The sequence below is a fragment of the Salminus brasiliensis genome, chromosome 6 (assembly GCF_030463535.1).
Source record: "Salminus brasiliensis chromosome 6, fSalBra1.hap2, whole genome shotgun sequence".
Lineage (NCBI taxonomy): Eukaryota > Metazoa > Chordata > Actinopteri > Characiformes > Bryconidae > Salminus > Salminus brasiliensis.
The window spans coordinates 41,647,537-41,872,803 of record NC_132883.1 but is presented as its reverse complement, the minus strand read 5'-3'; the positions used below and the strand labels follow the sequence as shown (position 1 = coordinate 41,872,803).

Sequence of the window (225,267 nt, the reverse complement as noted above, 5' to 3'; positions counted from 1 at the left end):
TCTGTACATAATATGGGGCATATCATTAAATGTAGATACTTTCATATAGAAACATATGGGATATATTTGTGTATGTCCTTATATATATGTAATACATTCGGGCATATTGTTATATTTAGATGCTTACATATAGATAATACGTATGGGAATTGTTTTATAGATATTTACAGATATTTAGTACATATGGGGCACATTACATTTAGACAATTGCATATTAATAATACAAACAGGACCTCTTTTTAGAGGTACATACAGATATGTAACATGGGGCATATTTTGCATAGATACTTACATATAAATAATACATATGGGATGTATTTTAAAGGATGCTTATCATAGATATTTAATACATATGGGGCATATTATTACCTTTAGATATCTTCACAAATCCATACATATAGATAATACATATGGAATGTATTTTAAAGGATAATTATTATAGATATTTAACATATGGGGCATATGCTTACCTTTAGATACTACATCCCTACATATAGATAATACATAGGGATATATGTTTATTGATACTTTCATATACATATACAATACATTTAGCACATCATTATTCCATATACATAGGTTAGACATTATTATTGCAGATAGGCATGTACTCATATAAAATACATATGGCAACACACACACACACCTACAAAAGAAGACGCAACCTGGACAAGTGCATTTAGAAGATTTTCGACTGTATGCCAAGATAATATGCCATTCAACTACTGTAAAATGATGAATACTGTCTGGCAACACTTCTGTGGTCCAGTGTTGATGGAGAACTGACACAACTCTGCTGGATTTGTGAAACTAGGTTAATTAGTGTCTAGCTAGTTCATTAATTCAGTTGCTGTGAATCTACTGAGAACTCTCAGTTCCATCACCATGTAATTACAACAATCACAATGTTGATTCCAGATAAAGGAATCAACAAACCCACCAAAGAACGGAGAAAGGTTGATAGAGAGATGTATTAGAGATATATTAGACGATAACCAAACAGCTGCTTCTCATAGTTGATGTGTTGGATGTGGGAGAGGCATGAAGATCTGAGCTAATTTGACAGGGTTCATATTGTTATGGCCAGCCCTGGTGGTGCCAGATACCACAGGTCTTCACGGGTCTTAGAGGAAGCTGTTTTGATGACTTGTGGAAGACCAACCGTAAGTTGAGCTTTAAAATCATCCGTAAATGAGAATATGAAAATACTGTGTAAGATGTAATCTGTGGCTCCGCCCCCTCAATCTGTTTACTGTTTATTCCCAATGGCAGGTTATAACTTATAACTACCCTATCACATGACATCACCAGACTGGGAGGCTTTTGACAATGGAGTGCTGAGCTCTTACTGAGTTTTGAACTTATGACCACCTCAGACTTGATAAGCAGCAGTTAGACCGTAGGGCCGTCTAGAGCTATGAAATTGCACTACATAAAAACACAGTTCTGCGTAAATTTACCTTCCATTCTTTCTCAGAAATGTACACAGTCCATGGCTCTAGATTGGAGCATCTGTCTAACTCCCTACTTCAAGTTCAAACCTCGTGGCTACGAGTCATAGGAGGGCCTTCCTCCTTGTGATACCTGCAGATGGGAATCAACAGTGAAGAGATTGAGGGGGAGGAACCACAGATTACACATCTTACACACTATTTAATCAGTTTCAGCTCATGAGGCTCAGCTCAAAATGACGCTAATTTAGACTTGCTGAAATTTACGGTAACAGCAGTCCAGCTCAGCAGGGCTTTGGCTAGAGCGAGAGAGTGAGCGAAAGCGAGAGAGAGCGAGAGAGAGTATTGAGGTTTGTGGCTGACTCCAATGATGAACCTGAAGAACTTGGAGAACGTTTTAGCATTAGATGAGCAGAACAGTGTGTACAACCTAGCATGGCCATGCTAGATTACACACCCACACACACTCACACTGCTTTTCTTAATAATGTCGTCATCCTCCTCACCTGCCCCGGTTTCTCTGGAGGGGTTTGCTCCTCAGAGGAGGGCAGAACTGGAGCTGAGGGCGAGAGGAGCTCACCAAATGCTGCACCATATGGTCCAATGCCATGGGCAGTGCATCCCCCACACCAAGCCTACACTCTGCCAAGAAGATTGGGGAAAAAAGCATCAACCTCCACCCCCACTGAGAAGAACACTGTAATGCGTTGCGATATATCCATCTAACAGCGACGAGTATGCACATGGCTTAGATGTCTTCCCTGGTTGCCGCCTATCTACACCTTGTTTTTTGGGGGAGGTTTTGCTGTGTGGAACTGTATGTGTGTGTGTGTATGTATGTTCATGTAAATACATCTATTATTCATCAAATTTTATTATGTATAAGTTCCCCTTACAACAAATTACTCACTTTGTGTGTTTAGGGTGGTAGTAACTTCAGGCTCCTGCAGATGGCGCTGCACAAGGATGATCGGGCTATAAATGCCTGCAGGTAAATGATGGGATTCATATTGAGTATATTGAATAGTGAGTATCTCGTTGGATGTGTGGAAAATGGGTCGCAAAGCAGATACAGTTGATTGGCTAAAAGGAGTGATTGCATTTGGGCAGGAAGGAAGGAGCTGAATCTGCAGGTGTGTGGAAGCTTACGGTCATACGGGTCTACCAGCAGTGGCAGAGATCCCAGCCTACAGGAAATTCTCCTCAGACTTGTGGCTGAAAGACGAAACTGGCGGACAGGGACCGCCGGCGTGTTTCAGAGCTTGTGAATGAAAATCGCTTCACTTCCAGGCAAGAACTGCTTCTAGAGGTCAGCGCTGGTCCTTCACCACCAACTTCTGAAAGAACTCTCCACAGGGAGCTGCAGACCATCAGCATAAGGAGAGGAGTGGCTCGCAAGAGGCCTTCACTCACTTCTGCTCAAGAATGAGGAGAATTTGCTGCAGACTGGGATTTCTGCCACTGCTGGTAGACCTGTATGAACGTAAGCTTCCACACACCGGCAGATTCAGCTACTTCCTTCACACTGTGGTCTTTGGCCACGCCCAAATGCAGTCAATCACTCCTTTTAGCCAATCAACCCATTTTCCACACATCCAACGAGACCCTCACTGCACTGCACCACCTCTTCTCAATGTATGAGGCCCGTCTCACACCCCTCAGGTATTTATAGCGCCATCTGTAGGAGCCTAAAGTTACTGAGAAATTGTCTACAATCTCTTCTAGATAGTATTAAAAGGGTTCTTTGACTCTTTGAAATAATAAATTGTTGTTTTCAAGTAAAACAAATCCTTTTACTTGAGTATGGGTTCCTCTTCCTCACCTCAGTGTGTATTCCACCACTCTGTAACCGCTTCCCTCAGCCACATTTGTGCATTCAGTGTATCTTAAACAGACACATTTGAACCATCTAATCCAATCATGATGAATTTGTAGGGTTCTGAGATTTGCACCCCTAGTCCCCTAGGTGATAAACACACCACACCAACCAACCTGGAGAGCGGTGCCTCTGGTGAGATGACTCAGGCTGCAGTGTGGCACATGATAGTCTCTAAAGGTCGAATGGTCAGGACAGATTCTGCAGTGTGTCCACTGTGAAAGCTGAGCTGTTTGAGTGATGCTGCTGCAGCTGGTGGACAAGCCTCCACCCCACCAGCTCTCCTCATTCTCTGCCTGTAGGAGCTGTAGAGTAATTAAAATGCAGTCATCCATCGAGAGACGAGCCTTGACAGCACCACAAGGACGAAACTCAACCAAATGAGCCGTGCAGGTGTGAGCAGGACCTCAATCTTCAAAGATTTTTTTCATATATAAAAAAATATATATATGTATATATATAAATGTAGATATTATATTCATATTATTGTTAAATCAGATCTTAGGAATAATGCAAAAAATGAAAGGTGGCATCTAACCCTGAGGGGGTACTGGGGGTAATTACCATGCATTCTGAATGGAATACACAGCGCTGGGTCTTTGAGAAAGCTGGGTCCAGAGCCATTTAGGGATATACACTATATACATAAAGTATGCATATATATATATATATATATATATACACACACACTTAATGATACTAGACTCCCATGAGGAGAGATTTTGAGATGTTTTCATGAACACAGTGATGGAAAACCACTTTTTTTTAAATGATGAATGTTTTGAATGTATGAATGTTGTTGATATTTATTCTAATATTAGTGTTTTACACTTATTGCCCAGATTAGAAGATTTTTTATTGTAATTTCCCCCAAACATGTCCACAACAGCCGCTTTAAAGAATAAGGGAAACCCCTTTTTCATTTATATAAATATAATTATCCTGACTTATGAAATTAAAATTTTAAAAACAAAAGTTGAAAAACACGAGGTTTGTTTATGTATGTGTGTTTATCTGCAAACACTAACAGGTAGACGGTTTCTGCTGATAAAACGTAGGGAGTAGGGAGTAGGGGGTTTTGTGTTGTAGGGAGTAGGGAGTAGGGAGTAGGGGGTTTTGTGTTGTAGGGAGTAGGGAGTAGGGAATAGGGAGTAGGGAATAGGGAGTAGGGGGTTTTGTGTTGTAGGGAGTAGGGAGTAGGGGGTTTTGTGTTGTAGGGAGTAGGGAGTAGGGAGTAGGGGGTTTTGGGTTGTAGGGAGTAGGGAGTAGGGGGTTTTGTGTTGTAGGGAGTAGGGAGTAGGGGGTTTTGTGATGTAGGGAGTAGGGAGTAGGGGGTTTTGTGTTGTAGGGAGTAGGGAGTAGGGAGTAGGGGGTTTTGGGTTGTAGGGAGTAGGGAGTAGGGGGTTTTGTGTTGTAGGGAGTAGGGAGTAGGGGGTTTTGTGTTGTAGGGAGTAGGGAGTAGGGAGTAGGGAGTAGGGGGTTTTGGGTTGTAGGGAGTAGGGAGTAGGGGGTTTTGGGTTGTAGGGAGTAGGGAGTAGGGGGTTTTGGGTTGTAGGGAGTAGGGAGTAGGGAGTAGGGGGTTTTGGGTTGTAGGGAGTAGGGAGTAGGGGGTTTTGTGTTGTAGGGAGTAGGGAGTAGGGGGTTTTGTGTTGTAGGGAGTAGGGAGTAGGGAATAGGGAGTAGGGAATAGGGAGTAGGGGGTTTTAAGTTGTAGGGAGTAGGGGGTTTTGTGTTGTAGGGAGTAGGGAGTAGGGAGTAGGGGGTTTTGTGTTGTAGGGAGTAGGGAGTAGGGAGTAGGGGGTTTTGGGTTGTAGGGAGTAGGGAGTAGGGGGTTTTGTGTTGTAGGGAGTAGGGAGTAGGGGGTTTTGTGATGTAGGGAGTAGGGAGTAGGGGGTTTTGTGTTGTAGGGAGTAGGGAGTAGGGAGTAGGGGGTTTTGGGTTGTAGGGAGTAGGGAGTAGGGGGTTTTGTGTTGTAGGGAGTAGGGAGTAGGGGGTTTTGTGTTGTAGGGAGTAGGGAGTAGGGGGTTTTGGGTTGTAGGGAGTAGGGAGTAGGGGGTTTTGTGTTGTAGGGAGTAGGGAGTAGGGGGTTTTGGGTTGTAGGGAGTAGGGAGTAGGGGGTTTTGTGTTGTAGGGAGTAGGGAGTAGGGGGTTTTGTGTTGTAGGGAGTAGGGAGTTGGGGGGTTTTGGGTTGTAGGGAGTAGGGAGTAGGGAGTAGGGGGTTTTGTGTTGTAGGGAGTAGGGGGTTTGGGTTGTAGGGAGTAGGGAGTAGGGGGTTTTGTGTTGTAGGGAGTAGGGAGTAGGGGGTTTTGTGATGTAGGGAGTAGGGAGTAGGGGGTTTTGTGTTGTAGGGAGTAGGGAGTAGGGGGTTTTGTGATGTAGGGAGTAGGGAGTAGGGGGTTTTGGGTTGTAGGGAGTAGGGAGTAGGGGGTTTTGTGTTGTAGGGAGTAGGGAGTAGGGGGTTTTGTGTTGTAGGGAGTAGGGAGTAGGGGGTTTTGTGATGTAGGGAGTAGGGAGTAGGGGGTTTTGTGTTGTAGGGAGTAGGGAGTAGGGGGTTTTGGGTTGTAGGGAGTAGGGAGTAGGGGGTTTTGTGATGTAGGGAGTAGGGAGTAGGGGGTTTTGGGTTGTAGGGAGTAGGGAGTAGGGGGTTTTGTGTTGTAGGGAGTAGGGGGTTTTGTGTTGTAGGGAGTAGGGAGTAGGGGGTTTTGGGATGTAGGGAGTAGGGAGTAGGGGGTTTTGTGTTGTAGGGAGTAGGGAGTAGGGGGGTTTTGGGTTGTAGGGAGTAGGGAGTAGGGAGTAGGGGGTTTTGTGTTGTAGGGAGTAGGGGGTTTGGGTTGTAGGGAGTAGGGAGTAGGGGGTTTTGTGTTGTAGGGAGTAGGGAGTAGGGGGTTTTGTGTTGTAGGGAGTAGGGAGTAGGGAGTAGGGGGTTTTGTGTTGTAGGGAGTAGGGAGTAGGGAGTAGGGGGTTTGGGTTGTAGGGAGTAGGGAGTAGGGGGTTTTGTGTTGTAGGGAGTAGGGAGTAGGGGGTTTTGTGTTGTAGGGAGTAGGGAGTAGGGGGTTTTGTGTTGTAGGGAGTAGGGAGTAGGGAGTAGGGGGTTTTGGGTTGTAGGGAGTAGGGAGTAGGGGGTTTTGTGTTGTAGGGAGTAGGGAGTAGGGGGTTTTGTGTTGTAGGGAGTAGGGAGTAGGGGGTTTTGGGTTGTAGGGAGTAGGGAGTAGGGGGTTTTGGGTTGTAGGGAGTAGGGAGTAGGGGGTTTTGTGTTGTAGGGAGTAGGGAGTAGGGAGTAGGGGGTTTGGGTTGTAGGGAGTAGGGAGTAGGGGGTTTTGTGTTGTAGGGAGTAGGGAGTAGGGGGTTTTGTGTTGTAGGGAGTAGGGAGTAGGGGGGTTTTGGGTTGTAGGGAGTAGGGAGTAGGGAGTAGGGGGTTTTGTGTTGTAGGGAGTAGGGGGTTTGGGTTGTAGGGAGTAGGGAGTAGGGGGTTTTGTGTTGTAGGGAGTAGGGAGTAGGGGGTTTTGTGTTGTAGGGAGTAGGGAGTAGGGAGTAGGGGGTTTTGTGTTGTAGGGAGTAGGGAGTAGGGAGTAGGGGGTTTGGGTTGTAGGGAGTAGGGAGTAGGGGGTTTTGTGTTGTAGGGAGTAGGGAGTAGGGGGTTTTGTGTTGTAGGGAGTAGGGAGTAGGGAGTAGGGGGTTTTGGGTTGTAGGGAGTAGGGAGTAGGGGGTTTTGTGTTGTAGGGAGTAGGGAGTAGGGGGTTTTGTGTTGTAGGGAGTAGGGAGTAGGGGGTTTTGGGTTGTAGGGAGTAGGGAGTAGGGGGTTTTGTGTTGTAGGGAGTAGGGAGTAGGGGGTTTTGTGTTGTAGGGAGTAGGGAGTAGGGAGTAGGGGGTTTGGGTTGTAGGGAGTAGGGAGTAGGGGGTTTTGTGTTGTAGGGAGTAGGGAGTAGGGGGTTTTGTGTTGTAGGGAGTAGGGAGTAGGGGGTTTTGTGTTGTAGGGAGTAGGGAGTAGGGAGTAGGGGGTTTTGGGTTGTAGGGAGTAGGGAGTAGGGGGTTTTGTGTTGTAGGGAGTAGGGAGTAGGGAGTAGGGGGTTTTGTGTTGTAGGGAGTAGGGAGTAGGGAGTAGGGGGTTTTGTGATGTAGGGAGTAGGGAGTAGGGGGTTTTGTGATGTAGGGAGTAGGGAGTAGGGGGTTTTGTGTTGTAGGGAGTAGGGAGTAGGGAGTAGGGCATTGGAAATAGGGGCGATACCGATTGGAGCGGGTGAGAGTCTAGCTTTACGTCACATCCTCTTTCGTGTCGCTACTAAAGCCCCGCCCTTTACTAACTTGTCTCTCTGCAGGTTTATTATTATTATTATTATTATTTATTGGTGTAATTTGGGAGCGGTCCGGAGGTCTACTAGCAGGTAGCAGACAGGTAAACGCTCGTCGTTCTCTTCGATGGCAGGGATTTTAAGGCTACGCTAGCCGGCTACCTGTTTAGCAGCTTAGCAGCCGGTCGCTGAGCCATGTGTTGCCATGTGTTTACAGTAAGGGGGGACTTGCCTTACAGCTGCTGAAGCTTTTCAGGATTTTTACATACAGAGGAGTAGAATGGTAGGATAAACATGCCCTGAGAGAAAGTAAAGGTCGTGAGAGAGAGAGTCGACTTAAAACTGGGACTTACTTAAAGTCCCAGCAAGAGGTTCAGAGCAGCGAGGGCAGGTAGACCACTGACCGTGTGCATCCACAGTGACTGGGTTGTGCAGTCTGACAGTAACCACAGTGAGCAGACTCTGATCCAGTATGAATCTGCAGAGATATCTGGATCCAGTGTGAATCTGTGTAGGTTTCACAGTCTGACAATAGTAATTGCATAGTGGTTCCAATCCAGTATGAATCTACAAGTGTAGTTTTTAAACTATAGAGACATTTTCATCCATTATGAATCTACAATGAGTAGGCTTTTTGTAAACCAGTATGAATCTGCAGTGCATGCGTTTTCTGTTTTGACAGCAATAAACCAGTTAATTCATAAACCAGTAGGAATTCACAATGTGCAGGCTTTACATTATGACCATAATTTAGAGCGTTTGTAAACCAGTATGAATCTACACTGTGGATTTTACATTCTGACAGTAGTAATTCAGAGTGATGTAAAGGCAGTATGAATTTACTGTGTGGGCTTTGCATTATGACCGTAATTTAGAGCGTTTGTAAACCAGTATGAATCTACAATGTGTGGGTTTTACAGTCTGATAGTAATAATTTTAGAATGATTTTAAACTAGTATGAATCTACACTGTGTGAATTTTACATTCTGAAAGTAAAAATTCAGTGTTTTTAAACCAGTATGAATTTACAATGTGTGGTCTTTACATTATGACCATAATTCAGAGAGATTGTATACCAGTATGAATCTACAATGTGTGGATTTTACATTCTGACAGTAATAAGTAAGAGTGATGTAAAGCCAGTATGAATCTACAGTGTTTGTTTACAGTCTGACTAATAATTCAGAGTGTTTTTAAACCAGTATGTATTTATGATGTGTGGGCTTTACATTATGACCATAATTTAGAGAGATTGTATACCAGTATGAATCTACAATGTGTGGGTTTTACATTCTGACAGTAATAAATCAGAGTAATTTTAATCCAGTATGAATCTACAGTGTGTAGGCTTTAGTGTCGGACAGTAATAACGATGGACCATTTTAAACCAGCATGAATCTGCGGTGTGTTGTTTTTTTAGAGTTTGACAGTAATATATGTGCCGAATGATTTTAATCCAGTATGAATCGGAGGTGTGTCTAGATTTTACATCATGACAGTAATAACAGTGGAGTGATTTTTAGTCCAGTATGAATTTGCAATGTGTAGTTTTAACAGTCCGACAGTAATTACTGTATCAGTAGCTTGTGTAGTTTGTACTGCTAACAGCAGCATCTTTAAGGAGTGGTTTTGATCCGGTATGAATCTGCCGTACTCAGAATTGATCACAATAATAAATAAATAACCAACAATTCCAACAGCCCGTTTGATCCAATTCTAAATGTAACTGCAGTGTGAGAATGGCCACGCCTGGCTCCGGTGATGCTGGACCACCTCGGACTCCTCAGCCCGGGGGCGGTAGGGGTTCAGTGCTCGGTCGCAGGCTGCCTGCTGCTCTCTCTCCTGGCCGCCTCCCCACCATGCGCTCCAGAGACCTCACGCTAGGGGGCGTAAAAAAGGTACACCGGCTGTCCTCTCGCACACTTTCACAGCGATTGCTTTACTCAGAGATGAACACTGTCTATATAAGCATTAAGCATCTGTCCTCTCTCTCGCGCTCTCTCTCTCTCCGCCCTACAGAAAACATTCACGCCTAATATCATCGGCCGTAAGAGTAAGGAAGAGTAAGTGTTGGCATGAGTTTACTGCCTTTCTACTTCATGACCATGTTAGTTGGGGTAAATGTCCTTCCCAGTGTAAAGTGATGACCCCCAGCTGTCCTTACTGTCAACTAGCTGTGCTGTTTTGTCGTAGACTGAAAGCTGACGAGGGACCCAGGAGAGAGAGGAAGGATGCGGATCGAGGGCGGCAGCGAGACGGGCGTGGCAGAGGCCGGGGGCGCCCCGAGGTCATCCAGTCCCATTCCATCTTCGAGCAGGGCCCTGCTGAGATGATGGCTAAGAGGAGAGGTATGATGAACAGTGGAGCCAAAACAAATGTCTGTGTTTGTTATATTAGAGAAACCGAAGCCCTTCTTCGAGCTGAGTGGGTTTTACCTGGGAATGCACTATAATAGACAATACTGCTATTTTTGAAGCAAAATTATGAAGCATATGCAATAAAATAGCAGCTTTACTGGTGACAGTGGTGTCTCCATCATTGCCACTGCATGCCAGAATGCTATTACTGCTCTATGGAACTGCTCTATGGTAGAACTGCATAAAACCTCTTCTTCTGTATTTCTCAGCTTGTCAACAAATGCATGTGTGCAGCTGTCCATGAGGGTATGCTCCAAGCGTGATTTGTATTTACTGCAGTGGAGTAAAGATGAATTAGGAAAAAGCAAACAATACCCACATAATGCTGCTTTAAACCAGTATGAATCAACAGACTGGGGCAAATTAAATTTTTTTTAATTATTTCTTATTTCTAATTTTTATTACATTTTTCTTTCCAATTTTAAATCGCCAATTACCCAACCCGTACATGCGTTGATTCAATGCTCCCCGACATTAGTGAGGTTGAAGACCAACCCAGGCCTTTTTTTCGAACTGCTGCCGATGCAACCTCACCGGGCATCCAATGCACCTGGAGGGAGGCGTCGTATAGCCAGCTCCAGTGCATCGCCACGCAGGCGCAGTACCACAATGAAGCGCCGTGGGGAGAGAGCGCCCTCTACCCACCCTGGAGAGGGCAAGGCCAGTTGTGCTTTCTCAAGGCCCCGACTGCCAATGGCTTGCAGCATGACCGGAATTTGAACCGGTGATCCTCCGATCATAATGACAGTGCCTTATTTCGCTGGACCACTTGGGGCCAAGTATTCGATTTAATATTGAATGTAATGCATATATACAGGGAGGAACAACACACCCCTCGTAAGCGTGTATTAACTTGGCTAGCACTTGTTAATTAATTAAATTGAGAGCATCATTTCACATCGAACCAAATTAGGAGTTTTGTAAATTGTTCCACTCCTATCATGAATGCCATGCATGACAAGGAATGCTGACCTGAGCCTGTGGCCTTTCAGTCTAACGTATCTGTGTGCCTTAAATAACTCAAAGTAATTCAAGGCCTATATGAATCCATGCAAGTCTAAAAAGTAAAGACACACAAAAACCTATGTGGCACAGGTGGGTCCTAGCAATGAGCTTGAGAATTTTCCAATTTCTGCTGCTTTTTTGACCTGGTTTCTTGTGTTTGCTAGGAGTGTATGATGACGCGCGAGACACGCCCAACAGCGGCCCATCCCCTATCATCAACATTAAGAAGGAGAAGAGAGAGACGGAAGAGGAGACCAAAGAGATTCTGCGCAAGCTGGAGAGAGACAATGTAAGTGTTTATAGAGCATAAATGCCAAAAAGGACCCAGTACCATTTCCAGCAGTATTCCATCCAGGCTGAAGTGTGAACACAAGATAAAGTTAGTCGCCTCTAGTTGCTACGGGTCTGGAAATGTTGTAATAAATTAATTAATAAATAAAAAATAAAAAAATAGTAAAAATGAGGACCGTCCTTCCAGGCAGTTGCTGGGCTGTTGCTACATGGTCACTAAGGTTTTTGCTAGGTGGTTGCTCTACTGTAGTATATTAGATAATTGCTATTGGGTGTTAGATAGTCTAGGTGGTTGCTGTGGTATTTCTAATGAGTCCTATGTTGTCTCAGGTTGTTGCTATGGTACCCCATGTGTTTTTTTGGGTGTTATTAGTGTATTTGTATTATTGATTCATTGTTTGATTGTATTCGTTCCTATGAGATGAAAATATGCAAAAATCCAGACAGAAGACTATTAATGAAGAAGAATATAAATCAGACACTTCTACTAATACTTCTAATAATAATAATAAATAATTTGTGATCCGAAACCCATGAACCTTTGTTTGTTTGTGTGTGTGCCGCAGTTTCTGGATGACCCTCACTTGCGGAGCGAAGCTAGAAGCTGTCCCGTGCAGCTGCCCCTGGCTGTGTCTGGCTGGGTCTTTAAGGAGGAGTTCGAGGAGGACACCAAGGCTGGCCTTAAAATGGAAAGTAGCTCTGGAGAGGCTGAACCAATGAACACTGAAAGCTCCGGTGCTGCTGTTACAGGTTTGTGAACAGTACACCCATCCCACTAGTATTATAATGACCATCTCTGTGAATGTGGTTTTGTGGTGAGAATGTGGCGTGGTGTTGAGTTCGTACTATTCAGTTCTCGTGGTAAAAATGGCAGAATGTCAATGTACACTTCAATTCAATGTAATCATGTGACCGTCATATGTGGTCTTTTTACTTCTGACTTTAGGATTCAGCACCAATTCTAGCTCCATATAACTAAACTATTTACAACCTATGCAGCCTGTATGCAGTGTGTAGTACATACTGAATAAACACTATGGATACTGTGGATATTGAATCATTCATAGTGAACACTGAATCAACTCCCTGAAAGGATACAGAATGATTTGTGGTGAATACCGAATAATTTATATTAGTTACTAATTGGATACTAAAGGAATTATAGTGAATACTGAATAGTTTAGTAGTTACTAAATAACTCTCTGAATAGTTACTGAATGATTCCTTGTGGATACTGAATCGTTCATATTGAATAGTGAATCATTTATATTATTTACTGAATAACTCCCTAAATGGATACCGAATGATTCATGGTGGATACTGCAGCATTCATAGTGGATACTGAATCATTTATATTAGTTACTGAATATCTCCCTGACTGGATACCGAATGATTCATAGTGGATACTGAATAATTTATATTAGTTACTGATTGGATAGTGAATGATTCATAGTGGATACTGAATAGTTTATTGTAGTTTCTGAATGACTCTCTGAATGAATACTGAAGGATTCATGGTGGATACTAAAGGATTCATGGTGGATACTGAATAATTCATGGTGGATACTAAATAGTTTACAGTGAATACTGAATATTAGTTATTGAATAACTCCCTGAATGGATACCAAATGATTCATAGTGGATACTGAATAGTTCTTAGCAGTTACTGAATAATGTATAGTATTTGAATAATAAATAAAACAGAAGTTTACATCCATCCTTTCCTCCTGCTCAGTTAAGCAAGAACCTCCAGACGTACCAGAGATGAAGAAGCCAGAGCCCATGTTAAAGCCACCCATCATCTCTGAGCCTGATTCGCTGCCCAACCTTCTTGAAGCCTGGAGTCAGTGCAAAGAGGAGGAGCTGCTCTTCATGCAGCTACCTGATTCGCTGCCAGGCCAGCCGCCCACCAATGACGTCAGACCAACAAAAACGGCTGTGCAGTCAGAGGACGGACAGTCTATGCTGCAGAAAACTGAAGGCCAGGTCAGTGTAAAAGTTAGAAATATGGCAATTTTGTCTCGTTATGTGAAATGGCACAACCTTACACTGTACCTACAGTACTCATAGGTACGTGTATTGATTCTGTGAGAGCTCATGTGTCTGATTTTATTGTTAATGTATGGAGCAGCAGGAGGAAACTGAGGAGGAGAATGTCTGCAACTTGAAGGACCTGCAGGAGGGTTTGGTGGGCCGGTTGTTGGTGAGGAAGTCGGGCAGAGTGCAGCTCATCTTGGGGAACGTTACACTGGACGTGGCTCTGGGGACCTCCTGCTCTTTCCTCCAGGTCTTTCATTCACTCCAAATAACACCATAATACAGACTTACCATTATATAGAGGTGGAAAAGAAATAAATGTGTATGTCTGGTACAGAGGGGTGAGAGGAGCTCTCTGAAGAGGCAGTCTAAGCTGTGGGTAGAACCTATCAGACCCTTATTACTTTTTTAACAACTTTAAGGAAGAAGCTTTTATGATTTATTTGGTGACCCTTTAGTTTATCTTGTGGAGTCCTGCAGGGTTCTATTTTTGGGGCCTATGAAGCTGATGTGACCCTTTTGTTTAGGTTGTGGAGTCCTGCAGGGTTCTATTTTGGGGCCTATCAAGCTGATGTGACCCTTTAGTTTGTCTTGTGGAGTCCTTCAGGGTTCTATTTTGGGGCCTGTGAAGCTGATGTGGCCATTTAGTTTATCTTGTGGAGTCCTGCAGGGTTCTATTTTGGGGCCTTTGAAGCTGATGTGTCCCTTTAGTTCTTAGTATTAGATTTACAGCTCCACATCTGGAATAATGTGATGAACTTGGATCATACAAAGGAAGATAAGGCTTAAAGGGATGTTCCCGTCCTTGGTACAGAGACTACGATATTTAGAATTACAATAAGCTACGTCAAATTTACAGAAGATTAAGAATGATTGATTAATATTGCTACAAAATATTCCAATAATTATTTTATTTATATGAATATTCAGCTTCTTCAGGTGTGTGGGAGTCTCCCTAACTTCTATTTCCCCAGTGCAGACCCTCATAAGAGTGCTGTCTTATGGTGTAAGGCTCATTTTAGTGTTGTCACTGAATTCTATTAAACAACTAAAAAAAAAAAAAAAAAAAAAAAAAGAAAAACAAAAGTTATTAAACCATAATTAGTAGAAGTTCAGTTTCTGGGCTAAAGTAAGCACACCCCTTGTTAAACTGCTTGTTAAACTGTTGCCCCCTTGTGGCTGAACTGGTTAATGCAGCCCAGTACTGCCTCTACTGAGATCTGCTGGGGAGCTTTTTCATCATGAACCTCCTCTTCAGAGCTGCGTTTTATTTTCCGTCAGGCCAAAACTCTTAAACCTGCTAAATTGTGAGGAGCTTCCCTTCCTTCTCGGTCAATTACTGTCTCTCTCTCCCTGTAGGAGCTGGTGTCCGTTGGAACCGAGGGCAGAAGAGGGGATATGTCCGTGCTGGGCCACATTAAACACAAACTGGTCTGTTCACCTGACTTCCAGTCCCTTCTGGAGAACAGAGCTTGACGGCCGTGTGTGTGTATGCGTGTGTACGTGTGTGTTTCCATCTGCTTGGCTCCTCCATTCGCGTTCTGAAAGATGTATTATTTATGAGCAGGAGAGGCAGAACTAGAGTTTTTTTTGAACGACGTTTATTTATATACATAATTTACATTTATTTCAAGAAATAAAAGTGCTCCAGTGTCTGGGATCCTGAAGTTATCGTGACTGAAGGTGTAATGATTAAAGTAAATTGAACACTTCTGTGCATTCCAGTGTCCGCTTCTTCAGGCCGTCACTTGGGGCGTTTACACAATACTATGACGGAGCAAGCTGGTTGACCACCAGAAGCACGACCAAGCTCCACCAGTATGACCAGCTTGGCAACCAGCTTGGTCAAGTTGGTCATGCTGAGAGACCAGCTAATTCATCAAACACTAATTTAAAGACATACGCTGACCAGCTTAGACCACCTACAAAAAAGGCTACCACCACCCACACACACTACCCCCTTTCTAAAAAGACTCGTACCCCCATCACTCAAACGCAAGAAGATCACACGTCCATTTTGGACAATGCAGAGGGTCCTGGGCTAAGTCTGATGAAATTTGGTTTAGTTAAGAGAGAATCCACCACTGGGACGTGAGCTGGGAAGCCTGCTACAGGGACTGGCCAAGTCCTCCTAGTTCCACCTGTGAAAGAAGGCATAACGTGAGGTTTCAAGAGATTAAAATGAGACAGACCTTGTGTCCTTATTCCTCACCTACAATCCTTCCCCAACTTCCCCAAAAGTACTGCTTACTTCTTAATACTCTGCAAATTACAGGTAACTGCCATAATTGCCTTTGGCCAGCAGTGTGACCTGTTTATCCCAGAATGCAAGGCAAGTTTTATGACGGTGTACTGCAGGATACCATGCTCTTAAATACTCTCTTAACCGAGGATCACTGAAAATGGTGGGCCCATTAAATCTAAAAACTAGTAAATATATATATATATTTGGTAAGTAAAGGTGCACATATTTGTCACGGTACAGTGTGGACTGTACAGCGAAATGTGTCCTCCGCATTTAACCCATCTGGTAGTGAACACACACTCACACACACACACATGTGTTAGGGGCAGTGAGTACACACACACACACACCCAGAGCGGTGGGCAGCCAACTCCAGCGCCCGGGGAGCAGAGAGGGTAAAGGGCCTTGCTCAAGGGCCCAACAGTGGCAGCTTGCCGAACCCGGGAATCGAACCCACAACCCTGTTATCGATAGCCCAGCGCTCTAACCGCTGAGCCACCACTGCCTGACATGGTTGTGTTTTTTATACACTGTATCTAATTCTATGTACAATTCCAATTTTCCATATTTTGTAAGGAATAATTCTGTAGTTTGAACCATGAACCTTGCATTCGCCTCTGTAATTCCTCAGTTTGGCCACTAGAGGTATCTGATCCACATTGGTTGTTTTCATCCCTGCTACGTTCGGAGGAAACGCGACCTCTAGCGGCGACGAAAAGACTACAAGGAGACTCTTGTAAGAGTCGACTCACAACTGAGAATCGTTTGGGTGAGTGTCGACTCGTCAAACGGTACGTTGGCGTAACCAAGCAGAAACTACAAAAATGCGCCCCAGTGAAATGTTCCTGAGCCGAACTACAGGCCACGGCACGCAAATTTACTACAGGAACTACATTTCCCATAATGCCTCACCGTCTTCCCAAACAATGACTGTAAAACAAAAAAAACTACAGGGGAAAAAGCCTGACCAGCTCAGGGTCTGTTTTTGAGCCAACCAGTACAACCAAGCTGGCTGACTAGCATGACCAGCTTTACCAAAATAACCAACCAGTACAACCAAGCTGGCTGACTAGCATGACCAGCTTTACCAAACTAGCCAACCAGTACAACCAAGCTGGCTGACTAGCATGACCAGCTTAACCAAAATAACCAACCAGTACAACCAAGCTGGCTGACTAGCATGACCAGCTTAACCAAAATAACCAACCAGTACAACCAAGCTTGTTGACTAGCATGACCAGCTTAACCAAAATAACCAACCAGTACAACCAAGCTTGTTGACTAGCATGACCAGCTTAACCAAAAATAACCAACCAGTACAACCAAGCTGGCTGACTAGCATGACCAGCTTTACCAAACTAGCCAACCAGTACAACCAAGCTTGCTGACTAGCATGACCAGCTTAACCAAAATAACCAACCAGTACAACCAAGCTTGTTGACTAGCATGACCAGCTTAACCAAAATAACCAACCAGTACAACCAAGCTTGTTGACTAGCATGACCAGCTTAACCAAAAATAACCAACCAGTACAACCAAGCTGGCTGACTAGCATGACCAGCTTTACCAAACTAGCCAACCAGTACAACCAAGCTTGCTGACTAGCATGACCAGCTTAACCAAAATAACCAACCAGTACAACCAAGCTGGCTGACTAGCATGACCAGCTTAACCAAAATAACCAACCAGTACAACCAAGCTTGTTGACTAGCATGACCAGCTTAACCAAAATAACCAACCAGCCCAACCAAGCTGGCTGACTAGCATGACCAGCTTAACCAAAATAACCAACCAGTACAACCAAGCTTGTTGACTAGCATGACCAGCTTTACCAAAATAACCATGCAGTACAACCAAGCTTGCTGACTAGCATGGCCAGCTTTACCAAACTAGCCAACCAGTACGACGAGCTTGTTGACTAGCATGACTAAGATGGTTTACCAGCATAACCAGCTTTACCCAACTAGTCAACCAGTAGGACCAGCTTGGTCTAGTCTGGTCATCCTGACAGGGCAGTTAATTCCCCAAACTCAAAAGAAAACATACGCTGTGCTGGTCCACCAGCTGGACCATCCGAAACCAGCTACAAGCAGGACAGTCAGAACCTGTCCGTCCTAAAAAAAAAACTCCCACTAAGGAAGTGCTAGGTGTCTCCAGTGTGTTTACTTCCACATAGCTCAAAGTGAAAGTGTGAGGGATGCAAGCAAGGAAAATGGCTTCTGGGTTTTCTGTGGAGGATTTCTCCTGTCCTGTGATCTTCAAGGATCCTGTCCTTCTGTGCTGTAGTCACAGTGTGTGCAACGTCTGTCTGCAGAGGTTCTGGGAAACCAAAGGATTCAGGGAATGTCCAGTTTGTAGGAGAAGGTCCTCAGCAGACAAACCTCCCATCAACTTGGCTTTGAAGAACCTGTGTGAGACGTTCTTACAGGAGTCCAGTAAGAGAGCCTCAGCAGGGGCTGACACTTCCTGCAGTCTGCACAATGAGAAGGTCAGACTCTTCTGTCTGGACGATCAGCAGCTTGTGTGTTTGGTGTGTCGGGATTCGAAAGTACACTGCAACCACAAATTTCTCCCCATTCAGGAAGCGGCACTAGACTGCAAGGTAAGCTGTGACCAGGCTTTTCAACTTACTGTGAACTGTAAAAATGGACAAACATTGGTGTGTATGTCCTGCCTTTCCAGTGCACACACCTACGAAATATGGACAAAAGTTTTGGGACACCTGCTCATTCATTGTTTTCTTTTTGTTGGAGTAACTGTCTCTACTGTCCAAGGAAGAAGGCCTTCTAGGCCTAATCAGACCTGGATTTTGAGAGACAGCGACATCAAACTCTGCATCTGATTTTGTTTCTTCTAAACCGTGTGATTTTATTCCAGTAAGAGCTCAAGACTACCCTGGAGCCCCTGCTGGAGAAGCTCAAGATGTTTAAAGAGTCAAAGCTGAGCTGGGATCAGACAGCAGAACATCTAAGAGTCAGAATGAAAAACTACCGGCATTATTTTTCTGAGCATCGTGACATAACCTGCCATAGTTCATTTGCATCTCTCCTTCATTCCAGACTCAGGCCCAGTGCACAGAGCGGAGGATTAAAGAGGAGTTTGAGAAGCTTCACCAGTTTCTACGGGATGAAGAGGCCTCCAGGTTAGCTGCTCTAAGGGAGGAAAAGGAGAAGAAGAGCCTGAGGATGAAGGAGAAGATAGAGAAGATGAGCAGAGAGATATCCTCACTTTCAAGCACAGTCAGAGCCATAGAAGAGCAGATGGGAGCTGATGACATCTCATTTTTACAAGTAAGGACTGTCCAGTCATTATGGGGGATTATTAGGAACGTATACACTATATGGACAAAAGTATTGGGACATTTGCTTATTCATTGTTTCTTCAGAAATCAAGGATATTAAAAAAAGATCCTGCTTTTTTGGAGTAACTGTCTCTACTGTCCAGAGAGGAAAACTGTCTACTAGATTTTGGAGGGGCATTGCTGTGAGAATTTGATTGCATTTAGTGACAATGAGCGTGTTAATGAGGTCGGGATGTTGTATAATGATTATAATGGTCCGTATAGTGTAGCCAAAAAAATCCTGATCCCAAGCTAATCAAAAGGAAAAATGCTTAGTTTCTAAAATACCAGATTAATTTACTATCATTTTTGTTTTTTTCATCCCAGAACTACAAGGCCACAATGACGATGTGCTTTCCTACTGTGGTTCTGAATCCTGCCTTGACTACTGAATGTTTTTCCAGAGCTCACTGCACACTACAGAATCCAGAGAAGCCTTCAGGAGCGCTGCTCCACGTGGCAGAACACCTGGCCAACCTGAAGTTCACAGCCTGGGAGAAGATGCAGGAGATGGTTCAGTTTAGTGAGTCCCTCTTTCTCATATCCTTCATTTGTCCCTCTTTTTTTTTCCTTGAGGCACACTTACACCTCTCAAAACGTAGTGTGGGCTCAAACACGCCCTTGTAAGTGAGTGGGCGGGGCTTAACTACTGTAGGCTGAATGAAATCAGTCAATCAATCAATGGAATTTAAGAACAATGGCAAGATAAAATCTGCGCTAAAATTCAACATTTATGTGAAACTACAATGAATGAAATAAGGAATCAGACCTTTTCAGATTTCATAGGCCCATTTTTTAGCCTGCTGTATATATATATATATATATATATATATATATATATATATATATATATATATATGTCCAAATGTTTGTGGACACCCCTTCTAATGCATTTAGCTACTTCAAGGGTGTTTTCAGACCTGCACTTTCTATTCCGGTTAAGTCTGACTCTGGTTCGTCTGGACCTTGATGCAAGTTGTTTGGGTGGGTGTAAATGCAGTCAAATACAGGGACCAGACTGAGACCCTTGAGTAGAGGTGATTTTAGCCTGGTCCCAAATGAACCGGTTTGGTCGTTTTCCCTAATAAACGCTGCATGGTTAAATGGCTAAAGTGAGCGTGTTTCAGCGGGAATGGGCCGTCAGTGCATACCCTCTATACTTCGAGCATGGGCACATTATTAAATACTTCTATTTTTTCTTCTATCAGCTCCTGTAACTCTGGACCCCAACACTGCTCATCCTGCCCTCGTCCTATCTGACGATCTGAGCAGTGTCCAATTCAGTGATGAGCGTCAGCAGCTCCCTGAGAATCTGGAGAGGTTTGATAAGCTCGCCTGTGTCCTCGGCTCTGAGGGCTTCAGCTCAGGAACACAGCTGGGATGTTAAAGTTAGAGATAAGCTCTGGATATTGGGTGTGGTGGCAGAGTCTGCTCAGAGGAAGGTCGAGACGTGCTCCAGAGAGGGTGTTTGGTCATTGTGGTATCTCAATGGCAAATATGCAGCAGGTTCCTCACCACATCCTGGGACCCAACTCTTAGTAGGCCGGAGTCTCCAGAGGATCAGAGTGCAGCTGGACTGGGACAGAGGAAAGCTATCCTTTTCTGATGGTCTAACAAACAGACACTTACACACAGTTTCCCACAGATTCACTGAGAGAGTCTTTCCATTGTTCATGAACGGCAGTAAAGTCTCACCTATGAAGATCATACCAGTGTTTAAAGACTCACCCGGGCTGAGCGAGCATCAGAGCCTTAGGATGTAGACACCATGTTTACCAGGCCCAGGACCTCATGAACATGGCTTGTGACTGACGGCGCGGTAGCAGTGCTGGGTGAGGCCGGCGCGGTAGCGATGCTAACATCACGATGGTAGTGAGGCTAACTGATAGCCATGATAGTGATGCAAGGCCGGCAGCTGGTGCTGTAGCGACACAAACCTTGCAACAGTGATGCTATCACCACAGTTGCAGTGCTAACATTGCACTAGAGATGCTGGGTGAAGATGGGGGCCAGCTTGCTGCTAATGCTGCGGTAGTGATGTTGCCAGCACTACTGTACAAGTCCTCGATCACCCACTACCTCGATGCTGGAGATACAGAACATCAGCGTGAAAGAAAGCTGGCTGTTTGTATGTATATGTATATGATGTCTGATTTTGTCTTGCACAAAAATATTGGGACATCTGTTCATTCATTGTTTCTTCCAAAATCCAAACAGTATTAAAAAAATAGTGTATCCTGCTTTTGTTGGAAGCTTTCTGCTAGATTTTGGAGGGAGCATTGCTGTGAGAATTTGGTTGCATTCAGCATCACACCCCACCACATCCCCCCCAACTCAACCCAAAAGTACGGGCAGGCGCACAAACCATCATTCCAGAGAACACAGTTCTTCCACTGCTCCACAGCTCAATGCTGCAGGGGGGCTTTCTACCTCTCTAGCCCACGCCTGGCATTAGGCTGCATGGTGCCAACAGGTTCATGTTTAGTATTAATCCATTGGCAGTAATTATCTACAGGAACTAGACAAACTGTGTATGTGTGCCTTTGCACATCTGTCTCAGCAATGGGTGCAACTTAATGTAGCTAAATGCATTCATTAGAAGGGGTGTCCTCAAACAGGCTGTGAAAACAAATTTACATGTATGGCATTTAGCTGACGTACTTATCCAGAGCAACTTCCAGGGTTACTTATATTGCAGGGGTGGGGCAATGTAGTGTTGAGAGTCTTGCCCCAGGACTCTCATTGGTGTAGCGCAGCATAGTCACCCAGACTGGGAATCGAACCCCAGTGTCCCACATGGTGTTGTAGCTTACTAGCAGGTAGTTGTGTTATCTGTTGCGCCACACCAACCACATTGGAGGACAATAAAACATTTAACGTAATCTAATAATTTCAATACCTGGTTTAATTTACATTGTGTAGTGAAATGATCTTGATCCAGTGGCAGATAGATTTGCTTGTTTCCACAATGATATTGATTGATATTTCGACTACATCTAAAATGATTTACAGCCAAAATAACATGTATTACAGTGTTTTTGTTCTGACAGATCAATCCCATGATCTGAATATTGTGATTGAAATCAAATGTGGAGTTTATTTCTGTTTGATATGAAGACTGAAATACACAGTGGAACAGACCTTTTACATCTGTGTTACAAATAAATGCACATTCCATAGTATATAAGACACACAGGACAGACTTCTAATAATCTGTCAGAGGCTAGACAGTATTTTTCTAGACTCCCCTTATAAGAAATTAGATTAACACATGTTCTATCGAAACATTATTTAAGATCACATATCTGAAAAACATTATCATAATCATAAAGCCCAAACCCAGCATAGAGGGGCTGAGTGAAGGTGGTGTGGACTCTGTGGAGGAGGGTCATTGTGCCAGATACGCTGTAGAAGGACAGAATTCCTGCTCTGTGATCCACATACACTCCTATTCTGGAGGAGCTGGAGACGTCACAGAGTGTAATCTGCTTATTATTGTGTCTGAAAGAGAATCTGGAGCCAGAGCAGATCAGACACCAGGACTGATCATTAGACCCAAACCTAGACTCATTAAATCTTCCCTGTTTTCTGATGTTTTTATAAGACACTGCAATATCAACATCACTGAAGCTACACTCAACCTCCCAGTAACAGCGTCCAGATAGACTTTCTCTACAGAGAACTTGCCACTCTCCATTAAATCTCTCTGGATGATTAGGATATCGCTGGTACTGGTGCATCAGTGTTGCTTTTGTGTTCCTCTCAGACAGAGCGAACTGTGCATGTGCTGTGTTTGGATCCAGGGTGAGCTGACAGGAATCTGATGGAGGAGAGAAAAAGAAAGTTAAGAATGTTTGTAATGTAAGAAAACCATCTTGGTTAAAATGTCTCACAGTTATTCAATTAATTCTGAAAGAGAAGATAAAATCAGTAGAATGAGGAGAAGTGCAGGATTTTGTCTGATTATGGATTGATATTAAGCAGCATGTAGATGTTCAACTCTGAGGATTCAGAATAAATATAAGGACCCCAGTTTTGAATGTAGATGTGTGTATATGGTTGTGCATGGGTGTGATACTCACATTTAAGAAATTCCTCTCTGGTTTTCGGTTCAGACAACAGAAGGATGTGTTGTGGTTTCTGCCAAGCATTAGCCATCATGAGTGGAGAAATAAACCCTGAAAATGAAGGAACATCTTAGATAGCAGCAACCAATCAAAATTATACTTAGAAGTAGAATCAGAGCACAAAGAGCAAAAAGATAAAGTGTGACCATAGCAAAATCTCAAAACCCTGGTCATTGATCTGATTGTTTGGTATGATAGAAATGAAGCTTCAGTAAAAGTACAGTTTTCTCTCTGAAGGTTCTGCCAGCCCGATTCTGCTCTTTCTTTTGGACTCATGAGAAAATCTACCAAAGCTAGCATCACATCACATTAAATGTACTTCCTCAAGCTTTCTTTAAGATTCATCTTCTCACATAATTCCTAATACCTCCAGAAAACGGGAACAGACTCGGTTCCACTCGTTGCATCAGTCCTGCAGGTTTCTGCAGAGCACTAGCCGTCGCTGATGAAGAAATAAACCCTAAAAATACCAGAAAATCTTAAATAGCAGCAACAAGTGAAACATAATACTTTGATGTGGAATCAATCTGGAAACAGTTAAAGTACAGCATGTAGATGGTCAGTATCTCAAAACCCTGGTCAGACAACAAATCATTGATCTGATTGTTTGGTATTATGGAAATGAGGCTTCAGTAAAAGCCTGATTCTGCTCTTCCCTTTGATTTAATTTACCAAAGCTAGCATCACATCACATAAAATGTTCTTTAATTCTTTAAGATTCTTCTCACATAACTCTTTGTACCTCCAGAAAACCTGACCAGTTTCGGTTCCACTCGTTGCATCATTCCAGTCACAGCTTTCTTCAGTTCCTCCATGGAGAATTGTGGACTGACTGTGAATTGGGGTAAGTCTGCACATGAAGGTCGAGCAGAGAGAGACGGGAAACTCTGCAGAGAGATGAAGAACCACACTGATGTATACACAACCTCTCACATACTCTAACTGTAGATAATCAGAGAGTCAGAGATGTTACCTGGAGGAACTGGATTGGTTCCTCTGTATGTAGAAGCTTTACCAGCTCAGCGTCTCTCCTCCTCAGATCAGCAATCTCCTGCTCCAGGTTCTTCAGGAGTTCTTCAGCCTGACTCAGTTCAGCCTTCTCCTGAGCTCTGATCAGCTCCTTCACCTCAGAGCGTCTTCTCTCCATAGACTGAATCAGGTCGGTGAAGATCTTCTCACTGTCCTCCACTGCTGCCTGTGCAGAGCGCTGTTAGGAGACACACAGAGAGGAGGGGCTTCATCTGACCCAACACTGGACTCTTCACTGGAGTGCTGAAATGGCTGTGGTCAGTATACTCACCCTGAGAGTCTCCATGGCCTGTCTCAGCTCCTGAAGCTTCTTCTCCATCTGCTGGATTCCCTGCTGGGATTCCCTCTGAGTCGCCACCAGCTGCTTCTGTGGACAAAATACACCAAACTTCCTGAATCACCACACAAAAAGTGTTGCATGTTACACAGCTGAGATTATTTTACTGCGTTTATTACAGCTGGGTGTCTGTCAGCTGACTGAAGTTCACACTTGGAATAAGCAGTTATTATGGCAGGAGTGACAGTAAAGGCCCTACCTGTTTCTCAGCTCTTTCTGCTGCAGCTGAGACTGTCTTATGACCACTGTGTTCATCCATCACACACAAATAACAAATGACCTGCTGGTCAGTGCGACAGAAAATCTCCAGCAGTTTATCATGAAGAGAGCAGATCTTCTCCTGCAGGTTCATGGAGGCTTCCACCAGCTTGTGCTTCTTATAGCCAGGAGATTGATAGTGAGGCTGAATGTGAGCTTCACAAAAGGAGAGCAAACACACCAGACAGGACTTCACAGCTGTGTGTTTTACTCCAGTGCAGACATCACACTCCACCCCTCCAGATCCAGCAGGAGGAGCAGCAGGAGGAGCAGCAGCAGGAGGAGCAGCAGGAGGAGCAGCAGCAGCAGCAGCAGCTTGGAGCCTCGTCTTCCTCAGACTATCAGCTAGTTCAGCCAGCATGGTGTTCTTGTTGAGGACAGGCCTTGGAGAGAAGGTGTGTCTGCACTGGGGGCAGCTGTAGACCCTTCTGTGATCCTCTCGAGCCCAGCAGTCCTTAATGCAGCCCACACAGAAACTGTGTCCACAGGGGATAGTCACTGGATCCTTCAGTAGATCCAGACAGATCGGACAGCTGTAGGAGTCCAGAGTTTTTAGAGAAACTTCTGCCATGTTACTGCCCGAACAGACCGAGCAGAGAGAGAGAGACAGGAAGGGCTTCTACTTTCGTTTCTCCGATGTTTTGCTCATTCTGTGGGAGTGGCTTGCGTGCGGGAAGAGCGCCTGACCCAATGTGGACCCAGTGGACACACAACGACGATGTCTGGTTTTCTTGAATCCTGGTCCTCCACGTCACATGACCCAAACATTAAAATAATAAGATTATGGTCGCGAATATATTCAAAAACCTTGATTTTTTTTGTTTTAACCAGTATGTTAAATGTTGGTCAGACCTAAAACTAAAAATGACACTATTCTCCCATATTCATTTTACCATTTCTCAGATCTCTAACTTGAGATCTGAACTTTTAATGATCTGTAAAACATACAAGTCTACATCCACTAGGGTAAATGAGTTGAAGATCTGCGATTTCGCGCCGCGTTTCACGCGCTCCCAGCTTTTTTTAAACGCGATGGCTCGCGAGTTCAGCTCTGAGGTGAACCGTTTGTTTGACTCCAGAGCCGTTGGCGCTCCGGACGCTGGGCTTCGTCTTTTTCAGGTAAAATCACTATTTTTAATAAAATATAGAATAAAAAACACTGCTTTATATATCCTGGTGATTGAATATGTCATTTATTTAGTTATTTGTTAAGAAAACTCGCCGTTTTCTTCAAACTATCCACGTTAAGGGGCGTTAAACGGCTAACGTCGTTAGCTAGCTAGCTAGCTAGCGTATATGTTATAGCTAGCTAGCTAGCTAGCTACATAGCTAGGTATGAATCTTCAGCTGGCTAAGACAAGCAGGCATTAGCATAGATGAGTTTGCTGGCCAGCTTATTTTGACTTAAGGCTGCTGCAGTCAGTAAGAGTAAAGTTAGCGATAGCTAGCTAGCTAGGAAGAGTATCAAATGTTAGCTAGCTAGCTCTACAGCCAAGAAAGCCCAGCAGCGTCTCTACTTCCTCCGGAAGCTGAGAAAGGCCCGCCTCCCTCCACCCATCCTCACCCTCTTCTATAGAGGGACCATAGAGAGCATCCTAAGCAGCTGCATCACTGCCTGGTTTCATTGGAGTCTCTCTCCTCTCCGTCATGGACATTTACACCACCCGCTGCATCCGCAAGGCAACCAGCATTGTGGATGACTCCACCCACCCTTCACACGGACTGTTCTCCCTCCTGCCATCAGGAAGAAGGTACCGCAGCATCCGGTCCAACACGACCAGACTCTGCAACAGCTTCTTCCCCCAAGCCATCAGACTCCTCAACACAACTCAACTTCTGACCTGATGTCTTTTCTGTTACATGCACTCTCTCTCTCTCTCTCTCTCTCTCTCTCTCTCTCTCTCTCTCTCCAACCATTTACCCCAGATAAAAGGGGAAGCATTTTTGCACAAAGCATTTGCACTAATAACTTTACTACCTCACTGGATAGAGAGCATCCTAAGCAGCTGCATCACTGCCTGGTTTGGGACCTGCACAGCCTCTGACCGCAAGACCCTCCAACGCATTGTGAGGACAGCTGAGAGGATCGTCGGAGTCTCTCTCCTCTCCGTCATGGACATTTAGCTACACCACCCGCTGCATCCGCAAGGCAACCAGCATTGTGGATGACTCCACCCACCCTTCACACAGACTGTTCTCCCTCCTGCCATCAGGAAGAAGGTACCGCAGCATCCGGTCCAACACGACCAGACTCTGAACTGCTTCTTCCCCCAAGCCATCAGACCTCTCAACTCAACTCAACTTCTGACCTGATGTCTTTTCTGTTACATGCACACTCTCTCTCTCTCTCTCTCTCTCTCTCTCTCTCTCTTTCTTTCTCTTTCTCTCTCTCTCTCTCTTTCTCTCTCTCTCTCTCTCTCTCTCTCTCTCTTTCTCTCTCTCTCTCTCTCTCTCTCTCTCTCTCTCTCTTTCTCTCTCTCTCTCTCTCTCTCTCTCTCTCTCTCTCTCTCTCTCTCTCCAACCATTTACCCCAGATAAAATGGGAAACATTTGCACTAATAACTTTACTACCTCACTGGACTCAATATTTATTACACACTGCATAATTTGCACACTACCGCCAATTATTTATTATATTAATATTAATATTCAATTATCCTCTGTCTGTACTGTGTTGTGTTGTCTGTCCGCACTTGTATTGTGTTGCACTTGTGTTCTGTATGCACTGTGTCTATGTTGCACCATGGTCCTGGAGGAACGTTGTTTTGTTTCACTGTGTACTCTGTATGTAGCTGAAATGACAATAAAACTCACTTGACTTGACTTGACTTGAGCTAGCTATGTTTGTGGTTAATGTTACAGTAGCGTTAGCTTTAAAAGTAGCTAGCTTGCTAACTTTAGTACTAATACTCGTTTTCTAGCTATTTCACCCAGCTAAACTCCATTCTCTTTACAGTGTAGCTTTCGGTTGAGCCCAAGAGATCACATAAAGGTAGCTAGCTAGGATGTTAGCTGGTAAAATGCATATAGCTAAGTAATTTCATTAGTATTCATTAGCTAGTATTATTAGTATTGTCCAGGGCAGTGTTTCTCAATTCCAGTCCAGTTGTTTTATTTTCACTGCTTACCTAAAATTACCTTGGTGAACTAGCTAGCTAGCTACATCAAATTTAAATGGCAAAAAAACATTCGCTGGTCCATAGCTAAATCCCTTGTCTTCTGTATGTATGCATTTTAAAGGGTCCATATTCAACATTTATCTTGTATTTTAGTTTCATTGCCTGAGGTTGTTTTATAAAATATGAAAACTGGGGTTATGCACCAAAGACCATATGATTAATTTTTACAGACCATTTCCAATCTCTCTTTATGTGTTAAGGAATTAAGCAGGATATTTTTATTTCTCTGACTTTAAGACGGATATATGTAACAGAGCTAAGTTCTGATTGACTGTATTAAATTAAGCAGTTCAGACTTAAACACTCCTTATAACTTCAAAGTGAGTGGGCAGGGCTTAACTGCTACACTACACTTTTCCTTTTATGTTTGTAGAATTGTTTCCTGAAACTCTTTAGTTTAATCCGCATTATTTAGTCTGCATTATGTGTTTCTTTTAGCTGTCGTAAAAAGGAGTAGAGTGTCGCCAAAGTCAGATTTTACCCTGGAGATTACTGGACACAGCTCACTAACTATAAGTGCTCATAAACCTCATAAAACATGAGTCCAACCTACTGCATTGGCAATAAAATAATAAAATGAGTAATACAATTTCCAGAATGATACTGATTGCTGTTTCCGCTATATTTAAGATAATGTCACAACTAATATGTAATATTAATGTAATATAAGGTGTAAATCTGAATATTGTGATTGAAATTATATATGGAGTTTATTTCTGTTTGATATGAAGACTGAAATACACAGTGGAACAGACCTTTTACATCTGTGTTACATAAAAGTACTCATTCCATAGTGTAAGACACAGGACTTAAAGCTGCTGGATTACATGTTGTTTCAGTGTGGACTCTGTGTAGGAGGGTCATTGTGTCAGATACGCTGTAGAAGGACAGAATTTCTCTCTACATACACTCCTATTCTGGAGGAGCTGGAGACGTCACAGAGTTTAATCTGCTTATTACTACTAAAAGAGAATCTGGAGCCAGAGCAGATCAGACACCAGGACTGATCAGGACATCTGAAAGAGTCCAGAGTTTTTAGAGCAGCTTCTGCCATTTTACTGCCCACACAGACATAAACAGATAGTTTGTGCTATAAGGAAGTACAAAAAATATGGGAGGAGTGTGCAAAGTCATTGCTGTACTTTGTACTTAGCAAGTTTATTAAAATATACTCTCATAACAATGTGTCTGATAGAACTCTGCTGACCATCTGGTTTATTCAACTCAAAGGAAAACTAAAGTCGTGGTTTTTGAATACATTTATTTAATATTTATTTATTTATTTTTAATTATTTATTTATTATATTTAATTATTTTATTAATTATACATTTATTTATTAGTCTTATTAATTTATTATTTATCCTAGTTACTGCAGTTATGTTCTTCTATTCAATCTATACATTTTGTGCAATGGATGCTTTAATTCAGATATATACTGTATTTTGAGTGTCAGGTCAAGTTGGTAAGCAATGATAATATTTTATAAACCTTTTTTTGTTTGTTTAACAACAGATACACAGTTTTCCAGCCCCCAATTCTAAGTAATCCCTTGAGCTGCCACACATAAGGTAACCTACAGTTATAACACATTTGACACACATATATGACACATTTCAGAATAAAAAGATCTTTATGTTGTTTTTATGGTCATAAAAATAAGTGACCTAGCATGTTAAGTCTGTAGTAACTTCACCCATCTGCAGATGGCGCTGCACAAGAATGATTGGCCTATAAATACCTGCGGGGTGTCCGACAGGATTCATAGATTGAGAAGAGGTGGTTCAGTGCAGTGAATGTCTTGTTAGATGTAAAAAGGAGTGACTATATTTGGGCGTGGCCAAAGACCATAGTGTGAAGGAAGTAGCTGAATCTGCAGGTGTATGGAAGCTTACGGTCATACGGGTCTACCAGCAGTGGCTGAATGACGAAACTGACAGACAGGGACCGCCGGCGTGTTTCACGGCTTGTGAATAAAAAAATTGCTTCACTCGCAGACAACAATTGCTTCTAGAAGCCAGCGCTGGTCCTCCACCATCAACTTCTGAAAGAACTCTCCTCAGGGGACTGCAGACCATCAACATATGGAGCAGACTGGCACGCAAGAGGCCTTCACTCACTTCTGCTGGGATTTCTGCCACTGCTGGTAGACCTGTATAACCGTACGCTTTCATACACCACACACCAGATTCAGCTACTTCCTTTACACCATGGGCTTTGGCACGCCCAAATAAAATAACCGCATGGCTGTGATGAAGCAGACACATAGTGAAGTCAGGTGTCGTATTTCTTCACAGCTGTGCTGTTATTTAATTTGGGCGAGTTCTGTTGCTTTTATACAACAAGTCCGTAAAATAAGTACGAAATGGATACAGTAATGAATACAGTAATGTGGTACAGCAATGAACTGCAAATGCTTCGGTTCCTTCTGCAGCTCCTTACACAGACCAACAAGTTAAACTCTGTTTCCCACTCCATTTTCTTTCTTACTTTCTTTCTTTGATTTATTTCTGTTTTTTACTCATGTTCTACCCAATTTAGATCGCCGATTACCCAACACGTACATATCCGTCCCCCAACACACCAACACACGCCTCCGACACCTGCCCAACCAGCCACACCTCTTTTTTGAACTGCAGCAGATGCGACATCACCAGGGAACCAACGCACCTGGAGGGAAGTGTCGTATACCTGGGTCTGACGCACCGCAGACCAGTGCTAGCAGATGCCAGTGATGGCCAACGCTGCACCAGTGTGATGTGGGGAGGAGCCATCTTCCCACCCTAGAGACAGCAAGGCCAATTACGCTCTCTCGGGGCCCTGGCTGCCGATGGCTAGCAGCGTGATCGGGATTCGAACCAGCGACCCTGTGATCACAGTGACAGCGCCTCCGTATTTCCTGGTCTCTTTTGCTCTTGCATTTTCGTTACTTTATGGGTCGTTATGTCATTTATAGTAACGTTGTTCAGCGGAGTGCTACAGTGTTAACTTAACAGCTACTTAACCAATCAGCTTGCGTGACCAGAGCTAACTATTGTACGAGATACTCATAATATCTCATAATTAGGAGACATATGTCTTCATTTCGACACACGTCATATTTACAACAAAATATATCATTAACAGGATACGTTCCCATGATTAGACATGTCGTTTGTAAGACGTAATGTTTCATAATAAGGATAGTTCTTTTCTCATACTAGAGAGATGTCACAATTATGGCATACAATGTCAATTTTATGACATAATATCTCATATTAAGAAGAAACTTTCTCGTAATTAGCTGCGAGATACTTAACAGGATACTTCGTCATGATTTTGAGATGTTGCATATAATAATTTAATGACATGATATAATAACATGATACTTCCTCATCTTCCTTTCATCTCATGATAACATGATGCTTTCTGCTAGAGACATATGATCACGATATGACATATCTTTTTACATCGTAAGATCTCGTAATACTTCCTTGTAATTAGGAGATATGCCATAATTACTACGTAATATGTTGTTTTTACAATATCTCAATATTTACAATGCCAAAGTAATTTTTTTAATTTTTGAATATTGTCTAATACAAGGTAATTTATTTATTTGTTTGTTTATTTTTACATATAATTATGTGTCTCCACTGGCTCATCCAACTGCCTCTGTTTATTCCCTTTGAAACAGCTCCCCCTGTCGGCCAGTCCCGGAATTCACCTCAGCCTTGACGTCAACCTCTTCTTTGTGGACTACAACTACCAGAAGCCACCGCACCCCGTGGACATTGTAGTCCACTAAACCCAGTCTGCTCTCGGATTATTAAACTTCTTCGCCGTTTATACATTTCCTTAACAGCGTCTCGGCCTTTGCTGTGCAGCGCAGCGACGAGCACGACGGTCCATCCGTCTGGACGCGGCAGAAAAGCGGGCTCGTCCGCAGCGTCGACCGGCGTTGCGTTTCCTGGTGTTTGGGGCTGTGTGTATTTTCTGGAGCCTCACGGAGGAATCAATGAGGGACTCAAGCGAGACCATCAGCGAGACCTTCTCCGAGACCTTCTCCCAAACCGTGAGACTCTGACTGGATTTCTGGAGAGCTCCCAGGACAATATCCTGGCTCTAACGGCGGAGGGGGTCCCCTGTTATCCGCGGTTAGCAGCAGCGCCGGCGGGGCTTTGGGCTGAGTTGTATGTGACCTTAATGAAGCAGCCCTGCCGTGTTTACGTTTCCCCGGTGTCAGAGCTATGTTTCTGCTTGTGGATCAGCCGGGAGATATCGTTAGATAGCCAGACCAGCTGTTAACGAGTTACCGGGACCCCCCCCAGAGATGTTATCGGGGCTGGTTTAGCGATTTCAGCAACACACTCCGGTATCTCTGCACTTTATTACTTTATTCCCCCTCCATCTCCACCAGTATCACATTTTAGCCACATATTTCTGTCGAAACAGGCCGTTTTGCGAGGTTTTGACACAGCTAGCTAGTGTTTCTGCCTCCGTCGCTTTTTGCCAACGTTGACTCAAGCCGGTAGACATCACTCGGATCCACAACAAGCTGTAATTCATGTTATATAGCTAACTCGACTCTGGACATTTGCCTGCTGTTGTGAGAGTAACCATGAAGAAGTTTTTCGATTCTCGGAGGGAAATGGTCGGGTCTGGGCCCGGTTCGGCAGCGGGAGGAGGCGGCGCTGGATCCGGCAGCGGAGGCACCTTCATCGGCCGAGTTTTCACCATTGGCCGCTATCAGGTGACCGTGGAGGAGACCATAGCTGAAGGTAACTATGCATTGCTGCCTACGTGGTACCCTCACTCTCCCCTTCCTTTCCCTTTATTATGTAGGGTACTTAAAGAACAAGTAGGCACCATAACCCAGTCATTACAGTCACTACATACTTAACCATGTCTGCTTGGACATTTACTTGTGTATGTGGATGTCAGATGATCAGCAGCAAATGGACAGTGAGTGTCTTGTTTCTGAACGTCAGATGAACTGAGACGTGTGTATGAGTGCAGGCCTGGACTGCTGCTTCAGCTCTGAGGTCAGGAGACTGAGGTCAGGAGACTAGGAGCTAGGGAGGGTCTGTGCCACCAGCAGAGTGTCAGGAGTCGGAAGTGAGCTGCCCGTCCATCTGACTGGTGCCAGTGTGAGCAGAATTTTTAGCCGTGAGTCACGCCTGAGGTTTTAGCGGGTCTTATAAAACCACTCTCAGCTTCGAGGGAACTCAAGGTATCGGACATTAATAGGGGACGATCACTGAACATGACATTTATGAAGTTAAGATCATTAACAAGCGCTTTCTGAGTTGGAGATTGAGTGTTGTAGCTGGACACCACTTAAATTACCTGGGTTGGGAACCACTGGCCTAACTCATAGCAAGGTAGGCCATCTCTGTGTCTCGCAACCCTCTTATAAAAGCACTCTCAGCTTTGAGGAAATGTTTCAAGCAACTAATCAAACAGTTATAGAGTAATTATTTTCATTTCTGAGGACTCGTGATGTAACGTGAAATAAACCAACTAGTGTTGGGTCTTATAAATGATTCACACATCCAACAGTAGCCTAACTCTGTGGTTTCTGACCCCTAAGTCCTGGAGGACCTCCTGTCCTGCACATTTTAGTATTTACCCTGCTCCCAACACACCTGATTTAGAGCTAATCAGCTCATTAACAAGGTCTTCCTGAGTTGAAGATGGTGGAAATAATTGAAATATGCAGGGCAGGAGGTCCACCAGAGCCAGGGTAAGAAATCACTGGACTAATGTATAGCAAGGTAGACCATCTCTGTCTTGGTAGCATCTTATAAAACCATTCTCAGCTCAAATAAAACATTTATAGAGTCTTCTTTTTATTGCTGAGAGTCTTTGAGGTCTGTCCTTGAGGTCTGTTAAACCGCATGATAATGTGAAGAGCAGGGGCTCCTCCAGGACCATCATAAATCATAGCAAGCTAAACCATCTCTAAAATAAATCTGGCTAAAGAAAAATAAATCAGGCCTGCTTTGTTTTTTTGGGCGGAACCACCATTACAATGATACTGGTCATATTGGTTTGAGAAATTTGGTAGCTTCCTTTGCGAATACACTGACCAAGCTGTGTTGTAGCTGTACAATTCCCCTTTTAATGAAGCATCTATGGCCAGAGGTTCGCATGTCCAAGGATCATGTTACTAAACGGGTCCATTACTCAAACTGTTCTCCTTCACACAATCCACTTGCTGTTTTGCCCCTTGTTAAATCAAGATTTCTGCAAACAAGATTCCAGTCGGTTTAGGCTTAACAAGGACTTTTGGTGCTGCTCCAGGGATGGGTAATCCTGAAGTGGGAGGCTGTACTTGTTCGTGTTAGTCCTGCATAAGCATGTTTTGTTCAAGGGCTAGTGAACGCTAGCATTGGCATTACATAACGACTGTATGGCAAGTAGCCCTACCAGTAGCATCACTGACAGGTGAAGTAAAAAACATTGATTGTCTTCATCTACAGTGGCATCGGTCAAGGGGTGGGTACACAAGTTCTAGGCAGCAAGTTCTTGAAGTTCAACAGTCAGTTCTTGGAGGTGATGTGTTTAAAAACTGGAAAAATAGGCAAGAGGAAGAATCTGAGCCACCTTGACAAAGGGCCAAATTATGATGGCTAGATGACTGGGTCAGAGTATTCGCCTTACTGAACTCAGAACTGCACATTGTCATGACCTGTTGTCTGGAAGTCTGGGCAAGACATGATCCTTATCTAGTCACATCAGACAGTACATTCTTAGGCACAAAACATGCACACAGATGCAGGTGCTTTGAGCTAAGCAGACTGGGTTTCAGCCGTAGTTGCGTTTAAAAATGTATCCTGACAAAAAAAAAAAGTGTAACGCAAGCGAGTGTTGCATTCTGAGTGTTGTCGCAAGGGGTGCTACAGCGGCAGCCATGTTGTCTTGTACCGCCGGCATGCTGTTTTCCAGTGAGCTGTCATGGGGGACCAGTTTTGATGTGATTTTGATTTGTCCTGTTCGTCCTCTACAGTGCTGAGGGTTTTAGGGCCACAGTAATGTGGAACAAAAAACGCCTGGTGACTTTGTACAGCAATGCCGGGCGTTTTGAGTTGTGTACTTGAGTTGCGAATCCAAAACGTGTTGTTCTCTCACACTGCTCAAAAAAACATTTCATTATTAAGGCCGTTTTCAAACCTACAGTTGGTTTGCACTTGTCCAAATCCGTTTACATCTTTGTAAACTTGGAGCATTTTCCCCATGGCTTGGGTTTGTTTTCACACAGCTCTCTCTGCTTATTGATCAGACCAGTCTGGGGGTGGGAGCTAGAAAGGAAGTACAGGAAGAAAGTCCTGTGTTCTGGACGGGTGCATATTTCTGTGCAGTTTAATGTGGAGCAACGATAGAGATGACATTTATTAATAGCTGTAGTAGCTGATTATCTGGGCAGTGTATTAATTAACACATGGCTACGGGGGCCATTTAGCAGAAACTTGCGGAGTACACCTGATAGCCAGGTTGGATCAAGGTCAGATCATACTCTCGGCACAAACCAGGTGCCCAGTGCGGTTGTTTTACATTTACATTTACGGCATTTAGCTGACGCTCTTCTCCAGAGCGACTTACAAGGTTACTCGTATTACAAAGGGCCAACCTAGTGTTAAGAGTCTTGCCCAAGAACTCTTATTGATGTAGCGCAGCATAGTCACTCAGACCAGGGGAATCGAACCCCAGTCTCTCACGTAAAGCACGGTGGTAGCTCACTGGCAGGTAGTGGCGTAATCTGGCGTAATCTGTTGCACCACACCAACCACTGTTTTGGTGTGCATCTGAGATCTGAGTGCGATTACTCTATTCAAACCTGCTGGAAAACAAATCGCACCAAGGGCGAAGACGAACCAGCATCTGATTGAATAGATTTCAGGTATGAAAATGCCCTTGGTAAACACTAAAATCTAGGACGATGGGCCCATTCTTGTCCAGAAGTCCGATCAAGATGATCCACTCTTACAAATAAGTGGATACAAAAAGCTACAGAAAGTTGTCCGTGTGCTGCCATAAAAGAACCACTTTTGGTTCCATAAGGAACCATTTTCGCAAGAGATGTGTGTAAAGAACCTTTTAAAGGTTTAAAGAAGCAGATGTAAAGGTTCTTCACACACTCATTTCTCTTTTAGAAAAAGCTTCTTCTTGGAACCGAAAACGTCTCTTCTCTGGTAGCACCTTCAGCATTTTGAAGAGTGTAGCTTACTTTCTTTGAAAGCTAAGCCTGTCAGCGGCCTAGAGGTGCAGCTTTGCCTGTGGTGTGGTTTTTGAGTCATTACGGACCACGTCTCAACACCGTGCTCCCGGAAGCAATTTCTTTTCCCCATTGTTACGCTGTGCTAAACGCCTCTCCTTCTTCTTCGTTCATTTGCACAGGAACATTGACAGCCTCTCTCTCTCTCTCTCTCTCACACACACACGCGCATACGTAGGGTTTGTTTTGCAGCTTTAGCCTTTAGCGCCTGGTGATTCATTAGCATAGTGAATAAGGCCGGCCTGCTTCACTGTGCTTTACTTTTCAAGGCTGTCTCTTTGTGTCCTCATTGCGTAGAAAGTAGGCTGAGTCATCTCCCTGTAAAACCTGTTCACGCAAACAGGACGGTGGGTCACGGCGAAACACTCAAACTACTGGCTTTTGCTGATGAAAGACTTTAACTTGAAAGCTGCTGTGAGCTACTTATTGCTGGGCTGCACTGATAAAATTCAGACTCTCAGTATATTCGGTATACCCTGATCAGCCATAACATCCATTCTATCAGCCCCACTTCCCAAATAGGAGCACTCTGTTTCTCCACATACTCTCTTAGCCTTCTTTCACCCTGCTTGACAGTGGTCAGGACCCTACAGGACCGCCATTATTTGGTGGTCATTCGTAGCACTGCCGTGACATTGGCATGGTGGTACTCTGGTGGCACGACTGGCTCAGACACAGCAGTGCTGCTGGAGTTTTTAAACAACTCTATTAGACATGCCCACTGTCCAATACTTGGTCATGCTTTATGCAGTCTTAATATACCTGTTATAGCTCTGTTATAAGGGTGTAACGATACACAGATTTTGAAATTGAACGCGGTCAGGATGCAGTACAATTTGTGATGCGACAAAAATAAGGAGTGCTTGAAAACATTAATCGACCACAACGTTGCACCACCTGTCTAATGTTAAGTAGGTCCCCAGATCTGAGCATCCGAGGCATTGAAAAACATTGAAAAATACTGAATATTTTTATGAGAATTATTAAATTGTCTGTTTAGGGCTTTCGTGACCACTGTTGGTCCATTTGGGCCTCCGCAAGGGGAGTTGAGGCTGTACTTCCATGTCAGCAGTCCTGCATGCCTTTTGTATTTTGGAATGTAAGGTCACGCTGAGGTTGCAGGCCAAACACTCTTTAAATAGAGGGTCCAAGTCAGGGTCAACAGCTGGGAGTAGGTTGGTCTTGACCTTCCACCCAGTAAGGAAGAGGATCTGCGGACAGCTTTTGTTCTGGCGGGGTCAGCAAGAAGTGATGGAGCTCATCGTTTTACACCCATACACCCTGCTCTTTCTCCCTTATGGCATCCTTATTGCATTGCAGGGGCTATTCATAGTCTTCCTGAAAGCATCTATACAGAATGTGCACGGTGTTCTGCCAGACGGACTGTTGTAAATCTGATTTCATTGGATCTGCAGTGAGGGACACTTATGCCTACAGGCTCTGTCTGGCGAGTACAGGGTTGTCTTTTGTTTATGTATCAGCTGGATCTTGCTTTTCTTATTTTAACAGTATTTCTTTCTGTGTTTTTCTCCTTTTACACAAATACACATTCACAACACTTGTCGTTTTGATGATCATCATTATTTGTGAAGGAGTTTGGAGTAGCAGGAATCTTTGTATTAAAGCTTTGTGCAGTCCTAAAGGCCTGCTTTTCCTTCATAGACTTTAAAGGCCTTCTCAGTGCTGTAGCACTGTAGACATGTCCAATATTTGTCCAATATATCCGCCTCTGTTGGCTAAAGTACACTGTGACCTGGTCAGCTATACTGTACACAGTCATCCGTCATCTGCTTTGCCACACACAGAGTTTCCTTTCTAAACCTTGGCCTGTACATACGCTACACCCTTGGTTGGTGTCAGTGCAGCTACAGGTCCCTTGTGGGGTTAAACAGATGGGTACATTTTAAATGGGGTGGCTTAGGTAGGTAAGTAGAATAGTGAGTTTTCTCCTGTTTAGTAAATATCGTATGCTCTTCACAAAGAGAACAGCCAGGCCTGAATCAGGCCTCATCCAGCAAGAGCAATAGGAATCAACCTCAGGTCCAGAGGAACTACAGATAATTGATTTTACCAGTACTGCATATTCATATTTGGGCATTTAAAAATTTTATTTGGGTCTCATTCATTGATTCCCTTCTGTTCTGATGGTTCAGCTCTTGAGCACCTTTGCTGTTTGCTCACACTTCTCAGTTTAGAACTTCAGCTTTTTGTTTTAACAGCTACTAATGACCAACTTCAAGACGTTCCACCTCAGTTCAGTCCTGAGGAGCTTATTGGATCTGATTGTTGGTTGCCTTGGCAGCCCATGGTCTGACTCGTTTCACCCACATGATGCAGGCTGTCGTATCATTAACAGCGAGATGCAGACACAATATACTGTATCTGATCAGTCGGAACACCTGCCTAGTACTGGTGCCGCCCAGAGCAGCTCTGCCCTGGTGAGTCATGGACTTCAGAAGACCTCTGAAGGTGTCCTTTGGTTTCTGGCACCAAGGCATTAGCCGCAGATCCTTCAGATCCACAACTCTGTGACTGGTTTACCGGTTGTCCTTTCTTGGAATGCTTTCGGTAGGTACTGATCACTGCATACCAGGAACACCCCACAAGACCTGCCTGATTTTCTGGAGAGGTTCCAACCATGTCAGCTTTTCGTCAAAGTGGCTCAGATTCTTACACGTTTGCTCTTGATTTCAACACATCAACTTGCTCGTTCCTTCTCAGTAGCTTATAATACTGACACTTAGGGAGGTAACGGTGGTTCAGCTTGACCAAAAGCCGACCCTCCCCATGCAACTCAGTTGAAAAGCAGCTGAAAAGTTAGTTTTACAGCTTGGAGATGCTTAGCTGAAATATTTTGTCCTTGCAATCTGCAAAAATCTCTAAGTACACTCATGTCTTGGAGGCAAGAGAGATAAAAAAATGTTGAATTAGAAATTAGAAGAAAAAGGCAGGTCTAGTGGGCTGGGCCGGTTTCCTACCGTACAAATGAGAAGACCATGTGTGTGTGTATGTGTGAATAATAGATGGTCGACCACTAATTTATTCATTGCTGTCACTGATGGCCGCCATCTGTCCGTCCCCAATGAGCTTGTGTGTGTGTGTGTGTGGTTCAGCAGTGTGTTTTGGGGTGAGGTGCTGTCAATCAACTTTTAGTCTGAAGTCTGTTCATTGTTGTTAATGATACACGTACACCAATCGGCCTTCGGCCAGCAAGTGAACAGTCTGACCTGAAGTCGATGTGTTGGAAGCAGTAGATATGGGCAAGTATAAGAATCTGAGCCTCTGTGACGAGGGCCAAATTGCGATGGCTAGACCACTGACCGGGTCAGAACATCTCCAAAACATCAGGCAGGTCTTGTTGTCTGGTTCTGGTATTCAGTGGTCAGTACCTACCAAAAGTGGTCCAAGAAAGGACAACCAGTGAACCAGCTACAGTTTCATAATAGGCACCCAAGGCTCATTGATGCGATCCATGTAGACCCCTCCTCACAACTTCAGAGGTTGTGCCTGAAGTTCATGCCTTGAATGGTCAGATCTGTTGTGAGGACCTACTCAGTGTCCATGCCGGCACTGTGTTTGTAATGTTTTGGTTCTGATTGTAAACGCGGTAAAGAACTTGTTATTGGTACTGCTAGATCACAGTACACAGAGCTCCTGAGTCTGTTTTGGGCGTCCGAGTCTTGCTTAGCAGGGTGACCGTGTGGAGATACAGCACACAAAGGTGTTTTCTTATTTGGTCAGTGACCAGATCTCGTGTTCCGGTCGCTGGCAGCTGGTCTGAACCAGTTATGAACGACTGAGTCATGGTAAAAAACACAGGCATAGTCTGTGTGTAGTGCAGCCTCCTCAGATGACTTTAAACTGTGCATTGCTGACATTCATCCAAGCCTCGTAGGCACACACACACACACACACACACACACACGCACACACACAGTGAGAGAGGGAGAGTGAGAGGAGGTGGAGGAGGAAAGGAAGTGATATCTCCTCTCCAGCAGAGCAGACAGTTCAAATTTAGCTGTGTCCCAGAGAGCCGTGTGTGTGTGTGTGTGTGTGTGTGTGTGTTTATAAACAGACTGTTCAGTTGTTAGACACTATCTCCAGAACCATTAACTTCTGTGAGGGCTCCAGTTTGTCCAGTTTAGGGCTGTTACTAACGACTGTTTCCAAATAAAGGAATCTGTCGGCTGTTGTTCCAGCACTCGACTGGTCAGACTGTGATGTCACTGTGATGTCATTATGGCAAAAAGAAAATATATGTGCTATGTTCTATGTAACATCTCCAAGACCTTCTGATCATGCTGATTCTTCATGCAACCTCTGTTGTAAATGTCATGAGACTATTCAATTGGGAAGCCGTTATGGCCAAGCGAGTCAGATTGATGGGCTGAGAATATTGTTCCAGCCCTGTCAAATAGACTTACCTGTGGTACCTGAGGCAGTACGACGCACTGTTAGCTGTTAGAGCCCGACCCGAGTTCAAATGTCTGTCAACAGGTGTTTAAATTGGATCAGTATTTAATGACCTTAATTTTATGTTGCTTCCAAAACATGGAAATTGGGATCAAATCCAGCTGGATCAGCATTATAAGTCGAGGAGGTCTAGCAAGCAATGTCGATGCCAACCACGATGTTGCATGACGAATGGGGAAGGTGGGGTCTATTGGGGTCTAGTGGAGGTCGCAAGAAGGCTCAGTGTAGCCCAGCCGCGATATCTTCGGCGAATCCTGTGAGTTTCATACTGGGATCACATTATCAACAAGGACATTCACCATTGATAGTGAAGACTCACCCTCTCAACGGCATAGTGAATAGGTCGCTTACGATTAGCTGATCACTTCTTCTCACATCAACCACCATGTCTACAGAAAGCTGCCAGTTTATCAACTCCTCCAAGGGGGAAACAAAAACCGGGCCATACGCAAACGGCCGAACTCCTAACGAGCGATCAAGCTTGCACCCAAGACCATAAGGACTGGAAAATGGCTGGGTTGACCGCAGCACATCCTGGCTAATCATCAAACTGTGGTCATCTGAGTCTCTACAGGCCTGTCTTTCAAGCGCGCTCCTGTTTTTCCAGAATGGGCGGCCTAAGTCTAGCCTTTACGTTCAACTGGAACTCCAGGCTAGTCCTGCTATAGACTCTCCAGTTGGCCTTCAGCTACCCCAAATGACACCACACACACACACACACACACACACACACACATACACACTTGCAGCGTTGTCACAGCACACTGACAGAAAGGAATTAGTCTTTTTCTGGCATTTTGAGCCTCAAACACACTCTGTAATTCGTCTAGCAGTTTCCACTCTCCACAGAACACACACACACACATCAACACAGTGAAGCAGTGTTCCTCTCAGAATAGCCTCTTGGAGCATCTTTGAAGCAGCTCTGTAAACAAGATAGTGAGGCGATAATTTTAGTCTGTTACGTAAGAATCTTCACTATGATGACAAATTTACTTTACACCACGGTGTGTTTGTGTGTGTGTGTGTGTGTGTGTGTGTGTGTGTGTGTGTGTGTGTGTGTGTGTGTGTGTGTGTGAGAAAACTGATCAGGCCTTTAACATAATGTAAATAATCCTTGTTTGAGCGGCTGCATGCTTGAAAAACATGGACGCCCATATGTTTGTGTGTCTGGGAGGGTTTTTTCGCTTGTTTCTGCACAAGTTCTGGAGAGAGAGGTCTCCTGCAGCTATACCAAGGTTCCATAGTGCAGTAGCCACGGTCCTGGCATTGACCAAGATGATTCTGAAGCTGCTATTTATAATAATATAATAATAATAATAATAATAATCATAATAAATATAATATGCAAAATATTATTGCGTTAGACTGTATTACGGAGGGTGCCTGGGCTAGCTCGGCTACAGATCCACCAAGTGTCAGGCCACATGCTTCTGTCACTTTATTATCTTTTAGCTTGGCTGTAAATGCACATGTACAACTCGGCTGTTCATGAGGGGAAGCTCGAAAAGCATGATCTGCATTTACGACAGTGGAGTGAAACAAGTGAAAAAACTACCCTCGCAGACACACAAACACACGGGCGTCCATGTTTTTCAAGCATGCATCTGCCCAAGCAAGGATGATTTACATTATGTTAAAGGCCTGATCAGTTTTAACACACACACTCTTACACACTCTTTCACACACACCCACCATGGCGTCAAGTAAATGTGTCATCACAGTGAAGACTCTTACATAATAGACTAAAAATATCCCAGTATGAAGCCGAAGCTATTGCTGCTGGGCTGCACTGAGCCTCCACGTGACTTCCACGCGACCTCCTCTGAAGTCATTGACCTTAGGAGGAGATTCATCTGACTGATTCATTTGGTTTTTGCTGGCTTTCCCTTTTAACCGAACTTAGCATGTCGCTAAATTTTGCTTTTGATTTCAGAGCGTGACTTTACCAAACAGTGAGCTCCCAGACGTTTCAGTGCTTGGATTCCAGATTTACAGCAATCCATTAGTTACCCTTCTCTCAAGCTTTCAGGAGATTCCTGCTGAATCTGTTTGTACAGTCAATCGCATAACAGCTCTTTTCCTGAACGCTAACGCTGCCACTCAGTCTGTTTTTTGCAGCTCATTGGGAGTGGTTGCAGTGACTCCTGCTGCCGGCGACTGCATTTGCTTACCCTCTGTTGTAGTTAGGAGAGTGAAGACCTGGATTGTGGGCCTACGTACAGGGCTTAAAGGGTTAACAAATGAACGTCCCATCTCGTCCCGTCCTGAGAATAATAACGTATTTTGTCTTCTATTTAAAATTTGCCAACACAACGGGTTTTACAGCCTGAGCGACATGTCGAGATGTTTTTTCAATGAGTGTGCATACACAGAGAGAGAGAGAGAGAGAGAGAGAGAGAGCGTCAGCAGTGTTGAGTCTGCTTGCTCTAATTAAAGCCATTAGGCAGGCTGGATAGCCAAACTCTTGCGTAGTTTAATTTCCCTCAAGCTCTACTTTGAACTTGGGTTTCTCTGAAGCCTCCCATGGGTGTGGGTGTGTGTGTGTGTGTGTGTGTGTGTGTGTACTAATTGCTGGTGTGTGTGTATGCTCAGAGAGGGGAAGCATGTGTATGTGTTTGTCTTTTGGTACATTTGAGGACAAGAACAGACAACAACTGTCCTGTCGAGGGCCAAAGAAATGGCCCTGAATTGTGGAATTGTGAATTGTTTTTAAGCTGAAGGAGTAACAGTATATCAGTTGTGGGGTCTGTAAGGCTAGCCCAGCTGGGAACCAGAAAGTTTTGTCCTTAGGTTCCACGTTGGCCCTATGTATGGAAGCCCACCAGGGTCAGTGATGTGACCAGGAGGGGTTAAACATGGGATATTCACTGCATTTGGGGCCTAGATGAGACCCATGTGAGGTTAACCCTACTGGAACCCTCAGCCATGGCATCCTTACTACCTTGAATACCAGTGTCCTCTTTTTTTTTTAAAGAATAGCATCAGGTTGTTTTAGGATGATGGTCAGCACACGTTCAACCAGGTGTGTCCAAACTTCCAGCTGGTACTGTTTATGTGTATATTAGTGTTGGACAGATACCAATACCGTATAGTACCGTTTATTGGCAATAGAGAGCTGCAATACCATGAAGCTTACTGATGGGCTTCTTTTATTTTTGTTTTTATTTGATTGATTTTAATATATATATATATTTTACAAAGAACATATTTGGTTTACAACCAGTAAAAGCTATTTATAAATAGTTATTACCATTTAAACAGACATTTGATGGAACTTTGAAGTACAGCACTACGTTTTTTGTTTTTTTTTTAAGTTTTTTTTTTCCACTGCTCTGAAATATGCATTTTAAACACTGATTAAAGCAAGATTCTGCATGTGTTTCTGCATTGTGCCAATTTAAAAATTTTTTTCATAGCTCTGAAACCTTTCAAATGTGCAGTTCCTCCACCAGTAAACACTGTTCCTTCAAGCTTATTAGATCTTATTTGGGATAAGATATAAAAAAGTACAACCTATAAAAAGTGGAACACTGTAAATATCAGGATTTATAGCAACCTATCCAGTATTTAAGTCCGAGTGGGTTTTGGTATCGGTACTCTGTATTGGCAGATACTTGAAAATCTGGTATCGGAAAGGAAAAAGTGGTATCGTGCATCCCTATATATGTGTATGATCCGATACGGTCAGCTTTGACACATAGTGTGAGAGAGAGAGAGAGAGAGCTCTCCGTTCTGATGGAGTTCTGTAAGAGGGAGGATCTACTGGAGCAGATCTGAAGGAAGTTGAAGGTGATTGATTTTTTTTTTGATGGAGGGTTGGGAATGTGGAGAGGGATAGAAAAACCTAATGCAGCTTCAGCAATGAAGATGAAGTGAGTGATGGGGAGAGAGAGAGAGAAAGAGAGAGATGGGGCAGATGGAGACGATTGCAGTTGCTTTAGTTAGCTTTAGGGAAGTGAAGGCCTTCAGAGATCTTTCACAAGGTCGGAGACCGAGGGAGAGGACATTACTGCGGCAGAGAGATCCAGACACACACATTTTTAGTTCGCTGTGAAGACCCTCTGAGTCCTGGATGACTCTGATTGATTCTGGGTAACAACTAGGCTGAAATAAATTGATTAAATGAATGAAATAATCAATATTTTTATTAAAGGGGATCTTGTGTGCTCTTATCCAGAGCAAGCGTTAAAGATAAAGGCCCTTGGCCCAGTTTTGTGGACATGCCCCCAGTGGAAAGGCTGAGAAGGTTGGGAAACTGGCTTCACTGTTACTTTTTCCTTTTTTTTTGTCCATTTTTCCATTGTTTTGCTATTTATTTATTTATTAGTTATTATTACTTTATTTATTAAATGAAACGCTGTGAGAATGAGTATCTGAGACCCTGTTTGCACCTGGTCACTTCATCTGTACCAAGTATCAGGATTATATCTGGATACGGCCTCGTAAGGCCTGCAGGCGTAAACGCATCCGATGCACATTTAAACCAGATACAGCTACAATCCGGTCCCTCAAACCACTTCAGCAGGAGGTCTGAGACCCATGCGAGCCACATGTTATAGCAGTGTAAACTCCTCTGTCTCTCCAGGGCTCATTCCACCACCAGAACCCTTCCCAGTACAACCCAAACACCAGTAATATTTGCTGTGCAACAAGCGAATTTGCATATTCCACCCTACACAGCAAAATCTTACCAGGGTACAGTCCAGATACCAGTCACATGAAGTTACCAGATGTAAACGGGGTCTAAAAGTAATTTCAAGGTCAGACAACCCAAACTCTCTGCTAACAACACAGCCAACAACATCACGTCACTCGGTGTGAGAGGGTCCGGTATCAGGCTATGTTACAAGATCCCCCCCCCTCCCCCCCCCCCACTCATGTCCAGTTCTGCATTTTTCTGATGATGTTGGACGAATCAGACAGCCTGTCGATATCACACTCTTAAAAATGACTGTGCTCCAAATGGCTATTGTCCCACTTTTGGCTCCGTAAGGCATCATGTTTATAGTAGAGCTATATATGCTATATGAATGTTGGCATAGCAGCGCTTTCTGTTAGTACAAACCTGTGCTACTACGATTAGCATAGAGTGTGCTTATAGTATTACTGTGTAGTAGGGCTGGGCAGTATGATGATATTTTATGGTATCGTGATGCACAATATGCTTTTCTAAGCATATGGAGGAGACTGTTAGTGCTTAATAAACACGTATCAACTGCAGGTTTCATTACAGACAGTGTGATTAGACTGGTTTAGCAGTCTAATCAGAGTAACAATCAAAGTATATAAATAGTAGTTTTAAAGAATCTGTTGCTTCTGATGTATTTAGAAATACTTATTATTATTTTATTTATTATTTTTCTTTTATACCCATATTGCCCAGCCCTAGTGTGTAGGATGCAATTGGGATGCAGCCTAAATGTAAATAGGGCCGTGAATTGACCAGAATCTGGGGCTACGATATATCACGAGACAGTGGTTGTGATCTATTGTGATACTCTAAGTAAGGGGATATTTTACTATTTCAAATTTGTATTTATTTTGATCTTTTTCAAGTTTTAGGAAAACTGCCATAAGAATAATGAAAGAAAAACATGCCGTCATTATGTAAAAAATCAAGTGGTCAGGGTTTAAACACATCACAAAATAAGCCACAGTCTGCCACCACTCTTTTACTCTTTTTTTCACTCATGTGAACTATTCATTAAAAATCCATACTGTTTTTTTTTTTTTTTATATAGATCAATATTATTGCGAAACATAATATCACGAAACTTCAATATAACGATATTTCCATAAACCCCTACATATTAGATTCTTGTTTTGTTTTTTTTTTTAAATACAGTGTCCTGCCTCTTTTGGCAGCCTTGGTGCAAGCTCTATGACTAGAAGGCTTCAAGCTCAGACACACCTAGTTCATGTGGGTCTCTGAACTTTGAATGGTAATCATGTCAACCAGGGCAAAACACACCCGTGTTCACTTTATTAAGCTTTTCCTACTGGTTACTATTTTACACCTGTTAGCCATTTTTAAGACTCTGAGGGCAGATTCTGTAGCTGAGCACGGACAGCATATTCAGTCCTGAGATGTTTCTAAGATGTTTAAATCACACATAAAAATAAAATACAAATCAAAGTATACATAAGTATTATTACTATACAAAGTAAGTGTTGTGGACAAAAGTATTGGGACACCTGCTCATTCATTTTCCTTCAAGGTATACAAGGTATTCTAGAAGAGTTGATCCTGCCTTGGAAATTGTTGGAATTACTGTCTCTACTGTCCAAGGAAGAAAGCTTTCTACTAGATTTTGGAGGAGCATTGCTGTGAGGATTGTGTGTTAGTGAGGTCAGGATGTTGGATGATCGCCACCACCCTACCTCATCCCAACTGCTCCCCAAAGTATTGGATGGAGCACCATCCATCATTCCAGAGAACACCGTTCCACTGCTCCACAGCTCAATGCTGGGGAACTTTATACACCCCACCCTAGACCAGGACTGGCTTCAGGCAGCATGGTGCCAATAAGCTAATGTTTATCTCCTCCAGAGAGTCCTCTTCTGTCTGCAGTGCTTCTTCTACAGGGTGCAGTGTAGGCTGCAATGGGTGCAACTTAAAGTAGCTGAATGCATTCATTTGATTTTCTCGATTGTGTTTGGACATCATGTTGGCTAAAGTCCTTCTGCAAAGATCAGTTTAATTAACCAACCCTCTCACTTTGCTCTCCGTCTCTCTCCAGGTGGTTTCGCCATCGTGTTCCTGGTACGCACCCATCAGGGCGTCCGCTGTGCTCTGAAGAGGATGTATGTGAACAACGAACACGACCTCCAAGTCTGCAAGAGAGAGATACAGATCATGGTGAGAGCTTCTTCTCAGATGGTTCTGCTCCCTCACTCTCCCTCACACTGCACAGCCTAATAAACCAGGCCAGCTGACCCTGGATCAGAGCTTTTAGTTAAAAGATAAACCAGAGTGGGCTGTATAAAGGAAAAACAACCATGATTTTAAAGGCGTATTATGCCGGAAATGGTATTTTTTGCCACCCCGTTCACGCTTTGAGCCTCCTCTGGAAGACATGCATTTCTGGACAAGCTGGGAGATACAGAAGCGGCATCAGAAGTAAAGGAAGCATGTGGACTGAGGTGGTAGAGTCGTATTACAAGACTTAACATAAATATTGCACAGTTCTGGAGAGAGGTCTCTTGCAGCTACACCAAAGTTCCATAGTGCAATAGCGGCTTTGCGACCCAGAGTGGCAATGACTGAGACGCCGTCTTCCAGCCTTATTGCAGTGTAGCATACCTTATATATACATATATAGCAGCTCCAGAATCATGTGCTCCACTGACTGGAATAGGGACTTTACTTCAGGCCGGAATGTTGCTAATGCACTACGGCACTTTGATGGAGCAGCCCTAGACCTCTCTCTCTCTCGAGTCGTTCTCATATAAAACCCTGTAATACGACTCTGCCGCCTCAGTCCACATGCTTCTTTCTCTTCATATGCTGCTTCTGTATCTCTCAGCTTGTAAACAAATGCATGTGTACAGTATTGGTATTGAATTATGCTCCCCACCTGTAGGGGGAGCCCAGGAGCAGAAAACAAAGATTTGGCCCATTGTGTAAGAATTGGTAGTTTTGGCTCCTGGGCTCCGCCTGCAGTCTCATGCTGAAAGCTGGAAGTGTTTTTGGGTGTGTTTTGACTGCCAGAACTAAACTATCGCTGTAAAGGATTAGAGCTAAACACAGACGCAGCAGAGCTGGCCGCCAATTTGCATATTGTGGTGTCCTCTGCGAATAAACAGAGCTGACTCTCTGGAGGAGAAGTGGGTGGATGTTTGAATAGAGTCCCTGATCATCTCCAATAACACGACTGGCTACTTTATTATACCGGCCTTTGTGTCTGAAAGCGCTGAATGAAGCACTCTGTTGTATTGGTTCTTCTGAGGGAGAGAAAAGGGGGGGGAGAGACGGACAGAAAGAGAGAAGGAGAGAGAGAGAGAGAGACTACAGCAATTCACACACTTCTGTAGTAGAGCTCATAAAAACCGCTTCAGTGAGGAGAGAGAGAGAAAGAGGTCGTTGTTGGGCATGTAAATGGGCCGCATCTGGTGACTTTGTCTGATCCGTAATAGAGAAGCCTCTTTTTTTCTTCTCCTTCAGACTCTGGGCTACGCTATCTATAATAGGCTCCTCATGTAGCTCCACCACCCCTGCCTTGCTTCCATCTCGGCCCTTGATTAATGCTAGGTCAGCAAAGTGCCTCCTCCGTTGTAAGCTATAGTTTATTTACAGTCTTTTTTGTACACGCATACCAAAGGTCTCAGGGGTGCCTAGACAAAGTACAATGTTTGTGACGGGCGAAAGGGCGAAATTATACTTGTATTTCATAACATGACACAATGGGCTGGTTTCCCACACAGGGATTAAGCTTAATCTTTAACTTCTGGGCATTATAAGTGGAGGTTCTCCACTGAAAAGGAAATTTAGTCCTAGTCCTTATCCAGGAATCCGGACCTTAAAAACTTGTCTTGTGGAGTGTTTCCGGTATGCAGTGGTCAGTACCTACCAAAAGTGCTCCAAGAAAGAACAGCAGGTGAACTGGCGACAGGGTCGTGATGCTCATTGATGCTCATTGCAGCCCCATCTGACAACCTACAGGACTTCTGCTGAAGATCATGTCGCTAACTTTGGTCTTGGTGCCAGATAACCATAGGACGCTCTCAGAGGTATTCTGGAGTCCATGCCTCGAGTGCTTAGATCTTTTGTGGTGGCACAGGGGGGGACTTTTGACTACACTAGCTGACCGTCACATTGGGTGGGCTTTTACAAAGAAATGGGCCAATAGGAAAGGCCCAGAAATATTAGTGTGAGATGAAAGCGTGTGGTTTGGAGAGGGAGTATTTAGAGAGGGGGGATGATGATGATGATGATGATGATTGTTGTTGTTGGGTGGTGGTGAGTCAGTGTCTGGCAGAGCAGCACTGGGGAGTTAGATGATGAAGCAGTAGTGAAGTGTTGTTGAGTTGGCACTTTTAGCCGTCCGCACAGTGGCCCCTCTGAAGGTCATTGATGTGTGCTGAGCAGCTGCTGGACCCGTTCTTCTGGAGGGTTGTTACAGTACAGAAGCTCATCTTTCTATTTGTGTGTGTGTGTGTGTGTGTGTGTGTGTGCATGCGCACCTTGTTTTACAGAGGGATCTGGTGGGCAACAAAAATATCGTGGGCTTCCTGGACTCCAGTATCACAGCAGTGGGTTCGGGAGATGTTTGGGAAGTCCTTATATTAATGGACTTCTGTAGAGGTCAGCACATTCTCTTTCTCTGCTGCCGTCTCTCTCTCGCGTGCGCTTGCTCGCTCTTGCGCTCTTTCTTTCTCATTCTCTTGCTCTTAATGTTTCTTTCTCTCTCTTTCACTTTTTCTTGTGTGCTCTCTCTGCTATCTCTTGCCCTCGCTCTGTTATTCTCTTTCTTTCGAACTCTCGCCCTCACTGTATCGCTCTCTCCTGTGCTTTCTCTCTTCCATTCTCTTGCACGATCACTCTCTCTCTCTCTCTCTCTCTCTCTCTCTCTCTCTCTCTCCCTTTTCACTTCTGTTCTCTTGTGTGCTCTCATACTCTTTGTCTCTCTTATATTTGCGCTCTCACTTGCTCTCATGCTCTCTCTCTCTCTCTCTCTCTCTCTCTCTCTCTCTCACTGTTTCACATGCTCTCTTTATCACACACTTGCTCTCTCTCTCTCTCATATCGACTGTGTGTGTGTGGTTCTCTCAGGTGGGCAGGTGGTGAATCTGATGAACCAGAGGCTACAGACTGGATTCAGTGAGCCGGAGGTGCTGCAGATTTTTTGTGATACGTGTGAAGCTGTAGCTCGGCTGCATCAGTGCAAGACCCCCATCATTCACAGAGACCTTAAGGTACAAATGCAGCCCCCCCCTCCTCCTGCCACCCATACTTTTCACCTGTTACAGCACTCTTGTTTCTTCTCTCTCTCTCTCTCTCTCTCTCCTTCTTGCACCCTTAATGCTCTCTCTGTCTCTCACTTTTTGTGTGTGTGTTTGTGTCTCTCCCCTTTTTTCCTGCCCCCAGGTGGAGAACATCTTGCTGCATGACCGAGGTCACTATGTCCTGTGTGATTTCGGCAGCGCCACCAATCGGTTCCAGAACCCTCAGGCCGAGGGCGCCGCCACAGTGGAGGAGGAGATTAAGAAGTAAGCTTTTGTCTGCTTTCAGATGCTTTGGCTTATTTATTTTGGTCATAATCCATCAGGTGGGATGGGAATGCCTGATCTCAGAACTAGGAATGCCCAGATACAGCTCTTGTCCCCGCCCCCCCAGATTCTGAGCCGATCCGATCTTTGTGTTTCTGTAAGTCAAACAATACAGGGTTTCATTGACCGTCTGAATCACTCAGCTTGTCCAGAAATGCATGGTAAAGCATGTGTAAAACGTGTCCTTTACTAATGTCTCAAAGCGCAAATTCAATTCCATTTCTTGACTGTAGGGGGAGCCCAGGAGCAAGACACACCAATTCTCACATACTGATGCTTTAAATCTTAGCATAATCGATTAGGATGTGTTGTAATGTCCTAAATTAAGAGAATTCAGATGAATGCATCTCCTTGCATTTTTTTATTTCCTGGGTGTGTTTCTGTGTGCAGGTACACTACTCTGTCATACAGAGCTCCAGAGATGGTGAATCTATACGGTGGGAAAATGATCACCACTAAAGCAGATGTCTGGGTGAGTACCAGTCTCCTCAAGCCAGCCCCAGTTCCTCACAGCATGGATCTGTGTCTGCAGTGCTTTTGGGCTTAGGCCTTAGACCACATGCGTTCATCTGATTGACATGGTGATTTGTTGAGCTTCTCTGGCTTGGTGGCCGTCTGGTTGTGCTTGATTTCTCTCAGACACCCAGGCTAGCAGTTTTAGGTGCATGCTCTGCAACAGGGGTAAAATTGATATGACACATTTATGCTGAATTGAATTTCTTTTTGGAGGAAAACTGCAGAGGAGGCAAAGTGACTGACTGTGTGTGTGTGTGTGTGTGTGTGTGTGTGTGTGTGTGTGTGTGTGTGTGTGTGTGTGTGTGTGTGTGCACGCGGATTCCTCTTTTTCTCTCATTCCCTGTAGGCTCTGGGCTGCTTGCTGTATAAGCTGTGCTTTTTCACGCTGCCGTTTGGAGAGAGTCAGGTGGCCATCTGTGACGGCAGCTTCACCATCCCAGACAACTCGCGTTACTCCCACGATATGCACTGCCTCATACGTGAGTCACGCCCTGCGCTGATCAATTAGGTTATCTGTTTTTTTTTTTGTTTTTTTTTGTCTAGGCTTCAATCCTTAAATCCCAATTTTTTGGGGAAATTTTACACTTCATCTTTTCAGTTTTTCACTTCCTCACAACCTCGTATTTATTATTTAACATCTATGAACTATTTAGTATTTACTATGGCACCACGAGGTGGCCCACATACAGACCCTTAGGGTTGGTTTCCCAGACAGGTACTAAACCTAGTTGTGCACTATAATTTTTCTTTCAATGGAAAAAAATCTTCATTCAAACTGGTGTTGTAATCCAGGACTAGGTTTAATCCACGTCTGGGACAGTGGCCATTAAAGGTTAAAGGTCAAAGCAGCCTGTTGAAAATGAGCTGTTTTTGTGAAGCCACACAAATGCAGAAACTACTGCATTTGCATTCACTTCTTCAGCCTAAAGGGGTTTAACTCTGCTCCTTCATGTTGACGCAATAATGAGTGACTGCTATTTAATAATTATTGTATTGTATCTTTGCATTTTTCATTATTTACTATGGAGATAAATGAGGTAGAGGAATTACAGTGGTTGCCCTCATAACAATCCTTAAATTTTAAGGGACCTTAAATTTGCCTTGCTTTCTTAAAATGAGAGATTTTGATTTAGCATCGGTTTCTAGACAAACCATTCACGCCCCCAGTCCATACAGTCCATTTATGAAGTCTAAGATGCAAAAATAGCCTGTTTTGAATAATCTGATATTGTGATGTGTAAAAGCGCTTACAGGTGTAGAGCGTTTACATTCGCTCATTCGGCCTAGAGGTGTTTAACTCCTTCCTCCTTAATTCATGCAGAAGCTATTTAGGAGTGTGTAAGGCCTGAATGCTATTAATTAGTATTATTTAACATTAGTAAATTATTCAGTACTTATTTTGGAACTGTGAGGAACTAGTGATGCCCCAGATGTAGACCTTTTTAAATTTTGTATTGGCCGTTAAATTTGCCTTGCAAATATAGGCATAGGCATACCATTCACTCCCTAGTCCATATATGCTTAGAGTAGTTTAACTCCACCCTAATTGCTGAAGCTATAAGGAGTGTTTCAGGACAGTGTGCTTTTTTTTTATTTTTTATTTTTTATTTTATTTTTAAACCCCTTAACATACCAGGTGTGTTACACACTATAGTGTATTAGTCAGTAACTACAGGGACTTCTGTACCAACTGGTGGGGCCATTCTCTGGTCATAGAGAACATGTAGGCTGTAGGCGGTTAATTAGACACAATACAGGACAGCCAATCAGAGTAGATTTCATTTTCATAAATCACTTTGAAATAAAGCTGGGTTTTAAAAGTGGTCTTGTAAAACTGAATCATCATAAAAATGACCAGTCGCAAGCAGTGGAATAAAATGGAAAATGTAATGGAAAAGAGGGAAAATGTAAGATGGGCTGTTTTTAAGGGGTTAACTTTAATCTGTACATGCACAAATGTCCTAAAGCCAAGAGGAGCAAAGTATTTTGTAGTGTTTGTTCATAAAAAAAACAAAAAAATAATTTAAAACTTAATTTACATAAGAAAAAAATATATTTTAATATATATATATATATATATATATATATATATATATATATATATATATATATTAATAAGTAGTCTTTACACTATTTTTAGCTTTCTTGGTGTGGAATTACTGGCTCCTGCAATGAGTTTTGTAACATAAGAACTGGAAAAAGGCTCAAAACAGCATGCTGATCTGACCTCACTGTTCTCAGGCCTTTCCCTTTTCTTATTTTAACGTCCCTTCTTTGTCGTCAGGTTACATGCTGGAGCCGGACCCCGACGTACGGCCAGATATCTACCAGGTGTCCCATTTCGCCTTCAAGCTGTCGCGCAAAGACTGCCCGGTGCAGAATTTCCATGTAAGTTTCTTTGCAGTACATCTGTGCAAGGGGTGTAGCCTCCTTTTGAATGGAAGGGGGCATTCACTTATTCACACAGTGAAATTGGGTTTTCACCTGTGATTCAGTTGTGTGTAGAAATAATAAATAAACAGTAAATCCTCTCTGTGTCCAGAGCGTTTAAGGCCAAACATTAGCTTTTAGCATCATGTCCGAGAACTGCATCAGTCAATCTAGCGTTAGCTCTCAGTAACTCCAAAAATAAAAAGTGGTCCCCTCTTGTCAGTTAACCATATCGGTCAGCCTACCTTTAGCATCCAGTGGTGCTGTCACCAGATAGCCACATCTGGACCTCCTTTGGTCAGCCTAGCATTATCTTTGAGTGGCTCTAGAGACAGCCTGGCACCAATATCAATACACCCACCACTGTGTCGATACCAGTTGTGCCAATTAATATAAATGTGATAGACACTTTATGTCCAAATATGTCCGAAGCTACTTTACGTTGTACCTGTTGCTGACACAGATGTGCAAACGCACACACAGAGCTCTAGTCCCTGTAGAAAAGTACTGCCAGTAGTATAGGACTCTCTGGAGTAGAGAAACAGGAACCTATTAACACCATGCTGCCTAATGCCAGACGCGGGCTAGAGGGGGGGTATAAAGCCCCCCAGCATTGAGCTGTGGAGCAGTGGAACTCCAGTGTTCACTGGAATGATGGTTGGTGCTCCATCCAGTGCTTTTTAGATGAGGTGGGATGGTGATCATCCAACATCCTGACCTCATAAACACCCTCTTTACTGAATGCAGTCAAGTCCCCACAGCAATGCTCCAAACTCCTTAGGCAGGTGTCCCAATACTTTTGTCCATATAGTGTTAGGTAATGTATCTGTATTTTGAACACAGTCCTACCCTTTATGGTTTTGGAGTACGCCTTGCTCTTACACACCTTATATATACTCATCAGTTAATGAGCAAGCCCTGCGTTAGTTGAAGAGGGTGTGCTTACAGGGAATACAGTAAAATTTGAGTGGGCAGGGGTACACCAGGGGGACACACTCAACCCCCATAATGAGTTTTTTACAGCTTTATGAAGCGCTGTTTACGATTAACCTACTGAACTGTGTTTTACCAGTGAGTGTGAGCCCACCCACAGCTTTTCTCTGTTCTTCCTCTGCTGTTCAGTGTTTGTGTTGTGCTGTTCCAAAAGCCATCCACCCGCCCACACCCGAGCGCCTGTTCCAGAGCTACTGTTTAATTCATGCCGGCCCTGTACGCCACACATCGCCTCGCAGTGTCAGAGGAAGTAGGATTCCGTTGCTGGCTGCCAAATGGCTAAACTCCAGCAGCCCCTCCCCCTGGGTTTTGTATCGATAGTATAATGGAGGCATTGAGTCGGCACATGAGGGCCGGCGCGGCTGCAAAGTGCCATCGGCCAGTCAGTCACACCCTGTGATGCTGGGGAGCAACAAACACAAGGCTTTGTGGGCCTGTGGCATTTGGCTCGTTGCGGCAGCGCTGCAGTGGTGGTTGCATTAAAGGGAGCATTTTTCAGAATAGAATAGTGACTTTTTACGCTGAAGCTTTGTTGAATGAAGCTTTTCGGATGATGTTCATCTGTAATAAGTGCTAAATAAGCACTTAACAACTTTATGGCGTCTCTAATAAACTACCACCACGCGGGAAGTTAACTAGCGAGTCCGTCAGTATCAAACTGCAAAACCTTCCCAAACAAATCATTGAATGAACTTGCAGCACTTAATGTTGTAAAAATTTACCAGTAATGTAATAACACCCAAAATGTGAACAAACCCCTGGGTTCTTAACTTGTAATAAAATTGTAATAACCTGTCTAAAAATGTAATTGACCTGTTATGTAATACGATAATTTATTAAAGGTTCAGGTTCATGATCATTTGTAATACTTTAAATAGAACAAACTCCAACAGTGTAAACGTTTATTACATTTCTGGGATTATTACACAGTTGGGGAAGTTTTTAACGTAATACATTTGTTGTAATCTATGGATTTTTTTGGTAGTTGTAATTAAGTTATATATATTTGTCTAACATTTTTAATGACACGTTCTTTAAGTGCACAATATTCAGTTTCTGGGATTATTACATTATTGTGAAATGTCTTTACCTGTAACTGTAATGTATGACATTTAACTGCTTGTGTTATATTATTTTACTTTCTTACATTATTGGGAATTTATTACATTTTAGTCATAATTACATTTAGTCAAAGTTACACTTTGACTAATTTTCCAATATTGGGGAAATTATTAATTTTAGTTTGTAACTTGCAAAACATTGTAATAAATGTCATGAAACATACATAAACATGGCTGTTTATGTGTCATTTTACCAGTAGTGTAACCTTTATCAACCTGAAAATGTAATATATTCCCAAACAATTAATAATCATTTGGAATAATTTAATACTTTATAATGTTTTATTTATTTATTTTTTACATGTTTGAGAACTTATTAACTTACATTAGTAGTTAAGTTACTATGTTTTAAGTTAACATGTTCCCCAAATATTGTCAAAATAATATGTAATACAATTGTACATGTAACTCCTAATAATGTAAATAAATATTATTAATGATGATTAACTTAAAGTAATAAAAAAGGAATCACATTTCTAGTAAAAGCATGTATTACATAGACAGCCAAGGCCCTGTGGGGTTTATTAATAGACAAATTTACTTTAAATTTTACTTTAAAACTTTACTTAAAAAAAATACTTTACTTAAAAAGATAAAAACAAAAGAAATTTATACATTTCTGAGATTTATTACATTATGAAATGAGATTTATTACTGTATGTTAAACACCTAACAGTATTAAGTTCTACAAGCCTTCAAAGGGCTTTTGCTTATCTGTCGTCTTGTCCCATCAGAATTCACCAATCCCTGCGAAACTTCCTGAGCCAATCAGAGCGAGTGAGGCGGTGGCTAAGAAGAGTCAGACTAAAGCCAGGTAAGAGAGCAGGGTCATTTAGGCTTGCCATGTATTTCCCTTATGGCTTAATTGATGTAGAAAAAGCAGTTCGGCACATCAGTAATCATTAAGAAGAAGGATCTCACATTGTGCAGTACAGTATGTGTTTTCTGATATGCACCCGCATGCCTCTCTCTCTCTCTCTCTCTCTCTCTCTCTCTCTCTCTCTCTCTCTCTCTCTCTCTCGTTCTCTCTCTCTATTCTTCAGACTCACTGATCCAGTCCCTACAACCGAAACCTCCATAGCACCGCGGCAACGGCCCAAAGCAGGCCAGGCTCAGCCAATCACGGGCATTCTGCCCATCCAGCCTGCCCTGACGCCTCGGAAGAGAGCGAATGCCCCGGCAGGACCGGCTCAGCCCATTAGTGAGAAACATTTTCTACATTGTTCTGTTCTGATTGACCATCCAGTTCTGTGCCATCCAGTCAGTCCAATCTAGAACACTGCTTATGAGTTAAAGGGCCCATATCCTACATTTCTCTTGTATTTTCCTGTGTATTACTATAAATTGGTCTGATTCTGACTTTTGTGTGTTTAATGAACCAAAAATGGTCAGAATTCTTTTTTACATTAGCATATTCAACCCCCTCTTTATCCCATAGAATTCAGTGGACTGTTTTTGTCCCTGTTCTTTTAAGACATATGTAAATGACCTCTCTGTTCTAAGTGCCTGCCTTGTACTGTGCTTCACTGGTTGTCAAGTGGTCCAGGCTGAAAGACTGCTTATACCGTCAGATTGGATGGGTGGAGCTAAGCAGCTGTAGGCTGACTAGGTGGATTTATGTAAATGTGGTGTTTTTTGTGGCATCACTTTTTTAAAATGTATGGACGGGGGAGTTAACAGTACATTTGTAAACTACATTAAACTACCAAAACACTGAACATTCAGTTATTATTAATTAATAAACTTAATTGTTGTAGGCTGAATACTAACTGAATTGAGTTGGTTTTCATGACATCAAATTCAAAACAAGCTGGTCTTTTAGCTTAATGCCCACATTAATACCCTGTTCTGACTGAGCTAGGATGTTTTGACACCTTAACAATATTTACTGACCACCTCAAGCTCTTTAATTTCAAGAAAAGAAAGATCTGGACCGTATAGATATTGCACAACCTAGCAAGCCCCCCCCCCCACTCACACACACTCATACACACTCACACACACACATACATAGCACAGAGTTGGTGCTTTGGCAGGAGAAAGCCCCTGCAGGTGCCCCTATACAAAAGAGCCCATTTGCAGTGGCAGCAATGCCAAGTACGGCCCTCTTCCTCCCCCTCAACACTACATACGCCGTATTGACCTGCATGCTTCTTTGGCTGACATGCACGGATCTAGTAATCCCAGTGGTTCAATCACCATGTCTTCAGAGTTGGCTTTTAAAGGCTGGCTAATGAGGTGCAGCTATTGAGCCTCTGACAGCTTAAGTCCCGCAGAGCTGCCATTTTACTGCCTGTTGTAAAAGTCAGGGCTCATTAAGGCCTTTCACTTCTTGTCGCTAATAATAAATAAACGTACAAACCTCCGTCCTCTTGTGGCGTGTTAACACTGTGTTAACCGGGTGTGAAATTAGAATTCCCTTTGTATACTTTATAAGCTCCCGGGACAAAAAAAAAAGTCACCTTGTGTATTTAATGTGGCTGTAACTTCAGGCTCCTGCAGATGGTTATATCAGGCTATAAATACTTGCAGGCTGTGTCAGGGGATTCATTTTTTGGGCGTGGCCAAAGACCATAGTGTGACGGAAGCAGCTGAATCTGCAGATGCATGGAAGCATGCGGTCATACGGGTCTACCAGCAGTGGCAGAAATTCAGGAAATATAATAGCTGTATTGTGCTCATGTCTGTTTCAGTGCATCGAAATATTAAAATCCCAAAATACACACTGTGTCTTGCGTTGCAGGTGTGAACATAGCCTCTCAGCCTGTCGCTCCGGTTCAGCAGCCTCTTCCTGTGGCACAGCAGCAAGCTCCTCCTGCCCCACTGCAGGCCACTCCCTCCCCACCTCAGCCTGTGCCCCAGCATGGGCAGCTATTCATGCAGCCGCAAGCTGCAGGTTTCTTTCCTCCTCAACAGGTAAGAGCTGCACTAACCATGATTTAGCATCTGTCAATTAGGCCACTCTTGTTTGCTTTTGTTTTGTGTTTTTTTTTAACCTCAGGTATTGTTGCCAGATCGAGCTGGTCATATTGTTTGTTACGAAACAGATCATTCTGGTTCCTAAAAGGCATTGAGGTGTTCATGGAATAGTCATTTCGACTGTGAGGTTGTTTGGCAACCATGGCCAACTGTTATGGTGTTGCTCTTTTTTTAGTTGGTTGTATAATACATTCATAACTAATTTATAAAAATATGCCTTTGCTAAACAACATGGTAAGAGTAGGCTATGTAATGTTGCTTGGCAGCTATTGCCTACTGTTACTATATATTTTTAATATGTATTTAAGCGGTTGTGTTGGGCAGCAAAAACTCTCAAATCGCTACAATGCATATTCTTCAGTAGCTTATGGCTGTGCGCATCTTTTGAACGACTGTAATCTTCATGTTGATGACATGATCTACTTGCTCATTTTAGCTTCCACACCAAGTGCAGAATCTCTACACGCCCCATCGTCAAAACAACAGCTTCCCAGCACAGACCACTCCACCTGCTCAGACCAAAGTTAAAGCCATGGCCCCCCTTCCGCCCGTTCAGAATCCACAACCCAGCAGCCCGGCTGCGCCCGCCCCAGTCCCGGCTTCAATCCCAAACCCAGCTCCAGTGCAGGCTCGAACCAAAGCCATGGCCCCTGCCCCTCCTCCTGCACAGCATTCTCAGACAAACCCCTCAGCTGTCCGTGTAAAAACGAAAACCACAGCTCCTCCCCCACCCACACAGCCCCAGCCAGCAGCTGCTAGCCCGCCCTCCCGTAAGGCTACCCCGCCACCAGTCTTAGAGGAGGCGCTAGATCCTGACGTGGATTCTGAGAAGATGGTAATTCATGTACGATGAGATTTGCTCCGCCGCAGTGATTTTTACGTAGTGGTTAGGTTTTGCTGGATTACACTTTTCTCAAACCTTATGGGAACCTTCCACTTGTGTAGCTATAACCTCAGGAGAGGTTATGAACTATATATATATATATATATATATATATATATATATATATATATATATATATATATATATATATATAAATCATTATTATTATTATTATTATTATTTTTTTTTAAATATTTTTTATAATTTCCTCCGGGGCAGATTAGCATACACAACTCAAGTGGAACGATTCCTTCTGACCTCTGAAGTTCACCTTTATAAACATCTTCATTTATTGCAATCCTGCCAAACTGGGCTCCTTTTAATACAGAGCTCTGAGGATGTTTTCCCTAGTCTGGAATTCAACCCATGAACGCATTGCTAATTAGCTGATAAGTTGAGCTGAATCAGGTGTGTTTAAAGAGGTAGAACACTGAAGGCTGTGGCCACGGGTGGAAATACCCATTTTACATGCAGTAGTAGTTTATTACTGTTCTCAAGGATCATTTGGGAAAATTGCGCCGACAGTTGCTTGTACATACTGTTTACTGCTCACAATTTTTATTTAGGCCACTGGTTCCCAACCCTGGTCCTGATGAACCCGTTGCCCTGCACATTTTTGGGTTTACCCTGCTTCGAGCACCCCTGCTAATCCAGCTAATCAGCTAATTAGGAATTCCTTCCTGAGTTGAAGGTGGTGTGTTGGAGCAGGAATCCACTACAGGATCCAGGACCAGGGTTGGAATACGCTGGTTTAGACCGGTCCGCCTACCGGGCTCGTTCAACAGCTCTACCGCGGCATTAGCAGGGTCCGCCTACCGGGCTCGATCAATAGCTCTACTGGCGGCATTAGCAGGGTCCACCTGACGGGCTCGTCCAACAGCTCTACAGCGTTATTAGGAGGGTCCGCTTATCGGGCTCGTCCAACAGCTCTACCGCATCATTAGCAGGGTCCGCCTGACTGGCACGTCCAACAGCTCTACCGTGGCATTAGCAGGGTCTGCCTACTAGGCACGTCCCTCAGCAGTACAGCAGCGCTAGCACGACCTGGTTATCGGGCTCGTCCAACAGCACTACCGCAGCGTTAGCACAACGTGGCTATCAGGCTCGTCCAACAGCCATACCGTGTCATTATCAAGGTCTGCCTAACGGGCTCGTCCAACATCTGTAACGCAGCATTCGCATGGCCCTGCTCTCATAGCCCAGCCGCATGGCCCATGTCTCTATTCCACCTCTGGTTGTGGCCTGTGAGGACTGCAGTCTGACACACCTGATTTAATGGCTCAGTTTGACTAAATGAAGCACAAGTATTTGAGCTGTCTGACCTTGTCATTAAAACGTTTTTAAAGGTGAAGCTTAAGTTTTTAACCGGGTGCTTTCTGTTGACCATCGCTTTTGTAGAGGAGCTGGTTCTGTGCTCTGATTCGAGCTCTTCCTTGACCTTCTAGGTGTAGTACTAAGCAAATACAAAACCATGACCGTCTTTTGAGGACCATCTAACCTCCCAAATCAGCATGTTCTCTCTAACCAATGGCCATCTTTTCAAGTTTGGGGGACTTTCTCTTTGGGATTATCTGAAGTGACTGTTTATTCATCATCATTTTCTTGGGGTATTTTCCTGTCATCTAGAGTGGAGTGTGTGTGTGTGTGTGTGTGTGTGTGTGTGTGTGTGTGTTTCAGACTTTTTGGCTCAGTTCCCTCTTTTTCTCCACACTGATCAGTCTTTTGTCATTTAGCTGCACTCTCTCTACTCAACTTCTATTAAACAAATGTCTTATCCCCCTTCTTTCTATAGTCATTTGCAGGAGGACGCCCAGGTCATAAAGTGGGCTCCCTGACTCCGCCTTCCTCTCCTAAGACAGCCCCCCGAGGAGGTCACAGACGCATCCTGAGTGATGTCACACACAGCGCAATATTTGGAGTCCCTGTTAGCAAGTCCACTCAGTTGCTACAGGCTGCAGCGGCTGAAGCTAGCCTCAACAAGTCCAAGTAAGTCTCTGTAATCGACTGACCTACAACCACTATAGTCTCTTTGGCTAATTTCTATCATTATGCCCACCACACTCCACCCAGATCTGTCCTTGACGAGCTGTTTGGGTGCTTTGGTGCCATTGAACAATAGAATGCACCTCACTTCCAGTGTTTTCAGTCAACCACCTAGCCATCCACCTGTCCATCCATTTATGCATTTAGTTATCCATTCATGTGTTTAGCAACCACCTGGTGCTGTAGCTGTTTATATATTTAGACATGCTTCCATGTATTCGTCCATCTATGTGTTTAGCCATGCGACTCTCTGTCAATCTATTTGTGTTTAGCCATGCTTGTATCTATCCATTCATTCTTCCATCTATGCGTTTAGCCATGCTTCCATCCATCCATCCATCCATATGTGGTTAGCCATGCTTAAATCCATTTATCCATTTATGCATTTAGCCATGCTTCCAGCAATCTTATCTGTCTGTGGCTTTAGCCGACCATACTTCTATTCACTTAGCACATCCATTTATGCCTTTAGTTGTGCTGTAACCGATCTGAACTAAAATCGAAATCTGTGGCAGGCCATAGGCATCAGTAGACTGATAAATCACTGTGCTGGTCCGTTATCTATCTCTGTATATAAACACTAAAATAACACATAAAATAAACACTTATTTCCAGGACATTTCCAGCTCATTTTTTTAAAACTTTGCAAATGTCCAAAGTTTTCATGTCAACATTTTATTTGATAATTGAACATGGTTAGTAAAATATTAAGTTTTAAGGATAAAAAAACAAAAACAATCGTTACCCGAGCCAAAGCACTGAACCAAGCCCTGAAAGGGGTCAACCCTAGTCTTAACCCAGACATCCATTGATCCACCAATCATCTATACTTTTAGATGTGCATACATCCATTGATCGGTCAGTGAGGCAGCCTTTAACAGTGTAACAGCTCTCTGTGTATATTCATTGTTTTTTGTGCTTCAGATCTGCCAGCACCACCCCCTCTGGCTCCCCGTGCTCATCCCAGCAGAGCGTATACCCCGCAGGGGAAGGCAATGCCCAGTCAGCAGCTTCTAAAGCAGGCACAGCGACACAGCCTTCCTGGAACCCTTTTGGTGATGATAACTTCTCTAAACTCACAGCGGAGGAGCTACTCAACAAGGACTTTGCCAAACTTGATGGTAAAGCTGTCATGGCTTTCATAGGAGCAATATATGAGTGTATAGTATATTGACAGATGGTATACTGTTCACCAGTAAATGGAAGGATTTAGTTATCGTGGGTTTGAAATTGGCGTTGGTGCCAGTGATTACAGCCGATACCTTGAAACAGCATTTTGCCCTCACACACTGATGCACGTATATTTACTAGCGATGGACATCCATTATCGTTATTGGTATTAGTATCCATATCTGCCACAGCAAGGGGGCTAAGCCTAGTAAGAGTAGACTGATAAATCACTGTGCTGATCAGTTATTTATCTCAGTGTTACTGAGCTCTGCTAAAGCCTGAGTAGACTGATAAATCACTGTGCTGATCAGGTATTTATCTCAGTGTTACTGAGCTCTACTAAAGCCTGAGTAGACTGATAAATCACTGTGCTGATCAGTTATTTATCTCAGTGTTACTGAGCTCTACTAAAGTCTGAGTAGACTGATAAATCACTGTGCTGATCAGTTATTTATCTCAGTGTTACTGAGCTCTGCTAAAGCCTGAGTAGACTGATAAATCACTGTGCTGATCAGTTATTTATCTCAGTGTTACTGAGCTCTGCTAAAGCCTGAGTAGACTGATAAATCACTGTGCTGATCAGTTATTTATCTCAGTGTTACTGAGCTCTGCTAAAGCCTGAGTAGACTGATAAATCACTGTGCTGATCAGTTATTTATCTCAGTGTTACTGAGCTCTACTAAAGCCTGAGTAGACTGATAAATCACTGTGCTGATCAGGTATTTATCTCAGTGTTACTGAGCTCTGCATGAGTAGACTGATATGTGTGTATGTGTGTATGTGTGTGTTGTATACACAGCTAAAGCACCGGAGAAGTCCTCTACAGAGAATCTGATTTCAGGTTTGCAGCCCACAGCTCCAAATAAAGGCTTTCCCCAGGGAACAGGTACACATCTGATACCTTCACCTCTCTGCCTTCCTTTTATTTTCTCTCTTCCCATTGCCAACTCTCTCTTTTTTTTTTCTTTTTTTTTTTTAATCATTCCTAAGAAAGGTTTCATTCCTCATTGTACATCCAGCCCCCCCCCAGTTTAATAATCTTGTGATCTTTTATATCCCATATGGCTTTGATACAGCTCAGAGTTTATACAGTCCAGACTCTCTAGGCTGTTCTTAACCAAGTGTCCCTTAGGTAAATATACACGCTGTTACGTCATGTGGGTCGGCATTTGTGGCCTTGTGGCGTTCCCGGTTGTCATGATGCAGCAAGGATAAATATCCTGTGTTGCTAATGGGATTTCAGCGGTGGCGTGAAAGGCACGGCTGGAGGTCCTGCTGTGTCTCAGTAGGGAAAGTGTGAGCTCACCTCAAGGAGGGCTGGATTTCCTTACTGCTGCCACAATGTCATTTACTGGATTAGTGACTTCCAAATCAAGAAGCATCACAGGTTGCAGAGTGGCTTTAGAGTGGACATGAGGAAGCAAATGGCTTTGGCGTTCACTTCGGAATGATTAGAACTGATTAGAACTGATTGTAACTGTGGTCCATGTCATGATGTTCTGCAGTCGACTCATCCGGGCTCTGACTACCGTTATTTTTATTTTTATTTTTTTGTAGAAATTGTTGCTAGGTTGTCTGAGCTCTGCAGAACGTTGCTAAATGTCCCATTCAATCTAACGAGAAATGTTAGCATCTAAATTCCTGAAGAGTAAGAACAGAATTGTGGTGTATCGAACTGTAAAGACTTGCCTAGCATGTTGGCTTGGAACTTTGGGGTATATTAGCTCGTAGCTATAGAATTAAGTTGCTAGAGGTTACTATGATCAACAGCATTTGTTCCCTAGTGGGTAGTACGTTAGCTTGGGACTTCCATATTAGCTTGTGGCTGTAGCATTAGATTGCTGGTGGCTAGTGTGTTAGCTTGGAACTTGCATATTAGCTTGTTTTTAGTAGATTGCTGGTGGCTAGTATGGTTTGCATAATTAACATTAGATCTCTTGTGTGTTAGCATGAGAGTAATATATTAGCTTGTGGCTCCAGTATTAGATCGCTGGTGGCAAGTGTGTTAGCTTGAGAGTAATATATTAAGCTTGTGGCTGTAGCTTTAGATCGTTAGTGGCTAGTGTGTTAGCTTGAGACTTGCATATTAGCTTGTTTTTAGTAGATTGCTTGTGGCTAGTTTGTTTGCATTGGGTTAGCCTATAAGCTTGTGGCATTAGATCACTGTGTTAGCATGAGAGTAATATATTAGCTTGTGGCTGTAGCTTTAATCCACTGGTGGCTAGTGTGTTAGCTTGGGACTAGCATAGTAGCTTGTGGCTGTAGCTTTAGTTCACTGGTGGCTAGTGTGTTAGCTTGAGACTAGCATAGTAGCTAGTTTTTAGTAGATTGCTTGTGCAATCTTGCAGTGGTAAAACCATCATTTATTGGCCAGGAGCTTGGATAGGTCAACATACTATCTGAATTAGTCCTTGGGCAAATATCTCAGTGGCTTAAATATGAAATTTCTATAAATTCTAAGATCATATCCCATAATCCTCAGTGCCGTGGTAATGTGGAGAGTACGGAAGGCTTTCTCTAGACAGTCTGGATGAAGGTGTGGTGAGTCGTGTTTGTTCTGGGTGAGTCCTGGAGGCTAGAGAGAGGATAGATTAAGCCCTGCAGTTCTTACATAAGCAGGGGTTGGCTAATCCTCTCTGGATCTGATGACACACACACACATACACACACGAACACACACACACACACACACACACACACACACACACACAAAACGGATGGTGCTTTGTGTAATTAAGGCTCAGGTAAACCCTTTGTAGCTGAAAATGAATGGCAGAGAATGACTCCCTATGTACATTATTGTACGTGTGAGTTTCACACTCGTACACTGGACATTAGGGCTGTGTACTGGCTAGACCTGACGATACGAGACGTAGCACGATACCAAGGTTTTGATGCGATATATTGATATTGATGTAAATTTTTTGTTTATTTATTTATTTTACTGAATTTTAGAAAAACTGTCATAAAATATGAGTAACAGAAAACTATTTATTAGCTGAAAAGACTTTTGTTATCTGAAAATTATCTGAAAACGAAGTACAACGCGGCTATCTGGTGGTCAGGGGTTCAAACACATCACTCCCATACTCAATATAAAGTGAGCAGTCCTCTGTTCCACTGCAGGGCCGAACAGTTCTGAGCATGGAGGGTTCGGCACGGTTCCACGTGGACGCGGTTCGGCACAGGACGATTACAGGCCATGCAGAGTTAGCTAACCGTACTTGGGGTCACAGAAAAGTTGGTGGAGACTGTATTTAAAAAGTACAAGAGTAGTTCCATTTAAGCGCTCTTCAAGTACACTGACTGTTGGTACACTTGGTGCACTACGGGCCTCAGCCAACATCGCTACCGCGCCATTAGCATGCTGGCTTTGTGCCTCGTCCAACATCACTACCTGACTCATCCAACATCGCTACAGCGACATAGCACAGACCAGCTTCTGGGCTTGTCCAATATCGCTATCGCTGCCACTACTAGACACCACGGCTCAGCTACCGGGCTCATCCAAGATTGCTACAGCTGTTTTAGCACGGCTTGTCAAACATCGCTACCATAGCGTTAGCACGGTTCGGCTATTGGGCTTGTCCAACATCGCTATCGCTACAGCTACTACGCACGGCTCTGCTACCAGGCTCTTTCAACATCACTATCCCGGCTTTTACTGCATTACTAAATAACGGAGCCGTCACATCAGAGGCGCTGTGCACTTACTGATTCTGATTTTACAGCCAATGGTGGGGGGAAAAAATCCCGCAACCAATCTAACGAGACCACAGTGGCGTAGCGTGGTATGGCGTGGCCTTAGTAACCATTTGGTCCTGCAGTGGAAGAGAGGCCTTCATCAACATCTCCAGCTCCAGTTCTGCGTGTATTGCCGTTTATGCATTATTCAGCAGCCACTAGGCCATTAAGTTCAGAGCTGAGCAGACTGATGCTGCTTATTGTCCACTTTTTGCAGTATGTTGTTTTTAAGCTTGAACGTTTGACCTTTTTTCAACCTAGTGAAAGGGACAAAGCAAAAGGTCTGCTGCTCTGTGTCCTGAGTGACCATCACCCTTCCCTGCCCCCTCCTGGCCCTTGTTCCGTAAGTCCTGTAAGTATAGACAGGACGAGTTGTTCTGTAGTAAAGGATAGAGGTTCACCAGTTTGATATTACTCCTCTTTAATATTTATATGCTACTATACACAATAAAATTACACTGAATGTCCATATATTTGTGGACACCCTTTTCGAATAAATACATTCAGCTACTTTAAGTTGCACCCATTGCTGACACAGATGCGGTCGGGGGTATAAAGCCCTCCCAGCATTGAGCTGTGGAGCAGTGGAACAGCAGTGTTCTCTGGAATGATGGATGATAGTGCTCCATCCAATACTTTCAGGAGGAGTTGGAGAGTCGGGGATAAGGTGGGGTGGTGATCGTCCAACATTCTGACCTCACTAACGCTCTTCTTGCAGAATGCAATCAAATCCCCATAGCAATGCTCCTCTAGCGGAAAGCCGTCCTCCATGGACAGTAGAGACAGTTACTCCAACAAAAGCGGGATCAGCTCTGTTTAATACCCTTGACTTTAGAAGACACAATAAATGAGCAGGTGTCCCAATACTTTTGTCTGTATAGTGTATCACAATACAAGGGTCACAATACAATATATTGGGCTGTATTGTGATGCTGTAAGCTAAAGGAAAGCTGATGTTTAAAAATCCAATCAGAACAGTGGGATCTCAAGATGGAGTACAACACTGCTCTCTAGTGGTCAGGGGTTTAAACACACCACAAAATAAGCCATTTTTGCATGCAAACTATTCATTAATAATCAATACTGTGTTTTTAAAAATAGATACAGTATTGCAAAACATAATATCGTGATTTTTTGATATATCGATATTACCTTACACCCCTACGGGTTATGGGCTACATCACAGTTGAAGTGAAAGCTTTTGAGGAGTTGGTGAACCTTATCCTTGTGGTTACCGTCCAGTTAACCTGGTCCAGGTTCGGGCCATGGAGGCTGTTGTGGAGTGACCTGTTGCGATGCTCTACTGACACGCATGTATGTGGTTTGAATGAAAACCATGGTAACTGCATCATTACTCGTGGTCGGTCTCCTGGAAGAATGCTGACCTGTCCATATTGGACCCTAACGCCGATCTCTACGTGACGTAACCGTTTGCCCGTTGCCTGCTCTTTCATTATTAATCAATTTAATAAATGTTCTGAAGGAGCTTTAAGGGTTGTGAGAGTAGCTGTTACCAGGGGTGTCCCTTAACAGCGCTCTTCACTCTGAAATGACCGTGCTGGTGACCATGAGAAGCTTGTTGAGATGAGCAGAGTATCTTGCCTGTTCTAACACCCGTGTGCTCGAAGCTGCTGAGGAAGCAGTCGACTGTTCTGTCTCTGTTGCTGGTTCTCCTCTACACTTGTTTGAGATTTCTCACACTGATGTCCTCTGTGAGGACTGATGGATGCATGCTGGGGTCTCTTTCTTTGGGATGGATGAGGTGCTGTGAAGTCTTTGGGAATATTTGTAAACACTCAGCAGTGTTAAGTTTAGTGTTGGAGAAGGTTGTTGTTCAGAGGTTGGAGATGTTACAGTAGGAATACAGTAGAGAGTCACCTAATCCTCAGATGAACATACAGAGCCCCCCCCCCCCTCACACCTTCAAAGCTCCATCATCTCCCTATCTTCTCATCTCACTTTTTCTCTCATCTCACTTTTTCTCTCATCTCACTTTTTATTTCTCTTTTCCACTTTGCTCTTCTCTTTTCCTATCCGCTCTGCTCTTCTCTTCTCCACTCTTCTCTGCTCTTCTCTGTTCTTCTCTTCTCCACTCTGCTCTTATCCACTCTGCTCTGATTTGCTCTGCTCTTCTCTGCTCTGCTCTGCTCTTTTCCTATCCACTCTGCTCTTCTCTGCTCTTCTCTTATCTGCTCTGCTCTTCTCCTAACTGGTCTGCTCTTTTCCACTCTTCTCTTCTCCACTCTGCTTTTCTCTGTTCTTCTCGATTTATCCGCTCTTCTCTGCTCTTCTTCGCTATTCTCGTCTCTGCTTTGCTCTTCTCTTCTTTTGTTCTCCACTCTGCTTTTCTCTGCTCTTATCTGCTCTGTTCTTCTCGTCTCCGCTCTGCTCTTCTCCGCTCTTCTTTTTGTCTTTTCTCCACTCTACTCTTCTTCTCTTCTCCACTCTGCTCTTTTTCTCTCTGATCCATGATGCTCTTCTAATCTCCACTCTGCTCTGCTCTTCTCTGCTCTTCTCTGCTCTTCTCTTCTCACATTTCTCCTTTTCTCCTTTCTTAATTCCTTGCTTTTTATTTCTCCGCTCCCCACTTGTCCTCTTCTCTTGTCCTCTTCCTCTGTTCTCTTCCCCTCTCTCGATGCTTTTCCTCTGTTCTCTTTTCTCTCCTCCTCTCCCCTCGACAAATAGAGAAGTTGATAGAGGGTCTGAAGTCTCCAGAACCTTCCTCCTCCTCTTCCTCCCTGCTTATCCCTGACCTCCCCCTGAACGACCCCTTCAGTCCTGCCGACACCAGTCATGGTAACCAGCCTCCGTCTGCCCGCCTCCCTCCCTCCCTCCCTCCCTCCCTCTCTTTCTCCCTCTTTCTCCCGACCATGTGAAGAGCAAACTGATCCATCCTGACTCAGACTGATCCATCTCTTTCTCCTCAGAAGAGCAGACGACACTCATTAATCTGTCTGCCTCTTTAATCTGTGTGCTTCTGTCTGTTTCTCTCTCTGCCCTAAACGCCACCTCCTACGTTATCTGCACTGTCTAACCTGACTCGCCGCTGCATGACTGTCTCGGTTTGTTCGTTGAGTTGGACGTTCTAATCATGCAGTGTGTTAGAGCCACCAACCAGTTCTCCTGTCTGCATATTTTCATGTCTTTCTCTACACAGCTGGGATGGACTCTCTGATTCCTGGGCTGGAGTCTCTACATGCCGATCCTGGCTCAGCACCACTATCAGGTTAGTGTGTTTTTGGTCCTCTAAAGCAGTGCTTCCTGACCATGGTCCTGGGGCACTCTCTGCTCTTCATGTTTTAGTCTTTTCCCTGCTTTAGCTGATAAAAAATGTAGCGAAACCAAACAAGCTTCCCTGTCCCTGGAGTTCTTCCTGCCCTCTCGTTGGTTTGTGTGTTTGTGGTGAAGGCGGTCATCTTCATAAAGGAGTAGGCAGGTGCTTCCTGTGGATGACCTCATGGCTCGTGTACTCACTGAGAGTGATGTTTCCTGTCATCACTTGTTAATTAGCTAGCAGCTCTGAGTTTGTCAGTCTATGACTAAACTGTGGAAGCGTTTCTGTCGAGGTCATCCATGAATTATTACGCAGTGTTTGAGGAACTTGCTTCTAGTTTGATGTTCTGTATCTCTGAGGACCCCCTGACGCTCCGTGTTTTCTGCCCAGCCTCAACTCTCAGTACTGTGGTGATGTAAGGGTCTGTGCAGCACCCGATCAAACGAACTCCCCGGAAAGCTTTGTCGCCTTCTTCTGAGTTAGTATTGTTGTTTAATTAGTCCAGCAGCTCTGACATTTCGACCAGAGGTGTCTGAGAAGCGTGAGCTGGTGGCCATTGTGGTGGAAAGGAGTGCAGCTGTGGTTTGACGGGGACAGGCTGTTTGGCCTGGTTTCCCACAGTTCCCCTTCAGAGCTTTGAGAGCATCAAGTGTCAAAGCTATTTCCCTTCTCTAAGGAAAACTATGAGAATAGGCTTTCACACACTTTTGCTCCAGCTGACATCCCCTACTTCTTTTCTTTCTCTCCTTTCTCCTCTCCATCTGCTCCTCCTTTCCTGCATCGTCATTCCTTCACCCCATCTATATTTCCCTGACCCCGCCTTGTGCTCCCCCATCCTGCCTTGTGCTCCCCCATCCTGCCTTGTGCTCCCCCATCCTGCCTTGTGCTCCCCCATAACGCCTTGTGCTCCGCCATCCCGCCTTGTGTTCCCTCCATCCTCACCCTTCCATATTGCGTTCCCGTCCCTCCCTCGCCTGTCCTCATTAACCACCCATTATTTCTCCACTTCTCCACCCTGTCTTTCCCCCTCCTTCTTTCTAGACTCTCTGGCTGTAGGGGATTCGTTGCTTGGCCCTCTGCTCTCTTCCCCGTCTTCTGGGGCTCAGATGCTGACCTCGCCCCTCTCCTCCACCCCTGCCCCGTCTCTGGACCAGCTCACTCCCGCTTCGCTGGCCAACGCACAGCCCCATCAGGGTAAGACACACACACATGCTTTTGGGTGGCAGTGGAACAGTCCTTTACCAGGTTTTTCAGTTCAGTGTTTGGAAAAATAATCCGATGACTGCTCTGAGGCCATGTATGCGTCAGGACGGGGCAGAAGTTAAGATTTCAACAAATGCATTGGTTTTAAAAGCTGTTTAGAAGATGACTAGATTACGACCTGGTGCCTCTAAATGAGGTGTGTTTTCCTGAGCTTCCAGAGACGGTTCAGTCGCTTCCCTTCATTAATAATACAGGCTGAACACAAGCCACCATCAGCACCTCCAGCAGCAGCAGACAGTTCCATCACTGACACCTCTGTACCCAGAGGGTCGATATCTGAAGCTCTTCACAGCCTCCACAGTCAGCCTGATCTGGCTTTTCTGGATTTGTGAATCTACACACGCTCTCACTTTCACTTTTATAACTCTCACTTTCTCTTCTTCCCTCTCTCTCCTCTCATTTCTCTTTCCTCTTTTTCTCCCCTCATCCATCTTCTCATCTTTATCCTCTTCTCACTCCGTCTCGCTCTGTCTCACTTCTCTCCTACTGTTGCTCTTTTTCATTCTCTTTTCTCATCTATCCTCTCGCTCACTCATGCTCTCACCTTCCTCCTTTCTTGTTCTCTTGCTCTTTCTTTTTCCTGACTCTCGTTTTTTCTCTCGCATGCTCTTTATTTTCTCTTCTTCTTGCTCACTCTTGCTCTTTCCTCTTCTCGTCTTTCCTCTCGCTTTCACTATTGCTCTCACTTCTGCCTTTCTCTCCTCTCTGTCTCCTCATCTTTATCCTGTCTTGCTCTTTCTCTACTCTCCCTGTTCTCTCATCTTTATCCTCACACTCACTATTGCTCTCGCGCTCTCTCTCTCTCTCTCTCTCTCTCTCTCTCTCTCTCTCTCTCTCTCTCTCTCTCTCTCTCTCTCTCTCTCTCTACTTTCCTCTAACCAACCCCCCCGAATCGTCTCATCAGCCCTGGACTCAGCTCTGGACAAAATCCCCGACAGCCAGTTCGACCCCATTCCAGTCCTCATTTCCAAAACGCCCAACCAAGGTAAGGGACAGGAGCAGGACAGCAGCAGCGTTAGAACCACCACACATCTCCTGACCTCATATCTCCTGACCTCATGTCTCTTGACCTCATATCTTCACCAAACCATAATGCAATGTTACCAGAGGTGATGGTAGATACTGCTCATCACTGCAGATAGCTGAAAGTGCTGTGGTTCAGACTGTGCAGGTAAGGCATCGAGGTGAAACTCACCCTGGTTTTATGTTCACGTGATGAGTTTATTCCTAGAAAGCAGCACATGTCGTTGGTCAGCCGTGAGATCAGGGCTTGTTTTTTGGTTTGGTGAACATCTCTGAAGTGCTGTAGCTGCTCACAAGTAATCCTCACTTACATTTCTCTTTATTTTCCTCCCTCTTTCCTTCATAATTCTTTTTCATGCTGACATTTATCAATTCATCGTTGCCTTTTTTCCCCGTACTTGCTCAATGATTTCTGTGATTTCTTGATTTCATGCTGTTTTATGTTTACTATTAATCTTTGTTCTCTGACGTTTTTCTTTCCCCCCTTTTCCGTTTTCTGCATCCCTCGCCATCACATTCAAATTCCCTCTGTTTTTCCTTTTCTTTCTGTTTGTCCTTATTCACCCACCCATCTGCCTCTCCACCTTTTCTCACCTGTCCCTCTCTTTCCACCTCTCTCTCTCTCGCTCTCTCTCTCTCTCTCCCTTTCTGCCTCTTTCTGGCATGTTCTAGGTGGTAGCAACAGTGGCAGCTCAGAGACCACTCTGCCCAATTTGGCCTGCTCCCTGCTGCTTGTGGACCAGCTCATCGACTTGTAGAAGACGCAGAGAGAGAGATGGGGAGGGAGGGAAGGAGGGCGAGAGAGCGAAGCTTGCAGGGGAAATGTGCAATTCTTAAGCATAGCTAGAGTTTAGGTGGCAGATAAAACTCTCTGGGGGAAAAAAACATCCCAGAACGCTGTGTCCTGAAGTTTACCCTTTATATTGACTTGAAAACCCCTTTCCCCTCCCGTGTCTGTCTGTCCGTCTTTCTTTCTGTCTGTCTGTCTGTCTGTCTGTCTGTCTTTCACATCCATCACACAGTGTGCCATTCTTTTTTTTTTCTGTTCCTCCATATCATTTCCATTGCTACTTCCCAATGCTTTATCCACTTCTGATCCATATAAATATAGACCGATGCTCGAAATGCCATTTCTAACCACACCTAAGCGGTCAAACATGTTAATGTTCATCAAACACCTTCTTGCATCCAAAGTGACCAGGACCCAGAATGACCTTGAATGACCCAGGTCAGGTTTGTTAGATTTGGGTTGGAGCTAAACTCCATCAGGACCAAGATTGAGCACCTTTTTTCGTAAAGCAATAGTTCAGCCAGAAATCGAATGTGCTCAGTTTTCCCAATGATCATAAATGTGGTAATGTAGACATAATCAGACAGATCATGTTTGATATCAGACCTTTAATTAAAACTTTACACTGGAGATACGAACCCAGCTTTTAGACGTTGCATGAAAATATCAAATAGACTTTGCTTATGTGGTTTCTGGTATGATGTGCATACAATGGACTGGGTGACATACTGTTATCTGTATAAGTAGACTGTATGACATACTATTCTCCATAGAAGTAAGCAGTTCTCTATAGAAATAGACCATATGGCATACAGTTACCTCCAAACAGTTATCTGTAGAAATAGACCATAGGGAGGGGGGCTGTCAAGGGGTACTGTGTGTTGGATAGAGGGAGATAACAGATTGGGTGGAGTATAATAATGGGAAATATTCAATTGTCAATTTACTTTGGCACTTGTTATGTTGTACATTTCCAAAATAACGATTATTATAAGAAAAAAGAAAGAAATAGACCATATGGTAGATTGTTGTGTTCTCTATAGAAATAAATAGTTATCTGTAGACGCAGGCTCCATGGCATACGGTCATGTATAGAAGGAAACCATTATCTATAGAAACAGACCACATGGCACACTTATCTATAGAAATTAACTGTTATCTGTAGCCGCAGACCGTTATCTATAGAAACAGACCAGATGGCATACTGTTATCTATAGAAACAAACGGTCGTCTTTAGACGTAGGCCATATAGCATTCTGTTCTCTGTAGAAACGAACCATTATCTATGGAAATGCACTGTATGACATACTGGTAACTACAGAACAAAATACTGCCATATGAATAAAATTAGGACACCCCAAAAATCAGGAAAACAGCACTTTAAAAATATATATATATTTGTTATTATTATTTTTGTTATTATTTTTTTATTATTTCTTTATTTTTTCACTTATCCATAACTACATGCAAACCACCAGTGGTTCAGAGGAGTTAATTGAAATGCAGTTTTCGACCCCCCCCCCCAAAAAAAACCCACCCCTTACACACATTTAATACTACCTAAAATGTCTCATTTAAACCTCACACATTCAGTCTGGTCTGCTCTTGATGGTTGAAGTGAGTGGTAAAGATCACCATGGCCAGATCCAGAGAGCTCTCTGAGGCCTTTGAAAAAAGAAGGTTGTAGATGCAGAGGAGTCTGGAAAGGGGTTTAAAAAGATCTCGGAACAGTCAGAAGTCAGATGCTCCTCTGTCCGCTAAATCTTCTGGAGGTGGAGAACATTTAAAACCACTTCCAACGTGGCCAGTTCGGGCTATCCTAGCAAGTTCAGCCTAAGAAGTCTCCAACAATCCTGAATCCTGTCTTCACAGGATGTACAGGTAGCTCTTGTTGCCACAGGTGATGTCAAAGTACAGCATCTACCACCAGAAAGAGATGCATTTGATTATTATGGGAGGTGTTCAAGGTGGAACCCCCTTGATACCCCAAGGCAAGACTAGTCTGTATCTAGGTGTGTTCTGGCAAAATAAGTTTTTCTTGGGGTGTCCTAAATCTTTCACGTGACCATACTGTAGGGATAGTCTATTATCTATGGAAATGTACCATATGACATGCTGTGGTCTATAATAGCGAGATAAACAGTGGTCATCTGGCTTTTGTCCGTCTTTACTTATGTACAGCTGTACTGTATGAACATCAAACATGCCTTGTCTGATCGACTGCATTTGCGGTACATTCGATTTTCCTCTGAACTCTCGCTTTAAGCCAGAAATGGCATTCCTTTCGAAGCCGAACGTAAGTACTGACCTGTCCAAAGATTCATGCTGGCCGCCTTATCTCACTGCATGACTCTGAGTGAATTGAAAAAACACCTTCTATCCTGCTTTTAGAGGGAAGCAGGGCGAGGACTGCAGCGTAAAGGGAATCTCTCTGCTGAGCTTGACTGGACGTCTCTGCTCGATGACGTCACGCATCATATCGCACTACTGCTAAAGTCCAAATCTCGGGCCTCAGCGCTGCCCGTGATGGCATATACTCCTGCCCGCTGTTTTTAGGCTGACCTTAGGCCATGCCCTGCCTGTACACCTTCTAGCTATGGTGTAGGCCAAGCTCTGCATGTGCAATATTGATATATATATATATATATGTATATATATCCAACATATCAGCAGTATTGCAGGTATATCCCATCACTCGATAGGTTTACCCTGGTGTGTATGCGCTTCTGTGATCACCACAGCCCTCGGTCGGAGTTTAGAAATCTAGCTTTATCCTCATTCTCAGGTCAGGTCTTGTTTTCCGGCCTCTCACTCCATTCAGTCCTTCATTCATTCGTACTTCATTCATCCATCTGTTTCTTTTGCTTGTGTTGCTCCTTGTGTTTTAACACACTACCAGATCCTCCATGTTTTGCTTTGTGTTAACAAGGTTCTGTCATTTGGTCTCACTGACCACATCCATATCTTCTCAGCTTTGAAGAGCAACCTCAATGAAACTACTTCAAAACAAAAACACGGTCTGGTACTCTGGTACTCATGGGTTGCAAGGTTGTTTTAGTTTTAGTTTTAGTTAATTAGTTTTATTAGCAAAATCGACCGACCTTCAGCTCTTTGCAATAAACCAATCAAGCAGATCAATTTTTTTCTCAGAATTCAACACAATATACCACTTTTAATGACTACTGCAGTCTAAGAATTATTTAACCCCTTCATGACAAGCATCTTTAGTACTTAGTAGAGCATCCTTCTGCTGTTCTGCCCTGCTGCATATGTGACACACAACTAGAGAAAAGCTTCTGGCAGCATTCCTGAGGAATCTTAGCCCATTTCTTTAGACTTCTTCTGAAACCAGGCCTTGGTGAAGTTTGAGATATGCTTGCGATCATTGTCCTGTTGGAAGATCCAATGACGCCTAAGCTTCAGATTCCTCACAGAAGGCAACCGTATTACTCTGCACACACTGCAGGCTTCCAGTGCCTGAGGAAGCAAAGCAGCCCCAGCACATCACCAAGCCACCCCTGCTTCACTGTAGGCGGGTGTTCTTTTTAGCACACACTTCATTCTTCCTCCTCCAGGCATACCACTGATCCATAAGCCCGAAAACGTCCCGTTTTTTTTTTTGTTTGTTTTTTTTAATCGCACCAGAGAACAGCAGCCCAAATCTTAAATGTGGAGAAAGCATGATTGGTTTATTGCAAACAGCAGAAAGTTTGTACATTTTAAACCTAATTTGCTAAGAGGACTGTGACTCGTTGCTGACTTAGGACATAGATGTAATGAAATGATTGCTCATTCTCACAAAGGACTGCTGTTTAGAAAATACCTGGTAGCTTGCATAAGCTACCATCACACATCACCTACTGGGGGATCATACAATACATGTCAGTATTGCTGGACGTTGTATTTTAGCTCAACCGAACCTTCTTCTAGCTAGACAGCAGTGCGTTAGTGAAGGAGAAATGGTAGATTCAGATTCAGATCTACAGTTGTTCGTAGAGTGTTGATAGTTGATGCGCCCATGATTGCCACAATAGCCAAGCACTCCTGACCCGCATTCCTGAAGTAGGGTGAAGAACAGGTCATTAATGTTGCTCTTTAAAGGTGTAGTTAGGATAAATATTGAACACGTGCAAGTGAGTATCTTCCGTTTGCATTAACTGTAGCTGTTGATCGTGATGAATGTATGAAGTGTCTATGTGAAATATGTTCTGATGATGATTAATCATTTATTACAGTTAGTTTCTGAGATAACCTGTAATAGTTGAAAGTGTATAGATCTGCTGTCTGTTCCTTCTGCCCTCTGTTTCTTGCTCTCTCTCCATTTTAACCCTACTTCAAACATTCATGCTTTGCTGTGGGGAAATGTACTAATGAAGGGAGACCATTAAGTATCATGGTTTAATTGGGCTCAACAGAGTTCTTTAAGTTTGTCCACTGGATTGGATGGACGAAGCCAACTAAACGTTTTCATCGTAAAAAAAAAAAAAAAAGCCCACTCCTGATTCTAGCCTCTGAGAGAGCGAGAAAGAGAGAGAGAGAGAGAGAGAGACTTCTTTTCCTTTACTGGGCTTATGATGGAATTGATTTCCTGAGGTCGCAGCCCTGTTCCGTGTTCCCTGTTCCTTGACGTTTTTTCTGGACGCTCCTAGTCTATGAACATTTAACACACAAGTCTTTTCCTTTTTGTTCACTACATTACACCACCATCAGACATCTGGGGACACCTTCAAATTCTTCTTCTTATAATTACCCCATTTTCTACCCTATCCCCATTCATGTGAGCTCCCCCCGATTACGAGCAATGCCCAACGACCTACGACCAACGCCTGTGCTGACCAACATCACACTAGGAGTGATGTGGGCAGAAAGTGGCTTCAACCGACCCCTGAGAGAGCGAGGCCAATTGTGCCCTCTCTGACTCTGGCTACCAGTGGCAGGATTTGAACAAGCGATCCTCAGACCTTGAGACCTTCTCAAGTTTTAAGATTTCATGCAAAGCAAATTGTGGTGGCTAGACAATGTCTAGGGTCAGAACATCTCCAGAACATCAGGCAGGTCTTGTGGGGTGTTCCTGGCATGCAGTGATGAGTACTAGTCTTGGTGCCAGATAGTGTAGGACCCCTTCAGAGGCTGATCAGTCGATAAATAACATTTATAAGGAACATTCTGACCTAAAACACCCCTTGTGCCACCAAAGCAGCTCTGACTCGACAAAGCATAGGCTCTGACTCGGCAAGGCTAGATCCTATTTTTAAGTTTTAAGTTGAGATCTTAAGTAACCAAAATTCAACATCTCCCAGACATCACATGCCAACATCACATTGACATGAAATACCAACGTTTAGTGGTGAGGTATGGTGTCCGAACCCAACGTCTACTATCCTTCCTAATGTTAACGTCTACACAACGTGAAATTCTAATGTTGTTAGATGCTGTTAATAAGTTGTGCTGTTAGATGACTCCTCTGTCTAACGTTGGAGCTTGATGTTAGCCCAATGTTGATGATCCATACAAGTTTGATTTCAACATCTGTACAACGTTAGATTATTTATTTATTTTTATTTTTTACGTGACCATGATTTTCATTTTTAACCAAAGTACAACATCTGTCTGACGTTAGAGTCCGGTGTCTTTCTGGAGTCATTGGCAGCTTGGGATAGTTAGAAAATGCGCACATTTTAGAAGTCAGGAAGGTGTCCCCGAATGTTTGACGGCCAGTGTACAAGCACTCAAATTCAGTCTAGAGCCTGGGTAACCAGCGGGGCCCAAGCACCTCCTCACAGAAGCACAGTTTCTTCACCCACAGCTTTTTAGACCCGGTTAATCACCGGCACATATCAAAATCACCGCCGCCTGCCGTTCACGAAAGGACCTTTTCACGCTGGTGTATGATGTGGAAGCACTACTGTAATGTGGCATCATTTCCATTGAGATGTTCTTGCTAGTGTAGTACACTTTAAGTTCAAGCTTCTTGTTTCAAGTCGAAGTTTAAAGTTGATCTTTTTATTTTCCGATATTCTGAGTCAACGCAAATGCAGTAACGTGTCTACAATCATGTTTATATCGTAAAATGAGACTTGTATATTATCGTCAGCCTTGGCCGTCTCCCCCTCACCCCCGTCCACACCATCCGCAGTACATGTCGTTAGGTCTTTGGCAGGTTTTAATGTGGCTAACCTATGCAATTCTACAGTAGTGCTTCAGATGACTTGTAGACACACAGCCTGTGGTGTGGCTGAGTAGTTTAGCGTTGCCGATAATATGACCTTTTTTGTGTTTTTGCAGTGTATTGTGTATTCCAGTCAGCATAAAGAGAAAATAATGGTACCATGATGATGAAACAAATCTGACCGATACTTGACCGCAGATGTTTCATTAATATGGAGAAAAAAATGTATTATCTATCAGCGTGTTCCTTCTATTTTTATGAGATGATGATGATGATTTAAAAAATGAATTTCAAACAGAGTGGGATGGTGAATAAACATGTAAATGTGAACGGATATCGAGAGTGTGTCCAGTTTGTTTTGTATGAAGTTGACCAGACCATGATTATTATACACACCTTGATTATTATATTATAATCATGATCAGAGCAGTTCAACAGTATAGATGGTTTGGTAACTTTTATCAATAATTTATAATAATTTTCTGATCAGAGGAGGATGGGTCGGGTCCCCCTTGTGAGTCTTGGTTCCTCCCAAGGTTTCTTCCTCCAGCTCTGAGGGAGTTTTTCCTTGCCACTGTCGCCGTTGGTTTGCTCACTGGGGGTCTTGGATCCTTCATGTCTTACGTTATTTCATTTTTTTATTTCATTTATGTCTTTGACTAATGACTAATTATGTAAAGCTGCTTTGTGTCGACAACAGTTGTAAAAAGCTATACAAATAAATTTGACTTGACTTGACTTGACTTGACTTGACTTGACTTGACTTGACCAGACCTGACCAGACCTGATGCTGCTGAATTTGAACTTGGTTTGTAGTGGAGAAGACAAGAACTACAGTTGTGAACACGGTTCTTGTTGTTTCTTCTTTTCCTTTCGCCATATATTTAACATCTGCATCGTTTCTGACACATTGCCCACAGTGCTGGTTGTCCAGTCCAGTGCATTCCAGCTAATCTGCTCATCAGATGCAGCGTATTGGCGATCTAATGGACTCTAAGAAAGGTTTTGGCCAGAGTGTTGCTGTTCCCCAAATTCTGCTGCTGTAATCTCTGCCTCAAAGCAATTACCGTATAGATTGGGTTCTCCGTCACAAGATCCTAATCCAGTATGTAGTTTATACAGACATCTGGCAACAGCATAGTTCAGAAATCTAGGATGTCCATGTTTTTTGCTTGTGAAAACACTGTATAATGTAGAATAAACACAAATTACAAATACAGGTTTTCTTCGGTTAGGAAAACATGTTTGGTTCGTGATGATTCCATCATCTCCAACTCTGCCATTGTCTGGCAGCTAACATCATAGACTTTTAGCAAAAACCGTTGAAGTCAAAAAACAAAGTGTAGGCTTTACTTGGCACAATACTTGAAAAACTTGCAAAATAAAATTAATTCTTAAAACATTCTTGGTTCTGTTCCAGAAAGAAACTCAAGCCAAAAACCAAGTGTAAACGTTATGACATGAATCAGAGCTTGACATATGTTGCTGTTGTTTCTTTTAAACTATATAAAATTGGATTGTCATGTGATATGTCATGAAACCTGTCCATTCCAACATATTTTGCAGAAGTCACCTGGTTCTAGGACGCTAGAATTCTTTGTTTTGTTCCAGGAAGAGAAAAAAAAAACCCACACAAATCAAAAGCTAAGTGTAAACTTTACAACTTTAATCAGAGGACAATTTACAATTTATCACAATGCTTGGCATACTATATTTGTTTCTAAAACTCGCAAGAAAATTGTATCATGATGTGATATATCGGGCCTGTTTTTGCCTAAGCTATCCGGTTGTAAGACTCTTAAGGATGTTCTTGGTTCTGTTGCGGAAAAACCTCAGGTCAAAAACGGAGTGTAAAATTTACAACATAAATCAGAAAATGTTCACCGTATATAACAAAACTTGCAGGAATAACAGAGTGTAAACCTTGCAACATAAATCAGAAAACTTGCCGTATCTTTGTTTTACTTTGTTACAACCAGTCTTAGTTCTGTTCCATAAAACAAACAAACAAACAAAGTGTAAACTTTACGCTGTTAATCAGAGAACATTAACAATAAACAATACTTGGCATATCGTAGTTTAACCGTTAATACAGTTGTATCGGGATGTGCTTTATCATAGGGCCTAGTGATTCCTACCTGTGTTGCCTAAGCTATCCGGTTCTAGGACAAAAACTCAAGCCTAGTCCAAGAACGTTCTCCTTTGGAGGCGACATATCACAGATTCTTTAACACTGGCAGTAAAAAGTATTGTGCTTCTAGTAGATTCTCCAGTGTCATTTCCAGTGATTTCCAGTACCCCAGTATTCTAGTTTCCCCCAAATGATGTCTTTCTAGGACTCCAAGCACTTGATTCTTGGTTCTGTTCCAGTATCCTCACTAAGCACTCACCGTATCCATAATTTCCTTTTTGAGACCTCTGCTCTCAACAAGGACCAGGTAGGATAAAAGCAAGATGGCAGGAACCCCATCTAGACAACTCTGTCAACTCTGGCTCTGGCTCTGTTAAGGACTGTGTTCTAAAGAGAAGCCAAGCTAAAGAGAAGCTTCCCTTAGACAGTTAGAATTAAGCCCTATTCTGCTGCTATATTAACCCTTTCCCACATACGCTGCCCATTGTCCACAGTCTGAAGGTAAGAGTTGCTCTGTCTACATTTCTGTATATTAAACCGTGTCCATGTTGCGTTCCTTGTTTCCATGGTCTTAGTGTTACAAGTATCTGCCACTGCTGATAAAACTAAGACGCCCCACTTTCACCATCCAGTTGCTCGACAACTTGCACATTACCTTTTTTCCCACGTAAAGCTTTTTCCTCTGTGTTCTTATTTGCCCCACCCTTTGTTCTGTGTTTTTTTTTTTCTGGGTTTTATTAGCAGCTTCTTTTCGACAATTTATGGAAACAAGGCTGCTGTTCTGTGGTAGTTCTGTTGTAGCTTCTGTGATTGTTGGTATGTTGTAGGGTTGGAATTAGTACGTGTTTGTCTGTAGCTTGTGGGGCATTGCTTGTGAATACATTGTGCTTGTGTGTGGGGTTTTATTAATTTTTTTTGTTTTTGTTTTTTTGCATAATAATAGCTCAAATGTGTGGAGACCTGCTCTGTGTTGTGAATCCTACTACAATCCTTCCTGTGATAAAAGACCAGAAACCTCTCGTTTATCCAGATTCTTGTGTTCAAGGTAGAATCAGCAACATGGCATCGCATAGGTTCCAGCATTCGCAACCTTCTAGGCAGAAAGTCAGGCGTGTCCAGCTCAAGTCCTGGAAGGCCAGTTTGAGAATTGCCCTTCTGGATCAATACTTCAAATGACACGTGAACTAAGCTAAGTTCGGCTCCAATGGAGGCCTGCTCCATGCAGTAATGCAGACAACCAACCATGTGGCATGGACCATTTGCGAGATCCAGTTAGGATCGTCACGACAACGCAGTCAGGCCCTTGCATCTGCACCTTTGTTAGGATAAGCTAATCATGCCGTCTTGCATAGGTGCCATCTTGCTGAACGTACCATAGACCTCAGGTCCTTTGCCTCCTCACTGATCTTTTGATTTCTCTTTCTCTGTTCCGCAGAAGCAAATGGGAAGGCTAATGGCTATCGCGTGCTTTCAGAGGGGCCCGAAGCCGAGAACCCTACTCAGCGATGTCTTCATTCCAGCGATGAAGAGAGTGAGGAGGAAGAGGAGGGTGAAGGTCTGGAGAAGGACGAGGCAAGCTTGAGGCTGAGTGGCGACGATGCTTCAAGCCACGACTGCAGTGGTTCTAGACCTTTGTTGCAGGACTCCGATGAAGACGAAGAGCAAGACACTGTTTCTTCTGGAAATCTTCCCGGATCCTCCGACTTGGAGCCCAGCGTCGTCCCGGAGTCCAGTCTGATCACCAATCAGCACTCTCAGAACCACGTGCCCCAAGCCCAGGGACAGATCAGCCATCCGGAATTGGATCGCAACGCTGATGTCTTCTTGAAAGCACCCTTCCGGATTGCGCAGGAGGTGGATAGTGACGGGGACGTCTTCGCAAATGCTCCTTTTCCTCGCCCAATGCTTCCGCCCCAACAACCCGACATCTTCCTCCAGGCCCCGTTCGGAAGGCGAATGGAAACGCAAACTGTGGGAGCAGTGTATCCCCATCCAGCTGCCCAGCCTGGCTTCCAGCGCCCTCAGTTGGCGGCCTCTTATCCCGGAAGCCATGACCAGAGCATCCTCGGCCAGGTGGCCCCTCGACCCTTCCGACCACAGGCTTTGGCGAAATACTCCAGACATTATGAGGGTCCCCTGGCATCAGAATCTGATGGGGCTCAACTAGGCATGTCAAGCAAGGGTCAGAAAAGCACTGGGGCTGTCCTGCACACCTGGACGCCTGATGCAAATGCTAGTGATCCATTTGTTTCTGCACCCTTCCATCTCAAAGGTCCTCAGGAGAAGCACTGAAGCCTCTGCACTCCAAGGGGACGGTTTCCCAGGCCCCGATTGTGGCTAGTACTCAAGCAAGTGGGATTTCTAAAGGCTCGATCCATGTCCGAGAAACCAACCTGAAGAACCCAATATGCACTAAGCTTGGAAAGACGACCATGGCTTAAAAAAAAAAAAGACCATCCTCTCTCCTAGGACTGAGCTTGAAGCTTCTTTGGCATTAGGATGTCGAGATGCGTGTGAATGCCTTTGATGAAATGTTGCACAGAAAATAATTAGCATCCTCAACATAAAACGCAAGAATTATGCAAGGATGAAGCACATACACATCGTGCAGAGTGGTCTTTGCTACGACTGGCTTTAACTGCAGCCTGCAGTGTCGTCCACATATTGCTGACAAATCTCGTTTGTGTCGTGTTCTCTGCCTACCTCAGTTTGTTTGTATTCTGAGAGAGCGTATCTGTTTTTTGACATCTAGCACGTCTAAATAAAGCTTAAAGAAAATGTTCCGGATTTTGTCAACCTGTTCCCTGTCTGCCACATCTCTCTTGTATGGTTGAACACCATGAACAGGCTTCCCTGTACTTGGACAGGCTGACGACTTGATGAGGAAGCTGGTACTAAGTACTGGTATTGGGCCAATATCGGCAGAAAATGCTGAATCGGACAATCCTGTGGGGCTGTGAAGTGTTTGAAGAGATTGAGCCTTATTACCTGCTGTAAGGTTCTCCTCTTAAGTGGAGTTTTTACGTTAAAAACAGCTCTGTATTGGAAAGGAATTTGTAGTATAGCACCATTTCTGCCCTTAATTATTCCTGTACCTCAAAACCAGTGGGCAGGGAATGAAGCAACTACCCACTGGCTTCTGTTGTAAGTGCATTGGGTCAATGGGTTTTCCGTAACTTTCGAGGTACAGGGATTCTTATCATTTTAAGTGATTGGCTGTGGTGGGTCCACATAGGTTTTCCTCCAGGTGCTTGATTATTCTCTCACCTCCCACAAATGCACATGATAGGTGAATTGGATTTTGCTAACTTGCCCCTAGGATAAATAGGATATCCTGTGATGGATTGGCGCCTTGTCCAGGATATATTTCTGATTTACACACCGTGATTCCAGGTGGGCTACAAGCCCATTGCGACGCTGGCCAGGGATGGATGGATGGATGGACGGTCGGATGTTTGGATGGATGGATGGATGGTCCCATAGAGGGATGGATGGATGGATGGTCCCATAGAGGGATGGATGGATGGTCCCATAGAGAAATGGATGGATGGCTGGATGGATGGTCCCATAGAGGGATGGATGGATGGTCCCATAGAGGAATGGATGGATGGACGGTTGGTCGGATGGTCGAATGAATGGATTGATGGATGGATGAATGGTCCCATAGAGGGATGGTTGGATAGTCGGATGGATGGATGGTCGAATGGATGGACGGTCGGATGGATGGATGAATGGTCGGACGGTCGGATGGATGGATGGTCCGATAGATGGATGGTCGAATGAATGGATGGATGGTCCGATAGATGGAGGGTCGAATGAATGGATGGATGCTCCGATAGATGGAGGGTCGAATGGATGGATGGATGGTCGAATGTGAGGTCGGATGGGTAGGTGATCGGATGGATGGTCAAGTGGATTGAAACCATGCAATTGAGATGCAGCAGATGGACAGGTTGGACAAATCTGGAGTATTCCTTTGTTTTTTTTTGCATGCTGGCTGATAAACCCCATCAGTCACATCTTCCCGAGTTGCTGGAAGATCTTCTGTCTGTGAATTGGACTGTGCACTTGGCTCTTGTCTACCGACCTATGAGTTGCTGAGAATCCCTTCTACCTTACCTTCGTGCACTGCTCCTACGTTCAGTGGAAAGTTCTCATACAATGGACACTGTTGAAGATGGAGATGTTCTCACTTTGAGTTTGATTCACGGGCACTACAACACCATGTTCGGCTGAACCCACCGTGTTCCACCCGCAGCATAGCTGTTAAGGCACTCTCTTGTACAAGCTCCAGGGGGTCTGAAGAGTGCCCCTTGCTATTGAATTGACAATATCCCTGGAAAGCGGCCTTCTGAACCATGAATGTCTGAATTATTAAAGCATAGTTTTTTTCTGGGACCTTTTACTTTATTCGTATGGTGGCAGTTTATTGGTTGTTGATTTCCATACTGATTCAGATTAAGGTCGGTAGTGTTTAGTGTCATCCCGCACTCCAGGTTGTGTTTAGAATTGCATGTTGTTGCATTTTACTTCCATACTCCATGTAACGACCTGCTTATACTTGTGAGAAAAACACCAAAGTGCAATGAAACAAGCTGTATTTACATAGTAGTTATGAAATGCTAGTGCCATTTTCTTGGAGTACGTTGGTGTTGGGGATACTGTTTGGGCCCTGATTCCTTCATATGCTGGATCACACCGCACAGAAACTGACCTGTAGATTGTGAATTTTAATACACTCTGTATCGTGGTGATGTTGTGTTGTCTTCACTTACAATAATTATAAATAAATAAATAAAATCATTCAGCATTTAAACTATTCCAGATTATATACTGATGATCAGGTGATATGAAGTGCACAACCATCATGTGAGTAAAGTTCTGGATTTTCGCGGTCATATCGGTCTCCTTTTACTCTCCTTTACACTGTTTGGAAACTTTGGCTGTTGTTTACGTTGTGTGAACATTTGAATGAAGAATGCAGACCCGGTTATTAAAGACTTTTGAATAAAAACATCCTTTTCTTTAAAGTATGTTAAACACAGCAAGATATTTGGACAAAAGTATTGGGACACCTGCTCATTCATTCATTGTTTCTTATGAAATTAATGGTAAAAAAAAAAAAAAAAAGAGTTGATCCTGCTTTTGTTGGAGTAACTGTCTCTACTGTCCAGGGAAGAAGAAGGCTAGATTTTGGAGGGCCATTGCTGTGAGGATCTGATTGCGTTTAACAAGAGGAGCGCAAGTCAGCTCGGGATGTTGGACGATCAACTCCCCAACTCATCCCAAAAGTATTGGATGGAGCACCAACCATCATTCAGAGGACACACAGTTCCACTGCTCCACAGCTCAAAGCTGGGGGGCTTTATACCCCGGTCATGTCTATCTGCTCCAGAGAGTCCTATTCTATTGGCAGTACTTCTCTACCAGGACTGGATAAGCTCTATGTGTGCATTTACATCTGTCTCAGAAATGGTGCAACAAAGAGTAGCTAAATGCATTCATTACAAAAGGGTGTCCACAAACTTTTGGACATGTCGTAGAAATAGGCTCTAAAACAGCTTAATGCTGGTTATGTTGTCCTTTGAAGCACTTTTGGTAGTTACTGACCACTGCATACCGAGGAAGACCCTACAGGAACTGTCTGACCCAGTCATCTACGATCACAACTGGGTTCTTGTCAAAGTGTCTCAGATTAATATTCATAGTTTCTTATTCATTTTAATAATAAATTAGATGCAAAGGTTTGTGCAGCCTTCTTATCTCACAACGGTCTAAATACAGTAGTTACAGCCATCCTTATGGGGCTCCACAACAACCACTTAGAAACACCTTAGCAACCACCTGATGCTAAATCAATCATATGGGATTCATAACTGCCTAGCCACACTGAAGCAACACCATAGCAACCACCTGGGATACCATAGCGCCATCACAGAAATCACCTAGCAACCACTCAAAAAAAAGGAAACCATATAAGCTGCATGGCTCTTCAGCATTTTTGTCAGGAAATTGACTTTTGTACTTCTTAATATTGTTGGTATTTAATTTCATGGATTTGCTTTTTAATTTTTTTTTTTCATTTTAAAGTATAAAGCACATATTACATTTTGCAATATTGTAATATTATTTAAAAATATTTAAAACTGTTTAAACGACTAGTATTACTAAGATTTATGCAATTAAACATATTTTTCCTTTCAAAGAATTTCATAACTAAGATTATTAGTTAGCATTAGTATCAAAAATGGTAGAGGTTTCATTCTAATGATGTGATATTTCAATTCAGCATTTATTTTAATGTAAATATAATTTAACACCAGCACTAATCATTTCAGATTGTTATGATTCTTATTATTATTGGTAATAACATTATTAATAATAATAATAATAATAATGAGATCATTAGTACTGATGTTAAATTATATTTAAATGAAAAATACATGCTGAATTGAAATATCACATCATTAGAATAAATTATTATTTCTATTATGATTAAAATACTACTACTACTACTACTAATAATAATAATAATAATAATAATTAGAAGAAGAACAATCTGAAATGATTAGTGCTGGTGTTAAATAATATTTACATTAAAATACATGCTGAATTGAAATATCACGTCATTAGAATACATTATCATTACTATTATTATGAAAATAATAATAATAATAATAATAATACACAGCCCCTTTGACAGTTTTGCATAATTACGTTCAGGCCTAACGGCGGTGTGGTGTAGTTCTGTGTGCTGACCGCTTGAGGGCGCTTGGGGATTTTTCCCTGCACTGTAGGTCGTGCACTGCCAGGCGGTGAAACTGCGCATGTCTCGTCCCTTCTGCCCTCACAAGCATGGCGGCGTACAGGCGTGCAGGAATGCTGCGTAACCTTCCTCCGCTGCTCGCGGCTCTGTAAGTCCCCACTCTCTGTCCGTCCCTCGCGCAGCGTGTGGTCTCAGACTCGCCGGTTTGACCGCAGGTCCTGAACGATGGTCTGTAATGAGGCTGTTGATCGGAGTTGACCGGGTCTGAGTGACGCAGTGGGGTTTAGCAGCTCTGTTTACTGTGTGTGTGTGCGTGCGCGCGTGCGCTCTAGACTACCACTCTCTCTGTTACACTTAACAGAAGCCCCCCACCCGCACCCCTATGTTAGTCAGACAGCTGGTTGACCAGCATAGCGTATGACTGTATTTGAGTCTACCAGTCTGACCAAGCTGGTCCAGCTGGTCATACTGGCCGACAACCCTGTGACAACCCACTCTGTGCTGGTCAGTAGCTAAGCTGGTCAACCACCAACCAAAAAAGGAGTTGAGGATTACAGTATTCCTGTGGTCAGCCTGTCCTGCTCCTTTCACTGTTTACCTGCTCGGACAGCCGAATTTCTTAGTTACTCACACACACACTAGTGAACCAGGGGCAGTGAGCACACACACACACACCCAGAGCGGTGGGCATCAGAGAGGGTGAAGGGCCTTGCTCAAGGACCCAACTGTGGCAGCTTGCTGAGCCCGGGTATCGAACCCACAACCCTGTCATCAATAGCCCGGAGCTCTAACTGCTGAGCCCCCACTGCCCCTAATGTGTTTGATGGGTTTTCTAGCCTCTCGGGAACAAGACTAAACTAAACTGGCTTCGTATCCCAGTTTTCCTGGTTTCCCTTAAACACAGGAAGAGAAACGTGCTGCCAGGAGCCAGGAGCCGCTCAGACTGTTTGTGCTCCCTTCTTATCTCACAGTGACACACATACACTAGTACCACCCAGCCAACCACGTGGGGTGTCACAACAACCAGCTGCCAGACCACCTGGCAACTTACTAACTTAGCAGTCAGTATGCAACACCATAGCAACTATCTGAAATGTCTTGCAACAATGCAACACAACAGCAACCACCTGGGATACCATAGTAACCACCTAGTAACTTAGTGAAAACACTAGTGTGCATCACACCAGTGACAGGGTTGAGCCATGTAGGACTTCCTGTTGTAATCGCATTTGGGGCAGTGGAGGCTCCGAGGTTAGAGCTCCAGGCTATTGATGACAGGGTTGTGGGTTCAGTACCACTGTTGGGCCCTTGAGCAAAGCCCTTCACCCTCTCTGCTCCCCGGGCGCTGGAGTTGGCTGCCGACCGTTCTGGGTGTGTGTGTTCTCACTGCCCCTAGTTCACTAGTGAGTGTGTGTGTGTGTTCATTCACTGCCACAGATGGACGGTGGACACGTTGACAGATAGCTGCATCTTTACCTCTTATTGACACTGACTGCTCCGTCTGCAATAAAGATGAGGAATGTTTGTGTGTTTGTTGTTGGTAGAAGTCGTCCTGCGTGTGCTTATCACGCAGCTGCTGCGTTCAGCCGGCCTCGCCTCAACACCGTGGTTAAGAGGACATTACCACAAGCACCAGCTTCTGTATTTGGTAAGTCGTGAAAGTTTTTCTGAGTGTATCGTGGATATTGTCCGTGCTTAAAGAGCCCTGATAACTGCACGCTTCATTACAAAGAGTGTAATCAGTCTTGTTTAACTGAATTGCAGCATATTTAGAGTAAAAAATATTGCGATAAGTATTGTATATAGTAAAAAAATGTCATTTTCAAATCGCCCAGCTCTACAATTACTATACAATTACTATATATATATATATATGCTGTCCAGTGAAAAATATCTTCATCTGTATCTTCATTTGTTTTAGTTCCGTAGTTTAATAGTTTTAACTAGCAACGCCCCCCAAGACTAGGAGGGTGAAGACTAGCACATTTCCCACCCGGCACATGTACAGCCAGCCACCACCTCTTTTCGAGCTGGCGCTCTGATACAAAAGCTAACAGACACCTGTGCTGACCCACGTTACGCTAGGAGTGACGTGGGTGGAAGTGCCATCGGTCCACCCTTGAGAGAACAAGGCCTATTGTGCTTAGTCTGACTCCGACTGCTGATGACAAACAGCATGACCCGGAATCCGACCTGGCGATATTTCTGTTATGTCTTGCCGTATGAGAACTGAACAGTATCTGTTGTTCTGTGTCTTTAGTGAGGAACATGTTCATTCAGACTCAAGACACTCCAAACCCCAACAGTCTGAAGTTTCTGCCCGGCCGCATCGTGCTCGGGGAGTCGGGGACGATGGATTTCGCCTCCCCCAGGGATGCCTTCTGCTCTCCACTGGCCAGGTGAGGAGTAAAGCTGTTTGTCAGGACACAACCTCGAGTGTTGTGGTGCTTGTAGACAAAGTCGGTAACCAGTCAGAACATGTGGTCGATGCTCTCTGCAGGCAGCTGTTCAGAATTGATGGAATCAAAGGTGTCTTCCTGGGTCCAGACTTCATAACCATCACAAAGGTAGGAAAAAGGTCAGCACACCTTTCTCCAGAGACGGTCGTGTACAGATGACTGACTCTAGGACTTTGCTGACTTTGCTGGCTTTTTCAGACTAACTCGGACATGGAGTGGAAGGTGATCAAGCCGGACGTCTTTGCCACCATCATGGACTTCTTCACGTCTGGACTTCCTGTTGTTTCTGAGGATGCGGTTCCAAGTGCAGACACCGGTAATGTGGGATCGCGTCGGTCTGATCCCAATACTTTACTGTCAATAAAGTAGTGAGTAGAGGTGATGGACCAGCTCCTGCTCCCTGTAGGCCACATAGGCCTTTGGGTTGAGGTTCTTGATGTGAAGGCATAAGGAGTGCATTGCCGTACAAGCAAAGTAAATATACACTTAGCAAGCAAGACCCGTGCACCCACCCACCCACTCACTCATGCAATTCTTAAATCAGCTAGTCGTCCATATACCTGGAAGTCATCCAGGTATGGGCCAGCAGCTTTAGCTAATGTTCATGTACATCAGCCATCAGAATTGGGGGAAATATGTGATCTCAGTGCTTCTGAGAGTGGCATGATTGTTGCTGTCAGAAGGGCTGGCTTAAGCATTTCTAGAACTGCTCACTGATCTCCTGGGATTTTCAGCACGACAGTCTCTAGACTTTACTCAGAATGGTGGGATAAAGAAATCAGATCAGTGAAAAGAAGTTCTGCAGACAGAAACACCTCGTTTATGAGCGAGATCAACACAGAACGGCCAGACTGGTTGGAGCTGGCAGGAAGGCTACAGTAACTCTGATAACCACTATGTATGTCGACGATCTGTTGTCGTGTTCCCAGTGAAGTGCTTAGTGAGTTGACGCCCAACAAGTAATGGAAGCTTCTTCCTCAAACAGTTGCCTCAGACCTTAGCAAGCAGTCATCTCAGGTAGACTTGCAGCCTGTGCAGTTTTGTATAGACAACACGGACCACTTTATTAACCGGCTCTGTTCTCCAGCCCCCTCAGATGATGATGACGAAGTCGTTGCTATGATCAAAGAGTTGCTGGACACAAGGATTAGGTATGGTTACACTCCCTTTCTCAGTCTGCTTCACTTTAAAGTGGTGGTAAACTCTTCTCTAGGTTTTTGGTATCTGCATTAGTAGCAGCTGTTTTGATTGATTAGTTGAATAATTGATTGATTCTTGAAACTAATAATCTGATTATGATTCTTCATAATTATTCAGATTATAAATCGCTGAGTTATCAAATAACTCTTAAGCTTTTAAATGTAGCATGAGATACACACTATATACTTACAGTGTACTATACACCCTCTATACACACACACTGTACATACACTATACAATGTACCTACACACTTATACATACATACATACATACATACTCTATAAATACTTTATACTTAAACTATACATACTCTATACACTGCACATACACACTCTATATTTACACTATATACTATACGTATATATTTACATCATACATACACAATACACTGTACCTACACTATAAATACTCTATACTTTATACATTATACATAATACTTACACTATACACACTCCCTACATACTCTATACACACATTATACAGTACTGTACCTACCCTGTACATACACTGTACTTACACTATATATACTCTACATACACTATATACTGTACTTTCACTATACATACTAAACACACTATACTTACACTATACACTGTATGTACACTATGCATATTCTACACACACTATACATGCACTACACTGTACATACACTATACAATGTACCTACACACTTATACATACATACCCTATACATGTTATACTTACACTATACATACTGTACACACTCATACATATGCTATATTTACACTATATACTATATATAATCTATACACACACTACACTATTTACACCGTACATACTCTATACATACACTATATACTGTACCTACACTATAAATACTCTACTTGCACTACACACACTCTACATACACTATACACTATACATACACTGTACTTACACTATATATACACTCTACACACACTATACATACACTATACACTGTACTTACAATACACACTATATATACTCTACTATACACTGTACATGCTATATACATGTGCTATATACACACTTTATACACACTATACATACTCTACATATACTATGTATACATTACTGCACTGTTTAAAATGTACAGGTTTAATATATAATCTGTGAAATGTTTACATTGCTGGTTATATAAAGACACTGGATACGATGTGAATGCAAGTGTAGTGAGGGTGGGAGGTCTTTGGTGGGTGCAGTGTGACTGAACAGTTGGTCACAGTTCCAGTAAGTAAGTGTGGGGTGTTAGTATTGGGTGGAGAGAGAGATCAGAGATCCTCTGTGATGAGACCGTTGAGAGCTTTGTGACTATTACCACTATACCCCCCCCCCCTCCCCCCTTCAACACTAAACTACATTAAATTAACGTGCACCACCTGACTTGTGGGCGAAAAAAAATACATCATGTAACATGTTTTAAGTAACTGACAAAAAAAAAATCTATGTATGTCCTCCTTCACAGACCCACAGTGCAGGAGGACGGCGGGGATGTGCTGTACCGGGGCTTTGAGGATGGTATTGTGAAGCTGAAGCTCCAGGGCTCGTGCACCAGCTGCCCCAGCTCCATTGTTACACTGAAGAGCGGCATTCAGAACATGCTGCAGTTCTACGTCCCTGAGGTGGAGGGAGTGGAGCAGGTGAGACCCCTTCGAAGAAAGGTGGAAGACTAGTCCAAAACCACCATCAGAATCAGATCAGTGAGTTAGAAGTAACAGGGGCCAGGTATCATTTTGCATTGAATGCTAACTAATGCTAACATGATGCTAACATATCTTACACACTACATGGCTTGTAGTCAGGAAAGGTGTCGGACAGTGGACAACGGTATTTTGCTTGGCATAGATGAATAACGAGAGCTCGGTTGATGGAAGTAACCTCAAACCTCAAAAGAACATCCGGCAGAACCAAAACAGAGCTGGAAAACCGGACGATTCTAAAACCCCCAAACTGTTACATCACAGTATTGACTTGTTAAATTTACACCCCCAAAATCATCACAAGCCCCGCCCACTAGCGATCGCGCTAGTCAAAGCTGTAGACGCGGTGACGTCAGGAGAACATGGTGACCATGGTGTTGTTGACACTGGCCAGCAGCTCATCACCTCCAGACTCTGCTAGCTATGGGGTTGTTATACGGGTTGTTAGCACAGGCTAAAAGTAATTAGCATAATTAGCTTTTTTTTTTTTTTGTTAACAATGACCTTTTATTTAGAATTATTTATTATTATTTAAGGGATCATTCAGATTTCCATTGTTTTCCTTTAACCCCAAATGTAGCTCACCAGCCAAGACATGTTTGGATGTGTGGAGTCTGCTTCCTTAGCTTTTCTGAAGCTAAGAGGCTAATAGCTCAGTAGCAATAGTAGCTTATTTCCATCGGTTAGAATCGTGCTAACTGTTTAATGGCCTGTCATCACACACTTGTCTCAAACCACAGCAGTTTATCAGTGATTTTATATACTTTAACTTTATAGACACAGAGTTGGAACAGTGCCAAGCTTCCATTGCTAGTTAGCTGCACTAGCATTGTAGCTCCGGATGGATTGGGTAAATCGTGAACCACATTTTTGGTCAAACTATCATCTTAACCACATGAAAGGGGGTGGTGGGTGACTGGTCAGCTTGTTGACCGATCTCTGATCTCTCTGTGCTTCTTCTCTCAGGTGAAGGAGGAGGAGGTCGAGGGTGTGGAACAGGAAGCCCAGAGATGAGTGTTAGTCAGCAGGACCCTCCTACAGTTCCCAGCAGTCCCTTCTCTCACCACTGTCCCATGAAGTAGGAGTAGGACTGAGTGCAGCAGCTCAATCACATGATTGGGTTGCTTTCCTGCTTTCCCCTCTTTTTTGAAGGAGGCCGCCGTAAACCCCAGTATGTCGCCGCTGTCACACAGAAAACCCTAAAAAATCTTTTTTTTTCACATTGTTTGCCATTTTTTTATTTTTTAACATAATCTGAATCCGGCAGATGTTCTTTACATCGTGTCCACAATGACACAAAGAATGGGCCAATAGAAATGCTCCTTTTTACATTGACTTCCATTGAAAGTTAAGAAGGTTTTTTCCTCCTCCTGAAAAGTTGCTCTTTTGGAGATGATGACAGCGGCGATATGCTATTTGACAGATATGCTCGTTACAGAGATCCCTGCTTTTATAGACAATAATTGATTCTGCATCCAAATCCTACCAGAAAAGGTGTGTCACTGAAATCTGGTCATTTCCCTGTCGTTATACTGTAATAGCTGTGTATTGGAGTTGAGCGAATGCCGCTGGTTTAATGGTCATATTGTGCACTTCTGATATTTATAGCACTTTCAGTGTCGCTCAGTATCGCCCGATCTTGCAATAACTCAAGGCGCACAAATATAGCAGTGGATGTGGGCCGTCCACCTGTATGTTTCTTTTTTTTTTTTTTTTTTAATTCAGTGTACAGATGTAGAGGATGTGTTTGTGTAATAAGAACAAAAATAAAATGACGTACAGACGATTATGAGACATATTTGTTTTCATTTATTTGTATCAGCACACTGTAGCCGCAGTGATGATGCCTTGCTTTTCTTATTAAGATGCCGTACAGTACAGAACACATCATGAATAGGCCCATAATATGAAAAACTACACTTTCTCACATTTTTCTGACATTACAGTGTTGAAATGATCATGTGATCATGTTCATGTGACGTCACACCTACACACACCTTTAGGCCCCACCAAGCTTCTTGAATATGGACCATCGCTCAAAACAGAGCTCATTTACATCAATTAAATCAGCCTTGCAGGCACAGTACACTCTACAGGGACTCCAAACATGAGCTTAAGGGGGTTCTTTGGTGTGATGCCACTGAGGATGGTTCTTCCTAGAAGTCCACATATAATTATAACAGTTCTAGGAAGAGCCCATAGTAACAAAAAGTGAGATAAAGAGGGCTATACAAAATAAATGCTATTATATTTTTCTCATCCGCTCTACAGCATGTGGTGATGAGACAGAGGAGCTCATTCAACGCTAGAAATATTCCACCAAAATGCACCACAGAGCGCCACAGGAGGTCATTCGTACCTGTGGCCATCAAACTCTATAACTCCTCCCTTTAGTGTGACACTAGAGTTCATCTGTGCAATAATAATAGTTTTTACGCTTTATACAGTATGTACCATATTTATTATCACAGTTATTGGCATGTTAAAATTTCTAAAGATGTACATATATATTTTATATCAATATATATGTTTATTTATATCAATTTTATGTTATGAGTGTTTATTCTGACAGGGATGATTGCGACTGTCACAGCTGCAATGTCTCCTGGTATCAATTAAGTATTTTTGATTCTGAGTCTGATAAAACCATATAAATATAAGTGAGCAAAAAATATTTAAATAAAGCATTATTATTGTCAACAACAACAACAACAACAACAACAATAATAATTATTATTATTATTACAACAGACATGACTATAACGTTGTGGGACAGTATGACGCATCACCGCCTCAGCCAGCCAATCAGACCTCTCCTACGTAGCTATAGTACCGGCACAGTAACTTGCGCAGGTCCGTATTACGTATTATTTCCTGGTGTGGTTCACTTTTGCACACACGGCACATTTTACATCCCCATTAATCACGACACAGGCGGAGGGTTACAAAAAACCCCGCACAGCACATGCCAAGTATGCAGGTGTTTGTCGACATCATGGACGCATCCTTCTGCCACGTATAACCTGCCTCCGTAGGCGAAGCAGCATTGGCATGACTGACAGCCACCTCCGCCAATCAGAGGCGGCTACGGAGGCACAGCCCGGGCCTCGTCCAGTAGAGTGTGAGGGGGCGGGGCTTGCGGGACACCGAATGACTAGGAGGCGGAACTGAACTCCACAGTAGTTGGAAACGGGGCCGCAGACATGTGTGGTGAGTATGGCCGGAGAATTAGATCATTTAGGTATATTTAATAGCAGTTATGTGTTTTAGGAGAGACTCGGTTAGTAGAATAGGCTCATACGAGCTGGTTTATGGCGGTGTTATTGTGTAAATAGCTCAGGAAAGTGCTAAACGTCTCTGAAAGCACAGCGTTAGCACTGTTAGCATTTGCATTTGGCCAGCACTGAACTAGTGCTAGCTAACTAGCTAACTAACTAACTATGGACGTGTCTGTCATTTAGGGCGTGTTATTATTACACTGACAGCCGACGTGGAGGCTCTAATAACATTAGCTAGCTAAACTGGTTTGTCCCAGACTGGTTTGGGCATCCCCCAGCTGTCTGGGGGCTTTCCCCTGTGTTGGATGGAGCAAATTGGCTTGTTGGACACTGACATCCACGAGGATGGCAAAGATCAGCACAGGGGAAGCTCTTCCCAGGTCTTTCTAAGCAGTTGGGCTCTCTTACCCTTCTTCCAGCTGGTTTGGGACTGGTCTCAGTCTCTCATATAGCTGCTCATATGCTCACATGTTAGCTGACAGCTCTCCTCCTCCTCCTCCTCCTCCTCCTCCTCCTCCTCCTCCTCAGCAGCAGCAGCAGCAACAGCAGTCTTGGAGGCCCACTGACCCATCTAACCACCTCTTTACCAAGTCCTTCCAGAGTTAGCTGGGGGAACCCAAAATCCTGCAGAGCAGTGCACCTCCAGGACTCCTCCAGGAGTTGGAGAGCATCGACTTAGGAAGCCTGCACTGATTAGATTGTGTTCCTCAGATAGGACGAATAGACGAATGCCAGGACCTGCCTCAGTCCCTGATAAAGATGCACTGATTTACTAGTTGATGGATGTTAGGATGGATCTGCTTTGGCTTACGCAGCCAGTGGGAGGTCCAGAACCGCCTTCTCTCCTTTATTTATATCTCGCTCCTAAACCCAGGCAGACAACGAGTTAATTGGTTGAGAAAGGCCGCTAGGAACCGGGACCGAGTACCGAGAGGATGACACTGAGGCCAGGTATCAGTATCAGCCCGGCAGGTCAACTCTGTAGCACATCTTGGTTGTAGTGGATCAGAAATTGTGGTGCTGTTAGATGTGTGGGACAGGAAGAGTATCCATACCCTACTTCTTCTGACCGGTCCTGTAGCACGTACCAGTGGTGGTGAGTAGGCTAGCTTGTCTATTTGAGCCCAAGCTCCCAGGTCAGTGCTTCTGAGGGCGTTCACACCTGAAAGTCCAGACCGAGGTTGATGTTTGTTGTTTTGCCTGAATTTTGATCCAGTTAGTTTTGGTTTCACATTGCAGGTTAGCACACACACAGACAAGCTCTGCATGACGACGATGATGATGATGATGATCATGATCCTACGTTACTAACGTGGGCTGCCTCTCCCTATACGTAAACACTGATTAGTTTGTAGAGGGGTGTGCGTCTGACGTCGAGGCGTGAGTCAGTTTGGCGTGTCTCTCCTTTCCCGGGAACAGTAAAAGTGTGCAGATTGATTTGGTTTTAATTAACTGCTGATATTATGCTGTTTCTACCAACCAGCAGCACCAGCTTCAGGACTGGTTCCAGTTGGCGGAATGAACGAGCTTATATGGACGCTGCCACCAGATATAATCATCCCCACATGCTTCTGCTGACCGTTTTACTTCTTTCCTGGTTCTGTTTCCTTTTTTTGGTTTAATTGGATGATGATAGTCTGCCTGAAGTTCCAATAACTGGTCAGTAATAAGTTAGAACCATTAAAAATATAAAGAGTTCTTTGGTCCGGACCATGACTTATGGCACTTTTCACACCGGCTGTTTTGGTTCGGACCAAACTGAGTCCAGAAGTCTGGACCAAGCAAGGTGGGTGCAAAAGTACCAAAAGGCTGTGTTCATCTGATGTTTTCAGCTGTGTGGACGCAAATCTGATCATTTCCTTTTTTCTAATCTGAGACACTTTCATACATGGCCTTAGATCAGATACCCTGAGAAGTCCTGAGGATCAGGTGTGTCACAGAGTGCATTCAGGAAGAAGGAGCCATTTGGGATTCAGACGTAGTTTGGTGTTTGTGGTTCATTTGCATGGGCACCTGCTGGTCAGTTCAGGACAGGGTTATTCATAGTAACAACAAATACTGACCATTTACACACACACATGAGGTTTTCAGGATTGGGGGAAAAAATCAGAATTAAGTTTTGAGGCTTGTAATGTTACATATTAATAAGTATTGATGGCTAATCTTCCAGTTTGGACATTTGAGGGTTGAAAAGATAAAGAACCATAGCTAGAGAAATGTGGGTGTTCTGGTTCTTTAGGAAACCAAACGTAGCTTAAAGAACCCATTGACGCACCTTATTTTTTTTTAAGAGTCTATTGTATATATGTAATTATGTGTGTATGCCATACCTCCATGCTCTACTGTAGCTCCCAAACACATGTACTAGCTGAGTGTCCTCAATTACTTGGTCCAAGTGTACTGGAAACATATGGAGAGGTCCCCAAAGGGTTTGATTGGGAAACACTGGCATGCTTTCTTTAACCCCTGACGGCCTGTAGCAGTGTCAGTACCAGTCCTTTGCCCTCAAAAGGTGAAAGTTACAGATTAGATTCATAGCAGTTACTGGATAATTTATAGTAGTTACAGAATAATAGGGTTTAAAAAAATGCTCTACAGGGCAAATCAGACTAGTTTCTCTGATTTTTAGGCCAGTTCGATTTGCTTGCATAGCCACACGGGCTGGCATAGTAGTCAGGCACAAACTGACTGAAAAGAGGCAGGAAAGTATCTGAAAGTGAAGTGCTGAAATCAGATTTGAGCTTCACGTCTGAACAAAACATAAAGAGTCAGAATTCTACTGAAACAAGCGCCAAATCGATAGATAGGCTATGCCTGTGCTCTCAAATCTGATTTTTTTTTGGCATTTTCCAATTAGGAATTAAGGCCTCACTTGTAAGTGGTGTCCAATCTGATTCCAATCCTATTTCTAGATGTGTGACTCGGGTTTAAACACCTAGATTGGATTGCCCTGCCTCGCTCAGTTCAGTTTACTGTGGCAATGTGAATATCTCAAAAAATCTGAATTAAGAAACAATTCAGATTTTTCTCAGCAGTGTGAACAGAGCCTAAATGTCCCGATGATTCAGCATAGTCCGGTAGGTTTAATGAAGGCTTGAACCCAGCACCTGCAGACCATTTCAGCTGGAGACTTTCTTCTTCAGTCCCACAAGCTCACCTTTATTGACCCACCCAGGCTCTCACGTTCATTTTCTGGAGCCATCTGTGCTCACAAAGCAGAGCCTTGTGTAGCCTAGCCTCCTTACCCAGGCTACCAAGCTTTCAGCACGTCTGCATACACCCGCTAACGCTCGTGTCTGTGCGCAATACACTGCTTGTACTCAATAGTGCCTCTGTTAGGTCCTTTTCACAGTGCCACGCTTGCATTCGCTGCTTCTTCTATTTTAGTCTGTTAAATCTCCCCCTTTCTCATTCCTTAATGACTAAGCAGAATATATAACCAATAGAAAAGCTGCAAAATGACCTGGAATAAAATCCTTTTCCATTAAAAGATATGATTTTTTTTCCTTCTCCTGTAAATCTGTCAGTTTGGAGATTCCATGACACTAAAATGATCAAATCTATGGATAAATATCGCCCACCCCTAGTTATTCTTCTTGATACCAGTCATGCGAGTCCACAAGATACCGTAGACGACTAAAACAGCATGAGCAGATAGAGATGAAGATTATTCCGTTAGGGATGTGAGGGATGTGCAGGTGTATGTGCAGCATTGTCTAAGTTCTGAATATAGGCTGGGCTGATGTAGGAGGATTGCAGCTAATGGAGCAGGACTCCGCCTGTATATGTACGTGAGGTTAGACCGGTTCTCTGGTCAGGTTTCTGGTTTCTGTGAAGACTGATACACTATCAGTGCTTTTGCTTTTCTTAGGTCTTAAGTGTCCTCTGCAGCAGGACGAGCCTGTTGTCAGCTGGTGGGGTGTGTGTGTGTGTGTGTGTGTGTGTGTGTGGGGGGGGGGGGGGGGTGTTTAGACTGGGGTTGTACCGTCTACATGGGCAGGCCAGGAGATAGTGATGGAGGGCTTAGTGACCTTAAAGCCATCATTTCATTGAGCAGGTCAAGGCCGGTTATGGAGAGCTGCTGAAGTCAGCAGAGATCTCTCTGTAGCTGGTAGAGCGCCGTCATATCAGAACCTCGTAACTCCACTGGTTCCCCCCTGTGTCTGTATGATTTTATATATTCGTCTCGCTCTCTGTGTCTCGCTCTCTGTGTCTCGCTCTCTGTGTCTCGCTCTCTGTGTCTCGCTCTCTGTGTCTCGCTCTCCCTCTCTCCCTTTCTTTCTCTTGCTATCACTCTCTCTCTCTCTCTCTCTCTTTTTCTCTCTGTCTCTCTCTCACTCACTGACACTCTCTCTCTCTCTCTCTGTTTTTCACTTTCTCGCTCGCTCACTCGCTTTCTCTCCCTTTCATTCTTTAAGTCTCTCTCCCTTTTCTCTCTCTATGCCTTCCTCTCATGCTCACTCTCTCATTCTCTCTCTCTCTCTCCCTTTCTCTGTCTTGCTTCCCCTTTCTTTCTTTCTTTTGCTATCATGCTCGCTCTCTCGCTCTGATGGAGTCCAGCCTTTCTCTCCTTCTCTCTCTCTCTCTCTCTCTCTCTCTCTCTCTCTCTCTCACTTTCTCTTGCTTTCCCTTTCTTTCTCTTTCTCTCCTTCTCTCTCTCTCTGTTTCTCTCGCTTGCTCGCTCTCTAGCACTCTCTTTCTCTCTTTCTCTCTTTCTCTCTCTCTCTCTCTTTCTCTCTCTCTGTCTCTCTCTCTCTCTCTCTCTGTTTCTCTCGCTTGCTCGCTCTCTAGCACTCTCACTCTCTCTCTCTCTCTCTGTCTCTCTCTCTCTCTCTCTCTGTCTCTCTCTCTCTCTCTCTCTCTCTGTTTCTCTTGCTTGCTCGCTCTCTCTTTCTCTCCCTCTCTCTCTCTCTCTCTCTTTCTCTCTCTGTGTCTTTCTCTTGCTGTCATGCTCGCTCTCTCGCTCTGGTGGAGTCTACGAAGTCATGACTACCATTAAGGTTGTTTAAATGGAATGGTGTGTCAGTACTATTTTGTGTAGTGTGGAGGAAGGGGGAGCCCTTGGAGCTGAGTGTGTGAACAGGATTCATGTCTGTGTTTGTTTTGAGGGTCTTGCGGTGTTGTACTGTGTCGTGAAGTCAGCTTTTGGTGTTTGATTGAATAAAGTTGCTTTTATATATCCAAAAATCTCTCCCCCCCCCCCCCCCCCCCCTCTCTCCCCCTGCAGGAATCTTTGCATATCTGAACTATCACGTCCCTCGCTCCCGCCGTGAGATCCTTGAGATCCTCCTCAAAGGCCTGCGGCGGCTGGAGTACCGTGGCTATGACTCCGCAGGTAGACAATCAGTCATTCAGCAACAAATCAGGATATGACCTCAGAAACCAGGATGTGCAGATGTCGAGTGTGTGCTGAGGTGTGTGTGTTGTGTGCTTTTCTGCTCAGGAGTGGGTGTCGATGGGGGGAACAGTAAGGACTGGGAGACCAACGCCAAGGCCATCCATCTGATTAAACAGAGAGGCAAAGTCAAAGTCCTGGACGAGGAGATCCACAGTAAGACAGCAGTGACGACGATGGACAGTTCAGATTATGTCTTCTTGGTGAAGACAAGACATGCTGATGTTATTCACTAAGATTCACTAATTGACTTCTTGTGTGTGTGACGTCCACAGAGCAGCAGGACATCGATCTGGACGTGGAGTTTGACGTTCATCTGGGCATCGCACACACTCGCTGGGCCACACATGGCGTCCCCAGCCCAGTCAACAGCCACCCACAGAGATCTGACAAACACAACGGTTGGTCACCATCAGCGTAATCAGGGGTGCCCAAACTTTTGCATGCCACTATCTACACTATATGGACAGAAGTATTGAGACACCTGCTCATTCGTGATTTCTCCTGAAATCTTTTTTTTGGAGTGACTGTCTCTACTGACCAGAGAAGAAGACATTCTCCTAGATTTTAGAGCATTGCTGTGAGGATCTGATTGCATCCAGTGACAAGGGCGTTAGGATGTTGGATGATTGAGCACCACCCCGCCTCATCACAATAGTATTGGGTGGAGCACCATCCATCATTCCAGAGAACACAGTTCTTCCACTGCTCCACAGCTCAATGCCCTCTAGCCCACACCTGGCATTAAGCCCGTGGTGCCAATAGGTTCATGTTCATCTGCTCCAGAAAGTCCTGTTGTATTGGCAGCAGTACTTTTCTACAGGGACTCGACAGGCTGTGTGTGTGTGCATATGCACATCTGTATCAGCAATGGGTGCAACTTAAAGTAGCTGAATTCATGCATTCATTAGAAGGGGTGTCCACAAATATTTGGACATGTAGTGTTTCAATTTTTGATTGTTTTATTCAAGAAAGGTTTAACCTAGTTTGATACTGCCCCACCCGTTCGTAGTTCAACATAGCACTAGAAATGGGCTACCACCTCTTTCCTAACTGGAAAGCCCCAACAGACCCCTGTGCCAACGTCACTTAATACGTTAAGGGGAGAGGAGGGAGCGCTGTCCACCCACCAAGGGAGAGAGCACGGCCAATTGTGCTCTCTCTGACTCCGGCTGCTGATGGCAAAGTGGCATGGCTTGGGATTCGAACTCGTGACCTCCTGCCCAATAGTGTTAGAGCATTAGACTACTAAGCCACTCGGAGCCCAGCACTCTCAAAAGTTAATCTTAATGTTTTGTGATTTCAACAGAGTTCATTGTCATCCACAACGGAATCATCACCAACTACAAAGATCTGAAGATGTTCCTGGTAAGTTGAGCACCCACAGCATGTGCTTATGTGTCCATCTGTCTATCCACCTATTAAACCATCCCTGCGTCTGTCTGTTCTGTGCGTTCCAGGAGACTAAAGGTTATGAATTTGAGTCGGAGACGGACACGGAGACCATCGCCAAGCTGGTGAAGTACATGTACGACAACCGTGAGGGCGACGTCAGCTTCGCCACCCTGGTGGAGCAGGTCACCCAGCAGCTGGTGAGAGTCTTTTGGCTTTTTAGATACGTGCAGGGCTGCTGAACCCTGAGCCCTGTTTGTCAGTGGGCAGTGACACTGACCGACATGGTGGTGGCGAGTGTGTTAGTAGTGTGTGTTGTGCTGGTGGTACCAGTGGATCAGACACAGCAGTGCTTCTGCTGGAGTGTTTAAGCACCTCAACATCACTTCTGGACTCAGAATAGTCCACCAATCAGAAATATCCAGCCTACAGCGTCCTGTGGGCAGCATCCTGTGACCACTGACAACGGACTAGAGGAGCAACAGATACAGAGCTTTGGTCTCTGACCTTACCTATCTACTACAAGGTGGACCAACTAGGTAGGAGTGTCTAATAGAGTGGACAGACACTCCATCAGCACTGCTGTGTCCGATCCACTAACACACTCGCCACCAGAATGACGCACCGCCCAAACACTACCTACCTGCTCTGTGGTGGTCTGTCCTGTGGGGTCCTGACCATTGAACAGAACAGGGAGAAAGGATGCTAACAGAGTACGCAGAGAAACTACAACTACTACTGGTGTTAATGTTATGGCTGATCAGTGTGCAATACTCACATATTTGGAGAAACTATTTACACAGTACTGGGATACATCTGTCTTGTATTTGTCTGGTGTTCAGGAGGGAGCTTTCGCCCTGGTCTTCAAGAGCGTTCACTTCCCAGGAGAGGCTGTGGGAACAAGGTACCCTCCCTTTAAAAAAGACACAGACCTTACTTGCGAATGACTGACCTGAAGATTGAAGACACCGTCTTCTGCAGTAGTCTGCTGTTCGATGTTAACCATGTGTGTTCCTCCAGGAGAGGAAGTCCCCTACTGATGGGCGTGAAGAGTGACCACAAGCTGTCGACAGATCACATTCCCATCCTGTACTGTGAGTGAGACCTGCAGGAACCGATCTGTTAACGGCCTCCAACGATTTGTGTTTTTGGAAGTGCGTCACATTTCTGTCATCCCTGTCTCTCCAGCTGGTAAAGATAAGAAGAGCTGCCCCACGCTCCCCAGGTTGGGTGAGGACACCTGCCTGTTTCCTGTTGACGAGAAAGCTGTGGAGTACTACTTTGCATCTGATGCCAGGTCTGCAGGTTATTCTCTTCAGGAAACCTTTTCCTGAAGGTTCCTCGAAGCACCTCCAGTTTTAAATTTCAAGTTTATAAAAATTATTATTATTATTATTAGTTTATTATGATCACTTTTGATGTTCCAAGCAATTCATGCTTCCTGACAGTGCTGTGATCGAACACACCAACCGAGTCATCTTCCTGGAAGACGACGACATTGCAGCCGTATCAGAAGGCCGTCTGTCCATCCACCGGATCAAGCGCAGGGTAGGAGACCATCCGGCTCGCGCCATCCAAACCCTGCAGATGGAGCTTCAGCAGATCATGAAGGGTAAGAGAGAAGGTGGCAGGCTGTATGACCCAGAAAGCTTCTTCAAAGGTTAATAAGATCTTAAATTTCTTTATTGGTGTTACGAGAACATTGGGCTGAGTTTGTTCATCTCAAGACCCATCAACCCAGCATCCGTCGAGGTGGCGTTGTAGAGAGAAGCACTCTGAATGCTCCGAATGATGGCCTATCGTTCCCAGTTCTGATTTATATGGTATTCCTTCACATTTGAATGAATTCCCAGCTGACTTAGACTGAAGTATTCTTCTTCTGGCAACCTCAAATGTCAGATTCTGAGATTCAGTAATCTTTGAAGTAGTTTGACTTGGCTTCATAAGCTGCTGAAGGATTTTAGATTTATGAATGATCTTTGTCCTGTAGCTCTAATTGATAGTAAAATCCACAGCTTGCTGCAGTTTCTCACAGTGCAGTCAGTTTGGAGGAACCCAGCCATCATTTCCCAGGCAGACCAGCCAAGCAAAATGCGCTAGCAGTAAATTAGCGGCCCGGCAGTTGGTTTTTGCAATTGAACGCTTGACTGCTCAGCTATAAGCGCTTGCTGATCTTGGTATGAATGCATACAAGGTCCGAGGGAACCGTTGAATTTAAGAGCTGCTGTTAAAACCAGGGTTAGCTTGTAAAAAACGTCTTTATGAGCTTTAAGAACAGTTCGGCTAATTCCGACAGTGAGATTTGCAGATAAATAAGAGTGGGCCGCTTCAGGACATTAGAAGTGTCTGCGTGTGTGTGAGGGAGAATAGGCAAAACTGAGAGTCTGGAGGTGTTGAGGAGATGTTAGGCTGCTGGAGTTGCTCAGATGTCTCAAGGTTTGAGTTCTCCATGCTGCTTCCATGGCGCAGACTGGACAGGGCTGAGTCATGTGACAGCACACACAGGGACAGTTTTTAAGGGGGCAGTACATGAACACACAGGGCAGGGAAAGTAGCTACAGAATGTTTTTAATTTAAATAATTGTCATTGTCAGAGGTTCTGAATGTCGGTTTTAAATCATTCTCGAATTAATTGCTTTATTGCTAGCTTTTAAAGAATGCATTTTGTTGTTATGTGATGTATAACAGGACTCTTTACCACCCTGTTACTTTACCTCAGAATGAAATACAGTGTTTTTCAGTTATACAGGAAAAAGCAACAAAAGAAAGCTCTGCTGTTACTGGCTTGTTTACAGTGCTGGGATTTGTCACAGGAGCCACATTTCCTACATATAGCCAAGCCTAGCCTAGCCTACACCAGCTTATCATAGCTTAGAAGCATAACAAAAAGTGCTTGTAGTGATTAGGCTATACCAGATAGTGCTAATGTCTTTACTTGGTCCTTTCTGTGTGCTGATAGCCAGCTGAAAAGATTGCAGCCGGTCTTCGTAGCATTACCAGATAACCACATTCGTCCTTGGTTTTCGAAAAATCTTGTTTCTTTCAGGTCCTCATATGGTCATGACGCCGACTACAGAGTGATGGCACAAATTGAGTGGTGTATGCGTTAGGGGTGTAGTGTTTTTTATCCAGTGTGTATTAAACCAGGTTGTTTTTTCAGTATATTGATTCCTTTTGTTGGAAACGTTTAAAGGGTTTGTAAAGCGCTATATTTTGAGAGTTCTGATTTAAGTTATTTGAACTTTATGTTGTAGGGAAAAAAAATCAAGTCACCATTTTTAGCAATTATACCTCAAAATGTGTCGTTTTCATTATTTATAGCAGAAATGTTGGTGTGTCCTGCTTCTGAGTCCGGGAAAAAAAAATTCCTGACCACCAGGTGGCAGTAGTGTACTCTCTTTCTCTCTCACTTGCACTTTCTCTTGATCTCTTTCTGTTGCTCTCTCTCGCTCTCTCTCTCGACTCTTATTACCCGGAGTGTTTGTGAAATAGGCCAATTCTCATGACCTAAATTTCGGCTCCAATAGGCTCTCGCTGTGTCGGGCCTCGCTGCACTGGCCACTAATTGGCTACTAATGACTGCTGGGAAATCTGTGTCACATTCCTGCGCATCTCACTGTGATCATTTTCCACTCCACGCCGTCGTCATCGATTCCTTAACGAGCAGAAAACAAAACTCTTCATTAGTAATCAGTGTCTGGCAGCTGCTTAAGCTCCCTGACCGCCGTCGGAGAGCGGCCGGGAGGAGTCGCAGATAGATGAATGAGAAATCCTCAGAGTGCCCTTTAGGACGAGCTCATCCCGGACCGCTTCACACCAGAACACTTCACGTTCACGACTTCACTTCACCCACATGATGTTAAAGTTGAAGAACTAGTGCTGAATCTTTTCAAATGTTTACGGACGCTTACATGACCTCGTAACACGTAAAAGCCAAAGACTCAAAATAAACACTGAGGGCCTGTTTACACCTGCCGTTAACAGAGTTTCCGGTGATCTGATCACAATCTGATTTCACTTTTTTGCACATGAAAGCCAGGTGTAAACACCCCCAAGACACATTGTGATCGGATTATCAGACCACTCAAACCACATTCAGCGATGGTCAGACACAGATCATGTCTACATTTAATACACGTGTTAACTTTATTTTATTTATTTATTTATTTATTTATTTATTTTTGCTGTGATCAGATTCCATCTAATTTGGCCTCCACCTTTAACCCATCCGTGCAGTGATCACACACACACTCGTACGCACTAGTGATCAAACACACACAGTGATGGTGAGCATACATGCCCGGAGCGGTGGGCAGCCATTGCTGCGGTGTCCGGGGAGCAGAGAGGGTGAAAGGCCTTGCTCAAGGGCCCCCCAGTGGCAGCTTTCCGAGCCCGGGTATGGACTGTATAGCCCAGGGTTGTAGGTAGATAGGGTTATATACCTACAACCCTGTCGTCAATAGCCTGGAGCTCTTACCGCTGAGCCACAGAGCCGCTACAGGCATATAAGAGCCGTCTGTGACAGGAAGTAAGCGGGAAATAATGTGGGTGTTGGTGTGTTTTTGACACGGGATCTGATGTGATCTGATCACACTAGGGCCGTGTTTTAATGACTGATGTAAAAAGAATCTGGTCAGAGTAGATCCAGATACAAACGCATGTTAATGCCAGGTGTGAACAGACCCTGGGAGCTTTGTACTTCTGATTTTTGGTGGTTTTTTTTTTTTGTTTTTTGTTTTTTACAGGGGACTAAAACTTTTGCACAGTACTGTCCGTCACTGTTTTATTTAGAAGAAGAGCCGTAATCGTTGAGTACATGAAAGCACCCGCAATACCTGCTCTTTTTCATCTCCCTGTGCACAGGTAACTTTAGCTCCTTCATGCAGAAGGAAATCTTTGAGCAGCCCGAGTCGGTGGTCAACACCATGAGAGGCAGAGTCAACTTCGACGACAACACAGGTGAGCACCATCCTGCTACGCCTGCGCCCCTCTCCGAGAGGCAGGATGAGGTGATTCTGAGGTGAACGATTGCAAACGAGGAAACATTTGGTAAAATCGGGGAGAAGGGAATGTGAAACGGACATTTAATGAGAAGAGGGGATTTCTTCCTTTTATCTTTAATGCAGATGATTTTTTACACATATCTGTGCGTTTGTGTGTGTCTGTAGTGACGTTGGGAGGACTGAAAGATCACATTAAGGAGATCCAGAGGTGTCGCAGGCTCATTCTCATTGCTTGTGGGACCAGCTACCATGCAGGAGTGGCAGTGAGTGCACACACACACACACATGCACACTGAAGCCCAGTAGCACAATACAATGACACAAAAAGATTGACTGTCATATTAAGGATACAAGATTATATATTTAATGAATATTTGAGATGTTGTGAGCTGTATAGGCTGGCCTGGGGCTGCGTAGGCTGGCCTGGGGCTGCGTAGGCCGGCCTGGGGCTGCGTAGGCCGGCCTGGGGCTGCGTAGGCCGGCCTGGAGCTGCGTAGGCCGGCCTGGAGCTGCGTAGGCTGGCCTGGAGCAACGTAGGCTGGCCTAGCTTAGCATAGCTTTTTAGACATAAACTTTATAAAATGATTTCCGAGTCTTACCGAGTGTTGTTGTCCTCTCTGAGCCCAGTCGGCATGGTGTGTGATTAGCTAGCCTAAAAGATTGTAGTTGTGTCTAATAGTGTTAGCTCTTAGCCTAGCACCCAAAAAGCATCCGCTTATTTTATCGGCTTCCTTGAGATGCACAACTCCCTCTCCCCTGTAAATCCGACCCGTGCACTCTGTGATGCTTCTTAGACTCGTCAGGTGTTGGAGGAGTTGACTGAGCTGCCCGTCATGGTGGAACTGGCCAGCGACTTCATGGACCGCAACACACCTGTCTTCCGGGACGACGTGTGCTTCTTCATCAGCCAATCAGGTGGGAAAACGTGACATGGGGAAAAAACATGCCATAACATTAGCACCACTGATTATCACTGATTATCTTCATATACTGTGGCATCTATCTGTCAAGGGGTGGATGTGTTAGGCAGCAAGTGAGCAGTCAGGTGACGTGTTGGAAGCAGGAAAAATGGACAAGTGAGAATCTGACAAGCGAAATTGTGATGTCTAGACGACTAGGTCAAAACATCTACACAACATAAGGCAGGTCTTGTGGGGTGTTTGTGGTATGCAGTGGTCAGTACCTACCCAAAGGGATTCAAGAAAGGACAACCAGTGACTCGGCAACAGGCTCATGGACCTTGATTGGTCATATTTGTTGTTGCTCAATATAAGGCAGGTAGTACTAATGTTCTGGCTGATGTGTGAGTGTGTATGTGTGTTTAAAGATGTTTTCATCATTTGCAGGTGAGACAGCGGACAGTCTGATGGCTCTGCGGTACTGTAAGGAACGCGGCGCGCTGACCGTGGGAATCACTAACACTGTCGGCAGCTCCATCTCCCGCGATACAGACTGTGGTGTCCACATCAATGCTGGGCCTGAGATCGGAGTGGCCAGCACTAAGGTAATCCGTGCTGCCAAAACACACACACACACACACACACACACACACACACACACACACACACACACACACACACACTCTGAAAACACTAAGGTACCTTTTATAAACACTCTAACAAACTAACACTCAAACACAGCCAAAAAACGTTTTTATTAAATATTAAAACTACCTACAGTTATTTTATAGATTAGTGTATATAGACGATCTTAATGTCCAAACAATTAATTCAAGTGTTTATTTAGTAGCCGGATGGCTTCAAAAGTATGAAGTAGCATATATAATAATATGCATGTTTTTTTAAAGGACAGTGGACTTTCAGTTAACATTTACATTTATGGCATTTAGCTGACGCTCTTATCCAGAGCGACTTGCAAGGTGACTCGTATTACACAGGTGGGCCAATGTAGTGTTAGGAGTCTTGCCCAGGGACTCTGATTGGTGTAGCGCAGCATACGGTCACCCAGACTGGGAATCGAACCCTGGTCTCCCACATGGTGTAATAGCTCACTGGCAGCTAGTGGTTTTATCTGCTATGCCACACCAACTGACTTAGAAATACGCAACATTATTTATTATTAAAGAAATTATGTATAATTAAAACAACCATAAAAGTATTAAAAAAAATAAATTAGTTGTTTATTTTTATTAAATTAATTATAGATTATTTTGTATTTCTTGATTATGTTCAAATGAGATTTTAGGTTTTAGAGTTTTTCATTGAAGCTGATGTTCTGACATTAAGATTATAAAAGCGTTTTTAATTATTTGTTCGGGACAACAAGAACTTTCAGAACTTAGAAATATACATCAAAAACCTTTGGTTTGTAGTTTACATTTTTTACATTAACTTTGTTTTTATTAAAGAAATGAAAACGTATTTTGTATTTCTTGACTATATTTAAACGTAAGCAAGTTTTACGCTTTTAGTTTTAGGTTTTAGTTTTTTCCATTGAAGCTGATGTTTTGAAGGTGGATCTGCTTAGATCTACTTATCAGAGGCTTTTGCACGAACACAAAGCAATTCTAAAATGATACTTGTTTGAGTAAGATTTTTTTAAACTTTTGTATTATTTGTATTAGAAAATAATACAGTTAGGTACAGAATAGCTGCAAACATTAATAATATTCTTCTTCTAAATATCAGTTTTTAAAAGCAAATATTTGTTTGGGACAACATGAAGTCATTTCCAGACAGTGAATTTTTAATTAAGGAAAATGTTTCTATATATATTCTCTCTCACACACAGATGAAATTTGTTTATAGTGTGGAATCTTTTGTAAAAACACAAGACGCGGAATTCTGAAGGAACGCAAACTTCCAAAGAACTAAATATTTACAGAAATTAGGCCGCAGTGAAATCTCCGGCAGGTGATTGAAACATGCTACCACAGAGACAGCTCAGAATACCGGCCGTAGCAGAAATCTATAGACTAGCCTTACCTCAAAACACATTACAGTCATTGAAGACTTATTGCATGGCCTCATTAAGGCTGGAATGTATGCATGAGCTGGCGTTTTTGGCCTGAAGAAAGGACCATAATTGCTAATATAATTTGTATACTTCTCAGAATAGTCGAGTTGAGCCAGCTGGAAAAGTCTGAAATTACTTATTACAGTGCTTTCAGACCACATTGGGAAAAGCTTTATAAGCACTCAGGTTTCAGATGTGTGTTACAGTGCAGTTATGGGACCCCATATTTAGCCTAAGGCCATGTTTTGATTTGAGGTTTTGTTTTATTGAGGTTGTCTCAACTTGTGCTGGTGGATGTGGATGGAAGAAGCTATTTGCAGGACTCATGGTAGTAGCAGCAAAGTCCATGAACTCATTTTTAGTGTATTTGACAGCCAGTTGTTGGCAAAAGTGTGGACACAGGTAGTGAATTAGAAATTAGCTCAATTTTCTTTACGTTTTTTTTTCACAACACTGCACCAGAAGAGCTTCCTGTAGCTTTCAGTGCTGTACTCTTTCTGTAGCATATCATTTAAAAAAAAGCACTGCATTTGTGTTCATTCAATTCATGGCACCGCAGGAGGGCCGTCAGGATTGGGAGAATCAGGTGGATCTGATTAGAGCTGCAGTAAAACTCTGCAGGAGAGTCAGCAGAGCTGAACTAATGAAGAATCACTTGCTGTACACACTGTAGCTCCAGGCAGTCACACTTTTGTTTGTTCTGTTTGATTGAGCTCACAGTGGGGTCCAAACCAAAAGCCTGAGACTACACTGTTAAACATCTAAGGTCCTTGTTTGGAGGTTCTTGAATTTGAAGTTGTGGAGGAACCTCTTAAGGTGCTTTGAGGAAAATAAAGGTTCCTTAAAAGTTCTTCAAAGCACCTTAAGAGGTTCCTCTACAGTTTCAAACTAAAAAAACCTCCAAAAATTTCTCAAGGATCCTAAACCCAACAGTGTACATTGCAAGATTTTTTTTGTTGTTTTTGTTTGTTTGTTTTTTTTTAAATATGAGGACACTTTTGACTTGGTTGGTTTAATTTTTAAAAAGAATTCACTTTTAATTAGAAAAAGTATTTTGATAGTTCAAATTTCAATGTATCAAATCTTTTTTTTAGTGTTTTCCATTGAAGCTGATGTTCAGTGGCTCTGATCTTTTGCACAAGATTATACTTGAATTTTTTTTTTACTCGTTTATATGCTTGTGGTATAAAACACTTTTTATTAAATTAGAGAACAATGCAAATTAGAAGCAGGAGGAAGGGTGTTTTAATGATAATGTTTCTTTCAAAGTTTTTGTCCCTGAGTGCTCTGTACACTTAACTGAAGTGCTACTGAATAATGAATTATAAAGAAAATAAATTACATAACCCATAGTGTATCATTTCAAACAGGTAATCCTGCTTCTTTATTTTTATGCTAAAATTGTAATAATCCTAATTATTATTCCAGCAGTTGTTTTAAAGCTGTTAGTTTTATTGCATTAATAAGCACAATGGAGGATGACGTGGAGTAACGAAATAGTGTAGTGTTATGAAATGCCGTTACTCGTCAAGTTGGAGACATTGGTTAAATTTCAATGTTAATTATTTATCTTTTACTTTAAACAAACCAAATCAGCCAGACATTACAGTGATTTCACACAGTTAAAGGTATTGTTAGGCGAGTGGCTTCAACAAATTTGCTGTATTTTGAAATTATAGCAAAACACAATATGATGCTGCATGAAGTGCTAAGTACATTTTTGCTTCAGTTTGTTTCAGATTGTAATTGTATTGTTTAAAAAATGCAGGAATGATGTGTGTGTTTTAATATGAAATTAAATATGTAAATGTAAAAAAATATGTATTTTTTTCTTCCCCTGCACTTTCTGAAATAGTATTAACTATATTATTATAACTATATTATTATCATAACTGTATTATTAGTGGCAGTATGGCTATTTGTTTGTGACTGTTATCACTCCCTTAACGAAAAACAATTGCTGGTTTCACAGACATGTTTGTCTGATAGAGAGGTGATGGTCCAGTAGTAAATGTGTAGTGGAAAGCACTGGTTGCAGAGCTAACGAATACAAATGGGCTTTTATATGCAGGAGCCTGATATTCAGGAATGAAATACTGTGTGACTGTTCAGTATAGTGTGTGTGTGTGTGTGTGTGTGTGTGTGTGTGAGAGAGAGAGAGAGACAGAGAGAGAGAGAATAAGAGATTATATACTGTATCTGGAATGGTCATCTCCCACTAGACCCCCCTCCTTCAGCTGGAGCTCAGGTATCAGAGAATGACCCTCTCATCTCTCCATCTGTGAAAGAGTGTAAACTCATTCTTCCTCTATCCTCCCACCCACTGCTTCCCAGCGTGCCGGGTTGCCAGACTGAGCCTGTGAAGACGATTAAGTGTAGGTCGGATATAGCTCACACTTCGCGGGTTCCGCTGTATAACGACGTCCTCCAGTTCCTTCTCATCGCACAGCTAGATGGAAAGGCCACAACTTTGGGCAAAAGTCATGTAATGCTGTAATAAGCCCTGTGTGTTTTTGGATCGAGTCGAGTTCCGAGGCAGTACAGGCAAATGCAGTCAAGTCAGTACAGGCAAGTCTCAAGTCGTGGCCAAATGTCCATTCAGATTTTAGATTTCATTTAGATTAAAATATTAAATATTTAACAAATACTTTCATCAAGAAATATCAGCAATTTACAATCTACAGACGCCTGGGTCTCAATAGCGCCATCTTGTGGATTTAGACAGAAATGACTTATTAATATTTTAGTCTAACACTGAGCTTCATACACATTACCAGTAATAATATTATTCATTATTACAGTTATTATATAATAAAAGCATGATTATAATGTATGAATCTTTAGAGAGGCCTACATTCGTACTGTGTCCAGCAAAACCACAAGCCTAATATCACTGAACACACTGATGCGCGTGTGTGTATGTGTGTGTGGCGTGTTAATCTTTGGTCTAGACAATGCTCTTTGGCTACATCAGCCCTGTGGCTTAAGTGTGGAACTAAAAATGAAAACTGAAGTTGTGTTTTTGAGGAAAGTTTTGAGTAATTTCCAGACGAGCGCTTTAAATCAGGTGGGATAATGGAGTGGAAGGTCAGATGACTGTGTGCTGGCTGATGGAGGGTGGACAGGGATCACTGGAGAGCGGAGAGTACGTCCATAACTCCTTTCCTAGCAGCCCTGCTGCCACCATGCTTTACTGCCTTTCACACTCAGAGTGTGTGTGTGTGTGTGTGTGTGTGTGAACCCTTCCCCTGCCTCTCCTCTTCTGTGGTCAGTGTGGAGATGATGTATGGTGAGGTTCTGTTCTCCAGACGTTGGCTAATCTTCGCTCTGCTTTAAGCGCCGCTAAACTGCCTCGGTTGCGAATGCGGGGGTCTTTAGCGCTCCCCTGATGATGCGGTGGAGTTGTTTTGTAAATATTTTGCAGACGTTAATTGCAGCTACACCAAACACCGCACGCGTTTTGATTTATGGCTGTTTTCAGTGGCAGAATGCAGCTCGCTGGAGCCGTGCTCTGATTATGGGGCACGGCGGAGTCGGAAATCTACACAGCATCAGCTACACCGCTTATCATCAGGACTGCTTCAGTCCAACTCTGCATCCCAGTGACTGAGCAGGGGAAACATGCTGCTCTCATTTAGGTCCTTTTCATGATCCTCTTCTCGCTCCACTCTCCTGACCCCTCTGTAGCAGAACAGGCTCTGGTTGATTGATGTTTTTCAGCGGGTTGTAAGCCAGCTCTGGGTAGAGCTGCGTAACCCGATACACCCGCCATAGCTGTGAAAATTCCTGTACTGTTACTCCACCACCTCAGCCCACATGCCTCCTAGGGCGTTTTCACGATTGTCTCGAATGTCCGCACCCAGGATCGATTTGGGAAGGGGCTCATTAGCACTAGTTTGCTTCCACAGAAGAAGCAGCATTACGTCAAGACGTGCAGCAGGCCACACCAGAGTCCAGTGGAAGCGAACCCCGGACCACCGGTTTCAGGAGGACCAGAGGACGATGCTCTGGGACGCTCCCGGTCTCAATAACCGCTTACCCTCTTGACCAAATGTCCAGCTTGACTGGCTTGGCCTCTCAGAGCAAAAACACCCGTGTGAAATCGATCCTACACTTCAGATGCCACTTCTGTTTGTCAACAACTGCATGTGGCCTGCTGTCCATGCCCCTCAACGCACGGTTTGTGTTTAAGACAGTGGTGTAAAAGTGAATTACACTCCCCCACTGTAGGGGGCGCCCAGGAGCAAAACATGCCAATTCTTGCTTACTGTTGCTTTAAGGTGTTAGCCAAATACCGGACAAAGCTATCTGTGTTATATCTCTAAGGGGTGTGTGTGTGTGTGTGTGTGTTTGTCTTTCAGGCATACACAAGTCAGTTTGTGGCTCTGATCATGTTCGCTCTGCTGATGTGTGATGACCGAATCTCTGTGCAGCCGAGGAGACGGGAGATCATCCAGGGCCTCCGAATACTCCCAGGTATCTGTGTGTGTCTGTGTGTGTGTCTGTGTGTGTGTCTGTGTGTGTCTGTTGTGATACTGACCTCCATGCCATTGGACAGCACGTATGTGCCCCTGTGGAGCTCCAAGCTTTGTGTGTGTGTGTTTACAGCTGGAAGCTAGAGTATCAGCCAGCTGACCGTCACTGCTGGAACTCTCCACTGGACCACAAGTGTCTAATGGGGAGCCCTCCCCATTTCTCCAGCACACACACACACACACACACATTGCGTGCATGCACAGACACACACACTCTCTCTCTCTCTCTCTCTCTCTCTCTCTCTCTCTCTCTCTCTCTCTCTGTCTGTCTGTCTGTCTGTCTGTCTCTCTTTTTCTCTCTCTGTCTCTCTTTCTTTCTCTATCTCTCTCTGTGTGTTTCTCTTTCTTTGTCTCGGCCACTCTCTCTCTCTGTCTCTCTCTCTCTCTGTCTCTGTCTCTGTCTCTCTCTTGGGTTTTGGGATTGTCTTGAAGCCAATCAGGTCAGGAATGTGTTGGCAGTGTAGTTCCACAGTTCCTCCTACATCAGGCTCAAAACTGCTGATGATGTCAATAACGTGTGTGTGTTTAATCTGTGTTAGTCTTTTCCTGTTGTTTTTCTGTGTGTGTGTGTGTGTGTGTGTGTGTGTGTGTGTGTGTCATCTGATTAATAATGCGTTGTGTGTGATTTGTTTTGGTGTGTTGTTCTTGCGTGGGTGAGGAATGTGTTCCTGAAGGTTGTTGTTTTGGCTCTCCTGGCTCTATAGTTGGAGTATGAAGGAGAAACGTCAGCCAGACGTTCATCTTTCAGCAAGTCTTAAGATGTGGCTTTTTGCTGCTTTCTAAGCATGGCTGCTTTTCTGAGCGCTAACGTTAGTGTTAGCTCGCCAACACTGGAAACCGCTTTGGTTGTCATCAGTGGGTTTTATCCTAGAACCTTCATGGCCCTGCAGAAGATGCAGCTCTGACCGAGTCTGTTTAAGTTTTCCAAAAAAGTGGCAGAAGTCCAACATTTAATGGTGTGTTTGGACACGTGTGGTTCTCACACTCATCGGTTGAGTGTCTCACACTCAGACCTCTCAGTTATTCAGGTGTAGTTCTGTAGGAAATGATTCAGTACATTATGAAGTCTCACATTTCAGCATGACTTCTCTCTATTTTCTCCATAGATCTGATAAAGGAGGTGTTGAGTTTGGATGAGGAGATCCAGAAGCTGGCCGCTGAGCTCTACCAGCAGAAGAGTGTCCTCATCATGGGCCGAGGCTATCACTACGCCACCTGCCTGGAGGGAGCACTGGTTAGTTCTTGCCCATTTCCAGCAATAAAATAAATGATCATCATTCATGAGCTGCTGGGTAATTCTCCTAACAGCAGGCTTTGATATTCAAGTGCTTTCAGTTGCAGAACATAGCTGAGTAAATGACCAGCCTCTCTGCACTGATGGCGAACATGCTGCTGCACCTCCCAGACTGAAAGGCCTAGAGTTGTATCTGTTACATGGGTTTGGTAATGCCAAACCAAACAGACCAAGATGGGGTGGAGTAATGGGGTGGTTGAGGAGATGGTGGTGGAGTAATTGGGCATTGAGGTAATGGGGTTTACATATTGGAGGGTTAAGGAGGTGGTGGTGGAATAACAAGGCATTGAGGAGATTGGGTGGAGTAATTGGGCGTTGAGGTAATGGGGTTTACGTATTGGAGGGTTAAGGAGGTGGTGGTGGAATAACAAGGCATTGAGGAGATGGGGTGGAGTAATTGGGCTTTAAAGAGATGGGGTGGAGTAATGGGGCGTTGAGGGAATGGGGTGAAGTAATGGGACGTTGAGGGAATGGGGTGGAGTAATGGGGCGTTGAGGAGATTGGGTGGAGTAATGGGGCGTTGAGGGAATGGGGTTTGCGTATTGGAGGGTTAAGGAGGTGGTGGTGGAATAACAAGGCATTGAGGAGATGGGTGGAGTAATTGGGCTTTGAGGAGATGGGGTGGAGTAATTTGGCTTTAAGGAGATGGGATGGAGTAATGGGGCGTTGACGAGATAGGGTGGAGTAATGGGCCGTTGAGGGAATGGGGTTTAAGTATTGGAGGGTTAAGAGGTAGTGGTGGAGTAATAAGGCCTTGAGGAGATCAGGGTGGAGTAATGGGACATTGAGGAGTTTGTGACGGAGTAATTAGGGCGTTGAGGAGATGGTGGCGGAGTAATGGGGCATTGAGGAGATGGTGGTGTAGTAATTAGGGCGTTGAGGAGATGGTGGTGGAATAATGGAGCTTTGAGGAGATGATGTTGGAGTAATGGGGCTTTGAGGAGATGATGTTGGAGTAATGGAGCTTTGAGGAGATGATGTTGGAGTAATGGGGCTTTGAGGAGATCAGGCTGGAGTAATGGGGTATTGAAGAGATCAGGTTGGAGTAATGGGGTATTGAAGAGATGGGGGAAGTAATTGAGGAGATGGGGATGGAGTACTAATGATGAGTTTTATGATGATCTATTTTCACAGTTTAGAATTTGTCAAATAATTTATATATAATATTTAATTAATGAGCGTCCTTTTACTGCATTCACTCATTTAGAGCCTGTAGATCCAGCTTGTGGAGCAGTAAATGCATCCATCTGAGTTCACTTGCTGTTCAGCTATCTGACAAACAGAGCCCAGATAGGGAAGGAGGAGAAACGCAGCCAGCCAAGAAATCATCCCCATGTGCTTACTCTCATCAGTCAGCTCGTCCCACAAAAATGCACCGGCCGGCCCAAAAACAACTCGTGACTGCTCTCTCGCATGATGCTGCTCTGCTGTCGAAGCTGCTCAGCATCCCAGTTCAGATCTGTCAGAGCTGATTATTAAGATATTAGTTTCAGTGACGGCTCACTGTTAAAGCCATACTTATATATAAAGCGCTTCCCCGTAGATCACATACAGACCATCAGCCAGGACATGGGTGGTGTCTGAAGTTTGCGGGTTTTAGGCTTGCACTGGAGCTATGAGGCTAAAGCAGTGAGTGTGTGTGTGTGTGTGTGTGTGTTCCTGCAGAAGATAAAGGAGATCACCTACATGCACTCCGAGGGCATCCTGGCCGGAGAGCTGAAGCACGGCCCGCTGGCTCTGGTGGACAAGCTCATGCCGGTCATTATGATCATCATGAGAGACCACACCTACACCAAGTGCCAAAATGCTCTGCAGCAGGTGGTGGCAAGACAGGTAAGATGCGCGCACACACACACACACACACACCCATGATTGACCGTTGGATAGACGATTAGACAGACAGACAGACAGAAATAGACACATAGATGGATGGATAGATGGATAATCAGATAAATAGATGCATATATTTATGTCCAAATGTTTGTGGACACCCCTTTTAATGAAGGCTCATTCAGCTACTTTAAGTTGTACCCATTGCTGACACAGATGTGCAATTGCACACACTGCTGTTAGAGAAGTACTGCTAATAGAATAGGACTCTCTGAAGCAAATAAATAAATATGATACCACTGACACCATGCTGCCTAATGCCAGGCGTGGGCAAGAGGGGTATAAAGCCCACCCCAAGCATTGAGCTGTGGAGCAGTGGAAGAACTGTTCTCTGACATGATGGCTAGTGATCAATCCATGAAGTGGGGAGGTGATCATCCTACATCCTGAACTCACTAAAGCTCTTGTTGCTGAATGCAATCAAATCCTCACAGCAAAATCTAGTAGAAAACATGCCCCCTCTTGATTTAGGACGAATCAGGTGTCATAATACTTTTGTCCATATAGTGTGAATCCATGGATGGATGGTTTGATAGACATATAAATAAAGGTACATGGATAGGTGGATGGGAGGATGCCAAAAATAAAGAGACACTACATCCCGTTTGTCTTAACTTTGCCCTCGTCTCTTCTTTGTGCCGTGGCTCCGTAGGGTCGTCCGATAGTGATCTGTGATAAGGAAGACTACGAGACCATTAACAACTCCAGCCGCACTATCAAAGTGCCTCACTGCGTGGACTGCCTGCAGGGCATCCTCAGCGTCATCCCGCTGCAGCTGCTGTCCTTCCACCTGGCCGTGCTACGCGGATACGACGTGAGAGAACACACACACAAACACACACACACACACCACACTTCACCTCACTGTCTCGGCCTCAGTTCAATTAAATTTGAAGTGAAAGAAACTTAATTGGATTACCCATGCTGCATCACACACTCCCTCTCTAGCCCACTGCTTACTCCTCATGCGCCCATTCTCTGTATCAGTCGTGACGTCCAGTATGTCAGCAGCAGCTGAAATTTCATGCTGATATTATAATATTACTTATAGGATACAGATGTGTTCACAGTGATGGGTGACTTGGACAGATCTGAAGTAGGCAGTGAAATGCTAATGTGAACCCGTTCGTGTAACGTGAAGCTCATTAAACCTCGTTTAAAGGCTTATCCGTGCTTCCGTTTCTCATCATCTCCCTCTCTCTTTCTCCATGCAGGTGGACTGTCCAAGAAACCTGGCCAAATCGGTCACAGTGGAGTAGAAACGCCCCCAGAACGTGACCCTCACTCACTCACTCACACACACACACACACACACACACACAGTCATTCACAAACACTGAAAAACTAGTTAATGGAAACAGTTCAGCAGAATTCTCAGTTTTTATACAGGTCTTCTCAAAGTCTTTTTACTTCGGCTGTTCCTTTCATACTATGAGCCTCAACTGCACCTACCTGTCCATCTGTCTGTATGTCTGTCTGTCTGGAGGAGTGGCGCTGTTAATTGTATCGTCCCTTTTGTTTGAGTGGTATGGTATGGGGTGGCCTTTTTTTAATAGATTAGCTGCTGTGTTGTGGATGAACTGGATATTTAATAGTATGTGCTCTCAAAAAACCTCCTCAGTTTGTGAGGCAGATCACCTCCACACTTGTCAGGTGCCCTAGTGCCAGTGCCAATACATCCTGTTACTCATAGATAGCTAGTTGTTGTATCAAGCTCTTGTTAGATTTTTGGGCAGTACTGGAGCCATTATTGCATATTGCTTGACTTTAACTTTACTGGGGGAAAGATAAAGCCGTTTAGAGGACAATCAGGGTGTTAGTTTATGTCTCTGTAATCGGGAGGAGGTTGATTTTCACTGTACACTGTACGCTGACAGGCAGGGTTGCACCGTATATCGTAGGTTGATATTACTGGGACATTAGTGTTTGCAGTTGGAGATGCACTGATGTTTTGGGCCGATTACTGTGTCCAATGTTTTTCATGTGCGTATCTGATAATGCTGATTGATTAAATATTTATAACATGCAGAAATTGGGATTTAAATCTGCCTGAATTACACGGAAGTGTAACATTTTAAAATGCTAAATTAATGAAAACACAAACACTTTTAGTGCAGAAGTAAAAGTTTGAGGAGAATTTAAGCTTTAAAAATCTAAAAAATTGCTAACTTTTTTTTTGTTTTTTTTAAAGCTAGTATTGGCCATCATGATTCTGATATCATCTGATATCACTGTGCCTCCCCTTTTGCAATCCTAATCTCACAGAAGGCTGCAATATGCAAGCGAGACCAATCGTAGTTCTGGATGAGTGTTTCTGTTGGACGTTTTCACGAATCTTAAAAAAAAAAAAAAAAAAAAGTTGGCGTCCAAAATCACGAGAAATTGATACAATTACGAAAGAATAAAAAATCACTCATTTTGAATTTATTACAACCAATGTTGCAACAGAAATATGTAGAAATAAATTAGCAGTACTAGTCCAGCCTTAGTAGTAAGAGTAGGCAATATGGGGGGGGGGTATTTAAAGATATGATTTATAATACAATATTTATCACAATTTGTTGATTAGATTCTTAAAAACTTATTCAAATACTTGTCAGCTAATTAAACAGCCCTAATTACACTCTATGTAATGTAAAATGTGCAGCTGGTCAGTGTCCTTTCAGCACTCATGATGATATTTAACAATACTCAATTTTTCACGATAACAAAATATCGTCATATTGCCCACGTTTACTCAGTGGTAAGAAATGTTGTTACAGCCATAGAGACACAATATTGTAAATGTGTTTTGTTTAATAGATCGTCTTAATGCATTCCACAGATGAACACTCACTTTATTTCTTATCTCTGTCACGCAAAAACCTTGTATCTCCAACAAAAAACGTAAGCTTTCAATGGACGTCAATGTAAAAGTTCTTCCATTGCACTCCATCATTTGGAGGGTTTGTATTGGTCCATGCATAATGGAATTAGGATATAAAAAAACAGATTATTAAACTGTGTCAAAATGTAAAAAAAAAAACAAACAAACTCAAAACAAGAGTGGAGGTACAAGGTTTTGACTTGGTGGTTAGTTATCCGTCCCTACTACTTTGCTATACTAGCACGTGTAGGAGAGCGTATCGGTATATTAGAGGGCATTACTGTTACCTTTAAACTTCCTAAAGACATCCTGGGGACAGCATTCGTAAGGCTACATTACACCACCAACTGACCATCACCTACATAAACGTTTATAACGCCTTAATCCATTGAGCGCCAGTCGTCCTGAAGGCTGCTTTGGTCAGTTTTGGTGTCCTCTGATGACCTCTGTTCTGTCTTGTTCCAGTATATAAGCCTTTCCGCAGCCTTGTGAATGCTGCCCTTCGGTACGGTGTTACTGTATACTGTTTATAGTGAAGAAACGTGTGCTTATGTGAAGTATGACGTCTGAGTAGTTTATTAAATGAAGTAAAATCCATGCATCATGCATCGCGGTTATGAAGCCCAGTCTGATGTACGTTTGATGTGCTCACTTCTGCCAGATGTGTTCACTCATATTGGCGATAATGTGATGTTGTGAAGGGCGAGTCAAGCATTGCACAGTGAAGAATGGTGGTGTTATTACTGAAAGCAGGGAATCCAGATGTTACTGTTGTTCAATGCTCTTTTGTGTGTGTGTGTGTGTGTGTGTGTGTGTGTGTGTGTGTGTGTGTGTGTGTGCCTGATCACCTCAGCAGGAAACTGCAGGGATTCTGCTTCCTTTAGTTACTGCAGTAGATTCCTCAGCATCGCTACGTTGCCTAGTCATTGTTACAGTCCTTACCTATCATGAGATTAGACTTTGCAGTATGGCGTGTGTTATGAAGCTGGATGGATTGGTTTGCCAATTAAACCAACCTGTGGAAGCCAACCTTAAAGGAATACTTCAGCTTTTCTTCTACCTACTCTATGGCAGATATCCGTGGTGCACTGCTGATTCCTACAGGCAGTCATTTGGGCTCCCACTGTACTTAGAAAAGACTAGAAAAACTGTGGACTAAGGCGCTGCCACTATGATCCAAAGATCGCAGGGTCGAATCCCTGCTTGTGCTGCTTGCCATCAGCAGCCAGAGCCAGGGAGAGCACAATTGGCCCTGCTCTCTCAGAGATGGGTTGATGGTACTCCTAGTGTGATGTTGTTCAGCACAGGCGTCTGTTAGCTGTTGTATCGGAGCTGGGGAGCTGCACTTTCCTCCGAGCGTGCTGGCCACCTAGCGATGCAAGGTAAAGAGGCAAAAAGAGCCCTTGGCTGTCTTCACGTATGTCAGTTTTCACCCTCCTAGTTTTAGGGGCAGTGCTAGTGATGGGGGGAGTTCACATAAAAAGGGATTGGCTAATTGGTCTTTGAAATTTGGTAGAAAATGGTTTGTATAACAGGGTGGTAACAAAGTGTTTTTGTGCTTTATTACAACTAATAATGGCATTATTGGTGGCTTTCATGTAATATACCTTCAATCCAATTGTGCACTACTAAAATACATAATTAATACCTAATTAATAAGAGTATATAAATAAATATATATTTTTTTGTTTCCCATAGATGTTTATGTAGGTTTGTAGGTTATGTCGGTTGTCAGGAAAGGCTTGTGTTTGTATACAGGTCATGCAACCTCACAAATGCTTGCCTGTGAGTGCACCATGTGTAGCAGCTGGAGTATTCCTTTATAATAAACCCAACATTAGTTGCTTATCCACAAATCGAGCTTCCTAATTCACCCCTCGAGTTGTTTTGCCCTCTGTTTATTTAATTTATTTTTTTTTTAAATATCTTTATTTCTTTGTTTCTGTGTGTTTTCCACTGACGCTTTGTTACTTTGAAGAGTCTCAAGTTTACAGTGTGATTTGCTAGTAGATGTGTGAGGGAGCCACCGAGAGCTGCCCCATACCATGCCACCTTCTTCCTCTTTGATTGTTACCAAGGGACCATTCTCTTTATTTGTGTTTGCTTTTTTTCTATTGTTCTGTTGTTATTTGGGTACAGAAGGGTTGTTCTATTTTTTATTATAATTATTATTATTATTATATACCTGATTTGTTCGAACCAATGTTCGTTTTTCACACCTGCCTCTTAATGTATGTCGTCCAATCATTCATCACTCTATATTCCCGAAGCATATCTCTGTTAAACCTTTCTCGTCGAAGGATCAGACGGGTCTAAGCCAAAAGCACCTATTCCCATGTAACCAAAGGTGTGCTTTCCTCGGGTTGTTTTAAGGGGGTAGATTTGAGGAGGGAGGGGACAGTCGGAGGTCTTCACTCTGGAGTTTTAGTTGCATCTGTCCTCTCAGGATCTTCAGCAAGCTCCTGGGAAGGTTCCTGGCAGAACACAAAAGAAAAAAAAGAGCAACCTGGCCTGGACGGGGTGCACTTGCTGATGTTGTCGGGCCTCTCAGGTCACTCTGTTAAAGGATAATGGTGTCTGGACCTTCATTTTTAGTGTCTCCTTCCTCACTGGCTTTAACGTCACTCTTAGCGATCACGGCCTCAGCACAAACTAAAGCTTCCCCACTGTAAGATACGCTGTAAATTGTAGGTGTGAGCGAAAGTGAAAGATCTTTGGGCCTTACAGCAGAGTGAGTAACACTTAAGTAAGTTAATGAATGAATGCTGCTTCGTTTATTGGAAGTGAGTTTTACAGCCTTATTCCCTGATTAAGGTAACGGCACTGTCTCAATCCACTGTGTTTTGTTTTGGATGCGGTTTTGGGCTTTTCTTTAGTAGTTGCAATAAAGTTTGGAAAATTTCTTCCATTGTTCCCTTCTCTGTTGAGTACCACAAAATGCATTACTTGACTTTGTGTAGACCTCTGTATATTTACCTTCCATTTTCCCTAAACCCGCTGGAGTCCGCGGTCTGCGAGACACGTCCGAGGTAGTCCTTGGCATACCTTGACAATCCCTTTTCCCTTAAAGTGCTACACAACAATAGTTCTAAGCAATTCAGTCCAATTACCCAACCCGTACATATTCACCCCCTATCACATGCAATGCTCTCGACACGTGGATGGTGGCGACACGTGTGTACCCGGCTCTGAAGCATCGTCCAGCAGATGCCAGTGTCGGCCAGCGTTGCACTGGAGTGATGAGGCTAGCAATCTGGGATAAGCAAGGCCGGCCAATTGTGCTCTCTCTGGCCCCGGCTGCCGATGGCTTGCAGCATGACCGGGATTCAAAGCAGCGACCCTCTGGATGTTACTTTGTAAACAGGGGTGTTCGCTACACGTAGAAGCCTAATGCGGTTTATTTCATGTGTTATGAGTTACGACTCTGCCGTGACTCTACTTTTATCAAAGCTAGTGGTTCACACATTGAATATTGATGAGGTTGGTGAGGTCAGAGATGAAATGGCCTGTTAGTCTGCCCCCTAGCCCCCCACCCCCTGTCAGTTTAAACACTGCATTGTAAGATAACCAGAGCCAATAAAATACCTTTTACAGTTTATTTTGTTTAAACTATTGAAAAAAAACTGATTAATAAAAAGCACAGTAATGTCATCTGAACCTTCGTCCACTGCTGCCATGACGGGGTAATAAGAGGGTCCCTGGCTTGAGGGAGAGTTTGTGTCAACAGAAAAGTCCATAACAGTATCCCATTGCTAAAGAGGGCTTCCACGGCATCTTCTGAGAAGATCATCTTAGGGGGGTTCAGAGGAGTATGGCTATCCCCTGTAAGAAAAGACCAGCTGTCTTTAACATCATCTCACGGGAATGGTCAAAATAGCCGAGCTCTTCAGTGTCCCCTCCTTTAAAAACAGAAGGAAAAACTCTGGCTTATTTTTTTTTCTCTGGTAAAATGTGAGAAAGACAAACCCTGGGAAGCGAGACGGGGTGAGGCTAAAAGCTAACTGGCTACAATTCCTTCAGCTTGATAACCGCTTGCTAGCAAGTCCAGTGAGATTTTATGCTGATTTACGTAAAACCAGCCGATTAACACTGGTCATTTTTGTGTGTATTGTTTATTTTTTTGGCAGAATAACAGGGTTGTAAATAGGTGTGTAAAAGTGTATCTGGGCATTTTCCACCCCAATCAAAACCACCTACGTTATATTTATACACATACCAACATAAACTATTAAATACATATATTTTCAGCTCATTTTAAGACATTTAGAGAAATGGGAAAATGGTGTATGTTTGATTTTGTAGGAGGAATCTGACAGTGGAACGTCTCTTAATTACAGGGCTTTCAGGGCTTGAGGTTTAAGCCTCATTTGGGCTGCGTGTCGACTGGCAGTCCTTCAGTGTTTGGAACAGGCCAATGATAAGAACAGTAGGTTTCCTGTTTCTGAAAATGTGAATTAAGGAGGGCTCAGTGTATCAGACGGGTTTGACAGTCTGACACACAGTGTGTGTGTGTGTGTGTGTGTGTGTGGCAATCCTTCTTAGGCAGCAGCTCAGGAAAAAAAAATCAAGTTCAGATTCCTAAGGGACGTCGAGGATCGAGGATTTGATTTCCTGCAGTTAAATTTGTGAGATTTAGATCATTTTCTTTATTTGGGTGTCCAAATGTTTGTGGACACCATTTCTAATTAAGGCATTCTGCTTTTTTTAATTTCCATCCATTACTGACAGAGATACACACACAGCTTGTCTAGTCCCTGTAGAGAAGTACTGCCCATAGAATAGGACTCTCTGGAGCAAAGAGTATAATAAACATGAACTCCTAATGCCAGGCGTGGGCTAGAGGGGTATAAAGACCCCCAGCATTGAGCTGCGGAGCAGTGGAACTTCAGTGTTCTCTGGAATGATGGTTGGTGCTCAATCCAATACTTTGGGATAAGTTGGGAGTTAAGGATGAGGTGTGGTGGTGATCATCTAAAAATCATGACCTCACCAACGCTCTTGTCGCTGAATGCAATCAAATCCTCACATCAGTGCTCTAAACTCTAGTAGAAAGCCTTCTTCCCTGGACAGTAGAGACAGTAACTCCAACAAAAGCAGGATAAGTTTTTTTCAGTACCTGTGATTTCAGAGGAAACTATGAATGAGCAGGTGTCCGAATACTTATGTCCATATATAGTGTATTTCACTAATAATATAGTAACATGTGCAGGATTTCACCTGCTTGGAGCCCTTCCTTCAGGAACTCTCATCTCCTTCTACATCTTCTAAAGCGGTTGCTCAATCTCTGGACCACTGCCTCTAAAGCCACGTGCCTGAGGCAAAACAGCGCAGCTGGACGGCGGTGGAGTGGAGGTGAGGGTGAGGGTGGCTGCATTGCCTAATCTCCCCATCATTTCCAGCTTCAGAGGGTCTCCTGTCCCATGTTGATGTCTTTGATGGTAGTAAGGGCATCATCACGATGGAAAGTGCTTCTTGCAGCCTGTTGTTTTTTCACCAGCTGCTTACTTCTCCCCCCGAGGCCCTGGGTCTTCCTCCCTCCCTTGCTGATGGTGGATGCAGCCTGAATTTTTACAGACTTTGGAGAACGCTGGCAGTGAGAACTGCCTTCCAAGAAAGAGCGTGGTTTCAATTAGCCTATTAAGATTGTTATTTTTCTGGGGCAGCGTTTCTCTGATTGCCCTTTAAAAGGGGATTACTTTTGATAGCAGGCTGTCTGTCTAGGAAAATCTTGTTCTCCAAGACCTCGATGACCTTTCTGTTGGTTGACTGTATGCACAGTCATCTCAGAATATCATGACCACCGACCTAACAGTGGGAATAACCACCCTTGGCTCAGATGACACAAGTGAGACGAGGAAGAGGGCCATATATATATATATATATATATATATATATATATATATATATATATATATATATATACGCTGCTTGAGCACTGTCCACCGGCCTCCTAGAACTGGTTGATGACTTCACTGAAACAGCTGCTGAGAGAAGCCTTTTCCCAGCCAGCCTGACTTCACAAATAAGTGTCTCTGCAGTGAGACAGCCGACATTCTTCCTATTCCAACCGATAGCCCAGCATTCAGAAGAAGAAAATCTGTCCAGCTGCCGGCGGATTTTCATTCCCATCAACACCGGTGTTCACTACCCACCGTGAACTTGGCTCACGCCACACTGTGGTGGAGAAGGCGCATTATGTGGCCAAGCTGGAGCTCAGTGGAAGTCTCCGGAGAGTTTTGAAAGTTCACGGGGTTCAGCAGCCATTGTTCCTCGCTTGTGGGCTCTGCTTTGTTTCGGTTCAGCCGTCATTCATTTACAAACCCTGATTACAGTGACAGTCGACGACAGCAACATTTATGTTCATCAGCGGCGAAAAGCGTTAACGAGACAGGTCTCCATTTCTGGTCGACTCAAAATTGAGGTCAGCACAGAAGAAGAGGTCTGGAAAATGTAGTTTATTGCATTGCCATGGTAACTGTCAGAGCAGAACAGCCAGTGGCCTGTAGAGCTCAGGTCTACCAGTGATTGGTTCCAAAAAGTAGTGAGGGTGGCATAGCCATAAACCCCCAGGAACATTTCTAAGTCCCCAGGTCTACCAGTGGCCCCTAGGCTTCAGGTCTACCAGTGGTTGGTCCCAAAAAGTAGTGAGGGTGGCATATCCATAAACCCCCAGGAACATTTCTAAGTCCCCAGGTCTACCAGTGGCCCGTCGAGCTCAGGTCTACCAGTGATTGGTCCCAAAATTAGCAAGGATGGCATATCCATAAACCCCACTGGAAAATGTCTAAGTCTCCTGGTCTACCAGTGGCCCGAGCTGTAGAACACTATCCAGAGGAAATCATCAACATTAGCCGTAGCGCTGAAGGTGCTAGTAAGATGCTCAGGCTCAGGCTACCTGCAACTGGTCTCTTACGTTTACCTAAAGACGCTGAGCACTTCCAGACATGTTGTAATGGTCCCGCGAGGTCCTGAAAAAACTTTGTGTAGCAGCTAGGAGTCTTTCTTCTCTTGTTTGGGGGATTTTAATTAAATTAAATTAAATTAAATTTAATTTAATTGCGTAATTACATCTGTTTTTCTGTTGCCAACAGAGAAAAAATATATAAAGAGATCAATATATATATATATTATTAGGTAAATTTTTAACCAGTAAGAATTATTAGTTGCATACTTATTAGTTTTTGTTGCTAAATAACAAACACAGTTATACAGTTATCAGCATTTGCTATAACTTGGAAAGTAATTGTTTGTAATAAATAAATAAATAAATTGATAATATATCTATATTAAATGTATTATTAGTAGTCTTATTATTATTAATAATAATAACAATAATAATAATAATAATCATCATCATAAATCCAGTCATTTTACTCTGCCGCCAAAGTCCACATGCTTCTTTCTCTTTCCGGGCGGTTCTGTTTCTCTCAGCTCAAATCATGAGTTCCACTTCCCAACTGCAGGCGGCGCCCATGAGCAGCAAATGCCAGTACTCATATAATACCAATAACACCTGGCTGCAGAGCCGCAGTTTCAGGCCTAAGAACTTAATACCTGCAATAATTATCAGCATAAAAGCTCTCAGTCATCCTTGAATTTATCCTTAACACATGAGGAGGAATAAAACTGCATGAAATGTAATAAAATTATGAAGAGATCCCTTCCCGAACAGTAATCAATAATCAATAATCACACCCTTCTCCGAACCACTGGCCTGACACTGCAGCTCTGCGGCCCTGCATTCAGACCCTTCTCCGTAATTCTGCTTCTAGCTGGAAAAGAACAGATGAACGGTTCCTCGGTACTTTTCTTCGGCTGTATCCGACTGCACTATCACCTGGAACTCTTTTAGAGGGCGAGCTTTTAAACATGTCGCCTAGGGCTGAAAAGCCTCCACAAGCTTCACTGCATTCAGAGTTTCCAGCTTACTGGTTCTGCCTCGGTCAGCACACTCTCTCTGGTTGGTCTAGAACACCTGTTGTAGCATAGATGGTGAGGTGGTGTAGCTAGATGTTTCTGAGGGTGTCATTACTGCAGTTTATCTTTCATCAGGCTCCAGAGTTGTTCCTCTGTGCATCTTGAAGCAGTTGGCAGCACAAGAACGTTGATGTTGGGTAGTGTGACCAAGGCTGGAGAAGTCTTCACCTGAGCCCTCCTCGCTCTGCTGCTAAATAGACTGTGTTTGGGTTTTTTGCTTGTCCTGGTTCGTTGGGGCTTGGATTTGTGTCTTTTGGATGCAGTACTGAGCAGCCGTGCCGCATGGCTGGGGTTTGGGGGTGAGGTGTGGCTCTCTGTGAGCTGGATGAGGTAACTGTGTTTTCCCTCGCTAGGTGCTACAAGCCTTGGCTGCAATCTTGGAAGGCTTGGTGAGTCTCCGTTTTGGTGTGAGATCCAAGAATGGAAGTTCTGGAGGCTCTGACCAGCAGACCGTTACACTCCTGAATGAAATTAATGACAGAAATTCTAATGGATCTGATTGATTTTTTTAAATGGTTTTACTTTACAAGCCAAAATTCTCTCGGTTATGCTGTTTTTCATATCAGTGATGATGGAAATATGATGAAAATACACTCGTGGTGTCCAAAGTAGAGCCTGTTCAAGCTCAACAGGGGAGCCCAATGAGCAAAATGTTAATGCTACAGTGCTAATGTTGCAGAGATGTTGTTTAATCACTTTCACATTGAGATATTCATACATGCATACATACCAATGAGCCAAAACATTGTGACCACCTGCATAATATACCGTTTCAAGTCGTGAGGTGGTAGGACGGGCGATATGGTAAAAAATACGGTAAATATCACAATATTTACGACTTTTGTGCGGTACATATGGTAGGACTGGCGATATGGTAAAAATACGGTAAATATCACAATATTTACGTTTTTTTGCAGTATAGATTGTACGACTGGGCGATATGGTAAAGATACGGTAAATATCACGATATATTTACGTCTTTTTTCGCAGTACAGATGGTAGGGCTGGGCGATATGGTAAAGATACGGTAAATATCACAATATTTACGTCTTTTTTCGCAGTACAGATGGTAGGGCTGGGCGATATGGTAAAAATACGGTAAATATCACAATATTTACGACTTTTTCCGCAGTACAGAACTACTATTCAGATCCTCTCCCAGACTGATTACAGTGATTTTTACTCAACACCTAATTAACCCAGTCTAATCACACTGTCTGTAATGAAGCCTGCAGCTGATCAGTGTTTATTAAGCACTAGCAGTCTCCTCCATATGCGTAGAAAAGCATATTGCTATCACCATAACAAAATTTATCACGATACGATAAAATATCGTCATATTGCCCAGCTCTATGAGGTGGGGTCGCTGTTCCAGCAAATCCCACAGATATTTGCTCAGATTGAGATGTGGAGAATTTGGAGGCGAGGGCAACACCTTCTTTAAATGAGTCCCAAACATTGGGCCCACACACAAAGCCAGACACTGCCTCTCTTTGAACTGTCCAATGCTGCACGGCCAGGCAGCCTACATGCTTGGAGGAAAATGCTGGGTCCCTAGCTCCACTGCACAGATGCCTGAGCCAGTTGTGCTCTCTCTGACTGCTGAGGGCAAAGCAGCATGGCTTGGGATTTGAACTTGCAAGCATAGTGGGCCGTAGTGGCAGTGCATTTGACCACTGAGCCACTCAGAGGCCCCACATATGTTTGTGCTTTGGGGGATTTAACCATTTCAGAAGGGATACATCATTATAAGAGCAGAGCTGTGAACAATTCAGTGCTTTAAAAACACATCATGAATCTGGTATAGATGTTTTTTAGGACTGTGCGCAGGGTGGGAGGCCACCGCCCTCTGGGAGTACCATTGGGAGTAAGCTTAAGTACCTTTATTGCCAGTAAACAGGGTCAGATCACAGGGGGTTAAGGGTCTTGCAATTACAAGATGGCATCCTGGGTATTGAACCCACCGCCCTGTGATGAATAACCCAGCATGCTAACCACTGAGCCACCCCAACTAATAGAGTTCTGTAATAGCTAAAAGTTTGGGAGAAGGACCACGCCCCAACTCCTCCTCTTCATTAGTACTCGCTATATAGCTGCTCCTCTCCCCTTTCCTTCTCATGACGAAAAGTCGTGACCCCTCCGCCGCCCCTGCTCCTACCAATGGTCCAATTTGATGCATCCTCTGCCCAGCAAAGGGGGGCCTGGCTTCGGGTGCCATCAGCTCGAAGCCCCCCAGAACTCCAGCCCAAATTTCTCGAGTTCTTCAAGGGTTTAGTAAAGGCAAGGGTTCTATATGGTTCCTTGTCTGGTTAAATGGTTCTCCACAGAATCAATAAACTATTGTTTTGACTTTACTTTGTAATGAATCAAACTTTTATGCTGAGCTTCTGTTGGGAAGCAGAATGAACCAGTACCAGCTGCAGAAAACATCCCCCAAATTCAATCAGTTTTAAACACAAACAGCTTCTTGGAGGCTTTCAGATGCACCACAGGAGCCCAGGTCACGATTCTGCCTTCTCTGACAATAAACAAATACAGGCCAAATGTTCACAGAAGCTGCAAGGAAGAGAATCTCCCTCTTCAGCTCAAGGTAGGTGAGGTAAAATCCCGTAAAAACGTACCCAATTCTTATTCTTTCTCTAACATGGGCTTTTTTTTTGAGTTATCTTTGGCTGTGCATGAGTGAGATCTCATATTTATACTTCTTTGGAATCAGATACATCCGCGGTCTCTGCATAAACACTCACCAGCTTTGTGTATTTGAATCTGGACCCTGTTTGGACCCTAGCGTTGTACCGATCTGGGGTTTCTATGCCTCAATAAGTCCATAAAGCTGAGTATCTGTCCATGCTGAGCTGATCGGGTTTCTGTATGTTGTGGATACTACAGCTACACAGTGTACACTTCAGGTGCATTAAGGTAGGGCAAGCCAATTTCATTTAGATAAGATATCGAAATCCAAAATATCCAAGATATTTGTGTAGGATAAGAGCTTTGAAAATAGTTAAGCTAAATAGTTAACACATTTCCGCAAAACATGTAACCTGCACAGCCAGTGATGTCACTTCCTCTGGTGGGAAACATTTGGAAGGCAGGAAGATATGTAAAATGTTAATAATAAAAGGATAAATAAACAGTATCTTAATTACTGGTCAAATCAGTTTTGAAATTGTGAAATTGACTGATTGTCCAATTACATTTGTCAAAATCCACAATGTGTTGAAAATTAAAATCACAATGGAGAAAAATGTCAACAGAGTCGACTGATGAGTCCGATTTTTCCATCCTTGAGATGTACCAACAATCCTAGAACAGGTCACATGACTGACCTGTTGATACGTTGTCAGTGTTTGTGTCTCTGCAAAGCTAAAGATTAGAAGCTCATTCCCATTTCCCATCCTAACCTCTCTCCTCAATCCCATCCTCCAGTCCACTCCAGCTTTTTTACTCTATAACCTGCAGCAGGAACTCACAGCACGTCCTTGCTGAACGTCCACGCGAAGAAAAAGACGACACAAGTCTTATTGACCACTATTTTAGTGAGTGATGCAAAACACAAGTAAAAAAGCAAAGTACCAAAAGATTCCTGCTGTCCGAATCTGCTTCCAACGTTGACCAGTCCATGATTCCCTACAAACCATCACTTAGCAAAAAAACAAACGAGCATTACCGTAATAACTTAGGAGTGGAATATGCTGAAAAAAACAACAAAAAAAAACAAGAAGAAAGGATTACACATTATGTCAAATTGTGATGTGATTTATATACAACAGGTTCAGAGAAAAAAACAAACAAACAAACAAACACTTCTGGCGTATTTTTAGTCCTTGGCCAGAGCGCGTTTTTGTTGGCAAATAAACAGCTACTCATAATCGTCTCTTGCGGTTATTCTTGGTCAGTGCTCCGTTACGGTGTAGCGGTACGAGTATTAGTACCAAAGCATCGCAGTACGGACGTCACAACCCTGGAAATATTGGTGTAAAAATTTTAACAAGCGCAAGTTCCACCTGCAAACCTTAAGCTGTAATTCGTTAGTGAAGGAAAGTTTGGATTTGCATGGTATTGTGGGAATTGTAGTGAATTTAATAGTGTTGATATGGTTATGGTAGTTTAGTTGACTCTCCCGCCCCCTCCTTTTTACTCCTTTTTTTAGCGACATTCCCAAACGACAGACCTTTTCCCATTTCCTAACATCATGGCGGATCAGATGAGGACGGTGTTTCAACTATATCTACTAGGCTGTGTCAACCATATCAGAGAGTCTGTGGGTGTGTGTGAGGAAACGCTGCAACACTGAGCATGCTAACGTTTACACACTACAGGCTGCCCTGGCTACCTCAAGAGGGCGCTATGCAGTGATAGGTGGAACAAGCTTTACCTTGCACGACTGTCTGTCTGAAATAATGAACAGAAATCTAGGCTAGTTTTATCCCTTTCGGGGGGTTGTTGGTTTGGTTTTTCCCATTGTACCGAACTCGTACCAGCCGTTACGTCCCAACCAACCAGGTGTGAACCAAACCATGATATCCCTAGTGTTCTGAAGACATAACGAGACGATATGCTAGGGCTTATAAAGATCTGAGCATCTAAATGTAATCTAAATGTAATCTACTGAACGTCCCAAGTGTGGAAGTAACTTCCCTTAGAAACGTACCGCTCCAGCACCGAGCTTCTAGCTTAAAACACAATCCTCAACCTGACAGCTAAGAAAACGCAAAAGAAAAGATCTCTTATCTGGTATCAAGTCAAAAAAAGAAAGAGATACATATATTTATACATAACGTATGTATAAAAGTATGTGAAAAATAGGTAATCGTACACCTTTAACAATTGTGGATTGTGCAAAGTAAGGTGTGAGATGTATTTTTGCATTGATAGTCCAAGGAACCTGTGCATGGTCACCTTTCCAGGTCTGACCAGTTTTTCGAAACCCCCTTTCCCACTCAAAACCTGGGACATTAGTGGGATCTCTTCACTGGTAATGGTTTGATAGTCTTTAAATGGTATTTACATGAATTGCCCAAGTCTCAATAAACAAGAAGTGACGTCTTTAGCATGAAGGGCCTCTTCATGAAATGTGCTAAATGGTCTCCCGGGTTTCCCGGCAGTGATCTGGACGTCAGTGTTTTTCCCCGGTAATGTATTGGCTTCTGTTCAAACATGAGCCTCCTGGTAACTTCCCAGGAATTGTACTGGTAAATTGCTGAGCCAACTTTGTACCGGCATTGCACTCACACTTCACCCCTTCCTGTGGAATTACCACTACTATTTCTGGGCAAAAGTGCAGGTGCAAGTGTGGATGGAGCCCCAGCTCCCATTTCTCCAATTTCTCTAACAGACAGTGTCTCTTCAAAACTCCAATACAGAATGCTCACCCAAGACCTTTCACAGAGAGCACTATTGCACAAGCGAATGACTAATGCTGTGTTTACACCGCAGACCAGGGTTCCTCAGTTCTGCTCATGAAGGTCTGGTGTCCGGCACAGGTTGGTGATTTTGGATGCTCAAGCACAGCCACTGACAGTTCATCAATGGGTAGATCCAGGAGTACTTGAGCAGGAATACCGCCAAAGTGGGCTAGACACTGGCCTTCCGTGATCGGAACTGATGAAGATGATGGATGATGGAAAACTGGATATTCCATGTTTTTTAGTGCAGCAGTACTGCACCAGTCGGCAGAACGTCCCTTCGACTTCTTTCTGACTTCCGCAGTCACCCACAGCAGTACTCTTAACACACTTAACTCTGCTACAAAGGATTGTTTGAGTGATGCCATAGAAAAACCTCTGCATCCATTTCTTCAGAATACTTTAAAAATGAATCAGTTTCTAATGTAATTACTGAACGTCCCAAGTGTGGAAGCAACTTGCCTTAGAAACTTCTAGCTTAAACCACAATCCTCAACCTGCGGCTAAGAAAACATAAAAGAAAAGATCTCTTATCTGATATCAAATGAAAAAAAGAAAGAGATACATATATTTATACATAACGTATGTATAAAAGTATGTGAAAAATAGGTAATCGTACACCTTGTGCAATTTGTGCAAATTAAGGTGTGAGATGTATTTTTGCATTGATAGTCCAAGGAACCTGTGCATGGTCACCTTTCCAGGTCTTCACACACACATCTTTTACAAAATGTTTTTTTTTTTTTTTTATGGAACCAAAAATGGTTCTTCTATGGTATCGCCTAAAAGAACCCTATGTAGCACCTTTATTTTCAAGAGTGTGGGATAAAGTTGAAGTTGGAACTTGCAGCTGAACTTCCAGGCTGATTTTCCCTGAAACATCTGGGTATGTTCAAAATACTACCATGGATAGTTGATATCATCATCACCAATGGCTACATTTATGCTGCAGCATGGCAGCCATGTATGTTCCCTTTGCTATGAGGCACCTAATGCCGTTGATCGGCTTGTAAACACAGCATTTTAAAAAGCGGATGTTTTCATTTGGTCAGATTACTCTAGATTCTGCTTTGCAATTATGTTACGAAGGTAACTTATGTCCGAAAATAATAAAGTACAACACTCCGACATCGCCTACTACGTTTACCTCATTGCACACTGGCGTAGGCCATCCCTATCGATTGATCACCAAACGTCCTAAAATGCACAGTTTGGTGCATATGTTGGTAAATTCAGAAGAAAGGAAATGTGCGTATATTGCAACTCTGCCCACTCAATACATATCTCACATGGGCCTTTCTTTGTAGTCCCATCTCAGGCTTTTTTGGTCAAATTCTGAAGCTCAAGGAAATCTGCATTTGTAGACTTCCATGGATCAGTGTACTTCCCTGCAACCACCGTTATCTCAAGATTTCTCAATGTTCTCAATGTCCTCAATGAGTTCATTTCCAAGCAAGTGGCTTCAAACCGATGTCCATGTGGTCGCTGCGGGAGAGCGGTAGTGATCCGTTTGTGAGAGTGCGCTGTTAAGCTGGAAGCTGTGAAGGTTTGACTGGTTTGTTCAGTGTCGTCTGTCATGTTGCTGAGGGTAGTGCCTGTGGTTTTAGAGCTGTACTCCATTTCCTTGAGTTTTTCAAGAGAGCGGACGCTTTGTTCCCTCCGGTGGGTCCAGGCAATGAAGAGTTTTATTTGACTGTCAAAGGCCACACAGTTAGAGAACCTTGTGGTTCTGCAAACAAGAGAACGAAGATACGGGAAACTGAGTCTCTTGCTAACTTCCTGCCCTCAGGTATCTGCTTTCCTGAGCTTCTCGGACAGGTTTTCATCGTTCCCTTCGTTCCTCTCGTTCTTCAATCAGAGCCTCGGCCCTAGAGAGAGGGGCGCGGGGGTGGGCGGTCAGGGGGTGGAGCTCTGACTGGAGGTGGAGCCTGAGGAGGAGGGGGCAGAGAGCCTGTGGGCGAGGCCGGAGCGAAAAAAAGAGTCGAGGTGGGAGGAGACCAGGCAGGGGGTGGGGAGTATGAGGGAGGAGGGGTGATAGGCGGGGATGGAGTGATGGAAAGAGGAGGAGGAGAGGATGGGGGAGCGCGTGGTGTAGGGGGTAGCTGGCTCTGGGGTGGAGGAGGGCTGCAGCCTTCTTGGGGTGTGTAGATGGGGGTGGAGTGGTTGTAGGTGGGGTAACGAGGCGGGGGGCTGGACTTGATGCGGGTGAAGTTCATACAACGACCCTGGAAGGAGAGAATTAGATGAGGAATCAATAGCACGTCATTACCATAGCAACCACTGATTAAAACTAACATGTTATAGCGCTTTGTTACGTCATTACTGGACAGCAGCTCGGTCCTGGCAGTAAAAATAAAAATAAAAATGTCTCTTCTACATGCAGTTCAGTCATGATCACGCTGACAATTTCAGCAGATACAGCCCACATACAACACAGCGAGCTTTACAAGTGCAGACAGTCCACACTAGGTCCAGGCTGTGGGGTGGAACGGGATGGAGCCGTTACCTCCTGCAGAGGAGGATCATAGCGAGGAAGCTGTAAAAGCCAGACCCAAACATGGTTTTATTGATAGTGAGAGGAAGAGAGGGCTTGCTGTTTTCTCGAAACACTTGAGGAAAATTACAGAGCCCTGCTTCCTCTCAGCTAATGAAGTTTATGGCCAGATTGCATCTCAAGGCCTGTTGAGTTTCATTACTCCACAGCTTCTACTGGAAACTTCTGCAGGAGAGGAACATCCCAACATCTACTCTACTATTCTGTTCCATGGTAGATTCTCTTAACTGGCTTGTTTAGATGCATTAGTGGTGGGTCAAGGAAGGACAGCATGGTACACTATATGGACAAAAGTATAGGGACACCTGTTCATTCGTTGTTTCTTCCGAAAAATCAAGAGTAGTAACCGCCTCTGCTGTGGTGGGAAGAAGGCTTTCTACTAGATTTGAGAGCATTAGTGAGGTCAGGAGGTTGGAGGTTGATCACCACCTCACCTCATCATCTCCAACTCCCCATCTCATCCTAAAAGTACTGGATGGAGCTCCAACCATCATTCCGGAGAACACAGTTCTTCCACTGTTCCACACTTAATGCTGCTGGGGGGCGTTATACCCCTCAGCATGGTGCCAATAGGGTCATGTTTATTAACTGCTCCTATTGGCAGTACTTCTTCTACTACAGGGACTATTTAAGCTGTGTGTATGCATTTGTACATCTGTGTCAGCAATGGGTGCAGCTTAAAGTAGGCGAATGCATTCATTAAAAGGGACGTAGATGGGCAGGAAAAAGGGCAGGAAAAACAAAACATTTTAGGCCAATAATTTTAGCCTTCTTAAAATGATGGCAAAACAATGTGGTCATTTTCTTTGAGGAGAAACCTCACCTCCACTGTGAGCAATTCTCAGTTGCTACATAGTTCCACAATGAACCCTTTCTCACCAAACCACTCTGAATAACTTTGCTCATGTCTTAACCATTTAATTATGCAGAACCTTTAGAGGGTTTTCCCTTTAAAACAACTCAGTGTGGTTGGAAGATGCTAACGAATGGCTATACATGTTCAGTTTTGTGCTAGCAACATTAGCCTCACACCTCCAGCACAAAACTGAAGAAGCAGACTTTACTGACTGGTCAGTAACGTTTGATTTACGGCCAAACCCCCACTTTAAACACTTAGATTATGTTCTAAATCCCAAAACTCAGCTCAGCTAGAAATGCTTATGATGCAGAATGTTAGTCAATAAGGCCTTTCTTCTCGAAAAAGATAAACAGCACCCACTGGACAAGCGATCAGATCATTCTTTCCACACTATGTCCTAGACCTTGATTCTCTTAGCTATTGTTACAGTTAGATCTGGCCTTCAGTGAAGCTGAGGAACCAACAAAGGCTTTCTTTCTTTCTTTTTAGACTCTGTTCTACTTTCCGACTGTTGAGCCAAGCCTTTTCTCACACACACAGACGCACACTCTCTCACGCTCAGTTTCCGTCAATGCTGTTTCTTAAATCTAAATTCCACTGTCCTGCATTTCCACAGTTACATAATACTGAGGCATATGTCCACTGTCCTCCTCCCTCTCACTCTTTTTCCTCTGTGCTTTGCTTATTTCCTCATCTGTGAACCCTGAGGAAACCTTCACCTCTACGCATGTGTTCCCGAATGTCTCTAACCAAACCACGTCAACCGAATGGAGCCACATAGCTATACACATGGCACGGCAGTCAGAATTCCTATTACTGTGAGCAGTTAAATGAATAGAGGGGCCAGTCAGCTCAGCTTTTTAAACAAGATTAGGGATTTATTTATTTTTGTTTTGTAATCGGGACGTCCCGATCGGATCCAGCGACTCGGAAAAAAGGGGCCAATCCAGGCATTTTTAATGGATCAGGCATCACCTTAGGTTTGCTATAGTCCGCTAGGCGCCATTAATAGACATGGTCTTCAGCTGCTGTGGTCGAACTGGTCATTTTTGTCTAAAACTACCCCAGATAGAGTTCATCTGTGACATTATTTCAGTGAGAAAAACCAAACAGAGCTTCCAAAACTAAAGCTAATGTTGGCTTCTAATGCTAACTCTAATTCCACCTTAAATAGTGCCACAGTTACAGGGTGTAGATTTCAACAGCAGAGCGGAACTGCTGCGTTATTTAAGGTGGAGCGGAAAGTTCGGGGAAGAGGAGCATCTACACTTTTTTAAACCACCCAGTTTGGTTGAAGTTGAGCAACGACACACATTTTATTCCATTATCTGCATTTGGGAAGATCTAACATTCCTCCCGTCCCGTCTTTACTCTGGAATTCGGCCTGGTTAGAAACCAAACTATGGTGGAAATGCTCTGTTCTACCAGCGAGAGAACCACGTTCCTTTCTTTGGGTGTAAACCAGCTCTGAATGGTGCATTCAGAACCGAGAAGGAGGCTAATGCTAATGCACCCAGGCTAAGTGATCAGACTGCAGAATTCTGGGAGCAGAATGGTCAGGTAGATATCAGCCAGACTTGGATCTGGGAGAGGGGTGAAAAACCCTGATCAGGACATCCCTATTATATTAAATTTGAAATTGGTAAAGGACCAATAGCACCATGCAAAGGTTTGAGAACCCAGAATTTTAAGCTCTCAGGTAACTTTACCTTTTAACTTTTCATTTTTAACAGTTAGCTACACTGCTAGCAGTGTAAGAAGTCCAAGGAAGGCTGTTTTCAGACTTTTTGGAGCACTGCTATGAGGATTTCTGATTGCATTCAGCGACATGAGTGGTAGTGAGGGCAGGATGTTGGACGATCACCACTCCCTAACTCATCCCAAAAGTACTGGATGGAGCACCAACCATCCATCATTCCAGAGAACACTGTTCTTCCACTGCTCCACAGCTCAATGCTGGGGGGCTTTATACTCCCCACTTTAGCCAACGCCTAGCATTAGGCAGCATGGGGCCAGTAGGGTCATGTTTATCTACTCAAGAGTTCTGGATAGATGGGGTGTCCACAAATATTTGGACATATAGTATAATTTGTCATGAGTCATTCAGTATAGATAAAGACGTTGTGTCAAGCCTCTTATGATAACCTAAACCCATTCACCCCCATGAAACAACTGGAATTTTCCACATGATCCACATGAAGCGCACCATCTGGATTTCTTGAAGATCGTGGGAAGAGGAAAGACTGGTTCTCTCATTCTTTTGTCCTTATTCTTAGTGGTGATATGATACACTTTGCAAGTCATAGATTCAAAGTCAATTAATTTATTAAAAAATACATTTTAAGGAAAGCGTTAGTGTTCTTGTGAACTACATCTTGTGGATTTGCTATTTCTACGCTGAAACTGAACCCTGTTACTTTCAAATGATCTAAGGAACCTTCTTCAGACTGTAAACATGAGATTTCTGAAAGTTTTTTGTAATATTTAAACACGTTTAATGCTTTTTTGTAAGAAGATCATAAAAATATATTAAAAAACAAGAGAACAAATTCACTTTCACAATTTACCATCATTATGGACCATAGGAGCTCAGGGGCCGGAGGAGGGAGGAGGACGGATGAGGACTGAGTCTCTTATGTTTAATCATAGGTTTATTTATCTGCACTATTAACACTTTACTGTACGTCCTGTACATCTGAACTCCTGGACACCACTGACACTTTACTTTAATACCAATATATGTGTCAGGCCCTCGTTGTGTTAGGCCAGACCAAGATGGGATGAACACTCGCAGAGATGGTATCAAAGCAAGCAGATTTATTAACAGAACCAGATAAAGAAACAGGGGCAAGTGAGGCAAGCAATTAAGCAAAAGAGCAGCAAACACGTAATATTGGGCCTGTGGGCAGCAGCTCAGGATCACCCTGGGGGAGGGCGTGTTATTACGTGTTTGCTGCTCTTTTGCCTCACTTGCCCCTCTTTCTTTATCTGGTTCTGTTAATAAATCTGCTTGCTTTGATACCATCTCTGCGAGTGTTCATCCCATCTTGGTCTGGCCTAACACAGCATGACAATGTGCATATATTTATTCAGTATTGTCTTTATAACTGCACTGCCTTTCATCTCTGGCAGATTTTTTACATTTAATCTATTTATTGTTATTATTGTAATTATTGTATGGTATCACTGTGCTGTATCTATCCATCCATCCATCCATTCATCTGTCCATTTAATGTACTCCTACTCCTACTAGTCGACAGCACAGATGGGTGTTATCCAGAGGCTTTATTCTTGTAAATGTAGAAGATTGATCCACTCACTGAATCCAAAATCTGTGTGACTGCAGTTGCTATGCTAACCACGATACACCACCGCTACACACAAAGCACACTAATGTTCAGAAACTGGGTCAGACTGGATGATTTGTTAGATAATCTGAGGAATTTCTCAATACCCATCTAACCAAAGTTATGGTTCCTCAAGACTGCAGACTCTGGGTCTCGGTGTTCAGTGCTCACTCCGGGCTTCAGGAAGGAAAATTTAAGGCAACTGCTCGATTAAAAAGGAGAAAATGGAGAAGGTGGGGGAAGTCAGTGTTACTGACTTGGGGGTGGGTATTATTCTCGTCCACTGAATCATACCACAGCGCTCTGAGTGAGGCCAGACACCCCCCACCGCCCAGGTGCATATTTCAAACTTGGCTGCTTGTAATGGTTTTCCCAGACTGTGCTGAAATGGACTGTTTAAATCTAGAGCGCTGTCCGCATTTGCAGACGTCTAGATGCCAGCTAGCAACACCTATGCCTGACAGCACATCTGTGAGCTCGTTTCGCTGCTCACAGCTGCTTCCCCTCTGCTACATACACATTCCATTGGCTCATACTTTCAAGGGTCACTCCACCAAATGTCTAAATTTTACAATTAAACATGCTACATTTATGAGGAGCAGTGGGATGTTTTGCAGCTACAGCCTCCAGCCTGCAGCCCCCCAAATCATTACAGACCAAGATTATGGTTTTAACCCTCATTGGCGATAAACAGCGGGGAACCCGAAAGGCTTTCTAGAGCTTTAACATTCAGGCAGGCATTAAACAGTGGATATTGTAGTCATACTCCATTGTTAAGTTGTCCTGTTTTTAGACTTTATGAGTTTAAATCATAAAACAGCTCAGAGAAAACAGTCAAATCAGGTTGTGGAAGACGGTCAATCTGTTCATAAACTGGACAAAAGGCCTCACAGGTTAATCACGCTTTGATTTCCAGTAAGTGGGAGCAAGTTTGTGAGAAGAATTACGTAAAATCATTACTCTAGGAATTAGAAAGAGGTTGAAGGCCATGTTCACACCTGGCATTATCAGGAGTGCTGGGTGATCTGATCATAAGTGGCCGGCACAAACTACAGGTGTATATCAGAGATGCATTATTCTTGTAGCGTAAACGGCAAAGCGCCAAGCTCCAAAAATGTGTAATATCCACAAAGCCGCACCATCCACTGTCCAAAAGCTGTGGGCGTGGTGGCATTAATTGGCGCCATGCCCCTCCTCCAGCGGAAATGATGTGAGAAATTCGATCACATGCGGACAGACACAGGGGATGCATGCCAGGTGGCTGGTGTGAACGGCTGTCATCAATCACCCAATACGCATATTAACAACAGGTGTAAACGGCTGTGATCGATTACCCAATACACATATTAACAACAGGTGTGAACAGGGCCATGGCTTCCTCACTTTTGATATCCCACCTCGAAAAACCTGAAACGTGAAACACTGTGGAATGTCGAAAGTCATTCCAGCAGGGGAGATGTAATTGAATGTAAATGTAATTGATTATGTAATTGCACTGTAATTAACAATGTCATTCATTCTGCATAGTTTAGTTAAACACTCGCAATAACTAGAATTCCTAGCGTTAGGGCTACGGTACAATCGGGAGACAGTGGTGGATCGGTGGCCAGAGCGCTGGTTTTTTGTATCACAGGGTTGTGGGTTTCTAGGCCGTAACCCCTTAGCATGGCTGACCCTGCACTCTGACCCTGGCTTTCTAGACTGAAATATGCAGAGAGTAGAACTTGTAATGTTGTACTGTATAATAACAGAAAGTGTGCAGCTCCTATGTTTTATAGCTAAGATCCAAACAAAGAGTCTGGCTGTAATGCCTCATTACAGCGTGTCTGTGTTTTTAAACAAAGCCCAGGGGATGCACTGGGCTATTGCATCCATTAAAACGCTATGAAAGCAAAATTTGGAAATATTGGTAGAGCCGCCTTGCAGCAGAGAACCGGCGCTGGCTGAACCGCATCGAAGCCAAATGTGACTCATAGCTGGGCTCGAGCAAAGAGCAGGACATGAAGTTGAGGACTGGCTCTCTGGAGGGAAGGAGGGTGGGGGAGCTTTTCTGCGCCATTAATGACAACACCCTCAGAGTGTGGCTCAAAGGGCAAGTCTCTGCACAAAGCGCTCCCTAGTGCTTTGCTTCAGCTAGCTGTATCAGAACTTGCGTGTTTGCTGTTTTCATTCGCTGTTTGACTGCGTTGTCAAAGATGGGAAGTATAGACAATAGACTTTACAGTACTTGAACACATTTAATCTGCGATTCTACTTTTGTGGACTATAACTGGGTCACAGCAATGACTGTATACATGGAGAAAACATGGACAGTGTGATGCCCTTTCCTTTACATTCTACAGATATGATATAGAAGTCAAAACTGTCCACCATGTTGTCAAATTTGCATCCACAGTCGGCTCATTAGATATGAGAAATGAGACATTACAGTGCTGGAGCTCAGCTCTGTTCGCCGCTGAAACGAACCAAAGCTACTACGGTCCAGTATAACCCCCCGGCTGCTGAGTCAGAACGCACTGGCTATGATAAAGAAGAAAAAATGATGTTTTAAACCGAATTTGGTGGTGCTGGCAGAGACCAAGTACAAATACTAGTGAGTCCATCACATCTAACTACATAGACGTTAGCTGGCCTGGCTGGCTAATTATATCACATTGGTCATTTCATGCTAAAATCAAACTTACCACCACATGACTGCCAAAACCTTATAGTTATAAATATGACAAATAACAGAGTGATTAACTAGCTAGCTGCCTGACAACTCAACTAGACGTCAGGTCCTGCAGACAGGTCATTAAAAGTGCCATATTTGTGTTGAATTTGGAGAATAGCTCATATATATGAGTTGGCTCATATAACCTAAATAATAATGACTTACCAAACAAACCGTGTAATTACATTTAAATAGTGTAGAAAAATGTATCTTTTACATTACAAAAAAACTAAAATATGACAGCTCCCCAAAGAACCATGTCTTTATTATGGCTATCATTGGCGTAGGGAAGCAGTAAATGCATTTCCACGCTGCAGTTTGTTTGCCTGGACTGGGAGAAATGGCATGCAACAGGTGGCTTTCTCATTTTCTCAGTCTTTTGGGCATTGTTTTTTTAACCAAGGGTCGAGGAAGGTTGAAGAACGAGGGAGGGAGAATAAGTGCAGGTCTTTGAGGACATGCTGAGGAGCTGGCCCATGTGATTCTATGCACTAATATTCGTGGATAGTCTGTTGATCATGTTCACATAGATTATTATAGGTCAAGTTATGTATGGTTATTTATGGTTATTTAACATACACCTCTTTTATACAAATGGTTGTTTATGAAACCAAAAAATTGCATCACTCGAAGAACTCAATAGTGAGGATTTTGAAAAGGTAAGACATCTTACGATCAGTATTACACAAAGTACTCATGTTGTCCCTAATGTCATTGCAAGGACCCTAAACATGCAGTCATTAACCATTAATTATGTGCTTTTCAAAGGCCAATATCTCATATATAAGGCTAATATCTCAACATATCAAACCCCTCACTGTTATCTGTATCGGAGCAGCAAAACTCTTTACTGTATACCGTATACACTGGATCTGCCCTGTGCATACATAATTCCTCAGATGTGTCTTCTCTGCATCTATGCTAAACAGGCTGTGTTTGTTCCTGTGTCAGGGGGAACCTGCTTTTAATTTCCTTTCTGGCTGCGCCATGTAGCTGTATTCCTCAACTCTCATCCGGCCTGGCAAAGAGGTCTTCACGGTCTTGACTGACAGGTTTAAAGGGAGGCTTAGCAGTCTGTCATGTTGGATTGGAAGAAAAAGAAGGAACAATTACAGCAATAGACTTTTAGGAGCTTGTGAACTTTCTGTAGAGAGAGTTTGCACAGCTGATGGTGCTCTGTTGGTCAGAGATTGTGAATGTTTAACATTTGGCTGTAGCTATAATAGGTATAATATCTGGATTGATATACTTTTATGTTTGAGCTAATCAGAGAGAATGCTGATATTTCTGAAATCATGTCCATAAATTAGGTCCAAGCTATTAAAACCTTGTCAGTATATGGCTTTCTTGCTGTCAGGCTCAAATCTGCTGTTTTCTCATAGTTTGTTTGGCTTCTCACCTTGTCTCCTGGTTGAGGTCTCATGATGGACACTCTGTCATAGCCCTTTTTCAGTAGCACCCAGAGAGCATCCAGTTTACCCTGAAAAACAACAACAACAACAAAACAGCATACATTATCAGATTGTAATTAAACTGTTCATGATGAACTGACCAACAGAAATGCACAGCAGGATGCTGCCGCCACCATGCTTCACTGTAGGTTTTCTCCAGGAGATAATGCTTAGAATTGAGGCCAAAACGTTCAATTTCCGTTTCATCAGACCAGAGAATCTTGTTTCTCTCAGCCAGAGTGACCATTGGGTTCTTGGTCAGCTCTCTTACCAAGACCCTGCTCCCCTGATTGGTTAGTTTGGTGGGGTGGCCAGCTCCGTGTTCCAGATTGTTCCATTTAAGAACTGTGCTCTTGGAAACTTTCAGTGAAGCCTTTTCCAGATATATTTCTCCACACAATCCTCTCTTTGAGCTTTGCTCAATGACTGTGTATAGACAGATGTGTGTCTTTCCAAATCATGTCCAATCAGCTGAATTTACCATAGGTGGACTCCAATCGAGGTATAGAAGTATCTCAAAGATGAGCAAGAGAAATGGGAGGCCCCCAGATCTAAATTTCAACAGTCTTAGCTAAGGGTCCGAATACTTTTGTCAATGTGCAATTTTAGCAATAGTAATTAAGGGGCAAGGTGGGCAAACTGATGGAATAAAACTTGACCTGAAGGCCTCAAATGAGGTCTTATAAGTCAATTGTGTGACAATGCTACCTGATGCTCATAAGCTTCCATTACGTTTTTAGCTGCATTAGCCTTGTAGCTCAAGTTCTCCAGTTCTAAACGAAAGAAGCTGACTGCAGACACTGAACATGTCGTAGCTTCTTGAGTGCATTTTGGGGTGAGGAGAAAACGGTTTATACTTCTTGATTTCTTTTTTTGGCTGATTTAGCACTTCAACCATTGCCACTGAAAAAGAAAACAATTGTTAAAAGAAGATTTAGCGTAAATTGGGCACTTCTCTGAGGGGCCAACATTCATCTTTGGTTAGTCATTCTGCAGCTATGCTAACCTATGACCTTCCCTTGAGCAAACTGGCAGCGACTCCGAGCCGCATTTGGACTCAATCAAGGCTTGGCTATCAGGTTGGTGATCGTTAGCATGTAGGCTTCATTGTGTTCTGCTTTTACGCAGAGTTACAAGCCAGTTTATTAGCGAACACTACGAACTGGCACGCAATTCCAGCCTACTATAGAGTGTTTTAATACGCCAGCCATACGTGAACATTACAGCAAGAGCTGCCAAACTGTTGGACTGATGGTAAGAGGTCTTGAAAAGTTAACTACGTTTACAGAAGAACAATGTGTAGAGACAGTGTGTAGAGAAATGCATGATGGTTTACCTGATCTACCTGCATGACCAACCTGGCCAAGCTTGACTAACCACTATGACCAAGTTGCTTGACCAGCGTGGTCATGACCAACATGACAAGCTTGACCAAACTGGTGGTAGATCACCTAGATAACATGTTGGGGGTAGCCCAACTGGGTATCAAAAAAGTTTTGTCCATGGGGTCCATGTTGGCCCCACATATGGATGCCCACCAGGATCAATAATGGGACCAGCAGAGGTTACACAGGGGCCCTATCTGGGTTGTACACTGCACATGTAACAATAGGGCCCATTTGGAAAGCCCAACTGTGTCCCAGTAACAACACACGTACAAACCCCCATTTAAAGCTAACTGGAACCCACCTAGCTCACATTTCACCCATGTGAGCCCCACATTAGCATGTTGGCTGGACAGCTAGTCCATCAAGCTTAAAAGAAAACCTACACTATGCTGGTCAAGAGCTGGTCTACCCTAGCTGGTCATCAGCTGAACTGTTCAGCCGGCACGTTAGCCTCATAGCCCTAGTGCAAAACCAAAAGAACTACTGGGACACCAAACATTGAAGCGTTGGCTCTGCTCTGAGCTCGGAACAACATGTATCTGCTCTCTTTTACAGACCCCCACCAGCTGGCAGCATGCATATGCAGCTCCATACCCAGGGCTACCTCTTTGCTTGGTTCTCCAATGCCACATGTTCAGCTTAGGTTGTGAGACAGAAAGCTGTAGCAACTGAATCGGCTATGATGAAGTGCTTGGTTAGGGAAAACACTCAGTACATATGGCCTTCAGCTGAGCTGGTTACCAGCAGACCCATGTCTTTATACAATTACTAGTAGGCACCTCATATGGGCTGACCACAGTCTGTCCATAGTGGCCTGCCCACATACTTCAACTCCACTAAATCAAACATCTGATCCATAATATTTACGCTAGTTGCCATGACCTGTGAGCAGACTGTGCATGATGTGTTGACACATGGCTCAAACACTTACAGGGCCAAGGATAGAACAAAGGCCAAATGCTGGATAATGTGTGTTGTGGAAATCTAGAAATCCAAACACCATCATGCGGCTCGAGTGAAATCTACAGTTTCCCCCATAGAAACTGCAGTAGATTTACTGAACGATCCATTAATGTCATTTTCAGCACAAATCGTATCTTTAATTTTGCTGTTTCTGTTGCTTTGCCTCAAATTAACCAGTTGCCGGAACTCGAAATGCAAATAACTGAAGCAGCAGAAGACTGGCCTTCTCAGCTACATGATGGAGGGAGTGATCTTTAAAGCAGAATTACGCAATGATTGGCATTTCCTGCTCCTGGGCTCCCCCTATAGTCGCAAAGTGGAATTCCTGCTTAGAGCCACATTAAAGGACACGCTTTTCACTTGCATTTTACAAGTGAAGAGATGCAGAACTGTCCCTGAAAGTGAAGGGAGCTTGTGGACTGAGACAGTAGAGTAGTTTTACATGATTTTGCACTAATTTGACTCGGGTTCTGTAGCGTTACTCGCAAGTGGTGTCCTGCCCACTTCACCAAAGTTATACCAAAGTTTGCAGCATCTCGTATAATATATATATATATATATATATATATATATATATATATTAAAGGTCCAGTAGAAGTGCTCAAAAATGACCATACTATATATATTATAGTCATTTTGGAGAATTTCTATTGGTCCATTCATTATGAAATACCGATTCAATGTAAAGAAAATTATTCAAAATATGTTTTTAGCAGCAACAGTTAACCTAAATAACTAAAAATCAGTCAAGACTTAATTAGCACTGAAGGTCTGAGGAGATTGTAGCAGTAGCATATGCTATTATCAATAAAAATGGTAAGCGGAGTGCCTTTTCTAGCTTAAATGTTGTTCTACCGAGGACTGCTTGTCACTGTCTTTCTTAATACACTACATGGACAAAAGTATTGGGACACCTGCTCGGAAATCAATGATATTATAAAAGAGTTTATCCTTTTGTCTCTACTGTCCAGGGGAGAAAGCCTTCTGCTATAATTTGAAGGAGAGTTGCTGTAAGGATTGATAGAATTCAACAAGAGCATTAGTGAGGTCAGGATGTTGAATAATGATCACCACCCCACTTCACCAACCATCATTCCAGAGAACGCAATTGCACTGCTCCACAGCTCAACACCCCTTTAGCTCATGCCTGACATTGGGCCAGTAGGTTCACGTTTATCTGCTCCATAGAGTCCTGTTCATCTCCAGTACTTCTCTAGCTTATCTAGTACAGGGACAAGACAAGTGGTGTAGCAGTGTGTGTGTCAGCAATGGGTGCAACTGGGTGTCCACAAACATTTGGACATGTAGTGTAAGCAAGTCATCCCACCTTAACCTAATGATCTTAACTTTATTATCTCACTTATACACCTCACTAAGTTATGATTGTTGCTTAATTATCACCACTTAATTACATACCCCTGCCTTACGAAACTAGGCCTTAATTAAGTTTCCCTCTAAACCCACCCAAACTAGGCCTTAATTAAGTTACCCTCTTAACCCACCCAAATTAGGCCTAAATTAAGTTACTCTCTAAACCCACCCAAACTAGGCCTTAATTAAGTTTCCCTCTAAACCCTCCCAAACTAGGCCTTAATTAAGTTTCCCTCTAAACCCACCCAAACTAGTCCTTAATTAAGTTTCCCTCTAAACCCTCCCAAACTAGGCCTTAATTAAGTTTCCCTCTAAACCCTCCCAAACTAGGCCTTAATTAAGTTACTCTCTAAACCCACCCAAACTAGTCCTTAATTAAGTTTCCCTCTAAACCCTCCCAAACTAGGCCTTAATTAAGTTACCCTCTAAACCCTCCCAAACTAGGCCTTAATTAAGTTACTCTCTAAACCCACCCAAACTAGGCCTTAATTAAGTTACTCTCTAAACCCACCCAAACTAGGCCTTAATTAAGTTTCCCTCTAAACCCACCCAAACTAGGCCTTAATTAAGTTACTCTCTAAACCCAACCAAACTAGGCCTTAACTTAATTATCAGTCAGCAAGTCTGAGATACTCAGATGTATCACAAGCAGTAGCATGGCGCTAACTTTGAGGTAGTTCCCATTACTTGTTAGCTACGTTAGCCTCATAGCTGCAGTTCATATGGAAAGAATTAAATGTCAGACACCAATCATGTCTTCTTGGCTCATCGTCTTTACTTTGAGTAATGGGAAAACTGTGTTAATGGGATTTTTGGTTGAACTTTTATGGAAAGGAGCATTTCCAATGACCCATGAATTCCTGGCTAGAGTAAAAAGGGGGCTATGAGCTACCACCATTACCTTAATTGGTGAGTACCACTTGCGAGGGCCAGGGGGTTTGCGCATGCCGTTGTTGAGGATCCTGGATGGTGCAGCTTCGAACTCTTGCTCTGGCATCTTTACCCTGGCGTTCTTCGCTTTCTCCAGCTTGGCACCCTCTTCGGTCGACCCCTTCTCACCCCAGCGCACCTGGAGTTAGGGACCAAGACGGAGATGAAGCACACTCTTTATATGTACCCACACACACACTGCTGGTCTGCCTGACCTACCTGGGTTAAAGCTTTTACTCGCCAGTTTACTTGTCAGTTTCTGGAACAATCAACTCCTAGATGACTGTGCTTCCTGAGAAGAGCTTCTTTTGTTAAAGACTAGAAATGCCGTAGAAATGCTGAGAAATGTAATGTAACTACGAAGATTCCAGAGAATCAGCGCAGCACTCGGTGTAGACGTGGTTGTTTGCCATCATTGTAAACAATGGATATTCTTGCCACACAAAGCCTGTTTTTATGGGCTGCAGCTCCATACTGAGGACAGGTTTATTGAGATACAGGCTCCGTACGGTGTTGTAAATTGTAGATTTACTGACAGTATTGTAGTAGCCTAAGTGCTGGTGCTATTCTAGCTTTATGCTTCCCTCTTTATAACAGAGCTGATGCAAAAGTGTCTCTTGTGTCTCTGTGTTGGCTAGTTGTTCTCCATTAAGTAGATGGACATATGGATTACAGTACTGCTCCAGTAAAAAAGCTGTTATGAGCTAAATGTCATTTAGGAGATATTACTGATATCACACATTAGATACATTAGATAAAACTAGTACATTAGATAAAACATAATCTGCTTGCCTATGGATTCCATATAGGCATCAATTAAGACAGCTACATCAGCCTAAAGAAGCTCCAAACATACATGGACAAAAAGTATTGGGACACCCATAGGCATTAATATGGAGTCTGCCCCCCTTTGCCCTAAGCTCTAACAGCATTATTGCACTCTGCTCTGAGCTCAGCACTCGGCCCTGACCCCACTCTGTAACTTTACGTAGTCTGACAGACACTCAGTGGCTGAGCTGCTCTCTGTGGTTCCTCCTAAACGCTTCCACTGTTCAATAATAACACCACTCACAGCTGATCAATGGGGGTGTCTCCTATTACATCCAGAACCAGACTGCATGGCTAGGTGCTTGATTTTGTACACCTGTAGCAATGGAACTTAATAAAACACCTGAATTCAGTGACTAAGAGGTGTGTCCCAATACTTTTGTCCATATATTGTAAATTTAGTGCCTCCCACATTACAAATTACATTCATAGCAATAACATGTCTTAGACACTTACCTCCATCCTTTTGATCCCTCCAACCCCTCGTCCTCCGTAGTAGGAAGCATCTACTGTTGGCCACTTTTTCTTCGGAGCGCCATCCTCCTCCTCATCCTTAGAAAGTAATGAATAAAACAGAGCAGAACAGTCAGAAACACAAGCCGCTCATTGTTCGAAAGTCCATTCAAAGACAGTGAAGCTTCTCTTCTATCAGTTAGGGTTTTGGGTGGTGCTCAGAGCACGTTTTTGGCCTAATAGTCCAGATGGTCCAGTGCATTGCCAAAATGAGGTGTGACTCTTTCAACTTGACATTTTCATTTCTTGACCCTTTCCAGAAGCCTGAGCCACACTGCCTGCTGCTCCCCCTCCCCCGATCCAGTAAACTCAATTTCGACACGACTCGCCCAAGTCATGACTTCATTTTTTCCAGCGCTAGACTTTAACAGGCTTCGTTCCTCCAGCCATCCTTCAGATGAAATTTCAGCGTTTCTTCGTTTCAACACTCTCCCCTTGACCCAACGGCTCCACCTGACCACCCAACTACAAGTCTCAAACCAGCTAACTATAATGGAAAGTCCACACCAGTTAGGAACCAGTCCAAACATTTGATGTCCACAGTTCACTTCATTCATTTTGCATTGGAGCTGCCAAGCTAATGTGGCTAATGGGTATCTTACCAGCTGCACCCAATGCTGGCACAGGCATGAAAAGGCACATATACAGCTTGTCTAGTCCCTGTAGAGAAGTACTGCCAATAGAATAGGACTCTCTGGAGCAGATGAATAAACATGAACCTATTGGCACCATGCTGCCTGATGCCAGGCGTTTGCTAGAGGCGGGGTATAAAGCTCCCCAGCAGCATTGAGCTGTGGAGTAGTGGGAGAGCTGGGTTCTCTGGAATGATGGTTGGTGCTCCTTCCAAAACTTTTGGGATGAGTTGGGGATGAGACGGGGTTGTGATCATCCAACGTCCTGACCTCACTAATGCTAATGAAAGATTGTAATGGGTTCTGGGGGGTTTTATTGGCTAGAACTGGGCTCCCTAACGCTTATAATATCCATGGGGTGCTAAATGTATGCCTAGGGTTAAGTTCCTCAGCTCTAATCAGCGTTTAAGAAGCTAGGTTCTGTTTTACTGTAGAATAAGAGCCTTCTTTTCTGCCCATGCCGTGTATTTCTGAATGTCCAGAACCTGGTTTTACTCACATTTCTTTACTCAGAATAAGAAGAAGTGTGACATTATTTTCATGACTTTTCCAGGCCTTAGGCCACTGTCCAAGCTTACGATCCACAGCAGGTTTGCAGCAATAACGGCCGACGGCTAATCTAACGATGAGGTGGATAACTGAGTGAGTGATGCAGTGATTGTTCCTCTGTAATTCCAGGCTAATCATTTCATCTCTCTCCAGAGAGGATTACAAATCAAAATGTGTCATTAAATGTCATTTATTTCTAATGAGCAAAATTCTTTTAGCACAGAGGTCCTGCCGCGGGACCCTGTCACAGCAAATGATACCCTGGTCTATGCAGCAGATCGAAATGATCACTGAGGAGTTTTTTTCCATCCATCTCTCTTTTTTTTTGGTAACTTTGGAAACATGCTTAAACAGCCTGGAGAAAAATAGCTACGTGTTGTAAAGCGTGCTGCTTGGGCGAGGAGGTAGAGTTGGTTTATCGGTAAGTGTTTAAAGTGTGTTTTTTTTACCACCCTATTTCAGTCCTGGCCAATTCCACCTACCATCATGTGATGCTTACCAGAGCTGCAAGGCTGAAGGTTAGCATGTGCTTCTTCTCATGGAGTCTCATGAAAAGCTACCATATCTTGTTTAAACTGCTGCTAATGCAGAATCACTGGACAGCTCAACACGCTTGGAGGAGAACATTAACGGTCAATTCTGTTACTCTGTTGCTTTGCTGTGAAATTTACAAGGCACGATTACGCAGCAAGTTATTTTTCCCCCTCGATACAATCCAGGTTTCCTAATCCTGAGTGATCAGTGATCAGCCCATACCAAACTGATAATCCAGCTGTTCAGATCAGATGCGATGTTCTACTGATTAATCCGTTCAATAAATCCCTTTATTTTAGTATCAGTTTCTATAATCAGACATTCATTAAAATGACTGTTTTATAGTGTTTAATATCTTATAATCCAGTCGGAGTCTCCACCCTGACCAATCAGCTCCCAGCTCCTTTACAACACTGCAGTCTAATCACTTCCTGTGTGAAGGTGTGTAGTGGTAAACACTCTGGACTGGTATCTGTGGTTGTTGGTCTACTGGTGTGTAATAGCTGGTTTATAGTGGGTGAATGTGCTGTGTGTGTGATTATGGTTTTTATAGCATGTGTGTGTGTGTATTAGCATTAGCGTTAGCCTCCACTCGGTTCTGAATGGGCTCTTCAGTGCTGGTTTAAACACAGAGAAAGGCGAGCGAGCGAGCGGTTCTGCGGTTCTCCCGCTGGTAAAACAGAGCGTTTCAGTGAGAGTTTTATAAAAGGTCAGATATTATGGTCTGTTTTTTCAGGTTTTTCTGAGAACGTCCACACTCCTGCTGCAGCAGCCGGCTGGGCTATATTGTGCATTGATGGCTCCTGGAGGCCAGCAGATGGTGCTCGGAAACACTGTAGTAAAAACAAAGACTCAGAACTGGATTAGGATTAAAATAGCCAATATCCAATCCATTCAAACATGCCTGGATTAGCCCCGATCCCGATCCACTGGATCATTCTTGCCACCCCTAGGCACAGTGTCTACTCTTCACTCAGTGAAACCACTGAAATGTGATCAAATAGAACTTAATCTTAACTGGGCGGAGGGGCAATTTTAGCGAAACCTTTCCAAATGTCTGAAAGCTTTTCTGTTTCACCTCCAGATGCAAAGCAGTTCAGTTGGAGGTGCTGGAGGTAATGGTGAGGACTGAGCAGAGCTGAAAGCAGCATTATGCAAGAACAACAGGGCCATGGATTCCAGGAGCACTCAGTAGTATTCTACAGGTTTTCTGCCATTATTCTGACCCAACCTGGACCAAGACCAGCACTACAGTTCCAGCCTAGTTCTCCCAATAAAAAGTAAACACTGTCACATATATTCTGATTGACTGATCACGGCAAGTAAGGCAAGTGTTTTTGGGTTTAATAATTAGGATGTTGTTTTTATGTCCAATTAATTTGAACCATCTCTCTCTCACTCCCTCTCTCTCTCTCTCTCTCTCTCTCTCTCTCTCAGTATTAGCTTATGTGGAAAATATTTGCATTCTCTGGTTGTGTGGGCATGCAAAGGCAAAGCCCCTTTTTTTTACCACAGCATCTCCACATCTGGTCCAAGTTGTAAGTTTCAGAGCTTGCGTCATGACTTTATTTACTGGCAAGAGACTCAATCTGACAGTATCAAATACTACTCTCTTAAAAATCTCTTAAATGAGACAGTGGCTCTATAAACAACCGCGACCATTAAAATAACTATTTAGACGCCTAAATGGTTCTCTGCCTGGTTGAAGGGATCTTTACATTGATGGAAAACTTTTTTTTTTGCGGATGGTTCTTAAAATATACCTACCCTCAATCTCTGTGGATCACCCCCCCCCTCTCAGCACATTTGAAACATGCGCTTCAGGGGGTGGATAACAAGTGTGTGGAGGCGGGGCTTAGTGAGGCCATCAATGGGAGAGTCAGCATTGAGGAGGTTGCCACCCTCCGCAATGTAACAGAGGAGAAATTGAGCTGAACTGAGGTGGAATTTTTATGATCATGAACGAGTCCAACTACACTTTTTCAGTAATATACAGTATCTTTTTAACTTGGTGTCTTGTTTCTTTGGAATAGGGATCTACAGAGGCTCTAGTATAGAGGCTCTAGTATGATGACCCCAGAACCGCAGCGGCTAACTGGCATCTGAAGTTTTGCATCAGTTTGTGGATGTCGTCATTTTTAGATAAGGAACTCTAGGTCATTTCTTATAATTACAAGTATTAGAAGATACCCATGATCTACCCCAAAAATGCATGAGCATGTCATTTGTCATGATAACCTACCGTCGTGTTGTTTCCTTGTGGCTGCAGTTTCCTTAACCGCTTAAGCCCTATGTTAATAATTCAGCTATTAATCGTGGAGTGTGGAGTCCCACAGGGTTCTATCTTAGGGTTAATAAAATTACAACAGCAATGAAGTGTGGGCTTACATACAGAGATGTGGGCCGTGTATGTGGGCCGTGTATAGACCCTGTGATGACATTTTAGGATTGTTGAAGGTTGTAGTCTGTACTGTTGGACTGAATTTGCTAGGACAGTCTGATGTCTGAAATGGCTGATTTCTAAGTGATCCGAGATCTTTTCAAATCGATTCCCAGACTCATCTGGTAATAACACTCACATTACCAGGCTCCTTCAAAATCCCCCTAAAATGATATTCAATTCATCTGCAGCTGATGTGTTGGACCTGGTTCTAATCTAATGTTGTTGAGTGATGACTGAACAAATTATTGTGCATTTAATTTTAATATTACTTTTTAATAATATATAACAATGTTTCTGAACCCTGGTCCTGGAGGCACCCTGGCCTGTACATTTTAGTACATGTTTAGACTCTCAGCTTCAACACACTCCCTGCAACTCTGAAAGGGCTTGTTAATGAGCTGGTAAAGTTGAAAAACCTCCAGAAATCTCCAAAAACTTTCAATGGAACTCAACGTGCAGCGATTTTATTACTTTTAAGATATTTAAGTGACTCTGGAGCATTTCTATTGGTCCATTCATCATGAAATTCTGACTCAATGTAAAGAACAACTGCCAGACTCGCACTGAGCCAAATATTCAAGATGTCTGAAGCAGAACAGTTGTTTTATTGTTATTATATAACAGTCAACCAAACTACAGAAACAAAAAAAAATATGATGTCTTACCGAGCTTTCCTCTATCGGAGGTGGCGGGGGCTCACGGATGATCTAGAGAAAGAGAGAGAGACAGAAAGTGGTAAGAACGGGTCAGAGATTAATGGGCTCACATGAATCCCCTCATGCTGGTCTGTCAGGCCACATGCTCTCCAGAGCCAAAGCAACGCTTCTTTTTCTCCCCCTCTTTCACCAACATGTCAGAAAGCCCGAGTAATGCGTTCAATGTGGGCCAGAAAAGCAGATTACACAAAAACACATGGGCACAGAATTGCTTTCTTTCCTTCTCCCTACTTTTTTTCAGCAGTCTATTTACAAGCACGTTAGAATGACCCAGAAATCTGCTGGCCAGATCTCCTGAACTTGAAGCGGGCCGCTGGAGAGGGGGGCGGGGTGTGTGTGGGGGGAGTGTGGGGGGGTCTTGTGCGTGATTACACTCTCCATAGGCACGCGAGCACCTCGTGAGCAGTCACATGCTTGACGTCCTCCTGCTTTGTTGTTGTTTTGGAGGATTTTGGCGGGCTGGAGAGTTTCGGAGAATAAGAGGTGGTTCAGAAAAACAGAGAACATTTGAAAAACATGTCTCGGTGATATAAGCAGGTCTTGTGCCTGTTGTTTTCTACATGGAGATTCGAGGAAGGAAAGAGTGAGATTAGCAGGAACGTTCACTTCGCAGAGCGCTGTCTTCCTGCGGCGATGTAGAACGCTCTCTCTCTCTGTCAACAAAGCCTATTCTGAACATCTTGTAATAGCCTTGTGTGTTTTTCTTCAGCGTTCAAAGGTTCAGGGGGTTGGTGACTTCAGCGCTCTGGAAATAAATATGGCTGTGATAAATATGGCCATTCCTCTTGCAGAAATAGTGCACATGGTATTGTGCAAAGGTCTTTATAGAACAGCTACTTATCTGGAGTTCAGTGTCTCAAAAGATCATCTGAACCCCTTAAAGCCATTTTAGGACCTTTTTTAGTCACTTACCACTGTGAATTATTTGGCATCTATAGTAAATTACTCAGTAATGCCTAATGCCTAAACCAGTAACCACTATGAATTATTCTATGTCCATTATGAACTGTTCAGTGTCTATTATGAATAAACCAGTAACCACTATGAATTATTCTGTGTCCATTATGAACTGTTCAGTGTCTATTATAAATAAATCAGTAACCACTATGAATTATTCTTTGTCAATTATGAACTGTTTAGTGTCTATTATGAATAAACCAGTAACCACTATGAATGATTCTATGTCCATTATGAACTGTTCAGTGTCTATTATAAATAATCTTATAACCACTATGAATTAATCAGTATCTACTATGAGTTATTCACTGCACAGTATGAGTTAGTATGAGCTATTATTAGTGTCCACTATGAATTATTTAGTATCTGCCATAAATTATTCAGCATCCATTGTGAATTATTCAGTAACCACTACAAATGAATAAGTATCTATTATAAATTAACTAATAACCACTGTTGAGTGAACTGTTCAGTGTTCAGGAGTGGATAATGGGGGGTTTCTCACATACAAACAAAAATGTGACCCCCGGCTGTTTAGTAACATGAAGTCACACCCCTTCATTTACACATATCCACCTTTTCAAGCCTACGGCAGGTTAGTATGCCCTTATGCCCTTAAAACAGAGGCCATTTACATATGCAGCAGTCTTCAAGACATGGTAATTAAATTTGCCTGTGAAATTGTAAGTCAAATGGTCATGTGACATCGAATTATGACTGGTTTTGGTAGATAAACCCAAACAAACAGCATAAGCAGACCTAAACAATAAACCAGAAGAACAACGTAGGATAGAGGCCCTTCGACTGGGTGCAAACCCAGCAGCCTTCAGTCATATGGTTCCTTCTGCACATGTGCTGTAGACTGGATTTGTAGAAGTGAGCCCTTTTCTTTCCTTTAAAATGCTGCAAACAGTGCAAAGATCTATGCCCTTACTGCTCAATGTTTAATGTTTGAGCAGAAGGAGTACCTCTTTTTTCACCAGGTAGGAAATTAGTCATGCTAATAAAAGGCTCTGTTAGGCATCTGAGCCAGTGGGGCCGTGCCAGCCAAATAAATTCTCATGAATGTGAAACTGGACCCTATTTTTCTCCAAGTCAATCCAAATGCTAAAACATGCTAAAACACAGCGCGATTTCCCCTAGTAACCCTGAGAAGCTTTCCGAAACACAAAATCTGGGCAATCAAACCCCCTTGAATCTGACTGAGAGATTTGTAAGGTTGGAAAAACAGGGTTACCTTGTTAAAATAGACAGAAAGTCTTTTTCCACTTTCAGTTTCAAAGCTTGTAAAAACATTCATTTTCAATCTGTTTGCCCCAAAGACTTGAATGTGACCCAAATAAGTTCCAATAAAAATGAATGCAATCTACAAAACAAGAACTGAGCTCAGGAAAGGCTACTTTAATTAAGAAGGGTCGATGTGGGGGTGGGGGTGGGTGTAGGGGTGGTGAACTTGAACTTGCAGAGCTTGCAAATGCAGTGTGGAGATGGCCGGCAGTGTTCTCTATAGAAACTGATCACCATGGAACATGGAGAGTGTTTTGCTGGTTTGGAAAGAGCTTTGGCAATTAGACATGTGGCTTATTGCCTCTTTGGCCTTGTGTGAACCTAGCTTCAGAACGCCGAGCAAATTTCCAGGCCGTTCTACTATGGGAGAGACCGCATATCTCCCGTCATCTTATCTTTCCAGACACACATTCCTGTCTTGTATAATCCCTCGAGTGTGACCTCACTCAAAGCTGTTAGTTGGCTGAATTAGGAAAGGATCCGGAGTGAGATCTCTTGAGCTAGGTGGAGGTTAAACGGACACACGGCCCAGAGTCCAGGGTAGAGAATCTCGTCCCACGTCCACCTATGAAAATGACAACGCCGGATCATCAATAGCATTAGCTGCAGGGATAGGATACTAATAGCTGGCATATAGCTTAACCAGGTACTTTGTGATGTTTTCTCATAACACGCTAACCTATTAGCCCATTAGCTGAATTCTAATGAGGATGTTTATTTTAGTAGCACTTAGATCCCTGTTTACACCTGGGCACCATGCCACATGAGTATCGGGATTATACCTGGATATACACAGCTAAGACGCATTTCAACCAGACACAAATCCGATCCCTCAAACCACTTCAGGAGGAGGTCTGAGACCCATTTGAGCCACATGTTATAGCAGGGTAAATGCTGCCGTCTCTCCAAGACACATTCAGCAACCGGAACTCCTCCCAGTACACCCGAAACACCAGTAATAATTGCTGCTTAATGAGCAAATCTGCATTTTTCATCCCACTCAGCGATCAGATTTCAGTCTGATGAGCTGGAGACGCGTCTGATACTAGTCAGATACTAGTGCAGATCTTGAGACGACAAGGTCACCTGATGCAAATGACGAAGTGGGACGATGTCAAGATTGGTGTGGCGTAAAGGATAACACCATTACCTGCCAGTGAGCTACCATACCACGTAGGAGGCTGGGGTTTGATTCCCAGTATGGGTGACTAGGCTGCACTACACCAATTAAGAGTGATCAGGCAAGATTTCTAACACTTCACTAGCCCAGCACTGTAATACGAGTAAAAACTTCGTAAACTGGATAAGTGCATCAGCTAAATGCTATTACTGTAAGTGCAGCAACCTCTTAGATGTCCATGCTAGGCTAAAGGACACAGGAGTGATCAAGGGATGGCCGTATTTTCATTTTCATTTGAAACAAGGCTGAAATATCTCTGATTTAAGTATTCAGCTAATGGGCTGATAGGTTAGCATGTTATAAGAAAGCATCACAAAGTGCCTTTTAGTATCCTATCTCTGAAGCTAATGCTATTGATAATCCAGCAGATTATCAATTAGTGGTTGGTGTAGCATAGTGGGCACCAACCCTGCCCTCTCCATAGCAGACTAGGGTTCAATTCCAAGGCCAGGCAAGCCCACAACACTACACCAATAAAGGAGTCCCTGGGCAAGGCTCCTAACTCTACACTCGCCTCCTTGTAAGAGAGTCAGCCAAATACCATACATGTAAATGGTCAATTAATAGCTATCTGAACATGTGTAGATAAGCAAGGGAACCATCAACATCATTTATCCACCATGTAATTTAGGACTTAGCTAGCCATTTTTTTTGGTCCTCCTGCTTCTGAATTGCAAAAGCAGATTTACATTCTCTCTTGGGGTTAAGCACCCTGAGAAGTCAAAGGTGATATGGCTTTTAGGGGCACTGGGTCAATTTACACACCAGACCTGCATGGGACTAACAGACCCAGAGAAGTCTTGACAACCCGTTAAAAGGCGACTAGGGCATGAAACTGAATCCCAGATGACATCTATGGACTGCATATAACCCATGGGGACTAGAGGCGATAGACCTTGCGCCACGGTAAGCCAAAACAAACGTGGAATAAATCAGTGAAGTGTCCGGCAGCTGAGATGATTCAAGCCGAAGAAATGACCATGACCAACTGACCTGCTTTGAACGCAGAGGCATGCCTTCCCTCAGTGGAACCCCACTGTAAGCTTTCAGCATGCACAAAATGTGTTTTCCTCAAAAGAAAGCCCTGAGGTTGTCCAGATTCTGGGGTTGTTTTCACCAGCGCCTGTGAGCCTCTGTCACCTACACCACTGCACCCTTCATAAGAAATATCCAGAGCAAGCAAGGAGGTGTTCTGGTGAGGATCAGTGATCCTGGTGAGGAGTGCTGAAACCTAGGACCTTGTTTTCTCACGGCACTTTTAAGGCGACGTTGCTTTAACTCTTGGAACCCCCTGCAACCAATGGTCTTACTGGCTAGATTTTAAGGCTCATTTGGCAGGTTTATTCACTCACTGTGGCCAAGAATGGCCTACCTAGACAGGCACTACTATTACATCCCACCAACCACAAACTGTTTTATTTGTTTTATTGGTCAATTTTTTCCCTTTTTCTCTCAATTTGGTCCTAGCAATTAGCCTACCTGTTCATACCCATAGCACTAGCAATGCTCCCGACACTAGGACGGTAAGGACACATGTGAAGCCAGCCACTGCCTCTTTTCAAACTGCTGCCAATGTGGCACCGCCGGGCAGCCCAGGCACATTCAGAGCCTGATATACACTCCTCAGCTCTCCCCAGCCGGCCAACATCGCTTTAAGAGAGTGGAGAGAGCCTCCCCATCCCATCTACCCACCTGGAGAGAGCATGGCCAATTGTGCTCTCTCAGACTCCGGCCGCCGATGGCAAAGCGACATGGCTCTGGACCTTAGTGGCAGCGTATAAGAAGACTGCCGAGCCACTTGATGTTCTTTTTAAGTAAGTTTATGGACAGCATGGCAACTAATAGGCTGAGATGCCAGTTGCTTGACCACGTGCAAGTGCTCCTTTCTTCTGATGAAGGACAGCTTGGACTTATTTGGGAACGAAGGCTCCCCTCAGCCTTCTGTCTTGCACCCTGGCTAGTCTCTTTTAACATGTTCATGGGTTCACGTGTGGTTTCCCTGCTCACCCCCTCCCTAGGCCTACTGTTTACCTGACTTTCACGGTAACACTGAACATGTGTCCTACACTCACTCGCATTCTTATAATGTATGGCTTGATGTCACATCTGCTGTAGCTCGTGTCCAGTTATTCTTGTCTCTGTTATTTTTTCTGCTATCGACCAGAGGAGGATGGGTTCCCCTTTCGAGTCTTGGTTCCTCTGAAGATTTTCTTCTCTGAGAGGCTCAGACCCAGATCTCTGCAAAGCTGCTTTGACAACTTTCATTGTGAAAATTGCTATATGACTATATGGCAGAGACTTATCCTGAACTTTCCCCCGTAGACTGTCACTTTCTAGCCTTCCCAGGTCCACTGTTAATAGAGACCTGTCCAAAATATACTTCTCCATATTAAGGTTACATTCCTGTGAATGCACATTTCCTGCAGTCAAAGCCATTGCTGTACAGAAACGATTAATCTCACCAGAACTCACTGGCCATATAGGCATCAACAAGTCAGAGTCAAGTCAGAGTCAAGTCAGAGTCAATGTATCTGTGGTTAATCAAATAATGCCTGCAGTAATAATGTCTTGGACCCTACAACTAAACTACCAAGCGTTTACCTCAAAACAGTCTGCTACACTGACCGATCTTTGCTGGATCAAATGAAATGACAACATAGATAACGGAATATTACAACAGCCATGACATTTAAATTGCCTTTCCACAGCAATGTTCGATCTCCCAGTTGTTAGCTTTTCAGCACCAAGAAGACATTTGAAGAAAGATCTTACCACTGTGCAGCACAGAGGCCAGAACCACCACAGAAGAGCCAACACCAGCAGCAGCATCAGAATGAGCAGAGCAATTGCCAGGATCGTACCATCAGACTTTGAGGAAATAGAAGGTAGATTAGCATTTAAGTAGAAAGCTAACAATCCAACATGACCTCAATGTAGAAAAGCAGGGGGACAAGGCATGAAACTTTGGTCCAGATTTATTAAATGACTCAGCAGATCTACCATAGCATGAATAATGGGAATTTTTGGTTTGTTTAGGTTGATTATCATTGCAACTGCAGTTGAATAGAGAAGGTCAGATCATAACCTCAGCAAATGATCATGTGGGAGTAGCCTGTATGAGTGATAAAGAGAAGGAACTCTGAGAACTTAAGTGGCTTGAAGCTTGAAGTTCAAGTGGCTTCCTCTTTGAGCTAGAAGACCAGAGACCTCTCTGATAAGTGAAGCTAGGGCGGAGAGATATGACTGCTCTGGAGTCTAAGATAATTTTCTCGATTCTTCTGCACATCTTCTTAAATTCGCCTTTAAAGGCACCTGCATAGAAGATACATCCAGCACTGTGTGAAGAGATAATCTGAACCTAAAAAATTGAGGGCAGATTTGAGAAATTATTCATTTTCCCAATACGCATGTGGACGCATTGTTCTGGTGCTTAAAAAGGCTTTACCACAGGGTCACAAAAGCAGTGCAATGTAATGAATATAATAGTATTTCAATGGGGAGAGGCAGAAGACTGGATCTGGATAAATGGATGCACGAATCCACCAATTACAGATAAGAAGCAGATGATGGACACACAAATCCACCAGTTAGACATGGCAAAAGGCAGAGACAAGTATCTTGACCCATCTTAATAGCCTTGTAACTTTGGATGTGAGTCACGTACAATCTGGCAATTGGATGCAATGAAAATAGTGGGCTCTACAGATTCCGGGATTGTTTGAATGTTTTTTTTTTTACACGTAATTATCACAAAGATATTAATAGAAACATCTGGAAACATCAAATTTGACTTGCTGGCAAATTCATAGAGTCCAGAGGGTTAAAGGGAGGAAATAGGGTGGTGGTGGGGGGCGTCATGGGAAACTTTGTCATGGGACAGAGTGGGTAAATATGGGAATTTGTAGAATGTTACACTGGGAGCAGGTGGTGCTTCAGATGTACAGTATATTGAGAAGAAGATCACTTTGCTGCTCCATTAGAAGAAGAAGTAGAGTTGGGACTTGTATGTCTGGATGCTTTTACTTTCACTTTTTTCCCCACAATTTTTTCCTCTACCTTTTAGTCATGTCCAGTTCCCACCCACTGGCTAGGTCCACCCCCTATCACATGATGCCAGCATGTGCTTCTTTCATCACATACAAGGCAAATGCATCATTTTGATTTTGGCCACTTGTGCCACATCACTGAACCGCTCAATTTGATCACTTTTTTTCTTAGCGCTGCTTTTCTTGCATTTAATATGCAATAGCTCATTAACATAAGGAATATGATTGGCTTTTACAGTGGACGAGAAAATAAACCGGCTCACCGTGATGCACATTTCGCATGCCACATCACTGATAGCACTGCCAGTTTTACGAATCTGGGCGAGGGCGTTACCGTGGTAACAAAACCTTGTATCTGTGAAACAAGGGATTTTTAGGAGAAGGACAGACCGTCCATGACTTTAATGTTGTGAAGATTTTATATGCAGTCACTCTGGGCCATTGTACTGGTCCATTTCTCATGACATATTCATACGTCAATGGAAAAAGCAGCTGGTGTTTTCTAATGGTGACTGCAGAATCAAAAAATGAGTTACAAGGTTCTGACATGACGCGGAATGTTTAGTCACATAGTGAAAGAATATAATGACATCATGATGTCTTTCATATGAGAAGACTGTTAGTTTTGAAATGACACCCGTTACGGTACGGTTATTAAACCAGGGGCCGAGCAGACACGCAAGGAAATTCAACAGGAGACACTGCAGCACCATATGCTTGTGGGGAGCACATGGAAGCGCCTAAATTTGGCAGGTTAAAAACCCTATTGCTTTACAACTGGCACTGATTTATAAGCACTGGAAATGCCAGCAGGCCATTTATTTGTTCACTTTGTTTGTTTCTCTCAGGCTTTGGTTGGAAGCTGCTATAATCCAGGCATTCAATGAAAGCGTTGTCATAAAAGGTTTGTGTAAAGTTTTCCTATTTTATTATGAATTGTATTTTTGATTTTAATGACGATCACAGTTTCATTGCCACCTGCTTTCTGAAAGACAAAGGAACTGCTGAAAAAGTACTTACACAGCCCACAGTGGTGATGGTCACTGAGCTGGAGATGAAACTAAGGCCTTCATTCATGCTCACATAAAGGGAAGCCGCCCTACAGCACACAGGGATTAAGTAAAAACAGGGTCCAGGGCTCCAAGACATTTAACAACAGTGGGACCCTTTTTGGTTAGAAGTCCTTTCATAAAACCTAAAGTAAACTAAACAACATCACTTACGTCCCTTCTTCTCGAAGTACTGGTGCAGGACAAAGCAGATACGTGTCTTCAACTACCAGCGGCTTCACCACTAGAAAAGAAGAGAGGCTCCCGTTACGACCTTTCGCACAGTGCACAGTGTTCACTTGAAAACATTACACTTGATCAGACCGATTCCACAATAAATCCCACATCTAAAAAGCTGGATGCCCAAAAATGTCTGCTGTTGTTGTTGCTTTTGAAAGGGATGTAGATATTCCACCTAATATCCATGATGGAAAACTGATTCCTTCAGTTTCGTAGCCCAAAGGCCCGGCTGTTTGCTCTGGCCGGAGTCTGACATACCGCAGCTCTGAGGAAACCGACACGTCGCCTGCATGCATCTCTGAGAGATCGGACTGGATGAGGAGGTCCAGGGAGGAGAGGAGAGAAGAGAAGGAGCTGTCGGGCGTTAGGAGACTCCATGCTCCGGAGAGCCAAACCATCGCTTGGGCCAAGACAAACCCAGTGACATATCGGATTCTTGAATTTATCCCTTCCATCATACATCTCTGCTGGGTCAACCCGGGAGATGGTGGAGGATCTGGGGTGTGAGGAGCGACTCCCTAAGGGCATACTTGTGCAGACAATAGTCTCCGGAACCTTTGCATTTATTGGAAACGGTTCCAAGCCAAGACCCAAGAGAGGTCAGCTTGCTTCTGATGCAGCGCCAGAAGTATATGCATGCTGGTGGAATGTCTTGGTAGTATGTCGCTGGGTTTTATTGGATTGTTTACCCATGCCATGGGAGTGAGTGTCCTATTTTTCTGCTAAGTGAAGACATGTGCTTAGAGTTTAGCCTTGGGAAATAGATTACTGAGAATCACTGACAATGCAGATTTCCTCGCAGTCTTCGGAGTGGGTGGCTGAGCTCGTTAGGGTATGAAATCATGTTATGCGTTATGTAAGCTATTGTTATTTGTGTTGCATAAAAAACAATTATAATATAATATAATGTATATATATATAATATAACTCAATGCCCAGCACTTTATTTTAAAGCATTGCTCCAATGAGCTGGCGTGGACAACTAACTTTATAGAGCAATTTTCCCAACAATGTTAGGCCCCGCCCATGCATATCCTCCTGTACACCAATGCAGGCGTTTCACCAAAATGAACCCGTACTGGGCTGGCATGTTCATGTGAGTGTTTCCAGGTCATTCTGGTCTTCTCATGTCAATGTTAGAAAACACTGCTGGTCTGGGTAAGATTTTTAAAGACTTGGTCTGGACTCCATGTGACTTGATATGTCCCAGTTTTGGGCCTTGACTTAGTCTCGGCTCTAACAGTCTTGACTACAACACTCTTAGGAAGACCATCACATCCATCACCACTCGGGGGTGGGTGGAATGCGGTTAGTTGCCAACACTTAGCATTGATGTACTTGACAGCTTTGCTTCTCCAGGAGCAGCAATCTCCTTCCTTCAGCTGGTAAACACATGTAGCAACACATGGCTCCTTTCCGCGGAGACCCTTTAATCCTGAAGGTGGGAGGTATTAATAGGGAAGGAAGGAGAAGACAACAACCAACCAGAAGGAGGTAATGATTCCGCGGGTCACAGCTACTCGAGGATGGCCTAATTTTGTCTGGAACTACTTAGAGTGTCATTACCCCTTTTCTGCAGAAGACCCCCTTCAGTGTCTACAGTAGACAAGAGTAAACAAACAATCTGCCCTTGCACATAGGCCTCTAGTACGTTCTCTGTGGTTCTGAGAGGGGTAGGGGTGGTCTGGCCCCCCCAAATTGCTTTCATATCAAGAGCCTGGTCTTTTTCTTTTTTGCTTGCTGGGGGATTCTGGCCTTTAATTGGGCACAAAAATTAACATGGTGTCTCATCTGAAGTGACCTGCTTTCATCCAGGCAACGCCTGAGGTAGTAGGAAGCCAGAGACAGTCGGGCGCCAAAGCTGGTAGCAGTTTGCAATGTAGTACAGTGAGATTGGAGGCAGATGACTGGACTTTGATCTTGAAAGGTCCAGTCCAGAAATGGAATTACAACTGTTCAACTGCTCCGAGGCATATTGTTCTCAAAGGGTCAGTGCATATGAACTGGCTAGTGCAATCTCTCTTATCCCATTAGACTGATGTGAGACGGAATGTGGAGGGCTGAGGGGAGGGAACCAGACTACGGCTGCCATAATTACCATAATCTATTAAAAAATTAATAGACTCTAAAACAGGTTCTCAATGAATCTGCTTAGTTAGTAGTTTGTTGATCGAATCTGCTGCTTGCCATCAGCAGCCAGAGGCCAAAAGAGCACAATTGGCCTTGCTCTCTCAGGGTTGTTGGAATTGTCCTTCCAAATAGGGTAAAAGCCACGTTTAACAGACTTTCCACAAGGGGGAGCCTTTAATTTACTTCATTGTTCATCTTTGAAAGGGAGGAAACTTACACCTCACAACTGGATGTATGTTTGTACTGGCAAATATCAATAATAAGAGGTAAAACCACATTTCTGAGGTTATAAATTACACCTATATGAAGAAGAAGTGAATACGAAGTACAGTTATTTGTTTACCTCGAATTTCAGAGAGCTAACCGGCTAACTGAATATTCCAATGATATTAAATGAAGGCTTTACTTAAGGATTTACTGTAAAACTGTGATATGCAAGGTCCATAATCTGCCACTTGAATGTCTGTTACAAGCTTCAAGCTTCAAAGTGTGGGAAGTAAGTGGAAGTAAATGGTGCCAAAGTGACACTAAAATTCCCATAAAAAAATTAGTAGAATTTTGCCTTATCGTAGCTATTGTAGCTGTGGTAATCAGACTACTTCCAAAGTGACCTTTTCTGCTGTATACAAGGTTTTCTCTTTAGAAAATAGCCCACTATTTTTGACATGCTGCTGCCTCAGGAGCTACAGCATATTGAGGCTCAAGGCTTTCGATAAAACTGCATGTAGGATCAGCTTGGATTTGCCTGAAGGCCACTGCTTGTGTGGCAACAGCTATCCCTTATATATCTCGCTACTGGCACAGATCCATGCTATAAAACCCCCAAATGCACCTTTTGAAAACTTAGAGGTTCATTCTCAGAGACCGAACAGAGTTGGCACTCATTCGATAGGAGCTGTAGATTTATTCTGTACTGGAAAGACTAGCAAAGTAAAGCGTGCTTGGAACCATGGGACCATAGAACCACTGGGCCATCCACATAGTAACTGCCCAACCAAGTCAGAAAGACGTGTTATGTTAGCCTGGGTTATTTAAGCTTGTTTAGTGTAGGTTTTCAAGCTCAATCAAATCGTTTATATTCATGAGACCGTTTGTAGAGTACAGCCTAAAGGCTAGTTCTTGTTAGTGATGTTGTTAGCTGTTCGTGCTACTCGGCTTACTTACTTCTGGTGAGCGTGTCGTTAATTCTGAAGCTGCACAGAACTTTGTCCACATTCCTGGCATGGAGGAACCCGTTTCCTCTCACAACGACCTGGAACGATTCTGTGGGTGAAGAACATATACATAATAAGTCCTTAAGGAACTCTATATAGAACAATGGCAAAGGAAAGAACTGTTTGTGTGGCTAAATAGTTATTTAAGTGATTTTTTACATTGGTGGAAATGGGAAAGGTCCAAAAACCCATTTCAATACTGTGTAGAAACCTTTTTATTTATAGAACGACAACGATCGATCCAATAGTCAGCATTAAGAGACTGGGATTATGGGGTTGGGATTGGGGGCTAATAAACCTAGATGACGGTCAGTGTATAATTCTGTTTGTTGAATGGTACTGTATGGGGAAGGTCCAAACCAGGTCAGAACAGTGAATCTAAAGACAGAAGGTCAAACTGCTTATGATGATGAACTGATAAGACGGATATATGTGAATAAGCCCTTTTCCGATTGGTCATTCTGTACTATGCCTCATTTAAAAAGCACTCCAGGCTGAAACTTTCCTTATAACTTCATCTTGAGCAGACGGAGCTAAACTGTAGGTGGATATATGCACTTCAACCTGAACAATCCCAACGTTGTTTAACAAGGTCATGGTCTACACGGTCCAGCAATTTAAAAAAAAAGAAACGCAACGAATGAGGTTTGTAGCTTCACCCATAAGAATCACAACAAATCTAGTACAGCCAAGGTCAGAGATCACCAACCCAACCGACTACGCAGATCTAGTTTTGGACTGAAATGAAGAAAAATCTACCACCATACTGATCCTAATCTTGCATCGATTGACGACCATCTCAGTTCCTCTCCAATGTCCCTGTGTTTAAGTCTTCTGAAATCTGATGTGACTCTACGCCTTAAAATATAGCTCTCAAGTTCGAAAAGACGCTCTTTGAGGGTTGTTCTGACCGCTGACCGGTCTTCCCGACATGACTCTTTTAAGTGCCGACCACCGATTCATGAGGGTCACTTTTTACTGCACAGCCTGTAAAGAGCTAATCCCATAAATCCACTCAGTGCATTCCTAAACAAACCGCTCACATTCACTGAAGCATTCATTGTCTTTGTGAACCAGCAACACAGGGCTCTTATTTATGCCTGCATTGACAGAAAAGTCACTTATCCCTTGAGTTAGTGGGCGATTCAGAGTGTTTGATGGAGGTTCTCACTGTCCATGCTTAGCCAGATCAATAGGTGTTGGGCACTTAGATATTATTGGGCACTTATATATGGATACATATGAGATATTTATGAAAACACTCACCTCCGGCACAGATACTGGACGGTTCTGCTGCAAGGATCTCTATGCAAGATCTCCTTAATATCTAATGGGAACAGAAATCACAGTGTAAGGACGTGGAGTGGTGTTAGCCACATTTTGAGCTAGTCAGTTAGTGGAGCTACCATGATTTTACGCTAGTCCAGTAGTGGAGCTAGCATAGTACAGGGCTAGTCCGTTCATGAAAAGAGACAGATTTTGTGGACTAGCGACTGGAACTAAGATTTTGTCTATTAATGGAGTCTGAATGATTTTAAGGCTATCAATGGAGCTAGCATACTTTAAGCGAGCCCAATGGTGGAGCTAGCATAGGATTGGGCTATGTTTCAAATCATGTTTAGCAGGATTTTGAGTTAGTATTTGTGGAACTAGCTCCAAAAGTGGAGCTAGCATAACACTGGGCTGGTCTGTTAATGATAATAGCTGGATTTGGTGGAGCTAGCTAATGGAGCTAGCATGATTTTCTCTATTAATTCAGTCAGAATGATTTTAAGGTTATCAATGGAGGTAGCATGATTATGAGTGAGCCCAATGGTGAAGCTAGTTGGACCCATATTTTATTATTTTTTATTTTTATTTTGAGCTAGTTGTGTTGTGGTACTAGCTACAATGATTTTGAGCTAGTCCGGTTGTGGAGCTAGCATAGGACTGGGCTAGGCCTTTAGTGGAAACAGTAGGATTTTGCTTTTAGAGCTAGCATGATTTTGAGATTCTCTACAGTGGAGTTAGCATAAGGCTTATGGCTATCAGTTGAGCTAGCATGATGAGGTGATTTGAGCTAGTCCAATAGTAGAGTTAGCATAGTACTGGGCTAGGCCTTTAATGGAAAAGCCGGAGTTTGAGGTAGTTTGTTTGTGGAGCTTGCTGGTGGAGCTAGCATGAGTTTAAACTAGTCTATTTATGTAGTTATCATGAGTGTGAGAAAGTTAATAGCTTCCATTAGGACCTTGACGTCAGGCTGTCCCCAGCTTAGCATGATTTGCATTGACTACACAGAACTTCAGTGATCTTCACTGGTCACATAGCTCACGTGAAGTGAAGTACGTCTAAGCATCTGCCATTTGGTAACTGACCCTTCACTGTGGTGTCAGTGCTTCCCTGCCAGCATACAATCCATCTTGGGGTGTCTTCTTTGCTGGACTCTTCAACTCTGGCCCTCATATGCATTGGAAAGCCTTTGTTTGGACTACCACCTACTGTATGTGTGGGTCTAAGGTTCTTTCGTTCTGTACATCTACTTTCCTTCTCGTTTCCTCCTGTAGTCCAGCGAAATGTGCACTCAGTGCCCTAAGACCCCGCTGATTTACAGCCCTCTGTCATTCTCTTGGGTTCGGGCCAAGCGATTTCAGCATGAAGTTAATTGGCAACAGATGCCGTCCGGCTGCAGCAACTTCAGTCTCTGCTCTAGGAACAGTCAACTATTGGCCCAAGCAGACAAGTCTTCACCCAAAGAACGCCTCCTTTATTTCCTCTCTTAGCTCCCTACCTCCTCCCTAACGTTAGACGAATTGTTCAACATAAATGAATACCTATGAATGCAACAAGAAAGGACCGAGTGAACGTGCTTTGATGCGGACTGGGTGGACTCCAGCACACTGCGGGATCAAATGTGGTCAGGGCGAGCGCACAGCAGGCCCTTTTCAAAAATCTCGGACTGGTGTGAGGCCGGCTTCCTGACCCGACCCGAATATTCCAGTTTGTTATTCTTTATTTCTGTGCTTCTTCCTGTTTCATTTTTCATTAATAATATTTAAATGAAGGCCTGAATGCTTGAACCCTACAGTGAAGGGGGGCTGGGAACTTATGCTTAGGGCATGCTGGCATGGTTCGGATCACTTGTCCACAATGAGTGAAGGGTCAATGCAAGAGTATTCTGACTGATCACTTTTTATACTGATGGGAATGGTCTTGGCCAGGATGACAATGACCCATCCAGAGGGCACGAGGGGTGACTGAATGGTTAGCAAGTATGAAAGTAATGTAAATCTTATGCTCTGGCCTTTGCAGTTTGATTTTGGGGCAACGTGGTGGACACACCAGTTGATGGGACGGATATGTATCCGTCCAGTGATAAAAGTTCTAGTCAAGGTGAGATCTGGAAGACCAAGAAAACTCTTGGCTGCCAAGGACCCATAGGAAGCCATCAGCAGCCAGAGTCAGAGAGAGCATAATTCGCCTTGCTTGCTCAGGGGGTGGGTTGATGGCACTTCCTTCCCAGATCGGGAAGGAGGAGTGTGATGTTGGTCAGTACAGTACAGTCACTAAGACTGAGATGTGCGAATCTTGTATTTGACCCTTATCCCACCTGCATTAGGAACAGTGTGTTGGCAGCCAATCTCTGCATAGAAACTCTTACCGAATCAATGACGCTCTGTAAAGCCTCGAATCCATCATTCACTGGGAAGACATGATCTTTGCTGTCTGCAATATTGGCAAGCTGTGATGAGATTATGAGAGATATACAGTTTGTTAATCCATCAGTCTTCCGATTTCTTTTTCGTGCTTTTTATTAACCATGTGCAGCAAAGCAACAAGCACTCATACCTGTGTTTCATTGAAGTCTTTCACTCCTACACAGTAGACAGAGGCCCCTAGGCTGCGGGAGCGATTGGCCTAGCAAAGAATACACAAATGAAAACAAAAGCAAATCAGACGCTGAATCTAAAAATGCCATGGAGTTTGTGTTACAGGCATAATACTGTGTCTCAAAGTTCTCATTTTGTAGTGGCCAAAACATTAAGTCTTCATTTCTGAGACCCTCAGTCACCGGCAATCTTCCATTCCTGCTGCAAAACCAAAAATGTAAGACTTATATAACGGCATATTGGTCAGGTAGATACAGCCTACTTAAGCCTACACTCATCTACAATGTTCAGATACCAGTGTTAGCAAGACCTCTTCTATCTCAATCATTGTTCCTCACAATAAAAACAACCTCAAAATGACCTCTTCTCTCCCACAGACAACTCCCTGGACTTCATGTTAGTTTATACTAGGGATGTCCCGATCCAGGCATTTTTATTGGGTCAGGTATCTGCTTCTAAGGTTCCGATCTATTTCCGATCCTGTATCTGGTGTCCGTTGGGAGCCATTAATAGACATGATCCTCATCTGCTGCAGACGAACCCTAGACAGAGTTCATTTGTGACGTTATTATGGTGGCCCAACCCAAAAGAGCTTAATTTGAATTGATTTGAGAAGTGCGGCGACGTTTCCAGTTAGCAGCAAAAACTAAAGCTAAAGTTGGCTTCTAATGCTAACTCTCCATTCCACCTTAAATAGTGCCGCAGTTACAGGGTGTACATTTCAACAGCAGAGCGTAACTGCTGCGTTATTTAAGGTGGAACGGAAAGTTCAGGGAGGAGGAGAACTTTAGCTAAGCGTTAGCTCAGAGTCTCGCTGTAAATGCTGTGATGCAGCAACAGCAGACGGCCACAGAGCAGCAGGTAAAGAGTGTGTTGGCTAATCTGTTAGCTAATAATAAGAAAACACCAAGTGCCAAAAACACCCAGTTTGGTTGTAGTTGTGCTCCTTCCATTACATAGAGGAGCTAGAACTGTAGTTGCTTCACTTTTGAGAGACTCTACACTGTGCATGCTGGCTAATATTTTTAATCGCTTGAACAATGGATGGACCAAACGTCTTCAGGGATCAAAAACAGAATAATTGGCCTTGTCATTTCAATCATTTTTAGAGGAGACTGTAGCTGCAATTGTCAGATAATTCCCCAAATGCCAGTATGAGGAGGTCCATCCTAGGATCCATTTTTCTGGTCTACTGTGCAAATGTGCCATGACTGACCCACTTTCTCAGTGCAAACTAGGCAGAGGGGAGGAGAGTACACTCTTGACCCTCAACTCAAAAAGACAGAGAGAGAGATCAAAGCTTAGCTTGGTGATGGATGAGAAGTTTGGTGGTGTTTTAATGTGTGCCAAGGTGAGCAGTGTGCCTGATTTATCCTAGTTTCTCCACCTACTTTCCTTTTCTCCATGTGCGTCTGTTTACTTGCTGGGCCGGAGTCTCTGCTTTCCTTTAACTCTCAATGAACCACATGTTTTGACACACGTTGAACTCATTACCTGAAGCTTGTTACAGGTAGGTGGGGAAAAGGGGCCTTTAAAGGTAGACCATATGACTTTCCATGCCAGCATGAAAGTGTGAAAGTGACCTCACTGTTTTCTCCCTATGCTCTTTGTGCCTACCTCTCGCTCAGCATAGTAGAAGAGATCCTCATGCAGTTCTCCATCTGTGAGGGCGATGATGACACTAGCTGTGCGGTAACCTGTTCAGAGCCACAAAGCAGACTTTTTTAAGAAGAGCGTCCCACATGTGGACACTGACACATACATTTTGCTGGCATTTTGACAACAAATAATAGATGGAAATCAAGCCAGTTCTAATGCTAATGTTAGTAATGTAGTACACAAGTCTGGTGGTCTTTGAGCTCTGAGAGTCTGGACTTTTTCTTCAACAGTATTTGTACTTGGACTTTTCTTGTACACAGTAGTATTTGTAATCAGACTTGTCTTGGGCTCAATAGTATTTATACTTGGACTTAGTAGTATTTTTACTTTAAAATGTCCCATATTCTGTAGTATTCAGACTTAGACTTCAGACAGTATTTGTTTTCAGACTTGGTTTTAACATTATTTAAACTTGGACATGTCTTAGGCTGATTCTTACTTGGCAGTCTTTGTACTCTGACTTGTCTTGGACTCAATGGTATTCATGCCCAGACTGGATTGATAGTGTTTGTACTCAGGTTGAACCTTTGGACTTGAGGGTCTCAGACTCGGACTTGTCTTGGATTCAACAGTATTTATACTTGATCTTGGTGGTATTTCTACTTTAAAATGTCCCATACTCAGTTGTATTCAGACTTGTCTTTGACTTGACAGTATTCATACTTGGACCCAGTAGTATTTGTTTTCAGACTTGGCTTGGATTTAACAGTATTTGTACTTCAACTTGGACTTAACCGGCTTGGACTTAACCATATTTAAATTGGGACGTGTCTCAGGCCCATTCATACTTGACAGTCTTTGTACTCTGACTTGTCTTGGACTCAGTGGTATTTATGCCCGGACTGGTTTGATAGTGTTTGTACTCAGATTGTACTTTGGACTTGATAGTATATGAACTTTGATCAGTCTCTGACTTCAACAGTATTTATACCTGGGCTTGACTAGCAGTTAATAGTATTTGTACCTGGACCTGTCTTGGGCTCAATAGTATTTATACTTATATGCTGTCCCATATTCTGTAGTATTCAGACTTGTCTTTGACTTGACAGTATTCATACTTGGACCCAATAGTATTTGTTTTCAGACTTGGATTTAACAGTATTTAAACTTGGACGTGTCTTAGGCCCATTCTTACTTGATATTCTATGTACTCTGACTGGTCTTGGACTCAGTGGTATTTATACTTGGACTTATTATTATTAGTATTTCTACTTTGAAATGTCCCAAACTCAGTAGTATTCAGACTTTGTCAGTCTCTGACTTGACAGTATTCATACTTGAACCTGTCAATACAGAATGCTTAATCAAATGTAATTCCTTACATAACTATATAAATCATTACAGCTATAAAATGTAATTAATAAACTAAAAAAATGGAAATAATTACAAGGTGTTGGGTGATATTTACATGGTGAACATGTGAACATACCCTCAGAGTTCCCGTAGTAAATCTGTTCACTCGCCTAGAAGACAAATGAAGTGAAAGTCAGTGTACTGTAGACTGTACTGTGATTAATTCTGTCAACAAGCAAGGAACTAGTGCTAGCTTGGCTGTGAAAGCCATCGAGAGAAATCACTAATGACATCTCTGGGCAAAAGGCCATGAATATGTCATCTATTCTGGATACATGAATGAGCCAAGATGGCTACTATCACTGACTCACCCTTTGAATGCCCTCATGCATGAATGTGTCTCCTCCTGGCTGAACTCTCTTGAGCTCCTCCAGACCTTTGCGAATTTTTTCTCTGTCGAAAACAGAAACACAGTGAAGTGTTTTAACTGCTCTCCATATCAAAAAGTCATCCCAATACAGCATCACAATTAAACATAAGTAGCAAATGACATTGTATAGTGATCCTCAACCCTCTTTTATTGTCATAATAAGGAACAGTGTGAATGACATATCAGCAGAATTCATATAGAGCTGTGGAAAAGTCAGAGACCCCCTTTCTTAAAGAAAAAAAGATTTCGCCATACAGAGGAAATTAGAGACCATTATGGCTTCAGATTCAGAAAACATCTACAGGTGTTTCTGTCCATCCTTCCACTGGGAGAGGACAACTTAACCCTTTAAACCCCAGGTTAATAATTCAGTTATTAATCCTAAAGCGAAAACTACCGTATAGGCGCTTAGCTTATCGTATTTTGTGGAGTCCCACAGGGGTCTATTTTAGGGCCTATGAAATTATAAAAGTTGGGCTAACATAGAGAGTTTAAAGGGTTTAGGGGGTTAACACTGTGGGTCTGAAAGGACGTGGAGCTGATGGAGAAGAAGTTCTCACTGAGAAAAGCAAACAGAGAGTAAAGGAGAATAAACTGTTGATGTTCTTTGAACAATGGATTGACCACTCCAGACCCCAACACCATTGAATGTGTTTGGGATGATTTTTGGATGGGGAAACCTTCCCATGGGGGTGGTCTTGAGCAGCTGGTTTTGGCTTTACAGAGTGAGTGTTTTGGAGTCTCCAAAAGCTTAGATCTAAGCACAGTGTTCAGGTTGTTACTCTGAGCAGAGTCTGGCTTTGTGTACTCCAGTCGGTTGGAAAATTCATTTGAGCCCCAATAGCCACGTCGGCAGGGCTCGGCTAAATGTAGAGCTTTTCCTTGTAAAATAATTTGATTTGGGGGGAAAAGTTAAAAACATAAAATTGATTTATTGAGTGTGGCCTATTAGCTGGTTTGGAAGCCAGCTAGACACTGGATGCAATCAGATATCGTGATATCACCTTTACTGGAACAACCTCTGTCTTTCATAATGCACCTTTAATTCTTTACTTAAAACAGATTAGGCAGCTATTAAGAGAGGCCGCTGCTAGCACCTATTAGAAGTAACGACTTCTAGCTGCTGTTGGCACTGGAATTAGCAAGGCAGATGGTCCGGAAATCAGGCATGTATGAATTTGGAAAGAAGGAAGACAGTAAACATCCCACACTTCTCCCAGACACATGGAAAAGCCTTGCTCACAGAGATTATTGCCATATCCAAGTCACAAAAGTGACCATTTTTGCAAAGCTGGGAAACACATGTTGCCTTGGACAGACTGATTTAAGTCTTGGAGACGATGGCGACGTCAAGGGAAGGCCTGGAGCAGTTGTTGCGTTCTGTCCGGTACTGTATGGGTCGTTAACTTATGCCAAATCAGACTCAGGGTGTTCAGCCCAGATGGAATCATAGATTATCACAGGAAGTGTAAAATGTGCGATGATTAGACTTTGCCATGAGAAACCTCTAATCTATATCACTGGATACTACCTGTTGTCAGTGTTAGAGGTTTTAAGGTCCATCAAGGCTGTGATTTAACATGGAAGCATCAGTTGCATTCATAACATCTTTATTGTTGGATACGCTGGATTTTTTCCCCCAGTCTTACATTTAAATCAAGTTACACATTTTGTTTAATGAGTGTAGAGTTAAGAGTCTTGCCCAATGACTGAATTATTGGTGTAGTGTGGTGTGCCTGCCCAGCTGGGCCCAGCTGAACCCTAGTTTGCCATGGGAGATGCGTTGTCCCTACATTATACCAACAGTTCTCTTGTTCAGACACAAGGATTTTTGACTCGTAACAATAGTGGAACTATTTCTGGTACTATATAGAACCATTTTAAACATGGTAAAAAGCAGGAGGAACCCCTAGACAGTCTACACTGGCTGGTAACTTTCCCAACCATCTAGGGGTCCTTGTGGACCAGCATAGCACCATAGAGAAGAACCATGTAACCAGGTAAAGAAACTTGAGTTGTCATACACTCAAAAAAAAAAAGGTTCCAAGTAAAGGTAATGGTTCTACTGTATACAGAACTATTACAACACAAAGATGGTTCTATATAGAACTTTTTTTTAAATGTATCCTACACACTCACCTGTCCTCAGTTAGCCACATGAGAATCCTGCCCTCAGTGGAGAACACGATGAAGGACATTCGTAGCTGTGGACTGAGATGAACAAACAAATGATCAAGTGACTTCAACTGATATTAACGTACTGCAGTGCACAGAAAAAACTGCTGACTTGCTGAATTAAAAAAGACAAATTTGTATATTCGCTAGCATATATTTGGTGCTTGTGCTCCAATGCTAATGTAGCTAACAAGTAATAAATTATTGTCAACAAATAGCAGCATTAGCACTAAGAATTTAAGGGGCTGTCACAACATTAACAAAGCAAAACTCTGCCTGACCAGGACGTTTCAGAGTACCCTCATTCTGACTGGTTAGAGGGGTCGTTAGACCCCCATTCTTGTCTGTACTCGTGTTTCTGTGATCTTGTGGAACGTCATCAATTGCAGCCCAAGTACTGTTCCATTTAGCCAAGTACAGTCAGCTGAACGCCGGATGTCTTCTTGTTCCGCCCGTGTTATCGAGGACGATTCAGGACATGACCAAATATCCTAGAGTGCATCCTGCACCTGCTGCTGTACCAATTGCAAAAATTATCGTACAGCGTCCTCGTGTCCTTGGGAGTTTGTACTCACTAGTCGAAATTGCCAAGTCAGTACTACCAAGTACACCAACTTGCTGTACCTTGTATTGAGAATCACCCACTGTCTTCCAAAATAATCCCGCCCAACTCCCAAATCCAACAGAGGATGCACAAACGGTCAAAAACATCTACCAATGAAAAGGACCAACTTTTTGCAGTCCCTCGTTTTGCAGTCAATAGCTCAATAATGTCGGGCCTATAGCGGAAAGCATACCATCACTTTCTTGCAAACACCTCAGATCTCCAAAATAACATCTTTACAGGAGAGGGAATTATTCCATGTTATTTTGGAGCATTTCTATTGGTCCATTCATCATGAAATTTGGACACAATGTAAAGAGTAACCTGATTTGAATTAAGTGCAACCATTTTTGAGGGACATCAACGATAAACAGGTGAACAACCAACATAATTAGACAGCATTTTAAATCATTTCAGAACCACACTGAAGCTTCAGCTTTGGTCCCTTTTTTGACATGATAATCAGTGGTTCTAGCTAAGTTACCCTCAGAGCTCCAGTGGAAAACTAAAAAAAAAAATAGTAACAGACTTAGAACCCAAACATGTCCTGGCTGATTGACTACATCTGGTGTAAAAGCAGACTATGTCAATATGAATGAGTGCCATGATCCCTTAACGTCTGCAGAGCAGGATTTGATGGCTGAGGGTCACTTTGAAGGTGGTGTAAAAGCTGTGACTGAGACAGTAAATGTCACTCCACTGAGAATCCATCGCAGCGATGCGTTTCAACGTCCTGAAATTGGCTGTGATTAAACGCAGTTTCGGAAGAGTCCAGCTGACCTCTCCGAATTAAAAGTGCTCATCTGTGCACTCGCATACTCAGCTGACATCTGGAGCGCCTCCCCTCCTACCTTATGAACTTATGAGCCAGATGTTCCACAAAGCTATAGATCTCGTTCCAGTGATGCTGTACGCTTCCAGACCTGCAGAGAGAGGACCAGACACAAGTCAGGTTTAGAGCTTACTCTCGAAACAGACGTACGGATGCAAGCATTTCTGATACATTTCATTTCACAAGGTCAGGACTGAGGTCCAGTCACACCAGCATTGCATGAGAAGAAATAACCACAATCAAGAGTTTATCCTGATAAAATTAGGATAAAAAACCTTCAGTTAGCTAGCTGGATAACCTCAACATTGTATTTATTAATGGTTCTCAAGTTAGTTAGCTAGTTGGCTTGCTAACAATCACCTTTGATCATTTTCTTTTCCTCACAGCAGTGTCTCCAGCCACTGCTAATCTACCTGACTGGCCTTACCATCTCGTAATTTAGCTGACCGCACAATTTTACAGTTTTACTGTGGTTCTAGAGTAAGATTGCTAGATTGCTAGCAAACAGCTATAACAAATCTTACTGCAGTGTAGCTAAATTGCTAGCCCTAGCTAGTCTAGCTTAATTGCTTACTTTAAATATAAAGGTTCTTGGCTTGCATATGTGGTTCTAGAAACAGATTTTAGCTGGTATAGAACTTCAGGCCTTCTCTCCTAAACGTAAAGGTTCTTGGCTTGAATACGTACAGACCTGTTCTCTCAACCAACCAAAACCATCTATATCAACGTTACCAACAAAATGTTATGGTTAGACTTGCTTTGCACTTGCTCTCCTAAACCTAAAGGTCCTCGGCTTATATTTGTGGTTCTAGAAACAAGTTTTAGTTGGTATAGAACTTCATGCCTGCTCTCCTAAAGTTAAGGTTCTTGCATATGTGGTTCTAAGGTATCTATCTATATCAACTTACCAACATATTTTTATGGTTACACTTGCTCATAGTCCTATTATTAACCCTATTCCTCTGCCTCCAGCACTTGGGCCAATCATTCCTGTATGTATCGCATATCTAGCAAACCAAACGGCCTTTACCCAAATGACTCTTTTCAAACATAGTCCAGCCAAATGATCCTGATAGCATATGACACAATGTAGCCGTATTTTAAACAAAGGCCTCGGCCTGCTAACTGCTGTTGACCGATGTGAACTGATTGTGTGCTGATTGCGTGGGTCCTCCATGACCTGCCATGATCTAATTACCTCATTGTCAAGGCCCATGTTTGTCTTTCTCATTTTCAGAGCAATTATTACATCATGAAGCCAGTCTGGTGAGTGCATTTGCTTCTGTGCCAGATGTGGGCCTAAATGGTATGATGCCATGTCTGGTGAGAAAATACATCCAAGATAAAGGGGAACTATGATCTGGGTTCTGTTACATACCTGCTAAAGGAACTAGAACTGAAGAGTTCTTTGTAAACCTCTACTTAATAAGGTAAAGGAGAATTTATAGGGCATAGAAGATTTAGGTGGTACAGACAGGCAACAAGATGTGCTTTCAGATTGTCCCTGAGGCCTGCTCTCTTCAAAATAAAGGTTCTTGGCTTGTGGATGTGGTTCTAGGAAAACATTGTAGTTGGTATAGAACCTAGAACCAAGACCTCAAAGTATATCCAATGAGGATAGACATTGAGGCCTGCTCTCTTCAAAATAAAGGTTCTTGGCTTGTGGATGTGGTTCTAGGAAAACATAGTTGGAACAGAACTGTTCTCTTAAACAACTAAAACCATCTATATTAACTTTACCAACAAAAACGGTTGCCTAGAACCTAGACCTCAAGCTATATCCAATGAGGACACACATTGAGGACTGCTCTAGTAAAAGTAAAGTTTCTTGGCTTAAATTTGAGGTTCTAGAAACATTTTGTAGTTAGTATAGAACTTAAAGCCTGCTTTTCTAAAAGGTAAGGTTCTTGGTTTGTGTATGTGGTTCTAGGAAAACATAGTTGGTACAGAACTGTTCTCCTAAACAACTAAAACCATCTATATCAACTTTACCAACTAAATCATTTCCCTAGAACCTAGACCTCAAGGTATATCTAATGAGGATAAATGTTGAGGCCTGCTCCCAACATTCTCAAGACATTTCTTGGCCTAAATTTGTGGTTTTAGAAAGAAATTGTATTTGGTATAGAATGTCACACCTGTTCTTCAAAGTTCTTGGCTTGTAAATGTAATTCAAACATTTTAGTTGGTACAGAACTGTTTTATTAACGAACTAAAGCCATCTATATCATCTATAGCAACAAAAACGGGGTCTAGAACCTAGACCTCAAGGTATATATACAATTAGGATACACATTGAGGCCTGCTCTCCTAAAAGTAAAGTTTCTTGGCCTAAATGTGTGGTTTTAGAAAGAAATTGTATTTGGTATAGAATTTCAGACCTACTCTCATAAAACTTAAGGTTCTTGGCTTGTAAATGCGGTTCTAGGAAACCATTTTAGTTCTATTTCTCTGTTCTATTAACCAACTAAAGCCATCTATGTCAATTATACCCACAAAAGCTTTTTACTAGAATCTAGACCTCAATGTATATCCAATGAGGATAAACATTGAGGCCTGCTCTCCTAAAAGTTAAGGTTCTTGGCTTGTGGATGTGGTTCTAGGGAAATATTTGAACTAAACCCATCTATATCAGCTATACCCACAAAAGCTTTTACCTAGAACCACATATACAAGCCAAGAACCTTTATTTAAGAGAGCAGGCCTCAGGCTTTATCCTCATTCTTATATGGACGTGTCTAGAAATGTTTACAGCAGACGCATCAACGCTTAAAATTTCCATTTTAGTTGGAGTGCCTCTTTAAGTCTAATCAAAAGTTAATGGATTCTATTATAATGCTTATAGTACAAAACCATAAACAGTGCAGACATGAAGTCACGGCTTCCCACGGGCAACTTCTCAGTGAGAGTTAGTGAGGACGTTTCTTTGAGGGGGTTGAGGGATGGAGGGAGGGGAAAATATGTTTGACCCACTTTAGATAATAACTGCATTCCAGAATTAGGCACATGCCATAATTGTCTAGATTTACAGACAGATGTTCATTTATTGTAGCTCTGGGAAAAAGCCTGCTGTGGCTAAAACAATACTGGCGTATCCGACCAGACCAGTGAAGCCCTCTAACCATAATGGTCTAACCCCTTAAATCCCAACTATAATACACCCTAAGGCTTATTATTCCATAACTGCATTTATATATATATATATATATATATATATATATATATATATATATATATATATATATATAAGGCCACTGGATATTTGAAATTGCTACATGATGCTGTGTTTCCCTCTTTATGCACTGAAGCTGGCACGTTCCCTCAGTTTTTCCAGCAAGATGGTGCACCACCACATTATGGGTGTCAGGTCCGAGCATTCCTAGAAAGTGGAAAGTGGATTGGTCGTTGTGGGCCAGCTGAATGGCCCCCAAGGTCTCTCGATCTGACCCCCTTAGACTTTTATCTTTGGGGTCATCTGAAGGCAATTGTCTATGCTGTGAAGATACGAGATGTGCAGCACCTGAAACTACGGATACTGGAAGCCTGTTCTAGCATTTCTTCTGCGGTGTTGCTATCAGTGTGTGAAGAGTGGGAGAAGAGGGTTGCATTAACAATCCAACACAATGGGCAGCACTTTGAACACATTTTATAAGTGGTCATAAACTTCTAAAAAAATCACGAAAGAATAAAGTTACGTTAAAAGCACACCATTGTTTTTCTTGTGAAATTCTCAATACGTTTGATGTGTCACATGACCCTCTTCCCATTAAAAATACTAAAGTTGGATCCAAAATGGCCGACTTCAAAATGACCACCATGGTTACCACCCATCTTGAAAAGTTTTCCCCCTCCCTTATACTAATGTGCCACAAACAGGAAGTTAATATCACCAACAATTCCCATTTTATTTCGGTGTATCCATATAAATGGCTCACCCTGTATATTAGTGTTGTCAACGTTAACATGTTAACGTGTTAACACACAGGATTAATCGGCAAACTTCACCAAGTTTGGCCCCAACTTCCTCCTGTAGGTCTCTCTCTGTACAGAGGCTAGTGACTTTTATTAGCGATGTAAACACAAAATATAAGCGTCGCTACTGTTGAGCGCTACTGTATATATATATTTATATACATACAACTTAGTTATATATATAGTTTGCTTGTTATATAAACCTTTACAAACTAATATATATACCACCACTAATATATACATATATATATATACATAATTATTATATATATTACTATATTATCACTAATTATACATATATATATATATATATATATATATATATATATATATATATATATTAGAAATTTCCCAAAATCTTTAAAATCTTTGAACGGCTTTGTTTATATCTCAACGATATGCCAAATCCCCCCTCGACTGATGCAGAAGGTAAAAGGTAAAGCTCTTTGTAGCTCTAGTTTTGTCGTTATTCTGGTTACAGGTGAGACATTCTGCGTAGAATCTCTGAAATGAGCAGTAAAAGGGTTCGGGCATCTTGGTTTGGTTTCACTGCAAGTTGCCAAAAGCTGCACCTCACTTTTCTGCTCAGCATTTCTGAAGGCACCAGCCATAGTGCATGAAAGTGCTAAGTCAGAGCGAGCGTGGACGGAGGTCATTATGGTCAGAAAATGACAAAACTGCTTCAAACACAGATGCGTCGTCTCATTCAGCCCTCCTCCCGTTTTCCCCCAGTGTTACTAAGATACGGGTCCCTCTGCGGGGCCTGCGGCCAAAAAAGACCAAAAAACATCTGGAGCTAATGGTGAAAGGGTTCAACACAAACAGAGGAGAAAATGAGACAAAAAGATACAACAGCGTGTGGAAAGCAGACAATAAAGTATATCTACAGGCAGAATTTGGACAGTTGTGTTTCACAGATGCCTATAAGAAAAACATGGCTCTGAATATTAGCTGTATTTACATACAGCTCGGTCAGAAATGCTTCACGCCGACAGAGCTTTCCTACCTCCGAGCTAAAATGTTGTGGGTTTGCGGTTTAATAGCAGCATCTGTTTTTATGCTAACCCAATGCTAGCTGCTGCTAACCAAACCCAAGCTAAGTCAGTTAACTAGCAGTTAAACCTGCTAGTTAAGCTAAATGAAAGCAATACCACACAAATATTACAGGTATTTGCGGAGTTATTACTATTATGCTAACCTAAAGCTACTTTTATGCTAACCTATAGCTAGCTGCCTCTAACCAAACCCAAGCTAAGTCAGTTAACTAGCAGTTAAACCTGCTAGTTAAGCTAAATGAAAGCAATACCACACAAATATTACAGGTATTTGCGTAGTTATTACTATTATGCTAACCTAAAGCTACTTTTATGCTAACCTAATGCTAGCTGCCTCAACCAAACCCAAGCTAAGTCATTTAACTAGCAGTTAAACCTGCTAGTTAAGCTAAATGAAAGCAATACCACACAAATATTACAGGTATTTGTGTAGTTATTACTATTATTAAACTTGCTAGTTAAGCTTATAAGGCAATAGCTACTTTCCTTTTGTGTTGACAACATGGCAGCTTCTGCTTTTACGCTAACCTGAGGCAAGCTGCCACTAACCAAGCCCAAGCTAATTCAGTTAACTAGCAGTTAAACCTGCTAGTTAAGCTAAATGAAAGCAATACCACACAAATATTACAGGTATTTGCGGAGTTATTACTATTATGCTAACCTAAAGCTACTTTTATGCTAACCTATAGCTAGCTGCCTCAACCAAACCCAAGCTAATTCAGTTAACTAGCAGTTAAACCTGCTAGTTAAGCTAAATGAAAGCAATACCACACAAATATTACAGGTATTTGCGTAGTTATTAGGTATTACTACATTTGCTAGCTAAGCTCTTAAGGCAATAGCTACTTTCTTTTTGTGTTGACAACATGGCAGCATTTGTTTTTATGCTAACCTAATGCTAGCTGCCACTAACCAAACCCAAGCTAAGTCCGTTAACTAGCAGTTAAACCTGCTAGCTAAGCTGTGTTTATTTAGTGTTGACTGCATGGCAGCTTCTGCTTTTATGCTAACCGAATATATAGCAATAAAGCATTTTCTGCTTATTTATTGCCGACTTTAATGTACTGGGAAAAAATAAACCTTACATATATATTTTAAATTTTCCCAATATGTTAAAATAAGCCAATAATCAGTAACATGTCATGTAAAATGACGTGGCAATGGAAATGGCAATTCTCTGTTGAGGATGTGATGTGTTACCACCATGCCACTCGTTTCTCAACTTGGCAAATTACGTTTGCTTGGTGTTTGTTATTTCAATCAGCCTGCTCTGCGTCTGGAGAAGATGTAAGCTGTGTGAATGAAGTCGGGACACTGTGAATGGTCTTCTCAGGCTCTAGTGACCACATGAACTGGCTCTGGCCTCAAACCCACAAGCCTCAAACTGGAGTAGCTGGTAGAGTGATGTTACGTAAGCTTTGTTACTGTGTTTATTCCCATGGCCTACTGAAACTGCAATGAAGGGCACGTATAGGCCCAGATTGACACGTTTGAATCTTATAAAAGAGAGTTAGGAATGTGGGAGACCTTACAACCCAAAGGAAATCTGATTTATGGCCAAATACGCACTAAAGGATTAGTACAATTATTGGAAATGTACTTACATATATATGTAACACTATATGTACAAATGTTTGTGGACACCTCTTCTAAGCTACTTTAAGTTGCACCCATTGCTGACACAGATGTGCAAATGCACACACACACACAGCTTGTCTAGTCCCTGTAGCGAAGTACTGCCAGTAGAATAAGACTCTAGAGCACACTCTGGACCATGTTGCCTAATGCCAAGCATGGGCTAGAGAGGTATAAAGCCCCCCAGCATTGAGCTGTGGAGTTCCCCATCCAATACTTTTGGGATGTGTTGGGAGAGTTGGGGATGTGGTGGGGGGGTGGTCAGATTGCTTCATGGTCAACACGTAAACAAGCGCTCTTGCTCTGCACTCTGGGTCTCTGAGTCTCTGAGTCAGACATGAACAGCTGATGACGAAAGCAGCAAGAACTGCTAGAAAATACTGCTAGCAAGGAGCTTCCGCGATTAGAACCAGATGCTTTTCCATTTGCCTGTCCATTAATTCGGCCAGGCTTACAGTGCTGTCTGAGTCTTCTTGCTGCACTCCACCAAAGCAGCCAATCACCTTACTCCTATGCAATTACACAATCAGGGCAATAACAAAATCAAGATGTTAGCCTTCCATGAAAATACTAAACTTCTAAACTCAAAGGTTTTTAATGGGTGTGTTTGGGTCGTCGGAGCCTACTTTTAGATGGTCTTATATGAAGTGCATTGGTTAGAAATTGCTCATTTCCAAGCACAGTGGTGTTTACTGAAGATATATACTGATATATACAATATATACTTTACTAAAACTAAAGATGCTAAGTAGATAAAAAAGGTTCTTTACCAATTCATCAATTTTTTCTTTTACAAAAATGTTTTTTCTATGGCCTTGCTCAACGAACCCTTTGTAGCTCCCTTATTTTTACAAGTGTAGGTAATTTATATTGGCCCATGCAGGTTTAAACAAAAGTGGTGCCATCATGCCGTCTGTAGAAGTTACAGTAGAAGTCCGCACTGCTCCAGCTGCCCTCATTTACTGATCCAGTACTACCATGGTCGTCCAGTACAATGTCATTTTACTACCAGTACAATTAAAGACCTGCAGTGAACGTAGGATGCATACAGCCTTCAACAGGGATGTGGAACTCTAATCCTGCCTAGATAACCTAGATGCCCATTTAGAACCTGTATGGGTAACCTGTATGGATGCTCACCAGGGTCAGTGATGGGACCAGGAGGGGTTAAACGTGGGCCCCATCTGGACTGTACACCGCAACAATGGGGCACAACACATGTACAAACCCACTCAGAGCCCCTGCCCAGCTAAAATGGGTGCAACATTGGCTAGGTGGGTTTCAGATGCTCAGCAACCTATACATTGCCAGGTTTGGTAGGTGTGTTAAAAGCTGGGAAATTTGCTAAACTGGCCCTTGCCTCTCCACTCTGGCCTACACCATTGCAGGTTTTCCTGTAGCTTTTGGCCAACAGTGCTGTAGTATACCCTGGTGTAATGTATGGGGCAGCATTGCAGCCGGAGCCCAAGTAAACACTGCCTTGTTTTGATGGGTTTTAAAGAGGCTTATGTAATGGATTCTCCATGTGTACACTCACTCACTGACCCACTTCTGATCCACTCTGTTTTACAGAAACTGTACTTCTGCTCCTCTCCTGTTCTTCTGAGGTCAGTACCAGAATCAATTCACAGCAAGGGAGACCGGAAAACCACCACAGTACCTGGAAGGTCCATTAGGTAGGGCCAGCTAACCAGCTGAGAATATCCTTCAGGGACAACGACCGCTGCACACAACGGACGAATTCCCAACGGACGGCGGTTCAGCTTCAAATCCTGAGGTACCAAAAAGTAGACCTATATTCATCAGCTAACTATAGGGGGCACTGTGCAGAGCACTTTGGAATGACCGCTTTGACCCATGAAAATCTGTCATCATGTCTTGATTGGAGTGAGTGTAATAAAAAAGGGAGGAGTTGGGGCTAAGGGGACTGGCTTGTGCCAAAGTCCACATTGCCAATTACATTCGCAAGAGCTGTGGTGGTTGAGGAGCTTAATAATAACAACTGCCCTTAAAAGTTAGCCCTAAAAAACAAGAGCCTCTGGCAACAAGCCAGCGATTCCATGGGCTGTATTTGTTCTTTGCAGAGCATATTCTTTGTGGAATAGTGGAACCCTTGCAATGCAAGAACACCTTCTCCATCATGAAGATTCATTTAACCAGGCAAAGAACCATGTCAGTCGTCATGGTTGTATATGCAACCACAGACATAACTAAAGAACCCTTGAAGAACCCCCTTTTTTAAGACCTTCTGACACTTGTTCTGACCTGGTGAACTTAGAGATCAAGGCTTGCAGGGCTATGCAAAACATCTCATGACCAATTAACTCTAAACTCATCGTCATCATTATCATCTTCTTCATGTTGTGGCACTGCTGGAGATGAGACCTCAAAACTGCATGAAATGAATGGAGAACCACCCTCCTACTGGATTCACCAAGTTCTCCCTGCTGATCAGAGCCACCAAACATGAGCTTGAACATCAATCATGCAATAGGATGATTTCATGCTGTGAGCTGGAGATGATGCCCAAAACTGCAGTATGACTAGAAGAACCATCTAGAACCTGCTAGAAGATTCACTACCAGCCCCCATCTTTCACACATGCCTTGCAGACTGCTGAACTTGCATCAGGCATGATGAGAAGCTTCACCTGAACTTCACCTGAGCCTTCACCCTACTTCAGCCAGCAAGACGACACAAGACACAAGAAGCAGACGGATCACTCACTTGTCCAGGACGAAGTAGAGGTCAAAACCTCCATAGCAGGAAGGGGCTGCTGCTTCCTTCTCTGGAGATAAGCCCGCATTCCCATCAGCGATCCACGCCAACGCCAAATGCAGCAACACCACTATCCACCAGCCCTTCCCCACACTGTAAGCCATGGTCCAGGTGAGATGCTCAGCAACTAAAGCCCTCAGTCAGCAACGAGGGGGGAAATCAGAGCTCAAACCATGAGAAGAAAGATGAAGAGAAGAAGAAGAGCCAAGACAATGGCCTTTTTGGCTGCAGGTAATCCTTGCTGAAGTGTGGTGTGAGTTATCTGACTAAACCATCCTTAAAAGGTTAAAAGCTTCTTCAGTCTGCCTTTAAAGGTCCTGGGAGCTTTTTATGGTTGGTGGAGGAAGTCCTGGAGGAATAAAAAGGAGCAAAAAAAAAAAAATCAGATCCAGGAGAGGCAATGTGAGAAGAACTGTTAAATGTCAATCAAAAAAAAAGCTCCCTCCAAAAAACCAACACCTAAACTAATGCATGCATGTAAACAGAGATGCACGAGCAGTCAAGAGCCTGACACACTTCTTACTGCCCCAGTTTCTCTTTGCTCCACTACTAGAATAAAGACAAAGAGAGAGAGAGAGAGAGAGAGAGAGAGAGAGAGAGAGAGTGTGTGTGTATGTGTGCTTGAACATCAGAAGGAACTGTCTCACAGTCTTTAACCCCACACTGAAACTTTCCATCCTCCCTGTCCAGAAAATAAAGGACACGTCTAGGCAGTGTAGGACTAGTGCCATCTAACGGCACAGAGCAGCAATGACTGCTCTCCAAGTGACCAAACAGAGGGTCCTTTACAAGCTGGCAGGCTGGAGCTCTGCAGAGTTTCATGGGCGCGTCCCAATAACCTACTAATTACTAGTGCTAACTAGTCCTTGAGTATGTGCTATGTCATGTAGATAAAAGTTGACTACACTTAAATATATCCATACTCAAAGCCGCTTGGTCTTTTAAGTGTGGTTATGATGGACTATTATCCCACAATGCAGTGCAAAACGGAAGCGCTATCCGTGTTCAAAACTATGCCCTATTCCCTATATAGTGCACTACTTTGGGGTTCTGGCTAAAAACATAGTGCCAATTTTTTAGTGCACTGTAACAATCCCACAATCCTTAGGTGTAATATATAGTATTCAAATGATGTACATTTTATAGACATTGATTACCCATAATCCATTGCATTGTTTGGCTTGAAGAAGATGTTCAGAGGTGCAGTGCTATTTTAAGGTGGAACTTCAGATTCATGCTAGCTGCTAATAATTAGCTGTGTGCTGGCCATGTCACTGCAGTGCTATTTTAAGGTGGAATTTAAGCTTTATGCTAGCTGCTAATAATTAGCTGTGTGCTGGCCATGTCACTGCAGTGCTATTTTAAGGTGGGACTTCAGATTCATGCTAGCTGCTAATAGTTAGTTGTGTGCTGGCAATGTAACTGCAGTGCTATTTTAAGGTGGAGTCTCTGAATGACTTTAAATAATGGACAATGAGTGTGGTAATAAGGAGGTGCTCTGTCAAACATGGTGGAGGTAGTGTTATATTAATGTATGTATGGCTGCCAACTGAACTATAGTCCCCTTGTATTTACAGCTATCGCTTCAGTTCTGTACTGCCAAATCTCAGATGCAGAAGAAGCCTCACCTATTCTGCAGGGGACTATAGTTCAGTTGGCAGCCATACATGCCTTAACATAACACTACCTCCACCATGTTTGACACAGCACTTCCTTATTTCTACACTCATCGTCCATTAAATCAAAAAAGGGAGTTATTCAGAGACTCCACCTTAAAATAGCATTGCAGTTACATGGCCAGCACGGAGCTAATGTTAGCTGCTAGCATGAAGCTGAAATTCTACCTTAAAATAGCAGGAGGTGGAGTCTCTGAATAACTCTCTTTATTGATTTAATGGACAATGAGTGTAGTAATAAGAAGGTGCTCTGTCAAACATGGTGGAGGTAGTGTTATATTAAGGTATGTATGGCTGCCAACTGAACTACAGTCCCCTTGTATTTACAGCTATGGCTTCAGTTCTGCACTGCCAAATCTCAGGTGCAGAATAGGTGAGGCTTCTTTTGCACATGATGCCCCAGTAACAAAAGCCTCTTCATGATCTGTTTTATATAAATAAACTTATTCCGATTTCTTGTTCAGATTTTGAATATTTCAAAGTGATTCTTGAAGGTAAACAACACACCAACTACATTCCCTCCAGGATGTGAAAGTGTGAACTCATTCAGCCCCTAATGCTGATCTCCTGAACCTCTTATGATCATATAAAGGATAAACAGTATGAATAAATATTTAGATTAGAAATTAGCATCATTGGCTTTCTGCTTTGAATCATTACAATATCAGGACTTACGCTGGAGTGTTTACTTTGTGATTTCTCACTCCGTCTCACTACATGTAGAATCTTGTTCATACAGCTTTTCAAGGGAAGGCCGAAGCCCCAACACATACGCACATACTCAGACTACTGGGTGTAATCTTCATCATCACCCAAAAAACATTTCCAGGAGAAGGAAACAAGGAAAACCAGACAAGCCTAGTTTTGCCGGGCCTCCATTGGAAAAAGGTCCGGTGGTATAAAAAGACCTCTATTATGTTTAAGGTAGCAGATGCTGTAACTTCAAAAGGAATCTTTGAGCTGAATCAGTGAACTAAACTGTAGTCTGGTGACGTTGGCAGCTGGAGAAACTGGCCCCAAAAACAAGATTTTACTGGTGTCGTTTCTCTCCAGATGTTCCTTAACAAATGAGTTGTTTCAGTGAAATATTGTGACCTGTCAGGGTTGTTTGATGACTGTCTGTTTGGTCAGTTAAACATTGCTAAGTAAACCTCTGACTCTGGCTCCTGGTTCTATCTATTGGTACAGTATATTGGGCATGCCATTCCTCTTGTTTTACCTGCCGTCGGTGTGTTGTCTTTCCCCTGAGGGTACCTTCCCTATAGCTAGAGGCCTTTAGTTCAGGTGTTGGGTAATCGTCTGGCCTTATTGCTGTTCGCTATTGTGAACACTGTAATTCAGTAATGTGGAGGAAATACAGATGCTTCATTTCTGTAATCTGAATAGTCCCAATACCTCCGTACTGGGACTACTGTGTTACAGCCCAACACAGCTCTGCTGATTTCACAATATGACAATCTAACCCCTATTTTTTAGGAAGAAGATAGTTTTAAGTATTAAAATGATCATCACTGTTCTGCAAAAACCTCTTACAGTCTTTTCAAAATGACAACTTTACAGGAGACAGAAAAAAATATTCCAATCCAATGTGAAAAACAATTATTCACAGTCATTTTGGAGCATTTCTATTGGGTCGTTCATTATGAAATATTTAATTCAATATTGAATTCAACTCAGACCAGTTGAATTGAGTGGGATGTTTGCAATTTTCAATGCAACAGACCTCCAACGTCATATATTTGGGCATGTGCTTCATGGTACCAGGTGGAAATCCCATAAGAACAACACAATTCATGCTCTTCAGTCTGACCTGATTGACAGCTAAGAGTGTGAATCAGTATTTTGTTGGTCCTCCTCTGGTCTTGAAGAACTTAGACCACTTTGCCATATTTCAGAAGGGTGTATAAATTACTTTCACTGCTGTCTACAGACCTCCTCCAGACCTTTCTTTCCCAGACATGTCCCAAAGCTAGCCCAAAAGATCTCAGTGGGATTTGCTACAGCTCAGACATCAGCTGAACCTTCACTCCTCAAACCACTCCCTTCAGCTTTATGAGTGGTGTCACATCCTGCATTGTCTAGTTGTTGGATCAAGACACATTTTAGGGTTCTCCACTAAATAAATGAAGGGTGGATCTCTCTAACACACCTTACACAGCTACTAAACGTCAGTGCTCTTAAAAATAAAAGTGCTTTGAATGGTTCTTTGAGGATACCATAGAAGAACCACTATTAGCTTCATGAAGAACCGTGTTTGCAATATATGTGTGTTCATCAAGTGATGGTTCTTTACCACTCAAAATTCTATTTTCTCATTCTCTATTACAAATATGGCTCTTTATGTAAGCAAAATAATTTAAGCACCTTTATTTTTATGAGCACTGACGTTTAGGAGCTTTATTTTAATATTGTGTTTGACGGTCTATTTGACGGCCTTACCTTCAACCCAAATAATGGTAAGTGAACTAAGAGACTGTCCTTGTCAAACACTGCAAATCTTTTGCAAGTATGTGAAAGTTTGTGTCATATCCACCCCTTAATCCCAAGTTTGCTGAGTCAGTTATTAGTCATTAGTGTTTGTGGAGTCTCACAGGGTTCTATTGTAGGGCCTATAAAATTGATATTATGAAAGTAATGAAGCGTGGGCTTGCATTCAAGCGTTTAGGCGGTTAACAGATGTTTCTGTTTACATGAAATTCTGCCCTTTATTTACCAGATTAGCCAGTTTGGCTTATACAGAAATGACACACCCTGAGAGTGATGCTTCCAATGAAATTTATTAATATTTAAGTAGCCAGTGAGTTTTTTTTAATCTGGTCTTTCTTTCCTTCTCCGTTGTTGCCAGTCGCTACAAGACGGCGTCAAAGTCGCACTCTACGGAGCGGTCGTTCTTCTTGATGACGGCAAATGTACATTTCTCGTAATCAAACTCCACAACGCAGTCCTCGGGATAACCTGAGACCGACGGCAGGCTGAGATAAAACAACAGAAAGTACGTTAAGGTTTGCTGTGAAAGTTTGTGTCCCAATTGAATACAATATTACCTTCAGTACTAAAAACCTTTACTGACAAATATTACCATTATGAGACATGCAATCTGCTTAAGGAGCAATTCCATTTGTGTTTAAGCTTGAAGTGGGCATTCTTGGATTTTTTTGGAACATCCTGATTTGCTGTCCTGTTTATATGTACCTGTTTGACTATATCCGATCTAATCAGAAATCATGTTAAATTTGATACTAGAAGTCAAGTTAAATTTATACTAGTGAAAATCTAAAATCTAGAGAAATGACACCAGTAAAATCTTGTTTTTGGGCAAGTTTCTCCAGCTGCCAATGTCACCAGGTTACAGTTTAGTTCATTGATTCAGCTCTTTAGATTCAGATCTTTAGGAAACTCAGACTAGTTGAATTGAGTGGGATGTTTGCAATTTTCAATGCAACAGATTTTCAACTTCATATATGGGCTTTCTAGGTTTTTTTTTTTGCAATATCCTTACTTGCAATAATGTATCGTTTTGCTGTCCTGTTTATATGTACCTGTGTGATTGTATCCAATCTAATCAGAAATCATGTTAAATTTATACTAGAGGTCAAGTTAAATTGCAGTAAGCAGGCCTAACTACATCATTTCTAAACATTAAAATACAGACATTTAAAGTAAAATTACTGGCACAAAAAACTAAACAACTAAAAATAAAAGGGTGATTTTTCTTCGTTTCGCAAAACAAAATAGTATCCAATTCAAATCAATATTAAAAAATCTTAAAATAATAATATTTAGAATTTGCACTTTTTCATTTCGTTTCAGCCATACATGCCTTAACATAACACTACCTCCACCATGTTTGACACAGCACTTCCTTATTTCTACACTCATCGTCCATTAAATAAAAAAAGGGAGTTATTCAGAGACTCCACCTTAAAGTTCCACCTTAAAATAGCATTGCAGTTACATGGCCAGCACGGAGCTAATGTTAGCTGCTAGCTAAAAGCTGAAATTCCACCTTAAAATAGCAGGAGGTGGAGTCTCTGAATAACTCTCTTTTTTGATTTAATGGACAATGCGTGTGGTAATAAGGAGGTGCACTGTCAAACATGGTGGAGGTAGTGTTATATTAATGTATGTATGGCTGCCAACTGAACTACAGTCCCCTTGTATTTACAGCTATCGCTTCAGTTCTGTACTGCCAAATCTCAGGTGCAGAATAGGTGAGGCTGAAGACCGAAGCCCCAACACATATGCACATACTCAGACTGCTGGGTGTAATCTTCATCATCACCCAAAAAACATTTCCAGGAGAAGGACACAAGGAAAACCAGAAAAGCCTAGTTTTGCCGGGCCTCCATTGGAAAAAGGTCATGTGGTATAAAAGTATAAAAACCTCTATTATGTTTAAGGTAGCATTTCATGTGACCCTTCCTGGTAAAGGACTCAAGTCTTTAAGCCCTCAGAGTCTTCAGATGTAGACCACATATATACTACTGTTTCGTTTCAGTGAGCTTTGAGCGTGAAATAATTCATACTGAATTACAGCATGCTTTCCTTACTGCTAATTCTTACTGCGGTTTCTAGGCCTTAAGCTTTTCCAGAGCTAAATGTCAAGCAACATTTTCTCTCCCACCATGCAGTTCCCAACCTCCACTGTGACTCCGTTCTGTTAGCAGGGCTGCTAAAATGTGTGCAACATGTACATTTACCTGTCACAACACCTCAAGCCATTAGCGCTGCATGCGCATTCCACACATTTGCTGTTTCTCCAGGAGGACCCTATGTCATGCATGGTTTGATCAGTATCGTCCTTGCATTGCGTCGCACCTTTGGAAACAAAGCACACGGTCAAGAACTCCTGAGAAATGCCGGGAGTTAGAGATGCTTCGTTTGGGTCAGTTGGACAGTTTTATGGTCCGGCTGTGGGTACCTTGATCCAGCAGGCTTCGAAAGCAGTCACCAAGAACCAGGGGGAAAAGGGCGCACAGCCCCAAAACCAGAACGGCAGACCTCTTTAACATCAGAGCAAAAAAAACAAAAAAAACGTAAGTGCAATTCTCTACAGGTTCAGGAAGATCGATAATCAGTGCAAACTCACCATGGTTGCTTCTCAAGTGACTGTGAGCTGAAGGTCAGCAAGTGTCTGGAGGTGATCTCAATGTGACAGGGGTTTTAGGAGTTCGTGAAATGGGAGTGGCCTGAGAAAACACTGCCGATGTTGGTGGAGGTGCCGAAGTAGCACCTGATCAGTTTACTCTGATCTGAATCAACAGAACAGATAAGAACTGCAAACACTATGATAAAATACCAGTGACAGTAGTGCTAACAGGACACAGGCACTGGGTTGTGGCACCAGGCTGGGGTGATATTCCAGAAGTATTTACGTTGTTAATTACCATAAAAAAAGAAGGTGTGTGACTTTGGTTGGGGTTTAAAATGCTCAGATGCGTTTTTACCACCCTGTTATTTTACCCCAGAATGGACTTTCCTGTTTATGTTGGGCTCAGGAAAAACAAAGAATGAGCAGGTGTCCCAATACTTTTGTCCATATATTGTATAAGGTTTTTTGCAAGGCAGTGAGGATAAGTACAGTGATAATAAAGCCTCCTTCTTCTTAAATGATGGTGTTTTCCTTCCAAAGTTCAAAATCCCAGTAGGGGTTAGATATGAATGTAATATTGTGAAATCAGCAGAGCTGTGTTGGGCTGTAACACAGTAGTCCCAGTATGGAGGTATTGGGACTATTCAGATTACAGAAATGAAGCATCTGTATTTCCTCCACATTACTGAATTACAATGTTAACAATAGCGAACAGCAATAAGGCCAGACGATTACCCAACACCTGAACTAAAGGCCTCTAGCTATAGGGAAGGTACCCTCAGGGGAAAGACAACACACTGACGACAGGTAAAACAAGAGGAATGGCATGCCCAATATACTGTACCAATAGATAGAACCAGGAGCCAGAGTCAGAGGTTTACTTAGCAATGTTTAACTGACCAAACAGACGGTCATCAAACAACCCTGACAGGTCACGATATTTCACTGAAACAACTCATTTGTTAAGGAACATCAGGAGAGAAACGACACCAGTAAAATCTTGTTTTTGGACCAGTTTCTCCAGCTGCCAACGTCACCAGACTACAGTTTAGTTCACTGATTCAACTCAAAGATTCCTTTTGAAGTTACAGCATCTTCAGAAAACTCAGACCAGTTGAATCGAGTGGGATGTTTGCAATTTTCCATGCAACAGACCTCCAACGTCATATATTTGGGCATGTGCTTCATGGCAGGATGCTTCAATGTACAGGATTGGGCCTCATTCACCAACCGTTCTTAAGACGAAACGTCTTCTTAAAAACTAAACCAGATTCTGACCTCATTTGGGATTTGTTCAGTTTTTGAGAACAATGGCATCCGTCATTATGCTGTGAACAATTCTGGATTTTTAAACACATCACAGATCTGACGTAGGACCTTTAGGGTTAGTACTCAAGTACTAATTTAGAAAAGTTCTTAGGAAGACATTGGTGAATAAAGCCCAGTGTCTTGATTGATACCTGAGAGTGCACATCAGAGTGGGTTTGTGGGTCTGATGACCACCTCACACCACTGTTCACTGTTCACTGTTTCTTCAAATGCTTCTTCTAAATGTCTTCCTCCAAGCTGTCCACAGTCCTCCTCTAGATCCTTTTTCTCCAGACATCACCCAAAACCAGCCCGAAAGCTCTCAGTGGGATTGCCACTTACTCAGACATCAGCTGAACTTCACTCCTCAACCCACTCCACAGCTTTATGAGTGGTGCCACGTCCTACATCATTGTCTTATTGGTGGATCAAGCCACGCTTTATGTTTCTCCACCAAAAAAAAACATTTAAAACATCTGCTAAACTTCAGTGTATTATAATAATAAAGGTGCTTCAGGGCCTCAAAGTGGCTCAGCAGTCTAATGTGCTGCCACTATGGCCAGGGGTCACGAGTTCAAATACTGAGTCATGGTGCTGTGCCATCAGCAGCCGGAGTCAGAGAGAGCACAATTGGCTGCGTTCTTTCCCCTCATCACTCTTAACCATTCTTTAGAGGTTCAGCTCTCTATTAAAACCATGGTTCTGAAAGGATGCCAGCGTGGTTCTTCTATGGCATCCCTCAAAGAACCACCTTTCTTTTTTATTTTCAGAGTGTGTGACAGTCTATTTGACGGCCTTACCTTCAATACAAATAATGCTTGGTAAACTAAGAGACTGTCCTTGTCAAACACTTTTACCTTACGCATATACACTATATGTCCAAATCTTTGTGGACACCCCTTCTAATGAATGCATTCAGCTACTTTAGGTTGCACCCATTATAGACACAGATGTGCAAATGCACACACACACACACACACACACACACACAGCTGGTCCCTGTAGAGAAGTACTGCCAATGGCATAGGACTCTCCGGAACACGATGCCAAAAGCCCCCCGGCATTGAGCTGTGCAGCAGTGGAATTGTGTTTTCTCCATCCAGTCCCAACGCTCTTCTCACTGAATGCAATCAGATCCTCACAGCAATGCTCATGCTCCGAAATCTAGTAGAAAGCCTTCTTCCCTGGACAGTAGAGACAGATACTCCAACAAAAGCAGGATCAACTCTTTTATTAATATCATTAAGTTTGGAAGGAAAAATGCACGAGCAAGTGTCCCAATACTTTTGTCTATATAGTGTATGTGTCTATAGAGTTATGTACATTATTAGACTGAGATCACCCTTATCACCTCTACTTACACACTGTTTCCTGTCCTCATCCAGTTTGGCAGAACACCCTGAAAGTGGATTTCTAAAAGGCTCAGTTCTCTGTTAGAACCATGGTTCCTAATGGACACAAAGGTGGTTCTTCTATGGTATCCCTTAAAGAACCATTCGAAGCACCTGTAATTGTTTATGTTAAGAGTGTGTGACAGTCTATTTGACGGCCTTACCTTCAATACAAATGATGGTAAGTAAACTAATAGACTCCTGAGTGGTATAGCCATCTAAACGTTGGCCTTGGTCTCTCTGGGTGGGAAGGTGTGGCATTAAATACCCCTGGAAAATCATTCAGCAGAGGGGACGGGCAGACATCTCACCTCATGCCTGTTTTGGCCAGCAGAGGGGGCCAAAGCTCTGGCTGCTAAGCTCTACTTACTATTCTTACCTCTGACTCTGTTTTAACCAAGGTATTTATGTAATATTTAATAGTGTACTATTCATTATTAAAGACTGGGTGAGAGGGAAACATTCATGGACTGAATAGATTATAGAAGCGTGAAGACAGACACCCTAGTCATTTTTTTATTTCTTTTTTATTTCTTATATAGGGGGTTATTTTGCCCCCTGATCCGATTTTACAGTTTAGAGGGCCACAACTGCACCTCTCTGCTTGCCTAATATTATTAATAGTTAATATCAATAACATTTGAATTAATAATCTGTTAATTAAGGTAAAAGTGCACGTATTTGTCACTGTACAGCGAAATGTGTCCTCCGCATTTAACCCATCTGTGGTAGTGAACACACACACACACACACACACGTGAACTAGGGGCAGTGAGTACACACACACACCCAGCGCCCGGGGAGCAGAGAGGGCCTTGTTCAAGGGCCCAACAGTGGCAGCTTGCCAAGCCCAGGAATCGAACCCACAACCCTGTTATCCATAACCCGGCGCTCGTTATTATAACTCTATTCTAATTATAAATTATAATAAGTCGTTTTAGTCTTAAACACAAGATATGAAATTTTCTATTTGCGTTATGAATTCATGTTAGCTAGTTTAGTAGTTTACTGTTATACTGGTTATATTATACAAGCTAGCGTTGGGCAGTGGTGGCTTAGCAGTAAGAGCTCTCTAGGACTATTGATGACAGGGTCGTGGGTTCGATACCCAGGCTCAGAAAGCTGTCACTGTTGCTCAATGTCCACTGTGTGTGTTTGATCACTAGTGTGTATGAGTGTGTGTTCACTGCACGGATGGGTCAAAGGTGAAAGTCAAATTCTAGCTACTAATGGTAAATATGCTTGTCAGCTAGCATGAATGTAGCCTTTGCTAACATGGTATACGAGCTTTCTTTTTCTCATCTGTTGTGCGGCTGACTTTCTTTCTTGCTCTGACTTTAAGCATTAGTAGCTAGCTAGCTGCTCACTTTTGGAAATAACCTGAAGCATTATGGGAAATGTAGTGCCTTAAGTGAAATTGCGTGGTGTGTCCGGTAGTTAAGGATAAAATTGTCTTTTAGTTGCACATGCACTAATTTCTAATAATAGAAAAGGCTGTAACCTGTGTTTTTATGCTTATCTCATAGCAGGCTGCTCTACCAGTACATTAGCTTGACAACGGACTGGAAACAGATGTTCGTTAAAGTGCTATAGCTACATTTATAAAGTAATGGCTGTTTGTGTACTAAATAGCAGCACTAACTAGGTTTTCAGTATGTAGTACAGATGAAATGTCAAAGTTGTGTATATGCAAATATCCAGAATTTATTCTCAGAATCAGCCGTTTGTAGTAGTATGGTTTTAATGGACACAATTATCCAAAGATACAATGTGAAGCGGAAAGGGAGGAGCTAAGAAAACATTGTTTATGAAGCAGAGCTGTACTACATTATATAATCCATACAGTCTTGTGACTTTTATTAGACACTACTTCTTCATCTGCATGCTCAGAGCTTCTAGCTAGTAGTTGTAATATTCTGTAGCAGGACGCCCTGGCTGAAAAGGCTGGTGCTGTGAGAAGATTATGATCACTTCCCAACGGCTCTGTGAGGACATGGTATGCTCCTGTCGCTCTTTTGAACCACTTTATATGTACAAGCGTTATAATCATATTCCACAGTGCAGTCTTCGGAATAGTGCACGGAGGACGGCAATCTGCGAAAGAAATGAGCAGAGAATTATTACCTCCTTATGATCTGTCTTGAGGCTTGCACACACAATCAGCTGATTAGCCACTATTACTACTGTAGCTTGCTGACCACACACCCTGCAAGGAGGACACTGACTGGACAGCAACGCTGTTCTCGAGAATACTCAAAATATATATATAATAATTACTCAATATATATATATATATATATATATATACATCTATATCTATATCTATCTATTTATATCTATATGTATATATACACATAAATATATGTATGTATATATCTATATATATATATATATATATTTATATATATATAGATATATGTATATATACACATGTATATATGTATGTATATATATGTATATATACTAAATATTTACACATTACTTTACATATACACACTCTCTGTTTACAATACTGCACTGGTAAACAGTTAAATGTATAGGTTTGATATAATCTAAATGTTTACATTATTTAAAAAAGGCTCTGGGTGGGTGTGAGTTCAGGTGTAGTGTGAGTGGGGTAAAGTCTTAGTGGGTGCACTGTGATAATAAAAATAAGAAATAATAAAATGTGAAATCAGAAGGAACGTCTTAAGGTGCGGAACCAGCTCTTGAGGAACCTTCAGGAAAAAGGCTTTTAGACTTTAGGCTTCTTGAAGGTTCCTCAAAGCACCTTAAGAGGTTTCAAACGTTCCTTAACAGCGTATGGCATTGACATGTCCCTTAACATCTACCTTCAGGACGTCCTGAATGTCAAAACCACAGACATGTGAACTAGGAAAGTTTCAGATCTCAAACCTGCTTGCTTGTGTTTGTTCGTTCGGCCAGCGCATCTACTGGACACTTACCCGTTACAGCAGCTCATTAAGTTGTTGCATGTACACTTGTCACACTTGCTGTTGGTCCAGGAGGATCCTACGACGTGCCAGGTCTTATCCAGAGCGTCCTGGCAATGGGTTGCATCTGTCAGAGGTGAGAAGTTCAACACACAGGATCAATCAGCAAAGTATGAGTTCATGTGTGTGGGTGTGTACTGTATTGTTGTGGCCACACGAAAACCTTACATCTCCAAAACTGCAGCTTTACAGAAGAAGAAAACAAAACTTCTTAACTTTCAGTAGAAGGCAATGGAAATGTAGTCATTTTGGTGCATTTCTATTGGTCATATGTGGACACAGTGTTAGCAATGGGATTCAAATTGTAGCACAAAATGGAAAATGGCTAAATTGGAGAAAAACAGAGGGGATTCGCAGCGATGGTACGTGTGGACATGTACCTTTTTTCAGGAACTCTTGCCAGCAGGCCGCATTGCTCAGAGGAACGAGAGCAAACAGGACAAACCCCAAAAACACTGAGCTCTTCAACATGGACTTTGGAACAAGAAGCAAGTAAACACACTGATTTTGCAATGTCCATTTTGCAACAGAAGTGCAGTTTTGCTCTAACATGTAGGATTTTTTTAATACCACAACTCATTTTTTAAGCTCTGCCACTCTCGCCATGTAAATAAGGCAGTTAGCCAGATAAGATGTGTAAACTCCGAGAATCTACACTATGCTGAAGCCACCAAGTGACCGACTGTAGTTACTTCTACTTTCTTCTACTTCTACTTTAGACATACAGGCCTATCAGAAACATCTTTAATAACTGAACAAGTAAATACTGAAGATACGTAAAGCTCATTAGCCAGATGACAGCTGTGTTTGACCTAAGAATGGTGTGAACTTACCATGGTTCCAGGTTAGGTGTGGATGCTATGAGGTCTGCGATCACCAGTGGCTTTGAAATGGAGCAAAAAGGGGTGGGTGCAGCGACGCTGTGATGCATAAGGCCAAAGTACACGGACTGAACAGATGTTTGTGTTGGAGCACCTGATGGGTTTAGAAGAACTGCACATTCCTCCTTAATAGAGACAAAAAATAGTCCAGAGTATACAGTATACAGACACTCCACACTATTGTTTTGCATATTGCATATTTTTCTCAAGTCAACTGACATTAACTGTGGGAACGTGGGATTGGCCTCAGACAGGTTTATTGGGTGCCTGTCTGTGTTTACACTGATCTCTTGTCAGTCTGTATGAGACACTCCCCAGCCCCATCTCTAGGGGTCATCACCTTCAAGAACTGACTGTTCGCTTGCTGCCTAATTTGAATACACTGACCAGACATACAGACAATCAACCCACCGCAAAAACAAACAGAAACACAAATATTATTAACATTATTATTCAAATACAGGAGACATATTAAAAACAAAATGTGACGGGGTGGTAAACTCTATCGTAAAATGACCACGGTTCTTCATGTAGGTCAAGTTCTGGACCTACAAGACATTGTCAATCAATTTAAAATAGAATTTTCTTTGCATTAATAGTGTGAGAACGGTAATGAATGAAAATGACTTTAATTAAAGGCTAAAAGACATTATTAATAGACAAATCAAGTTTGTGACGGGGTGGTAAGTCAAACTGAGGGACGCACACAAATCATTACAAAATCTTTTAGTATAATTTATGTGAACAGGGACATTATTTGGAGGTATTTTAGTTCATATATTATGTTGTTCAAAGCAGACATGTGAAAAATAATGTCAAATATTATAACGTTACTCTTTAAGAAACAGCATTTCTCACAGGGCCGTCATTAGGCCCAAACTGAGTAAAATGTTGCTGTGTCCCACTGAAATCACAGCAGTAAAAAGTCTTAATTGCTGAGCAGAACTACAGCACGCACCTCTAGTTACATTTCCCCTAACGTCCAGCGTCCTTCCAAAAACGTGAGGCGCTAACGCTTTCAGTCAGAGCCAATTTATTTGGGCTTTTTGGAGCGAAGTAATGGACATTCTTAAATATTAAAAAGAAAGTCAGTCACATAACAGACAAGCTAATGAAAGCTCATAGTGGAATGTTTAGGTTAAGACCATTTCTAACTGTATAATAATGAGACCACTGAAGCAAAGGCCTTCATTAAACTAGCAAAGGCATCAGTTGAAGTTAGCATAGGCTTTTTTATGCTAGCTAGTAATGGGTGGGGGGGCATTAGCAACACAAGCTTGCAAAATGGACGTTGTGAAATTACCAATATATATAAAAAACACTAAACTAGCTTGCTAGCTAACATGAACTAATGTTTTTATGACTCATAGGTAATATTTGATGCATATTTGTGACTACTATTTTTATGTGAATTATTATAATAATAAGAAATACAGCAAGTAAAATAGAAATAGAAACCCAGAAATAATAAAATATGAATTAGAACACTTGAATTAATAGCTGTCGGGAATGCAAACGCTTCTGCACATTTTCCTTTGTGCTTAAGGCAGCTCATCAAACATCGTGGACGCAAACGGCACCCGTTTTATAAATGACTCAGTTCTATTCTATCATTGTAGCAGGACTGACTGGCTTGTAACCCTTATGCTTCCCTCCAGCTGCCACCTACCAATCCGACCATCAGACAAACCCAACCCACCACCACCCAAATTGTCTTTTAGTTGCACATGCACTAATTTCTAATAATAGAAAAGGCTGTAACCTGTGTTTTTATGCTTATCTCATAGCAGGCTGCTCTACCAGTACATTAGCTTGACAACGGACTGGAAACAGATGTTCGTTAAAGTGCTATAGCTACATTTATAAAGTAATGGCTGTTTGTGTACTAAATAGCAGCACTAACTAGGTTTTCAGTATGTAGTACAGATGAAATGTCAAAGTTGTGTATATGCAAATATCCAGAATTTATTCTCAGAATCAGCCGTTTGTAGTAGTATGGTTTTAATGGACACAATTATCCAAAGATACAATGTGAAGCGGAAAGGGAGGAGCTAAGAAAACATTGTTTATGAAGCAGAGCTGTACTACATTATATAATCCATACAGTCTTGTGACTTTTATTAGACACTACTTCTTCATCTGCATGCTCAGAGCTTCTAGCTAGTAGTTGTAATATTCTGTAGCAGGACGCCCTGGCTGAAAAGGCTGGTGCTGTGAGAAGATTATGATCACTTCCCAACGGCTCTGTGAGGACATGGTATGCTCCTGTCGCTCTTTTGAACCACTTTATATGTACAAGCGTTATAATCATATTCCACAGTGCAGTCTTCGGAATAGTGCACGGAGGACGGCAATCTGCGAAAGAAATGAGCAGAGAATTATTACCTCCTTATGATCTGTCTTGAGGCTTGCACACACAATCAGCTGATTAGCCACTATTACTACTGTAGCTTGCTGACCACACACCCTGCAAGGAGGACACTGACTGGACAGCAACGCTGTTCTCGAGAATACTCAAAATATATATATAATAATTACTCAATATATATATATATATATATATACATCTATATCTATATCTATCTATTTATATCTATATGTATATATACACATAAATATATGTATGTATATATCTATATATATATATATATATTTATATATATAGATATATGTATATATACACATGTACATATGTATGTATATATATGTATATATACTAAATATTTACACATTACTTTACATATACACACTCTCTGTTTACAATACTGCACTGGTACAGTTAAATGTATAGGTTTGATATAATCTAAATGTTTACATTATTTAAAAAAGGCTCTGGGTGGGTGTGAGTTCAGGTGTAGTGTGAGTGGGGTAAAGTCTTAGTGGGTGCACTGTGATAATAAAAATAAGAAATAATAAAATGTGAAATCTGAAGGAACGTCTTAAGGTGCGGAACCAGCTCTTGAGGAACCTTCAGGAAAAAGGCTTTTAGACTTTAGGCTTCTTGAAGGTTCCTCAAAGCACCTTAAGAGGTTTCAAACGTTCCTTAACAGCGTATGGCATTGACATGTCCCTTAACATCTACCTTCAGGACGTCCTGAATGTCAAAACCACAGACATGTGAACTAGGAAAGTTTCAGATCTCAAACCTGCTTGCTTGTGTTTGTTCGTTCGGCCAGCGCATCTACTGGACACTTACCCGTTACAGCAGCTCATTAAGTTGTTGCATGTACACTTGTCACACTTGCTGTTGGTCCAGGAGGATCCTACGACGTGCCAGGTCTTATCCAGAGCGTCCTGGCAATGGGTTGCATCTGTCAGAGGTGAGAAGTTCAACACACAGGATCAATCAGCAAAGTATGAGTTCATGTGTGTGGGTGTGTACTGTATTGTTGTGGCCACACGAAAACCTTACATCTCCAAAACTGCAGCTTTACAGAAGAAGAAAACAAAACTTCTTAACTTTCAGTAGAAGGCAATGGAAATGTAGTCATTTTGGTGCATTTCTATTGGTCATATGTGGACACAGTGTTAGCAATGGGATTCAAATTGTAGCACAAAATGGAAAATGGCTAAATTGGAGAAAAACAGAGGGGATTCGCAGCGATGGTACGTGTGGACATGTACCTTTTTTCAGGAACTCTTGCCAGCAGGCCGCATTGCTCAGAGGAACGAGAGCAAACAGGACAAACCCCAGAAACACTGAGCTCTTCAACATGGACTTTGGAACAAGAAACAAGTAAACACACTGATTTTGCAATGTCCATTTTGCAACAGAAGTGCAGTTTTGCTCTAACATGTAGGATTTTTTTAATACCACAACTCATTTTTTAAGCTCTGCCACTCTCGCCATGTAAATAAGGCAGTTAGCCAGATAAGATGTGTAAACTCCGAGAGTCTACACTATGCTGAAGCCACCAAGTGACCGACTGTAGTTACTTCTACTTTCTTCTACTTCTACTTTAGACATACAGGCCTATCAGAAACATCTTTAATAACTGAACAAGTAAATACTGAAGATACGTAAAGCTCATTAGCCAGATGACAGCTGTGTTTGACCTAAGAATGGTGTGAACTTACCATGGTTCCAGGTTAGGTGTGGATGCTATGAGGTCTGCGATCACCAGTGGCTTTGAAATGGAGCAAAAAGGGGTGGGTGCAGCGACGCTGTGATGCATAAGGCCAAAGTACACGGACTGAACAGATGTTTGTGTTGGAGCACCTGATGGGTTTAGAAGAACTGCACATTCCTCCTTAATAGAGACAAAAAATAGTCCAGAGTATACAGTATACAGACACTCCACACTATTGTTTTGCATATTGCATATTTTTCTCAAGTCAACTGACATTAACTGTGGGAACGTGGGATTGGCCTCAGACAGGTTTATTGGGTGCCTGTCTGTGTTTACACTGATCTCTTGTCAGTCTGTATGAGACACTCCCCAGCCCCATCTCTAGGGGTCATCACCTTCAAGAACTGACTGTTCGCTTGCTGCCTAATTTGAATACACTGACCAGACATACAGACAATCAACCCACCGCAAAAACAAACAGAAACACAAATATTATTAACATTATTATTCAAATACAGGAGACATATTAAAAACAAAATGTGACGGGGTGGTAAACTCTATCGTAAAATGACCACGGTTCTTCATGTAGGTCAAGTTCTGGACCTACAAGACATTGTCAATCAATTTAAAATAGAATTTTCTTTGCATTAATAGTGTAAGAACGGTAATGAATGAAAATGACTTTAATTAAAGGCTAAAGTACATTATTTATAGACAAATCAAGTTTGTGACGGGGTGGTAAGTCAAACTGAGGGACGCACACAAATCATTACAAAATCTTTTAGTATAATTTATGTGAACAGGGACATTATTTGGAGGTATTTTAGTTCATATATTATGTTGTTCAAAGCAGACATGTGAAAAATAATGTCAAATATTATAACGTTACTCTTTAAGAAACAGCATTTCTCACAGGGCCGTCATTAGGCCCAAACTGAGTAAAATGTTGCTGTGTCCCACTGAAATCACAGCAGTAAAAAGTCTTAATTGCTGAGCAGAACTACAGCACGCACCTCTAGTTACATTTCCCCTAACGTCCAGCGTCCTTCCAAAAACGTGAGGCGCTAACGCTTTCAGTCAGAGCCAATTTATTTGGGCTTTTTGGAGCGAAGTAATGGACATTCTTAAATATTAAAAAGAAAGTCAGTCACATAACAGACAAGCTAATGAAAGCTCATAGTGGAATGTTTAGGTTAAGACCATTTCTAACTGTATAATAATGAGACCACTGAAGCAAAGGCCTTCATTAAACTAGCAAAGGCATCAGTTGAAGTTAGCATAGGCTTTTTTATGCTAGCTAGTAATGGGTGGGGGGGCATTAGCAACACAAGCTTGCAAAATGGACGTTGTGAAATTACCAATATATATAAAAAACACTAAACTAGCTTGCTAGCTAACATGAACTAATGTTTTTATGACTCATAGGTAATATTTGATGCATATTTGTGACTACTATTTTTATGTGAATTATTATAATAATAAGAAATACAGCAAGTAAAATAGAAATAGAAACCCAGAAATAATAAAATATGAATTAGAACACTTGAATTAATAGCTGTCGGGAATGCAAACGCTTCTGCACATTTTCCTTTGTGCTTAAGGCAGCTCATCAAACATCGTGGACGCAAACGGCACCCGTTTTATAAATGACTCAGTTCTATTCTATCATTGTAGCAGGACTGACTGGCTTGTAACCCTTATGCTTCCCTCCAGCTGCCACCTACCAATCCGACCATCAGACAAACCCAACCCACCACCACCCATACCAGACCGGCGGCGCACCCTCCTACCACTGCTACCTGTTTAATGACCATGTTAACACCTAAATGGACTCTGCCACTATTAATATCACCACTATTAACTATCTGCTGTATCTGGTTTGGTCATTTTTATCAATAATGTTTAAATAGTTCGGATCAGAGGAGGACGGGTCGAGTCCCCCTTGTAAGTCTTGGTTCCTCCCAAGGTTTTTCCTTGCCACTGTCGCCGTTGGGGCTCACTGGGGGTCTTTGATCCTTCATGTCTTACGTCTTTTATTAATTACTAATTACTAATTATGTAAAGCTGCTTTGTGACGACAACAGTTGTAAAAAGCTATACAAATAAATCTGACTTGACTTGACTTCGCGAGGCCAGAAGGTCCTTTGAAGGTAAATAACTGCACTTGAGCTCCTTTGCTCTGAGCTGCTGGTCTCCTAATGAGGCGTTTCCATTAATCCTGGATTTATTTAAGAACTGCATTCTGCTTTATTTCCTTTGCATCCTCAACGATCACTTCAGAGATGCTCCGTAAGAGCATGGAATAGCCCGGCCGCTCATCTGAATCACTTGAAATGTACACGTGTCATAGTCATACTCCACAATGCAGCCTTCAGAAGCGTGCACACGTGGCATCCTGGGAAGAAAACACATTGACAAGCACTCAGTGGCGGAAGTACGATGGGCTAGAGGCCTAGGCCTGCCTACGTTTGCCTCAGATCCACCCAAAATTGAACTGTTTAAATGGACTGTCAATATTAAAACGGTAATAAGAATTAAGCTTAAATGCACTCAGTTATGATCTGACATAGCCTGGCATGTTTAAAACTCCAGTCCAACAACCAATCAAATTTCAGCTGTACCAAAAAACATAACTTTTAATATAACATTAGGATTTACAAGTTTTAGAATTTGCTTATTACATCTTCGGATCCAGTAAAAAAATAACTAAGGAGTGGTTAAAAAAAGTGCCTCATGGTAGTAAAGTCATGTGAAAAAATGAGGACCCCCCCCCCCATGGAAACCTCATTTTTTAGAAAGCATAGAAACATTTGCTCTTCATTTGAACAGTATGGAGAGATGGAGGTAGATGTAGCTAAATACATAACACTAAAAAATGCCTTTAAAATGTTTCAATCTATAAAATATCTATAATTAAATTGCTGTTTTCTCCTTAAGAAAAAGTTAGGACACCCCCACCTTTATTACTATTTGTGTTAATGTCTAAAATCAGCATCAGGTTCAGCCTCATCAGCTGCAGATAATCAGAACATGGTTAGAGAGGATGCTGGGGGAGTCATTTAGTCTGGTCTGCTCTTGACTGTTGTGAAGATCACCATCATGGCCAGATCCAGAGAGCTCTCTGAGGCCTTCAGAAAGAAGGTTGGAGATGCAGAAGAGTCTGTGGGCTAGAGGGGTGGGTATAAAGCCCCCCCCACACACACACATACACACACATACACACAGCTCTGTGCTCTATCCAGTACTTTTGGGATGAAGTGGGGGTGATGCAATACAGCAATGCCCCAACATCTAGTAGATCTAGAACATCTAGTAGAACGCTTTTCTGGCTGAACAGGAAAGACAGTTACTCCACTCAAATGAGCAGGCGTCCAAATACTTTTGTCCATATAGTGGACAAAATAGTGGACATATATCATACCTAGTAATACAGAGGTTTATGATCTCAAGTGTTGTCTTGCAAATAAATACATATACATATACATATACATATGTGTGTGTGTGTGTGTGTGTGTGTGTGTGTGTGTGTGTGTGTGTGTGTGTATTTGCATGGGCTCTTTGCTGTGTTGTGTAATGCTAGGTGCTGTGTATTTACCGCTGACAGCACTCCATTAAGTCAGTTTTGCAAGTACACTTGTCACATCTGCTGTTTATCCAGAAGGACCCCATAGTGTGCCACGTCTTATCCACGATGTCCTGACAGTCAGTGACCTCTGTTAGAGAGCACAGGTTCAACACATAAGGCAGAGCGAGACAGAACACAACAGACATAGACACATGGCATAGCTTTAACTCGGCGTGTGTGTGTGTGTGTACGTGTGTGCAGGTGTGATACACGCACCTTTTCCAAAATCTTGTAACCAACATCTGGCAGAGTTTGGAGGAATGAGAGCAAAAAGGACCAACCCCACAGACACCGACCTCTTCAACACAGACTTCAGGACAAAAAGCAAAACAAGCTGGTTATTTTGACCAGTGTCTGACCAGTGTCTGACCAGTAGAACCAGTAGCCTTCCCACTGACCCACAGCACAGCAACATAACACATTAACCTTTTATTTTTTATTTATTTATTTTTATTAATGATCTTTGAAGTTTGGCCCCAACTTCCTCCCGTAGGTCTCTCTCTGTACAGAGGCTAGTGACCATTAGTGCTTCTATTAAAGCGCTTCTGTAAACACACAAAGCGTCGCTACTGTTGAGCTCAGAGGGTAGATTACACTTTTTAATAGATTAACACTATTAATATTTGTATATTTATACATACATATATACCTCATATTAAAATATATACATTGTCAGTGAATGGACCAATAGAAATCTTCCAAAAATAATCATTTTAGCATTAATTTCCATTGAATTTAAAGTTGCCATAATGTTTTAGCTTGACAGCAACAATATAATCAATATAATATAAACAGAAGACATGTATTTCATCAGAATATTGTTGTGATGAATGCCATTAAACTTTGAAATACGCTGACGCCACTAGTTTGAACTAGCAAAATGATCAGATCCAACCAGATATATGATGTCCAGGGAAGTCCCAGTGCCAAATTCCCAGTGAAATCCACAGAACAGCAACAGAATGGCAAACTGCTTGTTGGGATACTGTGAACTCACCATGGCTCCAGGTTATGTGTGGACGCCTCAAAGGCAAGAGAGCAGAGGCAGGTTTTAAATCTAATAGGTGAAGATAGGGGGGCGGGGTAATGATGTCACAAAGGCTCTGAACTAGGGATGTCCCGATCAGGTCTCTTTTGCCCCCTGATCTGATCCAAGTTTCTTAATACGCAGTTTAAATCAGACTACTGTTGATTAATCTGATTAGTAAAATCCCTTTTTTTTCAGTATCAGATTCTATAATCAGACGTTCTGGACTGATTGATTTAGTTTAGTCGAGACTTTTCTTAAAATCTAATTTTATACTGTTTAATATCTTATAATCCAGTCTGACTCTCCTCCCTGACCAATCAGCTCCCAGCTCCTTTACAACACTGCAGTCTAATCACTTCCTGTGTGTGTGTGTGTGTGTGTGTAGTGGTACACACTCTGGACTGGTATCTGAACTAGGTGTCCTGGATGTTCGTGCTTCATATGGAGATGGTCCCAAGGCCTACTCTATCTGAGGGATGTAGATGAAGGTGTGTGTGTGTGTGGTTGTTTTACCCTCAGCCGCCAGCAGAGGGCAGCATTGAGATGGGAGACGTACTGTCCTGTGTCCCGTGGGCCTTCTTTTTCTTGAGGCGGGCTTGATTTCTTGACCCGTCTGTTCTACTGCTACCATATCTCACTGACCATCATCAGTACCATCTCTACTGCAAAGCATGGTGGTGGTAGTGCCATTAGGTTAGCCTTACAGTTGTGTTGATGACTTACCTGAGAGATTAAACAGCACATGCGGGTGAGAGAAAGTTTGTGGACACCCCTCAACCCATTGCTGACACAGATGTGAAAATGTGCACGCACACACACACACACACACACACACACAGACACATACACACAGCTCTTCTAGTGCCTGTAGAGATGTACTGCCAATAGAATAGGACTCTCTGGAGCAGATAAATGTAATCCTATTGGCACCATGCTGCCTACTGTCAGTTGTGTGAGCTAGAGTGGGGGCTATAAAGCCCTACAGTATTGAGCTGTGGAGTAACTGTGCTCTTTAGAATGATGGTGAAGGTGCTCCATCCAATACTTTTAGGATTAGTTGGGGATAGAGTGGGAAGTTGATCATCCTGACCATCCAACATCCTGACCTCACCAACGCTCTTGTCACTGAATGCAATCAAATCCTCACAGCAATGCTTTGCCCTCCAAACTTTAGTAGTAAGCCTTCTTCCCTGGACAGTAGAGACAGTTACTCAAACTAAAGCATGATCGACTCTTTTTGATACCCTTGATTTCGGAAGAAACAATGAGAACAAAGAGCAGCTGTCTCAATACTTTTGTCCACATATCATGTTTGGACAAGCAGAATGAAGCAGGATGGGAAAGGATTTTGCTTTAATGATCATTTTGCCTTAATTGCTGCACATCATCCTTCTCCTACATGCTAATTAGGTGACCGGACACTGCCTTACTTTCCCACAGCGCTGTAAAGACACGGAATTGAGCGGTCAATCTTATTAAACACTTTATATGTGCAGGTGGTGTAGTCATATTCCACAGTGCAGTCTTCAGGGTACCTCACAGATGGCAATCTGCAACACAAACAAATTCATTAAAGAAATCAGAGCATCCATGGATAATAATAATAATGAAGGAGGTTTCATATGAAGGATCTACTTTAAACATATAAACATATTTAGCTGGAATAAAATGAAGAAGGTGAGAAATATTATTATTTAATATTTGTTCATCAAACATTTGCCTTTTCTCCCAGTTTGGTCCTGTCAGTTAACCCACCCAACCAACCCCCTAGAACTAGCAATGCTCCTAACACTAGGGCCCTATTTTAGCTATCTTTAGGCGAGCCGCCAACCGCAGCTTGATTTAGGGCGTGTCGTGTGTCTTTGCTATGGTAACAACGAGAAAAAAGCACATCTTGCGCGGCTCGAAATGTTTAAAAGGCATATATTAAGTCTCTTAATGAATCATGGGTGTGTTTGTTTCGGGTGTAACATGCAGTGATAAACCAATCAGTGCTCGTCATTACCTTTAAGAGCCAGGTGCGGTCAGACTGACCTTGGCGGGTTACTATTTCAGTGGTGTAAAGCGTTGGGCTGCACACGCCTGTGTTGACAATTCACTTCCCAGATAGCAACAAACATCGGACTGTTGACGAACGTCTGCTTAGGGTGTCTTCAGTCAGTGGAGCTCCTCCTGTGTTTTCCGTGGCCAGGATACACAGCAATACGCCAGAAACTGACCTGAACACCCCTCATTTAGAGACCACCGCACCTATCGCTGTAGATTCTCAAGCAGCGCTGCTGTTTAAACGACGGTATTCACAGTTTAGCATTTGTTTATTTCTGTTAATTACGTGTATTTTACCACAGTTCCACTGTAACAGGCTTTGTTTGTGTCTTACATGTTTTACGTTTTCGGGATTTTATGTTTGGGAAGTGATAAGTCATGATTTTTTTTATGGGACCTGAAAATGTGCTTCGACCATGAAATTTGACCACAAATTTGGTTTGACTGATGTTGTGTTTGATCGGTAATTCTCTGGAAAACTTTTCAAAATATCTGCAGACTTTAGTTGTTAATTCGTCTGTTTGTTTGTTCACAGTGGTTTCGGATGAAGAGGATAACGCCTCTAAAAGCAGTGTCCGCAGTGCCCATAAAAAATATTCACCCCCTTAGAAACTTTCCCCCTATATTGCTTTTAGAAATAGAATCAGAGTCAATTAGTCTTTAGTTTGTTTGTTTTTGACAGCAGTTTAAATGTTGTGCCTTTGGGGTAAACAGGCTGTTATTAATAGTATTCTGTCCAGCATTTATTCAGACTTGTAACAGCCCAGTGTTGCAGATAATTCATCAGAATTAATAAGTTATACGTAATAAACGTTAGCTAGCTTAAGACCCAAGTTAGCGACTTTTTAGATTCTTCTATTTTGACTTTTTTCTCTGTGTTTTGATGGAATTTGATGCTAACAAACTTTTGATGCTAACAAACTTACTACATGTTAACATGAGCTACATTCTCTGTGAAACGCTCACATTTTATCAATATAACTGACGTGTGGAGACGTTAAGTGCATAGCTAAGGCATTTAAAGGGGAATTCTTTCATTTTTAGCACATTTCGTTTTCTTAAAGATTATTTTAAAACCTAAACTTAAAAAAAAGGGTGGAAAAAAGGAAAATATATAAAATGAGGGAATTGTATTTATATATATATATATATATTCAATATACAGTATATATATATATGTGTGTGTGTGTATATATATATATATATATATATATATGTAGTCGTTAAACTGGAAATTCTGTTAAATTTCTGTTAAATGATTGACTAAGGAGAATGTACTAATCATTTTTTCAGATACATTTCCCATTTTTTGCACTTTTTTTGAAGTGTACATCACATCTCAATTATTCCGAATTTTTTTTTTAATTAAAAAAAGAGAATTTCTCTTAAAGATCTCAAATTCACATTGCATACCAGTGATTTCTCTGCTTGACCACGTTGGCCGTTGCTCATTGTGCCCACCCATCACAGCAGCTCATTATATCGGCGTCACATCTGCACTCGCTACATTTGCTGTTCGTCCAGGAGGATCCCACAGGGTGCCAGGTCTTATCCACCCTGTCCATACAGTGAGTTGGCTGCCTTAGTTATTGAGTCAGTTGGAGGCTTTTCTGCACTCTGCTCTGAGCTCAGCACTCGGCCCTTTTATGTCCTAAGGCATTGGGTATGCTGACCTTTGACTCATGTATGGCAATACTTTTCTGACAAAATTACACAATTTGTACGCTGTGCAACCGAACAGCTCGGACAGCACCTTAGCAAACGCCGAACATGGCAAATATCATGGTTCCTCCCCTGGCATGACTTGCTGTGACATGCAAGAATGGTTGGTGTGGCGCAACAGATAACACCACTACCTGCCACTGAGTTACCACACCACGTGGGAGACTGGGGTTCAATTCCTGGTCTGGGTGACTATGCTGTGCTACACCAATAACAGTCCTTGGGCAAGACTCCTAACACTACATTGACCCACCTCTGTAATACGAGTAACCTTGTAAGTCGCTCTGGATAAGAGTGTCGGCTAAAATGCCACAAATGTAAATGTAATACTGAGGGCAAGAATGGCATTTCTCTTTTTTTTATTTCCATTTTACAGTTTCAAACTAACAAGAAAGAAAAAGGGCTCAAAGCAAAGGTTTAGGCAGTCTTCACGGTCAGTACTTACCTCCCTCTTTGGCGAGGGGCTGGTAAACACTCTTTGTAGCTTCAGATGGAGTCTTTCAGTTCTTATTTGAGGGATTTTCTTGTCTTTCTGCTTCTTCTCTTTTAAGCTGGATACATACATTTCCGATGATGTTTAGGCCCGGGGACTCTGAAGGTCTAGTGGTCAAGGTAAAATGTGCGAACCCTTCAGCTTGCGCCTCTTTGGTACTGCAAATTAACCCACCCTCTCGTAGCTTCCTCCTAACACTAGCAATGAGGTATAGAGGTCTTAAGGACTTAACACATGCCTCCTCTGATACATGCAAAGCCAGCCCCCGCCTCTTTTTTCGAGCTGCTGCTTACGCAGCAGGAAAGTGCTGGGTCCCCAGTTCCGCCGTACAAGCTATCATCGTTTTGAGAGTGATGAGGGGAGACAGCGCCATCTACACATGGCCAGTTGTGCTCTTTCTGACTCTGGCTGCTGATGGCAAAGAAGTTGCAGCGTGTTGGATGGCTGAGCCACTACTGTGAACCTATCCATTGTGGATTTCCAGGTGTGTTCAGGATCATTATCCTGCTGTAGAAGCCACTCCCTTTTATCTTCAGCTTTGTTATGGATGCTAATAATAGAAAAGGCTGTAACCTGTGTTTTTATGCTTATCTCATAGCAGGCTGCTCTACCAGTACATGAGATTGACAACGGACTGGAAACGGATGTTCGTTAATGTGCTATAGCTACATTTATAAAGTAATGGCTGTTTGTGTACTAAATAGCAGCACTAACTAGGTTTTCAGTATGTAGTACAGATGAAATGTCAAAGCTGTGTATATGCAAATATCCAGAATTTATTCTCAGAATCAGCCGTTTGTAGTAGTATGGTTTTAATGGACACAATTATCCAAAGATACAATGTGAAGCGGAAAGGGAGGAGCTAAGAAAACATTGTTTATGAAGCAGAGCTGTACTACATTATATAATCCATACAGTCTTGTGACTTTTATTAGACACTACTTCTTCATCTGCATGCTCAGAGCTTCTAGCTAGTAGTTGTAATATTCTGTAGCAGGACGCCCTGGCTGAAAAGGCTGGTGCTGTGAGAAGATTATGATCACTTCCCAACGGCGCTGTGAGGACATGGTATGCTCCTGTCGCTCTTTTGAAACACTTTATATGTACAAGCGTTATAATCATATTCCACGGTGCAGTCTTCGGAATAGTGCACGGAGGACGGCAATCTGCGAAAGAAATGAGCAGAGAATTATTACCTCCTTATGATCTGTCTTGAGGCTTGCACACACAATCAGTGCATTTTTTGCACTTTTTTTGAAGTGCACATCACATCTGAATTATTCGGAAATTTGTAAAAATTGCTAGAATTTCTCTTAAAGATCTCAAATTCACATTGCATATCAGTGATTTCTGTGCTTGACCATGTTGGCTGTTGCTCATTTCTGTGTGCTCACCCATCGCAGCAGCTCATTATATCGGCGTCACATCTGCACTTGTTACATTTGCTGTTCGTCCAGGAGGATCCCACAGGGTGCCAGGTCTTATCCACACTGTCCATACAGCGAGTTGTTCCTGTTACATACACACAGAGTTCAGAGACACAACACAGCTTAATCTTCAAGAGCATAACAAACGGCATCTGTGTGTGAATGTGCGTGTGTGTGTGTGTGTGTGTGTTCTGTGTATGTACAGTACCTTTTTTATGCAACCCCTGCCAGCAGGCTCCATCATTCAGAGGAGCGAGAGCCAACAGGACGAAGCCCACAAACACTGACCTCTTCAGCATGGACTTTGGAGCAAAGTGAAGTAAACAGGCAGGTGAGTGTGTATTTCAGCCCATTTTAACTTAGCAGATAAAGAATAGAGTGTCTGCAGCTCTTTAAGCCGGTTTGTGTGAGAGTGTGAACTCACCATGGTTCCCGGTTGATGATCCAGAATGGGGGAACAGTGGCTGCCTTTTAAATGGTGCAGAGGGGGGAGGGGCTTGTGACTCCACCAGGGGTGGTGCTAGGACCAGAGGGCATGGAGCTGGAGCTCTGTGCATATTTACAGTATTTTGCCAACACTCTCACTTATTTAGAGCGATATATAACACCTTAGATAAAAAGTGTTGGGAACCCGTGGGCATTGATAATGAGTCGGCCCCCCTTTGCTCTAAGCTCTAACAGCAGCAGCAGGTCTGGAGCTCTGCTGCAGTTATTGAGTCAGTTGGAGGCTTTTCTGCACTCTGCTCTGAGCTCAGCACTCGGCCCTGACCCCGCTCTGTACCTTTACGTGGTCTGACAGACACTCTGTGGCTGTTCTCTGTGAGCTGTTCCTCCTAAACGCTTCCACTGTTCAGTAATAACACCACTCATAGCTGATGGAGGAAGATCTAGGAGGGGGGAAACTTCACCAGCTGACTTTTGTTGTCAGCTGGTTAGAAACGTTTTCCAAAGAAACTTGACCACCATCATTTCTGTTAACTGGAATTCCTTCAGAATACATTCTGAAGCGGATAAAGATGTCTGAGACTTTTGACAGTCTGGTGACATGTCTTATTGGCTGCCCTGTACAGTGTTTGCCTTGTTCACAAAACACATCCAGCTGGTTTCCTGGGAAGCATGATAACCATGATAACACCATCACTCTTGATAGGAGTGTTTACCATGTGCTGCAAACTAACACCGAGTAAAAGCCTGAGGCTGGCAAGGCTTTCTTTGCTTTTTAGGCGTTTTTATGTCCCTTTGACTCATGTATGGCAATACTTTTCTGTCGAATTACACAAGCGGTACGTTGTGCACCTTAGCAAACTCCGAACATTGCAAATATCATGGTTCCTCCCCTGGCATGACTTGCTGTGACATGCAAGAATGGCATTTCTCTTTTTTCCAATCTTGCTATCTGCAGTTTCTTTATCACATCACAGGAAGCAGAGAGCTGAAATCAATTCTCCTGCTTTGCTCCTGCTGTCATGCTGGCTAGGCGAGACAAGGGAACACTCGCAGGGACAGAGCAATGCAAGGAAATAGTCTTTAATGACCAAACAAAACAAACAAACACAACCAAAACGAGGCAGCAAAGTACAGGGTCCAATAAACAGAAACAGAAAACAAACAGGTGACAACTGAAATGGGGCTTAACCTGGAAGACCACCTGAGGCTGGAAAGTAGTCCGGGAGCAAAGCGAGAGGGGACAAATCAAACGGGGGGAGGAAGGCTAGAACACAAAGGAACCAACGAAACTAGCAAACAAAAACCTCACCCCAAAACCGCGCTCGTCAGGTGCTGATGAACTTACTCGACTAGGGTGCAAGGGAACCGGACGCCAAATCTCCCTGGCGACCAACCGGTGAACCAGACAGTGAACTCCTGAACGTGAAACCGCTCCGATAGAGCATATACTACTTGAACTCGTAGACCTCCCTAGAAGTCTCCTGAACGTGAAGCCAACCTCACAGCTTGGCATCGCAAGAGTAATTCTCGGCGCCGAGGCATCTGCGTTTGCTCCCTTTGTACCCCAGCACTCAGGTGAAACAAATCAGACATAAACAGAAAACATAGCGTCTTACTGCGACCGCTGTCAACATAAAAGTCCTTGGTAGACAACGGGTGGTGAAACAGAAAGTACCTGAACATAGAAATCAACTTAAAAGACCCCAGGAGCCTGTGGATCGCGGCCCGGAATCGCCCCGGGGGGGGGGGGGGGGGGATCCCCCGACGGAGATGCCCCGGTCGCCGGCCATACACCCGAGAACCCGGATTGTCCAAGAGTGGGCCCTCTCGGCCCGACGAGACGGGCCGTGACCCCTGCTGACTGGTGAATCCTCCACGGGCGGGGGCCCACAACTTCCTGTGGCGACCGCGAGGCCTGGGAGCCGGCTTGTCCGGACAGCGTTCATGGAACTCCTGGACCAATGCCGGGTCCAGGACGTTTCCAGCCAGTTCCCAGGAGCGTTCCTCCGGACCATACCCTTCCCAGTCCAGAAGATACTGAAGTCGGCCCCCGCGCCGTCGGGAGTCCAGTACTCGCCGGACCGTGTAAGCGTGGGTCCCCTCCACTTCTACAGGCTCAGGTGGCCTCGTCCAGAGGCCCAGGCACCACAGGCTTGAGCTGCGACACATGAAACACCGGATGTATACGTGACTGAGGGGGTAAACGAACCTTAACAGAAACCTCGTTAATATGTTTGACAACTTCGTATGGACCCATGTACTTAGCTGCCAACTTCTGGGATGGAAGACCAGTCCACATGTCCCGTGTGAAGACCCATACACGGTCTCCCGGTGCGTATGATGGGGTCTCCCCACGCTTCTGGTCGGTCTGTGTCTTATAGCGCCGCAGGAAGGTCTGGATGTGCTGATGGGTCTTGGCCCAGACGGCTTCGCTGCAGCGCATCCATGCATCGACTGCTGGCACTCGGGTCTCCGCAGCAGTCCAAGGGGCCAACGGGGGTTGGTAGCCTAACATACACTGGTAGGGGGTGAGGCCAGTGGTCGCGCACCTCAGCGAGTTCTGGGCCATCTCGGCCCAAACCAGATACCGCGACTGGGGTAGTCGTGACAGTAGATCCGTAGTAACTTCCCCAGCTCCTGGTTAGTGCGCTCGCACTGGCCATTAGACTGAGGGTGGTACCCAGAGGAAAGGCTCACGCTCACCCCCAGATGCTCGCAGAACGCCTCCATACCCGGGATGTAAACTGGGCCCCTCGGTCTAATACTATGTCCTGAACGCCCCCCATACCTGGGATGTAAACTGGGCCCCTCGGTCTGATACTATGTCCTCCGGGATTCTGAAATTCCGGAGGATGTGGTCTACCAGGGCCTGAGCCACCTGCATAGCGGTCAGCAGCTTAGGGAACGGGATGAACCTAACCCCCCTCGAGAAACGATCCACCACCGTCATTACCACCGTGTAACCCCCCGATTCGGGCAGATCCGTGACAAAGTCCACTGCCAGGTGAGACCACGGGCGGTCTGGGACGGGCAGAGGCATGAGCTTCCCCGAGGGGAGCGTCTTTGGGGTCCACGAATCGTCCGAGGTAGTCCTTCAGGACGTCATTAATGAATGACTGGAAGACGGAGGGGGCGTTGGCTAGGCCATACGGCATGACCCGATACTGGTAATGCCCCCTGGTGGGACTTTTGGACTGTTGGACAATGGACTGTTTTCTCAACAATGGACTGTTTTCTCTGTTGCCCTCGGGGAAACGCTTAAGAACCCTGAAGGCTAACACAGAGAGAATGAGGAGGAGCTTCTTTCCACAAGCCATCCGTGCCCTGAATGGGGACAGGGACTAGGACACTAAATTAAAGTACCTACATACACAAACTGGACCCTCACTCACTACAATACACAACCATGGCTCGCGGAAAACACACTACGGACAATTTTTAACTCACACATACAGATAAATATGTACATTTGTATACATACATATGTATACATACATACATACATACATATACATATATATATATATATACATACACACACACACACACACACTATTTCATCTGTGTATATATATATTTGTATTTTTATTTTGTTTGCTTATATTTCTATATTTCTATATTTTCATATTTTTATATTTTATATTTTAACTTAAATGTAACTTATTCTATTTTTAATTTTTAATTTTATTTTTCTTTTGCACTTTTGCACTTTACTTCATTAAGTTAAGGTTTAGTTAAGTTTAAATGTAGATCTTTATTGTATAGCTTGATGTGGGCAGACTGTCATAAAAGCATTTCACTGCAAGTTATACTGTGTATGACTATGTATGTGACAAATAAAATTTGATTTGGTTTGATTTGGTGGTCATAAACGCCGTCTTCCACTCGTCCCCCTACCTGATCCGCACGAGATTATACGCACTGCGCAAGTCCAGCTTGCTAAACACCCGGGCCCCCCGCAACTGTTCGAGGGCAGACGGGACCAACGGCATGGGATAGGGGAAGCGCCTGGTAATAGCGTTAAGTGCCCTGTAGTCTATACACGGCCTCAACTCCCCCCCCCCCCCTTTCTTCTGAATGAAGAAAAACCCTGACACTACAGGAGACTTAGACGGCGTGATGTACCCCTGTGCTAAGGCTTCGTCTATATAATCCTCCATCGCCCGTTCCTCCTCCCTAGTGAGGGGGTAAACTCGTGCTTTAGGTAAGACCACTCCCTCTACTAGGTCGATGGCGCAGTCGTACGGGCGGTGGGGGGGAAGCTTAGCAGCACCGGACTTAGAGAAGACATCTACAAGGTCCTCATACTCGGACGGCAGGACGACTAGGGATTCTGGTTCAGGGCTCTCCACAGAGGTGGACCCGATGCTAAGGGGGGCGAGATTGAGGCAGTGTGTGCGGCAATATGAGGACCAAGATACTATCTCCCTGTCTGGCCAGGAGATGTGAGGGTTGTGTTTACTAAGCCATGGCAGACCTAGTATCAGAGCATGCTCGGAGGCCGGGAGTACCAGCAGTGAGGCCTCCTCCTGGTGTAAGAAACTCGCGGCTCCGCTGGGCTGACACCTGCAAAAAGGTCTGGACACTCTTTGTGAAAAATAATATCTATTGGAAAGCTGAGAGTGTTATTATTTTTTAATATATATATATATATATATTTTTTTTTTTTTTTTTTTTTTTTTCCGTTTTACAGTTTCAAACCAACAAGAAAGAAAAAGGGCTCAAAGCAAAGGTTTAGGTAGCCTTCACGGTCAGTACTTACCTCCTTCTTTAGTCATTCAGTTCTTATTTGATTTTCCGCCCGTTCTTCCTTGCAAAAGGCTTCTAGTTCTGTGCGATTATCAGACAGTCTTTCTGCTTCTTCTCTTTTAAGCTGGATACATACATTTCCGATAATGTTTAGGCCCGGGGACTCTGATGGTCTGGTGGTCAAGATAAATGTGCGAAGCCTTCAGCTTGCGCCTCTTTGGTACTGCAAATTAACCCACCCTCTCGTAGCTTCCCCCTAACACTAGCAATGATGTATAGAGGTCTTAAGGACTTAACACATGCCTCCTCTGATACATGCAAAGCCAGCCCCTGCCTCTTTTTTCGAGCTGCTGCTGATGCGGCAGAAAAGTGCTGTGGCCCCATCGTTTTGAGAGTGATGAGGGGAGAGAGCACCATCTACACATGGTCAGTTGGGCTCTCTCTGACTCTGGCTGCTGATGGCAAAGCGGCTGAGCCACTCAGAGCCTATCCATTGTGGATTTCCAGGTGTGTTCGGGATCATTATCCTGCTGTAGAAGCCACCCCCTTTTACCCCCCCCCCCCTTGTTATGGATGCTGTGATGTTTGCTTCCAGAATTTGCTGGACTTTAGTTGAATCCATCTTTCCCACTACCAGTAAAATCCGCTCCGTGTGCCACTGGCTGCAACACAAACCCAAACCAGGATCGATCTACTCTTGTGCTGTAACAGTTGGAGAGGTGTTCTTTTCATGGAAATCTCAACCCCTTTTTCTCTTAGCTGCTCATTGAAGACAGAAGGTTCTATGTTAATGTCCTCGGCCTACAGCACTTGTTTATATAATGCACCAGGCCGCAGAGGTGCTCCTTTAAAAATGTCTGAGGTAGAAGTTTGTGGAAATGAGGCAGGGAAGGTTTTCTTCTGATGACTCTTGAAGGTCCTATTTGTGCAGGTGTTCTCTGCACATTAGAATAGAAGAGTCTGCTAAATGTTCCTGGAAGTATTTTGCAGTGTTTTGAAGAAAGGTTTAGGTTTGCCTTTCTAGCGACCTAGACATAGCCTGGCCTTTCCTGAGGATGACTGAACATGCCATAGCCATAACCAGGGTCCGCCCAAGCCTTTATGGGGCCCTAAGCAAATTTTCATTTGGGGGCCCCCCATACTACCTAGCTGATGGAGGAAGATCTAGGAGGGGGGAAACTTCACCAGCTGACTTTTGTTGTCAGCTGGTTAGAAACGTTTTCCAAAGAAACTTGACCGCCATCATTTCTGTTAACTGGAATTCCTTCAGAATACATTCTGAAGCGGATAAAGATGTCTGAGACTTTTGACAGTCTGGTGACATGTCTTATTGGCTGCCCTGTACAGTGTTTGCCTTGTTCACAAAACACATCCAGCTGGTTTCCTGGGAAGCATGATAACCATGATAACACCATCACTCTTGATAGGAGTGTTTATCATGTGCTGCAAACTAACACCGAGTAAAAGCCCGAGGCTGGCAAGGCTTTCTTTGCTTTTTAGGCGTTTTTATGTCCCTAGTCGTGGCCTAAGGCATTGGGTATGTTGACCTTTGACTCATGTATGGCAATACTTTTCTGACAAAATTACACAAGCGGTACGTTGTGCACCTTAGCAAACTCAGAACATGGCAAATATCATGGTTCCTCCCCTGGCATGACTTGCTGTGACATGCAAGAATGGCATTTCTCTTTTTTCCAATCTTGCTATCTGCAGTTTCTTTATCACATCACAGGAAGCAGAGAGCTGAAATCAATTCTCCTGCTGTTATTATTTTTGAATATATATATATATATATATATATATATATATATATATATATATATATATATATTATTTCTGTTTTACAGTTTCAAACTAACAAGACAGAAAAAGGGCTCAAAGCAAAGGTTTAGGCAGTCTTCACGGTCAGTACTTACCTCCCTCTTTGGCGAGGGGCTGGTCAACACTCTTTGTAGCTTCAGATAGAGTCTTTCAGTTCTAATGTCAGGGATTTTCCACCTGTTCTTCCTTGCAAAAGGCTTCTAGTTCTGTGCGATTATCAGACAGTCTTTCTGCTTCTTCTCTTTTAAGCTGGATCCATACATTTGCGATGATGTTTAGGGACTCGGAATGTCTGGTGGCCAAGGTAAAATGTGCGAACCCTTCAGCTTGCGCCTCTTTGGTACTGTAAATTAACCCACCCTTAAGGACTTAACACATGCCTCCTCTGATACATGCAAAGCCAGCCCCCGCCTCTTTTTTCGAGCTGCTGCTGATGCAGCAGGAAAGTGCTGGGTCCCCAGTTCCGCCGTACAAGCTATCATCGTTTTGAGAGTGATGAGGGGAGACAGCGCCATCTACACATGGCTAGTTGGGCTCTCTCTGACTCTGGCTGCTGATGGCAAAGCGGCGGAGCCACTCAGAGCCTATCCATTGTGGATTTCCAGGTGTGTTCAGGACCATTATCCTGCTATAGAAGCCACCCCTTAAATTAATTAAGCTAGTATTGGTGCGCTATGAAAAACTATAAAAATACATTTATATAAAATTTGGTTTTATAGATATTATTCAATGTTCTTTTTTAAATATTAAATTAAATTATTAAATATTTAA

At 43.1% G+C, this 225,267-nt stretch overlaps 11 protein-coding genes, 1 long non-coding RNA gene and 1 pseudogene across 16 annotated transcripts; 5 read left to right on the top strand and 8 right to left on the bottom strand.

Annotated features, from left to right (window-relative positions):
- Positions 1-7,604: 7,604 nt before the first annotated feature.
- On the top strand, positions 7,605-15,069 carry polr3d (polymerase (RNA) III (DNA directed) polypeptide D). The gene is made up of 9 exons (XM_072681107.1): positions 7,605-7,720; positions 9,349-9,514; positions 9,636-9,679; positions 9,810-9,964; positions 11,203-11,327; positions 11,896-12,079; positions 13,065-13,315; positions 13,461-13,616; positions 14,726-15,069. The coding sequence occupies exons 2-9, from the start codon at positions 9,356-9,358 to the stop codon at positions 14,840-14,842; spliced, it is 1,191 nt and encodes a 396-aa protein (XP_072537208.1). The 5' UTR covers positions 7,605-7,720; positions 9,349-9,355; the 3' UTR covers positions 14,843-15,069.
- A 2,750-nt stretch (positions 15,070-17,819) lies between these two features.
- On the top strand, positions 17,820-21,038 carry LOC140557727 (E3 ubiquitin-protein ligase TRIM35-like; annotated as a pseudogene).
- Positions 21,039-21,838: 800 nt separating this feature from the next.
- Positions 21,839-25,396, bottom strand: LOC140557726 (E3 ubiquitin/ISG15 ligase TRIM25-like). Its single transcript, XM_072682453.1, has 7 exons — positions 24,644-25,396; positions 24,379-24,474; positions 24,052-24,285; positions 23,821-23,965; positions 23,446-23,538; positions 23,034-23,129; positions 21,839-22,771 (listed from the first exon to the last, which is right to left on the bottom strand). The coding sequence occupies exons 1-7, from the start codon at positions 25,271-25,273 to the stop codon at positions 22,239-22,241; spliced, it is 1,827 nt and encodes a 608-aa protein (XP_072538554.1). The 5' UTR covers positions 25,274-25,396; the 3' UTR covers positions 21,839-22,238.
- Positions 25,397-30,651: 5,255 nt separating this feature from the next.
- aak1a (AP2 associated kinase 1a) lies at positions 30,652-86,440 on the top strand. Of its 5 annotated transcripts, XM_072682450.1 has the most exons (21): positions 30,652-30,781; positions 31,556-32,639; positions 47,353-47,471; positions 49,808-49,916; positions 50,385-50,527; positions 50,700-50,821; positions 51,272-51,353; positions 51,744-51,876; positions 53,682-53,785; positions 56,676-56,755; positions 56,985-57,142; positions 58,685-58,857; positions 59,357-59,755; positions 61,596-61,789; positions 62,771-62,967; positions 63,816-63,902; positions 69,446-69,556; positions 69,918-69,986; positions 71,076-71,228; positions 72,202-72,282; positions 72,993-78,659. In XM_072682450.1, exons 2-21 carry the CDS (start codon positions 32,480-32,482, stop codon positions 73,076-73,078), a joined length of 2,760 nt encoding a protein of 919 aa, XP_072538551.1. In that variant the 5' UTR covers positions 30,652-30,781; positions 31,556-32,479; the 3' UTR covers positions 73,079-78,659. The 5 variants fall into 5 exon arrangements, with proteins under 5 accessions (XP_072538551.1, XP_072538547.1, XP_072538550.1 ...); XM_072682446.1 differs by lacking the exons at positions 72,202-72,282; positions 72,993-78,659 and adding an exon at positions 82,846-86,440; XM_072682449.1 differs by lacking the exon at positions 72,993-78,659 and having other exon boundaries at positions 72,202-72,485.
- Positions 86,441-88,247: 1,807 nt separating this feature from the next.
- On the top strand, positions 88,248-95,304 carry nfu1 (NFU1 iron-sulfur cluster scaffold homolog (S. cerevisiae)). The gene is made up of 8 exons (XM_072681106.1): positions 88,248-88,324; positions 89,721-89,824; positions 90,437-90,575; positions 90,677-90,743; positions 90,834-90,951; positions 91,723-91,786; positions 93,284-93,458; positions 94,485-95,304. The coding sequence occupies exons 1-8, from the start codon at positions 88,266-88,268 to the stop codon at positions 94,530-94,532; spliced, it is 774 nt and encodes a 257-aa protein (XP_072537207.1). The 5' UTR covers positions 88,248-88,265; the 3' UTR covers positions 94,533-95,304.
- Positions 95,305-96,658: 1,354 nt separating this feature from the next.
- gfpt1 (glutamine--fructose-6-phosphate transaminase 1) lies at positions 96,659-125,050 on the top strand. Its single transcript, XM_072682445.1, has 19 exons — positions 96,659-96,728; positions 102,024-102,131; positions 102,240-102,347; positions 102,467-102,592; positions 103,501-103,559; positions 103,652-103,783; positions 104,426-104,487; positions 104,604-104,677; positions 104,772-104,880; positions 105,032-105,195; positions 108,447-108,542; positions 108,752-108,849; positions 109,381-109,501; positions 109,933-110,090; positions 115,924-116,038; positions 117,204-117,331; positions 119,057-119,224; positions 119,934-120,095; positions 120,496-125,050. Exons 1-19 carry the CDS (start codon positions 96,722-96,724, stop codon positions 120,538-120,540), a joined length of 2,040 nt encoding a protein of 679 aa, XP_072538546.1. The 5' UTR covers positions 96,659-96,721; the 3' UTR covers positions 120,541-125,050.
- An 8,595-nt stretch (positions 125,051-133,645) lies between these two features.
- Positions 133,646-190,256, bottom strand: antxr1a (ANTXR cell adhesion molecule 1a). The gene is made up of 18 exons (XM_072682442.1): positions 189,675-190,256; positions 180,305-180,376; positions 178,814-178,885; positions 176,616-176,697; positions 176,381-176,414; positions 174,910-174,989; positions 173,252-173,320; positions 173,064-173,144; positions 170,693-170,753; positions 169,377-169,475; positions 166,017-166,086; positions 165,814-165,892; positions 163,520-163,615; positions 157,273-157,314; positions 152,393-152,488; positions 151,080-151,247; positions 146,405-146,485; positions 133,646-137,757 (listed from the first exon to the last, which is right to left on the bottom strand). The coding sequence occupies exons 1-18, from the start codon at positions 189,827-189,829 to the stop codon at positions 137,401-137,403; spliced, it is 1,794 nt and encodes a 597-aa protein (XP_072538543.1). The 5' UTR covers positions 189,830-190,256; the 3' UTR covers positions 133,646-137,400.
- Positions 190,257-194,225: 3,969 nt separating this feature from the next.
- On the bottom strand, positions 194,226-196,558 carry LOC140557721 (beta-microseminoprotein-like). The gene is made up of 4 exons (XM_072682443.1): positions 196,491-196,558; positions 196,323-196,404; positions 196,102-196,219; positions 194,226-194,373 (listed from the first exon to the last, which is right to left on the bottom strand). The coding sequence occupies exons 1-4, from the start codon at positions 196,491-196,493 to the stop codon at positions 194,250-194,252; spliced, it is 327 nt and encodes a 108-aa protein (XP_072538544.1). The 5' UTR covers positions 196,494-196,558; the 3' UTR covers positions 194,226-194,249.
- A 4,357-nt stretch (positions 196,559-200,915) lies between these two features.
- On the bottom strand, positions 200,916-203,123 carry LOC140556983 (beta-microseminoprotein-like). The gene is made up of 4 exons (XM_072681105.1): positions 203,019-203,123; positions 202,566-202,659; positions 202,138-202,252; positions 200,916-201,286 (listed from the first exon to the last, which is right to left on the bottom strand). The coding sequence occupies exons 1-4, from the start codon at positions 203,019-203,021 to the stop codon at positions 201,160-201,162; spliced, it is 339 nt and encodes a 112-aa protein (XP_072537206.1). The 5' UTR covers positions 203,022-203,123; the 3' UTR covers positions 200,916-201,159.
- Positions 203,124-205,050: 1,927 nt separating this feature from the next.
- LOC140556982 (beta-microseminoprotein-like) lies at positions 205,051-207,247 on the bottom strand. Its single transcript, XM_072681104.1, has 4 exons — positions 207,144-207,247; positions 206,691-206,784; positions 206,263-206,377; positions 205,051-205,421 (listed from the first exon to the last, which is right to left on the bottom strand). Exons 1-4 carry the CDS (start codon positions 207,144-207,146, stop codon positions 205,295-205,297), a joined length of 339 nt encoding a protein of 112 aa, XP_072537205.1. The 5' UTR covers positions 207,147-207,247; the 3' UTR covers positions 205,051-205,294.
- A 2,160-nt stretch (positions 207,248-209,407) lies between these two features.
- Positions 209,408-212,422, bottom strand: LOC140557830 (beta-microseminoprotein J1-like). Its single transcript, XM_072682624.1, has 4 exons — positions 212,348-212,422; positions 210,978-211,071; positions 210,732-210,849; positions 209,408-209,531 (listed from the first exon to the last, which is right to left on the bottom strand). Exons 1-4 carry the CDS (start codon positions 212,420-212,422, stop codon positions 209,408-209,410), a joined length of 411 nt encoding a protein of 136 aa, XP_072538725.1.
- A 705-nt stretch (positions 212,423-213,127) lies between these two features.
- LOC140557725 (uncharacterized) lies at positions 213,128-216,356 on the bottom strand. The gene is made up of 2 exons (XR_011979838.1): positions 216,005-216,356; positions 213,128-213,341 (listed from the first exon to the last, which is right to left on the bottom strand). It is a non-coding gene; the product is annotated as an uncharacterized lncRNA (long non-coding RNA).
- A 491-nt stretch (positions 216,357-216,847) lies between these two features.
- On the bottom strand, positions 216,848-217,812 carry LOC140557724 (beta-microseminoprotein-like). The gene is made up of 3 exons (XM_072682451.1): positions 217,688-217,812; positions 217,447-217,564; positions 216,848-217,218 (listed from the first exon to the last, which is right to left on the bottom strand). Exons 1-3 carry the CDS (start codon positions 217,776-217,778, stop codon positions 217,092-217,094), a joined length of 336 nt encoding a protein of 111 aa, XP_072538552.1. The 5' UTR covers positions 217,779-217,812; the 3' UTR covers positions 216,848-217,091.
- Positions 217,813-225,267: the final 7,455 nt, after the last annotated feature.

What these genes read in the sequence shown, in the direction of transcription:
- polr3d (XM_072681107.1), top strand. Translation starts at nt 9,356, where the DNA reads ATGGCCACGCCTGGCTCCGGTGATGCTGGACCACCTCGGACTCCTCAG. An exon ending in GCAAGCTGGAGAGAGACAAT is followed by an intron (nt 11,328 to 11,895) that starts GTAAGTGTTTAT and finishes TGTGTGCCGCAG; the next exon opens with TTTCTGGATGACCCTCACTT. An exon ending in CCTCCTGCTCTTTCCTCCAG is followed by an intron (nt 13,617 to 14,725) that starts GTCTTTCATTCA and finishes CTCTCCCTGTAG; the next exon opens with GAGCTGGTGTCCGTTGGAAC.
- LOC140557726 (XM_072682453.1), bottom strand. Translation starts at nt 25,273, where the DNA reads ATGGCAGAAGTTTCTCTAAAAACTCTGGACTCCTACAGCTGTCCGATC. An exon ending in AGGCCATGGAGACTCTCAGG is followed by an intron (nt 24,286 to 24,378) that starts GTGAGTATACTG and finishes GTCTCCTAACAG; the next exon opens with CGCTCTGCACAGGCAGCAGT. An exon ending in AACCAATCCAGTTCCTCCAG is followed by an intron (nt 23,966 to 24,051) that starts GTAACATCTCTG and finishes ATCTCTCTGCAG; the next exon opens with AGTTTCCCGTCTCTCTCTGC.
- aak1a (XM_072682446.1), top strand. Translation starts at nt 32,480, where the DNA reads ATGAAGAAGTTTTTCGATTCTCGGAGGGAAATGGTCGGGTCTGGGCCC. An exon ending in GTTTCTTTCCTCCTCAACAG is followed by an intron (nt 58,858 to 59,356) that starts GTAAGAGCTGCA and finishes TGCTCATTTTAG; the next exon opens with CTTCCACACCAAGTGCAGAA. An exon ending in ACGTGGATTCTGAGAAGATG is followed by an intron (nt 59,756 to 61,595) that starts GTAATTCATGTA and finishes TTCTTTCTATAG; the next exon opens with TCATTTGCAGGAGGACGCCC.
- nfu1 (XM_072681106.1), top strand. Translation starts at nt 88,266, where the DNA reads ATGGCGGCGTACAGGCGTGCAGGAATGCTGCGTAACCTTCCTCCGCTG. An exon ending in AGCACCAGCTTCTGTATTTG is followed by an intron (nt 89,825 to 90,436) that starts GTAAGTCGTGAA and finishes CTGTGTCTTTAG; the next exon opens with TGAGGAACATGTTCATTCAG. An exon ending in GGTTCCAAGTGCAGACACCG is followed by an intron (nt 90,952 to 91,722) that starts GTAATGTGGGAT and finishes TCTGTTCTCCAG; the next exon opens with CCCCCTCAGATGATGATGAC.
- gfpt1 (XM_072682445.1), top strand. An exon ending in CCTGGACGAGGAGATCCACA is followed by an intron (nt 102,348 to 102,466) that starts GTAAGACAGCAG and finishes TGACGTCCACAG; the next exon opens with AGCAGCAGGACATCGATCTG. An exon ending in GGAGAGGCTGTGGGAACAAG is followed by an intron (nt 104,488 to 104,603) that starts GTACCCTCCCTT and finishes GTGTTCCTCCAG; the next exon opens with GAGAGGAAGTCCCCTACTGA.
- antxr1a (XM_072682442.1), bottom strand. Translation starts at nt 189,829, where the DNA reads ATGGCTTACAGTGTGGGGAAGGGCTGGTGGATAGTGGTGTTGCTGCAT. An exon ending in TACAGAGCGTCATTGATTCG is followed by an intron (nt 170,754 to 173,063) that starts GTAAGAGTTTCT and finishes TGTTCCCATTAG; the next exon opens with ATATTAAGGAGATCTTGCAT. An exon ending in TAACGACACGCTCACCAGAA is followed by an intron (nt 166,087 to 169,376) that starts GTAAGTAAGCCG and finishes CTTCTTTTCTAG; the next exon opens with TGGTGAAGCCGCTGGTAGTT.
- LOC140557721 (XM_072682443.1), bottom strand. An exon ending in TCGAAGCCTGCTGGATCAAG is followed by an intron (nt 196,220 to 196,322) that starts GTACCCACAGCC and finishes TTGTTTCCAAAG; the next exon opens with GTGCGACGCAATGCAAGGAC. An exon ending in GGCTTGAGGTGTTGTGACAG is followed by an intron (nt 194,374 to 196,101) that starts GTAAATGTACAT and finishes GTTTTATCTCAG; the next exon opens with CCTGCCGTCGGTCTCAGGTT.
- LOC140556983 (XM_072681105.1), bottom strand. An exon ending in GCAAGAGTTCCTGAAAAAAG is followed by an intron (nt 202,253 to 202,565) that starts GTACATGTCCAC and finishes CACCTCTGACAG; the next exon opens with ATGCAACCCATTGCCAGGAC. An exon ending in TTAATGAGCTGCTGTAACGG is followed by an intron (nt 201,287 to 202,137) that starts GTAAGTGTCCAG and finishes TTTCTTTCGCAG; the next exon opens with ATTGCCGTCCTCCGTGCACT.
- LOC140556982 (XM_072681104.1), bottom strand. An exon ending in GCAAGAGTTCCTGAAAAAAG is followed by an intron (nt 206,378 to 206,690) that starts GTACATGTCCAC and finishes CACCTCTGACAG; the next exon opens with ATGCAACCCATTGCCAGGAC. An exon ending in TTAATGAGCTGCTGTAACGG is followed by an intron (nt 205,422 to 206,262) that starts GTAAGTGTCCAG and finishes TTTCTTTCGCAG; the next exon opens with ATTGCCGTCCTCCGTGCACT.
- LOC140557830 (XM_072682624.1), bottom strand. Translation starts at nt 212,422, where the DNA reads ATGGTAGCAGTAGAACAGACGGGTCAAGAAATCAAGCCCGCCTCAAGA. An exon ending in GGCCCACGGGACACAGGACA is followed by an intron (nt 211,072 to 212,347) that starts GTACGTCTCCCA and finishes TTTGTCCTGAAG; the next exon opens with TCTGTGTTGAAGAGGTCGGT. An exon ending in TTAATGGAGTGCTGTCAGCG is followed by an intron (nt 209,532 to 210,731) that starts GTAAATACACAG and finishes TTTTCTTCCCAG; the next exon opens with GATGCCACGTGTGCACGCTT.
- LOC140557724 (XM_072682451.1), bottom strand. Translation starts at nt 217,778, where the DNA reads ATGCTGAAGAGGTCAGTGTTTGTGGGCTTCGTCCTGTTGGCTCTCGCT. An exon ending in GCAGGGGTTGCATAAAAAAG is followed by an intron (nt 217,565 to 217,687) that starts GTACTGTACATA and finishes TGTATGTAACAG; the next exon opens with GAACAACTCGCTGTATGGAC. An exon ending in ATAATGAGCTGCTGCGATGG is followed by an intron (nt 217,219 to 217,446) that starts GTGAGCACACAG and finishes TTTCTTTCGCAG; the next exon opens with ATTGCCGTCCTCCGTGCACT.